At 43.1% G+C, this 288,358-nt stretch overlaps 3 protein-coding genes across 7 annotated transcripts; 2 read left to right on the top strand and 1 right to left on the bottom strand.

Moving 5' to 3' along the window:
- Positions 1 to 40,628: 40,628 nt before the first annotated feature.
- On the top strand, positions 40,629 to 53,583 carry TMEM61 (transmembrane protein 61). Its single transcript, NM_001293133.1, has 3 exons — positions 40,629 to 41,065; positions 47,580 to 47,929; positions 53,145 to 53,583. The coding sequence occupies exons 1-3, from the start codon at positions 41,051 to 41,053 to the stop codon at positions 53,410 to 53,412; spliced, it is 633 nt and encodes a 210-aa protein (NP_001280062.1). The 5' UTR covers positions 40,629 to 41,050; the 3' UTR covers positions 53,413 to 53,583.
- A 7,370-nt stretch (positions 53,584 to 60,953) lies between these two features.
- Positions 60,954 to 72,609, top strand: BSND (barttin CLCNK type accessory subunit beta). 2 transcript variants are annotated; one of them, NM_001193084.1, is made up of 5 exons: positions 60,980 to 60,990; positions 61,200 to 61,408; positions 67,258 to 67,358; positions 69,582 to 69,851; positions 70,681 to 71,092. In NM_001193084.1, exons 2-5 carry the CDS (start codon positions 61,232 to 61,234, stop codon positions 71,090 to 71,092), a joined length of 960 nt encoding a protein of 319 aa, NP_001180013.1. In that variant the 5' UTR covers positions 60,980 to 60,990; positions 61,200 to 61,231. The 2 variants fall into 2 exon arrangements, with proteins under 2 accessions (XP_005204662.1, NP_001180013.1); XM_005204605.5 differs by having other exon boundaries at positions 60,954 to 61,408; positions 70,681 to 72,609.
- Positions 72,610 to 98,238: 25,629 nt separating this feature from the next.
- USP24 (ubiquitin specific peptidase 24) lies at positions 98,239 to 254,180 on the bottom strand. 4 transcript variants are annotated; one of them, XM_024990127.2, is made up of 69 exons: positions 253,610 to 254,180; positions 216,293 to 216,458; positions 213,965 to 214,032; positions 208,341 to 208,484; positions 207,394 to 207,516; positions 202,126 to 202,161; positions 201,732 to 201,797; positions 199,309 to 199,374; positions 196,817 to 196,891; positions 196,096 to 196,254; positions 194,840 to 194,954; positions 194,495 to 194,598; positions 193,850 to 193,957; positions 193,571 to 193,666; positions 193,322 to 193,483; positions 193,071 to 193,118; positions 191,134 to 191,193; positions 187,803 to 187,910; positions 186,982 to 187,131; positions 186,216 to 186,347; positions 185,285 to 185,396; positions 183,760 to 183,836; positions 182,649 to 182,789; positions 182,432 to 182,485; positions 181,273 to 181,388; positions 179,357 to 179,423; positions 179,123 to 179,233; positions 178,320 to 178,418; positions 178,053 to 178,226; positions 172,714 to 172,799; positions 172,450 to 172,543; positions 171,133 to 171,288; positions 166,791 to 166,888; positions 163,555 to 163,650; positions 163,210 to 163,438; positions 162,372 to 162,531; positions 161,353 to 161,508; positions 159,090 to 159,160; positions 158,046 to 158,206; positions 141,694 to 141,755; positions 139,352 to 139,543; positions 138,274 to 138,391; positions 135,966 to 136,110; positions 133,356 to 133,475; positions 132,595 to 132,720; positions 131,868 to 131,966; positions 130,815 to 130,897; positions 130,294 to 130,435; positions 129,953 to 130,072; positions 129,325 to 129,545; positions 128,663 to 128,787; positions 127,471 to 127,612; positions 126,745 to 126,895; positions 125,675 to 125,770; positions 124,697 to 124,800; positions 124,158 to 124,271; positions 119,402 to 119,498; positions 116,967 to 117,083; positions 116,490 to 116,582; positions 114,695 to 114,797; positions 113,424 to 113,545; positions 112,470 to 112,583; positions 110,526 to 110,591; positions 108,488 to 108,554; positions 106,983 to 107,061; positions 102,709 to 102,784; positions 102,210 to 102,296; positions 101,783 to 101,893; positions 98,239 to 100,884 (listed from the first exon to the last, which is right to left on the bottom strand). In XM_024990127.2, the coding sequence occupies exons 1-69, from the start codon at positions 253,922 to 253,924 to the stop codon at positions 100,822 to 100,824; spliced, it is 7,914 nt and encodes a 2,637-aa protein (XP_024845895.1). In that variant the 5' UTR covers positions 253,925 to 254,180; the 3' UTR covers positions 98,239 to 100,821. The 4 variants fall into 4 exon arrangements, with proteins under 4 accessions (XP_024845895.1, XP_024845897.1, XP_024845896.1 ...); XM_024990129.2 differs by having other exon boundaries at positions 116,490 to 116,579; XM_024990128.2 differs by having other exon boundaries at positions 216,293 to 216,455.
- Positions 254,181 to 288,358: the final 34,178 nt, after the last annotated feature.

Raw genomic sequence — 288,358 nt, 5'->3', positions numbered from 1 at the left:
GACTGTATTCCTCTTTCATGAAACTACTGCCATCTATGAACCATTCTGCATCCAGATTGGGCCAAGACCTATTCCGAAGATCTGTTTTCACAGTGTAATTTTGTTCTATTGTTTCTAGGCAAGAGTGTAATAGTGGAGCCCCAGTATTTGGGTTAGGCAGACAAGTAGCAGGGCCTAATGCAGTGGTAGGGTCTCATTGAGATGCAGAGCCTTCCTCAAAGAAAGCCTGGTATTTCTAAATTCTGCTGTCTGAAACCCAGTGGTATGCTTTGGAATTGAGAACATCTAGAACCTAATCACACTAGGACTACAGCCATGTCTAACTCAATGAAACTAAGCCATGCCAATGGGGCCACCCAAGATGGGTAGGTCATGGTGGAGAGGTCTGACAGAATGTGGTCCACTGGAAAAGGGAATGGCAAACCACTTCAATATTCTTGCCTTGAGAACCTCATGAACAGTATGAAAAGGCAAAATGATAGGATACTGAAAGAGAAACTCCCCAGGTCAGTAGGTGCCCAATATGCTTCTGGAGATTAGTGGAGAAATAACTCCAGAAAAAATGAAGGGATGGAGCCAAAGCAAAAACAATACCCAGTTGTGGATGTGACTGGTGATAGAAGCAAGGTCCGATGCTGTAAAGAGCAATATTGCATAGGAACCTGGAATGTCAGGTCCATGAATCAAGGCAAATTGGAAGTGGTCAAACAAGAGATGGCAAGAGTGAATGTCAACATTCTAGGAATCAGAGAACTGAAATGGACTGGAATGGGTGAATTTAACTCAGATGACCATTATATCTACTACAGTGGGCAGGAATCCCTCAGAAGAAATGGAGTGGCCATCATGGTCAACAAAAGAGTTCGAAATGCAGTACTTGGATGCAATCTCAAAAACGACAGAATGATCTCTGTTCGTTTCCAAGGCAAACCATTCAATATCACAGTAATCCAAGCCTATGCCCCAACCAGTAACGCTGAAGAAGCTGAAGTTGAACGGTTCTATGAAGACCTACAAGACCTTTTAGAACTAACACCCCATAAAGATGTCCTTTTCATTATAGGGGACTGGAATGCAAAAGTAGGAAGTCAAGAAACACCTGGAGTAACAGGCAAATTTGGCCTTGGAATACGGAATGAAGCAGGGCAAAGACTAATAGAGTTTTGCCAAGAAAATGCACTGGTCATAACAAACACCTTCTTCCAACAACACAAGAGAAGACTCTATACATGGACATCACCAGATGGTCAACACCGAAATCGATGATTCTATTCTTTGCAGCCAAAGATGGAGAAGCTCTATACAGTCAGCAAAAACAAGACCAGGAGCTGACTGTGGCTCAGACCATGAACTCCTTATTGCCAAATTCAGACTTAAATAGAAGAAAGTAGGGAAAACCACTAGACCATTCAGGTGTGACCTAAATCAAATCCCTTATGATTATACAGTGGAAATGAGAAATAGATTTAAGGGCCTAGATCTGATAGAGTGCCTGATGACCTATGGACTCAGGTTCGTGACATTGTACAGCAGACAGGGATCAAGACCATCCCCATGGAAAAGAAATGCAAAAAAGCAAAATGGCTGTCTGGGGAGGCCTTACAAATGGCTGAGAAAAGAAGAGAAGTGAAAAGCAAAGGAGAAAAGGAAGATATAAGCATCTGAATGCAGAATTCCAAAGAATAGCAAGAAGAGATAAGAGAGCCTTCTTCAGCGATCAATGCAAAGAAATAGAGGAAAACAACAGAATGGGAAAGACTAGAGATCTCTTCAAGAAAATCAGAGATACAAAAGGAACATTTCATGCAAAGATGGGCTCGATAAAGGACAGAAATGGTATGGACCTAAGAGAAGCAGAAGATATTAAGAAGAGATGACAAGAATACACAGAAGAACTGTACAAAAAAGATCTTCACGACCCAGATAATCACGATGGTGTGATCACTGACCTAGAACCAGACATCCTGGAATGAGAAGTCAAGTGGGCCTTAGAAAGCATCACTACGAACAAAGCTAGTGGAGGTGATGGAATTTCAGTTGAGCTATTCCATTTCCTGAAAGATATGCCAGCAAATTTGGAAAACTCAGCAGTGTCCACAGAAATGGAAAAGGTCAGTTTTCATTCCAATCCCAAAGAAAGGCAATGCCAAAGAATGCTCAAACTACTGCACAATTGCACTCATCTCACACGCTAGTAAAGTAATACTTAAAATTCTCCAAGCCAGGCTTCAGCAATATGTGAACCGTGAACTTCCTGATGTTCAAGCTGGTTTTAGAAAAGGCAGAGGAACCAGAGATCAAGTTGCCAACATCCACTGGATCATGGAAAAAGCAAGAGAGTTCGAGAAAAACATCTATTTCTGCTTTATTGACTATGCCAAAGCCTTTGACTGTGTGGATCACAATAAACTGTGCAAAATTCTGAAAGAGATGGGAATACCAGACCACCTGATCTGCCTCTTGAGAAATCTGTATGCAGATCAGGAAGCAACAGTTAGAAATGGACATGGAACAGCAGACTGGTGCCAAATAGGAAAAGGAGTATGTCAAGGCTGTATATTGTCACCCTGTTCATTTAACTTATATGCAGAGTACATCATGAGAAAGGCTGGACTGGAAGAAACACAAGCTGGAATCAAGATTGCCAGGAGAAATATCAAGAACCTCAGATATGCAGATGACACCACCCTTATGGCAGAAAGTGAAGAGGAACTAAAAAGCCTCTTGATGAAAGTGAAAGAGGAGAGTGAAAAAGTTGGCTTAAAGCTCAACATTCAGAAAACGAAGATCACGGCATCTGGTCCCATCACTTCATGGGAAATAGATGGGGAAACAGTGGAAGCAGTGTCAGACTTTATTTTTCTGGGTTCCAAAATCACTGCAGATGGTGACTGCAGCCATGAAATTAAAAGACGCTTACTCCTAGGAAGGAAAGTTATGACCAACCTAGATAGCACATTCAAAAGCAGAGACATTACTTTGCCAACAAAGGTCCGTCTAGTCAAGGCTATGATTTTTCCAGTGGTCATGTATGGATGTGAGAGTTTGACTGTGAAGAAGGCTGAGCACTGAAGAATTGATGCTTTTGAACTGTGGTGTTGGAGAAGACTCTTGAGAGTCCCTTGGACTGCAAGGAGATCCAACCAGTCCATTCTGAAGGAGATCAGCCCTGGGATTTCTTCGGAAGGAATGATGCTAAAGCTGAAACTCCGGTACTTTGGCCACCTGATGTGAAGAGTTGACTCATTGGAAAAGACTCTGATGCTGGGAGGGATTGGGGGCAGGAGGAGAAGGGGACGACAGAAGATGAGATGGCTGGATGGCATCACTGACTCGATGGACGTGAGTCTGAGTGAACTCCAGGAGTTGGTGATGGACAGGGAGGCCTGGCATGCTGTGATTCATGGGGTTGCAAAGAGTCTGACACGACTGAGCGACTGATCTGATCTGAGACAATGGCAACCCACTCCAGTGTTCTTGCCTGGAGAATCCGAGGGATGTGGAAGCCTGGTGGGCTGCCATCTATGGGGTTGCACAGAGTCAGACACGACTGAAGCGACTTAGCAGCAGCAGCAGACAGTTTTTATAGCCTCAGGACAAAGAAAATTCCTCTTGGAAGGTTGGCATTAGGTAATTGGTTAGGGCATTATAGGGTGACTACCTGGGTGGGCAGTTTTGCTTAATTTGGGGTCAGGAAGCCTGCTTGTGATTATCACAGGTGCTTTTGGCAATGGTTTCAAAGGCGCTCAGTCAGCTTTGGAGGTTTGTTCTGGGCTCTGCTTCTGTGGCTTTAGTGCAAGGGCTTACATCTGTGGTCTTAGGGCAGGATTCAGCATTTACCCCTCTTTTAATGTATAGGCCAAATCTTTGGACCCTCAACACCCTTCTCAAGTCTAACTACTTGCCTATCCTTGTCTCAGGTCATGGGAACCCAGGTCATTGGGGAAATGGGTGAAGACCACTTGGACTTCTTCCTGCTGGACAGGAGCATCATGGGGTCCTGGGTCCTGCTCTCTGTCAGGGTGCATTTGTGGAGGGAGATGAGAGGTCATGGAATGACAAAGCAGCTTTTTCCAGCAGAGTCCATGTATCAGTCAGCTGATATCATTGTTGAAACAGCATCTGGAATTGAATCCTGTGAATCTGTTGGGAGATGAACTTAAATAATGTGTTAATGATGCAGGGACCAAGCAATAAAGAATTCTTCTTCTTCTCATAGAAGAGAGAAGGCTGGAGAGCCAGCTGGGGCCCTGACCTACCCTCTGTTTTAAATCCTCTATTAATCTGATATTTGTCTTTAGAATTTGAAGGTCTACTTCTACTTAGTTGGAGATATTAATATATTACTAGAAGCAGCATATCTCGTTTAGTTGGGCACAGACACCCCTGGCCTTGTCTGCTGTCACGTCAAGAGCCCTCCTATTCTGTAAAACCACCTCAGCTAGAGAGCCTAGAGCTGACTGTTGTTTCTCAATGACAGCTAACTGTAGCCTTCCAGGATTTTGGGCCATGTTGGTGAGATTGAGGATGTTCCTCTCTAAGAGGGCTATGCCTGCAAACCAAAAAAAAAAAAAAATCCTCTAAAGACACTATGGATTATTTCAGGTCATTCAAGAATGGAGCTAGGAGGTGGTCCTAAGATGGCCAAGGAATAGGACGGGTAGACCACTTTCTCCCCCACAAATTCATCAAAAGAACATTTAAAGGCTGAGTAAATTCCACAAAACAACTTCTGAACGCCGGCAGAGGACATCAGGCACCCAGAAAAGCAGCCCATTTTCTTCGAAAGGAGGTAGGAAAAAATAAAAAAGACAAAAAGAGAGACAAAAGAAGTAGGGATGGAGCTCCGTCCCAGGAAGGGAGTCTTAAAAGAGAGAAGTTTCCAAACACCAGGAAACACTCTCACTGCCGAGTCTGTGGCGAGCCTTGGAAACACAGAGGGCAACATAACTGGGAGGAAAAATAAATAAATAATTAAAACCCACAGATTACATGCCCAATGGTAACTCCCCTAGCGGAGAAGCAGCACAGACGCCTGTACCCGCCACTAGCAAGCCGGGGCTGGGCAGGGAGGCGCGGACTGCATTGCTTAGAGTAAGGATCTGGCCTGAATGCCCCGCGGGCAATCTGAGCAAACTAACTTGGGCTAGCAAACCAGACTGTGGGATAGCTACCACGCAAAAAGCCCTAAGACACCACCAGGCCTGCACACAGAACAAAGGACTGAACAGAACTAGCCGGCTGCAGACCATCCCCCTCCAGTGGCAGGCAGCCAGAGCCGGAAGGGGGCAACTGCAGCCCCAGAGAGACATTATCTACCAAACTGCAAGCAGGCTTCTTTGCTAACTAGACTTCTTGGGGTTCTGTACGATCAACATTCGCCTGAGAAGGTGCGTCAGTTGTACACCCAGAAAACTGAGCGGCAGGGACAGGGGAGGTGATAAGTCGCAGCGATCGCGCTCGCCAAACACTTCATCACCTGAGCTGCTTGGACCTGGGAAGGGCACAAAACACAGGCCCAACGGAGTCTGCGCCTCTGAGGACTACCTGAGTGCCTGAACCTGAGCGGCTTAGACCTGGGAAGTGCATACAACCCAGGGCCGCCCTCAGACAGTTCCCGGCAGAGCAATCTAGAGCCTAAGCAGTGTAGACAGGGAAAGCACACACGCGGTGAGTGGAGGCAAACCCAGTGTGGCCAAGACACTGCAAGCACACGCCAGTGTTATTTGTTTGCAGCGTCCCTCCCTCCCCACAGTGCGACTGAACAAGTGAGCCTAAAAAAGTGTCCACCACCGCCCCCTTGTGTCAGGGCAGAAATTAGACACTGAAGAGACCAGCGAACAGAAGAAGCTAAAACAAGAGGGAACCGCCTTGAAAGTGACAGGTGTGATAGATCAAAACCCTGTAGTTAGTACCAACTACACGGGAAGGGGCCTATAGATTTTGAGAAATATAAGCCAGACCAAGGAACTATCCGAAAATGAACTGACACCACAGTGCTCACAACACCACCAGAGAAAGTCCTAGATATATTTTTACTATCATTAAAAAAATTTTTTTTAATTTTTAAGTCCTCTATTACTCCTTTAATTTTCATTTTTATAACCTACTAATACTTGGCAACAAAAAAAGAGACCCTATTTTTTAAAGCAAACTTCATATATATATATATATATATATATATTTTTTTATATATATAATTTTTGAGACTTTTTTTTCTTTTCTTTAATATTGTATTTTTGAAAATCCAACCTCTACTCTAGATTTTTAATCTTTGCTTTTGGGTATTTGTTTTCAACTTTGTACCTTTAAGAACCCAATCTTCAGTACCCATTTTTACTTGGGAGCGAGATTACTGGCTTGACTGCTCTCTCCGCTTTTGGACTCTCCTTTTTCTCCACCAGGTCGCCTCTATCTCCTCCCTCCCCCTTCTCTTCTCTACCCAACTCTGTGAATCTCTTTGTGTGTTCCAGATGGTGGAGAACACTTGCTGCTGCTGCTGCTAAGTCACTTCAGTCGTGTCCGACTCTGTGCGACCCCACAGTCAGAAGCCCACCAGACTCCCCTGTTCCTGGGATTCTCCAGGCAAGAACACTGGAGTGGGTTGCCATTTCCTTCTCCAATGCATGAAAGTGAAAAGTGAAAGTGAAGTCGCTCAGTCATGTCTGACTCTTCGCTACCCCATGGACTGCAGCCTACCAGGCTCCTCTGTCCATGGGATTTTCCAGGCAAAAGTAGTGGAATGGGGTGCCAGTGCCTTCTAATTAGTCATTACAATGAATCAAAAGAATGTTTGGAGGTTGTAAAGACCTCAGCAGACCTACTCCCATAACTTACATTTTAAGATAACAGGATTAGCCAGAAGGTTTTTTCCAGAGACTGTCCTCAAGCAGGATACATTATTTTTATATAATCCTAAGGAATGTAGAGGGGAAAAAAAGTTTGTCCTTTCTTTCTTCTTGAGAATTCCAGACCCCTCTCCTTGGGGACCCCTAGACTTCTTATCAACCTGCCTAGGAAATGACTTTCTCATTCCCCCCTTTTCTTTTAGGAGAATTATGTTGCCAAGGGACAGGGGCATTGTTTCCATTCCATAACTAAATTGTTGAGGCAACATATTCTCCTAACCCTCATATTGAGGGTCTCTGATCCAGGGGCCCCAAGTAATAGTTGGAGGAGGCTGTGGCACTCTTAGGAGCTTAGACAACCATTTGTAAATTAAAAGCTTTTAGATGATTAGAAAACCCCATTATACAGTTACAGATGTAAGGCAAAATAGTCATTAAACCAAGTTAAAATCAAAATGAAAAGTCACATTATGTCCATAGTTACATCAGTCCATGTTAAGGTTGTTAGATGTCATCAGATGAAGAAGAGGCATGGCATATGATTGTTGTCGAAGGTATTCACAGACTTGGAGCAAGTCTTTTCTTTGAAGCGGAGATGTCCCCCAAGGGAAGCCTTCCACTGATGAAGAGGGGAGCGCTCCACAGATTCAGCAGTTAGACTGATTGTGAAATGCTGCATAGGAGTGAGCCCAGGACAGGAAGGTATTGTCTTGAGAATCAAATGGCAGACAGGATTTTTGGAGTTAGCAGAAGTAAGCTCACATAGATCATCAGGCCCATCTGAAAAGTACAAAGTCAGAGCATAGAAAGTAAAGACATAAAATGAAGTCACTTAGTTCTGGTCAGGGTGCCACCTCTTAACTCAAGTGTGATGTAAGCACAGATCAATTCCTGGCACTTTGACAGCTGTGGGAAAAGAAAGAATAACCTGGTAAGGGAGTTCCCAGAGGGGCTCGAGGGATTCACCCCCAGATCCCAATGTTTTTATGAGGATCTCGGTTCCTGGCTCAAATCGAGGCTTGCTTGACTCAGAGGCTGGGTCAGGAGTCGTCTCCCAGAGTTCTGTTAATGCCTGCTGAAAAGCTGAGAGCTGAGTTACATAACTAGTTAATTCTAAGGCTTCAGTGTCTATACAATGTCTGTGCAGAAGAAAGGCCTTCCATAAATACATTCAAAGGGGGACAGTCCCTCCTTTTTTGGGGCAGTTCAAGCCCTCATTAAAGCTATGGATAGGGCTTTAATCCAACTGTCCTGGGTCTCTTGAGTTAATTTGCCCAGATGTCTTTTGATAATGTCATTAGATTTTTCAACCTTTCCTGAGGATTGAGGTCTCCAGGAGCAGTGCAAGTGATATTCTATTTCTAGAGTCTTCAGTTCAGTTCAGTCACTCAGTTGTGTCCGACTCTTTGCGACCCCATGAATTGCAGCACGCCAGGCCTCCCTGTCCATCACCAACTCCCGGAGTTCACTCAGACTCACATCCATCAAGTCAGTGATGCCATCCAGCCATCTCATCCTCTGTCGTCCCCTTCTCCTCCTGCCCCCAATCCCTCCCAGCATCAGAGTCTTTTCCAATGAGTCAACTCTTCACATCAGGTGGCCAAAGTACTGGAGTTTCAGCTTTAGCATCATTCCTTCCAAAGAAATCCCAGGGCTGATCTCCTTCAGAATGGACTGGTTGGATCTCCTTGCAGTCCAAGGGACTCTCAAGAGTCTTCTCCAACACCACAGTTCAAAAGCATCAATTCTTCAGCGCTCAGCCTTCTTCACAGTCCAACTCTCACATCCATACATGACCACTGGAAAAACCATAGCCTTGACTAGACGGACCTTTGTTGGCAAAGTAATGTCTCTGCTTTTGAATGTGCTATCTAGGTTGGTCATAACTTTCCTTCCTAGGAGTAAGCGTCTTTTAATTTCATGGCTGCAGTCACCATCTGCAGTGATTTTGGAGCCCCCAAAAATAAAGTCTGACACTGTTTCCACTGTTTCCCCATCTATTTCCCATGAAGTGATGGGACTGGATGCCGTGATCTTCGTTTTCTGAATGTTGAGCTTTAAGCCAACTTTTTCACTCTCCTCTTTCACTTTCATCAAGAGGCTTTTTAGTTCCTCTTCACTTTCTGCCATAAGGGTGGTGTCATCTGCATATCTGAGGTTCTTGATATTTCTCCTGGCAATCTTGATTCCAGCTTGTGCTTCCTCCAGCCCAGCATTTCTCATGATGTACTCTGCATATAAGTTAAATAAACAGGGTGACAATACACAGCCTTGACGTACTCCTTTTCCTATTTGGAACCAGTCTGTTGTTCCATGTCCAGTTCTAACTGTTGCTTCCTGATCTGCATACAGATTTCTCAAGAGGCAGGTCAGGTGGTCTGGTATTCCCATCTCTTTCAGAATTTTCCAGTTTATTGTGATCCACACAGTCAAAGGCTTTGGCATAGTCAATAAAGCAGAAATAGATGTTTTTCTGGAATTCTCTTGCTTTTTCGATGATCCGGCGGATGTTGGCAATTTGATCTCTGGTTCCTCTGCCTTTTCTAAAACCAGCTTGAACATCAGGAAGTTCACGGTTCACATATTGCTGAAGCCTGGTTTGGAGAATTTTGAGCATTACTTTACTAGCGTGTGAGATGAGTGCAATTGTGCAGTAGTTTGAGCATTCTTTGGCATTGCCTTTCTTTGGGATTGGAATGAAAACTGACCTTTTCCAGTCCTGTGGCCGCTGCTGAGTTTTCCAAATGTGCTGGCATATTGAGTGCAGCACTTTCATGGCATTATCTTTCAGGATTTGGAATAGCTCAACTGGAATTCCATCACCTCCACTAGCTTTGTTCGTAGTGATGATTTCTAAGGCCCACTTGACTTCACATTCCAGGATGTCTGGCTCTAGGTCAGTGATCATATCATCGTGATTATCTGGGTCGTGAAGATCTTTTAGACACCCCCTGAGCTTTAAAGGCGGAGCCATTGTCACTCTGAAGGCTCCGTGGCAGCCCAAACCTGGGGATAATTTCATGGGTTAAAATCTTTATAACCTCCTTAGCCTGTTCACTATGACAGGGAAAAGCCTCAATCCATCCAGTAAAAGTATCCACCCAAACTTGTAAGGAAGAATATCCATTAGCTTTTGGCATATGAGTAAAATCAATTTCCCAGTCCTGTCTAGGATACTTTCCACTTCGTTGCAATCCAGATTTTGCTAGCTTTTCAATCTTTGGGTTATTTTTCTGACAAACCTCACACCTTTTGATAATGTTCTTTAAAGTTTTCATTACATTTTTACCTTCAAACAAACGAGAAGCCATCTGGTAAGTACTCTCTACACCCAAATGAAAACTCTGGTGTAAACCCTTAAGAATTTTCCATTGAACATTTTCAGGAATTATTAATCATCCATCTTCGGACTGTAACCATCCTTTATCAGTAATCTTTGCTCCTCTTTTCTCATATCTTTCTAATTCTTCCTCAGTATATTGCGATTTTTCCTGTTCCACAGGACCTGTCCAGATCAAAGGTGTCTGTAATGAAGGGGTTTCATAAAGTGCTGCTTTTCTGGCTTGACAGTCAGCCAGCTGATTACCTTCAGCTATTTTACTCCTGTCAGGCGAGTGTATGCTCCTCGGTTCTGTCTCATCACCACAAAGATTTGGAGCAATGGACATTAAAGCCCTCGGCGCGTCACAGCTCTCGAGTCTTGGACAAACCATGTTATAGCTTTTAGACAAATCAATGTTACAGCTCTATTTTATTTAGAAGTTAGCAGGAGTATCCATCCTCGAAGCATGAGGGCATGCCAACCCAAAGACGCAAAGAGAAGAGAGTGGAGGAGTGCGCCAGTGTGCCAAGGAGGAGAGAGAGAGACAGAAACAGAAAGAGTCGGACACGACTGAGCGACTTCACTTACACTTAAGAGACCCTCCAACTGGCCACCGTTCGCTGTCCTCCAATGGGTACTGCGGCCATGCAGTATCACATAAGAAGACCAGGTGTGTCTTCTTTAAGCCCTGAGGATCAAATCTATCCCAGTTTTTCAGGATACAGTTCCAAGGAGTGAGGCTGGAATTGTTAGCTCCCATCTGTAAGAGAGAAAAAAAGCGACCAGCACCCCATTTCTACCAGAGGTGTCCCTCCTTGCTCTAGATGGGGGTGTAGACAGACTTTACTGCTGCTGCTGTTGCTAAGTCACTTCAGTCGTGTCCAACTCTGTGCAACCCCATAGACGGCAGCCCACCAGGCTCCGCCGTCCCTGGGGTTCTACAGGCAGGAACACTGGAGTGGGTTGCCATTTCCTTCTCCAATGCATGAAAGTGAGAGTGAAGTCACTCAGTCATGTCCGACTCTTCACGACCCCATGGACTGCAGCTATCAGGCTCCTCTGCCCATGGGATTTTCCAGGCAAGAGTACTGGAGTGGGTTGCCATTGCCTTCTCCAAGACAGACTTTACACCAAAGCTTTTCTTTCCTGGTCAGACTTAGTCTGTCCCTTACTGATGCAGGCAATGTACTCATCCCTCCAGGCTCTACCACCGAGACAGGGTGGGGATGCACCAGGGGTAGACCTGATGGCATCCCTGACTGATGTCCAGCTCCTCACCATTAAAACCTTGCTTGCCTCTGATGCCACCTGGGGTGCCATCAGAGTAACCTTCGGAATGCCTCCCAGGCTAAGACCGCTGGGGGACACATTTGTCACCTGAGTGCCTGTGCACGACCCTGAGTATATTCCTGACCACAATAAGACTGAATACGAACAAAAAACTGAGATGTTCCTTCCAAATGTCACCACACCAGTATAAGAGCCTTCTAAGTGTCACCATACCAGTATAAGAGCCTCCTAAGCATCACCAGACCAGTATAAGAGTCTCCTCTAGTCCACTAACAGCCAGTGTTACCAAAGGAAAAAAACAATCCATTTTAGTTCCAATCTGAGTAACCTTTAACCTCAGAGATGCTCTTGGAGCTAGAGCTTCATCTAGCTTCCAAACATTCCATGCCTAGCGAGGCTAGGTGCTTCCTGACTACTAATCCAAGTTTGGGATCTAAGTAACAATACACAGTAACAGCATAGATCACAAGTCCCTTGAAAGTCTATGATCCGACAGATTAGGTTAGTACTTCTAATTCCCAAGGGGTTATGAAATGATCAAAGAGACCGAAAAGTTTGACCAAGGAAGGAGAGTTCGGTCCACACACTTTGCCCATTTCTGGTCAGTCCCAAAAGGAGACATTGGGTGCCTCTTGGCATAGGCAGGTTGGTATAAACCCCCGACAGGTTTCTGCCATAAGCCATATGAGGTCACCACGGAACTGCAGAGCTGGGTCCCTCACTTGCTTTGCGCAGGGTGTTTCATTCATTCACGCAAGCACACGGTGGAGTTAGTAAAGTACAGCAGAAAACGTGTTCACTAGGAGAACAAAGAACTAGAGCTCCAAGCATCCTTACCTTGTCCTGAAGCATCCCGGATGAGCCCCCAGGATGAAAGGTTGTTGCTGAACCATGAAAAGACGTTGGGATTCTTGGCCTCTGGAGGAGAAGAATTCAATCCAGGGCCAGAGACGAGGCTTGATCACACAGAGCTTTTGTGTAATGAGGTTTTATTAAAGTATAAAGGCGGAGAAGGCAATGGCAATTGCCTAGTGGTACTAGAGTATCACTCTAGTACTCTTGCCTGGAAAATCCCATGGATGGAGGAGCCTGGTAGGCTGCAGTCCATGGGGTCGCTAGGAGTCAGACATGACTGAGCGACTTCACTTTCACTTTTCACTTTCATGCATTGGAGAAGGAAATGGCAACCCACTCCAGTGTTCTTGCCTGGAGAACCCCAGGGCAAGGGACAGGGGAGCCTGGTGGGCTGCCATCTATGGGGTTGCACAGAGTTGGACATGACTGAAGCGGCTTAGCAGTAGCAGCAGCAAAGTATAAAGAAGATAGAGAAAGCTTCTGACATAGGCATCAGAAGGGGGCAGAAAAAAATACCCCCTTGTTAGTGTTAGCAATGGAGTTATATACTCTCCAATTAGTCATTAGTTGCTACAATGAGTCAAAAGAATGTCTGGAGGTTGTAAAGACCTCAGCAGACCTACTCCCATAATTTACATTTTAAGATAATAGGATTAGCCAGAAGTTTTTTCCTCAAGTAGGATACATTATTGTTATATAATCCTAAGGAATGTAGAGGGGAAAAAAAGTTTGTCCTTTCTTCCTTCTTGAGAATTCCAGACCCCTCTCTCCTTGGGGACCCCGAGACTTCTTATCAACTTGCCTAGGAAATGATTCTCTCACATCTTGTGACAATATGTAGAATTGAAGGTGGGCAAGCAAAAAAAAAAAAAAAAAGCTCAGGACATGTAGTTCAGTTCAGTTCAGTTCAGTTGCTCAGTCGTGTCCGACTCTTTGCGACCCCATGAATTGCAGCACGCCAGGCCTCCCTGTCCATCACCAACTTCCGGAGTTCACTCAGACTCATATCCGTCAAGTCAGTGATGCCATCCAGCCATCTCATCCTCTGTCGTCCCCTTCTCCTCCTGCCCCCAATCCCTCCCAGCATCAGAGTCTTTTCCAATGAGTCAACTCTTCACATCAGGTGGCCAAAGTACTGGAGTTTCAGCTTTAGCATCATTCCTTCCAAAGAAATCCCAGGGCTGATCTCCTTCAGAATGGACTGGTTGGATCTCTTTGCAGTCCAAGGGACTCTCAAGAGTCTTCTCCAACACCACAGTTCAAAAGCATCAATTCTTCAGCGCTCAGCCTTCTTCACAGTCAAACTCTCACATCCATACATGACCACTGGAAAAACCATAGCCTTGACTAGACGGACCTTTGTTGGCAAAGTAATGTCTCTGCTTTTGAATGTGCTATCTAGGTTGGTCATAACTTTTCTTCCAAGGAGTAAGCGTCTTTTAATTTCATGGCTGCAGTCACCATCTGCAGTGATTTTGGAACCCAGAAAAATAAAGTCTGACACTGCTTCCACTGTTTCCCCATCTATTTCCCATGAAGTGATGGGACCAGATGCCATGATCTTCGTTTTCTGAATGTTGAGTTTTAAGCCAATTTTTTCACTCTCCTCTTTCACCTTCATCAAGAGGCATTTTAGTTCCTCTTCACTTTCTGCCATAAGGGTGGTGTCATCTGCATATCTGAGGTTCTTGATATTTCTCCTGGCAATCTTGATTCCAGCTTGTGTTTCTTCCAGTCCAGCGTTTCTCATGATGTACTCTTCATAGAAGTTAAATAAGCAGGGTGACAATATACAGCCTTGACGTACTCCTTTTCCTATTTGGAACCAGTCTGTTGTTCCATGTCCAGTTCTAACTGTTGCTTCCTGACCTGTATACAGGTTTCTCAGGAGGCAGGTCAGGTGGTCTGGTATTCCCATCTCTTTCAGAATTTTGCACAGTTTATTGTGATCCACACAGTCAAAGGCTTTGGCATAGTCAATAAAGCAGAAATAGATGTTTTTCTCGAACTCTCTTGCTTTTTCCATGATCCAGTGGATGTTGGCAATTTGGTCTCTGGTTCCTCTGCCTTTTCTAAAACCAGCTTGAACATCAGGAAGTTCACGGTTCATATATTGCTGAAGCCTGGCTTGGAGAATTTTGAGCATTACTTTACTAGCGTGTGAGATGAGTGCAATTGTGCAGTAGTTTGAGCATTCTTTGGCATTGCCTTTCTTTGGGATTGGAATGAAACTGACCTTTTCCAGTCCTGTGGCCACTGCTGAGTTTTCCAAATTTGCTGGCATATTGAGTGCAGCACTTTCACAGCATCATCTTTCAGGATTTGAAATAGCTCAACTGGAATGCCATCACCTCCACTAGCTTTGTTCGTAGCGATGCTTTCTAAGGCCCACTTGACTTCTCATTCCAGGATGTCTGGTTCTAGGTCAGTGATCACACCATCGTGATTATCTGGGTCGTGAAGATCTTTTTTGTACAGTTCTTCTGTGTATTCTTGCCACCTCTTCTTAATATCTTCTGCTTCTCTTAGGTCCATACCATTTCTGTCCTTTATCAAGCCCATCTTTGCATAAAATGTTCCCTTGGTACTTTTCTTGAAGAGAGTTCTTGAAGAAATCTCTAGTCTTTCCCATTCTGTTGTTTTCCTCTATTTCTTTGCATTGATTGCTGAGGAAGGCTTTCTTATCTCTTCTTGCTATTCTTTGGAACTCTGCATTCAGATGCTTATATCTTTCCTTTTCTCCTTTGCTTTTCGCTTCTCTTCTTTTCACAGCTATTTGTAAGGCCTCCCCAGACAGCCATTTTGCTTTTTTGCATTTCTTTTCCATGGGAATGGTCTTGATCCCTGTCTCCTGTACAATGTCACGAACCTCAGTCCATAGTTCATCAGGCACTCTATCTATCAGATGTAGTCCCTTAAATCAAACTGAGTATCTATAGAATCCAGGTTTAACAAGCAATGAACATGGTCTGGTCAATAGTATTGGAAGCCCCCTTGGAGGATTTTGTCTCATGTTAGTTGTCATATGTATTGTCTCTGATCGTGTGGGGGCTGTAGGTGTAACTGAGGTTCCTGGGAATTTATGTCTGCCTTCAGTGCCCAATAGAAATCAAATTCAAAAGGGGAAATTGAATACTGGTGTATAGGGGTTAATGGAAAGAACAGATTTAGTAGCCATCTTGAAGTGTACATTAGTATTAGAAGGAAGTGAAGTTATTGTTATTGGAGTCAGACCCATGCCACTTTTGAAATGCCTTAGATGTCTTAAAGAGGCAGTCCCTGGAATATCAGGGAACTGTATCACAAGGAAGGGTGACAAGTACCGACAGAAGTGAAATTGTCCAACAAATGACAAGGAAAATAATAAAGTTGAAAATCAGCTTTTCAAGATCAAGAATGTAAGATAAGTACAAGATAATAAAAAGATCATCACATGATCTTTTAAAAAATTAATTTATTTTATTTTTGGCTCTGCTGGAACTTCATTGCCATGTGGGCTTCTAGTCACAGTGAGCAGGGGCTACTCTTTGTTGTGGTACATGGACCTCTCATTGCAGTGACTTCTCTTGTTTCAGACATAGGCTCTAGGGCACATGGGCTTCAGTAGTTGTGGCACGTGGGCTCAGTAGTTGCAACTCCCAAGCTCTAGAGCATCGACTTAGCAATAGTGGCACATGGGCTATGTTGCCACGAGGTATGTGGGGTCTTCCTGGACCAGGGATGGAACCAGTGTCTTCTGCATTGGCAGGCAGATACTTATATACCAAGACACCAGGGAAGCCCCACCTGATTGTTTTTTGAAAAGGAGGTGGAGGACTTCCAGAGGCTCAAAGCTATATGCTAGGTCCAGCAGCTTTTCTGCTCCCAGGGGTTTGGTTCTTCAGGGGAGGAGCTGTTTTCAGTCTGGATATGTGAATCCCGCAGGATGGAGCCTTGGATCTTTGCCGCCATGGAGGTGCTCAGCAGGACTGGGTGTGGCCCTGTCCAGGTCACACTTAGTGGTTTTTGATCCTGTGGAAGTCTTAACATATACTCAATTACCAGGCAATAAGTTTTCAGATGTGTCTGTGAAATTAGAGTCTGGTTTGGGTCTTAATATTCCCATATGTTTTTGAGAGTTAATCCTAATACTAGGAGATATTGAGCCAGATAGTGAGTTTCTGGATGGACTATGAGATCTGTGTTCAGAAATGGCCTTCCATATAGAATTTCATATGGCTCAGATGAGCTTTCCAGATGGTATTAGTGTAAAGAACCCAAAGTTTGATCTCTGGGTTGGGAAGATCCCCTGGAGAAGGGCATGGCAACCCACTCCAGTATTCTTGCCTGGAGAATCCCATGGACAGAGGAACCTGGGGGACTACAGTCCATAGGGTCACACAGAATCAGATATAACTGAAGTGACTTAGCACACACGCACCCATGGGCTCAGCATGCATGCATGGGCTCAGATGGATCTTAGATGTGGGGGTTATTCAGGTCCTCAAGAGGGTGATGGGAAGGAGAGCAACCCATTGAGTTTGATGAGTTTTCATAGCCAGCTTAGTTAAATACCTTTTGAGAGTCTGATTAGCTCTTTCCATCTTCCCAGATGCCTGAGGGTGCTAGGCTGAATGGAGGGAGTATTTAATTTGTAAAACTTCACTTGTGCCCTGAGTTAAACTGGAAATAAATGCAGGCCCATTGTCGGATTGCAGAGACTGTGGAAGTCCAAATCTAGGTATAACGTGTTCCACTAAGGCTACACTGACTTCTGATGCTCTGTCTTAGCTGGAAATGCCTCGATCCATCCTGTGAATGTTTCTTCCATGACTAAGAGATATTTGTAACCCTTGCAAGTGGGCAGGTGAGTGAAGTTTATTTGCCAGTCTTCCCCTAGTTGATTCCACCACCTCTGGACTGATTGGAGTAATTTGGGAGACCTTACAGCGCCCCCTCCCCAACCCCCGCCCCACCCTAGGTTAACCTGGTGACAACCTGCGCAAGCCTGTGATACAGACTGGAAGGTCGAAAGGATTCCTTTCCCAGAGAAGACAGTATCAGTTAATTTAGAGAGAGATTAAGCCTCTAGATGGGTGGCCTGGTGGATGTTTAAAAATCTTCCATTGAGATGCTTCTGGTAGGAGGAACTTATCATCTGGGCCTTTTAACTATCTTTAAGGGGCTAAGGGGAGTCCCTGTTTTTTTCCTTCCTCCAGTTCTAGATTAGAGCATTGGAGAGGGATGGCACTTAGATTTGGAATCAAGGGAGCTTGTAAGATTCTTTGAGTGGCCTTCTTAGCTTCCCTGTGTGCCTTTGCCTTGTGGTTGCCCTTGGTTACTTCTAAGGAGTCCTGTTTATGTGCCTTGCAGTGAAGGATGGCTACTTCTTTAGGGAGTTTAATTACCTCTAGCAAGTTTAACCAGATAAGGCGATGGCACCCCACTCCAGTACTCTTGCCTGGAAAATCCCATGGGCGGAGGAGCCTGGTAGGCTGCAGTCCATGGGGTTGCTAAGAGTCGGACACAACTGAGTGACTTCATTTTCACTTTTCACTTTCATGCATTGGAGAAGGAAATGGCAACCCACTCCGATGTTCTTGCCTGGAGAATCCCAGGGACGGGGGAGCCTGGTGGGCTGCCATCTATGGGGTCGCACAGAGTTGGACACGACTGAAGTGACTTAGCAGCAGCAAGTTTAACATTTCTGGCCCATGTTTAATTGGGGTATTACGTGTTGTCAGGAGTCCCCTTTACTTCCAGGCGGCAGCATGAGCATGGACTACACAGAAGGTATAGGCCAAGTCTGTGTAAAAATATTGAGTCAGAGCCCGTTTCCCAGCTCTAAGGCTCTGGTTATGGCAAAGAGTTCTGCCTTTGGGGCAGAAGTAGTGGCCACATAAAGTGTGCCAGATTCTATTAGTTTTTCTCTACTGACTGTGGCATAGCCTGAGACTGTATTCCTCTTTCATGAAACTACTGCCATCTATGAACCATTCTGCATCCAGATTGGGCCAAGACCTATTCCGAAGATCTGTTTTCACAGTGTAATTTTGTTCTATTGTTTCTAGGCAAGAGTGTAATAGTGGAGCCCCAGTATTTGGGTTAGGCAGACAAGTAGCAGGGCCTAATGCAGTGGTAGGGTCTCATTGAGATGCAGAGCCTTCCTCAAAGAAAGCCTGGTATTTCTAAATTCTGCTGTCTGAAACCCAGTGGTATGCTTTGGAATTGAGAACATCTAGAACCTAATCACACTAGGACTACAGCCATGTCTAACTCAATGAAACTAAGCCATGCCAATGGGGCCACCCAAGATGGGTAGGTCATGGTGGAGAGGTCTGACAGAATGTGGTCCACTGGAAAAGGGAATGGCAAACCACTTCAATATTCTTGCCTTGAGAACCTCATGAACAGTATGAAAAGGCAAAATGATAGGATACTGAAAGAGAAACTCCCCAGGTCAGTAGGTGCCCAATATGCTTCTGGAGATTAGTGGAGAAATAACTCCAGAAAAAATGAAGGGATGGAGCCAAAGCAAAAACAATACCCAGTTGTGGATGTGACTGGTGATAGAAGCAAGGTCCGATGCTGTAAAGAGCAATATTGCATAGGAACCTGGAATGTCAGGTCCATGAATCAAGGCAAATTGGAAGTGGTCAAACAAGAGATGGCAAGAGTGAATGTCAACATTCTAGGAATCAGAGAACTGAAATGGACTGGAATGGGTGAATTTAACTCAGATGACCATTATATCTACTACAGTGGGCAGGAATCCCTCAGAAGAAATGGAGTGGCCATCATGGTCAACAAAAGAGTTCGAAATGCAGTACTTGGATGCAATCTCAAAAACGACAGAATGATCTCTGTTCGTTTCCAAGGCAAACCATTCAATATCACAGTAATCCAAGCCTATGCCCCAACCAGTAACGCTGAAGAAGCTGAAGTTGAACGGTTCTATGAAGACCTACAAGACCTTTTAGAACTAACACCCCATAAAGATGTCCTTTTCATTATAGGGGACTGGAATGCAAAAGTAGGAAGTCAAGAAACACCTGGAGTAACAGGCAAATTTGGCCTTGGAATACGGAATGAAGCAGGGCAAAGACTAATAGAGTTTTGCCAAGAAAATGCACTGGTCATAACAAACACCTTCTTCCAACAACACAAGAGAAGACTCTATACATGGACATCACCAGATGGTCAACACCGAAATCGATGATTCTATTCTTTGCAGCCAAAGATGGAGAAGCTCTATACAGTCAGCAAAAACAAGACCAGGAGCTGACTGTGGCTCAGACCATGAACTCCTTATTGCCAAATTCAGACTTAAATAGAAGAAAGTAGGGAAAACCACTAGACCATGCAGGTGTGACCTAAATCAAATCCCTTATGATTATACAGTGGAAGTGAGAAGTAGATTTAAGGCCATAGATCTGATAGATAGAGTGCCTGATGAACTACGGACTGAAGTTCGTGACATTGTACAGGAGACAGGGATCAAGACCATCTCCATGGAAAAGAAATGCAAAAAAGCAAAATGGCTGTCTGGGGAGGCCTTACAAATAGTTGGGAAAAGAAGAGAAGTGAAAAGCAAAGGAGAAAAGGAAAGATATAAGCATCTGAATGCAGAGTTCCAAAGAATAGCAAGAAGAGATAAGAAAGCCTTCCTCAGCGATCAATGCAAAGAAATAGAGGAAAACAACAGAATGGGAAAGACTAGAGATCTCTTCAAGAAAATCAGAGATACAAAAGGAACATTTCATGCAAAGATGGGCTCGATAAAGGACAGAAATGGCATGGACCTAACAGAAGCAGAAGATATTAAGAAGAGATGGCAAGAATACACAGAAGAACTGTACAAAAAAGATCTTCATGACCCAGATAATCATGATGGTGTGATCACTCACCTAGAGCCAGACATCCTGGAATGTGAAGTCAAGTGGGCCTTAGAAAGCATCACTACGAACAAAGCTAGTGGAGGTGATGGAATTCCAGTTGAGCTATTTCAAATCCTGAAAGATGATGCTATGAAAGTGCTGCATGCAATATGCCAGCACATTTGGAAAACTCAGCAGTGGCCACAGGACTGGAAAAGGTCAGTTTCATTCCAATCCCAAAGAAAGGCAATGCCAAAGAATGCTCAAACTACCGCACAATTGCACTCATCTCACATGCTAGTAAAGTAATGCTCAAAATTCTCCAAGCCAGGCTTCAGCAATATGTGAACCGTGAACTTCCTGATGTTCAAGCTGGTTTTAGAAAAGGCAGAGGAACCAGAGATCAAATTGCCAACATCCACTGGGTCATGGAAAAAGCAAGAGAGTTCCAGAAAAACATCTATTTCTGCTTTATTGACTATGCCAAAGCCTTTGACTGTGTGGATCACAATAAACTGTGGAAGAATTCTTCAAGAGATGGGATACCAAATCACCTGACCTGCCTCCTGAGAATCTTGTATGCAGATCAGGAAGCAACAGTTAGAAATGGACATGGAACAACAGACTGGTTCCAAATAGGAAAAGGAGTACGTCAGGCTGTATATTGTCACCCTGCTTATTTAACTTATATGCAGAGTACATCATGAGAAATGCTGGGCTGGAGGAAGCACAAGCTGGAATCAAGATTGCCAGGAGAAATATCAAGAACCTCAGATATGCAGATGACACCACCCTTATGGCAGAAAGTGAAGAGGAACTTAAAAGCCTCTTGATGAAGGTGAAAGAGGAGAGTGAAAAAGTTGGCTTAAAACTCAACATTCAGAAAACAAAGATCATGGCATCTGTTCCCATCACTTCATGGGAAATAGATGGGGAAACAGTGGAAGCAGTGTCAGACTTTATTTTTTTGGGCTCCAAAATCACTGCAGATGGTGACTGCAGCCATGAAATTAAAAGACGCTTACTCCTTGGAAGAAAAGTTATGACCAATCTAGATAGCACATTCAAAAGCAGAGACATTACTTTGCCAACAAAGGTCCGTCTAGTCAAGGCTATGGTTTTTCCAGTGGTCATGTATGGATGTGAGAGTTTGACTGTGAAGAAAGCTGAGCACTGAAGAATTGATGCTTTTGAACTGTGGTGTTGGAGAAGACTCTTGAGAGTCCCTTGGACTGCAAGGAGATCCAACCAGTCCATTCTGAAGGAGATCAGCCCTGGGATTTCTTTGGAAGGAATGATGCTAAAGCTGAAACTCCAGTACTTTGGCCACCTGATGTGAAGAGTTGACTCATTGGAAAAGACTCTGATGCTGGGAGGGATTGGGGGCGGGACGAGAAGGGGACAACAGAAGGATGAGATGGCTGGATGGCATCACTGACTCAATGGACGTGAGTCTGAGTGAACTCCGGGAGTTGGTGAAGGACAGGGAGGCCTGGCATGCTGCAATTCATCGGGTCACAAAGAATCGGACACGACTGAACGACTGAACTGAGAACATGATAAGGAGTATAGACTGTAAGGGGCTGTCCAAAGTGAGTTTGGAAGCTTCCTCTGTTAACAGTGCAGGAGCGACTAGGGCTCTGAGACAGGGAGGCCATTCCTGGGATGTTATATCTGAACTTTTAGATAAATGTGCCATGGGATACTGGGATAGTCCCAGATATTGGGCTATTTCTTTCCTTTCACGGCTGAAGAGGGAAAAGGGCTTGCCTAAATCTGGCAGGCCTAAAGCTAGGGCAGTGACAAGGGCTTCTTTCCTTTGTCTAAAAGCTGTTTCCCTTTCATCAGTCCACTCTAGAGGGAGGTCTTCTGGTCCCTTAAGGGCTTCATAGGGTGGGTTTGCTAACGGACCATAAGCTGGGATCCAAATTCTGCAAAAGCTGGTCATTGCCAGAAAAGTTATGAATTGCTGTTTAGTGTAATTGCTGTTTAGTGGCTCGGAAGGCCATGTCTAGGATTAGAGACTTCTGGTGTGGGGCAATACTTATTTTTCCTGGGATTAATATTAACTCCAACAAAGTGACCCATTGGAAGGAAATCTGACCGTTTGCTGGGGGTACTTGGTATCCTCATTCTGTTAAGTGTTTGAGACTAAAATGGTGTTTTTATCTGAGGTTTGTTTATCTGGGCTACAGGTCAGGAGATCATATGGCTATTGGAGCCCACAGCTTTTGCCTTCCAATTGTAAAGAAGAGAGGTCCTTTGCTAGTTCCTGGCCAAATAAGTGAGGACTGTCTCTGAACCCCTGGGGCAGCACTATCCATGTGACTTGTTGAGAGTATTCTTAGTGTCTTGGTCATTCCCTTCAAAGGCAAATAGGAATTGAGATCAGGATGAACTGGGGTACAGGAAAAAAGCATCTTTTTTTTCTAGGACTGTATACCATTGAATTCCCAGTGGAATTTGACTCAGGAGTCCCTAAGGGTTTAAGACTGTAGGGTGAATGGGGACGACAGCCTGGTTGATTGCCCTCAGATCTTGAACTAAATGGTATGTATCATCAGACTTTCTAAATGCCAGGATCGGGGTATTGCATGGGGAATTACAAGGAGATAAAATGCTGTTTTTGAGAAATTCAGAAATTAATAGCTGTAGCCTCTTTAAAGCTTCTTTCTTAAGAGGGTATTGTGGGACCCTGGGAAAGGTACTGGGGAGGCATTGGTAGACCTGCCAGGAGTAGAGGTGTCCCATACTATTGGAGGTACCTGACGGTAACATGGGGTGGAATACTGTCTGGAATGGATTCAATGTTTAGAGCCATAGTTGTTAGAACGAAAGATTGTGTGGCTTTGAGTCTCGTTAGAAGGTCTCTGCCTAACAAAGGAGTGAGACAGGCCGGAAGAACTAAAAAGGAACGTGAGAATAGGATATTTTCAAGGTAACGTGGTAGTGGGCTGTAAAACGGCCAAGGCTAAGTTGTCCGTTTAATCCTGTTGGGAGGATCGGGAAATAGCGAGTGGGACCAGGGAAGAAAGTTACAACAGAATAAGTAGCTTCTGTGTCAATTAGGAAAGTTATAGAGGCCCCTGTCACCTCCAGGGTTACCCAGGGCTCCTCTGGTCTTATGGGGACCTTTTGGGCCTGAACATTGAGCCCCAGGCATCGTCAGTCGTCTACCTCCAAAAGGTCGAGACCTGGGAGACTGTCTGGCTCCTTTCCTGGCATCAGTGATCACTGACGGCAATAGTGGGGTCTGAGCTTTGAGGCATTGGGTCCTGTCTTGCCTTTGACACTGGGAATCTTAGGAGTTGGCCCACCCGCTTGAGGGTGGAAAGGACAGCTCTGTTTCCAGGGGCCACCTGCTAGCGAATAGGGCAAGGAATACTGGGTGGTGGAATGGAGCAGTTTTTTGAGTGTGCCCAGGCAGACCACGGAGAAGGCGATGGCACCCCACTCCAGTACTCTTGCCTGGAAAATCCCATGGACGGAGGAGCCTGGTAGGCTGCAGTCCATGGGGTCGCGAAGAGTCGGACACGACTGAGCGACTTCACTTTCACTTTTCACTTTCATGCATTGGAGAAGGAAATGGCAACCCACTCCAGTGTTCTTGCCTGGAGAATCCCAGGGACGGGGGCGGGTGGGGCGTCTCGTGGGCTGCCGTCTGTGGGGTCGCACAGAGTCGGACACGACTGAAGCGACTTAACAGCAGCAGCAGGCCGACCACATTGGAAACAGGTCATTGACAGCCCCTGGCCAGTAGAGGGCGCTCCCGGATTAGCCTGCCATGAGCGGGATGGGGAAAGAGCAAGAGCTATCTACTGAGCATGACTTTTATTTTTTTCTTCCTCTCTCTGTTCCTTCCTAGTCCTGGATGTTTCCTCCCTATTGTGAAAGACCTTAAAGGCCATGTCAAATAGTATAAGAAATGATGCCTGGAGAACTTGGTCTAGTTTTTGCAGTTTTAGCCTAATGTCTGAGGCTAACTGGCTTATGAAATGAACTACAGTAATAGCCTTTCCATCATTAGTTTTTGGGTCTAGCTATGCCTGGAAAGAGTTGGACACGACTGAGCGACTGAACTGAACCGAACTGATGCCTGGGAAGGGGTAGGGTTTTCAGAGGGGTCCTGAGTAAATAACTTCCCTAAGGTGAAAGTGAAAGTTGCTCAGTAGTGTCCGACTCTTTGCGACCCCATGAACTACACAGTCCATGGAATTCTCCAGGCCAGAATACTGGAGTGGGTAGCCTTTCCCTTCTCCAGGGGATCTTCCCAACCCAGGGATTGAACCCAGGTCAGATTCTTTACCAATTGAGCCACAAGGGAAGCCCAAATATCTTCCCTAAGCTTGCTGTAATTAACAGGTTTGATGACTGCCTTTCTCCTGCCCTCTAGTGGTACGTGATCAAGTTCAGTTCAGTCTCTCAATCGTGTCCAACTCTTTGCGACCCCAAAGACTGCAGTACGCCAGGCCTACCTGTCCATCACCAACTCCCAGAGTTTATTCAAACCCATGTCCATTGAGTCGGTGATGCCATCCAACCATCTCATCCTCTGTCATCCTCTTCTCCTTTCGCCTTCAATCTTTCCCAGCATCAGGGTCTTTTCCAATGATTCAGTTCTTCACATCAGGTGGCCAAAGTATTGGAATTTCAGCTTCAGCATCAGTCCTTCCAATGAATATTCAGGACTGATTTCCTTTAGGACTGACTGGTTGGATCTCCTTGCAGTCCAAGGGACTCTCAAGAGTCTTCTCCAACACCACAGTTCAAAAGCATCAGTTCTTCGGTGCTCAGCTTTCTTCACAGTCCAACTCTCACATCCATACATGACTACTGGAAAAACCATAGCTTTGACTAGACGGACCTTTGTTGGCAAAGTAATGTCTCTGCTTTTTAATAAGCTGTCTAGGTTGGTCATAACTTTTCTTCCAAGGAGCAAGTGTCTTTTAATTTCATGGCTGCAGTCACCATCTGCAGTGATTTTGGAGCCCAAAAAAATAAAGTCTGTCACTGTTTCCATTGTTTCCATCTATTTCCCATGAAGTGATGAGACCGGATGCCATGATCTTAGTTTTCTGAATGTTGAGTTTTAAGCCAACTTTTTCACTCTCCTCTTTCACTTTCATCACTCTTTAGTTCTTCTTCACTTTCTGCCATAAGGGTGGTGTCATCTGCATATCTGAGGTTATTGATATTTCTCCCAGCAATCTTGATTTCAGCTTGTGTTTCATCCAGTCCAGCATTTCTCATGATGTATTCTGCATATAAGTTAAATAAGCAGGGTGACAATATATAGCCTTGATGTACTCCTTTCCTACATGATCATGTAGTCCCTCCCAGTTCACCTCCCTGCTGCCCCCTAATCATTTGCCTGGTATCTATGTCCAGGATCTGCTCTTGGGACTGTGTCTGCCCCTGCTGGATTTTCACTGGGGTTTTGAGCATGCCCCTCATCTGCCCATATTTGGGCCAAGGCCCAGATCCTGGCCTTTTCTTCATGTGTACAGCAAGCAGTTAGAATTATATGAATGTCCTGCCAGGTTAGGTCAAAAGCTGAGGTAAGAGCCTGAAATTCCTTAATGAAAGTGGTGGGGTCCTGACTGAAGGAACCTAGTTTGCTCTGAATACGTGAAATGTTAGACATGGGAAATAGAGCATGGACTCTGATGACGCTCATGTCTCCATTTGCTACTTCTCTTAAGGGAAGCATGTTAGAATCTATTTTCTAGCATTGTGTAGTCTTTGATCTTGAGTGAGGAGGGGAGTGGGGCTTTCGCACTGATAAGGGGGTAGCTGTGGAGGAGCTATGGGGTGCTGTGTGGGTTAGGGTTGTAGTGGAGTTGGACAAGAAAGGTCAAGGAGTGGGTCGTCTAAAAGATTTGATGGAGGGGGAGATAGAGAAAGTTTAGGGGATAGGGCATCAACAGAAAGATACTGGTGATATGAGTCCCTCAGATCTGAATTCTGACTGAGTGCCATAAAGATTTGAACGTAAAGATACCAAGTTGGAGAATTGTGTTATAATGTAGTGTGCCATTCAGAGGTCATTTTTATGGTTCCCCATTTTGTACTGACTCCAAGTTTTGTCGTAAAAGAATGGGAGCCTCTTCTCATCAAAATTTTCCAGTTTCTGAGATTACAGCCTAGAAGTGAGTCTGAGGGAGGTTCTCGAGACACACTTGAGCCCATTTTTAGAATGGGGGGTACTGAGAGTTCACTGGCCACAGAAGGCATCCCAACGAACCCTCTGCATGTGACAAGACACAGTGCAGCTAACAGCACAGATAGCCAACCATCCCAACAACTGCGCCTGACAACGAGAGGTGAGATGTGAGCCTGTGACACAGAATGGAAACAAACCATATGTTTAGGCACGTCCGGTCTTCTCAGGTGGCACAGTTGGTTAAGAATCTGCCTGCCAATAAAGGAGACACAGGTTCAATCCCTGGGTAGGGAAGGTCTCCTGGAGTAGGAAATGGCAACCCACTCCAGTATTCTTGCCTGGAAAATTCCATGGGCAGAGGAGCCTGGAATTGCAAAGAGTCCATGGAGTTGTAAAGAGTTGGACAAAACTGAGCATGCACATCCACGCAGACACAAGCCAGTATACAAACCATACAAAAATGCTCCTGGCAGCTAGAGCAGGAAAGAACAGGAAAGAAGATTCCCAGAACCAAATGGGTGACTCAACTTTAGACAATTCCCTGAAACACAGAAGGCTCTTTTTGGGATGACTTAGGGGTAATCCCTGCTGCTATTGCTGCTAAGTCACTTCAGTCGTGTCCGACTCTGTGTGACCCCATAGACGGCAGCCCACCAGGCTCCCCTGTCCCTGGGATTCTCCAGGCAAGAACACTGGAGTGGGTTGCCATTTCCTCCTCCAATGCATGAAAGTGAAAAGTGAAAGTGAAGTTGCTCAGTCATGTCCGACTTGTAGCAACCCCATGGACTGCAGCCCACCAGGCTCCTCCGTCCATGGGATTTTCCAGGCAAGAGTACTGGAGTGGGGTGCCATTGCCTTCTCCGGAGGGACAATCCCTAGGCTCCTGTAAATTAATCCGGACCAAGGAAGGAAAAGTAAAAGTAGCAGAGAAGACAGGATGAGGAATTTGCCCTGTAGTCCTGCTGGGAAGGCAGCAGCCAGGGGAGTGGGCTCAGTGTTTCGCTTGAACCAATATATACCTGATGTTGCACAGAAGTTGTCTTGATGGGGGCAGGTGCTCAAATAGCCTGCTCAAATAGCCTATTTGGCAGATGCTCAAATAGCTCAAATGAGGAGCCATTGCAGTAGATGCTGTCAGTCAGGACTGCCTTATCCTGTCATGGGAGTCTTCAAACAAGAGGTGACCTAATTAGGTTTTTTAAGTGCCTGACCTGTGCACGAACAATTTTTAACTGTCTTGGTCCTCAACTTAAGGGAGAAGGAGGGAAAAGAGGAAAGGAGAGCCCTCACCCGCTTGGGTGGCAGGTACTGGGGCACAGTGGATAGTGGGGCCTTTGGAACACACCAGAGAGTAACCCTGGCCAGAGTTCCTCAATTGCTACCACAGTCATTTGCCTGTTCACAGAGGGTTCAATGAAGAAGAAAAGAAAGAGGAAAGGAGGGTGGGGGAGAATCCCCTGAGAGTAGTCCCTGTAGGTGCCCCCAAATGTTGAGATAGTCTAAACACGAGTTGGAAAAGAATTTCCAGACATGGAGTATTGCAGAAAGGCGTGAGTCTATTAAGAACAAAGAGCAGAGATAATGTGGGCACTGCGAGTGCAGCAGGATGACAACCCCTGACATACCAGGGAGAGTCCACAGTTTTCATGGGTTGGTAGCCAGTTTTTGTAGCCTCAAGACAAAGAAAATTCCTGTTGGAAGGTTGGCATTAGGAGATTGGTTAGGACATTATAGGGTGACTACCAGGGTGGGCGTGTTTGCCTAATTTCGGGGCAAGAAGCCTGCTAGTGATGATCAGAGGGCTTTTGGCAATGGTTACAAAGGGGATCAGTCAACTTTGGAGGTTTGGTTCTGGGCTCCACTTCTGTGGCCTTGTTGCCTTGGGGCAGAACTCAACAGCTGGCTAAGCCAAATTTGTTACCAAGTTCAAGCTTGCACAGCTCACTGCACAACAGACCAGTAAATCAGAGACTGAATTGCTGAGGCAAGAAATATAACTTTATTTGGAAAGCTGGCTAACTGAAGAGACGGCAGACTAGTGTCTCAAAATAACCGGTTTATCAGGGTCTGGATGCCCGGTTCTTTTATAGATCAGAGATGAGGGGAGGAAACAAAGAAAAAATGTTCATTAATCTTGCAAATATGTCCTAGAATGGCAAGCCTGAGGCAGTGGATGAGTTAATTTCTCCCTTCCTGCCATCTATAGGTGGACAGAGTCCTGAACAAAAGCACTTTAACAGTCAGGCAGAGGGGCAGGCCATTATGACTGAGGCAGGCCAGTATGATTATAATAACAAATGAAGAAGGAAACAGCAACCCACTCCAGTATTTTTGCCTGGAAAATTCCATGGACAGAGGAGCCTGGTGGACTACAGTCCATGGGGTTGCAAAGAGTCAGACACGACTGAGCATGCATGCATAATAACAAAAGTGATGAAAACAAGTCAAAGAAACAGTTCCAGCATATTGTCAGAATTGACTTTTCCCTGCAACAAAAGCATCCTTTCTGGTCTTTTTTTTTTTTTTTTTGGCTCTACTTTGTGGCATGTGGGATCTTAGTTCCCAGACCAGGGATTGAACACATGCCCCCTGACTTGAGAGCTTGAAGTCTAACCAATGGACTGCCAGGTAAGTCCTGGAAGCATCCATTCTAGACGGATGGCATGGATATTCTCTGGAAACCCTCCAGGGACAGGACCCATCACATTATAAAGAAGCCTGGCCCCATGTGACTCAGCTCAGGTGGTTAGAAACTCCTAGACAAAACTTGATGGTCCCAGTTCTGCCCTTCTGAACCACCAGAATATTTTTACCTGTGTCCTGGCACTTGACAACACACTGTCTACACTTCAAGGTGATGTTTATAGCTCTCTCCTCCAGGTGAGCAGTCACTGCTCATCACTGGTCCTCACGTGGCTTGAACTCTAGTCTTTTCATCAGCTTGGTCACCCTCATGTGAAGGCCCTTTTATTCTTAACAACCACCATTTATCAAACACTTGATACTATGTGCCACACAATGCCAAGTCACTGGCTTTTCAATTTCATATAATTTTCATCTATCACAAAATATTATCCCACTTTTGATTTATTTCCCAATCATTTACAAATGTAAAAACTATTCTTAGTTCCCAAGCTGTACAAATACAAGAGGTGGGCTAGATTGGCCCCATGGCACTCAGACCATTAATGGATGGCCAAGAATTGCTTTTCATCAATGTCTGTGCTTCATGCTTTTCTTACTATCTGGAAAATTTCCAAAACTTTTTCAAGCCTTACACAGAATAATTTGTAGTGATATTTGGTGGTATCTAGAGGCAATCTAGGAGGGCTTCCCTGGTAATTTCAGCTGGCAAAGCTTAAGCACAGCACAGAAGCAATTTGAAAACTTAACTTGAGCAGACTGGATTCAGGAATGTTTTCTTGAGGGAGATGACCCATGAGCTGAGTTTTTCAGGATGAGTTGAAAGTGTGGTAGGGGGATGAGGGACTACAAACTAAAATGTGAAGCACCCCTGTATATGTAAGGAGCTAGAGATGGTTAAAAATACGTGCTGGCAATGTGAAGAGGTGAGACTCGGTCATAAGAGGCTTGGAAACTAGGGAAAAGACTTTATTCCAAGGCATGCATGCGTGCATGCTCAGTTGCTTCAGTTGTCGGACTCTTTGCAACCACATGGACTGTAGCCCACCAGACTCCTCTATGCATGGGGATTCTCCAGGCAAGAATACTGGAGTGGGTTGCCATACCTTCCTCCAGGGGATCTTCCCAACCCAGGGATAGAACCCGAGTCTCCTGTGTCTCATGCATTGCAGACAGATTCTTTACCCACTGAGCCACCTGAGAAGACTATTATTCCAAAGCAGAGAGTCTTAATTTGAGGTCCATAAACTGACTGCGAAGAAAGCTGAGCACCGAAGAATTGATACTTTTGAACTGTGGTGTTGGAGAAAACTCTTAAGAGTCCCATGGACTGCAAGGAGATCCAACCAGTCCATTCTGAAGGAGATCAGTCCTGGATGTTCTTTGGAAGGAATGATGCTAAAGCTGAAACTCCAGTACTTTGGCCACCTGATGTGAAGAGTTGACTGATTGGAAAAGACTCTGATGCTGGGAGGGATTGGGGGCAGGAGGAAAAGGGGACGACAGAGGATGAGATGGCTGGATGACATCACCGACTCGATGGACGTGAGTTTGAGTGAGCTCCGGGAGTTGGTGATGGACAGGGAGGCCTGGCGTGCTGGGATTCATGGGGTTGCAAAGAGTTGGACACGACTGAGCGACTGAACTGAACTGAACTGAGTTACAGAATGTCTACAAATCTCTTGAAATTTCATGCAAAATGTTGTGAGGATGTTTATTTTTCTAGGGACATCTATGCCTTTGGTCAAATTCTCTAAGTTGCATGTGACCTCAACTTAAAAATAAGGTGAATGCTAAAATGAATGAGGAGCCATTGCAGTAGACACTGTCAGTTGGGAGGCTACCTGCCTGGCTCAGTTTTCCCACCTGTAGGTATACACAGGGATGGGCCCTTCACTACATGACCCTGCTGCGTGGCCACAGTTGACTGGTCCAGGGGTGGGCACTCACTCAAGTGATGGTCCCAGGGATTTTTTTAACCTAGAACCAAAAGTGGTAGATGGTGTTGATGGTAATAGAGGCTAAGTCTTGGGAGTGGCAGGTGGCCATGTTGCCCATCCTGTGGAGGAAAGTAGTGTAATTAGGAGAGAATGAAATTAAAATACCAGGAAAAGCAGAAACACAAAACCTCAAGTGAGTATTTTACTGGTACTTGAATCAAGGCACCTTGACCTCCACTCGTGTACTTTTCACATTTGCTTGAGACAGTCCAGTGTCCTAACATCAAATTGCTTCTTGCCTCACCTAAATCACATTGAATTTCTGACAAACAAAAGGATCTCAACAGAGGGGGATGACATGAACAGACTTGAATGGAAGCTCTAGCTGCCACGAGGGGGATGAACTGGACAGAGGAGGCAGGGCCAGCAAGGAGGCTGATGCAGTGTCCCAGGGAGTGATGAGAGGCCTGGGGCAGAACTGGCAGTTTCAGTGTGGAGAGGAGCGGGATGGGAGATGATTCATATTTTCCAAGGCAGAATCAGCAGACATGGTTATTGATGAGCCACAGAGGGTGAAGGAGGAGAGGGGATGAGGATGGGTGCTGCGACCCCAAGAGGATGGTTAGGTTATGGCCACAGAGTGGTTAAATCCAGGGCAGGGTGTCTGGGGCTTAGCGGGGAGATTCTGGGCTGCATATGAAGATTTATCTGCTTGGAGTAGTAGCTGAAGCCATGGCAGCAAACCAGGTTGTCTAGGACAATATAGAAAGGGCTGAAACATGCTCTGCTCAATCCAGTGTGGTCAGAGGACATCTGCTCACCCAGGGGGTGAGGGTCACAGACCTTTGCCTGGGGATCTTGGGGGGTGAGGCTGGGCTATATATTCCTTCTCCAGGGTGGTGGTGCCCTCCTCTGCAGGTAGTGGAGAAGAGGAAGCCCAGGCACACTTGATGAAAAAGCATGGGACCACACAGGTAGTGATGATTTGTGCCTTTTGGGAAGAGAAAGGGGGCCACCAGAGACATGGGCTTAGAGGGTGTGGAAGAACAGGGCCAAAGGAGAGATCCAAGGTAACGGAATATCCCTACCCAGCCCAAAGGGGTCAGAGAAGTGGGGGAGCAGGGTCGGTGTGCATGGGGCCATGTGTGGGTGGAACAAACAAGGACAGGTTGTGATGCCATTCTGGTTAATTCATCCCTCTGAGTTTCTCCATCTATGAAGCAGGAATAATGATTGCTTTTTCTGCAGAACAGGTAGGGAAATTACAAATAGCCAATAGTTCAGGTATGCTTTGCCATCTGAATACTCATGATGATGACCTACAAAACTGTTATGGAATATCTGTCTAATAACTTGGCTTGTGCACTGCTGAGAGCATATAAGTCATGGGTGAGCCCTAGTGAGAGTATGTGGTTGCACTCAAGTTCTGCTTCAGTCTTTTCTCCACAGAGCACACCCCCTTAGAGCATTGTTCAAACGTGCTGGGCCTCATTGCTAACATCTTCCTCACATTTAAAGAGAAAATACCTTCTAGGAAAAACCTGGGACGAAAGTGTGTAGGCCTAAGTGGCTGCCTTCATTAGCAGAAAGAGCAGAAGCGACCGTGGTTGAGATGAGGGGCACATAAATGGAATGAACGTGGCCATGGCCATGGGCCTCTCAGCTGTGCCTGTGTCAGGCAGGCAAAGTGATTGTGATTGCAAGTGAGTATGGTCATGACACGAGCAGATGTATCACATTTAAAAATTCAATGAAGAGAGACAGTCCCCAGAGCTGTATAACTATAAGTCAAGGAAAGCAAGCAGATGTCCACTATGATTTATTGAAATGATTCATCTATGGCTTCAGTCACTGGGTCACAGCCACTCACTTTCTGAGCTTTAAATGTCAAGACAAGAAAGGTATTCCTTTGACACAAGAAAGGTATTCCTTTGATGTGAATACACACTGACCTCAGGCAACCTTATCTACCTTATCTACCACTTACTACCCCCCCTCTCACCTTGCAACTCACTCAGGTAACTCAGTAATCAATGTGTGACTTCCCTGGCGGTCCAGTGGTTAAGAATCTGCCTTGTGATGCAGGGGACACGGGTTCATCCTGGTCTTGAAATTAAGATCCCACACGCCTCGGGGCAACTGAGCCTACGCTGCAACCACTGAACCCGCATGATGCAACGGAGATCCTACATGCTACAACTAAGACCTGACAAATAAATCATCAATTAGTGTGGTTATGCACACTGGCTTACTATTTAAATGGTTCTTGTACTGGGATCATTTTAATATGTCATTTCCTTATAATTTACATTACATACGTGTTTATTGAAAGAAAAATATGTTGTGTTGTGTTTAGTCACTAAGCTGTCTCCAGCTCTTTGTGGCTCCGTGAACTGTAGCCTATCAGGCTCTTCTGTTCATGGGATTTTCCAGGCAAGAATACTGGAGTAGGTTTCCATTTCCTTCTCTAGGGGATCTTCCCAAGGGATCAAACTTGAGTCTCCTGCTTGGCAGGCGGATTCTTTATCACTGAGCCCCTGGGGAAGCCCCCAAAATTTTATCCAATACTTTACGGGATCATTGTGTATTAAGAACATCCAATGAGGTCAATACTTCATGTTAAATAGAGGTTATATATTTCATGTTATGTAGCAATCCCTAGCGATTTGTTTAACAGATGTCCAAGAGAGTTTTAGTGACATTCAGAAAATTGGTCTTTTATGGTGGGCTCTGAATACAATATTAATTTTCCTTTTGAAAATAATGGAATATAAGCTCCTGCTTGCCAAGTTTTCTCCAGCCATCAGGGCAGACACAGTGATTAAGGCGCCTTCAATTGTTCTGAGGAACAATCTGGAAGCTTCCAGAGTGATGAGAGGAGACAAACATATCTGGGAGTTGTTAGTTAAGTGGTTTAAGGGACCTGTTCCCAGAGTCCCAGGAATGTCAAGGGCAGGGAGAGAGGGGTCCTGGGAGAGCAGATAAGCCACCCTCGCCATCTGACCTAAGCCTGGGAAGGGACCAGCCCAGGGTGGCAAGATGAACCAGTGACTAAGGGAAGTCAGATCTCCTGCGTCCAATGTCGGTGCTTTTATCCACCTCGCCAGACCAAAACCGACCTGGTCCGATCACCTCAATTACTGATGCGGAAACTGAGGTCAAAGAGAAGAATGACGTGACCAGGGTTACTTCACAGACTAATAACAGTCTTGGAGTAAAATCAGAGCATTCGGCCGGTCAGCAGCCTAAGCTGCTGTCAGCTGCAAGCCCTCATTTAACTGTTGATAAACCAGATCCAGAAAGGGTAGTGATTGTTTTGCTGCCAGTGGTGTCCTCGTTTGGGTGAATTCACTGAGCATTGACCACAGGAGACTGGGCATCTTAGGGGGTAAATGGTGCTTTGGTTGGAATGGGCTAAGGGGGCGGTTCATATGGGACATCAGGGATTTGAGGCAGGAGTGGGATTGGGTTGGTAGAGAAGGAGGGATTTGAGGCAGGAGATGGGGCTCTTCAGAAATGCTGGGCTATATACCCTGAAGAAATCATAATTGCAGCACTGTTCACAATAGTTAGGACATGAAAGCAACCTAGATGTCCATTGATAGATGAATGGATAAGGAAGTTGTGATACATATACACAATGGAACATTACTCAGCTATAAAAAGGAATGCATTTGAGTCAGTTCTAGAGCCTACTATACAGAATGAAATAAGTCAGAAAGAGAAAGACCAATATCAGTTCTAGAGCCTACTATACAGAATGAAATAAGTCAGAAAGAGAAAGACCAATATATTAACCCATATATATGGAATTTAGAGGGCTTCTCTGTTGGCTCAGTAAAAATTCTTCTCTGGAAAACCAATACAATATTGTAGAGTAATTAGCCTCCAATTAAAATAAATAAATTTATATTAAAAAAAAATAAAAATAAAGAGCAATGAAAAAAAAAAAAAAGATTCTTCTCTGGTAAAGAATCTACCAGTAATGCAGGAGACCTGGGTTTGATCCCTGGGTTGGGAAGATCCCCTGGAGGAGGGCATGGCAACCCACTCCAGTACTCTTGCTTGGAGAATCCCACAGACAGCGGAGCCTGGCGGGGGACAGTCCATAGGGTCGCACAGAGTGGGACACAACTGGAGCGACCAAGCAGCAGCAGCATGGAATCTAGAAACAGTTCTGATGATCTCACTTGCAGTTAGCAAAGGAGACGTAAAGAACAGACTTTTGGATAAGGTGGGGGAAGGAGAGGGTGGGATGCTTTGAGAAAACAGCATTGAAACAGATACATTACCGTATTTAAAATAGAAAGCCAGTGGGCATGTGCTGTATGATGCAGGGAACCCAAAGCTGTTGTCTATAACAACTTAGAGGGGTGGGATGGGGAGGGAGATGGAGGGGGGTTCAAGAGGGAAGGGACATATGTATACCTGTGGCTGATTCATGTTGCTGTATGGCATTACATCAATGTTTATACCACAACATTGTAAAGTAAATATTCTCTAATTAGAAAAAAAAAAGAAATGCTAGGCTAGAGGGAGAAGATTCCAAAAGAGCCTCTATAGACCTGCAAAGAAAGCTCTGACTCTATGAACAGAGTCTAGGACTGCTATTAGAATTGGATGGGATTAGTAAATCCAATTCAGAGGAGGAGAGAGGAGAAGAGAGAATTAAGCCTCAGAATAGAGTTGAGAGCTTGAAAGGACTCCCGACTTTTCCTAGGTAAGGGCAATGGAGACTGAGAGGGGACAGAGACTTGGCCAAGTCGGAGTCAGGACCCAAGGCAGCTCCTGCTCTCTGTGAGGGCGGCTCTCTTCCCTCGCGCTCCATCTCAGCACATTGAGAATCATGCTCCCCAGCGACAAGAGAGCTTACCGTATCTTTCCCGGGATCCGTGGGAACAGAGGGAACAGCTGGGTCTTTCCCAGAATCTGCCTCCTTTTATGTGTCTATTCCCAGAGGTCAGCCCTGGAGTCAAGGCTGCCGCCAGCCCTCCATCCACAAGCCTTTGTTTGGGTTCCCAGACCACATTTCCTCCCCTGACCGGCGTGCATCTCCCCCACCCTTCAGGCCTGCTGGCCCAGCCTCAGCCTGCCCAGAACAGAGGCCCCAGAATAGCTTGGGGCTGGCTCACTTGGGCAGAAAATGCCTTCCAAGGAAGCTGAGGCCTTGAGGTTCTAATGCTTTTCTTACCCACAGACAGTAGTTTCCTTTTTTAGAACATGAACTCAGAGGATGTGGCTCCCTGCCTCTTCACGAATAGACTGTCTCCCAGGCACAGCATTCCAGGAACCACGGGGCCACCAGAGACAACGGCCTCTCAAGGTTGACTGCAGGGGGAGAGTGTGTCCCTTGTTGTGTAGCTGGAGCCGGCTCCAAGGGTCTGAAAACTTCATCCTGGCACCAAGTCTGGCCCAACTCTGGACCCAACAGGAATCTTGAGGATTTCCCACGACACCATTCCTCTACCCTCAAATCATCCACACTTATTCATTCTGCCCTTCATGCAACAAGTGTGTATCAAGCATCCACTATGTGCTAGCTTCTTTGAGACAGTAAAACTTTTTGGACATATCAGATAAAACAGACAAAATCCCAGCTCTCAAGAAATCCATATTTTAAGAGGGCAATGGTTAAAAAAGACCTCTGCACATTCTTTTACATATATATATATATATATATATATATATACATTTATTATAATATATACATACAAAGTGGAGAAGACAATGGCACCCCACTCCAGTACTGTTGCCTGGAAAATCCCATGGGCGGAGGAGCCTGGTAGGCTGCAGTCCATGGGGTCGCTAAGTCAGACACGACTGAGCAACTTCACTTTCACTTTTCACTTTCATGCATTGGAGAAGGCAATGGCAACCCACTCCAGTGTTCTTGCCTGGAGAATCCCAGGGACGGGGGAGCCTGGTGGGCTGCAGTCCATGGGGTCGCACAGAGTCGGACACGACTGAAGCGACTTAGCAGCAGCATACATACAAAGTAGGCTTAAATATAAACAGAGCAGGTTTAAACTCAGGTCCATCCAGCACCAAAGTTCTCTATCTCCTGCCTCTGGATATATACATACATATATATACATATATATATATATAAATATATATTATATAATGTGTGTGTGTGTTAATTGCTCAGTTGTGTTCAACTCTTTGCGACCCCATGGACTCCTCTTTCCATGGAATTTTCCAGACAAGAATACTGGAGTGGGTAGCCATTTCTTTCTCCAGGAAATCTTTCCAACCAGTGACCCAACCCGGGTCTCCCGCATTGCAGGCGGATTCTTTACCACCTGAGCCACCAGGGAAGTCCTATATTATATAATACATATCATATTATATAATATATAATAAATTTATATAATATATAATAATTATATAATAAATATATATCCTGCTTCTATATATATTATTTGTTATGTATAATATTATATAAACCTATAATAAATATTATATGATATTATATAGTTATATACATAATATAAATATTATTACATATAATTATATATATATAATATATATCCAGAGGCTTTGGTGTTTTATATATATATATAGAGAGAGAGAGAGAGAGAGAGGGCTTTGATGTTAGGTGAACCTGAGTTTAAACCTGCTCTGTTCTCTGATCTTGAGTGGCCGTTCTAACTTCTCTGAACCTCAGCTTCCTTGATGCTAAAGTGGAGATAAAAAGAAGTCCTGCGGGGGCTTGGGAGAGGCACCATATAATTCTCCTTTGGAACACTGAGGAGACATCACCCAGAGAAGGGAACCTGTGACCTGTCTTAGGGGAAGTGTGTGAGTTCACCAGGTGAAGCTGGTAAAACGGGAGGTCCTTTGTAGCAAAGGTGTGGTATTATGCTTGGGACACGAGGGACAGTTCAGGAGGGGCATGAGCGGAGTGCAGGCAGTGAAGCTGGTGTCATTATTCTGAGGACAGTGGGAGGCACTGAAAGGTTTAGGGAGGTGAGTCACACTGATTGGGACTGGTCTGGAACCTCAAGCTGGTGCATGACAGAAGGCAGACAGCCTGGGCAGAGAGGCCAGTGAGAGGTAGGGAGCAGCAGCCCAGGCCTCCTCTCCACCGAGGAGAGGCCAATGTGGCAAAAAAGGAAAAATACATGTGGTGTGGAAGACTCAGACAGATGTGGACTTCAGCACTTCCTCTGCCACTCCCAACTCCCAGTCCCCCATTTATTAGCTCTGTGACCCTTATTTCAGTTCAGTTCAGTCGCTCAGTCGTGTCCAACTCTTTGCGACCCCATGGACTCCAGGGGGGTCATGGACCCCATGGATCCCAGCACGCCAGGCCTCCCTGTCCATCACCAACTCCTGGAGTTCACTCAAACTCACGTCCATTCAGTCGGTGATGCCATCCAACCATCTCATCCTCTGTCATCCCCTTCTCCTCCCGCCTTCAATCTTTCCCAGCATCAGGGTCTTTTCAAATGACTCAGTTCCCTGAGAAGGTATTAATATTTCTCTCTCAGTCTTGATGAATTAGCTGAAGTGGCAGCTAAATGGGAAAAGCCCTGACTGGTGACGTCTAGTAAGTGTGAGTCCCCTCCCCCATACCTGGAGGCAGAAGTTGGTGACTGATTTTTCTGCTCTGAGTCTGAGTCTGATTGTTTAGAAAGGACCCGCAAGTATTCCCAAGCCTGCATGGTCCCCACAGTGCCTGGGCATCACGACAGACTCGGGGGCTAGGATCAGAGCCTCCAAAAGTGGGGGAGGAAAATGGAGCTAAAAGAACTGGACCAGATCCTTGGGTTTGAGTCACCACCCAGTCCCAGTCCCCTCTGGTCCTGGGCCTGCTGGGTCTGGCTGGGCCCTGCTCCAAGTCACATCTGCTCCCTGTCCTCAAGGAGGTCACCATCAACTAAGGGAGATTCACAGACTGGGCCATTGTGTAATGCAAGAGCATACCCAAGCCAGCTCCTCATGGGTAAGGTCTTACTAAAACACTGAGCCCTCATAGCTACCTTGGGAAGGAGGTACCATGGTCTCCACTTTATCAATAAGGAAACAGCAGCTTAAAGAGAAGGATAGGACCAGAGTTGTCCAGCCTGGAAATGACTGAGTCAGTACAGAAATCACAACCTGGCCACCTCCAGGACCTGAGTGGCCAGTCTGGGCCAGGGGACTCGGGTTTCAGCAAGGTCAGGGGTGTGCCAGGATTCGACCTCAACATTATCAACCTGTGAGTTGTGACTATGGGCCTCCCAGCAGGGAGGAAAAGGAGAATCTCGATCAGCAAAGGGCCCACAACTGCATGGACCCCAGCCTCTGCAGAACTGAGTGGGGCTGACAGCTTCATGGCCTCCAGCTGTTCACTCATACCCTCCATGGGCAGGCCAACAAGGACAGCAAGAGGGGTGCTTGTCCCCACCTCCAGGTTAAGTAAAGCAAAGCTGAAGGAGGTCTTGGTTTGAGGTCTAACTCTTCCCTTGTCTCAGCTCAGCCTCTTGTGAACTCTTTAGACTTGCACAGGCCTTTACCCGTCTCTGAGCCTCAGCGTTCTGTCTGTAAAATGGGAACACTTACACAGACCACACACACCGTGAAAATGAAATAACATGTAAAAGGACCTCACCAGTCAGAGGAGTCAGTGCGCAGAGAACGCTAACGCTCTCAGGTGGCATACTTCCTTGGAGACAAAGAGTTTAAGAATTAGGGGCCTGGACCCTGCCGCTGACCTGCTCTGTGACTCTGAGACAGTGGTTTCCCATCTCCGAGCTTCAGATCTCCACTGGGCAGGCTGCTCTAGCCTCCTGTGTGCCTGGGCTGGAAAGGGAGTTGGTTTCCATCAGCTCCGTGGGCAGTCCTAGGCCACGGCTGAAGGGAATCTGACCAGCCCCCTGGCTCAATGGAACAGCCGGAAAAGACACAAACAAAACCCAGACCCCAGTTAGTCCAGAACTGCCTCCCTCTGACCCAGGTGAACTTGTTGAGGTCTAACCTGCCTATGACTTGGCCCACCCTCTGCACATGCTGCTCCTTCAGCCTGGAGGCTCCGCCCCGTTCCTACCCGCCAAAACTCAGGAGTCCCCAGCAGAAGGTTTTACACACAGGCTTCACCCATGCTGACCCTTCCTCCAGGCTCCTGAATCACTTGTCCACAATACGTGCCTCCAGCCTGCACCTGTGAAAGGGTGACCTGAAGACCCGTGGGGTGGGGTCCTAGCCCTCCTTTGATGCAGGAGTGGATAAGTTCAGAGAAGTTAGGTCCCACAGTAGGTGGGAGGCCTTGTTCTCCAACTGCGCTCTCCTGGCCTCTCACCGGCTGGAGCAGTGACTTGATTCCTGTAGAGGCTGGGGAAGCGCTTAAAGGCAGGCAGTTATTTCTGAGAACGCTTATCTCCTGGGGATGTCAGTGTTCGAAAGACCTGTGGCTTGCTCAGGATGCCACAGCCCTTTCAGACTGAACGCAATAGCTCTTGGAGGAGTTTCGTGTCCCGTTCCCAAGCCCGCTTCATGGGACAGTAGTGGCGGGATGGCCCCCGAGGACCGCGGATTGCCGACAGTTTAGGGAGGTAGCGGTTAAGAGGGGTCTTGCCGCTCCCGTCACCCCCTTCGCCCTGGGAAACCTCATCCCCAGCCAGCCATCTCGCTGTTCCTTTAAGGTCGGGCGCGGCACCTGGAGCCACCCGGAGCCTCTCCACCCGGGAGTCTCCGCCCGTCCGGCTGCCGGCCGCGAGGACGCGGATCCGATGAGAGGTGGGGCGGGCCGCGTCCCGGAGCCCAAGCGCAGGTTCCCCGCAGCCGTCTGCCAAGCCCGGGGCGGGGGCGGGGCTGGTCATCACCGTAGTCGACAGCCAAGCAGGACTCCGTGCGCCCCTCAAAGCCCCCACCCGGTGGCCGAACCCCTGCGCGGTGAAGGGGCCTTGGCACCGCTCCCACCGGGACCGGGACGGGACCCTTGGACTAGACCCGCAGCCGGACGTTAGCGTTTCTGCGGGGACGTGGAGAGCAGGGCTGGAGGACCGTCGCCGGGGCCGCCCCTACCGCTACGCGCCCCCAGCAGGCCGGAGGGACAGTCTTTCCCAGGTTCGCGCTGACCTCGGGCTCGACAGCCACCGGTGGATTCGTCGGGCTCCTCGCGCCAGGACTACGCCTGACCCTAGGGCGCGATGACTGCGCCCAAGGTGGGTATAAACTTCCTTAACCTCCCCCCGCCCCGCCTCCCGTCTTCAGGAGCAGCTCGGCTCCTCCTAAGCCAACCCTGCCTGGTCCCCTTCCCTTCACCTTGACCTCAGTGGTTTAGTGCGCGGAGTTTGGACACCCAAGTCTCCTCCTAATTGTGTTGTAACTCGCTGGGTGGCGCTTGGAGCCTCAGTTTGCCCCAGGGTTATGGTGAAGATAGTTCAGAACCCTTCTTGTTCAGATGGTTTAGTTCTTTACAGAAAACTGGCACCTAAAGTTCTCTTGTTGGTAGTGGGGACAGTGGGATATTATTGTGCCCATTTCACAAAGGAGGAAACTGAGGCATGGAGAATCTAGGCAACTTACCCAGTGCCAGAGCCAGGGTTCCTCCTCTGTCCAGCTGTGTCACTACTTGCCAGCCTCCCATTTCATCTTCACAACTTGCTCCTCCCCAGGAGGCAGTAATTTGAGCTCAGAGATGTTGAGCACCCTGATCAAGATCACAGAGCAAACAGAGTGGCTATAGTCAAAGGGACATTACTTTACCTACAAAGGTCCGTCTAGTCAAAACTATGGTTTTTCCAATAGTCATGTATGGATGTGAGAGTTGCACCATAAAGAAAGCTGAGCGCCGAAGAATTGATGCTTTTAAACTGTGGTGTTGGAGAAGACTCTTGAGAGTCCCTTGGACTGCCAGGAGATCCAACCAGTCCATCCTAAAGGAAATCAGTCCTGAATATTCATTGGAAGGACTGATGCTGAAGCTGAAACTCCAATACTTTGGCCACCTGATTTGAAGAACTGACGCATTGGAAAAGACCCTAAGGTTGGGAAAGATTGAAGGCGGGACGAGAAGGGGATGACAGAGGATGAGATGGTTGGATGGCATCACCAACTCGACGGACATGCGTTTGAGCAAGCTTTGGGAGTTGGTGATGGACAAGGAAGCCTGGTGTGCTGCAGTCCATGAGGTCACAAAGAGTTGGACACAGCTAAGCGACTGAACTGATAGAGGGAGTGATAACTCTAGCTGGTGGGAGGTGTGGGTGGTAGCAGCAGAAAGGCTTCTTCGAGGATGTGGTATTTGGCATGGGTCTCAAAGGGGGTTGTGAAATGAGGGCCCTGAATGGGGACAGAGGGCTCTCCAGGTGGAGGGAGCAGCAGGTGTACAGGACCCCAGGTGGCAGGAACTTGGGTGCATGGATTGGAATAGGAGGGAGCTGGAAGGAGGGGGCCAGCCTGGCAGCCTGAGTGCTGGATTGGGAAAGACACTTCTCTGGGGCTGGACTGGGGTCATGCCCTCCAGGGCAGGGAGCCCTTCCTTCCTCCCCTCGATCAGGGTCCAGGGTACACTCCTGTGAAGGGTGAGTAAACTGCCTGAAGACCACCTCTCTGAAATGGACCAGGGGAATCTTGGGTGAGCACATCCTGCTGATAATCAATCAGAGCCCCGATCTGTAAAAATAAAACTACCGCACAACAGGGCAGTCTGTCCTTCGTCCAGCAGACACTGACAGCTTCCACCGCCCAGGGGTGGCAGGTCATTGTGTGCTCTGCCTGCCCATGGAGCGGGGGAATCCACATGGAGAGAGGGTGACTCACACAGGAGATGACACGGCATCCAGTGAGACCATGCTAGGGGTGATCCAGGGGCTTCTCTGAGGTCTGGAAGCATTCGAGTCAGGATGAAGGGCAGGGTGTTTTAGAAAGTGGGAACTGCCTGAGCTAAAGACTTACAAATGCATCTATTCACAGCATGGTCTCAACTTTATATACTGAAAAATACAGATCTATCTAGCTGTGCACTCACAGGTATTTGAGTTAGACTAGTGTGTGTGTGTGTGTGTGTGTGTGTGTGTGTGTGTGTCTGTGTGGAGAAGGCAATGGCACCCCACTCCAGTACTCTTGCCTGGAAAATCCCATGGACTGAGGAGCCTGGTAGACTGCAGTCCATGAGGTCAGGTCGCTAGGATTCGGACACGACTGAGCGACTTCACTTTCACTTTTCACTTTCATGCATTGGAGAAGGAAATGGCAACCCACTCCAGTGTTCTTGCCTGGAGAATCCCAGGGACGGGGGAGCTTGGTGGGCTGCCGTCTATGGGGTCGTACAGAGTTGGACATAACTGAAGCGACTTAGCAGCAGCAGCAGTGTGTGTGTGTGTTAGTAGCTTAGTTGTGTCTGACTCTTTGCAACCCCATGGATTGTAGCCCACCAGGCTCCTCTGTCCATGGAATTCTCCAGGCAAGAATACTGGAGTGAGCAGCCATTCCCTTCTCCAAGGGATCTTCCCAGCCCAGGGATCAAACCTGGGTATCCTGCATTGCAGTCTTCTTTACCAGATTCTTTACCATCTGAGCCACCAGGGAGTCAGAGTAGACCTGGTTCAGATTTGGCATTGACCTCACAAGCTGTCACCCTTGCAGCTCCAGTGTCTTTGGGACCTAGTGCTGTTGCAAGGATTAAGATGGGGGACACCTGTAAATTGCTGGGTGTGGTTCCCAGCCCCTGTAAATGCCCAGTACACATGTGCTGCCACTATCATCAGGTATGCAGGCCAAGGGAGGAGGACCCAAAAGGAAGCATCCACTGTGGATCATGCTCATCTCTGGTGGGCAGCATTAATGATATTTGCATTTTTATTCTCTTAGGTGGTTTTCTCCTCTCCTCCACAATGAGGAACTATTGCTTTTATAGAAATTTAAAAGCATCATAAGTTACCTTACAATGCAAGGGTTGACACACAAGCTGTATGCTGCTTTGGTAAAGTCTCTCACCTTCCTGGACTCAGTCTCAGTTCAGTTCAGTTGCTCACTTGTGTCTGACTCTTGGCGACCCCATGGACTGCAGCATGCCAGGCCTCCCTGTCCATCACCAACTCCTGGAGGTTGTTCAAACTCATGTCCATTGAGTCGGTGATGCCATCCAACCATCTCATCCTCTGTCATCCCCTTCTCCTCCTGCCTTCAATCTTTCCCAGCCTCGGGGTCTTTTCAAATGAGTCAGTTCTTCACATCAGGTGGCCAAAGTATTAGAGTTTCAGCTTCAGCATCAGTCCTTCCGATGAATATTCAGGACTGATTTTCTTAGGATGGACTGGTTGGATCTCCTTGCTGTCCAAGGGACTCTCAAGAGTCTTTTCCAACACCATGGTTCAAAAGCATCAATTCTTCAGTGCTTAGCTTTCTTTATAGTCCAACTCTCACATCCATACATGACCACTGGAAAAACCATAGCTTTGACTAGATGGACCTTTGTTGGCAAAGTAGTGTCTCTGTTTTTTAATAAGCTGTCCAGGTTGGTCATAACTTTTCTTCCAAGGAGCAAGAGTCTTTTAATTTCATGGCTGCCGTCACCATCTGCAGTGAATTTGAAGCCCCCAAAATAGTCTGTCACTGTTTCCATTGTTTCCCCATCTATTTGCCATGAAGTGATGAGACCAGATGCCATAATCTTAGTTTTCTGAATGTTGAGTTTTAAGCCAACCTTTTCACTCTCCTCTTTCACTTTCATTAAGAGGTTCTTTAGTTCTTCTTCGCTTTCTGCCATAAGGGTGGTGTCATCTGCCATAAGGGTGGACTCAGTCTAGTCATTTGCAAAACAAGAATTTCTTTTCCTGCCCGGCCATCTGCCTCTGTTGTGGTCAGATGAGATGCCAGGTGTGAAGGGGGACTGTCAAGTGTCAATATATAGGTGAGGGGTTACTGTTACCGATTTGCTGGGGTTTTTTTTTCTTCCAGCTTTTCCTTCTGACAGCCTCTCCTTGCTGTCTTTGGAGAGAGTGTAGTGAGGTTCTTTTTCTCCCCCAGAGAAAATGCCTTGAGCTGGAGACAGGAGGCACTTGCCCCACTGACAGATTCACAGGAAGAGAACCAAAGGTAATTTACAAATGGCTTGTTTCTACATGCTTCTGGTGGCCTGGAGGCTCATAAAGATTGGGGTCCACTCCTCGAGCACCTCATTTCATGTATACATTTTATCTTTCTTGCTCACATGTGTACATACAAACACATACACACTATTTAAAAAAATTTATTTTTTAATTGAAAGATAATTGCTTTACAGAATTTTGCTGTTTTCTGTCAAACCTCAACATGAATCAGCCATAGGTATACATATATCCCCTCCCTTTTGAAACTCCCTCCCATCTCCCTCCCCATCCCACCGCTCTGGGTTGATACAGAGCCCCTGTTTGAGTTTCCTGAGCCATACAGCAAATTCCTGTTGGCTATCTATTTTACACATGGTAATGTAAGTTTCCGTGTCACTCTTTCCATACATCTCATCCTCTCCTCCCCTCTCCCCATGTCCATAAGTCTATTGTCTTATGTCTGTTTCTCCATTGTTGCCCTGTAAATAAATTCTTCAGTACCATTTTTCTAGATTCTGTATATATGCATACACACGTTTTTAAACACATCTGGAAATATGCCCTTTTGAAATCTAAAGTCTCACCTACTAGATCTTGAACACTTTGCCATGCTCTTCAGCTCCCTGCGCGCGCTTTCCTGGTGGCTCAGAGGTTAGAGCGTCTGCCTGCAATGTGGGAGACCTGGGTTCGATCTCTGGGTCAGGAAGATCCCCTGGAGAAGGAAATGGCAACCCACTCCAGTACTCTTGCCTGGAGAATCCCATGGATGGAGGAGCCTGGTGGGCGGGGTCGCTAAGAGTCGGACACGACTGAGTGAGTTCACTTTCAGCTCCCTGAGGACTGTGTCTCTGAATGACTGCACAGCAGGGCGTTGTGCAGTTGTACCCTGTTAGGCTGGGCAAGCCCCATTTGGAAGGCTGACCATTAGTCTTCCTGAGGTCTACGAGTCCCTGGCCCTCTCCTTCCCTGGCTCAACCTGTGGAAGAGGAGAGGGGGACTCTGTATAGATGAGGAGACAGGTCAGGCGCAGTTGGGAGGCTTATCCCAGGACATGGCTGGTGAGCTGCAGAGTAGGGACCAAAACCAGACTCCAAGGCTGGGTGCTGCAGCAGCTGGCGTCCTGTATTCCCTCCCCTCTCCCAATCCCTCCCAGCTACGAGAGGGGCATTTCACCCAACAAGGTTTATTCAGCAACACTGTTTCTCATTTAGGAGAATTTCTTTAACACCTGTTTATGGAGCAGCTACTATGTGTTAAGCACTGGGGGATAGAGCTGTAAACAAGGCTGATACAGACCCTGCCCTCAGGGAACTTGCTGTCTGGTGAGGACAAGACACAAAGAGAAGTCAAACAGACAGATAACAGTTTGGTCAATGAAGGCCCAGGGAACTCTGAGTTTAAAGTGTCCCATTTGAAGGCTTCTTGGGTGAGAGTCAAGCTGAGCGTGGAGAGGACATTGATGATAGCAAGTTACCAGGGAGAGGGAACAGTGTGTACAATGACCTGGATGTTGGTTTTGGAGAAATCCCTTCCCGTCTGTATAATCTGGAGCCAGGGTTCCTCCCAAGTGTTTTTTTCCACCCCCTGGGCATTTTGTTTTTCCTCACTGAGATAATACTGTGTGCTTAATTTGGCACCTAAGTTGGAAAAAGTCAGATATCATAAGAATTTCCCCCTGTTGTTAAATATCTGTGCTGAGCTTGATTTTTTTTTTTTTTTAAATCAGTCATGGAATATACCATCTAGATTTTATGCCATGCTTTATTCACCCTTTCCCTATAGTTGGACATTTAGGCTCTTTCCAAATTATGACCATTAAAAATAAGCTCACAAAAACCATCTTTTTGCATGAAATTTTGTTTTGTGTTGTGAATCTCAGCTCCAGGCTTCTCAATGCCCTTTCCCCACTGGCGCCGGTACCTGCCCTGGGTTTCAGTGTCTTCCTCGGTCAGATGGAGATTTGTTGTAGTTGTTGTTTAGTCACTAAGTCACGTCCGATTCTTTTGAAACTCCATGGACTGTAGCCCACCCGGCTCCTCTGTCCATGGAATTTCCCAGGCAAGAATACTGGAATGGGTTGCCATTTCCTTCTCCAGGGAATCTTCCCAACCCAGGGATTGAACCCAGGTCTCCTGCATTGCAGGCAAATTCTTTATCAACTTAGCCACCAGGGAAGCCTATCAAATGGAGATAAGAGCATCACCCTTTCGAGATTGTGACCTGGGTGAAGTGAGACAACGCATAAGCAGCAAGCCCCTCTCCTGGCAGGCCTGGCGGACCCCACAGGGTTCACTCTTCTCCCTCCCAGCCTGCAGGAGACACAGAGAGGAATCTCGTACCACCAAGCAGATGAGGCCTCTGAGTCCTGGGGGAAGGCTGGGCAGGAAACAGCCGTACTTACTGAGTCCTGCCAGGTCCCAGGTGTGGTGCCAGGGCCTTGGGACACATGATCTATGGCCTTCAGAGCAGCCCTGGAGGGCTGGGAGCCTCACCTCCATTCCACAGATGAGGAAGCAGAGGCACAGAGGAGTCAAATGACCCCTCTGAGACTGCTCAGTGATCTCAGGCAGGACTAAACCCACATCTGGTACCCAGCAGGCCTCTCACAGGGCTTGTTTCTTCTTTTCTCTCCTTTTCTGTCCAGACTTGTGACAGGGCCCGCGTGGCCTCCACCCTGCGCTACTGCATGATGGTCAGCGGCACGGTGGTCCTAGTGGCTGGGACTCTCTGCTTCGCCTGGTGGAGTGAAGGAGATGCAGGCCCCCCGCCTGGCCAGTCGGCCCCACCCACTGGATGCCCTGAGCCTGGGGCCCCCGGTGCCCTGCTCAGGTCGGTCAGCTTCTTCTGCTGTGGCGCAGGTGGCCTGCTGCTGCTCTTCGGCCTGCTGTGGTCAGTCAAGGCCAGCACCCAGAAGCTGCCTCGATGGGACCCATACCACCTCTCCAGGGACCTGTACTACCTCACTGTGGAGTCCTCAGAGAAGCAGAGCTGCAGGTCAGGTGCAGCTGCGGGGAGTGGGGGCCACAGGCAGGGCCCGGTCACACCATCAGGCATTTACTCAGCAAACTCCCATGGGGTTTCTCCTCTGGTCTAGGCTTTACCTATGCTTTGGGGTCCTGGAGGCTGATCAGCACTCCTGAAAGTGTTTTAAGTCCCTTGACAGAGGCAGGCTTTGACAAATCAGAGTAGTTAAAGCTGTGAAAGAGGGCAGACATGGTCCTGTGGGACATGGAAAAATCCAGGAAGGCTTCCTGGAGGAAGTGGCAGTAGAGATTAGCATGGTATTGGGCAGAGTAGTGTAGGGGTTAAGAACTTACCCACAGGAGTCAGACCCATAGGGATCCTCTCCTGGTTCTGTCACTAGCTATGGGACTTCAGGAGATTATGCAACTCCACTGAACCTCAACATCTCATCAGAAATGAAACAGGAGTCATAAGAATGACAAATGTAGCAAATGCCTGTATGGCAGTTGCATGTTGTTGAGTCGCTAAGTCCTGTCTGGCTCTTTGCGACCCCATGGACTGCAGCACACCAGGCTTCCCTGTCTCTCACTGTCTCCTGGAGATTTTTCAAACTCGTGTCCATTGAGTCAGTGATGCCATGCCATCCAAACACCTTATCCTCTGGCTCCCCCTTCTCCTCCTGCCCTCTGTCTTTCCCAGCATCAGGGTCTTTTCCAATGAGTCAGCTCATAGTACTTACCTGAGGTGATGTAAATGAAGAACTCAGCCTAGAGCCTGGCACATGATAGATGTACAACAAATGTCAACTTTTCCTCAAGTGGATAAGGTGGAGAGGGGTGTCTTAAGCAGGCAGAGGAGTGTGCAAAAGCCCAGGGATGAGGTAGGCAATGGAGGAAAAAATCTTACATTTACATAATATTTCTCATGTTTTTCTAAATCACTCCCTCCCAGGAGACTGTTTAGGCCTTTTTCCCTTAATCCTCCCTCATGGAACGTTAATACCACAGATATACTGTATATTTGGTCTGCATGTATATCTGTGCTTTATACATAAACACAGTATCAGCAAGATTCCCAGAACCAGTTTTTGCCCTGTTGAGAATGCGTGTATCTTACATGCTCTTATTATGTACTTACTCTTTCAACAAGCGTCTGCTGTGCCTGCATATGTCAGGGGCCTGCATGTACCTTCCCCAGTCCAGCCCACCTGCAAGGTAAGAAGTACTATTTACAGAAAAAGAGGGTGAGGGTTATACAGCTAGAAAGCGGCAGAGCCTGCGGGCTGTGAGGTGTGTGTTCGTTCCCCTACACTACTCTGTAAGCACTGGATTTGCATGCACTAAGGGCTAAACCAGATATCCGTGAGTTGGCCCGGGACCCTGGGCACTCTTATTCCCTGAGTTAGAGAGGTAAATGCGTCCTGAGTTAAAGAAGGTAACAGATTAGTCCCTGCTACTGGCCTGGGACTCCCTGAGGTCACAGACAATAGAGTGTTCAATGGAAGTCCCTTAGTCCAGTGGTCAGGCCTTGGTTTGACTTTAGAGGGAAGGGCAGGACCTTGGGGCCTTTTCACTTCTCAGATGAGAAACCTGGGTCTCAGAGAGACCAGTGACCTATCTGGTCACTCAGTGAGTTATTGGTTGGAACCAGATCATGCCTCAGGATACCTGTCCTTCCCCGCCCAGCCTGACCTGAGCACAGAGAGTGGATGTTGTCAATACACACAGTCGTGTTGACCCAACAGGGTCCGGGCCACAGCTGCATGTCAGGTGGGGGAACTCAGCCTTATTTCCCAGCTGAGCCAGGGAGGAACTCACCCATTGCAGGGTACTCATGGTCCATCAAGTTCAGAGACCATGTCTTAGACTCAGAGCTGGGATGGCTTCATGTTGGTGAGGCTGCTTCTGCTAATGGTTCTTTTTTGTCCCTGGGGCTGAGCCATCCTGGCCCTCCTACTGAAAGCCCAGCATCTGGGCCCCATGGGAAGGTCACTTAGTTGTCCCTGCCTCCAGGCACCTTGTTCTCTGTGGGTAACTCCAGGTTAGAGACAAAGGCCATCTAGGCTGATGACTTGGTGGGCCCATTTCCCTCTTGGGGGCTCAGTGTCCTCATTTATTCATCTGCTTATTCTTTCATGCATTTCACCAACATTTACTGAGTACCTAATTCTGCAGGGCACTTACAATGAAGCAGTGGACAAAATAGACAAAACCCCTACTCTCAGGGGCTCCCATATGAAATGTGAGCCCTAGATGAAGTGCCTGGGTGGGAGGCCTCTGGGATTCCCCACTCCCAACCACAGTGAGAACAGCAGAAAAAAGCACGGGTCTAGTTGGACATAAGGCTGTCAGTGTCCACTCTTTCCTAAGCTGTGTGTTCTTGACTTAGACTCTCTGAGCCATATCTGGTTTTTCCCGTCAATCCTGGAATTTTCTCTGGGATTGCCGTTAGGCTCAAATGAGATGATAGATGGGGAGGTGTATTTACTGCAACACTCAGTCCTCTTCGTTTGCTTTCCGTTGATGATGTCCTTTCATGCCCACTGATTTAAGCTTCGCTGCTTAAAAGGCAGTGTCAGGTCCGTTTTACAGATGAGAAAGCTGAGGTTTGGAGAGATCAGGGGTCGGGTAGGGTAGGTGTGACGGTTGGCGTGGGCCGGGGCTTGGCCGCTTAGTTGATGTGTGGCCCTAGCTTACCTGTGCGATGACTGACCAGGCTCGTCACGAATGTGAAATGAGATTAGAGAGCTTGAGTGGAGGGCAAATAGTGCTTCACCCCTGGCCCCTTTCCCCTTTCCCTACTGTTTGTCTGACTCAGCTGAAGGGTGGAGAGGCTGGTGCTAGGCTCGGATCTCCTGTCGCCACCAGGCTCAGCGAAGCTTCCTGAGCACGGGGACCACAGCCTGCGGCCTGCCCGCCCCACCCAGCTGCAGGGAGCCACGTCCAGAAAACGCCATGAATGGGTCTGCACCTCAAGTGTGCGATGTGGTCCCCCTGCCTCAGGCTTCATGTTTCCCAAGTTTCTGGCTTTCGGGACCATGACTGTGGTGACCTGGGGCTGGGTGGGCCCAGCTGGCTAGGTGAGATGGTGTGAGGGCTACTGCACCTCTGCCCTCTAAGCAAACTTCCTGCTGTGGGCTGGTCTCACCTGGCAGCTGTGCCCTGCCCTGCCAGCTGTTGCCTGCTGAAGCAGTGCCAGGGGTACCCAAAGCCTGCCTCGTGTCGCCCAGGCTTGGAGAAGTAGGGAGTGGCTGGGGCATGGCTAGGAGGTGAGCATGGCAGGAGATGTGGGCTTCTGGAAGCCTAATCACCCATATTTTCCTGAGTTGTCAAAGCATTTTCCCTTTCCCTGAATCTATAAAATAGAAATTGTTATCTTCATGTTACAGATGAGGAAAAAGAGGCTCAGATTGGGTATGAACATAGCCTAGGTCACATAGCAATTGAACCTAGCTTGCCTGCCTCCAGGAGTGATATTCTTTGTCTGCCCTCACTTCAAATGACACTGTGAGTCAGAGGCGGGTGGGACCCCTTATCAGCTTCCTTGGCTGAAGTGCCCCGTGTTACCTCATTTAATCTTCATATGGTCCTGTGAGGTCGGTGCCCCTATCGTCCCTGTTTACAGATGCGGAAACTGGGACTCAGGTTAATAGAGTTACTTACTGGTTGCAAAAGTTTTCACTTTCATCTCAGGTTCACAGGATTTGTTAACAAAATAAGCCACTCGTTATATACAAATAAGTAATACGGATATTTATTAGAGAATTGTCTAACTTATTTTCAACATACTAACATTAAAAGAAAGAGAAATAGACCAGAGAATACATCACCAAATTGGGTTTTGACCAACATCCAGACTTAAACAGCGCTGGGAAGTCCCGTGTTACAGCACATCTAGAGTACCAGTTGGGAAAGGGTCGTAGGTAGCGGTCGGCTCTGTGGGTGAGACTTCAAAGACTGCAGTTTGGGGTTCCCATTTATAATCCCAGGATGGTGGCAAACTCACATCATCATCAGTCTGTGACCAAATTGCAGCTCTGACTTCGTGTTGCTGCTGCTGCTAAGTCGCTTCAGTCGTGTCCGACTCTGTGCGGTCCCAGAGACGGCCTCCCACCAGGCTCCCCCGTCCCTGGGATTCTCCAGGCAAGAACACTGGAGTGGGTTGCCATTTCCTTCTCCATTGCATGAAAGTGAAAGGTGAAAGTGAAGTCGCTCAGTCGTGTCCGACTCATAGTGACCCCATGGACTGCAGCCTACCAGGCTCCTCAGTCCATGGGATTTTCCAGGCAAGAGTACTGGAGTGGGTTGCCATTGCTGGCTTCGTGTTAATGTTGTTTATTTTGTCTTGTAAAACTTGGAATGTTGTCGTTAAGCCTGGGGCTTGGTTGGCCAGGGCCCCCTCTAGCGGCTCAACAATCTCAAGATTTCTCCTGCATCTTATCTATGGTGCTGCAAGTCTTGCACTCACAGCAGACAGTCACTCACAGTCAGGGCAGTGTCCAGGCAGGTTAGAAGCAAGGTCAGAGGCCTGCTCTGCTTTGGCTCTGAAGCCTAAACAAGACTATTCATTTAATTTCCCTAACACTGACCCATGATCTCCTACTGACAATGTGGCTGAGCAGGGAGCTGAACCAGCCAACGCTGCGACTCATAATCAACCTTAGAGACACTTGGGGTGGGAAGGGACCTCCAGAATCACCTGTCAGCCCCTGTATGTGGCAGTATCTTCCCAAAGCAGAAGCAGCCCAGACATAGGATCAGTGACATTCCTACCCCCAAGGTCCTGGGAAGGGAAGGAGCACTGATTCCCCACAGATGATTCTCCAGGGCCCTGAGAGGACGGAGGATCAGCCTCATTTCCATCAGCTTTGGTGTGGCTGGGATGCAAGTGACCTATTCTTGGAATCTAGAGGGCAGAGCCTGGTCAGAAGAGCCTGGATGGAGACTCCAAGGACAAGTCGGAACTGACTTCCCACCTCCCAGGGAGGTGGGAAGGACTTGCCCTGCAGAGAGGATTGAGGACACAGAGGGTGTGACGAGCCCGGGTGGAGAGCTAACTGAATGGAGAACTGACTACAAGGGAGGGAGAGCAGAGTCAAGGAGCTGAGGTGGGCAAGGGCTGGCGGCTGTCAAGCTCCAGCGGTGTTCGCGGGCCCAGGGAAGCCCATAGCCTCCCTCCCCTTCTCCCTGGTGTGCCGTCGGGTTTTACCCCACCCCTGTTGATAGCCTCTCTTCTGTCCCTCTAGGACCCCGAAGGTGATTACCGTCCCCACTTACGAGGAGGCTGTGTGCTGCCCACTGGCTGGGGGACCCTTGATACTACCTGCGTCCCCTGTGGAGGAAGACCTGGAACGCAGTGCCTCGGGGGATGCCCTGCCTGGGGCCCAGCCCCCCTTGCCTCCACCTAGCTATGAGAGCCTCATCTTTGCTGCCGGTGGCATCTCTGGAGAGACAGCACGTGGGGCTGCATGCTCCCTCACGGGCCCTGTTCAGATTACAGAGGGTGGAAGTTAAAGTCTTCTAGCAGGCCTGGAAGCTGGAGACCAATGATGGGCTTCTTCTAAGTGTCTGGTCCAGTGCCTGGTACACACAGGCAGTCAACAAATACTGCTGACTGCTGTTTTGTTTTTTCTCTTGCTGTGTAACAAATGGCTGAAAGTAAATCCATTTTATTATCTCTCGTGATTCTGTGGACTGCCTGGGCCCAGCTGGTGGTTCTGCGGCCCCTTGTGACGTTGGTGGGGCTGCAGTCCCTGGGGCCCAGCATGCCCAAGATGCCGCTTTCACGGGGCCGCTACTGTTGGCTGTCAGCTGGGAAATATTCTTGAGCTAATGAGGAAACTGGGGCCTAGAGGCAGAGCCAGGACTGGCCCAAAGTAATGCATTGAGTTTCGGTTATACCAAAAAAACATGAACTCTGAATTCAGACCATCTGTGCATGCGTTCCACCAGGTACCCGCTGAGGGACTTTGGACAAGTGACTGTACCTCTCTCTGCCTCAGTTTCCTCATCTGTTAAATGGGAATTACAGAGGCACCAGCCCGTACCTTAGAGAGCTGAGTTTTGAGCATTAAATGAGATGATAGCAGGTGACATTATGAGATCACACTGAACCTGCAGCTCAATGCTAATGTAGCCAACAATAAATGCAGCCTTCTGAGCCTGTGGCAGCATCTCTTAAGCATGCAGTGATTGTTGGATTTTGTTAGAGGTGACCCCCCTCCACTAGGCGTCTCTGCTCCTAGACCTCGCGTGACAGGGAGCTCCACACCTCTTCTTGTATTCCAGATATGATAGAAATGTCTACTTCCAGAATGTCATACCCCATTCACAGATGAGAAAACTATCCCAGAGAGGTTAAGTAACCTTCTGAGGGTCACTCCGCAAGCAGGAGTTCAAAGTCCTGGGGCTCAGTCAGAATCAGCTGTGTAGGTACAGCATTCCCCGAGGAGCGTCCCATTTACCAGGCCAGGCTTCCCTGCAGTTCTTTCACATCCTCAAGTTCTTTGCCACAGGTAGTGTCCCCGTTTAACAGGTGTGGAAACTGAGTCTAAGAGAGGTAAAATCACAGAGAATAAAAGTTTTTCATATAAATAAATGTGTTTTCATTCAGGCCTGGTTTGGTTCCAGGCCTTGGATCCTCCCATGTAGGCCTGGACCAGCTCGTTACCTGCCATCCCGTCTCCCTGTTCTGCCGGGGTCCCTTGACGTCTCCTCAAAGTTTAATGGAAAGTGTTAGTCATTCAGCTGTGCTGACTCTTTGCAAACCCATGGACTTATGGCTCACCAGGCCACTCACCCATGAAATTCTCCAGGCAAGAATACTGGAGTGGTTAGCCATTCCCTTCTCCAGGGGATCTTCCTGGCCCAGAGATCAAACCCGGTCTCCACTGCAGGCAGATTCTTTACTGTCTGAGCCACCAGGGAAGCCCACTGGACAGAATGAGCCTGATCAAACTCAGATGCGTGACACCCCTCCTGGGCTCAAAATCCTGAGTGGTTCCCAGGTCACTCTGAGTAATGAAATCTCTATTGAGGATGGTGTGGGTGGGTCTCGGTCCCTGCCCTTGCTCTCTGCTGCAGTCGGCCCTCCTATGGGCCTTTGCCCCTGTCTTCTCTCTCTGGAAGTTTTCCTCTAGGTTTACTCCTCATGCCTCACATCTTTGTCTGAACCTCTCTTCAAGATGCCATCCTGAGCCAATCTGTTAAAACTGTTATCCCACCCAGCACCCTGCACTCCCAGCCTCCTTCCTGCTCTACTTTTTAAATAACACCTGTCATCATTTAATATTTAAAATTAAAAATATTTAAAAATTTCTTTGTTTATTATGTTTCTACCCCAGCAAGCTCTCCAAGAGCAGGGGTATTCTTGCTTCTTTCCTTTACTATTATATGCATACAATATATACAATTTCTTTACCTAAAGCTTAGAAACAGTGCCTGGCCCGTGGAAGATGCTCAGTAGATATTTGTTGACTGAAAATGAAACAAAAAAGGTCCGCTATCCTGGTCATTCCCGGGCCCTCTCTCAGCCACCTGAGCCAGATCTTGTGGCTCTTCTCGTGGATTTGTGGATCCTCTCCCTTCCCCATCACCAGATCCCGGATCCTTATCCTGTACTCCTCTCTCTCTTCCTTGTGTGTGCCTTGTACTTCCTGCTATGATGGAGATGCAGGTTTGAATTCTGGCTTGGCCCTGACCTTTCTGTGGGACCCCGAGATGCACAGGTGCAGGCACATGCGTCCATACACACGCACACACACCAGCTTTCACTGTGTACCTTGGGGATTTGGCTGTGGGAAGTGCAAGGGATTCATCAGGACCTCTGTAATTCCTAAGGGGTTAAAGGGGTTCCAGGCTGGGAAACAAAGCCCAGCTTCACTCCTACCTCCAGACAGGAATTTCCCCCAGGCAGGTGAGTTAATGAGTTGCAGGTGTGATTTGGAGGCACCACCTTTGCCAAGCAGGAGCTGGAAGAGGCAGGAGTTGGGGAGGGCTGGAAGACTGGAAAAACTTTTTCTATAGTCCTAAGTCATCTGCGTCCCAACTGAAAGTCCCCGGGAGGGGCAGTGGTTTGCTCAAGGTCACCAGCTCCTTGGAGGCAAAGCCAGGGCCATGGAGCCAGTCTCCTGATAAGCCAGGGTCCTTTCTGAGCTGCAGTGGCCTCAACTGTGAACTGGGAAGGACTCAGGCTGAGCAACCCCATGAGGCTGGGTCTGTCAACCCAGCCCCCAGGAGGCACTGGTTCTCTTTCTGGCCTCTTTCCTCCCAGGCCGGCTGACCAGTTTATTTATCCATCACCCAGAGCTCACCTCTGATGCCTGTCCCCAGGCCTGGGACATCAGGGACATTCTGGGCTCAGGCCTCTCCCCTGCTTGCACTGGGCTCCTCCTTTGCCCTGTTTTCATCTGCGTTGACCAGTGACCCCACCCCCTGGAGCTCACCACCTCAAATCAGTTGGAAAATTCCCTCATTCTCCATCCCTTCAGCAGCTCTTTTAAAAAGTGTTTATTTTAATCTTTATAGCCCTAGGTTTCTGCTAGAGTCTGGTGACTGCCCCTCACTTCCACCGTCTCCTTTTGCTTCTTTCAACCTGATCTCAGAACCAGAGGATGGGTACAAAATGAAAATCCAACCCGTGTCACTCCCCGCATAACTCCTTTGGAGACTCCCCATTGGCCTCTGAAAGATGCCGGCTCCCCTGGCCTGACCCCAGGTTTCCTGCCTGCGTTTCCTCTCCAGCCTCCCTCTGCTCTGGAGCTGATAGCCATCCCTCCATTTCCAAATATGAATTGAGAGTCGACCAGGTCTAACCCCTGGAGATCCAACAATGAACAAAACAAAGCCCCAAGCCTGTAGGAGCTCGAATTCTAGTGGGGGAATTCAGACAAGCGGTGAGATTCATAACTTATGTGTACAGTGTAATTGATGGTGCTGTGGAGAAAAGTAAATTAGGAAAGGAGGGCAGGGAACACCTGGGGGAGGGGTTCTGCAGTTTTGAATGTCACACCAGAGAAGCTGACATCTGGATACAGACTTGAAGAAGACAAGGGAGGGAGCTGTGCAGATATCTGGAGGAAGAGCCTTCTAGGTGGAAGGATGAACAGGTGCAAAGGCCTATTCCCAGAAAAGCATGCAGCCAGGGAGACTGGGGTGGAGTAAGTGAGGGGAGGTGTGGCAGGAGACTATCTCAGAGCAGTGATAGGCTGGGCAGATTATCTAGGGTTTTATAGGCCATTTTAAGTCTTGAGTTTTACTCTGATAGGGAAGAGAACCATTCCAGGGCTCTGAGGAGAGAAGTGACATGGTCTAACCTGGCATTTGGGTTGAAAAGACACTGCAGCTGGCAAGGGGAGAAGCAGAGACCACTTAGAAGGACAGACATGATGGGCCTCAGGCCAGAATGATGAGCTGTAGTGGGAGCTAGAAGTGATTCGATTCTTCTGTCTCACTGAAGTCAAAGTCTCTCAGTTGTGTCCGACTCTTTGCAACCCCATGGACTATAAAGTCCATGGAATTCTCCAGGCCAGAATATTAGAGTGGGTAGCCTTTCTCTTCTCCAGGGGATCTTCCCAATCCAGGGATCAAACCCAGGTCTCCCGCATTACAGGCAGATTCTTTATCAGCTGAGTCACAAAGGAAGCCCAAGAATACTGGAGTGGGTAGCCTATCCCTTCTCCAGGGAATCTTCCCCAGCCAGAAATCGAACCAGGGTCTCCTGCATTGCAGGCGGATTCTTTACCAACTGAGCTATCAGGGAAGCTCTCTGTCCCAGAGGCAGGGCCAATAGCATGTGGATGAGAGGGAGGAGGTGAGGATGGTGGCCAGGATATCCAGGTGCTGGAAGGGTGGAGCCGACATGGAGGCGCAGGTAGGGGAAGAGGGGGAGGATTCTGCAGTGTAGAGATGGTATGCGCGCAGCACTTGGTTTTACCTCCAGCCATGTGTCAGTGCTTACTTGCCTCTAGGCCTTTGCACATGTTGATCTCTTTGCCTGAACTGCTTTTCCTGCCCTGACAGAAGAATGCCAACTGGCTTCTCCAGAATCCCTCCTGTGACTCTGTCCTTTCATTCCTCCCTTGGGCCACCCCCTCCCCAGTCTCTGCCTCTGGCTGCTTTGTGCACTTGCTGGACCTCAGACGTATCTCTGTGCCCCGCGAAACAGGAAAGAAAGTGAAAGTGAAGTCGCTCAGTCGTGTCCAACCCTTTGGGACCCCGTGGGCTGTAGGCTGCCAAGGCTTCTCTGTCCACAAGATTTTCCAGGTAAGAATAGTGGAGGGGTTTGCCATTTTCTTCTCCAGGGGATCTTCCCGACCCAGGAATCGAACCCGGGTCTCCCACACTGCAGGCAGACTCTTTACTCTTATCTGAGCCGCCACCAGCCATCACGCTGAATAACCATGTTCTCAGACACCCACACCTCGGAGTGAGCTACATATAGCAGGTACTCAACAAGGACTGACCTGGGGCCTCGTTTGAACCCTGGCTCTGCTCTTTACAGGCTCTGCCATCTTGGGCCGCTTATCCTGCCTTTGAGAGCCTCAGTTTCTGTCAAATGGGTGTGATATTCACCTACCTGCAGGCTCAGCTTTTAAGATCTTGCAGGGACGCTGAATGCTGTAAACGGGGAAGAAAACAGTGGTTAGCGCGCCCTCTGCTGCAAGATGGTAGACTCTGCAACTGCTCCTCAGGCTCAGCCCGCTTTGCAGGGGTGAAAGGCAGAAGTCAGAGGCAGGTGAGAGGCGAGTGGGAACCATGGCTCACCCAATACTTCCAACGCGCTGTACACACGTGTCCCCATTTCACCCTCACCATGGCTCTGTGCAAGAGGTTAGATTAGACCCATTTTACAGAGCACCTACTTGTCCCAGAGCTTCTTACTCTTGTCACTCCCAGCCCCCAACCTGTTTTAAGGAGAGAAAAGGCAGAAAGTGGGTGAGTAGTGTAGAGGAAAGAAAAGATGGGGAAACAAGGAGAGTGCTGGGGTGACCAGGAGGCTTCTCAGGAAGCCCTAAGGACCAGATTCATCTACAATGCGACTGGGGCTGCATGGATCCAGGTCCGCGTTCAGCCCCCAGTTCAGTTTGGGGAGATCTTTGGAGAGATGTCCCCGGACTCAGTTTCCTCGCCTGTGAAATAGGCAGGGTAACCGCAAGAGGTAGCCTCACGGGGTTGCGGGACTCTGGCACGACCTAAGAGATGTCGCAGAGTCGGACACGACTGAGCGACTGAACTGAACTTAACTGAACTGAAGAGATGTGAAAGCACCTAGCCAAGCGCGTGCTACTATGGCCACCAGGGGGCGCGAGAGGCTCCTGCTGGATTGCGACCAAGATCTATTCCCGCCGCCGTGGGCCCGGGCTCCAGGACCAGAAAGGGCAGGCTGAAGCCCCTCTGGGCCCCGAATTCATTTTCTGGGAGGGGCGTGTAGCTTCCCTTCTCTGAGCCTGTGTAAAATTATGATAATAGTGTTTCCCTGGAGGGTGTGTGCTCAGTCGTGTCCTACTCTGCGACCCCACCAGGCTCCTCTGTCCATGGGGTTTTATAGGTAAGAATGCTGGAGTGGGTTGCCATTTCCTCCTCCAGGAGATCTTCCCGACCCAGGGATCGAACCTGTGACTGCTGCGTCTCCTGCTTTGGCAGGTGGATTCTTTACCCCTGAGCCACCTGGGGTTATGCCCTGTAAATAATCCTAGTTTGCAAAGCGTTTTTCCCTCTATCATATGACGTCTCTCCACAATCCCTGGGAGGTAACTTGATACCACATTCAACCAAAGATGACAAACTCAAGCCCAGTGCAGAGCCACCAGGCCAAGGTGACCCCGGAAAACACCAAACGTAGATGTCACCCTGTGCCTTTCAGCCCTTTCTGACCTCTCAGTCACCTCTCACTGGAAGGGTCACCTGAGTTCTGCTACAGGACACCTCCTCTGCAAACTGTCAAGTGCTGGATTTGAGGGCTGGTGAAGGAGAAACTGCTTCATAATGAAACTCCAAGGCGCTGTGGGCAGTGACACCAGAGTGTATCATGTGAGGATAGGTGTGGTGTTGGGAACCAGTACAGCTTGTGTTTGGGGGGAGGGAGAGGGTGGCAATGACAAACAGGAAGATTCCCCAAGCCTATGAAGTCAGGATGCCAAGTGAAAGCCTTTTATCCTGCAATGCCAATTCAGAGCCAGTTCAACCCCGTACAAACAAGTTAAATATGAGAATCTGATTTTTCCCATCAGCCTGCTGCAGGACTGAAATTCCACCATTAGAATGTCATTCTTAGAATGAGGGCATATTCCTAGGTTAGGAGGCAAGGAACTCACTATCAACCAATCACACCCCAGAGGGGCATTGCCCACTAGAGCCTTTCATGGCCAGTTCATGGCCAGTAGGCCTGGATGGATTGCAGAGCATGGGAAGGGGGCAGAGGCACCCAGGGAGCCCAGGCCTGCGAGTTGCTATCACTATCCGCATTGTAGGGAGGAGAAAGACTGCGGCACAGGAGGCAACTGGATCAAGACCACACTGCCCCATAGTAGAGGAGCCAGAAGCCAAGCTGGGAGGTCTGTATGGCCACCAGAGCCTGCACGTTGAACCCTTGCACTGCAGTTAGGCAGTTTCACCTCGGGACAGTACTAGGTTCAAACACCAACTGCCCTGTCTTTTCTGGCTGTGTGACCTTGGGCAAGTTATGTATCCATGTCTTCATTTATAAAGTAGGGATAGTAGTGCCCGCCTTACAGGGTTCCCTAAATGAGTTAATACATATCACATGTTTAAAATAGAGCCCTGCATGCAGGCACCATTCGTAACTAGTGGCCAGGTGGGCCCATGACCTTGAAGAGTCTAAAATTCTTCAGGATTCTAAAATGCCAGCCTGTGGGATCCTGGAATCCCCCAGTGGCATTCTGAGGCCTTTGGGCTGCAGTAGTTACCTGCTTCCCCTGGCTGGATGGTGCAGGCTGCCTGTCCATCCAGCTCAGCCCCACACAGGGAAATGAGGTGATGTCAAAGCCTGGGCTGGGGCTCAGCCCTGGAACCTCCCCTTCCCTCCGTCTCCCTCACTCGGATTCCCACACGCTCCAGAGGGCCAGAGCGGAGGTGAGAGGGGTGAAGGTGGGGGCACACGGCCACCTGTGCGTAACTCCTCCAGCCTGGAGCACGGGGTGTGCCTGGTGGCTGGGCTGGGCCTGCAGGGAGCCTGCCTCCCTCTTGGCTTAAGTCCTGATCGGCAGCGATCCCAGAGCGTCACTCCTCAAGTGTGAGTGCGTGTGTAGGTAGCTGGCTGGTTTGCTGGCACCCCTCTGCAGGTGGCTCACAGGCCAGGCCTGGCCAGGCAGCCATGACAGATGAGAAGACCTTCCGCATCGGCTTCATCGTGCTGGGGCTCTTCCTGCTGGCCCTTGGCACGTTCCTCATGAGCCACGACCGGCCCCAGGTCTACGGCACCTTCTACGCCATGGGAGGCGTCATGGTGATCGGGGGCGTCATCTGGAGCATGTGCCAATGCTACCCCAAGGTAGGTGGGAACAGTGGGAACAGGTGGGCTGGGGGCCAGGGCCCAGGAGGGTCTGGGGCTGTGCCTCTATTCCAGGCATCAGTCCCCCGTCCTTCAATCATCTTGTCATCCTCTCCCCTTTACCATTTCTTTTCTTATCTCCACTCTCCTGAGCCTCCATCCATCCATCCATCTATCCATCCCTTAGCATAAAGATTAATAAGAAGTCCCCTGAATCTGGAGCCCTGAACTAGGTACCATGCGGGAGACACAATCCAGGTTCTTGAAACCAGAGTTCCTGAGGGCTTGCTGCCTGCCAGGCACACCTGTGTCCCTGGTGAAGTTCAGCATCCATCCTGAGCTTTTTGGTACCTTTGAAGTTCTATTTTATAGTGGAGAAGCCTGAGGCTCAGAAAGTGAGGTTCCTTCAGCTCCTGGGTATCCGGGTTGGGATCAGAGCTCAGATGTGTGGTGCCTAAAGCATAACCTTCCTCAGGAGGACGGTCCCTGTGTCCCAGAGCTGCTGAGAGATCTGAGTGAGTCAGCTGGAACCTCATGGCTTGGGCAGTGCTCTCTCTTTTGGAGTTTTAATGAGTGACTTAATGATGGGAAGAGCACTGGTTTGAGAGTCTTGAGTTCTAGTTCTAGCTCTGTTCCAAAGTATCCATGTGACCTTTGTCTTTCTGAGCCTCAGTTTCTTTTATCTGCAAGATGAGGCCCTGGGCCCCTATTTCTCCCAGCCTCACGGTTATTATGGAGAACAGAAAAGAGATGAACAGTTTGTGAACTGTAGAGTATAATATTTAGGTGAAAGGCTGTCACCCTTACTGTTATTGATCCTCCCAACAAACGTGTGGAATGGGCATATCAAGTGTTATAATCTTTAGGTGCCCAGAGAGGTTGAGTGGCTTTTCCAAGGTCACACAGCAGCTGGTCAGCTAGATCCAGGGAGACAAGGAAAGAAGCACGGATTCTAACTTGCACTCTGCCTCTAATTACCTGGGAGACTTCGGTTAAGCTCCTTCCCTCTCTGAGTCTCAGTTTCCACATTTGTAGAATGTGTGAGTCAGGAAGAGGGGGGTGGGAAAGAGGGTGTACCTTAAGGACCGCGCTGGTCCTGCCATCTGGGACTCCAGTCCCTGGGCAGCCACCACCTTCCCTTGCCTCCCCGCCCCTTCCCCCGCAGCCCCCTCCTCACCTCTCGCCTGGGTGGCTGTGCTGGGGTTTGGTGGAGGGAGGAGGCTCCCAGGGCCTGGGTTAGGCTCTCCCAGCCCTGTTTCCTCTGCAGGCAGCCCCTGGCTGTCAGAGCGTTTATTCAGCGCTGGAGCGGTCCAGGCTGGTTTGTAGTCATTTTCTGAGCAGTTTACAGTCAACTCGACTCTGTGCAATGCCCTGAGCAGAGGTCACCGGGAGAAGAAGGCCTTGGGGCCGAGCCACCCACGTCACCACCGTCTTGATCGTCATCCTCCCAATGAGGAGCCTGGACCCTGGGGGATGGCAAGGCAATGGCTGTGGGGGAGCGTGGGGGGAGGGTCCTTCTTGCCCTGGCCCCCTTCACAGAGCTGGCTGTGGGCGGGGAAGGGGAGGGGGGCAGAGTGGCTGTGGGGATGAGGGAGAGAGATCGGGACAGGGAATATTCTTGAGTATTAATGAATAACTGTTGACGGATTCACGTGTTCCTGTGCTGCAGAGGCTGCATGGTGGTGTAGAAGGAGCACAGGTTTCAGTGTCCGCCAGGCCTCAGATCTCTCCTCCCTGTGCCCCACTTCTGTGACCCTGGCAGAAGAATCCCCTACCTCCCTGAGACTTACATGGCCCGGTGGGAGGAACCAATAGGGTCTTGTATGTGGGGACCTGGTGTCACGCCTGGCCTGGAGCCAATTCGAAGGCAGCCGTCTCAGGATCAGTGTCGTGGCTTTGAGTGGGTCTGTGTATGTATGTGCAGGTATGTGAGCACAGATGTGGATGTGTGTTTCAGGGACGCAGGCTGTTAGGGCGGCACACTAAGGAGAGAAGGCAAGTGTGTTGTAAGCCAGGGAGGTGTGCTAGACGAGGGTCCCCTCTCCCACATCATCTCACTGGGGCCTGGGCCACCGGAGCTCTCAGCAAATACTAATGCCCATCTTCCCTGCCAGATTCTCTCCTGTCTCAGAGCCTGACAAATGGGAATTTTCTGGATTGAAAGAAATATATAAGGGAATAGAATTAGACAATTATGATATGGGGGTAAAGTAAAAGTAAGTAAGTAAAGTTGCTCAGTCGTGTCCCACTCTTTGCAACGCCACGAACTATGCAGTCCGTGGAATTCTCCAGGCCAGAATGCTGGAGTGAGTAGCCTTTCCCTTCTCCAGGGGATCTTCCCAACCCTGGGATCGAACCCAGGTCTCCTGCATTGCAGGCTGATTCTTTACCAGCAGAGCCACCAGGGAAGCCCAATATGGGGGTAAGGGGTAGCCAATACCAGTGTGAATTAGGCTGTCCCTGTCTTTGGAGGACTGGAGGTCTCGTGGAGGAGTCAATTTTTTGCCTGCTGGGGAGGGAATGGGTTTCACAGAGAAGATGATTTGGGATTTGTAGGTAAAGTAGAAGTTCACCAGGCGGAAAAAATGAGGAAAGACATTTCGGGCAGAAGGAATAGGGTGAAGAAAGACATGAGGTGAAAGAACAAGGCAAGTGGGTCGACCTGGTGACTGGAGGGTGCGGGGAGCAAGGGAAGGTGGAGAGGGAGTGGGGCTTGGGCCCACGGGGCCTGGATGCCATGCTGAGGCATTCGGACCTTACACTGTAGTTGATGGGACAAGAGGGGGACATGAGCAGCTTTGCAGTTCAGGAAAGTTATCAGGCTGACATCTGGGAGGAGGAAGTTTCAAGAGCAACTGGCCAGTGGTGGTGGTGGGGGGGTTCCATCTGTGGTCCAGGTGAGAGATGATCATCTCCTAGATTAAGGCAGAACTTGAACCCAAGGCTGTAGGTGTGGAGAAGACATTTCCAGTTCATCAAACATACAGTACCTGCTGTGGCTAGGTGTGGCCCTGGTACTTCCAGCTTGCTTACCTTATTGAATTTCTGAAGTAGACTTGCTCAGATTTAGTGGTCAGCAGGGTTTCGGGCTTGAGAGGAGGAAGAATTGGGACAAATCTAGCCAGTGGGACAGTCAGGGATGCTGTGCTTGTTAGCTGAGATGGGGCAAGGGGAAGGATTGGCTGGGAAGGCTAGACCTCTTCGCCTGGCTTCTGCTTCTACCCCCAAGTTCCCCACTCCCTACTCCTCACTCCTGCCTGCTCTGCTGGAGCCCAGGACCAGACCCCTGATTGGTGACTGATGGATTGACCTCTCCATGGGCCTCCCTCCATCATCCCTCTGTTCCTCCCTCTGGGGACTGCCCAGAACTCTGCCCAAACACAAATCTGTCTGTGTACTCTCCAGCTGAGAACTCCTCCAGGGCTCCCTCTGCTTCTGGATAAAGGCTGAATTCCTTAGCCTGATGCTTTGCTGTCTTCATGGTCTGATCTCCCCTTCCCAGCTTCAACTCTGCCTGTCCCCCTCTTTTAAAAGATTTTGTGTTGTAAGACGCTCAGGACTTTCCTTCTCCTCCAGGCTTTCACAGTGGCAATGGCAATGATGCTGTAGGGTGATAATGCTGCTGTTGATGAAGGTGCTGGTGCTGATGGTGATGATACGATTATGATGTTGATGGAGATAATGGTGGTGATTATGATGATGAAGAGGAGGATGACTGGAGGAAAGGGAAGCTTCTAGGAAATACAGAACCATCTGGCAAGTGCAGGACATAGTGAATGGCTATGGAAGATACCCAGGGCCCTCCCTCATTTCCAGACATTTGGGGGGAAGCTTACTACTCACAGGTGTTCTAAGAACCCCTCCAGCTATCATTCCCTTCTTCCCATCAGGATTGGGCTTGGATGGTGCAGACAAATGTCTTTCACTCACTGTACTCTATGGGAAGGGAGAAAGGAGGTTGCTGCTTATGAACCTGGTATAACACTGTAAAGTGAAGTGAAAGTGTTAGTTGCTCAGTTGTGTCCAATTCTTTATGACCTGGTGGACTGTAGCAAACCAGGCTCCTCTGGGGCTCCTCTGGACAGGCTCCTCTGTCCATGGGATTCTCCAGGTAAGAATACTAGGGTGAGTAACCATTCCATTCTCACCAGGGGATCTTTCCCACCCAGGATCAAACCTATCTCCCACATTGCAGGTAGATTCTTTACCCTCTAAGCTACCAGGGAAGCCCAAGGGTCTTATCAAATATTTGTTGAGGAAATTTTCAGTTGAGGAGAACAAGACTCAGAGAAGTCAGGTAATTTCATCTTCAATAGCGTCGAACCATGATTTATAGAACAGCTACTATGTGTCAGACACTGTGCTGAAGGACACCTTATGTATTATCTCATGGAATCCTCACAGCCAGGAGACAGGCAATACTAATCCTGCTTTTTTAAATTGTGAAATATACATAACCTAAAATTTACCATCTGAAACATTTTTAAGTGACCTTTTCAGTGTTAATTACATTCACATTGTTATGGAACCAATTTCCAGAATGCTTTTCATCTTGTAAAACTGAAACTCATACCCAATAAACGATAACTCTCCATCCGCCCTGCTCCTATCTGTGGCAACCACCATTCTCCCTTCTGTCTCTACGAATTTGACTATTCTAGATACTTCACTGGAGAAGGCGATGGCACCCCACTCCAGTACTCTTGCCTGGAAAATCCCATGGACGGACGGGCCTGGTAGGCTGCAGTCCATGGGGTCACTAAGAGTTGGACACGACTGAGCGACTTCACTTTCACTTTTCACTTTCATGCCTCGGAGAAGGAAATGGCAACCCACTCCAGTGTTCTTGCCTGGAGAATCCCAGGGACAGAGGAGCCTGGTGGGTTGCTGTCTTTGGGGTCGCACAGAGTTGGACACGACTGAAGCGACTTAGCAGCAGCAGCAGCAGCAGATACTTCATATAAGTGGAATCCTATGGAATTTGTCTTGTGACTGGCTTATTTCCTCAAGGTTCATCTATGTTATAGCACATGTCAGAACTTCATTTTTTTCTTTTAAAGGCTGAATAATCTTCCTTTGTGTGTATACACCACATTTTGTTTATCTAGTCCTCCATCAGTGGGTACTTAGGGTGCTTCCACCTTTTGGCCATTGTGAACAGCGCTGCAAATATCTCTTTGAGGTGAACCCCATTTTACAGAGGATCACAGACAGGCTCTGGGAGAAGTGATGAGCTGCCCAAGGAAGGCTGCTCACCCAGCCTCTCAGAGCCCAAAGGCAGGGCGCCTTCTGCCTCATCCCACTGCCTCCTTTGTGACCTGCCTCCCCTCCACTGCCCCGTGCCCACCTGTGGTGTGGCACCTGCAGAGACCTCGAGATCCCAGAGAGTTCAGGGGTCAGGGTTGGGCACCACCCCGGCCACCCCCTTTTCTGTCCTCTGTCGCAGCCTTTGTCGGTGCCAGGAAACACCTGCCAATACCTGCTTCTCACCCATTCACCAGATACGGATGAAGGGCCTGCTCCATGTCAGGCAGGACAAGATATGACCTCCCCCAGGGAAGGGGTGCCTGTCTCTTTCACTCACTGCTGCCCCCTACTGCCTAGAAGAGTGCCTGGCACACAGCCGATGCTCCAGGAGTGTTTGCTGGGTGAATGAAGGGCCAGTGGGAGCAGGAGCCCAGAGATCCAGATAGCCAGCAGTGCTGGGCCCTCCTGTCAAACAGGGTGCGCTCCCTTGTGAGGTCTCTGTCCCAGGGTATCTGGAGAGGTTAGGCCCCTGCTCTGGGGGAGCAGCAAGTACGAATGTGTGCGGGCAGCTACAGAGAAGCCTTCTCCCCTTTGCCCTGCAGATCACCTTCATACCTGCTGACTCTGACTTCCAAGGTGTGCTGTCCACGAAGGCGAAGGCGCTGGGCCTGCTGGAGAGCGGGTTTGCTGCCGAGATGAAGAGGTGGATGCTGAGCCTTCTGGGTGGAGTGGAGGGAGGGGAGGGTTAGTGACCCTCAGGCCAGTCTCCCCCTGCTGAGGAGAGTGAGGGGGTGGGGCATGAGCAGAGGGGCAGTGTCTCCCTTCTGCTGCAGGCTCTGGCTTTACCTTCTTACTTACTGAGAACAGACTCTCAGAAATCATAGATTGTTTTGGCCTCTCAAGTCTATGAGGTGTTCATTATTGTTCCCATTTTACAGATGAGGAAACTGAGGCTTGGGGATTTTTGTCCTGCCTTACAGCGAATTAGTGGCAGCCAAATAGGTGTGACCCTAAATCCCACACAGTGGTGATGACTACTACGCTAGCAAAAAAGAGGCATAATGATGGCCAAGGCATAGCCCTGGGGCCCTGCCACTTTTTGGCTGAGTGACTTTGGGAAATTGACCTGCCTCTCTTTGCCCCATCTTTGAAATACAGATACGGTGTATTTCAAATACACCTTCAGTGGAGGGGCTAAATGAGATAATAATCATCTTTTGGCATCTGTGGGGAACTGGCTCTAGATCCCCCTCAGACACCAAAATCTGCAGATGCTCAAGTCCCTTATATAAAAAGGCATAATATTTGTTTATAATGTAAGACATCCTCCCATATACTTTATTTTTTTTATAGTCTAGTTGCTTTTATTTTTTTTAGTTTTAATTTTATTTTATTTTTAAACTTTACTCCCATATACTTTAAATCATCTCTAGATTACTTCTAATACATAGCATGTAAATGCTATGTCAATAGTTGTAAATATAATGAAAGTGAAAGTCGCTCAGTCCTGTCTGACTCTTTGTGGCCCCATGAACTGTACAGTCCTTGGAATTCTCTAGGATTGTATAATACAATGTAAATGCTATGTAAATAGTTGCTGGTGTGTGACAAATTCAAGTTTTGCTATTTGGGACTTTCTAAAATTTTTTTCCTGAGTATCTTCAAACCACAGTTAGTTGAATCCACAGATGTGGAACCTGTGATATGGATGCAGACTTTATAAGCCAAGTGCTAAGAACAGAGCCTGGACCATAGCAGGCCCTCTATGAGCCTTTGCCATCATTGGTAGGAAACACTTCCAAAAGCACCAGAGACCAACTCAGGCATTTTGTGCCCGTAACTTCTTTTGGTCTTCATAGGAATCTATGAAAGGCGTGGTAGTGTCGGGCCCTTTATACAGATGTGGAAACTGAGGCTCAAGAAGTGCAATCACAAACTCAAACCTCACAGAGAGTCAATACCAGACCAGACCTGCCTTCATCCTTGGAAGTGCCAAGTGCTGTCTTGCCAAAACATGGCAGCCCTGGAGGGGTGACCTGACTTGGTTGCCCTTCCCCACCCCTGAAGCTGTGATGATTGTGTTCAGAAGTCCAGGCTGCAGATCCAGGATCTGTGGCCAGGGCTCTGGGACATTCTCTGTTTTGCTTGGGGAAGGAGGTGGTGATGGTATTTTCTGTCCCTGGCACCTAGGTGACCAAATGTCCCAGGGGATTGATGCAGATAGACCCTGGGTGGTTATTGGGACCAGCCTCAGGACTGGTCACACAGAGAGAGCTGCTGGAATAGAGCTGGGGCTCAGGTCGCCCTGATCCTGGGCTCCTCCCTGTCACTCCCTAGCCCTGGATCGTAGAGCAGTGGAGAAGGTGGTGCTTGGAACCCCAGCCCCTTCCCTAGGTCTGAGTCACCCAGGCAAGCCAGCCAGTGTCTGTGCCTCAGCCTCCCCCAGCAGCTCCCAGAGTTCCGGCAAGGACTCGATGAGCTAACCCACAGAGCCTGGCCCACAAGGACCACTCAGTCGCTGGGCCCTTCCTGCTGCTGTGTCCTCATCTGAAAAAATGGGAACGATGGCTCTGCTTCAAGGGCTTGTTCAAAATAAACAGCATAAAGCCTTCAGGCCACTGTCTGGAACCCAGCAAACTCCCAGTTAATATAAACTGACCTTCATTTGGTAGTTGCAGCCTTGGGGTTCACTTTGGAGACACGGGGTGAAAGGAACACTGGCCTTAGTGTCTGAGTTCTGCTACTCAGCTTACCTTGCTGGGCCTCAGTCTCCTCATCCATGAACTGAGTACAGTAACTGCTCCCAGAGGCTTCTTGGAGATCAAGGGAGACCCGCTGCTCAGAGCAGGCGGGCCAGAGGACAACACAGCAAATCTTTGCCTATCTGCCTATTCTCTCTCCTGCTGTCTCCTGCACCCCCATTCAGCCCCCAGCCCCCCTACGTCAGGCTGTGGGAGGCAGCCGCCTATGACCAGAGCCTGCCTGACTTCAGCCACATCCAGATGAAGGTCATGAGCTACAGTGAGGACCCCCGCCCCCTCCTGGACCCGGAACCCGGACAGCGGCAGCCAGGAGCCAGCGATGGAGGAGAAAGTGGCCCTCATGACCCTCAGACCTGGTTGGAAGCCACCGTGGTCATCCACAGGGGCTCGGACCAGGATGAGGGAGAAGGAGACCCAAGTCAGGGCAGGCTCAGGTGAGTGTGCAGAGCAGAGGGGTTCTGGGGTGAAGGAGGAGGGGTGTGGGCCACTGAGGGTGACTGGGGACACCCTGAGGAGACGCGTGGGTCTGGGCGTAGTCACCTGGGCCTGGTTCAAGCCCCAGCTCCTCTGCTGTGTAACCTTCAAGTGCTCCTCACCTTGCCAAGCCTCAGTTTCCTCACATGAGAATAATCACTCCTACCTCAGAGTAGTTTGAACTCTCACCATGAGGAGCCAGGCGGGACCTAAGTTCAAATCCAGACTCTGCTGCTGACATGCTCTTGGCCTCAGGCAGGTCTCTCCATCCCCTCCCCCACCCCCACCCTGTCCCCAGCCATTCACGAAGGGGAACATGAATATTCCTCATTCAAGCCTGTAGTCACTCACCCACCAGCATCCCTGGGCACCTACTCCCTGCCAGGCCTTCACAGCCCCACCCTGCGGGAACCCCTCATCCACTGGGGGAGGCAGACGAAGGGACAGAAGGTGACGCCCAGTGTGACAGGGGCGGTAGCCCAGAGGAGTCCCTGAGTGGTTGGAGAGGCAGAGGAGTGACCTGGTTTGGATAACATAATAATGGTCCATTTCTTGAGCACCTACTACGTGCCAGGCCTCATGCAAAGTGCTTTGTACTCATTATTTGCTATAAACCTTGGGGAGAACCATAGGAGCGAATGCTGGTATTTCCCCCATTTTACAGGGGAGGAAACTGAGGCTCAGACAGGTCAACTCACCTACCCCGGCCCTTGCAGCTCATGGCTGGAGTTCAGACCCAGGCAGTCTGACTCACGGCTACCCCCACCCTCTCCGCCTTTACCCCTGCAGTCCCCCGACCTGTCCCCAGGGTTCTGCACCCTTGGCTTCCTTCCAAGATGACTTGGATGTGGGCTCCAGTGAGGGCAGCAGCCCTAACCCGTCTCCACCTGAGGAAGCGGAACCTCAGCCCCCGCCTCCGGAGTCCCGGACCTGCAGGTGCCAGCTAGACCGCTTCCACGACTTTGCCCTGATTGATGCCCCTGCGACGGAGGATGCGCCTCCAGAGAAGCAGCGGTGGGAGGCAGCTGTGCCTAGCTCCCAGCAGAGGTCCCCAAGGACAAAAGAGGAAGAAGAGGCTTCAGACACAGGCACAGAGGGGCCGGCACAGGAAGAGGAAGACCTGTACTATGGGCTTCCCGACAGCCCCGGGGATCCCCTCCCAGACAAGGAACTGGGCTTTGAACCTGAGGCCCAGGGCTGACATGGAACTGCTCCCGGGGTTTCAATCTGGCTCCACCACCAATCTCCGTGTGACCTCACAGGGCTTCCATTTCACTAACTGCAAAATGGGGTTTGATTTTGCAGACTCTCAGTGGGCCGAGAGCATTTTGAGAATCACACAGAGAGGAGATGATTACATTACTGGGCCATTGCTGTTTCGATTAATACTTTTTTTGTGGAGCTTTGAAGGTAATAGGATTTGTTGAGAAGATTTGCAGCAGCCAGGGCCCTCAAGTGCCTTTATAGCCTCACCTCAAAGCTAGCTTCTGACCAGGAACCCTCCTTGGTGCTGCCCCTGGGTCCCTCATCCCCTGTGAAAGCCCATCAGGGTTCTCATTCCTGCTGAGTCTTTTGATCCACTAGACGGATGGTGAAATGGGTCTTCATTCAGAGCTGACATCTGGTCCTACATCCTTCCTGTAGCTTCTGTTGCTCTGGGATCCAAAATCTCCCATGAGTGACCTCTGCTGACCTTCCGACTTTCTCCTGGTCAGCCCACCCCACGCTCACCCTGTGCCTTATGCCCTTGCCAAGCTGTCTTCTCCACCAGGATGCCCTTTGTTCCTGTCTGCCTGGCACATTCAGGCTCATCTTTCAAACCTCTGCACAGACCTCCCTCTTCTGAAGGCTCTTCCTGATATCGCTGCTTTTGGACTGAGTTAGTCCTGGCCCTTCCACATTTATCTTGGAGTGTGGCTGCCTGCTCAAGGCCAGTACCTTTGCTTCACTTGCCTTGGTCTCTCCTATGCTCAACTGGTGGCCCCTGAGGTTGTACATAAGTGACCAGAACCCAGAAGGCTTTTGCAGGGAATGCCCCACCCCTCATTCCACTGACTCTCAGACTCCTGACTTAACTCATTTGGTCCCAGTGGCATTTATGGAGCATCTACCGTGTGCCAGATGGGAAGCTGGGATCTTTAGGCGGAAAGAGACACGAACTGATGACAGTTCTCACCCTCAAGGGGCTCACAATACTCTGAGCCTGGCATCTTGTAGGTTAGACACAGAGTACAGAGCAGAAACTGAGGTGGGAACAGAGGAGTTAAAAACTGTCCCAACAGAGTGACACCCACACAACCATCACGGCCACGGAGCCCAGGAACAAACAGCTCTGGGTGTCTGAGCAGCCCCTGAAGGTATGGCAGCATCACTGAGTGATGCTTTCTTGGGCTGATCTCTGCAAAGCCCCTCTGAGCCCCAGCATGGGTGGTACCGCCTCAGCCCTGGCCCCCACAATCAGAGCTGGCACCCTGGGCCTCTTAGGAGGGCTGACCTTCACCTGGGCCATGCCTCTGGGTCGGGATTGGGGTCATGGCCGAGGGAAGGGCATGCCCCTGGCACTCCCTCCATCTCCTTTCTGGGTCATTGCAGCCTCCAGTAGGAAAGCCTCTGCTGTAACAGCTGTTCCTGTGCTCTGCTCATTCACTCAGGGGAGGGGTGACCTGCATCAGAGAGAACACCAGTGGGAGGTTCAAATAAAAAAGTTTTCAGTGTTTAGCATGGTTACCTTCATTCATATGCAAATTCTTTTATGTGAACCCTCTTCCCACACCCAACGCTGCTTCCACTGTCCCCCTCTGGGCAGGATAACCGAGGGGGATCAGTGAGGGGACTCTCTGGAAAGTGAACAGAAGACACAGCAGTGTGGCCGGTGGGACAGCTGTGCGGGTAGAAACTCGAGAGTGGCCCCTGCCTCCACATCACACTGCAGGGCACCCCCAGACTCAGCAGAGAACCAGGAGGGTCTGGCTGCCAGCCCGGCCCACAGAGAGAAACCTGTCCCAGGGAGGGGGCCGGGGACTGAGGCAGGGACACAGATGCCTGGGCCAGGCTTCCCTTCCAGACCAGATCTCCCTTCATCCTGCTGCATGATTGGGAGACCACATGCCTGGCCTGCCCTGGACTGCCCTCGTTCCGGCCCACTGTCCCTGCCTAGTTAGACCTTTCACCCTCAAATTATCCCCTCGGGATGATAAATTACATATTCACCCTACTCCGTGACCTTGGGCTTGGACCTCACTTTTCTCACCTGCAAGAGGGAGGTGATGGATCCTTGTCTTTGCATTTTGCAGGGTTGGTGGGAGGGGTGGGGCTTTGATGGGATCCTTCTGCCAGCACCCTGCAGGTGAGGGCCACCGGGAGCTCACCTGTGGTTGCTTGTTGTTTAGTCGCTAAGTCGTGTCGACTCTTTGGTGACCCCCATGGAATGTCCCAGGCCAGAACACTGGAGTGGGTCTTCATTTCCTTCTCCAGGGCACTTTCCTGACCCAGGGATCAAACCTGCACCTCCTGCCTCTCCTGCACTGGTAGGAGGATTCTTTATCACTGCTCCACCTGTGGTTACTTGTTGGGTTTGTTACTCATTGCGGGCTTTGCAGGTAGCTCAGTGGTAAAGAATCCACCTGCCAATGCAGGAGACATAGAAGACTTGGGTTTGCTCTCTGGTTCAGGAAGATCCCCTAGAGTAGGAAATGGCAACCCATTCCAGCATTCTTGGTTGGAAAATCCCATGGACAGAGGAGCCTGGTGGGCTACAGTCCATGCAGTTGCAAGAGTTGGATATGGCTGAGCACGAGTACATTTGTTACTCATTGCAGTGAGGGGAGAAACCCCAGGGGATCTGTGAGGTGTCTCTGTAAGAGGCTGTGAGAAGGGACTTAAGGGATATGGGCTTGTTCGAGGTGACTGAGGGGAGGGTCCATGGAAGTGGGTCTCTGCTCTAGACTGGATGCTATTGGGAAGTGGGGCTGATCCCATGATGAGGCATCTTGGTTAAGATCCTGCATGGAAGACCAAGCTAAGGATGTAGCTGACAAAGAAGCACAGGTCATGCTCCAGCCAGGAGAGGCTGTGTAGTCGCTGATGTGATTGGACAGTGTTCCTGTTTGCTGTGCTCGGCCATGGCTACTGAGGGGTCTGGACGTGTCATGACCCATCACAGTCACAGAATGCTTATCTGATGCTGATGTTCTGTGAAATTATTCAAGTTCATCAGACCATTGGGGCCCAACCGTGAGGACCTCTGGAATGGGCCCTCTTGTTGGCTGATTAACTGGGAAGGCAAGGTCTTCATGCAGGTCTCTGGGGGTGGGGGTGGAGCCGAAAGGAATGACCTTGGCAAACTCTGGGCTTCCTGCTCTCAGCCTCAGGCTCCAGATTGGTGTACCATGGCAACATTCCTGCTCTTTCCACCACCCCCCCACCCCCATCAGCTCAGAGGCACTTTTGGAAGTTTCCATTCTCTGGAGACGGGTAGCCCCTGCCCTTTACTGGGGAAAAGTGATCCCAGGGACGGTGAGCTTGGGCTCTGTGATTGCCTGCTGTGACCTTGGGCGTGTGGCGACCCTCCCTGGACCTCTCTCCCTGTGTTCTATGTGATTAGATGGAGGTGGACAAGATTCCCCTTCTACTCTTGGTCCTTAAGCATGATGCCAGACACTCTCACACCGATTTCCCCATTTAGTCCCTGCAACGGCCCTGAGGGACAGGTCCGTCAACCCCACATTGCAAATGTTTGCTCTAAATCCCAGACTCTCGAGTCAGAAAGACCTGGGTCTGCACTCAGCCTCTGCCAGTTTCTTGCTGGATGAACTTGGATAAGTCACTGCCCCTCTCTGATCTTCAGCATCTGCGTTTATGCAGTGGGGAAGACACTACCAGCCTCAGGACGTCGTGAAGAATTACCGGGTATGACGCCTCCTACACACCGCAGGTGCCTGAATGGTGTCCGTGTCCTTCTCTCCCCTCATCTGCACAGTGGGGATTAACTCTGTCCCCCTCATAAACAGGACAGTAGGTGAGTGGATTTGCAGGGAGAACGTGCGTGTGAAAGCTCTTTGCAAAGGGTACAGAACACGTCCAGTGTGCCAGGTGCTCGGGGCAGGGGAGCTGACCGCAGGCAACAGGAGCTAAGGGCTGGGGAGGAGAGCAGCGTGCAGAGAGAGCAGCAGGGTCCCAGGAGCAGGGGCGAGGTGACCAGGACTGCGTGTGCCTGGGCAGACCGGGCAGCCCACAAAGTTACTGCGCATGGGCAATGTATTGGGTGCTGCCTGAATGGGACCCTCCCACCAGCCCTGAGAGATGGGCATCCCAGGGGACTGGAGAATGGACCCCAGAGCCTGCGCTCTTCTTCCAGTGCCCCTGGGTCCACACATGTAACAAGACCCATAATCACCTATGCTGTGCTCGCCTTCATTTCACCCTCACAGCCTGCAAGGTTGGTGTGTGTCCCCAGGTTACAGATGAGGAAACGGACTCCGAGAGGCTGAACAGTATGCCCATCCTCCCAGAGAAGGGTTGAATGGAGGGTGTTGCTGTAGGGCCTTCCATTCCTGGCAGGAATCATCCAGTTTTAGTCCCAAGTGATCTCAGCCCTGGTGAGGACAGGAGATGCACCCCAACAGTCCAGGCAGCAAGGTTGTCCTCAGCGTCTACCTGTGCTGGCCCTCAGGACAGACACCCCAGCTTCCACACCTCTCATGGTCTCTACACCCACAGGATAAGGCCGGACTCCTCAGCCTGGAGCTGAGCCCTTTTCAGCCAATTTGACCATCACTTCCTCCAGTTCTGTAGCTGCTGGAAACCTGTCTGTCCACCCCATCTGCTTAATGCCCTTCCTCCCCTTCTCTGTCGTCCCTGCAGCCTGTTGCTTGGAGCCTGAGCTGGCTTGCACTCCCTCCTGGGGCAGAATCCCACCCTGTCCTCTGCGTCCTTCCCAAAGGGCGTGCACGGGTCTCCGTGCCCCTAGGTGTGCATGTGCCGGTCTTCTCGCCTGGACTGGGTGTCCTTCAAGGACAGGGGCCTCTGCCTACCCGCGTTTCTATCCCCAGGACTTAGCAAAAGCAAGTGGTAATAGTGCCAGTGGAACAGGATGGAACTGACCCAAATTGAACTGAACCACGTGGCCACTCTGAAGGCTTGCGGCCCAGTTGCAGAGACTACATAGCACAGGGATGAGGAACTCTGGCTTAAGCGTAACCAGTCCTGGGGTTGAGACTGGGCTTCCCCTGAAAGCTGTGTGACTTTGGTTACGAGACTGACCCTCTCTGGTCCTCAATTTATCAATAAAATGAGGTTAACAGTATCTACCTAATTGCATATGAAGGTTAGACGAGATCATGCATATCGAGTGCTCAGAGTGTACCTGGCGAGCCCTCAGTAAATGGTAGCTATCATTTGCAGAGAAGAGGGGAATGTGCACAGCGTGTAGCCATCAGGAGCCAGAGTAGACTTGGAGTTGGCATCCAAGCCCCATGCAATCAGCACTTCCCAAATGCAGGTCAATGGACCCAGCTGGGCTGGTGGCATCAGACACTCCTGGGAGTCTTTAAAGGCCCAGGGCCCCAGAACCCCCATAGAGGTTTGGGGTGATCTGAAATGCGAATAAGCAAGCCAGATAATTCCACAGGGGAGAAGGGCTTAGTCTTTTGCTTTTAAACAGATTATCAAGGACTGAAATGGTTGGAAGAAGACCCACAGAAGGTGGGGTCGGCAAGTCAGGAATTAACTAGGTAGGATGAAGGGGCAGGTGTATCTCAGGCAGAAGGCATGGTACCGGCAAAGGTCCATAGGAGAGGAGGAAGGATGGTCCCAGGAACCTGAAGGAGACTGGCCTGGCTACAGCGATGGCGGACGGAGTCAGAGAATGAGGCTGGAGCTTGGTTGTGGGGCGTCTTGAATTCCTACTACAGAGCTCAGATTCCATGTGATGGACAAGTGGAGTCCACTCATGGTTCTTGAGCAGAGGAGAGACATGAAGAAGGGAATCGTTAGGACATATTCTAGTTAGCAGGTGCAAAAGAGGATGGAAGTGGCAAGAAAGCTAGCTTGTGGCCTGTGGCAGGGTTTCAGTTCCCAATCTGACCTGTGAAAGGTTTTTTCCACCATGAAGGGAGAATTGAGTGGATGGTAGCTTGGTGGAGCCAATGCCCCAGATTCCTCGTTGCTGACTACAAGCCCAGCCCAGCAGAACAGGACACCATGTGGCAGAGGCTGGACCTTTAATCCAAGTCTCCAGAGCCCTGTCCAAGACAGTGCTCAGTTCAGAGATAAGGGCGGGTGAGGGTCTGAGTGACGCAGGCAGTGCCCAGGTCAGATAGTGAGCTCCGCAGGTGATTCTGCAGATGGAGAAAACTCCCAAGCCACCTGCATATCCTCACGTTAACCTTGAGGAGAGCAGACCTAGCTAGGGTGGTGGGTAAGTGGACTACTGCATGCTTTAGAGCCTGATCTGCCAACCTGGAGTCAGGGAGGGGTCAATTTCATTCAGTCATCCATTTGTTACTTCATTCACTCATAAGCACACTCTAATCACTTGCTTGGTGCCACCCTCTGTGCCAGGCACTAGGGGCAGAGAGATGTGTGTGACCCAGGCCTATCCCACTAGAGCCCCCACTCCCCTGAGGTAGCTGCAGAATGAACCGTGACAGGTCAAAGTGGTTAGTGCTGGGCAGAGGGAGGCACAGCGGGGTCTGATCCCACCTGGACAATCAGTAAAATCATCTCAGATTTGTCCTGAGCTACACCTTAAGGGTTCACTCAGGGAGAGTAGCCTGGACACAGGCTGGAAGCCCTGAGTCACCCCAAGACAGCTGAGGAGTGACCACGGGTAGATGCGAACGGAGCTTAGGATGGAGAGGATGGCTGGAGAGGACACTGGTGGGTGGGTGGGGATTTGATCAGGAAGGGCTGTGGATGCCACCCTGAAGCAAGTGGGAGAGCCCCAGGGGGCTGGAGGACAAACAACAAATACAGTCTCCATAGGAGGAAGATCTTGTAACACCCAGAGGTGCCCAAAGAGTGGCGGCAACATCTTACAGACAGAGCTCACAATCCTGAGAGAGAGCGCCACAAATCAGACAGGAAAAGAAAAGGAGCTCACTTACAGGAAAGACCTGTGACCCCATAAAAGAGACAAATGAAAACATGTCAACCTCAGAAAGAATCAAGGGAATGCACTTTAAAACATCAAGAAACCATGTTTCACCCCATAACATTGGCAACATTTTACAAGGACAATAACAGATGATGTTGGCAGAAAGTGGAAGAACAGGGCAATTTCTTACTTCCCTGGTAGGAACAGAAACGATATGAGGTTTAGAGAGGAATGTGGCAGCCCGTGCTAAGAGCCTCTGCACATGGGTGCCTGAGATTCTGCACTTCCACATGAGGGAACTTATCCTAAGGAAATAGACGCACCAAGATGTACTTCAGTTCAGTTCAGTTCATTTCAGTCACTCAGTTGTGTCCGACTCTTTGCAACCCCATGAATCGCAGCACGCCAGGCCTCCCTGTCCATCACTAACTCCCGGAGTTCACTCAAACTCACATCCATCGAGTCAGTGATGCCATCCAACCATCTCATCCTCTGTCGTCCCCTTCTCCTCCTGCCCCCAATCCCTCCCAGCATCAGAGTCTTTTCCAATGAGTCAACTCTTCGCATCAGGTGGCCAAAGTACTGGAGTTTCAGCTTTAGCATCAGTCCTTCCAAAGAAATCCCAGGGCTGATCTCCTTCAGAATGGACTGGTTGGATCTCCTTGCAGTCCAAGGGACTCTCAAGAGTCTTCTCCAACACCACAGTTCAAAAGCATCAATTCTTTGGTGCTCAGCCTTCTTCACAGTCCAACTCTCACATCCATACATGACCACTGGAAAAACCGTAGCCTTGAACTTAGGGAGGTGTTTACTGGGTCAGTGTTTATTATAGCTCAAACATGGCAAGACTCTAAACCTCCAGCAATAGGAGAAATGTTGAAATAATGATGCTACAGCTCTGTGAGGGAATGGTGCATGGCCGTTAAAATGGGAACCCTCCTGGTTGACTCACACCCCTTTTCCCAACCTCTCCTTGGTAGCATGTGGGATCATTGTACTTGTGAATTTCGGGGATGGCTTTCTGCATTTCCCATCTGATGCTAAGCCCCATGAAGGCCAGTTCTTTGTTTGTTATGTTTAATATTGTGTCCTTGGTACTGACCTCAGTAGTTATCAGATGATTAAGTCTGTACTTACTTTTAGTGTGGTAAAATACCCATAGCATAAAACTTACCGTCGTAAGCATTTTCAAGTGTACAATTCAGTGCTATTTACTGCATTCATGTGGTTGTGCAACTGTCTCCACCACCTGTCTCCAACCTGAAACTGCACCCATTTAGCAGTAACCTCCCATTCTTCCCTTCTTGCTCTCCAGCAACCACCACTCTACTTTCTTTCAATTTCCCCCTCTATCCCTATCCCCCTGAGTCTGTATTTATTGACGCAGAAAGATGTTCATGATATATAATTAATAAAAAGAGAGATTATAAAGTAGAAAGCAGCAAACATTGCTAATTCCCTCCTTCCTTGATTTTGTTTGGAGGGATCACATATCTGCAGCCAGGTAATAAACTATGATTGACCCAAAGTCGGTCATGGCAATCCTATTCTCTATCGACAGTTCTAGCCAATAGACCTAAAAAGGAATTTGCTGGAGTCAATCCTGAAAAAAACTTACTTTCTTCATTAGCAAGGCAGAAGTGATTAGCTTTGCTGGCCTTGAACACAGATGCAATGGTTGGAGCTGCAGCAGCTGTCTTGCAACCATGAAGGAAATGCTAAGAGAAACACCCTGAGATTGGCCCCCCAGGCCTTCTCTGCTGAACGGCCTGCCAGGCAGGTTCTTAGCCAGCTCCAGGGGTGATGACCGGGTAACTGGGTGAAAGCACCACTCTGGGACCCGCATGGGCCTGAGGCCCCAGGAAGATGGAGTGGCCATGGGGGCTGCAGATGGGATTGATGGTCAGGCAGCACCTGTATTGGCTGGGTAAACACATTTACCCAAGCAGCCCCGTCATCTCTTCCCACAACAAACCCAGATGATCTCTGGGAAAGTGACCCTGGGACGAAGCAGAGGACATCACACTAAAGGAGTACTGTTGACACTCTACTCGGCAAACATCCTCAGGGTCGCCGCTGTGCCACCAGGGACACGGTTGTCTGGACAACCATCAGCATTGTTCTGGGTGCCCGACGGAGCCCTCCTCAGCCACACACACGTGCTGGCTCATCAGATCTTCACCCGGGGGCAGTGCCTTCAGAGATGCATCAGAGGAAACTGTCCTGGAGAAGTGGGTGCAGAGAGAGCACCAGGGACACTTAAGGGCAGCAGGATTTTATCCTGGGATGGGAGGAGGCTGGGCCGTCAGGGTGGTTCATGCCAGCATCCCCTTGGGTAAGGAACCTGGGTACCAGCTCTGCCCCCACCATCTCCTTTAGAATGTAGACCAGTCTGGAGCAGCTTGCCATCCCAGTAACCCCAGTTTTCTTACCTCTCTTTCCTTCCAGCCTCCTCTTTCCTCCTGCCTCTTTTACCCTGAGTTCTGATGTTCAGCTGTCTGCATGAGCCTTGGTTTTTCCCAGTGAAATGATGGGGAGCTGGCCAATGTCGCCCACCTCTTCCCAGGGAAGTTTTTTTTTTTTTGGCTGCACTGTGCATCTTGCAGGATCTCCGTTCCCCCATCAAGGATTAAACCTGGGCCCTGGCAGTTTAAAGTCTGGAATCCTAACTACAAGCCCACCAAAAAATATATATATTTTAAAATTTTGGCCACGCCATGAGGCTTGCAGGATCTCAGTTCCCTGACGAGGGGTTGAACCTGGACCAGAGCAGCGAAAGCACGGAATCCTAACCACGAGACCACCAGGGAACTTCTTTCAGGGAACCTTTTGATCTTCCCTGTCTGGAGAAGGGGAGCCAGACCCCACCCCTTATTCCCTGTAGGATCTGCCCTTGCCTCAGTTTCCTCATCCTGTAATGGATCAGCAGCGCCATGTGGCTGATGTAAGGCCCGGGAGGGGTTAAGGTGGTTACTGCTGGGCTGGGCTTCAGGGCTTCTGGCCCTCCTCCTGCCTCAGATGGCTGCCTTCCCTGCCCCATTAACACCCTGACCAGCAGATGATGGAGATATTTTGGCCTGGGGGTGAGGGTTAATGGCCGGGAAGCTGCCAGCAGCACATTCCTCTTGGGCTCCACTCCTGGCCCTGGGGCCCTGGGGCTGCTCGGATTCTTTCACTCCAGACCTCTGGACACTTGATGCCAATTGAGCGCATGCCCTTGGGGTCTTTAGAATCAAATCGCCAGTCCATGATACAGTTGGGTGTTTGTATGGAGCGGGGGCTTCATCCAACCATTTACACCTCCCATCCACCTTCTCCCTCTATGTGTGTCTAAAATGTGATGAGGCTATAAAGCATTTTCAGATCTGTCATCTCTTTTGGCCTCACATCTCCCTGGTAAGGTTGAAATTATTGTCTCCATTCTACTGATGAATCAACTGGAGTTTGGTGAGGAGCAATGACCCACCCAGGATCACACCATGAGTTTAGTGACAGAGCTGGAATTAATGGTGCCCCAGGTCCTGCCCCACCTGCTGTCCAGGCCTGCCTGTTCTGGAAGTGCTGGCTGGAGGAGGTGACTCTGAGTGGGTCTTAAAGGATGTGTAAGAGTTATCATCCGAGGAACACTGGGAGAGGCATGGGAGAAGGGAACAGCATTGTACGGAGGCACGGAACTGCCTGGTGGCTGCAGAGTGGAGCTGGGCAATCTGGACCACGCTCAGCAGTGCCGCATCTTCAAGGAGTAAATCTGTGGCTGCACGCTTTGGGGCTACCTCAGACTCTCCTGGAGAGCGCATGACATGCAGATTCCTGGGCATGTTCCCAGAGATTTGGGGTCAGTCTGAGGAACCTTCACTTCCCACAGACTGGGGCTCCCACAGCTCCAAAGCAGTGGTCCTTGGGTAAGTGGAGAAGCACAGCAGGGCTGCAGAGACTGAGCAGAGCAGTGGGCAGGGGTCCGGGGGAGGCTGCGGATGTGCGGTGAGTCATAGGAGCAGCACTGGAGCAGATTGAGACATAGGAGCAGCGTTGGAGCAGACCTTCTTGGACCTTCCTGTTTAAAAATGCACCTCCACCCTTCCCTTTCTCCTCTCTCCATGGCTCTTGTCACCACCTCACATACTGCACACTTGACTTGGTAGTTTCTTGTGCTTTACTCTCCAAGATGGAGGGCAACACGAGGGCAGGAGTTGTGTCTATCTGGTTCACTGATGACCCGGCACCTAGAGCAGTAGCTGGCACATGTAAGGTGATAGAGGGGGCTGTGTTCTGTTTTGATTATTTCATTTATCTTCATGGTGGATGAGCATCCTCAGAGGCTCACAAGCCTTGGTGCAAACAAGATGGGGACAGAACATCAGAGCACAGTTCCTGGAGGAAGCTAGGGGAAAGGGCGGGCCCCTCAACCTGCTGGACAACTCCTCGCTTCAAACTTGCAGGGACAGAGCGTAATGGGGAGGTGGTTCAGGAGACCAGTGACAATGGCCTTCATTTCCTCCATGACCAGCATGCAGAAGAGGGGGAAGGGTGGGGAGGTTCATGGATGGAGATGCGCCTAGAGTAGTTCCTGAGGGGGATTTCTTGGGGAGCAAGTGAAAGCCTTACTGGGGCTGACACTCTGGTCACCTCTCTCTTTTGTTCAGAACCTCCCCGGACCCCTCCACCCACCAGAAGGGGCCATACCCTTCCTTGGCCTCAAGGGAAACATTAAAAGCTAGCTTCCTGTCCCAATGTCCCCAACTAGGCCATGCACTGGTCACTAGACATGTCACCCCATTACAAACGGACCTAAAATCCAGAGTTGTCTCCTCCAGGAAGCCTGCCTAGATTCAGTTTCCATCGACCAGTTCCACAGAACCTAGCTTTTCTCTCCCTTATGTAACTTGTCTCCTCCTGTCTCTTATCACAGAGGCCTGAGCTCCTACCTGCCTTCCTGTGGGCTCGCCAAGGGCAGGGCAGGGTCTGCTGCATCTCAGGGGCTGGAGCAGGCTGCCAGCGATGCCTGGACTATGCCTGGCCTGGGTGGTTAGCCATGGGCTCTCACGCTGGGTGCTGGGCGCCCTCTGCTGGCGTATCTGGGCATAGCCACTGCTTGCAAGGAGATGGAAACTTCCGGGAGATGCCTCTTTCTCTGGGCCCACCCCAGTATATTAAAATAAATTTTTGTTTTCTTTAGTAAACAATAGTCTTTATTTTTACACAAAGCAGTACAAAATGAGGCAGTTCCTCAAAGGGTGAATTGAAGCTAGAAAATCCATCCTGAGCATGAAAGCGTTAGTATCAGTCACTCAGTTGTGTCTGACTCTTTGTGACCCCTTGGACTGTAGCCTACCAGGCTCCTCTGTCCATGGGATTTCTCGCCAGACAAGAATACTGGTGTGGGTTTTTCATTTCTTTCTCTGCCCGATATAGCAATAGTCACTTTCATTTTACAGATGAGGAGACTGCAGCATTGGTGGGGGGAGGGGATGCAGATCAGGGCTAAGTGGTCTGCACTAGGGCCCCATGCCCTCAAGCCCCCAGAGACCCTGCCTGGACAACATCACCCCTTCTCCTTCCTCCTCACATCCCCAAGCCTTCTCCCATCGCTCCTCCCAGCTCATTCCGCAGGTGCTTCCTATTTCCATGAGAAAACAGATGCAGTAAATAGAGACCCCGACCCCCCCAGCAGCTCCCGCTCCACACAGACCCCGCTGCTTGTGCCTCTGCCCCCATCTCCACTTCCACACCTGTTAGGATAAAGTGCTTCTGCCGTGTCTCCACTGCACCAGAAAACACCCCTTCTCATCCACCTAAATTCTCCCCCTCCTGGTTGCCAGCTTCCTTCCCTTCTCTGCTGTAACATTCCCGTCAGCTCATAAGCTTGCTTTACAAGTTCCCATCTAAGGAAAAAAGCTTTCTTGGCCTCGTACTCTCTCTGACCACAACCTGGTTTCCTGCGCCCTTTATAGGCAAGTTGCAACCCACTCCAGTATTCTTGCCTGGAGAATTTCATGGACAGGGGAGCCTGGCAGGCTACAGTCCATGGGGTCGCAAAAGAGTTGGACACGACTGAGTGACTATCACCCACTCACTCACTCCTTAAAGGAGCTGTCTGTACTTTCTGGCTTTCTCAGTTCCCTTCTCACATTCTCTCTGTGAGTATATGCTATGTTGCTTCAGTCGTGTCTGACTCTGTGCAACCCTATAGACTGTAGCCCACCAGGCTCCTCTGTCCATGGGATTCTCCAGGCAAGAATACTGGAGTCGGTTGCCATGCCCTTCTTCAGGGCATTTTCCCCAACCCAGGAATCAAACCTGGGTCTCTTACATCTCCTGCATTGAAAGACAGGTTCTTTACCACTACCGCCAGCTGGGAAGCGTGCATTCTCTCTAGAACCCTCTTTATTCAAGCCATTCTGCTAAAAAATCTGATCTTCAGATCTGACCACCTGAACTGTTAAATCAAATTTCTGGTCTCACCTTACTTGACCCGTGGGCTGTTTTTGACCTGAATGGTCCCTTCCTCCTCTTGGAAACACTCCCTTAGATCCCTAAGAGTTGGTGGCCTTGGATATCATCCATAAGCTGACAGCTTCCAGCCAGTGTCTCCCTGAGCTCGGGTCACATGTCCCACCACTGATATGGCGGCTTGGTTGTTTTGTGAAAGCTCCAAACAGGGGCAACCAAAATCCTGCAGTTGCCTTGCCAAGCCTCTCCCCCTGGACTTCCCTGCTGCCTAATACCAACTCTGTCTTTCCAGTAGCTTTGGCCAAAACGCGGAACCTTCACTCTTCTCTCGAGTGCACATCTAAATTGTCCGCAAATGCAACAGCCTTTATCTTCAAAATACATCCAGAATCCAGCCACTCTCAGTGCCCCAGTGCTCCCCGGGTTCTAGCCTCTAGCAGCGGCTCGTGGTCTTCTGGCTGGGTTTCTCTGCTTCTGACCTTGCCCCCTATCATCTGTTTTCTAACTAACAGTGGAAACAATCCTTTACATCATCAAGGCATTTCACTCCTCTGATCAAAGTTTGCCTTTAGCTTCTTGCCTTATAAGACAGAAACCAGAGTTCCCAGAATGGTCTACACGCCCCGGCACCCCAGCCCTGCAGTTGCCGTGCTGTGTCCCGGTCACTCTGGCTGCACCCTCTGTTGCTGGTCTTGTGCGCCTGGCTTCCCTCTGTTTGGAGTGCTTTTCCCCAACCCCTATCAACATGGCTCATTCCCTCAGCTCCTTCCTCCCAGTGTCTCTTTCTTCCTGAAGTCTTCTCTGACCACTCTTTTTATTATAGAAGAAATAGAAAATCTTAACAGACCCATCACAAGCATGGAAATTGAAACTGTAATCAAAAATCTTCCAGCAAACAAAAGCCCCGGTCCAGACGGCTTCACAGCTGAATTCTACCAAAAATTTAGAGAAGAGCTAACACCTATCCTGCTCAAACTCTTCCAGAAAATTGCAGAGGAAGGTAAACTTCCAAACTCATTCTATGAGGCCACCATCACCCTAATACCAAAACCTGACAAAGATCCCACAAAAAAAGAAAACTACAGGCCAATATCACTGATGAACATAGATGCAAAAATCCTTAACAAAATTCTAGCAATCAGAATCCAACAACACATTAAAAAGATCATACACCATGATCAAGTGGGCTTTATCCCAGGGATGCAAGGATTCTTCAATATCCGCAAATCAGTCAATGTAATACACCACATTAACAAATTGAAAAATAAAAACCATATGATTATCTCAATAGATGCAGAGAAAGCCTTTGACAAAATTCAACATCCATTTATGATAAAAACTCTCCAGAAAGCAGGAATAGAAGGAACATACCTCAACATAATAAAAGCTATATATGACAAACCCACAGCAAACATTATCCTCAATGGTGAAAAATTGAAAGCATTTCCTCTAAAGTCAGGAACAAGACAAGGGTGCCCACTTTCACCATTACTATTCAACATAGTTTTGGAAGTTTTGGCCACAGCAATCAGAGCAGAAAAAGAAATCAAAGGAATCCAAATTGGAAAAGAAGAAGTAAAACTCTCACTATTTGCAGATGACATGATCCTCTACATAGAAAACCCTAAAGAGTCCACCAGAAAATTACTAGAAATAATCAATGACTACAGTAAAGTTGCAGGATATAAAATCAACACACAGAAATCCCTTGCATTCCTATACACTAATAATGAGAAAACAGAAAGAGAAATTAAGGAAACAATTCCATTCACCATTGCAACGGAAAGAATAAAATACTTAGGAATATATCTACCTAAAGAAACTAAAGACCTATATATAGAAAACTATAAAACACTGGTGAATAGAAATCAAAGAGGACACTAAATAGATGGAGAAATATACCATGTTCATGATTGGAAGAATCAATATAGTGAAAATGAGTAACTACCAAAGCAATTTATAGATTCAACGCAATCCCTATCAAGCTACAACAGTATTCTTCACAGAGCTAGAACAAATAATTTCACAATTTGTATGGAAATACAAAAAACCTCGAATATTTTTTGACTGAACCGCGCTGTCTGGCACGTGGAATCTTGGTTTCTCGACCAGAGATTGAACCTGAGACCCCTTTGCTGTGGAAGCAGCTGGAATTAGGGTCTGGGTTCGCTTTGACAAGTAATTGTGTGACATTGACAAAGTGCTCCCCCTCTCTGGCTTCAATTCTCCATCTTTTAAATACAGATAATGGTCCCAGCTCAGTATGTTCTATGGGATTGGGGCAAATAGATGGTGAATATGAAAATGCTTTGTAGATGGGAGACTGTGGGCAAAGGTGAAGAGTTCTAAGTGGCATTAGGGGAGACAACACATTGCTTTCACAGTTCCAAACACAGAACACATAGAATTCCCTCGAATTCAGCTCAGGGTCCATAGCATTGATTTTGTTTCCTTTATGCAGAGGCAAGCATCATATATACGCATGTAACCATTTTATGGAAATGTGCATAATCTACTTTTAAAACATGATGAATTTTGGACATCTTTCCATATCAATATACAAGCATCTGTTTCATTCTTTTTAACACCTGCAAAATATTCTACTGTGTGAATAGACTAAAACTTGCCCCTCCATATTCATGGTTATTTGCTGATCCTGTAGAAGAATTCAGTGATAGATAGTGAATGAAAATGTGACATCGTGGCCGATCAAAGTGAAAGTTTTATTCCAGAAAGCAGAAAAGCTGGAAGGAGAGAGCTGAGTGAATCTACATGTGATCGTGGGACCTTCTAGGGGACTAGATGAGAGCATCCCAACATGCCACATGGAGACTCACACGTGAGGCATGGATGAGGCTAGGCACTGCTGCTTTGTAGCAGCAAAAGACAGAAAACGACCCGCACCCACCAGAGACTGGAACACACACAGAATGGGATCATCTGCCACTAGAGAAATGACACAGCAGATGTAGATGCACCAACAAAGTGTAACCCCCAAAATAAGACCGGAGTAAGATAACAGACACCCAATATCTAAAGACTAAGATGCCCCTCTCCACCTTGCCCATGTAAATAAAAAGTTAACAATGAGTCATAAATGTTAGTGTCTTAAAGTATTTTTATAAAAATATAATATCTGAAAAGTTACTCAATAAATGGGTATATTAGTTGCCTAGGGCTGCTGTAACAAATTAGACAATTTTGTACAAAGTACAAATAAAACAATTTGGTGGTTTAAAACAACAGATATGAGTTCTCTCACAGTTCTGGGGCCCAGAAGTCTGAAATCAAGGCCCTGCAGCCTCTCCAGGAGAATCTCTTCCTGTCCTTTCCAGCTTCTAGTGGCTCCTGGTTTTCCTTGGTTTGTGCAATATTTCCATCTGTGCCTTTATCTCCACACAGCCCTCTTCTCTGTGTCTCCCTGTGTATTAACTCCCCATCTGTTTTTTCTTCCTACAGCAGTCATCGCATTTGGGGCCCATCCTAAACCCAGGTGATCAGGACATCCTTATCTTAAGCACATCTGCAGGGACCTTCTTTCCAAATAAGGTCATAGTCACAGACACCAGGAGTGTTAAAGAAACTGCCTGCCAGTGCAAAAGACATGGGTTTGATCCCTGGGTTGGGAAGATTCCCTGGAGAAAGGAATGGCAACCCACTCCAGTATTCTTGCCTGGGGAATCCCACGGACAGAGGAGCCTGGTGGGCTACAAACCACAGAGTCACAACGGGTCAAACATGACCGAGCACACACGCCCAGGTACAGTTCTTTCGACAGGAACACTATTTGACCTACTACAATTGAATTGCCCCTGGGTAACAAGAATTGCCCCTGGGAAGGTGCAGGAATGGGAGAGAGAGAGAAACTTTTCACTGTATACAGTTCTGAGCTACTCACATTAAAAAAAAAAAAAATCCAAGCATTTCTTATAAATTTTTTTTTTTTAATGAACATACACACAAAAAGGATAGGTCCCTTCTGAAAGTGTGCATGTTTAAAATGTTGACACTGCTGAATTGACCTAATGTCCACTCACAGCGGTAGTGGCTGCAGACTCCAAGTTTTCTGAGGCTGGAGAAGTAGAAGGTGCAAAGAGCGGGTTCTGTGTATTGTTCAGGCTGAGTGGGCATCAAGGGGAGAGGGATCCATTTGGAGGGATGGGGTTTTGGGGGTGGAGAAGCCTTGAGAAATCGTACGTGGTGAAGAGGAAGAATAACAGGAGGTAAGGGACTTGGAGCTAGGAGGGGAGAAGAAACTGTGGACACGGAGATCCCCGAGGAAGCCTGACTGGGGCAAGGAGGGGAGGTCCTCTGTGGACAGGAGGATGGTCCCTTATGGCCCAAAAGAGAAAGGACAGAAGGAGGAGGGAAGGGTGGGTATTGGCCAGGAAGCACTCAGATGAAGGGAAAGAGGTGCAAGAGGCTCTGCCTTCCCCTGATCCCTGAATCTCTGGGGTGGGGATGGGGGTTGGAGAGGAGCACTGTGAATGTTGGCTGGTTGTCAGCTGGCCAGATCAAAGGCGGGGTGCGTCTGAGAAGAGGGAGGAGCTGACACAGCTGCTTTGGGCAACTCTTGCGAGTGTGAGTGGGTGTATGTGAGTATGTGTGTGAGTGTGAGTGTGTGTGCATTTGAGTGTGTCTGGGTGAGTGTATGTATGTGTGTGTGTTGGGGGAGAAGTAATTAAAGAGGGACAAAAGCCCTGCCAAGTGGCAAGAGGCCTGGGTGGGGCTGACCCCCGAAGGGTGCCCTGGAGGATGTGGGATGAGAAGGGACTGCCCTCCGGGTCCACCTGTCCCAAAGTCCAGGTGCCTGCAGGGCTTCCTGGCTCCCCACCTCCATCCGAAGCACCCACTGCACACTCGACAGTGCCCCCTTCCTTAGCCTGGCAACATCACGTCCCTCTGTGCCTGTGCCGGACATCTGCTGGTGGGTCAGGTCCCGGGGTCCCCCAGGGAGCATCAGGGAAGCTTGCTCCCACCTCCCAAAGGGGGAGGGAGCCCTTTGATGAGGAAGCTGCCCAAAGCACGTTTCTTTATAGGTGACAGGCAAGGGACCACTGGCTGCCTGCTGACAGCCACGAGCTACCTCTCTCAGTGAACAATCAGTGAGTTGCTCTGCGCCAGGGAGGGTGCAGTATTCCACGGGAGAACACAGTGGATGAGATCCTGACGTTGCAGAGGTTGCCGTCTGCCCACTGGCTGCACAGTTGTTCAGTTGGCCCTGCCCTGGAGTCAGATGTCTACAAGCCACGAGAAAGAGCTTGGGCTTTGGAGTCCAGTGACCCAGGCTCATGGTAAGTCATGTGTCTCAGAGCCCACGGCTCATCTGCAAAGTGGGGTCCGGAAGTCTCCAGGTTACAGGCAGTGGGGCCCTTCTGGGAGGGGTGCCTGGCCCAGTTCGGCACACCGACCCAAGGCCTGGGGACGCTGGCCTCCTGCTTCCTCCCTCACGTAGCAGCTGTTCACCAGACCCTCGGCAGTCATGTTCTCGGACGTGGTGTGTGAAAAAAAAATCTGCAAACTGAATCATTTAACACACACGTGCCGCCCACATGACTGGTGAGTAGCTGCCCTCAGCCATCATGATTCTGACAGCCCGTTTGGCAGGCAGGGTCTGCAACAGGACCCCTTGTGCCAGGCTCTGTGTTGGGTGTGGGGACTAAAGATGAGTCAGATAAATGGTGCCCTCAAGGTCACTCAGTCTGATGAGGGAGGCAGATGCACAGAGTAGCCGGGGCTGTGTGGAAGGGAGCCTGGAGGAGGTGCCTGCCCACACTAAAGGTCGGGGAAAATTTCCCGGAGGAGGGACAATTCATCTTGGGTTTAGTGGATGAATAAAAGTTTACCTGGCAAATAAAACAGCAACTGCCAAGGCTCAGAGGTGTGAGAACAGGATTAAGAGAGTTGTACTCTAGCTGTTTTTTAAGCATGAGATTGCAGGTGGTTTAATTTCTGAAACAGTTTGGTGTGTCCAAGTGTGTACATGCATGTGTGTGTGCTTGGGTGTCTGTGTGTGCCCCAGGAGAGGAGTCCCAGATCGGGAAGGAGGGCTGGGCCACCCCTGTCTCTCACTGCCTGCCCCATGACCAGGCGTTGTGGTCATGATGCTGACCTCCGAGCCGGAGCTCACCCTGGCTGAGCTGAGGCAGAGCTGATCTGTTTCTCTGCCAAAGATGTCATCAACAAGGCCTGGTTCTTCCCTGAGGACCAGCTCGGGAACCCCAACCTGGTGGCCACACCGCAACCCTCCACACCTATGGAGCAGGTCAGCAGGATGGCAGGGTGGGCAGAGTCCAGGCTGGGGCTTGGGAGGTCTCAGGGGTCTGTGTGACTGGGCAATCTGGCCCCTCCCTCACCTATGGAGGGAGGATTCAGCCGCCTGCTTCTGGGGACTGGGAGAGATTGACAAATATGGGCTCTGATGATGTGTTTTAGTGGGAAAATTGATCACCTTCTTTAAGGCCCCCTCTCCCATGTGTGCAGGATAAGTCTCTTTAGTTGTGTCTGACTCTGGACTATAGCCCGCCAGGCTCCTCTGTCTGTGGGATTCTCCAGGCAAGAATACAGGAGTGGGCTGCCATGCCCTCCTCCAGGGGATCTTCCAGACCCAGGGATGGAACCTGTGTCTCCGGTGACTCCCACATTGCCGGCAGATTCTTTACTGCCGAGCCACCAGGGAAGCCCCCCTCTCTTCCACCAGGAGTCAAAAATCTGGAGTCCTCCGTGAGCAGAGCCCTGATGGAGGCTCCCCTCCCCAGCCATCCCTCCTCACCCCAGGACCTCCTTGAAGGTGGGCAGCTGCTTTGTAGGACCGTGAGGTCGGTGTACTCTGGGCCCATGCGGATGGCATGACTGAGGCTCACTGCACCTCTCCGAGGAGCTGCTGGGCTGCTCCAACTTCTGCAGGGGCAGGAGGCCATGGGGCAAGTGCATCGAGGTGACCTGTGCCCTCCCACAGGAGCATGAGGGGGGTTCGTGCTTCAGGCCCAGATCTGCCCGGACCCCTTCCTCCTCTGAACTCCAGTACCCCTTCTGCAAGTTAAAGTTAAATGGGGCATATTTCAGTCCCTTAGTTTGGGTGCTCTAGAAGGAGCCACGCTGAGGGGTCCTGGGAGACTCTGTAGGATGAGGCTGGATGGATCGCAGTGCCTGCCTCAAGGGGGTGGGGCCAGCGTGTGTGCCAGGGACTCACTGCCTTGGGGGAGGGGAGCACCAGATGTGTGCAGGGGATTCGCTGCCTCTGCACGCAGTGGTCTCCAGAGCCCTTTTCTCTCAGACGGTCCATGGTTCTGGCAGATGAGAAATCTCAAATCAGCAAAAGAGGGGGCCTGAGGTTAAGGTCAGAGAGCCTGGCACAGATACTATCTGGTCATGGCCTTTTGGTGGAAGGGCAGCACTTAGGCCAGGAGGACAGGGGTGGGCAACCATTTCTGCCCAGGAGACAGTGTCCAGCAGTGTGCTTGACTGAGCCCTTGAACCTGCAGGTTAGGGGATGTGGGAGAGGCCGAGAGTGGGGCGGGGCTGAGCCGTCTGGGTCCTGGCTCTGGGGTCTATGATTTCCCTGTATCTGCATTCTGAAGTCACTCTCGGTGTCCAGAAGAACTTGATAATATTCACAGCTGCCCATCTGCAGAACAGTCTGTCTTGGACAGCAGTGAGTTCCTTGTCTTCAGGGGCTGGCTGGCCCCTTGCTGGGACATTGGAGAGGGTTCGAGGGGCTGGGACCAGGTGTCCGAGTTGGTCCCCTCCCACCCCCTCATCCTGTGTTTTAAAGCCCTTTCTAAAACAGGGTTTCTGTTTTTGGTTCTCAGGCCCGAGAGGACAGTCACATGTGCCTGGCCCCCAAAGTGTTTGGGGGTGAGGGTGTCTACGCTGTTGCCAGATGCTGCCTGCCTCCCCGGGCCAACTGCAGCATCCATACAGCTTTGCCAGCTGGGCCTGGTGTGCAGACCCATGCCTGATGCCCCCAGCAGGGCTACGTGCTCACAGGTAGGAGGCTGGGCTCACCCTGGGGTGAGGAGGCATCCTTGGCTCCCTGTGCACCAGCTTACAGATGCCTGGTCCCACGCTGGAGTGCAACTGTCTGGTGGGAAGGCCAGTGCTACCCCTTCCATCCCTGGAGCCCTGAGCAGACACCTCATCTGTCTCAGTCTCAGCTTCCTCCTCCCTAAGAGGGGCCGTGGTAGCTCCTGCTTCACTGCGTTGCTGGGAAAATGTGTAACACCTAGAGCACCAGGCCCTGAGCTTCGCAGGCGCTTAACCACAGGCAGCGTGGTGCATGAGGGGCCATTCAGGGAGAGGCTCTGAAAGTGGAACTGACCTCGGTTTAATCCTGGCTCTGCCAGTCATCCGCTGTGTGACCCACGCAAGTTACTTAACTTCTCTGTGCCTCCAGTGCCTCATCAATAGAATGAAGGTGACGGGTGCTAAGTGTTTAGCTTGGCGCGAGGACAGTGTGCTGGCTATCATGGTTATCACCTGTTGCTTTAAAATCCATTCTTGATATAGGTAACTGTGGATGGGTTACCTTGTGTCTAAAACATGCCCTGTGTAGGTAGCAGGAGGGCATAGATGGGGACCTTGCAGGCGATCTGGTGATGGAGCCCCTCAAACCGGTGGAGGGACTGAGCTGTCCTGCTTGGTGGGAACGTGGGATGTCCTGGGGAGAGTTGAGGGAGGGGGCAGGTATTGGGCCTGAAATAACTAGCTCAAGAGTTGATTTTCCACGGAGTTTGTACTGGGAAGCCACTGAAGGTTGAGGAAGAAGATGACAAGGGCGAGTGACAAGTTAGGAGCCGGCTGTAGGAGTGGCTGATGAAGGCTGAAGGATGGCTTTGTAACAGAAAGATGAGCCCAGAGAGGTGGAGAGGCTGGGACAGGCCCAGTGGACCACTGGCCATCTCATCAGGGTCCATGCGTTCTTCGGATCACCCAGCAGGTTATCTCCAGGGCACGTGCCAGTTTGAAGGCCGTAGAATCCACTACCTGCGAAGCACGCCCTGGAGTCCCACTTTACAGCGAAGGGGAGTGTGCCCCGAGTGCCTTCTGCAAGGCCCCCAGCTAGCACCCATGGATTCTAGTGACCACGACCCTAACGCGAGGCGAGCCCTTGCCCAGTGCCAGGCACTGTGCCGGGCTCCGTGTGGCTTTCCTCGTTCCATCCCTACAGCCTCCCTTTCCACTTCACATAGAGGGACACTGAGGCTTGCTCTAGCCCAGGACCACCCTCTGAGGTCTTGTAGCCAGGGTGTGTGTCCAACTCCCAAGCTCTGGAGGGAAGCCTGTCTCCCAGGGAGACATCAAGCTCACCCCTGAACCTCTGTCCTGGTGGCTGGGTTATGGCGGGGTGCCCCATCTCCTGGTCTAGCATCTCAGGCCTTGGAACCCCTTCCCCACTGCTCCCCATCTTGGAGTGAGAGGAGATGATGTTTTCCCTGAGAGGCTCAGAGAGGGTGAATGGCTTTCCTAAGGTGGCACAGCATGCCAGCAGCAAGGCTGAGAGCGCCGGAGTCCTGTCACTCAGATCAGTGCCGCTTTCCTGCCCTTTCTCTGGATTTCCCAGCTTCAGGATCAGACCCTAAAAAGATAGACTGATAAGGACGGAAGAGGAGAGACAGAAAGTCCCTGAGCATCCGAGTGTCTGAGCCGGTCCTCCCCTGCCCCAGGCTGCTGCTCCCACTGGGCGGTGGTCCCTGGCACCAGTGGTCAGCTCCTGTGACTGTCCTGGCCCGGGTGGTGGGGCTTAGCCACGGAGGGAGTGTGCAGGATACTGGGCCCTGAGAGAGGAGCCCACAGCTCTGATGGACTGGCTGTGGCGGGGGCAGTGGAGGGGGGGCTGCCAAGGTTTTTTCGCTTTGCCCCTGATGGGGATGGTGAGAGCTGCGGGAAGCCTGGTGTCTGGGGAAGAAGAGGAGCTCGTGTTGGCCTGCAGACATTCGCTTGTGCCCTGCGGGCCTAGCTTGCAGAGTGCCTCATGTGCCCTTTCTTTGGTCCTGGGGCCCTGGCAGGTCACCGTGGCCTGGGAGAGCGCTGGACACTGACTGGCTGCGGGACTCACCTGGAGGCCTCCCACACCACGGGGACCTATGTGGTGGACAACACGTGTGTGATGTGGGGCTGGGACGTCAGTGCAGGAGGCAGGGCTGCTGAGGTGGCCCCTGTAGCTGTTGCCATCTGCTGCCAGAGCCAGCTGTTGGGGAGAGCAGGCCTCTTGGGAGGCCCAGTGACTGCCCTGCCCAGGACACTTGCACAAGGAAGGGGTCATGTCCTGGATGCCGTGGTCCCAGGCCTTGGCTGAGCTTTGAACTGGTTCCTTCTTCCGCCCTCTTCAGCCCTCTCCAGCCTGGACCCTGGGCAAAGAGGCTACTTCTTCCTCCTGGAGCTCTGGTGCTGGCACTCAGGGTGTGCCGGCTCCCTGCTTGGGAGAACCTCAGCTCTTGGCCTGCATCACCCCACCCCAGACCTGAGCTGAATGGAGGCTGATGGAGTAGGGCTGCAGGCGCCAGGCAGGCCCTCCATCACTGCAGGGTGGGGTCCACATGCCACCATTAGCACAGGCCAGGCTGTGCTCAGCTTCCTGCCAGCCACTCCCCAGATGCCAACATTGTGAGCAGAATGACCTTTTATCGAGCTGTTAGTCAATGCTCAGGCCTCCATGAAGGAGGTGGTCATCCTCCTGTGGGGAGGCAGTGAGGCGCTTGAAGGCTGGAAGAGGCCAAATATCAGTCAGGGGGACGTGAAAGGTAGAGATGGCCCCTCACTTCTGGCCCGCTTTGGGGAGGCCCCATGAGGAGGCTTCCTGATTAGTGGAGGATGTTTTCCCTGCCTCTGAGGGTACTGGGTGGCTCTGATAAGGGTGATACTTCTCAGAAAAGGCCTGTGTTTCAAAATGTCCAAAGGGCTTCTCCATCCAACTTCTCACAGGTTTTCAGAACAGCCCTGGGGCAAAGGCAGGGCCTACGCTACCCGCTGGATAGATGAGGATGTTGGGTCCAAAGCACCAGCCCAGAGTCAGCTGCCAAGTCTCTTTGGCTTAAGTCCTTGCTCTTTTTCTAAAGACCTCCATCAGTTTGATCTCCACGGGGCCCTCTGAGTTCTGCCATTAGGACTCACCTCCTGAAGACAGCTTTTGTTGATAAAATTCCTAACTCTCCAGGGAATTATAGTCAATATATTGTAATAACCTATAATGGAAAAAAACTTCAAAAATAACACATGTGTATATCTGAATCACATGCACAAAAAAGAATTCTACTTTTTGACATTTAATAATGTTTATCTTCTTGCCAGTTTTCCTAAATGTTCTATGGACATCTACTAACATTGTATGAGATACAAAATTTTAAGTGTAATTGTGTAGGATATGATTAATATGGTGGTGTGTGCTCAGCCATGTCTGACTTTTGCAACCCCGTGGACTGTAGCCCTCCAGGCTTCTCTGTTTGTGGGATTTTTCAGACAAGAATACTGGAGTGGGTTGCCACTTTCTTCTCCAGGAGATCCTCCCAACCCAGGGATTGAACCTGCATCTCCTGCAACTTCTAGGCCACCTGGGAAGCCTATGATTAATATACATTAATTAGATAAAAATACATTAATGACATCATTCAAGATGCTCTTTTTTTCTGCACATGATAAACATTCTCAGAAAAAATGTTAGTATGTCTCACTATGGCTTTCTTTTCCCTTCTGTTTCTTCTGATTTTTGCTTTGTCATCTTTGTTGTTAAGGTGTCTTATGGTATATGATGATGTTTATCTTTGTGACTTGTATCTTTTAATCATTAAAAATGTTCATCTGTGTTTCATTAAAAAAACAAAACAAAACCTCTTTTACCCATACCTTGAGCCACTACCAACAGCACAGAGATGCAGCCAGATGTGCCCCAGGTTTTCAGGGGCCATGCCTTTGATTCTCTTGGCTGTCCTCACCTTGCTCTGGTCCAGGTTTAGCCTCCCAGGCATCAGCCTGAGGGGGATAGCACCCAAAGGCTGACTGCACTTGCAGCGGAGGGCCACCAGCTCCATCCGGCTTCCCGCCGGGTCCACGCCTGCCTTGCACAGCACACACTGTCATCCCTGATTCAGGAGGAACCTGGGAACCAGAGACGGGGAGGTGGGTGCTCACCTAGCTCACCAGGAAGTGAAGTAGGACCATGATGCAAACCCAGATTTGGCCTTAAAGTCAAGACTTTTTACTGCACTAGGTTGGGCCACCTATCTTCAGAGCCGAGGCTCCGAAGGGGAACACAGACCCTGTGAGCCAGGAGAGAGCACTAGGGCCTGAGCGGAGAGGCCTTTGGAGGGATGCAGGCAGGAGGCGGGAGGCACAACTCTCCTTCTGCGCTCCCTCAACCCCACCTCTACCCAAGCAAAGAAACATGCATTTATCTTTTTGGTCTGTGTTTGCCATCAATCCTCTATTGCCTTTTTACAACAAGCACCTTTTCTGAATCTGTTTTCCTTTTGTAATTTGAGGATATTTATTCTGCATTTTGTAGCAGTTTTATTATATGGTGACTTTTTAAAACAAAACCAACTTAATCATGACTCTTGCCTGAATTTGACCGTCTAGGATGAGACCTTGCTTATATGAGGTGCTAGATAAGTGTGTGGGATGGTTGAGCAAACTGAGACTTTGAAGAGTATGTGTACTTTGAGTATAAGTATTTGAGTACTTAAGCCTGTCCTGGGATAAAACTGGAGTCTGCCTGTAATTTCCAAGTCCCCCCCAGCAACCAGGGCTCTCCCTCCTTGGCATCCTGTGCCTCATGTTCTAGGTGCTCAGGGTCCCTGTGTCCTTTCCATTCTCCTCTCCCAGGGCCTGGCACAGAGTCAATGTTTATGGCAAAGGTTTAAATGAGTGGCTGAGGCATCTGTAATGACAATTATGTCCAGGGTCATTTTTCATGATTTGAAATTAAGAACAGTCTCAGAACTTTCCACTTTGCAAAAATAATAATCACCCCATGCAATGTGGCCCCCCACCCCCAGCCCCACTTTGAGGCTGGCGAGTGTTGCTGCCTTGAGCAAGGCCTAGCTCGAAACAGCTCATATTATAAGTGATCAGGGAATGGACCTGCAAAGGCAGAAGTCCTCTCAAACTTGGACAACTTAGTGTCATGGAAAGTGTTTAAAACCTGCCAGCTGCTAAGGACCCGACTGCCAGAGGATATCTGTGTAAGTGGGCCCAGTGGCACCCTATCTGTGGTACATGCCAGAGACCCCTCTCCCCATCACCCAAGAGCCAGAGTTTAGCTCCTTAGCTGTTCATACCCAGAAGGCTCTAAGATTTGAGAAAAGGGAACACCTGGTTTTTGCAGACGATGATAGCTGGTCACTGGGAGCCGGGGAGGAATGGGTGTGGACTGCAGAGTAGATGGATCAGCAAAGAGCCCAGGAGAGGGGAACCATGTGGGCAGAGGCAGGGCATCAGGAGTAAGGCTGAGACCCGTGGGGTCCAACAAGAAATCCAGCTTGATCAGGGATGTGATTTATGCTGGGGACCGCAGGGATGCCTGAAAGCTAAGGGGAAGACAGCTGCAGGCCACTGGTCTGAGCTCTGCACATCCTTATCCAGCTTTGCAAGTGAATCCTGAAATGGTCAAGATATCCAGAGGGACTAAAGCTTAGAAAAAGACCCACTGCCCTTTATCATTAAAGAATGGACCCTATTCACATCATTGGTACAAAGTAGGAAAAGGAATCGGCACTATTTCCTTCCAGGTCACCGGCCCCTGGCACCCCTCCCCCAACCACAGCCATTTTCTGGTATACACAGAAAAATGTCAGTGAGCCTCCAACTCTGTTTTTGAAAAATTTATTTTATACCTTTAGAAGCTAAGAACTCTGCCACTCAGTGAACCAAATTTAGAATGAAGTTTCTTCCTTAGTTTATCTACTTCTTTTTGAAATTGTATAAACAAGATTTTGTACACAAGAGGTAGCAGAGGAAAATTCCAGTCTGCCTGTTCCAAGCTCAAAAGGTAACTGCACACACCTTGATGTTTGCAGGGAGGGTGGAGCAAGAGAGGGTGAGTCTGGTGACAATGTGCTCTGGGCCCACGTGTGGGCTCCAGGGAAGTCACAGGCTGGGATGCCTGTCCGAAGGCTCCTTTGCTTTCTTTCCCAGGACGTCTCTAAGGGACTGACTTGGCCATCCTAAGAAGGATCTCATGAAGGGAGCTTCTTAAGGACACACAGCATTGGGTTTAGTTGTGCAATTCCTATTCGACTTGCAGACCATTTTGAAAGATTTATAAAAACATCTTCATCCAAAAAGATTGGCAGTAAAAATGAACCTCTTCCAAGGTAAGCCTGTCGTAACTGTCACTTTGTTGTATGACATTAAAAAAAAAGTCATCAGCAGGTTGGCAGACTGCAGCCATGGGGAAATCAAGGTTACTGGCAAAGGGCAAGTGATGTTCACTGCAGCAACAACGCGAGCAAAACCAACCAGGAGCCTCGTGTCAGCGACGGGTAGTCCTGGTCCCGATGAACGCTACTGTGAGGATAGCAGGTGCTGGGGGCTGTGGAAGGCATTGTTTCCATAGGAAATAAGGGACAGAAGTGGCAATTTCACTCCTGAATCTGGGCTCCTGAGTGCAGCTGCCAGCGCCATATCCTCGTGGCTGGCATTTCAAGGTCACATCCCGCGGGGTCGCTTTGTGAGGAGGAGGGCAGAGAGAGGGTGGGGGGGCAGCAGGGTGTGGGTATTCACGGACTCAAAAATCCACTTTAAAACATCACATTTAAATTTGCAAGAACATCAGAACCACATAAAATCTGCCAAGGACCTCCGGCCCTTTCTCTGGGGCGCAGCTCTGCTCTGAGGTGTTGGCCCTCCACCCAGCTGGTGTCTTTGACAGACATCACCACTGGCCAGTCCTGCAATTACAGACTGCAGCCTGGCCGCAATGTAACTGCACCTTCGGCGGTGAGGCCACAGAGTCTGCAGTGCGCGGCAGGAGCAGCTGTCAGCCCTGGCATGCGTCCTCTGCGCCTCTCTGACTCTGCAGACCCTTGACTGGGGCCGCTCAGTGCTTCCAGAGGCTCCCCTAGTCCTGTGCGTGGGAGCACAGAACAAGGCAGAGCACGCAACTAAAGAGAAACAGGATTGAAAATGTGTGCAGTGACTCAAAACCCCAAAGGTACACAATATATGAACCATGTCGGCATCCCTTCTCCACTCCAGAAAAAGGAGTGGGCTGGCAGCGAACCTGAAACGAGTGAATGGCGCCAAGACCTGGGAAACACAGCTAAATGGGTGGTTGTTCAGTGGCTTGTGAGTTCTTTCTTATCCATATCTTTTCAGTGTCAGTCAATCATGATGAGGAGAAATCAAGTCTCCTATTCCTTCTCTGCGGTAAAACGTCCAGAAACTCACAAAGCAGTGTCTCTCAACTCAAATATTTAACTTCATATACAACCAGTACCAAGGGTTTTAGTAATTAAATTTCCAGCAAAAGCAAATGATTGCAGGTCACATGATTTAAGACTACAGTTTATTCAATATGTCTCCAAGCATTAAAAAGATTTTATGAAGTCAAACTAAATAAAATCATATCTTAAAGTGCTTTTTATTTTGCTCTTTGTAAAATTTGTTTTGGGAACAATTAGTGATTGATGTCAAAGAATGCACTCTATACTTCTAGAGAACACAGCATTTTTTTAATTGCTCTTTCAATCTCAATTTTATCAGAAAAATACCTTAAAGAGCTTAATTTCCCAATTTTTGATCCTGGTAACATTTCATTAAGATCCAAGTTTATGCCCAGGGCTCTCATCCAGACCCACCTGAAATTCTATACAAATAGGGAGACATATTAAATACAAAGGTCTGTGTAAACTGAATTCTTTAACTACTATTTTACAGTGAAAAGGAATTTTTGTCACATATTTTTACATCATTTTAAACTTGATATTTCTATTCAATGTTACTGCAAGATTAAAAATTTGCCCCCATATATCTAAAGGCAGCTTGCTTTTTTTTTTCAATATAAAAACCAAAGGAATTTCTTTTGTAGCATCATAGAGAAAGCAACAGCTTTATCTTCACTCACTCCTGTATGTGTGTGTAACAAAACAGTCTGCCACCAGTTTTACTTCCTAAAATCTGTACAGAAGTGTCAGTCCACACGTGGACCATGCCCCAGGTAAGCTGAACTCCATAAGCTGGAGCATTCCCACTGCCAAACAGCTCCCAGGCCTTCCCCGGGGGCTGAGAGTGCGTTCCTTAAAAACACGGGCTCCTCCCCTCATGGTAGGTTCTCCCAGTCCAGCCTCCGGGCTCTGCTAAAGGGTTCAAGAATGAGATTCTGATTTCAAAAAGGTGCTGAGCATCCAGTAACCATGACAGGACTGCTCGTCACGTGCTGGGCACGGCCCCTAGGGATCCACATCATCCAGGTCACTTCTTAACTCACCGATCATCATGGGTGATTCAGAACCCTTTGGGAAATGAAAGGAATAAATATATACTTAGTAAAGTTAACAGAAAAAAGTTTTCCTATGTCGACTGACTTACTTGTGTTCTGCAGTTTAACATGTCCTTATTTAACTACTTAATGTTTATCAAAGGGCCATAAAACATGTTTGACCTCATATTTGACAATTCTTGATTATGCAGAGCTTCCATTTCTGTGTTCTTACTGAGTTACAGGAACAATCTAGTGACTTGCCTAGAGGCATAATGTGGCCTTGAGTTAAATCAAATCACTATGCTGAGTGTCAGTTTCCTTCTGTGAAATCAGGGGAACAGCGACCTCACTGGTTATTACCAGGATCCCAAAGATTATGGCGAAGGCCTTTCAGAAAGTTATGGACTGGAGGGAAGAAACGATACATGTCATTACATTTAAACCTGCTGCATTATTCTACATAGTAAGTGTTCAATAAATAATTCATTCCTTTTTCTACTATAGTGATTAGTATTGAAAAATACTTAAAAATTTGACGCCCCTGACAAGCACACAGATTCCAGTGACATGAGGCCCTTCTTTTCAAGCATATGTGTTTCTAGGAAGGCTGGTGAGAGCAGAAGGGGAAAGCGGTAATTTTTTGTAACCCAGCAGAATGAAGTACAATCTGGAAGGACCATATCTGCAAACTGGGCTTTATCAGGATGCTCTCCAAGCTGAGTAGAACAGCCAGCAGATTGAGACCAAAGCCTGGATAAATGTCATGGTGCAACGGCCGCTCTGCTTTCTAAGCACAGAGAATGAGTCCTGAGCAGAGGTTCCCGAGGGCGGAGCTGGGGTCTCCTTTCTCTCTTGATGATTGAGGTTGTCCCTGGGAAACCTCAGAGCGGGCACTGCCCTTTCACCCAGGACTTGCCCTACAGATGTACCTGCTGTAAGTGTCTCTCTCCATTCTCGTTCGCAGGACTGCTCTCCGACCCGTTACTGCTTCCTGACTGCTCCTTCTCATTCAGCAGTGCTGTGGCATATGCTAACGTGTCCTGCCAGAGATTGAAGCACAGGAAAAGTCAGGGTGTGCAGTGGCAGGGGCACCGAGGCCGCCCTTCATTTGACCTTTGGGGGCGGTGCCTTCATGTCAACTTCTGTGGCAGGTGGAGCCACACTGAATGACCCTCACTGCTTTCCTTCCAGGCCAACAACTCATTTGCGGCCTTTTCACAGAAAAATCAAGCGTGTCTTCAGTCCTTACTCACTTTTAATGTATACCTCTTTTCTGAGACAGCAGTTTCTGAGAAACACACTAAAAATTCTAACTAAAGGATTTCAATCCACACAAAACCAAAAGACAACTCTCACCTGAGCTGAAATTGTTCGCTGAAAGGTTTTTCCAGTTGATGTTTCATTAGAGACGTTACTCTGTGGTGTCCAATAATGTTCTGACATCTGACATGGAAGGTCAAAAAGGCCATTAGAGATGACAAATAAGCCCACATGAATCTACAGTTTCTATCAATACATATTACAGTATAAAAAGCAAATAGAATAGTGTATAAATTGACTCAGACTTTCTCCCACATCAAGAGATTCTTTTTGATAAGACTGCACTTCTGCTTTTAAGAGTTCACTAAAATACTACCTCTTAAATAATCATCCTTACCTTTTTATAAATTAAATTAAGACAAATGTATTAAGATATAAATCACATGCATAAAGATAGGTATCAACTGTGTGATAACTGTGTGAACTCTGAAAATACTTTGACAGTCTCCAAATCAAGTCTGAGATTTTATTTCCTGATAAGATATGTTGTTATTGATTCCCATGAAATAACCAGAAAAGTTAAAAACTTCATTACCTTCTTCTGCAGCCACTGCACAGCCCAACTCCAGTGGTGGGAATTCTCCTTGAAGTATTCTTTAGCAGCAGGACACCTGGTGATGGCAGGAAATTTTTATTAGCCAAATGCCTTCTTTGCAAATATTCTTGTTTAATACATAGCACTTTAAGATTTGAAACACAAATGTTACTTTCAGTTGTCTTTATATGAAATTTATATTTTCTTTTGCTTTGGATACATTCACATGTTTAAAACTTCAAAAAGCAGTAAAAGGTAAATATGTAGTGAAAAGTTTCTTATCTATCTCTAACTCATCCACTCAGTTCTACTAAAACTCAAGGTTGGAAAATGAAAAATAACAAACAAAATTAGCCACAACAAATTGTACATTTGATAAATAACCTCTTCATTATTTAAAAAATTAGAAGTATAATTGATTTATAAAGTTGAGTTAGTTTCTGGTGTACATATACTTTTTCTGATTCTTTTCCATTACAGGTTATTACAAGAAACTGAAGACAGTTCTCTGTGCTATACAGTAGGCCTTTGTTGTTTATCTATTTTGTACACAGTAGTTTGCATCTGCTAATCTCACACTCCTAATTTATCCTTCCTCAACCTCCTTTCCACTTTGGTAACCATAAGTTTGTTTCCAATGTCTCTTTTTTTTTTTAATAAGTTCTTTTGTATCACACTTTAGATCCCACATATAAGTGATATGACACTCGTCTTTGTTTATTTCACTTAGTGTGATGACTTCTAGGTCCATCCGTGTTGCTGCAGATGACATTGTTTAACAGCTGAGTAATATTCCATTGTTTATATGTACTACATCTTCATCCAGTCATCTGTTGGTGGACATTTAGGTGGCTTCATGTCTTGGCTATTGTAAAACAGTGCTGCAGTGAACACTGGGGTGTATGCATCTTTTCAACAGTTTTTTCTGGATGTATGTCCAGGAGTGGGATTGCTGAATCATATGGTAGCTCTATTTTCAGTTTTTAAGGAACCTCCATCCTGTTTTCCATAGTGGCTATACCAATTTATACTCCCACCAACAGTGTAGGAGGGGTTCCCGTTTCTCTACAACCTCTCTAGCATTTATGATTTGTAGACTTTTAATGACAGCCATTCTGACTGTTGTGAAGCGATACCTCGCTCTAGTTCTGACTCTGATTCACATTCCTCTGACAACTGGCAATGCTGAGCACCTGGTCATGTGCCTCTTGGCCGTCTGTATGTCTTTTTCGTCTTCTGCCCACTTTTTGATTTTCTTGTTGTTGTTGTTATTAAGTTATATGAGCTGTTCATATATTTTGGTAATTAAGTCCTTGTTGGATGCATCAATTGCAAATATTTTCTCCCATTCTGTAGGTCGCCTTTTCATTTTGTTTACAGTTTCCTCTGCTGTGCAAAAATGTGTAAGTTTGACTAGGTCCCGTTTGTTTATTTTTGCTTTTATTTCTATTGCCTTGGGAGACTGGCCTAAGAAAACATTGCTACAATTTATGTCAGAGAATATTTTGCCCATGTTCTCTTCTAGTAATGTTAAGGTATACAATAAATGACCTCTTGATAAAATCAAACTAGTCTTTAATTTTTATAATTTAAATAAGAAAGAATGATATGAGGGAAAAACAATTTAAAACCTGCTTTTGGAGCCCTTTCCATTTGTATTTGCCCACCTAGAAGCTGTCCTAATTTGAAGATAGTACCGATGGGGAGACTGCCATTAACATATGTAATGAAATGGGATATGTGCAGGATATGGCAGTACATATAAAGACACTACTAATATATGGGCTTGGTGTTTGCTGGCATCAGATATGCTATGTGGCCCCAACACTACTTGGAAATACCACTCTTTTAGCCTTTTATGTCATTATGACGACATGCTGTCAGTATGAAGCCTCATTAACGAACCCACAATTGTGGCAGGATGATCTCCATCTGTGTTTACAATATTATGTCATCTGGAAAATGTGTGTTCATGTACTATTTCGATGGAGATCTCATTTAAATCTGTTGAGGATGCTCAAATGCAGCAGATTAATCCCAACAGATTTCTCATTCTGGTATAAGTCCAAGGATAGCTAAGAATCAGGAAAAATCTGCAGCAAAATAAATTAAGCTAAAGAGAGCTCAGTGTAAAACTCAGTGATGGCAGTGCTGTCTGCTCAGTAATCCTGGGATCCTGGGTTAGTTACACTCCTGGGTATGTATCCTGAAAAGATAAAAACTCTAATTTGAAAAGATACGTGCACCCCAATGTTTACTCTGCAATACTATCTGCAACAGCCAAGACATGGGAGTAACCTACGTGTCCATTAACAGAGACTGGTTTAAGAAGATGTGATGTATATATATTTACACAAAGGAATATTACTCAGGCACACATGTGCTAAGTTGCTTCAGTCGTGTATGACTCTTTATGACCCTATGGACTGTAACCCGCCAGGCTCCTCTGTCCATGGGATTTCCCAGGCAAGAATACTGGAGTGGTTGTCATGTTCTCCATACGTGGCCATAAAATGAAATATTGCCATTTGCAGCAACATGAATGGACCTGGAGAATATTATACTTAGTATCATTTATATGTGGAGTCTTAAATAATACAAAAGAATCTATATACAAAGCAAAAACAGACACACAGACACAGAAAACAAACTTATGGTTACCAGGGGAAAGGGGTGAAAGGAGGGGTAAGTTAGAGGAGTATGGGATTACCAAACACAAACTACTATATATGAAATAGACTAGAAACAAGGATTTACTGTGCAGCACACGGAACTATATTCAGTATCTTGTAACAACCTATAATACACAACAACCTGAAAAAATAATATTAACTGAATCACTTTGTTATACACTTGAAACTAACACAATATTGTAAATCAACTATACTTCAATTAAAAAAAATAACCTTGGATTAGCATGCAGTCACTCTGATCTGTTGTGGGCCAACATAATAAATAAATAGGGGAGCTGAAGTTGCAAATAATTCAGGTTCATTGAGAACCTTTCCAAGGATCTACTGACAGATGAATGGATAAGTAAAATGCAGTACATATACATATCTATACAATGGAATGTTATTCAGCCTTAAACAGAAAGGAAATTCTGACACACGCTACAACATGGATACACCTTGGAAGATGTCATGCTAAGGGAAATAAGCCAGTCATGAAAGGAAAAATACTGTATGATTCTATTTATGTGAGGTATCTACAACAGTCAAATTCATGAAGACAAAAAGTAGAAGGATGGTTGCTGGGAGCTGGAGGGAGGAGGAGTGGAGAAGTACTATTTAATGGCTATGGAATTTCAGTTCTGGAAGATGAAAACAGTTCTGGAGATAGATGATGGTGATGGTGATGGCTGCACAACGCTATAATGTACTTAATGCCACTGGACTGTACACCTAAAATGGCTAAAATGGTGAACTTCACGTTATGTATATTTTAGGGACTTCCCAGGTGGTGCCAGTGGTAAACAACCTGCCTGCCAATGCAGGAGATCTAAGAGACCTGGGTTCGATCCCTGGGTTGGGAAGATCCCCTGGAGAAAGGAATGGCAATCCACTCCAGTATTCTTGCCTGGAGAATTCCATGGACAAAGGAGCCTGGTGGGCTACAGTCCATGGGATTGCAAAGAGTTGGACATGACTGAGTGACTTAACACACACATATTTTAGCACAATTAAATAAAAGGAGAAAAGAACCTTTGCCCTGAAGTCAGTCAGCCTGTGCTCGAGTCCTAGCTCTGACGGCAGGCATGTCACTTAAACCACCCATGGTATGGGACTAGTAACAGCACCTAACCTCCTAAGATTGCTGAAAATGTTAAATGAGAATATAGGCGATATTTCACACAGTGCCTGGGTTCATGGGTTAAGTAGCTGTTAAATGATTTGGCCTCTTGAGAGACTGTTTTGAAAGTGGGGACCTAGAAGCTGACACAGCTGATAGGTAACTAAAGGTATCTTGAGTGATAGTTCATGAATTCTTGCTGTTGAGGTCCCTAAACCCGCCCTGGACTCCTCTCCTTCCTGCACAAACTGTCAGCTTAGCACTTTCCCCGCCCTTGGATCCCATAAGATCTGTTACTTTTAATGCTCCCCTTTTACGTCTCTTTGAAATTGTTTGAATAATTGTCTGTACCATCCAAGCAAGTGTGCCCTGGCTGGCTCAGATTCCCTAGGTACCAAAATAAGGGAATTTTTTTCTTGAGTCATATCTGACTTGTAACTAAAAACATCATTTACTCAACTGCATTTTGAGTCAATACTTACTTTTGAGCAAGAGTTACAAGGAATTTGACACACTGGTAGCAGCGACTGCTGTCCACATGATTACTGTGGTGCATCAGAGCTGAAGAATAAAGGAAGAAAGTTTAACAATAAAGCACTAAACTTTAGCAGGCCCAGGTAATAGCAGCGCTGCTGTTCTGAACATTCACAGCAAACTTGATAAGCAGACGAGGAGCTTAACCAAAGCACAGTATGCTGACTTAACAGGGTTCTCCAAGTTCTAATGGACAGAAACACTACTTTAAGTAGGATTCAAGAAAAATACAAGGTGGTGAAGGTTTGACTTTCAGAAGAACTGAAAAGAACTAAAATTTATATTGGCTGATTTTTCACCTAGAGACTTGCAAAGTTTTCCATTCACTGCAATACTGACAAAGAGCAGTTAAAATACTTCAGTGTGATAAATGGAGATTTATGGTACTATTTCACTTCAACAAATACTTACTGGTCTGTGCTTTGGGCATTTAAAGAAAAATATAGGCAACCCTTGAACAACATGGGCTTGAACTGCACAGGTCCACTTGTATGTGAATTTTTTTCAATAAATATATATAGTACACTACACAATCTGTGGCTGGTTGAATCCTCAGGTGCAGAACCATGGATATGAAGGGTAGACTATGGAACTTGAGCATCCATGGGTTTTGGTGTCCAAGTGGGTCCTGAAACCAGTGCCCTATGGTTACCAAGGGATGACTGTAATGCCTGCTCCCTGCCCTTGAGACGTGTATGGTCTGTAAGTTTCAGAGAGCCTGGGTGCTGCTCAGAGCAGAGAGCACCATTTCAAAGCAGTGGTCTAGAATGTTGTAACTGCAGAACATTTTAAGCATGAATTTCTTTTCTGCAATAAAAGGAGATACTAAAACTTCTTTTAAACACACAGCAATGTCTAAAATGACTCAAGTTAACTGGGAATACAGGTGGATGGTGGGAGTTGGATAAGACTATTTTTAACTAAACTTTTTCTAAGAAATAGCTCATTAAACCACTTTAGCCTTCTGAAAAAGAAAAGGCTGTCAAAAAACTTTTATGAGCAGATAATAAAAATTTGGGTGCATTCATATCACAGGTTAAAAGAAAAAAATAAATTGCATTTCATGAGCTTGACAATACTCTGAGTGTAAGGTTTTAGTCTTTTCCCACCTCAATGGCTACAGAGTGGAAGAAAGGTTTCTTGTTAAGTGGCAAACCTTTAGCTTGCTGAAGAAAGTCATAGCACCCCTGAATCTTACCTGACCCAGTAAAAGGACCTCAAGCTGTTGTCTTACGAAAAGCAGGAGTGTTCAGGGTGGTAAGATCCTCTGGCTTTAAATCTCCTGACTAGACTGAGGGAGTCTAACAGGCCTGACCAGGCAACTCCTGGATTCCTCAGCAATCCATGCCAGGCAGAGTGTGCCAGGCAGACCCTGGGGAGGAGAGGCCGGCTGGCACAATGGGCTCTCTGCACCTTTACTGCAGGCACTTCTTCACAGGGCAGCCATACTTGCCTAGTAATCCGTTTTCTGTCTCAAACACAAACTTGACTCGCTCCACTTGTATGGGATCCTCGATGACCTGTGAGGAGCAGGAGACAAAGGCTGGTAAATGAAAGAAGAAACTTGTGTTACAGCCACTGGTGCCTTTAAAGATAACTTGTTCAAGGGACTATAGTTACTAACATAGTAAAACCAAAAACAAATATGTCATTGCCATATTTTCAACAATATATTAAATTTCAAACTAAAGATAAAAAAATATTAAGCAGTATTTGAAGATCCACACATTTCCTAATACATGCCCTTAAGAACTGACTCTAGGGTTCTCTGTGGGTTATAAGGACATGTATTTCATTATCCCAAAGATAAGAGATTTACGGTTCGCAAAAACCTGTGAAAAAGTTTTGATATAATACAGGCTCTACAAGTCCATGTGTGGAGATTTATGCCACACCACACAAGGCTGGATCTATGGCACACTCTTGCTGTACTTCTAACGCCTGACACTGAGCCGTGCACAATTCAATAAACTAAGCGGGTCTGTTGTTGAGCAGATGAACATCACTCAGTCCCAGTCCTGAGAAGCAATGATCTTACAAAAGCGCTAGGACCAAAAGGAGGCAAAGGACCAGAGAGTCAGGCATTTTAGAAATGGCACCCATGATGTATCTCCATATTCAAAAGTGTTTATTAAATGCTTACCCTGTGCCAAGGCCTCAGGGACCTAAAGGGAAGCCAGTCCCCATCCCACCGCCCGCTCTTTATTTTAAATAGTTCTTGGGCTAGTCTCTCTCATTGGTTCACAGTCAGTCACCAAATTCCACTGATTCTCTTTCTAAACACCTGTTGTTCTGGCCCTAGCCCCTTCTGCTCTGGTCTCTCCTTAGCATAAGCCTTGGTATTGTACACGCAGATTACTGCCACAGACTCCTATATGGTTTTCCAGTTCCAACCCTGCTTCCTTCTTTAGCCCATCCTTTAAGACAACTGCTGGGGTAATCTTTCTAAGACATAAATCAGGTTATATCACTTTCCTGCCGCAAACCCTTCCATGGTGTCCATCACTGATGGCAGAAGTTACTGACTTAAATGTCTAGAGTCCGAGATGGTAAGAAATGAGCCACGTGGCAGACAACAGCAGTGCTGAGGCAGTGGGAACTGGAGACCACAAGCTTCACGGAAAGGACATGCTGTCACTGCTCTGGGTGGCTGGAGCACGCAGGAAACAGACCAGGGTGGCCAGATGACCTGATTTCTGAAGACAGGTTGGCATCCAGAAATTAAAGAACAGAACAATTTGGGCCAAATAGACAAGACATGTAGGTGGAACCTGGCTACCAGTGTGTCACCACTGGCCTCCAGGGAAAAAGTCCACAGGCACTGGAACCTGGAACTCTTCCTGGTCTGGTCTGGGCTCCTTCCCCAAGCCCCACCAGTTTCCACTCCTTTTAGTCCTACCTCTTCCAGTCACTGAGCAAACCAGGCATTTGTAGAGAGCACAGGCTCCACGGCCAGTCACCTGGCTCAGATCCTGACTGTCAGTTACTGACGATGTCCTTGGGCAGGTCACTCCACTTCTCTAAGTTCAGCTTCTAATAATACCTTATTTCACTGACTGCAGTTGTATTTTTTCCCCTGCCTTTTGCACCTTATAGTGGATTACATTTCAGTTCCGTGGCTCATAGAGATATTTTCAGTAGCACATGGACAGGCTGCAGAGCCAGCCATTCACCTCTCCTGGTTCTTGCGAGGTTCACACAAGATCACCCTTGAGCTGAGCACCATTTTCTGTGCATGGTAAGTAAAGCCTTTGCTTTCTGCACTAGAATTGCTTGTGTCCTTGTCTAGCTCCTTCACTAAACATAACGAAATTTATTACCACTCACCTCTGAATCAGTTAAAGCAAGGAGAATGGGTGATGTGAAGAGGACTTGGTGAGTGCAGACCAAATGAATGCAAAAGCAACACAAGGACATACAGTTTTTATTTGCAAATGCATGCTGCCTAGTAAATATCTAAATGCAAGTGAATCAAAACATTCATGACTTACCAGTATCTCATGAAGTAGTTGGAATGTATTCTTTAACTCATGGGGTGGAGCTGTTTCTAGTTGGTTCTGAAATATTTTTTAAAAGCACAAAGATTCCAGTAAGTCTTCAGTGAAAAGCAGGTCGGAGTGGCAATCAACAGTGCTGGGACTCCAGCCTAAGTTCTACCACCACCTGGCTGACCTTGGGCAAGTCATTCCCTTCTCTGGGTCTCAGTTCCCCAAATGCTAAGTCTGGGGACTGAAACAATACCACAACCCTCGCTGCTATAACCCTCCATGATATTTCACTATGAAATTAGGAAGGAGAAAGGGAAAGAAGCAGAAAGGAAGGGAGAGGGTTTTTAGTCACTAAACAGGCCTCAATTTGTACTTATATTTCATTTATACTTATTCTGTTTTGTTGACTATTCTTGAGTAGCTATGAGAATGCTAATTAGAGTGTTCTGAGATCAATACGCTGTAAGTGAAATATAAGAAAAGTCTGCTTAGGAAGTAGAAAAATCTGCCAAGACACACTAAATGAAGAAAGCAAGGCTGAGAAAACTCACAGCCCTGTGCATTTTAATAACCTTACACACAGCATGCAGTGGGAGAGGACACTGCATGATGACAGGGCGTGTGCAAGGTGCCGGGTGTGGCACTAAGTAAGTACTGCATGTATCATGCCTCATGGAATCTACACAATCTGTGAGGTCTGGGCAAATTTCCTCTTGTTTTTCGGAAGAGGAAACTCTCCTTCGTTATATAATTAGTAAACAGTAAAGAGAGGTCTCAATCAACCCTGATACAGGCAGATCTGTACAGAAGACACTGAGGGCAAAACATACTTTAATAGAGCTTGGAGGCATGACCCACTGGTCACAGCCACTTGTTAACACTACCTGTATCACTATTACAGATCCTGGGGCAGGCAAGGTGTGGGGCAAACTAAAATATCTCTTGTAATTTCACACAAAGAAGAGTGGAAAGACACGTAACCGACGTGACAATACTGGCTGGTGATGGTCGAGATGGACTTTGCATACTTTTTCACAAAGGGAATGAAGTCATGTATTCTCCATGGAATTAAAAATTAAAAGATTAAAAATGAATAAAAATGGTATGCATAGGCTTAAAGGTTTTTCTAGTAATCCCTAGCAAGGCAGTAGGTAAGAGCACAGCCCTGGAGCCACACTGCTGATATTCAAACTCCCCCTCTGCCACTTACTAGTTGTGTGGCACTGGTGTCTTCAGCACCTTCAATTCCAGTATCTACACCTCACAGGAGTTATGTGCTAGAGAATTACATGAGTTAAATACCAAATACGCTTGGAACTGTGCTTGGCATCCAGAAAATGAAACATAAGTAATTACTACACACTGATCAGAGCTTCATAATGAACTACATATATTACTACTTCAGAAGGTGAGAAAAATCAGTCTACTTTTGATTTTTTAGATGTGGACTGGGGAAATAACCTGAAACTTTAAAACCATTTTATACAATAATGGTCACCATAGCATTAAAGTATTATTCTTAATAGTTAAAAATTGCACCCAATGCAAATGTGCCTCACTGGGAAGGGAATGGCTGAGTAAATTGTGATACATGACAGATACATGAAATACACTCAGGTAGCTTTTAATGATATGGAATATCATTAAATATAATGTCAATTGAAAAAAGAGGGCACAAAAATCATATAGACAATAAAATCCCAATTATGTTAAAATATACACACAGAAAATAAAAAGGAAACGTGAGAGAATATTCATGCTGATCATCATAAATGGTGAGATTCTGCATTTTTTTTATTCATTTAAAAAATGAGTCTATACTATTTTTATGATTAGGAAAACAATTAAGGTTATTAAAAGAAGCAAAGCGCCTGGGAGCAGAAGAAATGCTTTCCTAGGTCTCAACTGCAGGCTCGCAGGCTACCACAGGTGTTCACGAGGTCCTACCTTAATGAAATGCAGCATGGTGAAGGAGAAATGCTCGTTACAGAAACAGCAGTACACCACCATCTCGATGAGCGCCAGCAGTGAGCCCGTCAGCTCTCGCAGAGCGAACATTACCTAGTGAGGGTAGAAGAGGAGTCTTTCTTTTGTCACAGTTCCCTGTTAAAACGCTGTTTCCGACTTTCACTGAAATCTACTCAGATGAAGGACCATCAACACTGCCTCAAAATAGTTTGAGTCTGTCTGAGAGTTAACACAATTTGTGCAAATGTGTACCTTTTTCTCACTTTTATCAGTAACTTTTATCAGACTTTAAAAGGGGATCTCCCCCATTAAAATAACCACTGATAGGTCCAAAAAATACATGACGTTAAGCTTAAAAAAAAAGAGATATAGCACAGCACTGTTGATGTAAATAAAAACTAGTATGATTATGTTCACCAAGTCATGCATATAAAAGTCAAGTTACAGAACAAGGATTGGAAGATTACATTCTTAAGGTGCAGTAGCTCTGGGTGGAAGGGAGAGGGACCTCAACAGGAGGTTGTGAAGAGCTCACTTCTATACTCCTGAGGTTGAAAAACCCGTATGCTTCAGAGCTGTAGTATTTCAGGACCAAGGACACACACAAGATTGGGAATAAACCCTCTGATAATAAATGGAGTGACTGTGACTCGGCGGGGGACCGTGGTGGTGTGTGTGTGCCATATACCTCTTCCTGGGACCTGGAGGCCCAATTCTTAGTTGCAGGGTGGACAAATAATATTCTTTTCAGCTGCCTATTTCTTTCTGACATACATACAGGAAGTAAAACTAATTTGAAATAATTGCTTCTTAACTATACTCCCCTATACGAGAGTAACATACAAAATACAACTAATAACAAAAGGTATTTTTTTCCCTCAAAAAGAAGAAAACAGATAAAAGGAAAATGGCATTAGTGGAACAAGGACATACCTCTAACAGGTAAGGTTTCCCTTCAGACAGGAACAACAGGGCTTCGACTTCCTCGTGGAGGGGCAGCAGGGGGCTCGAGGGGGCAATGCTAATAGGCGGCCGTTGTTTAAACACACCCGGAGCTTTAGGAAATCAAAGGAAAAAGCCACCTCGTGTTACCACGTGGAACCGACGTCTACAAGGTAAGGCGACTGCCTCAAGATTCACACACCCAACTGCTGAACATGTACAGCCGTCTCTCATAGTCATGAGACTTGAGAAAAGGCTTCCTCTCTCTTTCAGTGTATGCCCTGGACTAACTGTTAAATCCCTAGACTCCCAGTGATTTATACCCAAGATAATCCTTTCGAAGAAGTTTAAAATGAGAAAAAAAAAAAACTCCCAAAGTGCCTCTGAAGACACCGAGGACAAGGCACTTCTGCTGCTTACACAACTGCCAATGCTGAGCAGAATCTCTCACATGGAAGGGGTTACCCTACACGCCAGACAAGCAAGGACGCTCCCTCTCAATTTTCTTTCGCAGACCCGTCTGAACTCACAGAGGAGGTAGCTTCATCTTTTAGATTGGTGAATCAGAATTTAGCAAGCACAGTCTAGCTCATGTCTGACTATACGAGAGTTCCCCCACATTGCTTCAGAGAGCCAACAGTGTCTCCAGGTCAGAGGGATGCACTGTGATTTTAATCTAGTTTCCTGGTCAGAAGATGTGAAAAACCCTGCCATAGGCTCTGGGGTCAGAGGATTGTGTTCCGCACTGGCTGCTACACCTCTGACCAGCTGTGAGATGTGGGAGTTACTCGCGCTCTCCCCATCTTAGCTCCCGCACACTCAGAAGGGGAACCGACCTCACAGGTTTGCTGAGGGGATTCAACACAACAAACTGAGAGCCCCAGCAGAGGCACAACATGCGGAACACTGAGGACTGTAGAGCAGCTTTACTGCGCTATCGGTGCTGTTGTTGGTGGTGCTGTCAGGATAAGGCCTGCCATCAGTGTAGAGATGTAGCCTTTAAACCCAGAGTGTTTTTAAATGCTTCAATATCCCACCCCAAATAAATTATTGACTTTCTCTTGTGACAAACTAGTAAAAATAAGGTGAAGCTTAACATGAATTGAAACAAAAAATTTTAAGCATCCCTCAAATATCAAATAGCCAAATGAGAAGCCACTAACATACATTTAATTGCCAACATTATCATTCTCTACGTGTTGCTCACAAACTCACCATCTCTGCATTTCCTTGACATACTAAAGACAGGCGTTGAAGCTTACCAACATTCCTCTGGGAAGAGACATCTGAATGCAAGACGAGCAACGCCACCGTGTTGTGGAGGTTCCCAAATTCTCGAGCTTGTGCAGAACTCCACCGACGTATCTGTTGTCAGAGAAAATAAAGTGGGCGTTAGTGCTCTGGTGAGAAACGAGGGACAAGGAAGGAAGAGGTGCGTGGGTGCATGATATTCTGAGCCACATTCTTTCTCAATGTTTGACAGTACGAGAGATCAAAGGACAGAAAACTCACAGGTTTTAAGCCAACTTAAGAGTGGCTTAACACAGATATATATGGATTTGTATTCTACAACAAATACTATCATGCAGTCCTATTTAGGCACTGAGCTCTCACCATGTGCTAGGTAACTTTCCTGCACCAGTACAGTGGGGAAAGCCCGTGAGGCTGGAGGTCTGCAGGCCTGGCCCCCTCTGCCACTCACTGATCTGTGCGGATGTGGGCGAGTTCTCTACCTGACTTCCTTGTATCAGGACGGGGACAACCTACCCACTACCTGTTCCGCACCCACTTCATGGTTGGGAGGACCAATGAAACATTAAAGGTGAGAACGTTTTCAAACTTATGTGCTCCATAAATGCAAAACAATATTAATCATACAATATAACATCATTAATTAAACTGAATATTATTTAAATTACAATGAATTTAAAATAATCGTCAGTGTTAACGGAGCCCCTGAGAAGGAAAAGCTTGAAGTAAAAAATTGATACTCAACATAATATCAGCACACAGAGCAAGTTACTGTCAGTGCATTTATTTAGGCCACACTGTGTGGCATGCAGGATCTTAGTTCCCTAACAAGGGATTGAACTTGTACCCCCTCCAGTGGAAGTGTGGAGTCTTAGCCACTGGACCACCAGAGAAGTCCCGTTTTCAACATTAAGAAGTCAGAGTGGCTAGGTGGTATGACAGGAAGTGGAGAGGAGGCCTAAATGACAAGTCTGTCTCCCTTAATAAAAAAAGGAAAGCTTCCCTAGGCAGTGAATCACAGACAGTGGAAACTAGAGCTTAAGTCCTGTGATCCTGAACGAGTCACAATTTCTCTCAGCTGTAATTCTTGCCCAAGAAGGGGGATGAAACTACCTGTTTTACTGAACTGTGAACTTCAGAGGTAGAGCATGAAAAGTAACCGGTTGTGTCTGGCACATAATAACTGCTCCATACATAGTATTTATCATTACAGCATGTTGACATTTTATGTATTTTAAATCTATCAAACAGAAGAAATATAATGATTGGAAAAAACACACCAACATAGGAACTTCAAACAGGAGAGTCCTTTGAGGATATATTTGACTCTACTATTCCAAAAATAGTAGGAAAAAAAAAACACATTTCCCTTTCATTTTCTGAATATGAGTATCACAACTGCAGCAACGCTGCTCAGCACTTAATGGTTCAACTTCACATGTGAATAATGGCCTGTGACAGCATCCCAGGTAAGCACCTCCACCAGGCCTTGCTCACAGTCCCGGAGAGTGAGTGAAGGAGGACCCGTGTCACTCTTTCTGAAGGCTTTTGAATTCCCCGAGCAGAACCCATTTTTCCTCCTAGGACACTTTGACTGATGTCTGAGTTAGTCATTCCCACTGGTTATGGCATTTAAAATAAATTCTATGAGGAGGCTGTAAAAATAACTAAACTCCAAAGAATTTTCAAAGCTATACAGCACTTGTTGTACCTGAACTCTGATGAAACTTACAAAGAGAGACACTGTGGCTATGACCAAAACCGTGGCCAGGTCACTGGTCTGTATGAAGGAAAAGCAGGCAGTACCTGGGTGCTCTGCCGGCTGGCCCCGAGGAGGAAGCTGATCATGTGTCGCAGAGCAGAATGCTTCAGAAGGAGATCCCCAGCCTTAATCCCCTGCTGTCATAAGAAACAGAATGACAAATTATGTTCTTATCCAGATAGAAAGCTATTCCAAAAATACAGCCAAGAGAGAAGCTTTAAGTAGTAAGTGTTTAAATGCCACAATTTACATATAGAAAGTACTTGTTGAAAACCTAACAGCCCTGTGGGGCTGCACAATGGCCCCTCATTTCAATGCAGACTCTTGCTCCAACAATAAGAAATCACCCCCACCTACCTATGCTGGATTCTTACAAGTAATATAACACACAATTGAAGATTTTTAAAAAGGAACACTTGTAAAATTATATCATATAGGTCCTATGTTGACCAATATAAAAGTTTTGCATATACAAAATTCCTTTAGACTATAAATCCCTAGTGGAAAAAAAAATCATTTACCTTTTGCACAAAAGTGTTGAACAGGAAAAAGTACTGAGCACAGTTTTTACAATTTTCGGGGACATCTTTATCCAACAGAGCAAGTAGTACCTCCAGTAACTGATGAAGGCTCTTTAACTGGTTAGAGGAGAAATTACATAAAGAAAAAGAATGTAAGATGGACATCTGTAATAGGATTAACCTGAAATAAACCACTATAAGAACAAAAGGAAAAGTCTGATTGATACAATCCAGTCTCAGATTCAGATGGATTTATGCTTTGGAGAGCAGAAACAGAATTATCAATTTGATCTTCCAGGAAGACTGGTAGAACTGTAGAAATAATGAAAGAAAAGCCTAGTTTTGTTTCCTCGCCTTCAGACTCAAGGGCATGGTTCCACTGCCTAATGGTCACATTTTCTAAAAAGCCCAGTTCTTTCTGTCTTTTAAAAAAAAGGCAGGGGTTTTAGAGGAAACACGTCTGAATCCCTCCCTCCACTTTGCTACTTCTTCACATAATCACAGATGCAAAGAATAAAAAACACAGACACAGGCAGAGAGGCTAGGAACCAAGCCAATGGAGCAAATGGAGAGCAACAGCCTGACAGAATGACAACGGTAATATCAACTCAACTGTGAACTTACTTGAAAGCCCGCTGACGCCTCATGGAAAGCTTTGAAAAACATTTTATTTGTTTAGAAACCATTTTGGTTATCACATTGCTTCTTCTTCCCCTCCCACCCCAACTGTTTCTGGACAAGTCCCTGGAAATCCATGTGTGACCTGAGGATTGAGACCCGGCTTACTACTCTTGTCAGTTCCTTTCCTCTGGAGAAGGCTCTCATAGGCTTTTGAAATATTCCCATCCATCCTGTCATACTCATTATAAATACAGTAAAATCTACCATGCATGTAGCATTCCATTTCAAAGTGCTTTCCAATATAAAGTGGGTGGCAAGTGGCACCATTTCCATTAAGGGGGAAACAGACATAATATAACAACAGCTGAGGATCAAGTGGAATTTACTGAGGCCAATGGTTTACATCCTCCACCACTCCCTTCACTTTCCTCCCCCTGCAGTCCTGCTTTTAGAGGCTGGTGGGGTGATGCGCTGTGGCCTGACCCCATCTGTAGGTAGACTGCATTGATTCTGCCTTTATCCTTTGTCTGGGTTGGTACATGGGAGGAAGCAGGAGCGGGAGAACATTCTTACGTTAACTATCTCAGAGAACTTCCACAGGGTACTTCAGAGCAACAGTATCTAAGCTGTCCTAGGCAGCTCCCAATGACTTATTTTTTTAATATTCTGCAACCAAGTAAGGTTTTGTGAAGAATGGTTCTGCTGTTTAAGCTGACTGAAAGCCACTGCCTTAGAGTAAACCTCCCTCCCCTTTCTTAGGATTCTTGGAACTGAGACGGACAGTGTTCTTCTTCTAGGTCCTTCCCGAAGAGTGTATCTGACCTCCTTCTCCATCCTGGACTGAAACTTGTCTGCAAATAGAGCGCCCCGGCTCAGGAATGTTGAAGGAACTAAGTGCTTGGGTGCCATGCACTGGGACTGCACCAACGGCCTCCTGCAAGGACTTGCTCAGGGTTGAACAGTAAAGCCAACAGCTGAATTTGAAGCAGCAATTCCCAGAATTTACATTTAGCTCCCTGAGACACTGCCTCCAGCCAACGTTTATAAGGAGCCAATTCATTCTGAATACAACATTTTTCAAAGTTTTCCATGTAGTGTCAGCTGTTTGAAACAGCAAACTTGGGACGTTACTGCTGTATTTGCTAGGACTTAACAGATTGAATAATCAGACTCATGTCATTTATGTCCCTAAGACTTAAAATTTGGGGGAAACTGAGAATGGTAATAAATACCATGTTGTTTGAGCGCGTGTGGAATTGTGAACTAGAAGAAAATATGTTACAGAAAACAGGGTTAGGAAGAGGAAGAAATTCAGAATAACAGGAACAAGGATTAGGGAATAACAGAGATCAAAGAAGGAGCTACTGTGGCCAGTGCCCCTGGATGGATGGCACCGTCTGGTCCGTTGCCAAATGAAGGTTCAGATCATGAACACAGCTTCTGAAGAAAGAGACAAAGCCAGGGGTGGCTCAAAATGACTGCTGGTCTAGACTACAGACTCCAGACTCAGGCTGGTCTTTATGCAGAGACTGAGCACAAACTCTTGGGAGAAGACTCTGAGAGGGAAGAGTTCTAGACAAAAAGCCCTGATGCAGATCAAAGCAGATGTGAATTCTGAGCCTACCCTGACATCTGGGATCTGAGGAAGAGAGGACAGAACGCCTTCCAGCCTGGCACTGATCAGTTCACGGAACATGCATTTTTATGTGGAAAGTTACCAGACTCTAATCCTAGGCTTCTTTTCTTATTATGTGCAATTTGAAACATTTGGTAAAAACAGAATGTGTAAACAGTATTTAGAAAACAAGACTGACCTTATCCTGATAAAACAAGGCACTGTCTAGGGTCTTCTCCAGGATTGTGGCCACAGCAACGCGTACTTCTCTCACATTGCACTCCAACAAGAAAATCCTAACAGAGAGAGGAAGAGGTGTAAAAAAGCAAGCAGATTTCTATAACCCAACCTTCCCAACACGGGTCCCGTCTACTATCCAAGGAAAAAATTACTCCAAAATGTCAGTTCAAGTCTCCTGAGTGTTGGCACACATAGGCCCTCGTGAGAGAGGAAGAAGATGAAAGAGGAAAAATGAGACCTTTGCACTCGGAAGTTAGATTTTTTTTTGTTTCTTCCTTTTTTCCCCCTAAGATGAGTATCTGTATAAATGTAAATTTGGACTTCAAGAGATATAAAAGCAAAGAACCTAAGGTTTTATAAATTCCGTTTACTCAGGAGTAATTTTCCCTGGCACCCCTTCGATTTCTCAGAATAGGATACTAGTTAAAAGAGTTCCCAGTCAACACAGTACTTCCTAAACCCTCTGTTCACCTACATTGCCATCCGATTTTCACTTCCCTTTCCTTTCCTCTCCCAACTCTGACTTATTACGTGGTCCTCCTGAAAGCATGTGAGGCTGAAAAGGCCCTGCTCCCTTCCTTTCTTCTCCTATGATGACGACAACGAGAGCAGTTAAGGCTTACCAGGCATGTCCATTACATTCGATACGCCCAGTGTTACACTCAGACACTACACTGTTTGCTGAAAAGGCATGACCTAACCCAACCCTCTGCACAGCGAGGTGGCAGATGCAGCAGCCTCAGGTGTGGTGGGGGTGGCGGGGAGGGGTGGCACCATCAGTATCCCTGGGGCTGCGTGAGAGTGATAACTACCTACCTTAGAGCAACGAGCTAACTGCATGCATTCCCACATGCAGTGAGCCTTTCTCTGCTTCATACACGCACTCTGACATGACAACCCTTACTATAATCAGCACAGTGAGAACTTAACTATTTCTAATATTTCTTAACAGAAAATTCTCACTGTTTCATGAGAAAGATTTAAATACAACATAATTTTGATGACCCAAGTCAAAACTGCCCAGATGAGGTGTTCTTTCAAGTCACAGCAGTGAAAGCTGCCCATGTCTCCGTCTTGAGGGCAGGATGAGCTGACAGCCCTGCCCTCCTTCTCCCCATAGGAAGACGAGAGAGGAGCTTTCCAAGGATGCTTCACTTCTGCTCATTCCAGGTAACTGTTAATGCTAAGCATTAGCTACCTAATGTGAACCCGACACAAAGGCGGTCCACCATCCACTAAGGTTCTAAGTGATAACTCTAGGGGAGTTTACTTCTGTAATATTTGGCCCTAGGGGTCTGATTAGGTTCAGGCACAATTCTTTTGGGAAGAACATTAATGGGGGTGCTCCACGTTACCTATCACAGACATTTCTAGGAAGCACTGTGAGAATGCAAAGAAATCCAGAATACGGGCAACTCTATAGGTCGAATGACCCGTCTCACCCCAAATACATGGCATGACAGAAAAGGTGGTGGGGATACGGACGATTACAGATTAAAAGAACAGGAAGAGACATACACACCAAATACAACATGGGAAGCTCATTTGGATCCCGATTTGTACAAATTCAATGGTAAAATGACACTTTTGAGACATCTGGGGAAATCTGAACGTGACTGTGTATAATAGGATGATGTGATATGAAGGAATTATCATTTTTGTTTGGAGTGACGATGGTAAAGTGTTTACAATTTTTTTTTTGTTTTTACCTTAACCTGTTAAGAGATATATGCTGAAAAATTTAGAATGAAATAATGATGTCTGAAGGTTACTTTAAAATACATCAGAGAATAAAGGTATGAGAATGTGTAGAACAGGAATAAGTAAACATGACTGGCCAAATGCTGACAACCTGAGCTGGGGACGGGTACAGGCTCTCTACTTTGCTGTATGTTTAAAAATTTCCAGAGGAAAAAAATTTTTTTTTAAAGATGTAAAGTAATCTTCAGGTTAGTAATTTTTTAGATCAATTTAAAAGCAGTATTTGCTTCTAGTTTCGGAGACGTCAATGGCACCCCACTCCAGTACTCTTGCCTGGAAAATCCCATGGACGGAGGAGCCTGGTAGGCTACAGTCCACAGGGTTGCTAAGAGTCGGGCATGACTGAGTGACTTCACTTTCAGTTTTCACTTTCATGCATTGGAGAAGGAAATGGCAACCCACTCCAGTGTTCTTGCCTGGAGAATCCAAGGGACGGGAGAGCCTGGTGAGCTGCCGTCTATGGAGTTGCACAGAGTCGGACACGACTGAAGCGACTTAGCAGCAGCAGCAGCAACAGCAACAGCTTCTAGTTTAATTTTTTACAGTTATAATTACACTTAAAAATTTACCCTGAAGAGGACTACATGGAGGGGCTGATCTGAGATAACAGCCTCTTCAAGTTCACTAAGGTATTAATATAGTGCATATTTATTCTTTTAGTTGTAACACTGACAACTTAAGTTGTATTAAAAGTGCTAAAGAAATTGTATTTAGAGAAAAGTGAAAGTGAAGTGAAAGTGTTAGTTGCTCAGTTGTGACCAACTCTGTGTGACCCCATGGACTGTAGCCCTCCAGGCTCCTCTGTCCATGGGATTCTCCAGGCAAGAATACTGGAGTAGGTAGCTATTCTTCTCCAGGGAATCTTCCCGACCCAGGGATCAAACCTGGGTCTCCTATGTTGCAGGCAGATTTTTTTTTACTGTCTGAATCACCAGGAAAACCCAATTAGAGAAAAAAGAGAATAGAAAATATTAATTCTTCAAATAATGAAATCCGAGCAACTGATAATGATGAGTAATTGGGTTTTATAAAGAAAGGGACAAAATATAATAAACTCTAAAAAATGTCAGGAAAAATTTAGATTAGGTAATTTACTAAGATTCTTTTTACCATGTAGGAATTCTAAGAAACCAAATCACACTATCAAAGGAAGTTACTGAGTTTTTCTGGAGATATTTAAGAGCAAGCCTGCTTGAACATAAAAGGGAGTTAAATAAATATTTTGCCATATTCCTTTCAAATGGATGGGTCTATGATGTTCTACTGCTTAACACAATACTCAGGAGTCCTGATGGGAGGATATTTTGGAATTGAGCTGGAAAAATGGGTGAAAGATTATCTTTAAAGTAAATTCTAAAAGGACAGGCAAAAATGCTTGAAAGACACATTGGTTTATTCTTTCTTTATGAACTGTATGCATGTATGTACACACACATACTGAGCACTTAAGCTTGCCAGGCTCTATGTGTACAGCAGGGAATCAAACACACATAGCTTCTGCTCGTCAAGAAGCTGGCGTCTTTAGAGGGGACAGGCAAAACAAAGGAGCAAACCCACAGGGTGGACCTACTTTAAACTGGGTGGTCGGGAGTGAACATCCTCTTTGCCATCTGATGGGTGAGAGGGTGTTTGCTATGCAGAGATGAGGGGAAACTGTTCTAGGTAGAGGGAACAACAGGCAAAAAGGTCTTTGCAGAACAAAGAGCTTAGTGTGTTCAAGGAATCAACAAGCCGGTGAATGCTAAGATAGGAGGATAGTGAAACACACAGGCAAAGCCATATTCAAGGGAGGCCTTTTGTGTTCTATTATGGTAAAGATTTTGGTTTTATTATGAGCAATCAGAATCCACTGAAGAAATTTTAAGCAGAGAAGTAACATGATCTACCTTGTTTTAAAAGGAACGCTTTTGTTGCTGTATGAGGCACACTGGACTAGGGGAGGTGGAGATACTAAATGAGCCAATAAATGAATGTTAGCAGCTCAGACCTAGAGCTGAAGGGGAAATGGGACCAAGAGTTTCTGGATCTTAACTTGCCAGTGGATGACGAACTCCCTGTGAGAAAGGAGTGGCATTTCTGAATTCCCTGTGGTCTGCTTTAAGTTGAGAGGTACGAGAGTGTATTTGTATGCTGACAGCAGTGACCTGGTAGAAAATTCTCGAAGATAAAGATGCTGGAATGATAAAGAACCAACTTCCTTGAGAAGCCTTGCTCATGTAGAGAGATTCATTTTGAGAGGCGAGAGGACACTTCTTCCATCCGATCAGGAGGAAAGAAGATGGGAAGAGACTGGCTGGTGTGTAACTTGTGACAGGGGATGGTGGGCGCTGCTGCTCATCTGCTAGACTTGTGCCTCAGTGAAGCCTGAGGCAAGGCCACTGGCTAGGGTGGTGAGCCAGGACAGCTGTGGCAGAGGGAAGGAGGAGGTCCCTGGGGATAAAGGAGCCTGGACACTGAGAAATCAAGGTGCTCGCTGCAATCCCCATAGGAATGTTGAACTCTCTGAGGATAAGAGAATGAGAGGGAGTAAGGTACAAACAGTCACAGTGATTGGACCATCTTGAAAAACAAAATTACTTTTTAACTACAGATACACAAGTAAATATACTATCACAGGTAACATACATCAAAAGATTTTTGAAAAAGAGTATTTTAGCCAGAATCCAAACATATCAGCAATATTGTGGTATTACTGTGCAGTAACCCAGGACTGCTGATCTTTATCTGACACCAGACTGTGAGTCCCTGAGGGGGCAGACTTGTATTTGAGAATCCTCTGAATGACAGCAGGCGTTCAAGACATGCTTGCCTCTGAGCAACTGGCTATCTGCTTAAAATTGATTCCAACAAGAAAAATAATTTCAAGTTGAAACACAAAGCGTTACAAGAAACTTCAGCTTTAAATCACTGGAAGAGAAACAAATTTCTTTCAACTACAAGATACTGACACTTACTTTATCAATTCTCGTCCTTCAGAACTAATAAAGTATTCAACTAGCCACTGACAAGCATCAAAACTTTTTGAAAGTAATGCTTCAATAGTGGCAATCCACTCTTCAGTGTCAACCCTTTAAAAAAGCAAAGACAGTGATGTTAGATAGCCCGGCAAATAAATTCATGGAGTGTCTTTCACTTTTAAAAAAAATTTTTTTTATTTTTCTCAGGAGTAGGGTGGAGGATAAGAATGTATTCAATGATTGCTAGACTAACACAGATAGTTCAATCCCCAGGTCTGGATATAACTTTCCCCAGGTTCTAAAGATAAACAGCATCTAAAACTTCTACCACAGTTATCTCTTTTTCTATTTTTTCCATCTTTCCTCCTGGATTAGAAATTCCTTAAAAATGTCTTCAGCATCAGAATGTATTAGAAATTGCCTTCAACTATTTAAAAGAATGTTTTGAATTTTTGAGTGTCTGAATTTATAAATTCAACTTGTTTAATTAATAATGCCTTTTGCAGAACAGACTGTGAAAACATAACATTTCTTACCTGAGTTTTTTCTTTGTTCGTAGATAAGTTTGAAAAAGGAATTGAATGGCAAGCTGTAAGCTAACCTTTGCCATGCAAGGATAGTATGGATGCTTTAATTTAGTCTGTGAGAGAGGGAGAAAAAAAGAGATTTTTTTCCCCACAGTTTTATAGATTAATATGCATTGTTACAAACTGGGTAACAAGATCTATAACGATAATAATATATATAATAGAGTTAAATACTAGTAAGAAAAATAAAGCCAGTTTGTTATAGAAAATGTTCCAGTTAAATTTTAAAAAGATTAAGAAAGATATCTTGTATTTCTTACATGAAGCCTTCTCAAAATAGAGCCTTTAGACCTATGATGTTAAGTAATCTACTAACAGACTAAGAAAGTCTTCCCCTTATTGGCAAACGGTGATCATGGTACTCTAGGAAAAGAAGCACTTGGAGACTACTAATGTCTGATTACAAATTATAATAATCAATCTCCTCACAGCACAATATCCATTTACATCACTTATGACTATTAAATTCTTTACAAAATATAATAAAAGCACTTTAAAAACCCAAGAAGTGGAAAGCCACACTCATTCACAATCTGTACTGTACATTCTGAATACGGCCTGTATTTGAATATCACTCAGTAACTGACACATTTGTGAGAATTTTTTGGGCATATAATCTAAACGCTAACATGTAAGATAAGGATAAGTCACTGAATGCTTTGAGCGAGTGAAAGTCACTCAGTTGTGTCCGACTCTGCGACCCCCATGGACTGTCCATGGACTTCTCCAGGCCAGAATACTGGAGTGGGTAGCCATTCCCTTCTCCAGGGGATCCTCCCAACCCAGTAATCGAACCCAGGTCTCCTGCATTGAAGGTGGATTCTTTACCAGCTGAGCCACAAAGGAAACCCTCTGATTGCTTTAGTGGAAAGATTTTTAACTATGATTCTTTCTAATTTCTCTAGTAAAACTCCGACTAGTACTTACGGCATTCAATGATGCTAAAGACAAAACAAAACTGAAATAATCACTACTGTACACATCTCTATTCTTCATAAACTTGAGGTTTTCATCTCTCACCATCTACAAAAGAAAAGTGTTAATTATTTTTAAGAAACAGGGTAAAATTATTCAATATGTAGAAGATATTTTTAGTGATAAGTTAGGGTAAAACAGGTTCATAAAATACTTATCTCAAGCTTTGAACTTTTTAAAAAGGAGAGAGGAAAAACTTTCAAAGATAAAGAGTTGTAAAAAGGTGAATTATTATTCATTAAACAACCCAATTCTTCTGGGAAATTCAGGAAAACCACCATGTGAAGGACAAGTGAATTCTAGTCTGTTACTTTGAGCGGAAAGGGACAATTAAGAGTTTTTCCAAATACAACCAACTCCATGCTCTCCATGTATCAGATGGCTTAATTTGCCTTTTTTTTTTTTTTTTACCAAAGACTTCATATTTCTCTTAAATTTTTTGATTCTGGCTACTTAGCTCTTGATTACTTAGTGTATAAAGTCTGGACAGGGTAATGGGACAGTCTGAATTTAAATCCTGGCTCTGTGACACTGGCAGCATTATTTCTCCCTTCTGAGCTTTCCCCCCTTTTCATCTGAAAAATGGGAATAAAACCTGCTACTCCACAAGAGTGTTTTAAGAATTAGGGATTTAAGCATGTAGCACAGGGTAGGTATTCAATAACTGATAATCATCATTGTTATTACTAGTTCAACTCAAAGGTTATGAGCCTTATTTTTCTTTCCAGATTTAATAAGTTAATTTCAGCAATGAGTTTCTGCACTGCCCACTCCCTCCCCCTTGCTTCCAGGGGGCACCCACAGCACACAGCAGGCCGGTGACAGTGCTCGTCAACCCCAAGTCTATAGCCACTTCTGTGACAAGGTGGGTCAGAGGACACTGTGCTAGGCTGTCGCTGTGTCAGAAGTTCTGGACACAGCTATGTCCACAAGAGGCTGGCAACAGTAGTTCTGGACCCATGAGATAAGATTCTGACATTTATCTGGGTTTTCTCCCTTAGAACTTTTTATACAGTTCTTACCTGGTATATTCGAACAGGCATTTTCTCCACAAATAGTCCTTTCTTCTCACCTTTTTTCACCAGCTTGGTTAGAATAGACAGTCGGTCATTGTTAGGCCTATGGGGCCGAGGAGACGACTGAGGTGAAATTTCTGGTGAAGATGGTGCTGACCTAAGAGACATAAATAACGTATTAAACATAAACTGTACAGTTTCCTGATCCAATGTATTAAAATGCAAATTTGTAGAAAATAGGACTTAAAAACCTTTCAGACAGTGCTGGCATGGTACTAGGTTCTGGACATAAACTGCACTCAATAAATGAGATTTTTAAAAATCTCAATTCTAAAATGAAATAATTTCTGTCCATGTTTCTAAATACAAAGAACTTCTTGCCAAGGAAGTAACCACCAAGGTTACTTCCCAACTTGCCAAGGTAGCAGTGAGAAGACAGACAGGGGACAGAGGGATTTCCTTACTTACTTTTTAGAATTTCTCTTTAGTTTAGCTAATTCCTGGAGGAGGAAATGGCAATCCACTCCAGTACTATTGCCTGGAAAATCCCATGGACAGTGGAGCCTGGTAGGCTACAGTCCATGGGGTCGCAAAGAGTCGGACACAACTGAGCGACTTCACTTTCACTTTCTTTCACTTAAGCTAATTACCTTTAAATACCAAAGAGCATGCTCTAAAGATCACAATATCACCTACTGAAATCACAGCAAACTACACAGAGGAGAAACTCACAGAGAGAGGTCCTCGGCTTCCTGACGTACAACGCTGACTCGACTTTTCTTTGGTAACACAGGGGAGTTCTGATCAGACACCCTTTGGTAAAAGAGCATGTATGCGTTCCAGTATCTTCGGCGTACATCAGTATAGGGGTTCGCTTCATAATGAGACAACAGGAAAAACTCTTTGTAAATAAAAAATTTTCTCTTGACAATTTAAAACACAAATCCAGCAAGTAAGTACGTACTAAATTCGTTAGATGCAAAGTGCAAGTAAAGTGCGTGTCTTTTTAGAGTGAGACTTAGTCACTCAGACGGCACTCCAGGGAGGCAGGGAGTAAGGGAGCTGTATGGTAATGGAGTAAGGGAAAGAAGGTAAGCTTTCCCAGGCAAGCTGAAATGCAATCAAAGGGCAAGTCACATTTGAAAGTAAATTCTGAGGCACAGGTTGGGGCTATAATTGGCCTCACTTAACCATTTCTGCACAAAACAGCCAAATCCACGTAAATTTTGGCAGAGACACTATATTCAGCTGAGAAAGGTTGCTACCTTTAGATACATGACTACCATGGTCTGGTATCAAGATCTAATATTGTGGATCTCACACAGGGGAAAGTTTTAAATGCCCCTAGACTATTTTGCAGTCAGGTATAAAAAATGCAAAGGTTTCTTCAAATAGTAAATTCTGATGGGATTCTGTCAAGTACTTTTATGTTTTTTCTTCTGGGGGCAGGGGCTGTGGAAAGATTCGTTTGCCACACTAACAAATACAGCTTTAAAAACACAGGTGCTAGTAATATCTTTTCTATTAATCATATACCTCTATGTAAGTGAAAAGGAAACTTGAACATTTTAGTGGACAACTACTTCTTCTGAAACTACTTTTAAGGTTGAAATTCTTTCAAGTTGTTCTTTAATATTCATTTCTCACACTTAACTTACTCCTTACCCTAGGAATGTTGTAAAGAATCAAAAAAATTAAGAAAAATTTTGTAATCAGCTTGAACCTTCTCACTCTGGCTATCAAGGAGTTTGTGGATCTATATGGCTAGAGCAGCTGTAAGTAAAAAAAAATAAATAAATAAAATTGGTTCTATTTTTATATAAAAAATACTGCTTTCAATTTGATAGTAAAGTACCAATAAAAATCAAGTAACTTCCAAGTAAAAAATAAAACCAATGGAAAATATACATTTGTAAAAACTTACTTTGATCATAAACTTTTGGTCTATATTCTCCTCCAAAGCATTCATACTCCAGGGTCTCATCATTAAGGTCAAATTCTTCTATAACTGTGTCATTAAATTTATACCACTTTCCTTTTCCACATCCCCTAGAGTGCAGATTTGATAAAACAAACATGAGGTTAAAAAAATCAAACTTCCATCCCTAGCATTCATCTCTATGTATTGTCTATAAATATAGACAGTAATTACCATTTGAAAACACCTAAGAAAAACATAGCAAAAGTTACTTCAATTTTTTAAACAACTTTTCAGAATAAAGGGATAAAACAGTTGCAACAAGTTTTAAAAATCCAATTTGGGAAATAAGATCAAAGAGCAATGTGAAAGCTTCTGCTCTACCTAAGGGTAAGTGTGAGTAACAGTAGAGCAGAGGGAGCAGAAGACAGATAGAGGAGGGCAAGGGTGAAGGAGGGATACAGGAGGATGGAGTCTGCACAGAAAAGACACAGGGGGGCGGGAGGGGGAGCAGGGGAGGGACACAGGAGGGGGAGCGGGCAGGGGAGGGGCACAGTGGGGTGGGAGGGGGAGCGGAGGAGGGGCACAGGAGGGCGGGGGAGCAGAGGAGAGGAAAAGCACAGCAGGAGAGCCTGCTGGAGGGGTGGAGCGGTGTGAGAACCGCTTACCGCCTATCCTTGATGAAGGAATAGTAGTGGCCCGCATGCGCCTGCCCACTATGTACAATGACACCCACAAGTTCATAGTTTTCTGTGAGGGCAACTTTTTTTCGTGGAGATCCTCCACCTCCTTGATCTGTACTTCGCCCGTTTTCACCAACTTCGGAAGATGAATCTTGGCGAGCCATTCCTGAAACTGTGTAAGGCTCCATGTTTAGCATCCAGGGAAACTATTTAAAAGCAAAAACAGCACATTAATGATGGTTGTCAACATACAGGGCCACACCCACTGAAATCTGCACAAACAAGAGGGATGTGTTTTCCTAATTTAAGCAAGGAACACCCTCCAGCTCAAGCACACAATCTCAGAGTGGCTCACAGGTCTGGGAAAGTATCAGTAGTCTCCTGTTTGAGCATTAAGGAAAGGCTTCCTCTCTGTCACTAGGATGCCTTCTAGATATGAAGGTTATTGTCCAGAGATCTGCCTGTGCCACTAGCAGCTTAAGACATGGGGCTGTGTACTTCTCAGAATGCTAAGGTTTCACATTTTAAATGAAATTTGAAAATACAGAAAAGGAAACAATAAAGCGAGTGCAGTAATAATGGTTATTTAAAAAATTAGGAAAACAAAAGTTACCCTTATCTGTTCATCGTATTTAATGGAGCGTCCACTCTCCCAGTCAAATCCAAATCTCATCAGATGAATGACCAAGACACTAGGTAACGATTTAATACAGGTCCTTTTCACTGTTGTTCTCTAAAGAGAAGCAAAACCCAATTATTTCCATGGAGATGATAAAACATCAAAGTAATTAATACAGAGGTCATTGATTTGTATAGGACTTTCCCATCTGTGTGAACACAAGTCATGACACAATCTAGTGGAAATAACAACAGGAGGTTAAAGCTGATCTTACGTAAAACATAAAATATGAATAACAAATTAAACCTATTTTTTAAAAAGGGCAAATGTAATACCTTTTCTTTACACTTTTCGCAGTAATATGCATTACTTCCCTCGAGAACTTCTCCTCTAACAAACTGGTCCAAAGAAATTTCCAAACTCTGACAGGAAGTAACTCCTAGATTGAGAGCCATGAAAGTTTCCTCACGCTCGTATCTTGAATAGCAAACAACAGGAAAACCATGATCAACAATGGAATGAAAAAATCTTGAAAGCACCACAATAATTGAGACTAAACGTAGAACTACATTCATAATCAGTGTAATTAACACATACCTTCCCTCATCCTTCTAAAAGTAAACTACCAAATAAAAACGCCAAATTTTGACCACTTAGAACTGCTTAAAATTAAGAATTTCAACAAAGAAACTTTAGAAATGAAGCCAAAGAAATTTAATTCAAAAAACATATATACATCTATTAGGAGATATATTTGCAAGCCTCTCAATGAATAAAAAATCTACACCATATTAGAAGAATTATTCAAAAAAAGGATGATGGTTATTTTTTTGATGTCAGTGTTATTTTTACTAACCTGTGAGGACAGTCTTTACAGATTTTCTGATCAGAATAGATGCCCTGAAAGGTATTCTTAAAGATTTGGTCTCTCCCCATTTTCTGTTGAAATACAGAGTTAAAGTTTCAGTCGACACCTTTAGAACTTTTAGGTTGTTTATACAGAATTTTATTTAGACCTAAGCTAAAGCATAGATTTTAATTTACCCAACAAAATACAATTAGTCGGCTTGGTAGTTTAAGCTGGGAACTAATGAAAGAGTTACAACCCGGAGACCCACTCTCAGAGTAACGTAAATAATCAGAAGAGGAAGAGCAGAGCCGTCGGCCACACTGACACAAGGACGGCACTCTCCGTGACCGTCTGAGTCCTTCTCCCCTTGCCACAGTTACCACGCTAGTAGTGACTCTCCATGATTTCTTCTTTTTTCGTGTGCATAGAATGCTACAAATTTATAAGTTATTTCATTTTGGGCCCCCTGCAGTAGAAGCAGGGTCCTAACCACTGGATCACCAGAGAAATCCCTGAACATTATTTTTTTTTTAAAGAAGCAGGTAACTTGTGCCTTGTGATGAGAGGAGAGGTAATGCTGGCAGTGACGGGAGGCTGTCTGTGTCTTAGAAGGCGACACCACTTAGGAAGTTTGCGACGGGTTTCACTGGGTAGAGGGAGGAAGCTCTGGGTCACGTAACCACAAACGACTTCTGAGACTGGTTCTTTCATTCCCTTTGACAAAGCAAGACAGCTCTGTGCGGAGCCAAGGGTTCACTGTTGAGAGCAGCACTGCTCTGAGGCAAGGTTACTTCGATGCAGACACATAGTGTGTAGCTACAAATAGTTATTATTATGGGATATAGGTTAAGAACTATATGCAAGTGTCAGATGAATTAAGAAAGTAAATCTATAATCTATAGTGTTCTGTATATTTTGATATTCAAACCCAGATGAAATGAATTACAGTTGTGGTGTTAAAAGATAATCACTTTCTGATTTGTAATCCCAAATTCTAAAGCACTGTTCTCATGCTAGACTTTGAGAGAAATGAGAGGGAAAAATGCAAATTTTTTCTACCTTGAGATACTCATCCATCTGATCGATGAGACTGGTGAAGAATTCATATGCATCCTGCTGTTCTCTCACATAAAGTTCTTTGTTCCACATCTTGAAAATCTATGTAACAATTAAATACATTGTTGAAGGAAATAGCAATTTCTGAATATGGTAGAAAAGGAATGCGAGAAGAGTCTTTAAATGCTTCTAAAAATCAAGTTCACTACTAGGATATAAAAGTTTTTACTGATGTGAGATTAGCTTGCATTCAGCCATCTATGTTTTTCCACAGTCTCTTTATAATAATAAGTGTATGAAACCATATAGGGTGAGATTTAAGGTCAAGGAACAGACAGTTTCTTTCTTAGAAACTATCCAACCTATGGGGGAAATATAAGGCAAACCATAATACAGCAATGCTTTAAAAGATATTCTTTATTTAGAGGTATTAGTGAAATTGGCATATGTTCAGAGGAATAATTTGAACAAATATTTCAAACAGATAAGTAAAAATAAGGGGAAACAGCCCAAACAATTAAGACTAGCAAATCTCTAGACATTATATAAATGACTATTCTCAACATTCTAACCACTTGAAGAAGAATGGTAAAGATATTTCTTTTATAGGTCTTGCCAATGGCATTAGTCTAGAGTTAATAAAGAAGAGACAGTTATCACTAGAGAAAGAATGTAGCCACATTTCAAATAGCTAACATCTTTCAACCTAAAGAGTTACTGGGTGAAATACCTTCCAAAAGTTCTCAGGTACATAGTACTGCAGTTTGCTTTCCATCAAATGCCCAAAGAGAGACTGCACTTGGTAGAATACACTATCATCTGGGTTGTCCGTGTCATCATCCACTGAAAGTAATGACTAAAAAAAAATTAAATGTATTACATTAGAAATATTCAACCACTTTCAGAAAACCTTGATTTCTATACTCCAAGTACCCACACTGTTCTTTCAGAATGACATGTGTGTTTAGCTGTGGCTACAACTCTGCGTATGTTTAGCTTCAACACTTCTAGCTAGTATAATAATGAACAAATCATCTCTGAGCTTCCGTTCGGTTATGAAAAACTGAAACCAATAATACCAGGATCTTTACAAGAAATAAGTATGACACAATGACACAGAATATTCTCAAAACTATTTACTTCTATATCATAACCTACTAGTAGATTATTACAAAGTGCAAATGATAGAGTCTAAATATTTCTAAACAGAAGAAACATTAATAGCTTTGTGGGATAGAATTTGAGAATAATTTTAGGAGTTAAAAAATCACATTAGGTCAAATTCCTCTGTCAAACAGGCAGTATGAGACCTCAGCAGATTTATAAAAGTTTATGACTATGAACAACATCATCTATACAGACTTCAGAAGCTACTACAGAATCTCTAATTAGGTCTAGTTTTAGTAAACCCCAAAATGCAATACATGAATATGGAACAGTTCTCAGGCATACACGTTTATGAAACTAAACAGAAAAGAGGAAGGAAATCACCTCTGGGAGACCAGGTTGCATATACAGCTGCTGGAAGACGGCATTCATGTAACACGTAGCACCACCATTCCTCAGCCCCACAAACCCTGAGCTGGACCTGCTATCCACAGGGGGAAGGTACTAGGAAAGAAAGTAGAAACCGCAGAGACAGAGTTAGTATCTTGGTCACTAAGCAGACTTCCTCACAGCTATGTCAGATATCCCAGAGGAAAAGAGAGAAACTTGCAAATGTATCCATCCGGTGTGTCAACAAACTATGGTAGCAAACCCATGTCCACAAAGCATCTCTACAGATACAATGCAGTTCTAAAACGACTATCTTACTGTTTCCATTTAGTTCCTAAAATACCTCCCATATATGAAGCATGTGTTTGCATATTCACTATGTAGTCATGCATTTAGTCACTTCATTATCATTCAACAAATACTTCTTTAGAGTACCCTGAAGCCAGGGATATGAGAGAGCAGAAATATACTTGGTCTTTGATCTCAAGGAGCTTACATTATATAGTAGGGTAGACATTAATTAAAAATATTGATACATATTTTCAAACTGAGGTAGTACTTTGAAAAGTAGGAAGGGTTCTGTGAAGCATTTACTATGAAGAATCCTAACATGTGTGGATGGTCAAGGAAGGCTCATACTCCTTCTCTTACTTTCTGAGAAGGTAACATTCTTCTACTGAATTTCCTCTAATAAGCATGCAATTAAAAAAATATGTAAATACTGTAGCATTTTACTTAAGGATGTTTTGTAACAATGCAGATTCTAGTACAGTGTTTTTCTAGGTAGAAATAATTTAGAAAAGGCATCCTGAATAAAGTTCAACATGGCCCTTCTCCAAGTGAAAAAGGATGCTGTAGTGACACACTCTGCAATGTGATTACAGTAGAATCTGGTGCGAATGCTATGACCAGAACCATATTTTATCTGCATGTATCAAGTACCTGGATCTATGTAATAACTAACAAACTGACAAGACCCTGGAGGTCTTCTGGACTGAAAGGAATTGCTGAACATCATATACTTTTCATTAACATTCAACATATACTTAGAGCAAGGTGATTTTTATGATCTAATTAACACTGTAATTTATTTGTAGTCCAAAGTACAGATTAAAAAAAAAAGTTGCAAAACAAGGAAAAAACTGGTTCATAACAGTGCTAAAACTGTATTTATATGACAAATATTTTCTTGATTATGCTGATATAATGTCTGGCTTACTAAAGTAAGATTGTCATTTTAACCTGATTATTAAATGCATGTAAAACTTAAAGATTGCATAAAATAAGCATCATAAACTAAACAGTTCATACCAAAACAGCTCCCAGTTTACGCACGCATTTCACTTTGCAAGCACTATCGCCTCTATTTAGAACACCTGTTCTCACTTCTCTCCCTGCCTGCTTCACAGTACTCAGCTCAGGCGTTCAAAGGGGTGAGGCTGCCTCTGCATGTTCGTGGAGGGTGCTTAAGTGTCCTCCTGCTCCTGGTCTGGTGCTCCAGGGCATCTGTCTGCAGCTCGTTTTCCTCTTGTAGATGTTGACATGGCTTCTCCTGTCTGAAATGACTTTCCCACCTTGCCTCAATTGGCTCACTACTGTGAAGGGCTCTATTTTAAATGCTATAATTCCTAAGAAGTGTTCTAAAATACCACCGTCTGGTGTCAAAGTGCCTCTGTTAGCAGAGCATTCAGGATATACCTCTATCTAAGGGCTGGACTCACATCTTCATTTTTGAACTCCAGAAGCCTACAGCGCCTCAGTGCGTGGTAAACTCAATAAATCTTAGTTGAATTTAAGTGAATACAGACTAGACTGTGCCAGAGCCAGTGTTTGAGTTTGTAGCCCTAGTGCCTGTCACGGTACCAAGCTTAGTTTCTCAAAAAATAGGCTGAAATGCTAGTTTATACTGTGACTAATTATCACTTAACTTAAAAATGTCAAAAGTCAAATGTCAAAAATGTCAATTTTTGACAAAAAATTGTCAAAAATGTCACAGTCAAATGTCAAAAAATCCCTTTTTTTGGGACTTCCCTTGTAGCCCAGCAATGAAGAATCTGCCTGCCAGAGCCGAGGACATGGGTTCGATCCCTGGTCTGGGGAAGATTCCACGGGACTAGTGGCAACTGGGCCCGTGGGCCACAACTACTGCTCTAGAGAAGTCAGTGCTCTAGAGCCTGTGAGCTGCAACTACTGAGCCCATGTTCCACAACTACTGAAGCCCACGTGCCTGGAGCCCGTGCTCCACACCAAGGGAAGTCACTGCAATGAAAAGTCTGTGCTCCGCAACTAGAGTAGCCCCCACTTGGCCGCAACTAGAGAAAGCCCTTGTGTAGCAACGAAGACCCAGAGGAGCCAAAAATAAGTAAGTAAATAAAAAATAAAAATTAAAAAGTCTTCTTTTTAATTAAAAGGGTGCCATTTAGTAATGTATTAGGATAATACACTATAGATTATAGCTAATTTGAGTATGTGAACACGATAAGCAAAGGAATAACACTGACTTTCTTTGTGACTAGGATAATGCAAGCATAGTTTTAAAATACTATGTTTAAACAAGAGCTCATTCTAAAAAAAATTCAGTGCATCAAGGTCTAGAAAACTTACATCAAACTCCTTAGTAAGAGCAGGATCAGGTTGATGATGCATAGAAAGTAGTTCTTTTGTAATAATTTGAAGATTTGAAGGTGAGCTATCAGCCAGCATGACAAGGACTTCGTAGGCTGCCAATCGGCTATTCACTGTACTACACCTAAAAACAAAAGACACAAGTGAATTTCAACAGTGAAGAGCTTACTTAAGTCGCTTATTAAATTAAACCAACATTTGAAATGAAAATACAAGCGGTGCAATCTCTAAAACAGGGGTAAGTCAGAACCCAGGAATCTAGTGGGAGGTGATCAGGTAACAAAGGGAGAGACCATGAACAGAGGAAGGATGATTATGATTTAGAGCTAAATATCTTCTTGCCTGATGATAAAGTAGCAAATCTTTCCACTACAACTCCAGAATACTCTTATCTAAGGGATGGATTAGCAAGAATATAAAGAGTCTGAAAACTTTACCGAAAAATAACATGGAAACAACTATCTTTCAATCAAAATAGGTAGGAAGAAAAGTTTTTGTAGATATGAAATTCAAATATCTACATGGCAGAAAGCTATACAAATCAGAACAGATGCCCATAAACATCAAGGATACTAGTCAACTTTCTATTTTGCTGAAAATGTGGAGACAGAAATAGCTTGCCAAGTCAGTGTGTTTATAAAGTGACAGTGAAAGATAACTAGCAAGCATTCTGCAGGAAACCAAAGGCTTCTTTACTACTCCCCTTTAGCAGAAATCATTTGGGGGATGGACAGTAATTTCTCACTGTCACCTAAGTCAACCTTGCATTTCTTAGGAGGTCGCAGGTTAGGAAGGATACACAGAAAAGAGGACATCCAACCTCTGAGAGAAACAATTATGGAATGGAGTGTAGGAGATGTGTTCAAGAGGGAGGAGGGGCATGGAGATCAGAACTGCATCAGGCACTGAGGATACAGGCCATGGACCTGGCACTATCCTCTGCTTCTTAACTGCCTTGCATTTCTGGGTTGCAAAGGACAGGTAAAGAATGAATAGAAGGCACCATTATATAAATCTATATATACATTAGGAAGTTCTTTGTTGGTATGATACAAGAATAGTATTACTTGTGAAGAGAGTTTTTGTGTATTTTAAATCTCTTGCTGGCTTTAGAATTTAGGTGGGAAAAGGCTGTGAGTCACGGTGATAAATGAACACCATTCAGTACACCAGGGAGCAATGAAAGAGTGTTTCCTTTTCTATTCAAGGTACTGTATATGATTTAAAATCAACTCCTTGTTGATGGATGTATTACTTTTATAATAATAAATACAAATGGAAGGATTCATGAAAAAAAACATTTCAATGAAAACTGCTGAAGATTTGTTTTCTCTGTTCACTGAAAACTGAGATAATCACGTGTTTCCACTGCTTTAACAAAAGACTCTCGCAGACCTAGCACCAAATCTTCCCGAACAAGACTAGGGCAGGGGTAAGGACTGGGGTCACAGTGTGAAGGACACCCCGAGAGTTTTAATGAAGATTACCTAAAACAGATTTTGCTAACAAGGAATTTCTAGATAGAGATATATCTATACATGATAAGACACCTCTTAAGAGTTCATAAAATATTGCTTATTATGCCTTGCCCATTTCAATAATTATTGAAATTGTACAGGAATTTTTTTCACTGGTTAAACACCAAATCCTCAGTTTCTTCAGGATTACCTCAATTAACTCTGGTTTTCATGAGAAAAGAACAAAGTAAGTTAGGTTGAGAGCAAATAAGATGGCACCTTGTAGCTGGGTCCTCCTCTCTCCAAGAGCAGAAACAGCACCCATGCAGGGTCAAGACTGTGAAAGATCTTCCAAATTTCTACCCATAAAAACTGATACAAAATTGGATTTTAAAATTACCACTGCAGTAAATCACTATCAGTTTTAATTATCAGGACACAGTCAATACTCAGCAAATTGCAGGGTTCATGCACTAAAGCACCAACACTTTTCTCCTCACAGAATCCCTCAAGACTCAGAGCCTAAGTTACTCTGGAAGCAATTCTTAAAACCTCAGTTTCTCTCGGAATTTGTTACTGATCAAGTTAACATTCTTACTCTTCTATCCTGATGATGGTATCAGTACTAGCATACTTGCTCAGCAATACTGTGTGCCAGTAGGCTTTATCCTAAGCCCCTTACATGCATTTCTTTACACAGAGAGTAGTATCTTACAAGCTACACACACTCACAAGATGGAAGACAGACTCCAAGTTAAGAAAATCTTTTTGGACTAAAGTTTCGAATTAGAATTTTTACCAAAACTGAACACAACGTGCATTTTCCATACTTTGGATGAAAGTCCTGTTGACTGATGGCGGCACTGCCAGCTGGAGAATGACTATTTAAAATAATTCTAGAAGCTCGGAAAAGGAAGTCATCTAACAATGGTTTAATGAGTGATGAACCTGGAATAGAGCATAATATTCATGTTGAGGATGAACACACATTTAATTCAAAGATCCTGTCTTGCACTTTCATATCAGAGCAGCAAAGGCTCCTGTGGCCACCCAGTGGCAGGACACTCACTCTACTTGATGCTTATTTTTTGAGCACTTACAGTACCTGGCAAAGCTCTGTGGGGCAGCAGGGTGGGGATGGGTGGGAGAGTCAGGGAACAGGATATAAAGACAGACAAGTGCAGCTACCTTCCTTTAAGAGCTGACAATACAGTGAAAGGAGTTACACTTTCACTTAAGGAACATAAACGCCAAGAACACCACAAGGCAGATAGTTTGGGTGAATAATGTACTTTACTCTGGGCATAGGGGGAGTCCACATAAAAGGTCTGAAACTGTAAAAATCTTCAGGCAAAAATGATGCCCCCCATCTCACCCTGGTTTAGGATCACTCTTTTCTATGTATCCCCAGTAGCCAAGAAAACTTTTATAGAACTTAGTTTGTGTGATAGAAGTGATAATCAACATTTTGATTTGTTTTCTGAATGTAATTTATAATACTGAATATGCTTTTACAAATTATATATGTATCCCACCACCCAGGGGGTGGTGGTTGGGGCCTGCCTCTCCAGACAAGAATAATCTGTAAAAGCGGTAAGATACACAATGGACTATATTTTACAAAGTATGTAACTGTAAAAAAGAGGAACATCTATGATTTATTATTTTTTTGTTACGTGATCCAACTATTTTGAACACTATAAAATTCTCCATATGGTTTAATGACACAGATAGAATACACCTTATATTGGTTATCCACTAAAATTCCAGACAATCTCCTATTGTCTGAAGGGTCGGTTCTCTATGGAACACTTAGCACCTGTCTTATGTTCCCAATTTCACACAACACTATGGCAATACCTGAGCACTGAGGTACTCTGTCACATGATAAGATGAAGTAATAATTACCGAGCATTTCCTTTTCTGCCCCACAGAGTGAAAGAAGGGTCTTGATGAGCCGTAAGTGTCCTGCCAATAAGATGTTGTCTGCTTCACTGGTCTCACACTCAGCTGTGCGATTGGGTTCAAAGTTTTCCAGCCAGGTAATCTCATCTTCAAGCATGGTAGCTGGGCTGATTCTTAACTGCTCCATTTCTGAAGCTAAGATAGAAAAACAAGACAAAACAAAAAACACCCCATCTTGAAGAAAGAAGAATTTCTTTTCATAGAGTCAAAATCCTGAATTAAAATAATCAAGCAGAGACAAGTCTCAATCTTTCATCTCACAGATTAAAGAAATCATCACTGATGAATAGCAACTGCCCAGGGGACTACGAAGGCTCACACATGTCTGTTCCTTCCCTGCCTCCTCCTCTCAGTCACAGATCAAATGGCCCTGAGTGCATCCTCTGTGGGTCATGGTGCTCATGCTGGGGATACAAACTGAAGGGGCCAATCCTTGCTCTGAAGAAGCTCCTGTCTGGTGGGTGTGAGCAGATGTCCCAGGCAAGGAACCCTGCCTGAGTAGGAAGTGGTCAGTCAAGGGATGAGAGGAACGCCAGTGGTCTCGGAGTGTTACCTACGCCTAGGGAGTGGTGAGCTCTGTGGAGGGGAGGGGTCCACAGCGGGCGGCAGGATCCAGGCTTCCAGACAATGAGCCAGCCTTGAGAGAACTACTCTGCTCTTTCGAATTCAGTATTTTGCTTTCTCCTCCAAACAAGGATTGAGAATAAGATTCCATAGTGGAAGCTGGGACTAGCAGGGAGAGCGGGAGTGATCAAACTCTCTTCTCGGTGCACTGGGGCCACAGGCACGCAGGGCCCCGTGGGGTGAGATGGAAAGATACTTCAGGGGACACTGCATCCTGGTTTCCTCATTCACAAAATGGGGCTATCACCTACACTGCAGGCTGCTGTGCGTAAAGGGCCTAGGATGGGCACTGGCATAAGACAATACTCCAAAAATGGCAAAGACTGCTCACTTCAAAACATATTCCCACTCTGCCCTCAGTATCAGTGAACGGATCTTGGATCCCTTACTCGATGGCTCAATGGCACAGAAAAGGCCTCCACTAATAACCCGTTCATGCATTCTGAGGATGTGCGTGTCCAGTCAATTCATGAGTCCAGTTCTCAAGCAGCAAAACGGAATACCCTAAGTCTAAGCCACAAAGCAAACCTTTTTGGGCTGCTGCCTAATTCAACACCGGAAGCTTGGTTGAAATATGCAGTGCCAGGCTATATGGACATGTAGTCCATTCACTTCTCTAGACAGTATAGGTCTTACTCCTGAATTAAGACACAGACTGCATTATCTCAGGTTCCAACAAAACCAATGTCACCACAGTGCTCAGAGTACTCTGTCCTCAGCTTTTGAGGGGCGCTCATGAAATCCAGGATGGTGTCTGCTTTAGAGATGCTGCTGAGGTTTCTTAGTCGCTCTCCCTTTATGTGTCTGTTATCTGAAGACCTTTGTGTTAAGTTTCTTTTAGGCTCTGTGTTTCTTTTGAGAAACCATTCTGTTTCTTCCTCTAGGGTATTGAGAACAACCGAAGAAATGTGATTCCCTTTTTATTTTTGTCCTCCAGGAACTCACAACCTAATTCCGCATATATACAAGGTAGTTTTTTAACCTCCTGAGCTTGACATTCTTTTCCAATCAATGCTTTTGTTGATCCTGAATTTCATTTTATTTATATTTATTTATTATACATCTTCCCTATAAGATTTGTGTAAAGGGTAGGAAATAAAATTAACAAACTCTTGATGGGAACAACTAAAATTCAGAGCATTCCAACACGTACTTGCATTATATAAGAGTAAGTACAGATGATTAAAATCTAAACACTCCAACAACAGTGTTTTTAACAATGATATTGCAAGTCACCTAACACTAAACAATTGCCTGACTTCCATCACTCACTTCTATTACTCTCAACATATCACAACAGAGCTTCTTCCTTCTTTCCTTCAAACCTTCCAAATTGTCAGAATTGACTGTAATGGAGAGAAAGACTCTTCCTAACAATTCTGTATCAGTGTGATTAAAATATGAGCCTGTGACAATTTTTAATATGAACAAATCTCAATAAGTTAATGGTTGGACATATTATAGAGAAGAGCTAATTGGTACATGGGGTTATATATTACTGTAAAATATTTTCAAGAGAATAAAATTCAACTTCAAACAATAATCATAAAATTGTTTATATCTCAGATATATTAAGTCAGATTTAGAAATGTCTGTTTGGCTTTCTTTTCTGGTTCTTCTCAACCCCTTCCCTGACATAAATCAGTTAGACATCTACTTACTTGTCAGATCATCTAATAATTGGCACCTCAGATCAAAATACTCCATGCACTGGGATAACAGTCTAAAAAATAGATAGATTTGAATTATTAAAAAGAGGCTAATTTGAAAACAAAAAAAATTACTTATAATATAAGTTAATGAAACAGATGAATAAGATAATTTTCCTAAGCATAAAATAACTACATTAATTCAACTTAAGTATTTCAGCAAGACACACACTAGTGATTTTACTTAAACAGATATAGGAATAATAGTGTAAAAAGAAGAAACTTACTAAATCTATCACATTTTGTAATGATGCACACACTGCCTGCATACATAATCCACTAGTTACATTCACTGTTCAAATATTAACTGATACACCTAAGCACCTACTACATGCTTGGAACTGTTTTAGGGGACCAATGAACAAGAAACAATGAAGACAGACAACAGATGAAAAATACATACATATGTCAATTGGTGATAAGAGCTAAGAAGCAAAATAAAGTGGATAAAAGAAGAACGAGAAAGGTAAATTCTTTTTTCTAAGATGATCAATGAAGGTTTTTTTTGGCAATTACAGTAATGAAGAGCACAGGTTTACATTTTAAAGTCAGGCGGACCTTACTTTTAATCCTGGCTCCACTACTTATGGCTCAGACAGTAAAGAATCTGCCTGCAGTGAGAGAGACGTGGATTCGATCCCCTGGGTTGGGAAGATACGCTGGAGAAGGGAATGGCTACCAACTCCAGTATTCTTGACTGGAGACTTCCATGGACAGAGGAGTCTGGTGGGCTACAGTCCATAGGGTTGCTGAGTGACTAACACCTTCATTTTCCACTACTTAATAGTTGGGTGTCCAGGGATGATGTATTTCAGTTTTCTTAGTTTCCTGATTTCTAATGCTTACCAGGGTATTTGAAATAGACGTGCACACATATATACAAACAGAAAGGGCTCAAGAATGCACTAATGATGACACTACAAATGAACCAAGAATTATGATTATTAATAAAGTGGGGATAATAAAACTGCCAAACTTATTTGGCTACTGAGAAGATTAAATGATAAATATCTGTAAAGAATTTAGCATACTGTGAGCCACATAATCAGCCCATAACTGCTATTAACATCATTACTATACCTTATACTTAAGCACAACAGCTTATTACTTGGAAATGGCTTACATATTTCAACTAAAGATTCACTGAGCTTACTAGTTAACAAAAGGATCATCTGATTTTAGAAAACTTTTAACTAGGAAAAACTGGAATACTAAAGTAAAAAATGTACAAGGGCAAAAAAAAAAAGAAGTTTCTATAACTTTTAATCCATGACTTTGTCAGGGAAAAATCATTCTCTGAAATTTGGCTTTATACTATTAAGAAGAATTACTTTTCATTACAGTGACTGGACTGAACTGAACCGGAAATATATAACTAATATCTAATTTAGGTTAAATGGGGTCAGCTGTAACATAACTCTAAATTTTAGTTAACTTTTTAACTTTAAAGTCACTCAAAATTATCTTGTCTCAGCAACCAAAATCTTAATTTATTCCTTATTTGTAAATTTATAAAGTTAAAATAGGTTAAATGCTTCAAAACAATATTTGAGACTTAGATATGTGGGCCAGGAATCTCCACATACGAGAGATTATAAGAGATTATAAGATTGTACTATGAGCAACTGTATACCAACAAGTTGGATAACCTAGATGAAATGGAAAATCCTTAGAAGCGTTAACACTTCAGAAGACTGAATGAGGTAGAAACAGTGATTGTACACTAACAAGAACACTGAATCAATCAAAAACCTATCAACAAAGAAAATTCTTAGACCAAATGGGTGCACTGGTAAATTCGATCCAACATTTAAAGAAGAATCAACACCAACCCTTCTCAAACTTTTCCCCCAAAATTGAAGAGGAACACTTCCTAGCAAATCTAATTTGGCAGTAACATTTAAAGAATTAAACACCGTGAACAACTGAGACTAATATCTGGAATGCAAGGATGGTTTGAAATACAAAAACCTACCAATGAATATCCTACATTAATAGAATGAAGAGAAAAAAACCCCACATGATTACCTCGATTAACACAGAAAAAATGACAAAATTTAATGCCTTTTCATGCTACAATCACTAGACAAAGGAGTATAAGAATGAGAGAAAATATATGCAATTCATGTATGTGATAAGGGATTAATATTCAGAATACATAAAGAACAACCACCAAAAATTGAAAACCTAACTTAAAAATAAGAAAAAGACTTGAACAGACATTTCTCCAAAGAAGATATACAAATGGCCAATAAGCACACAATGATATACAAAATCACTGATCACTAGGGACATGCAAATGAAAACCCCAAGGTGCCACTTCACGCTCAGGGTGGTTGTTATCAAAAGCAAACAGAAAACAAGTGTTGGCAAGAGTGTGGAGAATATGGACCCTTATACATGGCTGGTGGGAGAGGAAAATGGTGCAGCTACTGGGGAAACGATGTGGTGGCTCCTCAAAAACATCACACACAGGACTATTACAGGACCCAGCAATTCTACTGGGCATATATACACAAGAACCATAAGCGGGACTCAAAGTGGTATCCATATACTCATGGTTGATAGTAGCGATATTTATACTAGCTAAAAGATGAAACCAAACGTCCACCTGTGGGTGAATAACTCCAGAAAGAACGAAGGGATGGAGCCAAAGCAAAAACAACACCCAGTTGTGGATGTGACTGGTGTTAGAAGCAAGGTCTGATGCTGTAAAGAGCAATATTGCATAGGAACCTGGAATGTTAGGTCCATGAATCAAGGAAAATTGGAAGTGGTCAAACAGGAGATGGTAAGAGTGAACATCGACATTCTAGGAATCAGTGAACTAAAATGGAATGGAATGGGTGACTTTAACTCAGATGACCATTATATCTATTACTGTGGGCAGGAATCCCTTAGAAGAAATGGAGTAGCCATCACAGTCAACAAAAAAGTCCGAAATGCAGTACTTGGATGCAATCTCAAAAGCGACAGAATGATCTCTGTTTCCAAGGCAAACCATTCAATATCATGGTAATCCAAGTCCATGGCCCAACCAGTAATGCTTAAGAAGCTGAAGCTGAATGGTTCTATGAAAACCTACAAGACCTTCTGAGAGAGTCATTTCCTAGGCAGGTTGATAAGAAGTCTAGGGGTCCCCAAGGAGAGAGGGGTCTGGAATTCTCAAGGAGGAAGGAAGGACAAACTTTTTTTCCCCCTCTACATTCCATAGGATTATATAATAATAATGTATCCTGCCTGAGGACAGTCTCTGGATTAAACCTTCTGGCTAATCTTGTTATCATAAAATGTAAATTATGGGAGCAGGTCTGGTGAGGTCTTTACAACCTCCAGACATTCTTTGGATTCACTGGAGAGTATATAACTCCACTGCCAATACTAGCAAGGGGGTACTTTTTCTGCCCCCTTCTGATGCCTGTCATAAGCTTTCTCTATCTCCCTTATACTTTAATAAAACTTAATTACACAAAAGCTCTGAGTGATCAAGCCTCGTCTCTGGCCCCGGATTGAATCCTTCTCCTCCAGAGGCCAAGAATCCCAGCGTCTTTTTGTGGTTCAGCAACAACCTTTCATCTTGGGGGCTTGTCCGGGATTCTTCAGGACAAGGTAAGGATGCTTGGAGCTCTAGTTCTTTGTTCTCCTAGCGAACACGTTTTCTGCTGTACTTTCCTAACGCTATGGTGTGCTGGCGTGAATGAAATAAACGCCCTGTGCGAAGCAAGTGAGGAGCCTGCTATGCGGTTCCGTGGTGACCTCATACGGCTTATGGCAGAAATGTGTCGGGGGTTTATACCGACCTGCCAATGCCAAGCAGTACCCAATGTCTCTTTCAGGGACTGACCAGAAATTGGCAAAGCATGTGGACCGAACTCTCCTTTCTCGGTCAAACTTTTCAGTCTCTGTGACCATTTCATAACTCTTTGGAAATTAGAAAAGTGAAAGAAAGTGAAGTTGCTCAGTCGTGTCCGACTCTTTGCGACCCCATGGACAGTAGCCTAACAGGCTCCTCCATCCATGGGATTTTCCAGGCAGGAATACTGGAGTGGGTTGCCATTTCCTTCTCTAGGGGATCTTCCCAACCCGGGGATAGAACTCAGGTCTCCCGCATTGCAGGCGGATTCTTTAACCAGCTGAGCCACAAGGGAAGCCCAGAATGGAAATTAGAAGCATGAACTTAATCTGTCAGATCACAGATTTTCAAGGGACTTGTGATCTATGCTGTTACTGTGTACTATAACTTGGGTCCCAAATTTGGATTGGTAGTCAGGAAGCGCCTAGCCTCGATAGGAATCGAAAGTTTGGAAGTTAGATGGAGTTTTAGCTACAAGAGCATCTCTGAGGTTAAAGGTTACTCAGATTGGAACTACAATCGGTTTTTTTTCCTTTGGTAACGCTGGCTCTTAGTGGACCAGAGGAGGCTCTTATATTGGTGTGGTGACTCTTGGAAGGAACATCTGTTTTATGCTCGTATCGGCCTTATTGTGGTCAGGAATATACTCAGGGTTGTGCACAGGCACTCAGGTGATGAGAATGTTTCCCCCAGCAGTCTTAGCCTGGGAGGCATTCCAGAAGGTTACTCTCATTGTACCCGAGGTGGCATCAGAGGCAAGCAAAGTTTTACTGGTGAGGAGCTGGACATCAGTCAGGGATGCCGTCAAGTCTACCCCTGATGCATCCCCACCCCGTCTTGGTGGTAGAACTGGTAGGGACGAGTCTGTGGCCTGCGTCAGTAAGGGACAGACTAAGTCCGACCAGGAAAGAAAAGCTTTGGTGTAAAGTCTGTCTACATCCCCATCTAGAGCAGGGAGGAATGCCTCCAGTAGAAAGAGGGCACTGGTCGCTTTTTTTCTCTTTTACAGATGGGAGTTAACAATTCCAGCTGCACTCCTTGGAACTGTATCCTGAAAAACTGGGATACATTTGATCCCCAGGGCTTAAAGAAGACACACCTGGTCTTCCTATGTGATACTGCATGGCCGCAGTACCCACTGGAGGATGGTGAACGGTGGCCGGTTGGAGGGTCTCTTAAGTATAATACTGTTTTACAATTATACTGGTTCTGTAGAAAACAAGGGAAATGGGTAAAAGTAGCATATGTGCTGCCCTTTTTCTCTCTGAAAAATATACCAGACTTATGTCCTAAGGGTATAGATTTGGGTGTGACTCCTTCAGCTCCCTCCTGCCCTCCTACTTTGCTAGATGAGATGGAGGACAGGAGACAAAGAGATAAAGAAAAGCAGGTTTCTCCAATCTATCCCTGGGATCATATGTGCAGAGCAGTCAGAGAGACTGAGAAACAGCCACACAAGCCGCTGCCTCTTCATGAAGCACCCATGGGGATAAATAATCAGTCTATGAGAGTTAATAAGCCTTTTTCTTGTCAAGAAATACAAAGAATCAAGGAGGCTCTTGGAGACTATTTAGAGGACTGAAAAAAATATATTAGAGCTTTTAAAGGTGTTACTCTGCTTTATGACCTTACTTGGAAGGATGTGATGTATATCTTGGGACAAACGCTGACTCCCGACTCAAAGACTCGAGTTTTGGGAAAAGCAGTTGCTTATGGAGATGAATGGCTTGGTAATGAATCAGTAGGGAAGAGGGAAGATGAGATAACGGCCCTCCCCACTGGGAATCAGGTGGTTCCCAACTATAAAACCAGAATGGGACTACAACATGGCTAAAGGAAGATGGGATCAGAGTCATTTTGTCAGATGTATTCTTGAAGGACTCAGGCACGCTCGTGCTAAGCCTTTAAACTATGGCAAATTGGCAAACATAGAACAGGAGGAGAAGGAAGCTCCTGGTAAATTCCTAGATAGACTGAGAGAAGACCTTTGCAGATTCACTGAGATTGATCCTGAAAGTGAAGAGGGAAAAGTGATCTTAAAGGATAGATTTCTCACTTAGTCAGCTTCAGATATCTGCTGTAAGCTATTAAAACGGGAGTATGGACCAAAAAGTTGGCTTAAAGCTCAATATTCAGAAAACTAAGATCATGGCATCTGGTCCCATCACTTTATGGGAAATAGATGGGGAAACAGTAGAAACAGTGTCAGACTTTATTTTTGGGGGCTCCAAAATCACTGCAGATGATGACTACAGCCATGAAATTAAAAGACGTTTGTTCCTTGGAAGAAAAGTTATGACCAACCTAGAGCGCATATTAAAAAGCAGAGATATTACTTTGCCAACAAAGGTCTGTCTAGTGAAGGCTATGGTTTTTTCAGTGGTCATGTATGGATGTGAGAGTTGGACTGTGAAGAAAGCTGAGTGCCGAAGAATTGATGTTTTAGAACTGTGGTGTTGGAGAAGACTTTGTTCAGAGTCCCTTGGACTGCAAAGAGATCCAACCAGTCCATCCTAAAGGAGACCAGTCCTGGGTGTTCATTAGAAGGACTGATGCTGAGGGTGAAACTCCAAAACTTTGGCCACCTCATAAGAAGAGCTGACTCACTGGAAAAGACCCTGATGCTGGGAGGGACTGGGGGCAGGAGGAGAAGGGGATGACAGAGGATGAGATGGCTGGATGGCATCACCAACTCGATGCACAAGGATTTGGGTGGACTCCAGGAGTTGGTGATGAACAGGCAGGGCTGGTGTGCTGCAATTCATGGGGTCGCAAAGAGCTGGACATGACTGAGCGACTGAACTGAAATGAACTGATGGACAAAATCAGCCTTTAGATAATCTGTTACAACTGGCTCAGACAGTCTATTATGGTAGGGAATATGAGGAAAAGAAAGAAAGGCAGAAAAAGACAAAGAACAGGCGGAAGCCCTCGCAATGGCTATGAGAACCATTCTTAAACAGCCTGAGAAAAATGTCCAGAGGGACCCAGGTGAAAAGGGATGGGCTTGCTATTACTGTGGAAAGGAGGGGCACCACAAGCGGAATTGCCCTCAGGCATCTAAGCCAACCCCAGCTCCATATCCAGTCTGCAAAAGACTACACTGGAAGAGAGACTGCCCCCAGAGGCGTAGGTTTCAGGGGTCGGACTCTCAAGACAATCAGGACTGAAGGTGCCCGTGGGTCCCCACACAAGCTCCCATCCTAATTACACCTGAGGAACCCTGGGTATTAATAACTGTGGGGGGCCAATCCGTCGATTTCCTTTTAGACACTGGGGCAACTTACTCCGTGCTTACTGAAGCCCCTGGCCCACTTTCTTCCCGATTCGCTTCCGTAATGGGACTGTCTGGATGAGCCAAAAGGTATTACTTCAGTGTTTCTATACGTTGTGACTGGGATTCTGTACTATTTTCACAGGAGTTTCTGATTGTGTCAGTCTCCCTCACCCCTTTTGGGGAGGGATACACTGAGCAAGGTCCATGCCTCTGTTTTCATGAATATGGAGCCCTCCATTTCTCTCCCTTTAATTGAACAAAATGTAAATCCTAGAGTATGGGCTGATGGAAAATCTGTGGGTCGAGCACAAAATCCTATTCTTGTCATTGTCAAGCTCAAAGACCCACACTTATTTCCACATAAGAAGCAGTAGCCACTGAAACCTGAGGTTAAGGAAGGGTTAAAACCCATCATTGACAATTTAAAAGGAGCAGGGACTACTAATTCCCTGTAACAGTCCATGCAACACTCCTATTTTGGGTATAAAGAAATCAAATGGTAAATGGAGACTAGTTCAAGATTTATGAATAATAAATGAGGCTGTAGTTCCTTTATACCCCGTGGTGCCTAATCCTTATACTCTACTGTCTGAAATTCCTGAAGGAGTCAAATATTTCTCAGTAATTGATTTAAAGGATGCCTTCTATTCAGTGCCTTTGGTGGAGGAAAGTCAATTTCTGTTTGCCTTTGAGGACCCTATACAGCCAGCTTCTCAGTTAACCTGGACAGTTTTGCCCCAGGAATTTCATGACAGTCCTCACTTATTTGGACAAAGTTTGTCACGGGATCTACAAAACTTTAATAGCTCCGAAGCAGTGGTGTTACAATATGTAGATGATATTTTGCTTTGTGCTGAGACAGAGGAAGCTTATTTGAGAGCCTCAGAAGATTTCTTAAACTTTCTGGCAGGCTGCGGTTACAAGGCATCAAGAGAAAAAAGGCTCAGCTTTGTCAACAATCTGCTAGATATCTGGGCCTAATCATATCAGAAGGGACTAGGGCCATAGGCCCTGAGAGAATTAAACCTATACTAAATCATCCCCTACCTATGACTTTAAGACAATTGAGAGGATTTTTGGGAATCACAGGCTACTGTTGAATTTTGATTCTGGGTTATGGGGAACTTGCCTGGCCTTTATATAAACTTATAGTTGAAACTCAGCAGGCCCAAACTGACAAACTGGTTTGGTCTCCAGACACTCAAAAGGCTTTTAAGGTTCTTCAGACTGCTCTCCTGCAAGCTCCCACTCTGAGCTTGCCCACAGGGTCAGAATTTAATTTGTTTTTCACTGAAAGAAAAGGTATGGCCTTGGGAGTTTTGACACAACCCTGAGAGCCTCACCAGCAACCTAATACTTATCTAAGCACAGAATTAGATGTAGTTTCACGTGGGTGGCCCCACTGCCTAAGAGTAATTGGGGCAGCGGCTTTATTAGCACCTGAAGCTTTAAAAATAATTAATGGACAAAACCTTACTGTACTGACTTCTCATGATGTGAGTGGAATCTTAAATTCTAAGATTAATATTTGGATGACAGACAGTAGGCTTCTTAAATATCAGTCATTGTTGTTAGAAGGACCAGTAACTAAGCTTAAAGTCTGTGGAAATTTAAATCCTGCCACTTTCCTTCCTGAGAAGGAAAATAAAACACCTGATCACGACTGTTCCGAATTCCTAACTTTAAACTATGCAGTTCGGAAGAACTAATGGATACCCCATTAGACAATCCTGACATGGAAATATTTAAAGAAGGCAGTTCTTTTGTTCGGGATGGAAAGCCTAAAGCAGGTTACACCTGCTGAACAGGTTTTAGAAGCAAAATCTCTCCCCCAGGGAACCAGTGCTCAGTTAGCGGAGCTTGTGGCTCTGACCCGAGCTCTAGAGTTAAACAGAGGGCAGCGGATAAATATCTACACTGATTCTAAGTATGCTTATTTGACTTTATGTGCTCATGCTGCAATATGGAAAGAGAGAGTTTAAAACAGCAACAGGAGAATCTATTAAACATTTCAGAGAGATCAGATCAGGAGACTTTTAACTGCTATATATTGTCCTAAAGAAGTAGCTGTTATGCATTGCAAAGAACACAACAGAGATGGGAGTAAAGTAGCTGAAGGTAATCAGCTGGATGACTGTCAAGCCAGAAAAGCGGCACTTTACGAAATCCCTTCACAGACGCCTTTGATCTACACTGAGGAAGAATTAGAAAGATACAAGAAAAGAGGAGCAAAGATTACTGATAAAGGGTGGTTATAGTCAGAAGATGGACGATTACTAATTCCTGAAAATGCTCAATGGAAAATTCTTAAGGGTTTACAGCAGAGTTTTCATTTGGGTGCAGAGAGTACTTACCAGATGGCTTCTCGTTTGTTTGAAGGTAAAAATGTAATGAAAGCTTTAAAGATTATCAAAAGGTGTGAGACTTGTCAGAAAAATAACTCAAAGACTGAAAAGCTAGCAAAATTTGGATTGCAACGAAGTGGAAATTATCCTGGAGAGGACTGGGAAATTGATTTTACTCATATGCCAAAAGCTAATGGGTATTCTTGCTTACAAGTTTGGGTGGATACTTTTACAGGATGGACTGAGGCTTTTCCCTGTCATAGTGAACAGGCTAAGGAGGTTATAAAGATTTTAATCTATGAAATTATCCCCAGGTTTGGGCTACCACGGAGCCTTCAGAGTGACAATGGCTCCGCCTTTAAAGCTGCTGTAACTCAGGGGGTGTCTAAGGCTCTAGGAATAGAATATCACTTACCCTGCTCCTCGAGACCCCAATCCTCAGCAAAGGTTGAAAAAGCTAATGACATTATCAAAAGACATCTGCACAAATTAACTCAAGAGATGCAGGACAATTGGATTAAAGTCCCATCCATAGCTTTAAGGAGGGCTCAAACTGCCCCCAAAAAGGAAGGACTGTCCCCCTTTGAATGTATTTATGGAAGGCCTTTCTTACGCACAGACATTGTTATAGACCTTGAAGACTTGGAATTAACTAGTTATGTAACTCAGCTCTCAGCTTTTCAACAGGCACTAACAGAACTCTGGGAGACGACTCCTGACCCAGCCTCTGAGTCAAGCAAGCCTCTATTTGAGCCAGGAACCGAGATCCTCATAAAAACATTGGGATCTGGGGTCCAATCCCTAGAGCCCCTCTGGGAAGGCCCTTAACAGGTTATTCTTTCTTCTCCCACAGCTGTCAAAGTGCCAGGAATTGATCTGTGGGTACATCACACTCGAGTTAAGAGGTGGCACCCTGACCAGAACTAAGTGACTTCATTTTATGTCTTTACTTTCTATGCTCTGACTTTGTACTTTTCAGATGGGCCTAATAATCTATGTGAGCCTACTTATGCTGACTCCAAAAGTCCAGAGTATGCCATTTGATCCTCAAGACAATACCTTCCTGTCCTGGGCTCATTCCTATGCTGAATTCCACAATCAATCTAACTGCTGGGTCTGTGGAGCACTCCTCTCTTCATCAGTGGAAAACTTTCCATGGTGGACACCTCTTCAAAGAAAAGACTTTCTCCAAGTCTGCAAATACCTTCAACAACAACCGCATGTGATGCCTCTTCTTAAACTGATAACATCTAACAATCCTAAGACGGACTGATGTAACTATGGACATAATATGACTTAACTTTAACTTGCTTTGATGACTATTTTGGCTTGCATCTGGAACTGTGTAATTGGATTTGTTTCTAAACACATGAAGGCTTTTAGTTACAAATGGTTGTCCAAGCTCCTACGAGTGCCACAGCCTCCTCCAACTATTACTTGGGGCCCCTGGATCAGAGACCCTCAATACAAGGGTTAGGAGAATACGTTGCCTCAACAATTTAGCGACCATGCCCCTAAACAGCAGGAAGTAGTTATGGAATGAAATGATGCCACTTTCCCTTGGCAACATAATTCTCCTAAAAGTAAAGGGGGAAATGAGAGAGTCATTTCCTAGGCAGATTGATAAGAAGACCCAGGAGAGAGGGGTCTGGAATTCTCAAGGAGGAAGAAAGGACAAACTTTTTTTTTTCCCCTTTACTTTCCTTAGGATTATATAACAATAATGTATCCTACTTGAGGACAGTCTCTGGATTAAATCTTCTGGCTAATCTTGTTATCTTAAGACGTAAATTATGGGAGTAGGTCTGGTGAGGTCTTTACAACCTCCAGACATTGTTTTGATTCATTGGAGAGTATATAACTCCACTGCTAACACTAGCAAGGGGGTACTCTTTCTGCCCCCTTCTGATGCCTATGTTAGAAGCTTTCTATGTCTCCTTTATACTTTAATAAAACTTTATTACACAAATGCCCTGAGCGATCAAGCCTTGTCTCTGGCCCCGGATTGAATTCTTCTCCTCCAGAGGCCAAGAATCCTGGTGTCTTTTCGTGGTTCAGCAACAACCTTTGACTTCTAGAACTAACACCCAAAAAAGATGTTCCTTTCATTATAGGGGACTGGAATGCAAAAGTAGGAAGTCAAGAAACACCTGGAGTAACAGGCAAATTTGGCCTTGGAGTACGGAATGAAGCAGGGCAAAGGCTAATAGAGTTTTGCCAAGAGAACACACTGGTCATAGCAAACACCCTCTTCCAACAACACAAGAGAAGACTCTACATATGGACATCACTAGATGGCCAACACCGAAATCAGATTGATTATATTCTTTGCAGCCAAAGATGGAGAAGCTCTAAACAGTCAGCAAAAACAAGACCAGGAGCTGACTGTGTCTCAGATCATGAACTCCTTATTGCCAAGTTCAGACTAAAATTGAAGAAAGTGGGGAAAACCACTAGACCATTCAGGTATGATCTAAATCAAATCCCTTATGATTATACAGTGGAAGTGAGAAATAGATTTAAGGGACTAGATCTGATAGAGTGCCTGATGAACTATGGATGGAAGTTCATGACATTGTACAGGAGACAGGGATCAAGACCATCCCCAAGAAAAAGAAATGCAAAAAAGCAAAATGGGTGTCTGAGGAGGCCTTACAAATAGTTGTGAAAAGAAAAGAAGTGAAAAGCAAAGGAAAAATGATATACCCATTTGAATGCAGAGTTCCAAAAATTAGGAAGTAGCGATAAGAAAGCCTTCCTCAGTGATCAGTTCAAAGAAATAGAGGGAAACAATAGAATGGGAAAGACTAGAGATCTCTTCAAGAAAATCAGAGATACCAAGGGAACATTTCATGCAAAGATGGGCTCAATAAAGGACAGAAATGGTATGGACCTAACAGAAGCAGAAGATATTAAGAAGAGGTGGCAAGAATACACAGAAGAACTGTACAAAAAAGATCTTCATGACCCATGATAATCACGATGGTGTGATCACTCACCTAGAGCCAGACATCCTGGAATGTGAAGTCAAGTGGGCTTTAAGAAGCATCACTATGAACAAAGCTAGTGGAGGTGACGGAATTCCAATTGAGCTATTTCAAATTCTAAAATATGATGCTGTGAAAGTGCTGCACTCAATATATCAACAAATTTGGAAAACTCAGCAGTGGTCACAGGGCCGGAAAAGGTCAGTTTTCATTCCAATCCCAAATAAAGGCAATGCCAAAGAATGCTCAAACTACCGCACAATTGCACTCATCTCACACGCTAGTAAAGTAATGCTCAAAATTCTCCAAGCCAGGCTTCAGCAATATGTAACCGTGATCTTCCAGATGTTCAAGCTGGTTCTTTAGAAAAGGCAGAGGAACCAGAGATCAAATTGCCAACATCCACTAAATCATCGAAAAAGCAAGAGAATTCTAGAAAAACATCTATTTCTGCTTTATTGACTATGCCAAAGCCTTTGACTGTGTGGATCACAATAAAGTGTGGAAAATTCTGAAAGAGATGGGAATACCAGACTACCTGACCTGCCTCTTGGTAAAGTGGAAACAGTGGCTGACTTTACTTTTTAGGGCTATAAAATCAGTGCAGGTGGTAACGGCAGCCATGAAATTAAAAGATGCTTACTCCTTGGAAGGAAAGTTATGACCAACCTAGACAGCATATTAAAAAGCAGACATTACTCTGCCAACAAAGGTCCATCTAATCAAGGCTATGGTTTTTCCAGTAGTCATGTACGGATGTGAGAGTTGGACTATAAAGCTGGGCACTGAAGAATTGATGCTTTTGAACTGTGGTGTTGTAGAAGAGTCTTGAGAATCCCTTGGACTGCAAGGAGACTGGGTGTTCATTGGAAGGGCTGATGTTGAAGCTGAAACTCCAATACTTTGGCCACCTGATGCGAAGAGCTGACTCATTTGAAAAGACCCTGATGCTGGAAAAGATTGCAGGCACGAGGAGAAGGGGATGACAGAGAATGAGATGGTTGGGTGGCATCACCAACTCAATGGACTTTAGTTTGGGTGAATTCTGGGAGTTGGTGATGGACAGGGAGGCCTGGCGTGCTGTGATTCATGGGGTCGCAAAGAGTCAGACATGACTGAGTGACTGAAGTGAACTGAACTGATGGTGAATGGATAAACAAAGTATGATATATACAAGAAGGAATTATCATTCAGTGTTGAATAGAAATGAAACCCTCACTCACGCTGTAACATGGATGAACCTTGAAAATATTATGGTAATTGAAATAAGCTAGATAGAAAAGGACAAATATTGTATGGTTTCACTTTTACGAGGTACCTAGAATAGTCAAATTTATAGAGATAGAAAGTAAACTGGTAGTTGCCGGTGCCTGGAGGGAGGAGGGAAACGAATGAGGTATTCTTGTTTAATGGGAGAAGAATTTCAGTTTGAGATGATGGAAAAATTCTGGAAACAGACAGTGGTGATGGTTACACAAAAATGTGTATGTACTTAATTTCACTAAGTTACACCCCTAAAACTGATATAATTGCAAATTTTATGTTATGCATATTCTACCACAGTAAAAGAAAAAAAAAAATCTAGCAAATCTAAAAAAAAAAATCATCTACAAGATTGTCTCTGAGGTGTCTCATCATGTCCTTTGTCCATTTTTCTATTTGGCTGTTGGTCTTTTGTGATTTATAGTATCTCTTCATATGTATTATCAAAATTAGCTGCTGTCTGTCACATATGTTGTAAGTCTGTACAGTTACTTTAACTGACTTTTGACTCAGGTATATTTTTTTTCATAGATATTTTCTGGAATCAAATTTACCAGTCTTGCATTTACTGATTTCTTACTGGGTACAGACTTGCAGTTTAGAATGCTAAAGAGCTTGGCTGCACAGCAAGGTGAATACACTCAATGTTACTGACTGTTCAGTTAAAAATCGTTAAAATGTTAAACGTTATGTTATGGATCTTCTTGACCCAGGGACTGAGCATGGGTCTCCCACACTGCAGGCAGATTTTTTACTACCTGTGCCACCAGGGAAGCCCCTGTGTATATTTTACTACACTGAAAAAAAAAGACCAAGTTTGGTATTTGGAGCTCTTGTTGCTATTTAGTCACTCAGTTGGGCCCAACTCTCTGCAACCCGTGGACTGCAACATGCCAGGCATCCTTGTGCTTCACTAGCTCCCAGAGTTTGCTCAAACTCATGTCCATTGAGCCAGTGATGCCTTCCAATCATCTCATCCTCTGTTGCCCCCTTCTCCTCTTGCCCTCAATCTTGCCCAGCATCAGCATCTTTTCCAATGAATAAGCTTTTCAGATCAGGTGGCCAAAGTATTGGAGTTTCAGCATCAGTCCTGCCAACGAATATTCAGGGTTGATTTCCTTTAGGATTGACTGGTTTGATCTCCTTGCTGTCCAAGGGACTCTCAAGAGTCTTCTCTAACAGCACAGTTCAAAAATGTCAGTTCTTCGGTGCTCAGCTTTCTTTATAGTCCAACTCTCCATACATGACTACTGGAAAAACTATAGCTTTGACCAGATGGGCTTTTGTGGGCAAACTGATGTCTCTGCTTTTTAAATACACTGTCTAGGTTTGTCATAGCTTTTCTTCCAAGGAGCAAATGTATTTTAATTTCATGGCTACAATCACCATCCACAGTGATTTTGGTGCCCCAAAATAAAGTCTGTCACTGTTTCCATTGTTTCCCCATCTATTTGCCATGAAGCAATGGGACCAGATGCCATGATCTTAGTTTTTTGAATGCTGTTTTAAGCCAGCTTTTTCACTCTCCTCTTTCACCTTCATCAAGGGACTCTTTAGATCCTCTGCTTTCTGCCATTAGGATGGTGTCATCTGCATATCCAAAGTTATTAATATTTCTCCGGGCAATCTTGATTCCAGCTTAAGCTTCACCCAGCCCAGCATGTGAAAACAAGTTGTACTGTGCCACTTCAGCATTCTTGCCTTGAGAACCCCATGAACAGTATGAAAAGGCAAAGAGATACAACACTGAAAGACGAACCCCACAGGACGGTAGGTGTCCAGTATGATACTGGAGAAGAACAGAGAAACAGATCCAGAAAGAATGAAGAGGCTGAGCTGAAGTGGAAGTGACACCCAATTGTGGATGTGTCTGGTGGTATTTGGAGTAGCTCTAACATTTCTACTAAGGGCTCTAATTTACAAAGCATATACAAAGGAAAATATATACTGATTTCACAAATCTCTGTGGTGTCTTCTAAGCCCCAGAGCAAGGGCTTGCTGATAAAGCTGAGCTGGAAATGTGGCTTAAACTTGAGGTCCATGTGGGATTCCTGACCTCCCAGGCTGAGCCTACACTGGGGCACCCCTGTAGGCAGGCTTGCCTCAGGAGGTAAGATGGGTTAGGCAGAATCGTTTTACTCAAGTCTCTGAACCTGGACCACAAGCCTCCTTCCATGTCCAGGATGTATAAACCCAAGAAAAAGCTAGAAGGATACCCTAGTACCTCTAGAGATGGAGTTATAAAGTATGCTAAAAATGTGATGTACAGGTGTGAACTCTTTACGCAGTGATCTGGCTCAAATAATGCAGTTTCTCAACCACCAGGTGAGTCTTCTTTTTGGGGTAGGTGGAGATAGAAGCTGGGGTGGTGGAGAGAAAGAAAGCCTGGTATTATTTCTTCTAACTCTTTGGTCCTAAATGGGAGGAAAACCTGAGATGCCTTCTTTCAAGGTATACATGCTGGAAGAGAGAAGGAGAGATTCTGTCACCTCAGTCATGCACTGTGGCCTGTAGGGGAGCAGTACACAAATCATTACTCCCTCTCTGTATGACGTGAACGTTTTCATCTTATTACATACCTCTGATTGACTCCTCGCATGATACTGGTTGGGGACCAGAGAGGCAGCTGAGCAGTGAGAATCACACCCAGCAGAAACTGGTTTGGCTTCTGCACATCTGGGTGGGCTGAAGTATCTGTCTGACTCAGAGTATACAGCTGATCGCAGGCAACACGGCGAATCTGAAATCACATTTTTAGTGGCCAAGGATGTACATCAATAAACACATAGACTGCTTAAAAAATGAATTTCCTCCAAAGTCCATACTCTGAACGATGCTATAAGGGTGTGAGCATTTCAGTCAGTAAAGTTTACATTGAATAAACTAGGGCTAATTTAAATCAAGTGTGGTCTGGGTACTGATTTCCCAAATTATTCTAGTAGTGGATTCTACTCAGATGGTAAAGAATCTGCCTACAATGCGGGAGACCTGGGTTTGATCCCTGGTTGGGAAGATCCCCTGGAGGAGGGCATAGCAAGTCACTCCTGTATTCTTGTCTGGAAAATCCCTATGGACAGAGGAGCCTGGCGGGCTACAGCCCATGGAGCTGCCAAGAGTCAGACATGACTGAGTGTCTAAGCACAGCACATTCTACTCTAATCAACAGGCTTATAATTTTAAATGAAAATTAGAAACAAACAAACAAACAAACAAACCTCTTCTTCATGTGTCTCAAAGTTAATTTTCAAGGTTATGTACGAAAATGAGAATTCTAAGACCTAATGAAAGTTCACGGCTTGAAGTTGGTCTTTCTTGATTTGGGCCAACAAGTTAATGTTTAATGTTGGCTGACTTGGCCAGCTATGGATGTTGAACACTGTAAGATTTTGTTTGTTATAAATAAATGCAAGTTAATCATAGCACTAGTATCTTAACTTCCGGTGAAACACAGACAAGGAAGGAAGGTGCGAGTCTAAATGGTCACTGTCATAATGATCTGCAGCGCTCTACGTGACTCCCCAGGAGGACTAACACCACTCCCTCTACAGTCCCCACACTGCCTCAGGCATCCAGGAGCCCAGGCAGAGCAAGACCAAAGGGCTTTTGTATAAAGTGAGCCTTACCTCAGCACTTGGTGATCCAAGCAGAATATCAATGATAAAATCGGCAACACAGGGCAAGTTGTAGAAAGAGGCTGATGGTAAGAATAAGGAGAATGGGGGCAGGGGAGGAAACTAAGTTAGGAAATGCATTTTCAAAATTTCAGAAGTTTTGAATAATTTCTTACCCTTAACTATCGTAGACATCATCTCTTCTTCCACACAAAATCAAATTCAGTACCTCCATAACTGCCCCCATGAGCGCCTAAGGCGCTCAAGAGCAGGACTGTCCAAGTAATCGTTGTACCCTCACTTTTTCCCACAATGTCTTGTGCTTACTAGTGACAGAACAAATATGTCTTGCTTTGATAAACTATCAATACCTCTGAACTATAAAATGTACTCTACAATAAACTTACAAATGATAAAAAAGCTTGAAGTTATAATTTTTCTCATCCTGATTACTTCTGTAATCAAACAATTGTAGGAAACTGAACTAAAAGTATGGCTTATGCTTAATAGTATTTCACAGTGACTTAAGACTTCTCATATATAAGCCTTTAAAAGCAAATCTGACCAAAGTAAATCATTTTTGATACTGTACTGTCAAATTTTTGATACTTCACTGTCCCATAAACATGTAACTTTTTCTGTATGTTTATCTTGATATCTTATATGATAAATTTGGATGTTATACCGAATAATACATAATGATCACCAATTCTACGTAACAGGCAGTCTGAACCAGTAATAATAGTAATGAATTGGGCTCCATGTATTGGTACAATTTTTAAAAGTCAAGTCATTAAGACTGCATCCCTGAATAAGTATTTATTGAGGGCCTACTACACACCGCACAGTGTTTGGGTGTTAAGGATTCATTAGGAAACACATGGGACAAAAGTCTCTGTTCTTACGGAGCTTACCATCTAGGTGGGGAAGGGGATAATGACAATAAACATGATAAGCAGAGAAATTTTACTGTATGCTGTACAGTGATAAGTGATAGAGAAAAAAACAACAACAGAGTTTACAGGTGAATGCTGGGAGAGGTGAGGACTGTGATTTCTCTAAAAAAAGGTGGGGGAAGTGGGAATAGCTAGTGCAAGGGCCCTGAGGCAGGCATGTGCCTGAGTGTCAGCGAACAGCTAGGAAGCCAGGGTGGCTGAAGCATGGTGGGTGAGGCAGGGAGTGCAAGAGGTGAAGGCACACAGGCATCACGGGCGTGGATGGTGCCAGGCCTGGAAGGCCTTAGGGAAGATCTGGCTTTCACTCAGTGTGAACGGAGGCCGCTGCAAGGCTGTAGATAGAGGAGTGATACGATCTGACTTACATTTTAGCGGGTCCACTCTGGTTACTGTGTGGAGAATAAACTGCAAGGGTAGAAGCAGGGAGATTAGTCAGGGCACTGCTGCTATAATCAGGGTAAGAGATGATGGAGGAGCAGAGGGTACCAACAGCAAAGGTGGGCTAAGGGGTGGAATCCCCTTAATCCAGCAAAGGTGGAGTCTGAAGAAGGATGTGTTGGCAGATTAGAAGTAGGATGTAAAGAAAGGAATCCTGGAGTAGGAGGACTCCAAGAACAAAAATGCTACGAATTAACATGGGCAATCTCTTGGGTGGTGTGGGCCAGACCAGTGTTCAGTTCTGGACATGTTAAGTTCAGGAAGTCTACTATATCTAAGTAGAGATGTCAGGGGAGGGGCCCAGGTCACAGAGCCAAATTTAAGTGTTACCGACACATATAGGGAATTTAAGGCTGTGAACGTGGATGTGATTATGTGAATGGGTGATTATGAGAATGAGTGTAGGCAGAGGAAAAAAAGTGTCCAGGGACTGAGCCCTGGGGAATCTAATGCTAAAAATATGTTTAGCAATAGCCCCAGTTTGTCAAAACCAACAATAAAGATAAAAGGACAAATCTTAAGTTTCATAATTTTTAATACTGGAGTCGTTATCAGTTTAGGGATTGATATATAATTCTACTTCTATAGCTTATGACCGACAACTTTGGCTTGTTTTAATTCCTCCAACAGATGGTAAGCTCTCCTGGACAGCAGACATACTGCCTTTGTAACATCAACTGTGGAACCGTGTATACAGAGGTGCTCAATAAATACTTGTTCAGAATTAAGTACTCTAGCACTATTCTTACCTATTCCATATGCCAACTTTCCCCTTTTCCATTTCTATTAATATGACCTTTTCTATGAAGGGATATAAATAATTCCCAACAGAAACCTGGCCGTTTCCTAAAACACGAGTGGCAAGCAGGCCTCCTGCATACCCAGCTGTTGGCTCCGAAGCTGCAGGCAGGTGACAAGTAGAGACAAAGCCTCTCCGGCAATCAGGGAGTCTTTGGTGGACACGGACTGTTGTCGTACACAGATGCCTGCGTGCAAGGCCACTGGGTCCCCTTCACTTCCAGAGCTGCAATTGCTTCCTGGAAACATACACAACGGAAGGTTACTGAAGGGTTACTGGGGATCCCACAGGACCCTTGAGATTAAAACCCTTTAATGTATCCATAATCCTCAAGTGAAGGTAAAGAGTTCAAGAAGACACTTTGGTCTAAGAAACAAGAGAGAATTAATCATTTACTTTGACCCCCACTGCTTTCTTTGTACTTAAAACACATTTGGAAGTGCTGAAAAACACATTTACGATGAAAAACTAGTTTCAGGTGCCAGAAGCAAAAACAGTGCGATTTTGGAGGCATATGGGAGTCTTTCTGGGTTATTAGAAATGCTCCTTATCTTAATCTAATGGGTTATACTTATGTAAAAACCCTAAAACTCCTGTACATTCAACATTTCTGTACTTTACTGTATGTCGTACAGTTTAAAAGCTCTATTATTAGTGAGTTATATACACAGCAGGGAAACCAAATAAAGCTGAGAAATAAAGCTATTTATAAAGGCCTAACAGAAAATAACAGGCCAAACCAAGAAAATGATTTTTCCAGGTAAATATTCTAGATAAATTTTTATTACAGCTGTAATTATTGGCCTCATGACACTTTCATACTCAGCAAGCTAAAACTCTGCTTGGTTTTTTTATTTATTTTGCATTTATAAACTTTTTTCTTAGTATGACATATATAAATGAAGGATGTATATACATACATGCAAACTTGAATATGCATAAATCTTGAGGGTTTATTTAGCTGGATGAATTTCTGTTCATGCTCAAAAGCAAGAGAAAAGGCTTTCTCCTTTCTGTGACCCTGAATAACCTATACAAAGATGATTTTTATAGCTACTTCCTGTTCAATATTCTAATTATTTTATCCTTCTTAATCAGTACCTGAACTGCTGAGTCTGTTTCGAATTCCAGCAGGAAACAGAGAATTACTTTCTTTAATTGGTTGGCTACTCCCAACGAGGTCGAGCCGTCCTGCGGCTGCAGCCCATGACAGTCGCATGAAACAGGCCACAGTAGATGTGAAATCACCGACTTCCATTGTCTAAGGAAGCAAGAAAGTGCTGTGAGTACTTGGACATGTCCCACTGACTTCAATAACCTCCTCTTGGTCTCAGTTTGCAGGCTCATTTCCCTCCAACATCATCTACAAGACAGACAGCCTTTTTCATGCTTCTGTACTGTTCAAAGACTTACAACTGCCTCTCTGCTACTATAACACAGAGACCCTGCTGTCCAGGTTCTGGCTTCAAATCACCCATTTTGCTGTCACCATGTCCCCTCTTCCACACACAGCATCCGCTCTATGTGAACCACCATGTGGCCTCCTACACAGGCTTCTTTTCTAATAGCTCCCACCTTCCCCTTTACCTGAACAACTTTCCTCTCTCTAAATGAATCCATGGATATGGAATCCCTACCTATTCTTAAAGGCTTAGTCCCTCCTACATGGAATCCTTGTGACAGCCGCATGTGAAGATGACTATTCCATTCCACTTAAGCCCTGTAGAATGTCTTGCTTTGGTAGTCTTCTTACAACAATTGATGTTTTCCACCTGAATTACAGTGAATTCTACACTAGTTGATCTCTTTCTTACTTCCTGTACGCTCCTTGAGGATGATACTCACATCAATAATTTTTATATCTGCATAGGCCCTCCCCACCAGTGGTGCCTTCTGGAAAGAAGGCCCTTGGGACTTCTTGAACAAACAAGTCACTTACTTGTATTGCGACTCGTGCAGCAGGAATGATCTCCTCAACTCTGATGGAAGACCGGTCAGACACTGACAGCTGTCGGTAGGATGACTTCTCTGGGGTGCCACATAAGGACATCTGCCTGCTCGTCTGCCGGCTGACATTTCGGAATGGGCGAGAAGAAAGTGCTTCTATGCCGTCTTTGGTGAGGTCTTCATCCAATAAGGTTGGCAATGTTTGTCCCACGAGTAAAAATCTTAAAAGGAAATAAGCTAGGCTAAGCCAAGGTCATTTCATACTATGTTTAAAGGATGGGATCTGGAAGAAAGAGTCAAGAATGGCCATCTGAGAGTAATCAATAGATTTACGTACCTTGCCAGTTGTAGACAGATGGAATAAACGCCTTGCCTTGTTTCATAGTCTACTTCTGATGGGATGGAATCCCTCTGCATGACATTTACAACCAAACTTCAAAAAAAAAGAAAAAAGAAAAGGCAGGATATTTAAGACTTCTGTTTCTTCCACAGGTAATTTTCTATAAGTAGTTTGAAAGTGAAAGTGAAGTCACTCAGTTGTGTCCCACTCTTTGCAACCCCATGGACTATAGCCTATCAGGCTCCTCCGTCCATGGGATTTTCCAGGCAAGAGTGCTGGAGTGGATTGCCATTTCCTTCTCCAGGGGATCTTTCCAACCTATGAATCGAACCCAGGTCTCCCACATTGTAGGCAGATGCTTTACTGTCTGAGCTGCCAGGGAAGCTCTCCATATAAGTAGTTTAATACTTATCAATTACTTAAAATTCTTACATGATCCTTACATATAAATGGATCACACAGATTCCTATCACAACGATTTCTTATAGTACATATAACCTTCCTGGTTCAGAATTAAAATTGGACTCCTTTCTTAGCCAAAAAATAACCAATACAGAGTGTTTAGATAGTTTGCCTTCTCACTAACTTGAATGAGTTCCCCAATCAACTGCTATGTTGGTATTAGAAGAGCTATCAATTCAAAAGTATATCCAGAATTGGTGTATTCTACAAAGCTTGTTTTCACATCTACTATCACCTACATTGCTGTAAAAGCTTCCCAACTCTTCTTCTTGCTTCTACTCTTGAAGCTTCACCTCCAAAATCTATTCTCAAAAGATCAACCAGAATGATCCCTTAAAAATGGAGGTTACCATGGGATTCCTCTGGACAAAATCCTCCCATGGTTTCCTATTTCCTTCACAGTAGCCTGTAAAATCCTGCATACCCTGACCTCTGGTATCTCTGTAACCTCATGCCCCCTACCCTTCTCCCCTCACTCAGCCCCAACCACACTAGCCCCCTGCTGGCTTTACAGACACCAGGTCGACCCTCACAGGGGCTTGCGTTGGATGCTCCTCTGGACAGCTTTCCCCAGCATCTCCAGATCTTGCTCCCTCACCTCCTTCAGGTCATTGTAAAATATCCCCCCATCAGTGCAGTGTTCGCTGATCACTCCACTGAACAAACCCTTCCCCTACCCACCCGCTCTTCTTTGTCTTATTTTTCTCTACAGCTTTTATCACCACCTGACATACACTTTTACTTCTTTGATGTCTTCCCTTCTAGACTACCATTTTCACAAGGACATGGATTATTGTTTTATCGATACACTGCTCTGTTTCTAGCACTTAGAACGATGCCTAGCATGTGCACTGACACTCAGAAATAAGCCAGAATTAAAATGCCTGTGTTAGCATAGCTCTGTAATTGGCTGATGATCTGAAATGAGTTTTCACCCTCTATTTCCACTTCTGTTTCTAGTCCCCTTGATCTCCGCAAGGTCTCACCCAAGCTCTCTTCCCTGAAGGCCTCCAACAGAATTCCTTCAATTACCCTCTGCTCAAAATTCAATCTGGTTTTCACTCTTTTCTTTCCCAAAGGAGACGGCATGCCTACTTTCTTTATGGAACATATCTTCCAAATGCAGTGGAACTTAGCCCCATTGGTTGATCACCCCCTTTTATTCTTTTCTTTTTCACTGGCCCCTTTTAGTCAGCTCACAATGAGAACCAAGGCTTCTCCAAGTTAAATCAAAACAGAAAAGCAAACTTTCTCTTCAGTTATCCTATCCTTCAAACTTCGGTCACCTCCTTTTCTCTCACTCATACAATAGAGATTTCCACTTACTGATTCTGCTTCCCAGCCTTACACTTGCCAGGGTCTCAGGCTGCAAGGCTTTCCTTATACACGACGCCTCCTTGAACATCCAGTGCCATTCTCCACTTCTCTGAAGAGCATCATGTCCAAACCATCCCCTTCATGTGACTCACAGAGATCTTTTGCACAATCAAACTCACTTCTCTTGACTTTCTCAGTTTCTTCCATCTTATCTTCATTCCCCATATGGACTAAAGAGTTATTATCATTCACTCATTCTCCCAAGCTAGAAATCATAGGGCCATTTTTAAAAAGTTTCCTACTCTATATCTGTGCTTCCCAGGTGGTTCAGTGGTAAAGAATCCACCTGCCAATGCAGAAGACACAGGTTTGATCCCTGCATTGGGAAGATCCACTGGAGAAGGAAATGGTAACCCACTCCAGTATATTATTGCCTGGGAAATCCTATGGCCAGAGGAGCCTGATAAGCTATAGTCCAAGGAGTTGCAAAAGTTGGACATGACTTAGAGACTAAACAGCAACAACAATCTTGCATCTAATCATAAAGACTTTTCTATTTCATCTTATAAATGTCCCTCTACCACTGTCCCACATTTAGAACCTGTCATCTCTTCTCTGGAACACTGTAACACTTCTTACAGTTCTCCCTGCCTCTAGTCTCTTCCACCTGCAGTCATCTTTTCTACTGCAGTCAGAGTAACTGTTCTAGCTAACTCCTGGCTTAGACACCTCCTGTTTTTACAACATAATGCTGAAATTCCTCAATATGACCCCCTATTCACAATCTCTCTCCTTTACCCTTTGCTCTGGTCTCACCAGGCAACTGTAGTTCCCAAGACAGTCCTGTGCCGTCCATGCTCTCACTCATCCCCACCCCTCCTCTGGCTGAGAATGTCCTTCCCTCCTTGATTACCTAGAAAGCGGTGACTCATCTCTGCTTCCAGCTCACATGTCACTTTCTGGGAAGCATCTCCTAATCTTATTACCCCAAGCAAACCTTACCATTTTAACCACTGCTTTCTTCCCCACTTCATCCCACAAAGCACCTTTTATAAGCCTGTTTCAATACCTGCAATAACTGTTTGTTATTCTTTAAGATAACATCTTCCCCCAGCGCTAATGCGTTGCACAACACAGATTACTAAGAATCAGATCCACCTTATCTCAAACTGATGTGGGAGTGACCAGAAACAGCACAGTCTCGTCTCCTCTTGAGAATTTCCCCCACTCCCAAAGGGGAAAGACATATGCTTCTGTCAGTTTTCCAAATAATCAAAAGTCATTAAAACATTTAAAAATATTCTAAAGACAGAAACATCATTCCTTCTTATTACAACTCCCATAATACTTTAAATCATGCCTTGTAGGCATAAATAAGGCCCGGCAGGAGAAATTAACTAAAATAACTCTATTCATTTTCTGCAATTCATATAATACAATATTGAAACTCTAACCTCAAACCTCCTGCTTTGAGGAAGTTCTCACAAAATGATTTTGCACAATTTCTTGCCATGTCATCATCAGCTGTTGGCATGAGTTTGGAGCTTAGAACCTTGGAAAAAAGATAAAGCACAATTAATCATCCCAACATTTCCAGTAGAAATTATTCCTTTTTACCAAGTAAAGCAATCAGACAACTTGAGTCAGAATCTCTTTAACTGCTGTCTTTCTACCTCCAATAGTATAAGGAGGCTGATGTTTCACAAATAGTTCCATTTACTTAGCATGAAAAATCTTTCTGTTTTTAGAGAGCTAGTATGCTCCTCTTTCATGAAACCAGCAAATGTGAATGTCTCAGGCTCCAGACTTGCCTAAGAGCAGGTAACATTATGTGTTATGTGGATATGTTCTAGAAAAAGTATATAAACCGAAGTTTTATAACAGTCCATTTATTATAAATGCTGGATGAGTTTCCTGATAATGATTCTAACTCCTATTTACTGAGCAACTGTCTACAAGGTACTAGGCATAAGATGAAGTACTTAATTTGCTCTATCTCTTAATTTCACTCTGTAAGGCATAGGTATTTTATTCTACAGGGAAAGACTGAGACCTGAGAGGTTATGTGACCTCCCACCTGTGGTCACACAGTTAGAATTTGAGTCTAGATGGGTCTCACTCTAACATCCATGCCCTTTTTATGACACTGTAGTATCCATGTAAAGGAAACTATTTTCACATAAATAATCAACCTGCAGTATGAGACTACAAATTTAGCTCACATCCTAGTTTTACTACCGACTAGTTGAGAGATCTCACATACGTAATTTGCCTTTTTGCCTCAGTTTTCTCATTGGGTAAATGACAGTAATTACCTTTCCCAGAGTATTGTTTGTAAGTAAGATAACACAAACTTAAGGTGCTTAGTATAAGCACTGGCACAAGACAAGTGCCCAGGAAACAACTGCTTATTTAGTTATGACTTAAATTTTTTAAAGCTCATAGCCTCAGTTTTCCCAAGGTTTTAATCTCGATGTAATTCAGGATCCTTTCTTTATTAAAAAAAAATCTGCTTCTATGAACTTATTAGTAATTTTAGGAGCTTAGATTCTTAATGTGATATTTTTGTCTAACGATGCTTTCTTCCTAAGTTGCCCTTCAGGAAACTGGTTTGCCAGCTTCAGATCACAAGCATCATTCAGGAGAATGGGAACCTTCTGCTATCCTAACCCTTTCTAAGTGTTGACAGCCACAGGCACACACTCCCCATGCTTAATGGACAACAATTTAGTGAGGGTGAAAGATTTTCCCAAAGGAATGGGTACTTGGAATATCCACTCTGAATTTCCCTAGAAGCCAAACATAAGTTAAAGATTGAAATGCAAGGACACGAACCTTTCAGGTAACAGTAAAAAGAAGTGCTTTGGGGGTGTTATGGTTTCTACATTTTTTACAGAGCAAAAGGCAACCTATCAGAGGAATTCCCAGTTAATCTGAAGTTCTAAAATGAGACTGGGGATGATTTTACAGTCCTTTGGCTCTAAGGTAATGCAATCTAAGTAGCTGATGACAAACCACACCCACTGCTGGGTCATTCTGATTTTCAGGGTGCTCTCAAATGTGGGTGTTAAGATTTATACCTTAACTTTCTGAGACAATCATTTAAAAGCAAATAACAAATCTGGCAGCAATGCAAGATACAAATTTTATAAGACTGAATTAGCCAAAAATTTCTAGGTAATTTTCTGTTTTGGAATATTGTATGTATTTTTAAATGTTCACAAGAAATGAGGTCATACTTTATTTTTAAAATACATGCTAAATATTTTTTCCTTTTGGACCCAACAAACATTTTCACAAGAAAAATTATCTTAAGGCAACTATGAAACATTATCACAGCTCCACCATACAAACATATAAATAATGAGTTAAGCACAAAAATGAGTGAATATGACTTTATACTCCAAATTAGACTGTCAGATGAAATAAAACTTTGAAAACATGCCTGAGTAGGTATCTTCTTGTCAATTATGACCTTTGTTGTGATTCAAAACCTACTGAAGACAAATGGTAATTTGATAATTAAGGTTGCTCGGGCACCGATCTGGATTCCTTAATAAACAATTAACTAAATAGAACAATTTAAGGTAAAACAAAATCATTCAGGGCTTTATATTCCCTAGAACCTTACGTGCCCTGAGGGTCTGGCAGAGCAGGGCAGTTTCCACCTCCACAGTGCTTTGCTACGGTTCTGATTTTAGGACTCAGCCTATCAAGCCTCTCCTACGTCTAACTCATAAGAACCTGGAGCAATTATCACACCTTTCAACTCTGTGGTAGTTAAAACTACCACAATGATTTGTAGACAGTAAATAATTAGTAAAGTTTAGTGAACTGAATCTACTAATTTAAAGCTACTATTAGGAAGGAGGGCAATAAAAATATTCTTTTGGTCAAATACTTTTAATAAAATAGCTTTCTTTCTAAAAACACCCTAAAATAATAATGTTAAATGTGTTTCCTGAGAAACTACTTATAAAGCTTCATTAATGGCAACAAGTTGCAACAGCTTTTTTAAAAAGTAAGGATGCATTTAGTAACAAGGCTGAGGATTAAAAACTGATGTTATAAACACTTGCAAAACTTCCAGAGGAAGTTAATTACACATTTTTATACATTCAGATCAGATCAGATCAGATCAGTCGCTCAGTCGTGTCCGACTCTTTTCGACCCCATGAATCTCAGCACGCCAGGCCTCCCTGTCCATCACCAACTCCCGGAGTTCACTCAGACTCACGTCCATCGAGTCAGTGATGCCAACCAGCCATCTCATCCTCTGTCGTCCCCTTCTCCTCCTGCCCCCAATCCCTCCCAGCATCAGAGTCTTTTCCAATGAGTCAACTCTTTGCATGAGGTGGCCAAAGTACTGGAGTTTCAGCTTTAGCATCATTCCTTCCAAAGAAATCCCAGGGCTGATCTCCTTCAGAATGGATGGGCTGGATCTCCTTGCAGTCCAAGGGACTCTCAAGAGTCTTCTCCAACACCACAGTTCAAAAGCATCAATTCTTCAGCGCTCAGCCTTCTTCACAGTCCAACTCTCACATCCATACATGACCACTGGAAAAACCATAGCCTTGACTAGATGAACCTTTGTTGGCAAAGTAATGTCTCTGCTTTTGAATATGCTATCTAGGTTGGTCATAACTTTCCTTCCAAGGAGTAAGCGTCTTTTAATTTCATGGCTGCAGTCACCATCTGCACTGATTTTGGAGCCCAGAAAAATAAAGTCTGACACTGTTTCCACTGTTTCCCCATTTATTTCCCATGAAGTGAAGGGACCAGATGCCATGAATTTCGTTTTCTGAATGTTGAGCTTTAAGCCAACTTTTTCACTCTCCACTTTCACTTTCATCAAGAGGCTTTTTAGTTCCTCTTCACTTTCTGCCATAAGGGTGGTGTCATCTGCATATCTGAGGTTATTGATATTTCTCCCGGCAATCTTGATTCCAGCTTGTGCTTCTTCCAGCCCAGCGTTTCTCATGATGTACTCTGCATAGAAGTTAAATAAACAGGGTGACAATATACAGCCTTGACAAACTCCTTTTCCTATTTGGAACCAGTCTGTTGTTCCATGTCCAGTTCTAACTGTTGCTTCCTGACCTGCATACAAATTTCTCAAGAGGCAGGTCAGGTGGTCTGGTATTCCCATCTCTTTCAGAATTTTCCACACTTTATTGTGATCCACACAGTCAAAGGCTTTGGCATAGTCGATAAAGCAGAAACAGATGTTTTCTGGAACTCTCTTGCTTTTTCCATGACCCAGTGGATGTTGGCAATTTGATCTCTGGTTCCTCTGCCTTTTCTAAAACCAGCTTGAACATCTGGAAGTTCACGGATCACATATTGCTGAAGCCTGGCTTGGAGAATTTTGAGCATTACTTTACTAGCGTGTGAGATGAGTGCAATTGTATGGTAGTTTGAGCATTCTTTGGCATTGCCTTTCTTTGGGATTGGAATGAAAACTGACCTTTTCCAGTCCTGTGGCCACTGCTGAGTTTTCCAAATTTGCTGGCATATTGAGTGCAGCACTTTCACAGCATCATGTTTCAGGATTTGGAATAGCTCAACTGGAATTCCATCACCTCCACTAGCTAATTATTTATTTACATGCTATTTTACAAGTATAACAATGTACATAGGTATAAGTTGGGGGAAAAAGAGAGCATTTTCAAAGTCCAAAACAATAAAACACTTCGATTTATAGTCTATTTACTTATTTCTGACATCTGTAAGCATGAATCTTCAGACCAAAATGAATCTGTTAAAATTAAATAAAAAAAAAATGAGGTTTCTTACTTCTAAGTTGTAGAGCACTCTGAAGGTGGACATTCCTGGAGCGAAAGATCGAAATAGACTTTCTAAAATTGAACTGGCGCTTGGCTGATGCTGCTGCTTAGAAGACAGGGATGGAGACTTTGAAGACTGAGAACTTGTTTCAGACAGTAATGTTTTCTAAGTTTAAAATAATGAAAAAGGACACAAATGAAGGAGAAACATTATCACTATATATTCTAATATTCTTTTCCACTTTAATATACTCAAATCATCGACATTTTCTAAAAAAATTAACCTCAAGGCCACATCACTCTTCAATTATTAACGAAGCACTGAACTCCATCACACAGACCGTCAGTGGTCAACAGCATTCCATTCTACAGGAATGCCTCTGGGATTGTATTCTAAGCAACACTGTCGAGGCCATCCTAATTTATTTCCAGGTTTTTAAACTTTGTACTACTGAACTCTGATAATTAAATTATAAGATTGCAGAGTAGTAGTTTTGAGAATTTTGGGTGGGGAGAAGGAAATGGCAACCCACTCCAGTGTTCTTGTCTGGAGAATCCCAGGGACAGAGGAGCCTGTTGGGCTGCCGTCTATGGGGTCGCACAGAGTCGGACATGACTGATGCGACTTAGCGGCAGCAGCAGCAGTTCTAGTAATATAGTTTACAATTACATTAGTTCTCTTCTCCCTCAAATTAATAAATAAGGTATATGTGATAAGGTTCTGACCTGATCTAAATAATAATCACTGAAATACAAAATTTATAGCTTAGTTTTAACAACTTTGTTCTAAATGAATTTATTCTGAAAATACAATTAAACAATATTATAAATAAAACATTTTTAGTATAAACTCTTAAGGAACAAGATTATAAAAATTAAACAAAAGGAACTAAATACCAACTGTGAAAAAATTAAGTGATAACCCATTTATGCAAACAACTCAAACATATGCAACAACCACATTCAGAGAGGCATCATGACAGAAGAAAAACATCACAGTTGAATGAGCACTAGAGTCTGACCCTAGATGAGACACTTCATTACTCTGGGTTTAGGTTTCCTCATATAAAACATGAAGGAGGTAGAAGCAGATGACATTAAAGGTTCTTCCAGTTCTAAAATTTGATGTCATTATTGACTACAGATAATTTAAAAGTCATGATGAAGTTCAGATTTCTATTTAGAGCAAAGGTATTTTTCTAAAGAAAAAAATCTGTTATGGGAAAGATGGGATCACATGACCTTTACGTGATGCTATGCTGCATTTTTACTGAATCATGATATAAAATTTCCATGCCTGTTAAATAACTATCCAAGATACTCATACCTTTCTTCCTAAAGAATCAAGTTGATCAAGGGCTTCCTGAATGGCTGGATCAGTAGGTATCAAGAGCAGAAGCTTTCGTACTCGTAGAGTTATCCTGAAATTTTTCAAATGTGAAATTTTTTTCTTAAGAGCCACAGTTTCAAATAAAAAATAGTCAAATTTAGTAGGGGATGTGGAGTGATATACATATTAAGAGAACATTTATTTGGTTCCCTAACTTTAATAGCTTGCTCTCTTGCAAGCTTCACAAACATTTCTATTTACCTTGGCTCCTCTAGATTGGCCAGCTGGTAAAGCATGTCGAATACATTACACACAAGCGCCATCACCACACCAGGGAGGGATTTCTCCTGAGGGAAAAAGCAAAATAGAGATACAAACTTACAAAAGAATTTTCTCCTTTTCTAATCAAAGGTACAAACAATAAAATGACTGGTTCTTAAAGACTGGCTACTGCAAAACTTGGGGCTTCCCTGGTAACACAGTGGTAAAGAATCTGCCTGCAATGCAGGAGATGCAAATTCAACCCCTGGGTCAGAAGATCCTCTGGAGAAGGGAATGGCTAACCACTCCAGTATTCTTGCCTGGAGAATACCACGGACAGAGGAGCCTGGTGGCCTACAGTCCGTAAGATTGCAACGATTGGACATGACTGAGTGACTAATGCTTTCACTTTGACTTCTCTGTCTTAATACTGCTCTGAGTAGGATTTCACTCTTAAATTCTTACTACATGAAGAATATGCCTGGAACGCAGGAGACCGCGGTTTAATTCCTGGGTCAGGAAGATCCGCTGGAGAAGGGTTAGACTACCCATTCCAGAATACCTGGGCTTCCCTTGTGGCTCAGCTGGTAAAGAATCCACCTGTAATGCGTAATACTGTACAGGAGGTGGTGACCAAAACCATCCCCAAGGAAAAGAAATGTAAGAAGGCAAAGTGCTTATCTGAGGAGGCCTTACAAACAGATGAGAAAAGAGAAGTGAAAGGTAAAGGAGATGGGGAAAGATAAACCCCAACTGACTACAGAGTTCCAGAGAAGAGCAGGGAAAGGTAAAAGAGCCTTCGCAAGTAAACAATGCAAAGAAATAGAGGAAAACAATAGAATGGGAAAGACCAGAGATCTCTTTAAGAAAACTGGAGATACCAAGGGGACATTTCATGCAAAGATGAGCTCAATAAAGGACAAAAACAGAAAGAACCTAACAGAAGTAGAAGAGATTAAGAAAAGGTGGCAAGGATAGAAGAACTGTCCAAAAACCTCTTAATGACCCAGATAACCACGATGGTGTGGTCACTCACCTAGAGCCAGACATCCTGGAGCGTGAAGTCAAGTAGGCCTTAGGAAGCATTACAACAAACCAAGCTAGTGGAGGTGATGGAATTCCAGTTGAGCTATTTCAAATCCTGAAAGATGCTGCTGCTAAAGTGCTGCCAGCAAATTTGGAAAACTCAGCAGTGGCCACAGGACTGGAAAAGGTCAGTTTTCATTCCAATCCCAAAGAAAGGCAATGCCAAAGAATGTTCAAATTATTGTACAATTGTACACATTTAAAATGTCAGCAAGATATGCTCAAAATCCTTCAAGCTTAGGCTTCAGCAGTATTGGAATAGGGAATTTCCAGAAGTACAAGCTGGATTTAGAAAAAGCAGGAACCTGAGATCAAATTGCCAACACATGCTGGATCACAGAAAAAGCAAGGAATTCCAAAAAAACATCTACTTCTGCTTCATTGACTATGATAAAGCCTTGACTGTGTGGATCATAACAAACTGTGGAATACTGTTAATGAGATGGGAATACCAGACCACCTGACCTGCCTCCTGAGAACATGTATGCAGGACAAGAGGAAACAGAACTAGACACTGAAAAATGGACTGGTTCAAAATTGGGAAAGGAGTACGTCAAGGCTGTACATTGTCATTCTGCTTATTTAACTTATATGCAGAGTATATCATGTGAAATGCTGGGCTGGAAGAATCACAAGCTGCAATCAAGACTGCTGGAAATACCAACAACCTCAGATATGCAGATGATACCATTTTAATGGCAGAAAATAAAGAGGAACTAAAGAGGAGAAGGGGACGACAGAGGATGAGATGGCTGGATGGCATCACTGACTCGATGGACGTGAGTCTCAGTGAACTCCGGGAGTTGGTGATGGACAGGGAGGCCTGGTGTGCTGCGATTCATGGGGTCACAAAGAGTCGGACACGACTGAGCGACTGATCTGATCTGAAAGAGCCTCCTGATGAAGGTGAGAGAGGAGAGTGAAAAAGCTGGCTTAAAACTCAACATTCAAAAAATGAAGATCATGGCATCTGGTCCTATCACTTCATGGCAAATAAATGGGGAAAGTGTGAAAACAGTGTCAGATTTTATTTTCTTATGCTCCAAAATCACTGCAGAAGGTGACTGCAGCCACAAAATTAAAAGATGCTTGCTCCTTGGAAGAGTAGCTATAACAAACCTAGACAGTGTATTAAAAAGCAGAGACATCACTTTGCCAACAAAGGTCCATCTAGTCAAAGCCATGGTTTTTCCAGTAGTCACATACGGATGTGAGAGTTAGACCATAAAGAAGGCTGAGTACCGAAGAATTGATGCTTTTGAATTGTGGTGCTTGAGAAGACTCTTGAGAGTCCCTTGGACTGCAACAAGATCAAACCAGTCAATACTAAAGGAAATCAACCCTAAATTGGAAGGACTAGCACCAAAGCTGAAGCTCCAATAAATACTCTGGCCACCTGATGTGAAGAGCTGACTCACTGGAAAAGACCCTGATGCTGGGAAAGATTGAAGGCGGGAGAAGGGGGCGACAGATATGAGATAGTTGGATGGCATCACTGACCTAGTGGACATGAGTTTGAGCAAACTCAGGGAGATAGTGAAGGACAGGGAAGCCTGGCGTGCTGCAGTTTACGGGGTTGCAAAGAGCCCGACACAACTTAGCGACTGAACAACAATGATGAAATATAAAAATGTGAAACTTGAAGATGCTATGTCCATCACTTCTGCTATTGATAAACTGTCTTAATAATGCTCTGAGTGGGATTTCATTCTTAAATTCTCACTACATGAAGAATATGCCCGCAATGCAGGAGACCCCGGTTTGATTCCTGGGTCGGGAAGATCCGCTGCAGAAGGGATAGGCTACCCACTCCAGAATTCTTGGGCTTCCCTTGTGGCTCAGCTGGTAAAGAATCCGCCTGCAATGTGGGAGACCTGGGTTCAATCCCTGGGTTGGGAAGATCCCCTGGAGAATGGAAAGGCTACCCACTCCAGTATTCTGGCCTAGAGAATTCCACGGACTGGGTAGTCCATGGGGTCGCAAAGAGTTGGACATGACTGAGTGACTCTCACTTTCACATATAAGTATAGTTAGTTTTTAAGAAACATCACAATATTAACATTAACCCTGCAGGCTTCAGTGGTATCTATAGCAAGACTATGCTCTCTAAGTTTTAAAGAGTCAGCCACACAAGCATCTTACATAAGGTATTAAATGAAAGAGCTGTATGTAATAACCCTCTCCATTACTTAAATACTTTTACTTCACTTGAGTGCTGGTTATTATCTTACTTTCTAGACTGTAAACACATAAAGAGCAGAATGTCTTTTGCCAGTTTTGTACCCCTGGTGCCGAGCTCCTGGCACAGAGAAGGTACAAAAAAACCTTGAATGATTCATAAAATCAACAAACACAGACTACCTATTATGTTTCACTGTTGTTTTAGGTGCTGGAAATACAGTAGTGAGCAAAACATTCAGAGGTCTGCTCTCACAGAGCTTACATTTCACTGGGGAGAGAAACAGGGACATTAAACAAGATGAATATTTTATATAGTACGTTAGATGGAAATAAAGCAGGGAAGGGAAATGAGCCGTGCAGGAGTAGGAACAGGCTGAAAGTTTAACTGGGATTGCCAAGAAGGCTCACCAAGAAGGCTACATTTGAGTGAGAGCAGGAGGAAGTGAGAAAGAACCTGGTACCAGCGAAGAAAATGCCTGGGTAATGGGGAAGAACAGGGCACAGGCCCCACTATGTTTGAGGACCAACATTGAGGCCACTGCAGCTGGAATGGTGAGGGGGAGGGGGGGTCCTGGGGGAAGACCTCAGGGGAGAGCACTAGTGAGGTGGGAGGTGCGGAAGCCTCGGAATTGAGGAGTGGCATAATCTGACTGGTCTGTAAAAAGATCATGGGATGCTGGGTGCTACACACCAGAGAGACTGAACTGGAACAAGGGCAGAAGCCCTGCGACCAGACGCAGCACTACTGTTACCCTCAGGTGGTGGGTGGGGCGTGATGGCTGCCTCGGTCTGTGTGGAAGCTGTGGAGGCAGAGAAGAGTAGCTGGCTTCTGGATATAGATGTATTTTAAAGGTAGAGTCAAGGATTTGGTGATGCATAGAGGTATGAGGGAAAGAAGGGACTTCAAGATTCAGGCATGAATCCCTAGAATAATGAAATAGGCATTATCTGAAACAGGACAAGACTATGGGATGAAGAGGTTTGTGGTAGGAGCAGGTGGTGGGAAAGCGGGTAGCAGCTCAGTTTCAAAAGTTAGAATGGACTCTATCAAACATTTAAGAGGAGATGCTGTGTTGAGTAATTGGTTCCATGTATCAGATGGTAAAGAATCCACCTGCAGTGTAGGAGACTCAAGTTCGATCCCTGGGTTGGGAAGATCCCCTTGAGAAGGGAATGGTAACCCACTCTGGTATTCTTGCCTGAAAAATCCCATGGACAGAGGAGCCTGGTGGGCTACAGTCCATGGGGTCACAAAGAGTTGGACTAGACAGAGTGACTAACACAACAATCTACACTTCAAGCTAAAGATAAAAGTTGGGGTGTTATCAATGTATATGTAATATATAAAGTTTTGAAACTGGATGAGATTCCTAAATAAGATTCCTAAATAAGCGTAGACAGAGGAGAGGTCAAAGGACTGAGCCAGGGAACTTCGCTGCATACAGATCAGGAAGACAAAGCAGCAGCAGCAGAGGAGCCCAAAGAGGAAGACCTAGAGAGGGACGGAGAGCCCGGTGAGTCCTGGAAGACAAGTGGAGAAAGTATTTCAAGGGGAAAAGATCACAAGGAACAAGTCTGCTGAGATGTCAAGAAGATGAGGATTAAGAGGTGGACAAAACATGTGGAGTCTCTTTTCAAGAGGAGTCAAGAGAGGATGGTAAAGAGAGTACAGACTCTTTCAGGGAGCTTTGCTGACTTGAAAAGGAGAGAACTGAGGGAAACTGAAGCTCAAGTTTGGGTGAAAAAGGTACTTTTAAAAGATGGCAGAAATAACAGAGCACATTTGACTGTTAATGGTAATGACCCAGTACAGGACAATCAATGAAGAGAGATGTAACAGAGCAGCAGCAAGCAGGGGCCAGGCAGAATCACTCAGACTCACAAGAGTCTGGTTCAGAAGATTGATAAAGTACATAGTCTTCTCCCAACTAAACCCCAGCATTTCTGTGATACAGTTCTGAAGAGTCAGGACTTATGAGGAAAGGACATAATTATCCAAATCTATATGGGCTGAAGGCAAAACTTCATGATGTGAAGTCCTTGTTTTGCACTTGAAGATTATCACTGGATACCTGCTCCATGGCGTATGATGAGCTGAACACCCCGCTGCTGCTGCTGCTGGAGCTGGTTGAGGAATCTGCGGAGCTCCCAGATGGTGTCCCACTGCCAGAAGTCTTCACTGTGAGGATTTGTTCATCAGAGAAGCCCAGCTGGTGGAGTAGCTTTTGATCTTTATTCACTGTCAGCTGCAGAAAGTGGTTTCTTAATTACTGAGAAGGAAAAGAGAGGAGAATACTGACAACAGACTAAAGTGACACAAAATGTGTATTTACACCTACCAGACTATCATTTGTAAATATCTGTATACTGTCCACTGGAGAGCACAACTGCTTGGCTATCTTCCACCGGACACTCCCTATAGTTTCATTACTGTGAGCCTGTAAAATGAAGTGAAACAATACTGTAATTCACTTATCAATTAATTTAAACAGCTACTAGTGAGCACCTTGTATGTACTGGGCACTGCTGCAGAAAGCTGGGAACATAACACAGAACCCAAAGACAAGAACCCGTGCCCTCATGAGGCCTCCCCTCTGCAGTAATTAAACATTCTATTCCATACGTCACTCCCCATCATGCATGTAATCAAATTTCAAATCCTTCCACTGCAGAGCCTTCCATTCTTCCCCTTCTCACCGTGCTCTAGGCACACCAGCCACTTTCCTTGCCACTGAATAAACCAAACAGACTCCCACCTTAGGACCTTTGTACCTGCTGCTCCCTTGGTATGGAAAGCTCCTCCCCAGAAATAACGTGCTCTGTCAATTCATTCAAGTCTCCATTCAAATGTGACCACCTCAGAGACCATCCCTGTCCATTCTAAAATATGTCATGTATACCCATCTGATTCTGTGGTAATCTTCTTAAATCTTTATAACACCCATTTATCACCTGATATCATGTACTTACTTATGTACCTGCTTATACCCTATCAACTTCCTTTCAGTTCAGATCTTTATTTTAAATTTGTTTACTACACAGCTTTTAAAATAGTCATTCTTGCCGCTATCTTAATCAATGATGTTCATATGAAAATAACAAGACAATATGGAAATGGTTTCAGAACTTAATGTAAACCTACCTCTACAGTGAAGGTATCTTTGGTAGACTCGTAAGTAACGTTAAGAGTTAAAAGATGTCCGTGGAATGAGGCACCATGAGGTAGAATAGTTCGGGGGACAGAGTAAAAATCCTTGAAAAAGACACAGCAAGTCAAACAGCAGAGCACAGTGCCACAGTTAAATGTCACAAAAATACACTCCTAACAGACTAGTTATAGGGTGATAAAGTTGTCTTACAAAGAAGAGAGGCTTACCTCTATAGTGATCACGTAACGTTCTGCCAGAAGCAATAATCGCTCAATTATTACAAGTTTAGTGGATCTATGAATTAAAAAAAATTTTTTGAACATACTTGAATTGCTAACATGAGCTCAATTTCAGTCTCTTTCACCAAAACCACAACCACATTTAGCCCTCACTGAAATCTGCAAAACTAAACTTCCCTTTTACTCAAGGGAGAGATGGTTCAAGCAGGTCACAGCTGTCACACACAGACGGATAACAGGGGAGAAGCTGGCCCTCCCCACGTTTCCTTTCCTGTCCTTTTCTTGTCTTTTTTTTTTTTTTTTTTTAAACAGTTGTTCCACAAATAGAAGGCCTGTGCTTCTGCTGGGTCTGCAGGCTTATTTATCAATTCACCAAGAATGAACAATCAGTGAGTTTGAATCTCATAATCTTACAACTAAAATATGCCATATAATTCTGTAAACACACAGAACCTGACAAAGTTCTGAACTGCCTGAAATTTAGAAGACAAATGCAAACCATTTAGTATACCACAAATGAGAACTGCTGTTTAATTAGCTTAAGAATGAGGCAGAAGAAAAAGATCCCCCCCCCCCCTTGCAAAAAATGTTCATCTGGTTTATGTGACTATCCTGTATAGTTAAAACATATACAGAAAATGGTATCCCAAGGATTTTCAAAATAGTTAAGAAATCAACACACATCAAAGAGATATAATCATCTTTGGAACAGAAAACACATAGCAAGGAAGTGTGGAGCTCTCAGACTCTAAAAATGAGACCTGAGGTCTCTTTAGGTCAGAGTTAAGGAATCTTGCATATCATTTGAAATAAGAGGACTCCAATATCCAGCAGCTTATACAGTGACAGCTCCACACTTTATTAAACACTACATGTGTTAGCACTGACAGATGAAAATCCAAGTGTCCTCAAACACTTGATATTCTGGAAAGTCTAAATAGTTCATACAGGTGTATTTCTAAATCTCAGGCATGCTGATTAGCAGTACTGGAAATTTTACTTTAAAAGAGTTGGTTAGCACAGGGAATTATACTCAATATCTTGCAATAACCTATAATGGAAAACAATATGGAAAAAAATATACATATATAACTGGATCACTTTGCTATAAAGTGCTTTAAAAAGAAAAGGAACACCCCCAACTGTAAATAAAGAGAAAGAAATACACACATTCCAGAAGAGGAGACTCTATCAGCACCAACCACTGGAGGGCAGCAGAATGAGACACAGAGGGAGCTCTTCTCTGAGAACCTGACCACCACTGATTTGGGGCTGCTCACCAGTAATGAAAGACTTATTAAAATCCACAGAAGTAGTTTAACTGCTTCAATTTAATTTTCTAAATATCCATCTATTCTCCTTACTATACCAAAGAAGTACAGAAAATGCTCAACTCAAATTTCACTGACAACATCTGAAAACACTCCACACAGCAATGTGATTTAGAGATGTCAATTCAAACTTTTAACACAATTATTTGAAAAATAATTTTAAGTACATAACATTTTAACTATGATTATATCATAATGTACAATATTAATCATCACATGCCACTTCATTTTGCTTACACTGTGTCATGATTTGTCTATTCAAAAAGTTATGTCTAAGTAAATATTTCAAATCTGAAAAAAATTATTCTTCATACAAAGAATATATCTTGGTTCAATCATAGAGTAGGCTATTCATATTACACGGAGTTAAAGTAAAATGAGTCAAATGATAAAATACATGACAGGGAATACATAATTTTCAAGGATATGACTATTTGAAAAATACATGAAATAAAATGAGGAAATGAACAATTAACAGAGATCTCCAAAGGAAGAAAAAAGATTCCAATTTTACTTTTAAGCTGACCGATCTTTGTGTGTTGTGCATCTGCTGTAACTTCTGTAGTCGCTTACCTGTAAGGAGACTGGACTGACGTGGCTACGGTTGGCATGGCAGTGGCTGTCAGCATTTTTGTTGCTCTGGTCACAGCGTGTGTCAGAGTGGGGCCACCAAGTGCCGAACTGGCTGCCTAAACAAGAAATTATTCTACATCAGGGTTTCTCAACATCAGCTCTGCTGACATTTTGGGCTGGAAGCTGTTTTGTCATGGAAGACTGTCTTGGACTTTGTAGGACGTTTAGTGGCATTTCTGACTTGTACTCACTACCCACTGGCCACCAGGTGCCGGCAGGACCTGTCTAGTGACAACTAGAAGGTCTCTAGACACTGCCAAATGTCCCCTGGGAGGTCAAATAATCTCCGATTGAGAATGACTGTTCTACACGTGTTATTACTTACACGGTATCTTATTTAGGGTGCCTGAGTACTTTAAGTGTTTTTATAATCACGTATTTGGATGAAAGTCACAACCTGGGAACTCCTGTACAGATTCACTGCCAGCATATATTCACTACCAGAAAATTTAACTTTTTAACATTTGAGGGCAGTAGCATTTTATGCTTTTGGAACACTCTTTATTAGGTATTAAACTTCAACAAGCACAAATTAGGAATGAAAAGATGAATGCTTACTACTTTAACCATCATGCTAGAAATAAGGCACTGGCAACACACACGAGACAGTATTAGGTCACAGGCTACTAATGGACAGATAACCAATACGGCCTACTACTGAGTGTGTTGCTGTGGCTTTTAACAGCATTTATGATATAAATGAAATGACACATGAGGAATGATGGGAAAAGAAGCAAGTGTGTATATAAAATTTCTGGACCAAAAAAGGAGAAAAAGAATCTATTGAAATGTGGAATGTAGAGAAGACAGTTTTATACCCCAAAAGGAGGTGGGGAGTGAGGTGTGGCATGGTAGGTGAAACAGGGAAGGGAGATGGTGGAGGGAGAAGGAATGATTTCCCATAAAGTTACGTTTATTTCTATATTGTGGGTATCAAGGCAAATGCCTGTTCCCTATGCCAACAATACGATACTGCTGGCAAATTCTTCCAACGGGATCCAGCCAGAACTATACATGATCTCAAAATACAAAATTATAAATGGAAAAAAACTCAAGAGCATTTATTTCAAAAAAAGGTTAAATAAAATTTGCTACTCACTTCTAATCTTGTGTAGCAATCAGCAATGAATTTCTTATGTAATGATACAGAATCCTAAAAGTTAAGAGGTAAATGGAAATTAATGAGTCTACCATTTAGTTGTAATCATTATTAAGGATAAAATGTCAAAATAAAGAAGCTAAACTTTCAGGCACGCCAACTTATCAATTAAAAATACATTACTTTTTGTGTATGAGCACCTTTTTTCCTTACTTACCTTCTTTAACCTAGGATTTAGATTAATGTAACTGTAGTTTATAATTAATTGAATAGCCTCATTAGCAATTTCTTCATCAGGTGATTCCATGGCTATTTTCCAAATGAAATCCATTCCTATCAATTCCAGTTTTTCTACATACTGTTCACAAGAAAAAAAATTATAGCACATCAAGGCCACAAAAATACAATTATTTTCTGCTACACTGTAAATCCATACCTCTTACAGTTCACTATGAATTAAGGCTACAAAAACCGAGGTACACTCGAGAACCTTATACAAAACAAGTTTTATATAATAATTTTTTAAAACAGAAAACAGCCAACAACAGAAACACTGGGCAACTTCCATGGAATCAGGACAGATAAGGAGATTTTCCTCCAGGTGTTATCCTACACTGAAGCTGCAACTCTACCCAGATGGGGCACTGAGGCACACATACAGGAATAACATGGGCACCCCCTGCAGGAGCTTTTCTTCAAAGGAAAGGGAGTCAAGCTAGAGGTGGTTACTAATCCTCAGGGCTCCATCTGGTCTTTTCAAAGCTCAGTTAGAAATGGCCAGATCGAGGGCTTACAAGATCTTGTAAAAATTCTAGGAAGTCAGGTCATGAATGAAACAGATCTGGAACAAGAGTTATTTTTCGCCTTTTAAAAGCTACTCACGTAAATATAAATGTAAGCTGTATACATTCTCATTTTCCTGCTTCTCTGTCTGTTCTAAAAATTTCCCTCCAAATCCTTGCCTCTGAGACCTCAAAACTGAAGATTTTGGTACATTCTCAGGTACCTGTGAACTGTTGGATCTGAGAGGTTAGAAGCTAGGCTAGAACTATCCCTATTCTGCGTTCACCCAGCCACAGGAGGCCACTGGCTCTCTCAGGTCAGCAAAAACCAAAGAGGAATCTGAGAAGTCACCTGTATGGGAAGGGGAATGCCCTCACACTCTGAGGAGCTCTCTGAATGATGCAGGAGACTGCAGTCAAGGAGGAGCCCATTCTTTTTAAAAAACCTCATGTCTTCTCTCAATTAGAATATTTTTTTTTTTTTGCTGAATATCAAGTTTTACTAGATTATCCAAATTATCTAGATTTGCAAACAATGCTACTTACCAACTGAGCTCCTTGTCTTTTTAATCGATGATCACACAGATTCACATTTTCAAAAAAAGTCTTAAATAAGTTAAAACCTGAAATTATAGAATGTCAGATAAATTCATGTACTCTTGGTACCACAGATAATCAATGAAAAGACAAAGTATATCAAGAGCTAAAACTATAAAACTTTCAGGACAAAACAGGCACAAATCTTCAAGACTGTCAATTAGGCAATAGTTTCTTAGATATGGTATCAAAAACAAGCAACAATAACGACAAAAAAATTTCATCAAAACTAAAAGCTTTTGTGCTTCAAATGACTATCGTGAAAATGAAAAGCCAATCCACAGAACAGGACAAAATGTTGGTAAATCATGTCATTTGATAAGGAGTGAGTATACAGAATATATAAACAACCCTTAAAACTCAAAACTAAAAGGGCAAATAACCCAATTTAAAGATGAGAAAAATTTTAATAGACATCTTTTCAAAGGGGATATGTAAGTGATCAAAGAGCCCATGAATATCCTTAGTCATCAGGGAAACGCATATTAAAGGCCATGAGACTCCATCTCAAAACCACTAGGATGGCTAAAAGAAAAATGACAGTTTATAATTATTAGAGAAGATGGGGAGAAATCAAAACCTCATATACTGCTGGTGGGATTGTAAAATGGTACAGCCACTTTGCAAAAAAGATTGGCAATTCCTCAAATGTTAATTATATCATACAGCAATTTCACTCCTAGGTAGATAAAAACTTGTATACGGACATTTACAGCAGCATTATTGACAATAACCAAAAGTGGTAACAACCCAGATGCCTATCCACTGATGAATGGATAAACACAATGTGTTACACCCATTCAATAAGTGTTATCCAGTCATATGGAATGGAGTTTTGACATGTGCAAAAACCTGGGTGAACTTTGACCACATTATGTCTCAGCTTGATCAAGAAGCCAAATACAAAAGGTGACATAATGCACGATTCTATTGATAGAAAATGCCCACATCAGAATAACCCACAAGGACAACAAGCAGATGCACGACTGCGGAAAGGGGAGAATGGAGAGTGGCTATATAGTTTCCTTCTGGGGTGATGAAAATGTCCTGAGGTTAAAAACGGTGAAGGCTGAACAAGTTTGTGAACATACAAAAAACACTTCGTGTACACTTTAAAAAAATAAATTTTATGGCATGCAAAGTTCATATCAATAAGAAAAATTTCAATCAAAATACACAACTGAAAAGAGGATGTCTATACTTGGAACAATTTTTACCTAAATGAATCCTTTCTGTACTAAGTAATTTCATGAAAACAGTTTGACAGTTATTAGACTGTGCAATTTAAAAATACCATTCATGTAAAAAGAAATTCATCTGTTTATATAAACATGTTTATATAGATGTATCTTTATATGCATAAGGCAAAGTCCAGAAGCATATACCAAACTGTGACGCTGTTTCTCAAAGTGGGCTGAAAAGAAAAGAATAAAATTTAAAGAACTGAAAAAACAATTTTGATGTTTTTCCTTACCATTCATAGTGATTTCATATGACTCCAATTTAAGAATTTTCTCCTTGAAGAGCTGCTGCTGAACATCACTCTCAAGATCATGTTGCCCTTTTGTAAACCATTCAAAACACATCTGCAAATCAAGACAAATATCACCCTGTAACTAAAACCCACTTCAGGCATATACATAATCCAAACGAGGAAAGCAAAGACAAATGATTTTTAATTTTTCAGAAATTTATAATGCCTTAGTACCACTCAAAACTAAAATGAATGGAACTCTGGAACTAAATGAAGCAGTTAGTTACAGCAATCTTTCTTCTAGATAATGAAAATACATACTCATACTTTCCACTGAATCATTACATTTCAGTTTTTCCACTGACATTTATTAAATAAGCTTTACACTGTGCTAGGCACTGTCACATACTTGATCCTTTCAATAACTCTATGATGTAGTTAACGTTATTCTGCAAAATGAGAGGAGGAAATAGTGATTCACTGTTAGGAAACGTTGAAGCAACTGTCGTTCTAAAGATCTGTCTAGACAACAATTCTTTCTTTAGGGTTTCTGGGATACAACATCATTATAGGAACTCAAAGTTTCTGCTGGTTAACTTAAAATTAGTTTCATGGGAGGGAAAAAAAAAAAACAACTAAAGAATACACTAAGTTTGCTGTACTCACTTAGCTGAATTTGGTTTTATGCAGAATGGTTATCAAAATTACCAAAGATCGCATATGCTTATGTATATAACATATATATAAAATATCTTTTCAACACTCTCAGCTCCTAGCTTATTATAAATGTATGCTTAGTAAACTGAAAAATGTTTAGAATTGAAGATATGAGACATGCATAAAAATGTGATATACACACAGTAAAGCAAAATACTATTTATTTATTAAGTCACACTTTTGTCTTACTTCATCCATAACGCCATCTTCTTACCTCTCTATCTAATTCACAAACATCCTGGCCAGTCACAAGACACTCCCAGATTTCCTTGGCACGATTCCAACCCAAATACAGAGTAGCTTCTTGCAAGAAAAATGCCAGGAATTTAAGATGGGCTTCTAAATACTGGAAAAAGAAATAATGCTAATTAGTCAACTCCAGGCATTCATACGTAAAAGCAAACAAACAAACAAACAACTGAAATTAAAAAGTAGTTTTACCTTTAATTAAAAAGTAGTTTACCTAATGCTTTCTCTTGTAATTTAGGGTAAAGTAAATGTGAGAAATCCGTTTATGAGGTGACAATACAGTGTGGCAGAAACTACTTGTCTATTACAAACTCGGGTGACTTTAGATGCCAAGCAATCTCAGAGTAAAACACCAGAACACAACTGATGAGTGAAGATATTTTTCTATTTTTTGGAAAACAATATTACTGACAGCTTTGAGAAACAAAAAGCCATGAGCCACAGAACTGACAATTATATTTTCGATCAAAGACAAAAGATATTTATTTTTAATACCATATCATATGCAGTTATGTTAGGTGATTTACTGAAAGATATACCCACAAATATCAATCTTCTAACCTTTTACTTCGAGGTGGTTTTATTAAAGATTAAAAACTGTTCCATCATGACAAAGACACCTCATGCTTCCTCTTTAGAGTTCTTTCCAATAAATATTACTTTTATAGTTCAAACGCAAAAAGATCAAATGGATGCTGTAAGTCATGCAACAACAGCACAATGCCAGGTACCTCCCGGTAGGTATATCGACCATCCACTAGCGTTGAGCCAGTTAAGCCTCCAGGTCCAGCCACGGCTGCTGCAAGCCGATGACAAGCTATCAAGCTTCCTGTTACCAGTTTTACTATTTCAAAATTTTTCTTCAAGTCTTGAATAATGCTCTTGGTGAAAACAAACGAACAAAAAAAGGTATGAGAATGTGCAGCTACTTTGTCAGTTTAATACAAGCTTCTATTTGAGCATACAGTTGAGGAACAGCAAACATAAAAATTTTTCACTCACATTTCCTACGTAAAAGTAAATGAAAACAATCTCATATGTACATTTACTTGGGAATTACTATAGAATTAATAAACTTCCCTCGAAAATTTCTGGTTCTAAAGGAATTTTTTATTATTTTTTTAAAAAATAAGTCTTTCAAAAGCACTATTTCACTTCTTGCATACTTTTCCAGATCTTTCTTCCCAAGTCTCTTACACTGAAGAGCCTGTAGTTCCTTAAGCGAACTAATGTTTTTTCACAATATAAAACAAGTCTTGCGAATCTTTTCAAATTCCTACAATACTATTCTAACTTTTAAAAATTGGCTTACTTCAGTAAATTAAGGAAATAAAAAATAAATGAGTTAGGGATATATCAAAAGACAAGCTCCACAGAAATGAAAGCAGAATGATACTTAAATTCAAGATTATTAAATAATATAAATGAATTATATTAATAACCATAAAACTGTAAAACCGTCACTATAAAACTTAGCAATCTTATGATGTTTAGTCATTACAAAAGGTTATGCAAGTAACTGCATAATAATCAAATATAGCAATCCTCTTACCTTGTCTTGCTTCTGATAGGTTTGTTTTATGAACGAGCGGGTGATTTCATGTAGCTGACGCAAAGCTGGTACCACCCATACAAACTGGGGATTGTTAATCTGAGACGACTAGAGTTAAAAAGAAGTTACATTAATTTAGAAATAAATGGCAGGTTAAATTTATTAGCTATAAAAAAGTTCCAAGTCAATTAGGTTTTACTGTTATACATTCTATTATTTTTCTCTTCACATTGCTCATTTATAGTTTATCTCCATGCACTCTTAATTCAGTCTCCAACTTCTTATTCTGCATGCAATCCTAAAGCCAAGAACTGCAAACAGGAGTGGATATGAAGTGACAGTAAATGTACAGGGGTACATCAGCAAAAAACAGACAACAAGGAATTAGCAACTTCAGAGGACAGATTATAAGTAGCACAGGCTGCTAGGATATGTTGACATAATAAAATAAATCAATGGCACAAGCTTAACTTGGATAATACAGAAGTGGCTGATAAGTAAAATGGTATAAAAATATGATTTTCTACAATGATATGATCAAGATACCAATGATATGATCAAGATACTAACAGTGGTCTAAGTATTAAAGAAAATATCCATGATCTGCTTGTATTTCCTAGTTAAAACAATTTTAGAAGAGAGAATTCTGTTTTTATTAATTATTACAGCCACTTTATAATTTATATTTTTGAAAACACTTTTAAATATGTTATTTCTGAAGCTGGTGCATGACATTCCAGATCTTCACGTACATATCTGAAAAGTCTGATGTTCATGCACTACTCTTTAAAAAAAGAACTGCTTTTTAATAAATGACATCTTTCAAACTATGAGATTTCATTATAAAATCTGTAAAAATGTCATATTAACACTATTAATCGACTGATCAAGTAACTCTCTAAAAACTGAATTATAGTTAGCATTTACTTTAAAAACTTTATTTTTTTAAAAAAGCCTTCTTGCTTCTTCAAGTCTTTCTGTAAGATAAAGATGCCTATAGGGCAGAAAAATACTTTTGATGTCATTTGCAGAAAACGGTTGTACTACTAAATACGTAAATGTGGGCAGCTATTGCCAAAATAATATTGGCTTTCCTAGAGATTAGCCAATCAATCAGCAAATACCATATTTCCTGGATTCTAAGATACAAATTTTATAAAATTCAACATTTCTGATAGTGATACTTCTTAAGAATTATATAAAAGAAACTTTCCGGCCATTAGGCATAGGAGTAGGTTTAGATATGGCTATCCTTATGTGGGATGTGCAAACTTGGCTGTTACAAAGGTATCTGTTCATCTACCCATCATTTCTGTTCTTACATGGCAGAGTTAGCACCAAACAAGGATGGGTTTTTAATTTAAACGTAGATCACTGATTTGTTTCTTGAATGCTATCAAAGGATTACACTATGACGTGGTATTGATAAGCCCATCATGTCTATCATTTCAATTAAAAGCAAAGAAAACTGCCAGTGGTCTTAAGACTAAAGCATTTTCCAAAGCCAGGAGAATTTGGTGTGACAGACTCATACTCTGTGAAGGGTTACATCATTTGGCATTAAACATCTCTCTGTCCAAAGTTACAGCTTAATTCAAGAGGAACTATTTAACTTGTAGTATAAACAACTTAATGAAGGAAAAAAGCAGCTTGAGTTTTACAAAAAAGACAAGGACACAAAACTCTATATTTCTCAACATGCCTCAAAATTCTATACTCTTAAAGATTTCAAAGAAGTCCAAAGCACTACACTGGATAATGGAAAGCAGCATGCCACCATGTGAGGCTGTACATACTGGATTAACCCTGTGATGCGTGGTGCAATCACTGGCATCTTAGAATCAGAGAAATAAGGTATACATTAAAAGGCAACTACTTGAAAGACTAGCTAGGATATTTCTGCTAAGACATAAAAGTTGCAAAATGACAGAAACTAAAATTCTGAGGCTTAAGTCCAAACTGATACCTTCTGAAAGGATCATAAACATTGGGATATAAATATAAACCTTTTTGTAAATAATCAGGTATATTAGAAAGTATCATTATGAGTCAATTATGGTTAGCTTATTTTTTTGACACTGAAAACTATCCTTTGGAATCTGAAAGGTATTTCTGACATAGCCTTTCTAGAGTTCAGCAAACAAGACAGATGTTATTTATTCCATCCTATCTATGCTATGACATTATGCTGCTAAGCTATAAGAAAATTTTTAAATTACTGTTTTCCACTTACAAAAGGGGCAAGAGAATATGGTGAACAATTAAAACGAAAATATTTGATAATGTCTGATAATGAAGCTGAGGTTTCGTAAGTAGCAGTTAATGGTATATCCAAATTAAGACTGAATGTTAGCTGAAGCTGTAGAGGTCAACTAGTTTAGCCTGCAAACCTGTGCCTAAACTCTCCTTATTCATTTTTGTTAAAAGAGTTGTCTTCCGGTGTTTCCAGTGATGAGGAACTCAGGAGACAGTGCATTCTGTGTCAGATTGTCTTCCTAGAAAGTTCAGGGATCTGTGATACTGAAACATGCCTTTACCATAACTGCTTATGAGACATAAAAACTAAGTTGAATCAAATGTCTCTAACAATCCTAAAAGTATCTAAAAGAAAGCTTTCATATTCTTTCTTGAGTTCTCACTTCTCAAAGCTGAATATCCCAATTCTTCATCTGCCTTGTTTTTCCAGACCTAGCCATTTATCTAGAACCAAAGTAAAAATTTTTACAAGGGTGGACACTTTTTACAAAGTATTTCCTCCTGTGCTAATCAATCACATCATTGTGAGACTGTACTGAGGGCACCTTGCTATTTTTACTTTCAGTTACGTGTTTTGTCATGTGGAGGCCATTCAGGTATGTGTAAATGATTTTAGTGTCTTCACAGGTGAAGCAGAGGAAGTAAGAGGAAGGGAACCAACATTTACTGAAAGGCTGCTGGGCACTGTGCTAGGAGGACTTCATATAATGACTTAAGGATATGCAAACACCACTGATCAAGTAAAAATGATTTTTTTTTTTGTTTAGTAATATTTTTTTGGGTGCGTACATTTAAACTTTTTAATTGAAAAGTAAAAAAGAGTGAAATAAGAGGGAAAGGGTTGGGGGCAGACAGTGGAAGGTATAAAGGAAGCAAAGGAAAAGAGGACCAAGGAAGCCAAGGGTATCCTGGCAGAATCTACAGAAATAAAGTTAAGAAATAAAGGTCAGAATTTCTGAACACAACAATGGAACTTGGGAATTTTAAGTGTCAAAAGCAGAGGGAAAGGGAATCAGTGGGAGGAGTAGAGGTAGCTGGGGGTGGGAGGGGAGTAAGAGGTGGGTGATCTTCTTACCCTTTGCTTAGTTTCTGTGTAGCCTGGCAGGGAGACATAATTCCCAGTCAGCCCACCTTGCTGCCTGGCAGGAAAGGGCATAGCATAGAAAAACACCTTTAGTGGCAGTATATAACTCACCCCCCTGCCTGGAGTCATGTCGGGGGCTTTGATCTTCCCACTGCCCCCCTTCAGCCACGGGCACTTTAAAAGAGTATTTGCAAAAGAACTCAGTCAATGGAGAAGTGCTAGGTAAATGCAAGTTATTATTATTCGAAATGAAGGAATGGTACATCAGAATTTCCTTACTGGGAGCAGTGGGATATAAAAAATGAAGAATATTTCTTTCAAGACTAACAAAATGACTCCAAAATTCTCCCTGTTACTTTTTGAGTTTTGTTTTAAAACATCAGACTGAGTGAAGTGACTGCACAGAGAAGCAATAAAGATGCAGCGATGCTACTGGCTAGAAGGGCTAAAGTAATGCCCAGCTGTAACAAGGAAGGAACAGGGGTCAGGAAGGATTTTCTGCTTTCAAAAGTCATTTCCCTGGAGGGAGGAAAAAGTCCCTTCAGCTTTAACCTTCAGACCTATAAAGAAATGTATCTGTTACAGTGAAGAAAAGACCATTTTCTACAGATACCTTTTCTTTCTTACTATTAGTATCAAAAGATTTAAACTGCTTAAATAGCTCTAGATGAGTTTCAATCATAAAGACAGAGGGTGCTAAATTATCTGAATCGCTGAGCTGAGAAAACTGGAAAAATTCACACTGTATCTGAGTAGAAAGAGAGCAATGTTGTTGAATTAAAGGAATAATTTAATCATAACCTGAGAGGTACCAGCTCCAGTTTATGAATAATTTTAATGTAGAAAATTCACTTGATCAAATTTCAATGTCAGAAATATAACCCACAAAGTTCTTAAATGCCCCCAACTAAACTTTATGACCAAGCATAATTTAGGAGAATAAAAGCCTATGAGTCACCAAGGGTGCTTAACAAGAGTCTCTGAATTTACCAGTGTAAATTAGCAGTATTCAAGATCCTTTAAACAAATACTTATGGGGAATACCAAGAAATATGCTTTACCAACGAAATTGTTAAGCTGTTAGCTATTTACTAAAGTCTTTTCTTAAGTAACAGTGAAATGAAACCCCTCTTGCTGTGAGGTTTCATGTTTCATCTGAGCAACCTGAGGGCCTGCGTGGAGGAGGAGGACGTGCTGTAATCAGGGCTGCTGAAACCATGGAGGCAGGCTCCAGGGACTGACCACTGAGGTCAGCCCTCTCCAAGGAGAGCCTTGATGTTTAAGGACTGCAGCGACAGGAGAGCTACGGCCATTGCTGCCCGTTCTGCAGCCCCCGCTTACCAAGAACAGGCTGAAGCCTCCAGCCACTGGAGGTCAAAGCCCTGGAGGGGAAGGGCTCCTATGCACTCATCCCTACGCAGTCCCAGCAGCAGGTGCTCACGGAACAATCACTCTTTTAAGATCTTTAGGACCACATCTGAACCAAGCATCCAAAAATGACTACATGCCAGCACTGAAGGAACCTCCTTCTCCCCTTCTTTCTCTCTTCTGACTCTTGGGAATTCCTCCATTTCTCTCGTACGGGAGAAAAATGGGCACGATATTTATTAAACTTGTGCATATTTTGGATTTAATTTTAAAAAGAAAAACTAAGTTGAAGGTCTTATAATCTTATGAAAATAATATAGTAAAACTACTCTTTGAATGGAACCCTGGGATTTTTTCCCTTTGTGAGTCAATAATTCCCCAAGCTTTAAATAATAAAGCACAGGTCATAAGAAAATATTCAAACAGCAGTCTGTATCTGAATACTACTTGAAAAAACACTGTAATAATTTACTATTATCTTAAAATTATAACTCAATTTATTAAATAGAATTATTAAATTAGTATACCTTTTACTTTATACCTCATCTGCAAATTCTTACCTTGAATCCATCCTTCTTGTTTTTATCCAGACCTGACCATTCTCCAGGCTGAAAATTAATTTTAAGAAAAATGTAAGTGACTTGATAAAAGCAGTACCTATAATTTCCCAATTTTGGACTCAAAGATTAAAGAGCTTCCATGCAGGACATTTAGCTTAATTTAAACAATAGGGGAGGAAAATTATTTGGTTCTAATTGCTCAGACAATACTATTACTCTGACAACAAAACTAGACCAAAGGTAAAACCAACCCTTTTAATATCTTCTATGCATTTAATTATGTAGCTCCTCTTGATTGCTTCTTTCACTGCATACGCATCACTAAGGATTGTCAGATGCTCCTCCAAAGCTTGCTGAATAAGGCTACTGGGCAGCGTGGGGAGATGAGCCAGTTCCCAGAGCACATCCAACACCTACGGTAAACCACATGTGATGAGCCAGCCCATATGCAAATAAAGCTGCTTTAAGCGCTTATAGCTAGAAAAATTTGATTTTCCTGCCTTTCCAGAAGTGGTCTCAAAGCGAGCTTCCCGGCCTATTCGTCCAATAAGGCTCAATAGCTTCTGTCTCACTCTATCGCTCTCAGTCTCCCAGCTCTGCAGAACGAAAAAGACAAGACATACGAATTGCTCCCCAGTCCGTTTTGATCACACTGGCAAAATATGCAGAAACTTTAAACTTGAGCTAAAAAAGTTTAAGAAGAGTATGGTTAAATATTGCTAATCTAGAGGAAGAAGACCTCATTTTAGAAAAATTCAAAAGCACATTTGAGCACATACCTTCTGAATAAGAACAAACAAATGATTAAGCTGATCTGAATTAAACTTGACAGCTGCTGCAGCAATAATAGTATGAATGTTCTCAATCACAGTAGATGATTGTCCTGACTGGAAAAGAAGACATTGGGGAAAAAGTAAAGTCTTGGAATCTGGAAAAATACAAGTCTTTCCCCAGAGATATACAGAAGCAAAAGTAAAACACTAACAAAGATAAATTGATTCTAGACTATCAGCATACACTTGCATGATAAAACTGGTAAGACTACACGAAGCAACCATTATTAGTGGTTATCAGATGGCCTTATTTTAATTTCTTCAAGCATTAAATCTCTAAAAAGAAAAAAAGATGAGAATCAAATTCTCAATCTGACATATTCATTTCAAGAGGAGAACAAAATATTTTCAACTGGCTTAAAAACAATTTATACTGATTAAGTTTACAAGAAATACATACTAATCTTTCACATTTTATTAAATGATCTTGAGGGCTTCAGTTGAGAGTATTATGTACCTCATTTTAAAATCTGCTCATAGATATTTTGAGTTCAATTAATATTTATTTATCCATGGACAGTAAGTCACCATCCTTCTCTTTCTCTGATAAAAAATGTCAGAAAAGGGCAAAAGCAATTCTGATCAACTTACCTGTATCTTCCAAATTTTAGTGAGCTCATCTAATGACAGTTTACTGCCCAAGAGTTCAATAATTCCCTTTATACGATCACAGTATTGTGCTTGGTCTATGTTGCCTAAAAGAAGAAACACCAGAGAGGCAGACAGATAATGAACGCTGACTTTCTAAACATGATTCTATTAATTCAAAGCAACAGTAACTTGCTATAAGATTATTTAAAGGCTAGTACAAAATAAAGATGACCAATAGAAAAAATAAATAAAGGCTAATATAGTCAAAGCAACAATTTCATACATTTTTAACACAAAAGTATATTATTTATGAGTTAGGTAATTTTTTAAAGCAAGTTAACTTACCTTCCAATGCGATTGACAGAACTGAATTTTCAACTAGCCAATCTAACAATCTGTCTGTATCTATAGCATTCTTCACAGATTTGGATAAAGTGCTATCTTCTATGAGTTTGGTTACCTAAAAAGACAGGATTATTGTGATTTAATCTAATGCAAATATTCATCATCAAAATCTTCACATATATCTTGTGACTTTTACAGTATTACAATGTAGTCTGATAATTAGCCTAAATGTATCAAAGGCCAGTTATTAGAAGTTAATAGACTACCTATTTTTAATGTCTTTAAAAAGAACACAGAGCTCACATTCCCTGGGCCACTGCTGACTGGCTCAGGGAAGCACATCTGACCCAAACTTCAATCAGAGCATGTCTCCAAATTCTACACTTGGGACCAGAGAGAAAGCATCAGTCCTTCCCTGGTCATGGGAGCTATCCATGGCCATGTCTACCTTATGAAGACGCCACTCTGCATGGAGAGAAAGAACAAAGAAAAGCAGAGATAAGAACCTGGACAGAGTCCTGGCAGTGGTTTGGTCTTGGATTCTAGTTGGTCCTGTTGCCCACATGTCTCTCTGACCTTATGAGGTTTAGCTATTTTTATGAGATAGCCCTGCCTTCTTTTATTAAATTCTTCTTCTAATTTAAAATAATTCAAGAATCACTCAAATGATCAAGTGATTCACTCAAGAATCAAGAGTTACTTGTAGCCAAGAATCCTAATTAGTACAAAACTGAAGGAAAATAATTGTCATTATGGCTGAACTCTATTGGCCCCACCTATCACTCACCAAAACCAACTATGCTCCTGGAAAGTTTAGGAAGCTGCAAGATCTTATTTCCATCATTTTGCTTAGACCACTCCAGTTGTAAACAAAACAAAATTTTGCCCGAACCCCAGTTAAAAGATTTGGTTTAAGTAAGTGCATATCTGAAATATAATAAAAGGAATTATACCCTTGGGGTAAAAAGTAAACCTCAAACTTCATATTCCAAGGAATTGTGTTCCAGAAAAATCTCACTAAAACACTGAATACTTCATAGGATGAATTCTGAACGTAATACATATGAAAGTATTACTTTATTAACAGACAAATGTAAACATAGACCATTTTATATATAATCACTGTTATCTCTTTTAGTGGGATTACAAGAAATTATTATTTTTTATTTCCCAACATTTTTACATTAATAACAAGTTGTGGAAGAACTTAAGAGTATCTATACTTTAAGTCTTCCAGAAACAAGTGCAAGACTTACTTCTTTGAGGGAATTCATTTTGGCACTGAAATGTGGTGATTTCAGCATGCGCAGCAGGATGTCTAGTCGAAGGTCGTCCACCACGGTCACCAGATCTGGTTGGAAGCGCATGCAAAGTAACTTGATGGCAGACAAGAGCTCAGGGATGCTAACCAATCTCTTTCATTTAAAAACAAAACACACACACACACACATACAGAGAAAACAAAAAGGAACCAATAAAACATTTTGATGGCAATTCTTACACACACAGGAATAAAGGACATATTCAGTAACCATGGTCTAGTGGTATCTGATATTTCACATGGTTGATGAACTACATTCTGCTTTTAACCAAAAATCAGTGCACGAGTGAGCAAAGAAAAGAGAAGGGGTCTGAGAGAAAGTCAAGGCAGAAAAATGAATCATAGAACAACTCTGGATAGCTTTTAGTACCAAATTATTTTAAAGCTTCTTCAATGCTATACCAATTGTACTACTATCAAAACCAGCATGTTGGTTAAATTCTTAATGGTGTCACTTACTGAGAACCCTCCATTCATTTTATTGACTGTTATTGACCAAAATAACATATTTTTGGTCAGGAAATGTAAAATTAATTTAATGTGAGCTGTATGTGACCAGAATCCAAAGAGCAATGGTATGTGAACCCTGCCCCAAGTCCTGGTTGTGCTTCTGTGGACCAACATGCGCTGCGATCGCGTGACTGGAGGTGCATTACCTTGTCTTTGAGGTCCTTTTCCTCCACACTCCGCACATCCTGGATTGTATTAAGGATGACTGGGTCTAGCATGGGCTGTAGGAAAAAAGTGCTAAAGTTAATAAGGACCCCTGAATCTGTCCTTAAACTAGAGAGGAGATACTTCTTCATTCACATTTCACAAAGGAGAAGGTACAATGCAAAGATCTGAATCTAGTATCAGACTACCACTAACTAACTAACACCATCCCAAGTAAACCCTTTTAACTGATTCTGAGCCTCGGCTTCTTTACTATCATATGGGTGCAGTTCCTCTTTACTTTCTTATAAGGGTCCTTTGAAGAGCAGCCAAAGACAACCAAAGACACACAGACTGACTTAAAGTATTAAACACGAGTATGTATCATTTGGAATAAAGTATTTTGCATTTGATTTTTAAAGAATAAATAGAAGCACAAACCACAAAAATATGATGCTTTTAATGTAAATGAGGCCTACAGATAAGACTCATACAACATACTGTTCCTGAATGGTAGCATAGCCAGATAACTAACTCTAAGTAATATATGAGAAGTAGTGAAAAATTAGCAAGGTCTAAATGATCACTTGTCTTTTAAGTAAAATAAATTTTTTTTTAAGTAAAATAAGTTTTAAACTTATCTGGTGACTAGAAAATATTTGGCTATCAAAGCAAGAACACATTAGCAATGAATTAAAATGCCATCATGCAATCATCCACATACAATTCCCTTATTTACACTTATGCCAACTGTATAGTGAAAACTGAGGGCTGTCGGGGTAAGAGGCAAGTCACACTGCTCTTGTCAAGCATGTGCCAGCCTTACTTAGCTTTCACCGCAACTCTGTGAGACAGGTATGGGTTACTACTACTTTACAGATAAATAAGGAAGCAAGTCCCAGGGGTCACATTAGTCTTCTAAAGGAGCAAGTGTTAGAGACAAGTATTAATGTACATAACTACAGTATGAATTTATTGCTGAGAGAATTTAAGGTTGGATGTGTTGTTTCAGTTGCTACTGCAGGAAGTTAAACATACTTTGGTTGGAAATTCATAAACTTTTTTTTAAAGAACACTGTGCTAAGAGAAGGCAATGGCAACCCACGCCAGTACTCTTGCCTGTAAAATCCCATGGACAGAGGAGCCTGGTAGGCTGCAGTCCATGGGGTCGCTAAGAGTCGGACACAACTGAGTGACTTCACTTTCACTTTTCACTTTCAGAAGGAAATGGCAACCCACTCCAGTGTTCTTGCCTGGAGAATCCCAGGGACGGCGGGGCCTGGTGGGCTGCCGTCTATGGGGTTGCACAGAGTCGGACACGACTGAAGTGACTTAGCAGCAGCAGCAGCAGTGCTTATATATAAAGCCTGGAATTCTAAAGAATTTAGTATTAATTAGCAGTTGGAATATCTGCACTAAATCTCTTTTCGTGGAGCAATGCATGGATAAAGAGTATGCACTTAAAAATTCAATCCTGGCTTTGATTATTAAAAAGCCAATTATTAAATTGCTAATATAGATTATTAAATTATTAAGTCAAATCATTTTGCCTCTTTATGTTTCAGTGTTTCACTACAAAACAAATGATTATATTCATATGCTTATAAGTGAGAGAACACTGCATGTCTCTAAAGACCTTAATATCAGAATCAAGAAATACTTAGTCACTCTGCTTCATTTAAATAATTTTGCAGAATTACTCTGAAATCTAAAGAAGGCACTTAAAACTTAGAAATTTCCAGAACCTACTAAAAAAAAAATCCCATTTCCCTTGTTAAAATGGCCCTATGTACACTAGACATTAGAAATGAGGAACAGTGCATACTATGCTCCCAAAGGACACTAAGCTTTCAAAACCATTTACGGTGATTTTTAAAAAATCTCTGTGACAGCTAAGTTTCACAGACATATTTTTATAAAGAAAATAATAAATGGAGGTATTTCAACATGACATTTTCTTCAGTAAAACTTGTTAAATGAAATGGAAAGGCAACCAGAAAGTGCACTGGGCCCTAAGCATCAGAAAGCTCAACACTCACAGCTTTGACTATCCTATGACCTGCTGACATGCAGACAAGATGCGCTGTCAAACTGCTACTCAGATTCTCAGTGACTTGGCTAGAGGCAGCCCAGCAGGCCACTCAACACTGTTTAACGTAATGCTGAATCTGTAAATAATCCTGTGAAGGGGGTAGGGACATATGCCACCTATTTTACAGTGAAGAAAGTGGGGGGGGGGGGAGCTATAATCTGTAATTGTATTTGATAAAATGATAAATTGAAAAGATAAGTAACTTTAAATGTTTAGACGTTACCTATAACCTATTAATCACTTTTATTTATCTTCTGATAAAAATTTCACTACAAGGATAGCTAATTAAAAAAAAGCAGTTATTCTGATAGGCAAATTCTGAACAACCTGATAAAACGATAATTTTTACTGTTTGTATGCCTTAGATCACTTTTGAAATAAGTGCAAAATGGTTTATCTTACCTGTACCACTGAGGAATTGAGGTACTCTGCACATACCCCTAAGGGCTGCACTAGTGCTGAGACTGCCTGAAAAAAAGACAGCAAATTTGAGAAATAAATGTGAGCAAGTTCTTTCCTTTCAACATTAAACAAATCCTTTTTTATATGTCAGAGAACATTTTATACTCTTGGGCAGGAAAAGCTGATATAAAGATGTCAGTTCATTTAAATTATTGTAGAAATTTAATGTAACTTAAATCATACTATGCCAATAAAACTTCTTTCAAGGCTTGGATGAGATGATTCTAAAGTTCACATTGTAGAATAATAAAAATTTTTATTTGAAAAACGAGAGAATAGTGGGGGAAGGAATGAAATGTGCCTTTAATGTGCCTTTAACAAAGAAAACATTTAAGACTTTCATTAAGAAATCTATAAAACTTTACAGAAATACATAAATGGTCCAAATAAATGAGGAAAGATCATGTTCTTGAAGGGAAAGGACTAGTACTATAGACATGTCAATTCTCCACACATGATCTTGGTGGCACTTTCTGCAGGAGATCCTGACACGTTGCCTATATTCGGAAGAATAAAAACACGAGAATGATCAAGAAAATCTGATAAAAGGAAGATGCTGAGCAAAGCTGGCACCACCAATAATGAAAATAGCGGAGAAACAGTATCAAAAAATGACAGAAGTCCAGGAACAATTCACATATAATGTATACACACACTCAGACATTTGATAAAGTCAACAAACCAAAATAGTTAAAAAAAAAAAAAAAAAAAAAAACCTTGTAGGAAAAAAAAAAAAGGAAATGTTCTTCAGATCTTAAAACAATTAGTTACCCTTTTGGAAGAAAACAAAACTGGATTTCTATCTTATGTGACATATATAAATAAATTCTAAATGAACTCAAGAACTAAGTTTAAAAAATGAAATTGTTTTGAGTATAAAATGAAATGAGTACTGTTATAAACTTTGAGATGGCAATGAGAACACCCCTCAAGCAAATCAGAAACATTTTAAGCCATTAGGGAAAAACTGACACAAAACGACACCATCAGCAGAATGAAAAAAGAAGGGAAAAATCTTAGAGAAATCTTTAGCCTCAAGACATCTGATAACAATGAGGACAAGCCTAGATTTCTATATATCCCCCATTAGCCAATTTTCATCAAGTAGGGGAGAAACTTCGAGCTTCTCTGTTTGTTTAAATACACTTTGCAGGAAATTAGTGAGTGTTTCATTTAACCTTTAAAAAAAAGGAAGTCTATTTCTATTATTGCCCAGTGACCTACATAGCCAGTTCTTGAGAAATAAGCAAGCTGGATAAAACCCTCTATCTGAATAGGTTTTGTTTTGTCTTGCTTTTTCAGTCACTACCTATTATCTTCCAGGTCAATAAAGTCTTCGCTAACATACTTGATCCGTTTAATGGGGATCAAAATGACAGCCCAACAACCTAGTCAAGGTTCAGGGAGGGAGAAGAGGCCTCTGACCAGTGTCACTACAAGTATTCACGATCTGGTTGACCTCTGATCTTCAAGAGTAAGCAGCGGGCAGCTAGCAATAGTCTGTTACCAAGCAGAGCGCCAGTCTCTCCTTGACTGTTGTTACTACCCTCATGCAAAGATGGACCAACGGGGTTAGCTGATAAGCCATGGTCCCACAGAAATAACGGGTATTACTCCAAGCACAATTTGTGTCACTTAGACATATTATTTTACAACATCATTTTCTACTCTGGTCAATTCGCAGTAGCTGCCACAGTGTCTTCTACATGGCAAGTACGTAATAAGTAGTCTCTAACTGAATGATTAGAGAACAGAATGAAGTGCTTTCAGTTACAAACAAGTAGTCTGTGAAAAATTAAAGATGAAGTTATTCCCCTTACCATAAGGTAAAATTTTTTGAGAAAGTGAAGTTGACATGAAAACATACTGGTACTACACCTGAGGGGTGATTCTAAGCTCCAGGTACAGCCCTTTATTACCTACGAATCTCTGTAATACCAAAAAGCTGACTAAACGATGTTAAAATATTTTATTTGCTTCTGGTACTATCAATAAATTGTGACTTAACTGAGGCATAAGATTGCTATGTACACATATACTTGCCACACACAGCAATTATCCCTAAACAGCAAGATAATTTCATATAACCACTACAAGTAAGGAGTTAAGAGAAAAACATCACAAGGAGAAATGAATGTGGTGGAAAAACAAAAAAACACAACCAAATGCTCTACACTACAATTTGGTTATTATGATCAAGAAAGAGTAAACATTTCTGTGGTTATCAGAACCATGGGAGCTACTCCCATAAAGAGTAACTTGAGTTTTAACATTTAATTTAATGTGTCCAATGTCCCAGGGGTTACACAGCAACCTCAATAAAGTGAACTTCCACACTGTGTACATACAGCGGTTTAACTTACCCCAAGTTCTATATCTTCTGAATGAAGCTTGGCTTGGATTGCTGCAAATCCACCTAATTCTCCAAACTGAGAAGAAAAAAGGTATACATTAATTTTAAAATACTATACTTTAATAATTTACCAAGCAACTACGGCTCACATTCTACTTTATCAATGTGCTTATAACCCTGGTCTTCAGAGTCACCACAAAGATAATTGTAATGCTCCTGTGATACACTACAGGAGATGTACTAAGTCCTAAAGCTGATGTTTATCTGTTTAAACAGCACATATAAAAAAGAGGAAGAAATGATAAAACATATTTGATTATTCTTTGTAGCTGTCATCTACCTAAAACTCTAGGAAAGCTCATTAGAAAATGAAAAACATGCCCATATTAATAAAAGCTGTATACCTTATTTACCAAATCCACAACCCATCCATGAGGCTCCTATGAGAAAAGAAAACAGAAATTGAAATGGCAATACAAAAACTTCCCTACTAACTCTCATATTTCTATTATCCTAAATCAGAAAGTTGGAAAAAAATTTAACATTATTTCAAAGGGTTTTCCCAAATGTTTCTTCATGTGAATTTTTGACATTACTGAAAACAATCTTATAAGTAAGTCTGTATTTTGATGGGACTGCTACAATACAAAGCATTTATGCATTTTGGGTAGGTGAGATCAGTTGTTTAAGCTTTCTGAGGTACAGGATAAATAATTATTAACTCAGAGTAGCAAATCAAGAATCAAGACATTAAAGATTTAGTCCCAGCTGTACCATTAATTAGTGTTCTAGAGTAAGCACTTCTTTTCTCCTCCTTTTCTTCCTTTATTTCCTCTCTCAAGCATTCACTGTTCTAGAAGCTGCATAATGTTCCAGTGGCTGGATACAGAACAGCGATGAAGAAGAGATGTGCTACCTGCTTTCAGGGAATTCATATTCCAGCAGGGTCGATAAAGACAAGTAAACCAACACATAATTCATTCAGGTTGTGCATTTCCACAAAAGGTCCTCCAATGAGAAATAAGAGCCCACTCTGTTCAGAGTGGTGGTCATAGAAAATCTCTTTGAAAAGGTGGTATTTAATCTAGAACTTAAAGGATGAGACAGATTGAGCCATTCAAAGAACAGTCCAGGCAGAGAGGCTAAAATGGAAAAGGCCCTGTTTGGGGAAGGCAGAAAAGCCTACCTTCATTTGAAAAACGGAGCGGCAACTCTCCCACCTGGGAGGTGGTGAGCAGGGGAGAATGGCAAAGATTAAATTGTAGAGAGAAGAAAAGCTGGAACATGCAGAAATTTGTAGACTGTGATTAGAAGGAAAGCAACAGAGGTGTTTAAAGAAGAAAATGATACATTTTATGTTTTAAGGGGACTCTTACACTTATGTGGAGAATGGAAAGGAAAGGATGAATGAGAAAGTAAAAAGCAGAGATACCAGAGGGAAGACTAGTGTAGTAATTAGGCAGGACATGATGGTGTTTGGAGTGGGATGGTGGCAGAAGAAACAGAGAGACGTCAACTGAAAATCTATGTGAGATTAAATCAAAGGACCTGTTTATGGTTTGGATATGAATACGAATCATGGCTGATTCCTATGTTTTCAGCTTGGGCGTCTAGGTAGATGGTGATGCCATTTACTGAAAAGGCGGAGAATGAAGTCTGGGGAAAAATAATGAAGTTCTGCATCAGGCACAGTCTGAGATGTCTCTGTGGTAACCAAGTGGAGACAGCTGGCTCTTCAAGTCTGCTGTGCTTAGGAAAGAGGTCTGGGCCACAGAGATATAAAGCAGAGGACCATCAGCACAAAGATGACATTTAGATCTCTAAGAATGGAAGCTATTTCTTACAGGGAGTATGGTGAACGAAGAGAAGAAGGCTCTGGATGAGTCAAGAAAGGAGAGGTAGCTGAGGGGGCAGGCAGAGAGCAAGAGACTGTAGGTAAGGAAGTTTCAAGGAAGAAGAAACTGACCACTGATGCCGACTTGGGCAAGAGACAGTTTCTCCAGATCTAGAAGCACAGTACCTTAATGACAGCAGTTTCAGGGAACTGGTGGCAGAAGGAGGAGGGATGGAACGCCTAGAAGATCTAATGGAGACTACAGTCTAGTTGCCTCAAACATCTCTCCAACTGAAAACAACTAACAGGAAACATTTAAGGGCTTCCCTGGTAGTTAAGAATCTCCCTTGCAATGCAAGGGACTCCGGTTCAATCCCTGGTCTAGGAAGATACCACATGCTGCGGAGCAACTGAGCCCATGCACCACACCTACTGAGCCCACGTGTGCAACTGCTGAAGCCTGCAGGCCTAGAACCCGTGCCCCACAAGAGAAGTCACCACACTGCAACTACAGGGCCCCCACTCACTACAACTGGAGAAAGCCTGCTCACAGCAACAAAGAGCCACTGCAGCTTAAAAAAAATCTTAAATTAAAAAAAAAAATCTTTTAAAACATAGAACTGAGTTGGTAAAACGTCCTCAGAAGTGTAACCAAAAAAAAAAAAGAGAGAAAGCAGAAATCCCGTGAAGTAAACAAGCCGTGAGGCCAGCTATCATGCTGCAGGCATCTATGGAACTGAGGAGATCTCTAGCTTCCATTTTCATAGCCTTACGGTGGCTCAGAAGCAGGACACAATGCCAGCATAGGGCTCAGAGACTAAGAAGAGGCTGGCACATAAAGCAAGAACCCAAAGCACTACAGCCTGAACGTAAGGTGAACTGAAATAAACTTACTGTGGAATGGAAACAATAAGCCTACCTTGACTCTGCTACTGGATGGTGAGGAGAAAAAAATTCTCCAGGAATTTATAAACATCTAATTGCCCTCACATGGCTTTGCTGCTCTAATTCAAATTGACTTTATGGTCTGAAAAACCTTAAGTTGAATATTTATTCTAAAGTGGTCCCAAATCATAGTATTCCCAGGCACCCAGAAGAAGTAAATGCTTTTTGGAGGAAAGAACTTGCAACTCAGGCCTCAGAAAATGTTCCTAAATTCCAAGAAACGTAAGTTCATAGAAAAATAAAGAAACAAGTATAAATACGTTTTTCTACACACACATAAACAAATGAGTGAGTAAAAGTTGGCAGAATCAGACCAGCTTTTAGATATCAGACAGAGCATATAAGTTAAGCATTAAACAAGGAGGAGACTGAAAATATGACTCAAGAATATGAAATAATTAGAAACAAGCAGAGTCGAACTGGACCACAGATCTGAAAAACGTCATCGCAAACGCTGCACAGGAAAACAAACAGATACAATATATGAAAGAGGTCAAGGGACATAAGGACAGGATGAGAAGGCTGAACATGCAGCCATAGTTCTAGAAGAAGAGACTATTGGGCAAAAGGCAGTATTTTAAAAGGTAATGGGTGAGAATTTTCTAGAGTTGATACAAGATATACATCCTTAGTTTGGGAAATTCAATGCATCTGAGGCAAAATAAACAAAAAGAATATCTCAGTTAACTGCAGTGAGAGTCAAACTGCCAAACATCTAAAAGAAATAGATCTCAAAAAACAGCCATGAAAAGAGACTGCTTAAAAACAAACAATAGTCAGACCATCAGGCAACTTTCAAAAGCAATACTCAAAGCCAGAAGACACTGAAATGATATCTGTGATATTCTGCCACAAAACATATGTCAATCTAGAATTTAAAACCCAGAAAAAATGTTCTTCAAGTAACAGAAAATAAAATCAAAGTTAGGCCATCAAAAACAAAGACTCAGTCACCAATGGACCCCTCATGAGAGGACAATTTACAGGATGTACTCCAGGAAGAAGAAAAATTATCCCAACGGAAGGCCTGAAATACAGACGAAATGGTACACAAAGAGGCAGCATGTAAACAGGGCTGAGTCAAAGCACCGCATAAAATAAGGTTGATGGTACCTATTTGAGGGGAATAAAATGAGATAGGAGAGGACTAAGACAATGCGTAATAAAGACAAAAGGATGAGTCAGGTGAGGAAGGAGCACACAGAACATACTAAGGTTTTCATGTACTGCTCAGAGGAGTGTAAAGATAGTGATGAAATGTATGCTTTGTTTTTTATAAGTTAAAATGTCAGCGTAAGCACTAAAAGAATAACTGAGAGGGAAGGACATGGAAACTTTCATCTGGTTGGTTGTGAAGAGGGACAGAGCACAATGCTGAAGCTAGAGATGGATGCAGTATCAAAGGCGGAATTTTTAAAGACGGGAAAATACTAGACCACGTAATACACAATGGGAGTAATCGATGAAGAGAAAAAAACTGAGCATACCAAAGAGAATAGAAATGCTAAGGTGTAAAATGCTTGAGAAGGCAACAGGAGAGGAGAGGGTGTATAGGGCCTTTGTAGGAGAGAGAATTCCTTTCATGGTAATGAGAGGAAATTAAGAGACTGAACGTTTCTGGGTGTCTGTTGCTGCATATATAAACTGGGCAGGGGAGAGAAAGAACATTCGCTGAGTACTTACTAAAGTGACCCACTGTGTTCAGTGTTTTTGTATACATTTGTCATTTAATAGTCACGACAATATTGAAGATGAGATTTTAATATCTTGAGAGGCAAGGCTATATAAAGAATGCAGACTATGGAGCCAGCTCACACAGGTCCCTGCTGTAACAAGGCTTGTGAATTTAGACAAGTAGTTAACCTCTGTGTGCCTCAAATTTCTCATCTACAAAATGGGGGTAAAAATAATACCTAACTCACAGAGTTGCTGTGGAGGTTAAATTCCACAGGATATACTCACTGTCCTTTCCACTCAGCTCTCACCTCCTCCCTGGAGTACTGCCTGACCCTCCAAGGTGGCAACTCCTTTCCCTATATCCCATGAATAGCACATTATTATTACACTTGCACCTGTTGTTTGTTACACTGTGATTTTTTTTTTTAATTTCCTATTTCCTCCACTATGCTGTAAGTTAGAAACCATGTCTTATTACTCTATACTAAGGGCAAGAACTATCTATGCAAGAACTATTTATTTATATCTCCAAAACCTAGAATAATGCCAGACACACAGCAGATGTTCAACAAATGATCACTGAACTGAACCTCTGCTTCTACTAAAGCAATGGACAAGTTTCTTATCTACTATGTTGACTTCTTTCAAATATTTCTCCAAAACCAAAACAGTGTTTGATCAACAAACTGTTTGAATTATGTGCTCTTTATGTGGGTATGTTATTGGCACATTGTAGACCTTTAAATATAAAATGAAGATATTGGCCTGTGCTTGAAAAAAAAAAGCTTTAAAGCTTGTGGAGTTTAGGAGAAAATTATACATGAGATTAATTATTATTTTTTCTAGCAATAACTAGTCATTTCAAGTAATTTCACATGCTCTAGCTTCTCAAATGTCTCTAAGAAACTGGGACACCCATTAAACAGGGGCTCTGGTAATTCAATAAATAGGGCACTTTTCATGTCATGCAGTTATTTCTTATTCACCAAACGTTTCAAATCTATAAAGTTCCTCATGAAGTTAATTAACAGCTATGGAAAAATATGCAATAGCTGAAAAAACTGTTGAAATATTGAGCTATTTTAAGAGCTACATGGAGTATTTGCCATTTTTCATGGGCTATTTTAATCTTTCCATGTAAACTGTCATTTTTGTAGCAGACAAAATCTTTTTCAATACGTTTATTTATAAAACTATGAAACAGAACTATGTTTACCTTTTGGAAAGTAGATACAGGTGAAACAGCAAACATATTTCCCTCTCCAAATACTTCTGCCCAATTCCTTTGAGACACTTTCATTCTGTTTTTAAAATGGTATTCATTATCAGGATTGAAAGCCTAGATTCAAAGAGAACAGAGAAACATTATTATTAGCTATTTCTATAGCAACACATATTAGCATTAGAAAAGAAGATAAAAATATCACCTTGGACTTCCTCATTAATGGAATCTTTCAAGTACCTCAACAAAACATACTCCTTAGCAAGTGCTGAGGAGCAAATGGCCAACGTACTACTCTCCTGCTTCGTTCAATGTTTGCTACAGGGAAAGAGGAGGAGGGCTTAGGACCAGAGGTCTGATCCAAGGCAAGGGGAAGCCAACGCTGCAAACGTCCTAGGGCCGCCACCAGTAGAGATGGGCACTAAGGCAGCGAAGACAGAAGTTAGGAGGCAGGGACTTCCCAGCAGTCCAGTGGTTAAGACTCCATGCTCCCAGTGCAAGGGGCATGGGTTGTATACCTGATTGGGGAACTAAGATCTTGGATGCTGCATGAGACAGCCCCAGCAAAAAAAGTTATGAGGGAACACACGAGCCCCACTTCCTCTTGCAGCTACTGTTACTAATCAGAGGAACGCCTGGAAACCAAACTACATCAGCACCCTATATGATAGTATTTGTGATGTGAATAATAAGGGAGACAAAAGGGAAAGCTATTTAATCATTCTAATTAATCATTAAGCAATTTAATAATTTTAGTCATTCTATTTAATGCATTTCTTTAAAACTGAAAGTACAGAATGGCAGCTCTGCTTTAAAAATAAAATGGAAGAATGTCTTTAATGATAATATCATTATGACTTATTACTAATTATTAGTCAAAAGGTAGTAGGTATGTTAAACAAAACCAAAATGCAAAGTACTTCATTTTAGACATACTGTACCATTGTAAGCACAGCCAGCAGACCAGTGGGAATTGGATCTTGTTTTATTCTTTCTGCAACCAGTTCTATTAATAGCATCAACATGTTGTAGATCCCTTCATGAATTTCAGTACCCCACTTGTGAACAGCACTTGATGTCAGGAGCTATAAAAACAAAAAGGGCAGTTTACAGTCTTATTTGAAAGAAAGAAAAAAAAATGTCTGCAATCATGAGTGCAATCTTTACAATAATCAAGTGATTATTATTACAATACTTACTTTTATGCAGATAACTTGCTTTAACAGACCCACAGCTGCAGTCCATTTACTTGTTCATTTATTTCAGTCAACACTTAGCTTTATTTTTTGAACTTTAATTCCCTTATATTAAAACAGTTTGTTAAAAGAGAATGTTTATTGTTTCTCTATCTTTCATTATTACTAGGGGAGGTGAAATGGTGAAGAGCAAGAAAGAACTTGAGCTCACTTCTGGTACTATTTTCTAGCTGCGTGGCCTTGGACAAATTTACCTGAATTCTCAGAGACTCAGTTCTCCTGTCTCAAAACAGGCATAACTCCTACCCACTTAACAGAGATGTTACAAATATTAATATCAAAAGGTATAATGAATGTAAAAGTATTAGCAAGGTTTTATGATGAGTGTATTTTGGCTGTCACTATTAATTAACATTCCTGGAATCTAAGAAATGGATGCTGTATTTCATGATTTGAACATGCACATTCTCGTCATATTATTTATATCTCAGAAACAGAAATGGATCTTCCCACCTGTTGACCAGATGGCAGCAGGGCTCTGAGTGGGAAAAAATTTTTTAGGAATACCTTGCCAATTTATTTTGATTGTGTTTTCCTTTCTGGTGTGCATAAAAGTTAATACTCAATTTTTTTTTAAGTTTAAGTAAATAAAAAATAGCTCTAAGTGATAAGGCATTATAACACTGTTTACTTAGCGTTATTTTTCTGAAATATAAAACACAGAGTATAACATAATGGTACATCTTATAATCAGTATCTCAGATTAAAAAAAAAAAGGAAGGAAGGAAATGGCACATAAGAATCTAAAATCTTCATCTTTAGAGTTCCCCAAATTTTGATCTAAGTCCTCGGGGAAGTCTAACTCAGGAATAACCACCAGAACAGGGAATGAGAAATCAAAGGATTCCACTTAATAAAATACTAGCAAATGGGTACAGTGGTTTTCGTAAGATTTCCATTGAAAGGGAAAATATTGTGCTATAAAAATTTCACCTTGGCCACACCAAGAACTGCTTAACAAGAGGGGTAAGATCCTGAAATAATCCAAACTTCTTTAGCAGCAAAGGAAAACCTCAGCTTCAGACTTTCTATATAGCAATTAGCTGCACCACTTGCTCAAATGAACAATAACCATAAGACTGATTTTATATAAGCCAATGTGATTTTAAGCCAATGAGTTAATATTTTTTGCCAGAATTCTTTTGCCTGCCTATCTATCCTTCCTGTACTTAAAACTTATATAATAAAGCAAAATAAAGCAGAGATTAAGATTTAAGAAGCTCCATGTAACAACAAAAATCCCCAGAGACAGAGGAGCCTGGCAGGCTACAGTCCATGGGGTTGCAGAGTTGGACAGGTCTGAACGACTAAGCACATGTAACAAAATAAAATTTATGTGGGCTAAGCACCACTGCCTCTGTTGCCATCTCATTTGTTCAGTTTTTGCTTTGAAAATGGGAGTCCTATCTACCTGCCAGATTAAGGCAGGTAAGACAAGCAGCACCGTGCGGGGAAAAGGTACACAAGGTTTAAACATTACTATGCACTATGACCAAATGTACATGCTGTTACCTGCCTGAACACACTAGAATCTAGGCTAGCCTGAAGGTGAAAGGTGATGAAAGTAGAAATTACAACAAAACTCCTTTTCTGTACCTTATTCACACAACTGCTTATTACTTATACTCTTAACTCTTTTTTTTTTCCTTCTGTTTTTAAAAAACAGGCAGCTTGTAAGAAAAGCCCAGGAAAGAGGGCAGGGAGAGATTTATCATATCAGGAAACACAAGTCTAAAGAAACACAGAATTCTGTAGCTCTTCTGGTGTAGGGAAATCTTTTCAATAGCTCTAAATTCTAAGAATCGAATGACAATGAACACAATGCAAGGTACTTTTGTGCTCAGAGTTTTATAGGAAAAAACTCCCAGCAACCACTTGACCATTTGTTATTACAGCTTGCTGTTGGTGGTGCTGTTCAGTCACTAAGTCATGTCCAACTCTTTGGGATTCCATGCAAGGCTTCCCTGTCCTTCACTATCTCCCTGGACTTGTTCAAATTCAAGTCCATTGAGTCGGTGACGCTATCTAACCATCTCATTCCTTGTAGCCTTCTCTTCCTGCCCTCAGTCTTTTCTAGCATCAGGGTCTTTCCCAATGAGTCCACTCCTTGCATCAGGTGGCCAAAGTATTGCAGCTTCAGCATCAGTCCTTCCAATAAATATTCAGGGTTGATTTCCTTTAGAACTGACTGGTTTGATCTCTGTGCTATCCAAGGGACTCTCAAGAGTCTTTTCCAGAACCACAATTTGAAAGCATCAATTTTTTGGTGTTCAGTTTTCTTTATGGTCCAACTATTACGCCCATACATGACTACTGGAAAAACCACAGCGTTGACTACATGGACCTTTGTCAGCAAAGTAATGTCTCTGCTTTTTAGGTTTGTCGTAGCTTTTCTTCCAAGGAGCAAGTGTCTTCTAATTTTGTGGCTGCAGTCACCATCCACAGTGATTTTGGAGCCCAAGAAAATAAAATCTGCCACTGTTTTCATTTTTCCCCATCTATTTGCCATGAAGTGATGGGACTGGATGCCATGATCTTAGCTTTTTGAAACTTAGTTTTTTGAGTTTTAAACCAGCTTTTTCACTTTTCTCTATCACCCTCATTAAGAAGCTCTTTAGTTCCCTTTCATTTTCTACCTTTAGAATGGTATCACCTGCATATCTGAGGTTGTTGATATTTCTCCCAGCAATCTGGACTCCAGCTTGTGATTCATTCAGCCCAGCATTTCACATGATGTACTCTGCATATAAATAAGCAGAGTAAAAATATAAGGACTTGATGCACTATCTTCCCCATTTTGAACCAGCCTGGTTCTAACTGTTGCTTCTTGACCTGCATAGAGGTTTCTCAGGAGTCAGGTAAGATAGTCTGATATTCCCATCTCTTTAAACAGTTTTCCATAGTTTGTTGTGATCCACACAGTCAAAGGCTTTAGCACAGTCAATGAAGCAGCAATGGATGTTTTTCTGTAATTCCCTTGCTTTTTCTACGGTCCAACGGATGTTGGCACTTTGATCTCTGGTTTCTCTCCCTTTTCTAAATTCAGTTTGTAAATCTGGAAGTACTCAGTTTACATATTGCTGAAGCCTAGCTTGAGGGATTTTGAGCATTACCATCCAAGCATATGAAATGAGTGCAATTATATGGTAGTTGGAACATTCTTTGTCATTGTCTTTCTTTGAGATTGGAATGAAAACTGACCTTTTCCAGTTCTATAGCCACTGTTTTGAGTTTTGCAAATTTGCTGGTATATTGAGTGTAGCACTTTAACAGCATAATCTTTTAGGATTTGAAATAGCTCAACTAGACTTCCATCACCTCTGCTAGCTTTGTTTGTTGTAAGGCTTCCTAATACCCACTTGACACTGCATTCCAGGATGTCCTGGCTCTAGGCGAGTGACTGGGTAACAACACTGTGGTCATCTGGGTCATTAAGACTTCTTTTGTAAGGTCTGTGTATCCTTGCCACTTCTTCTTAAGCTCGTCCCCTTCTGTCAGGTCCTTGCCGTTTCTGTCCTTTATTGTGCACATCTTGGCATAAAATGTTCATTTGATATCTCCAATTTTCCTGAAGAGATCTAAAGACTTTACCATTCTATTGTTTTCCTCTATTTCTTTGCATTGTTCATTTAAAAAGGCCTTCTTATCTCTCCTTGCTCTTCTCTGGAATTCTGTTTTCATATGGGTATATCTTTCCCTTTCTCCTTTGCCTTTTGCTTCTCTTCTTTTCTCAGCTATTTGTAAGGCTGTCTCAGACAACCACTTTGCCTTCTTGTGTTTCTTTTTCTTGGGAATGGTTTTGGTCACTGATTCCTGTACAATGTTACAAACCTCCTTTCAAAGTTCTTCAGGCACTCTTGTCTACCAGATCTAACTCCTTGCATCTATTTGTCACCTCTACTGTATAATCATAAGGAATCTGATTTAGGTTATACCTGAAAGGTCTAGTGGTTTTCCCTACTGTCTTCGATTTAAGCCCAAATTTTGAATAAGGAGTTAATGATCTGAGCCGCAGACAGCTCCCAGTCTTGTTTTTGCTGATTGTATAGAGTCTCTCCGTCTTTAGCTGCAAAGACGCTAATCAGTCTGCTTTTGGCACTGACCACGTGGCAGCGTCCACGTGTAGGGCGGCCACCTCTCGTGCTGTTGGGAGAGGGTGTCCCCTATGACCAGTGTGCTGTGCCACAGTGTGCTACATTGTAAAAGTGCTGCTACTTTTAACAGCTACTATAATTCTTAACAAAAGTCTTAAAAAAGTTACAACCACAAAACCACAAAATGGTAGATGAATTCATCCAAAATGGGGAGAAACCTTGATTCCATATAATCCCGGCCCAAATGACAATTTTAAAAGATTTCTCCCTTTTTACAAAGATCAAGCTGTTTTCAATCCTAAAATTAGTTTCATTCTCCCTTAAGCCTTGAATCAATGGAGATTCTGTCAAAATGAAGACGGGAATAATAGTTTGCAAGTGAACAGTTTATTTTACTGGGTTTTATGAATAAATACAAACTTCATCCATCTGTAGTTGTAGTAACTTACTTGCATTTGAGACAAAAATGGATATCAAAACCCAGAACTATTGAGAATGCAGGAGACTCATTTATTCATTCAACAAAGATTTACTGAGCTCTTTCTCTGTTCTTGGCACTGGCTATACGCTGGGAAAAACAACAGTGTCTGTGACATCGTCTCTGCTCTTGCTGAGATTCAGGACTCAGGTCCTGCAAAGGCAGCCATGCCGAGTTAGACTGCTTTCAGAAACACAAGTCCTGTGATCTTCTATTCTCACTATTAAGAAAAACTGCTTTATAAGAGATGTGACCAGAATTGGGGCAAGCATATCAGTCTAGGTCCAAAAGAAATGCTGCCGTCTGCATGACGTTTTGCCAGATACAATATTCAATCCAGTTAAACTTTCTGTAGTTTAAACATCCACTTCTGTCTCAGTAGGATAGTGAGTACAAAACAACCTATATTTTTCATAAATAAATATTATCTAAGTGCCACAATCCATAGTTTAGTAAGATGTCTAATTTCCTAGTATAACACTTAATCTATTCTTTAGCAGTTAAATAGAAGAAAGTAAAAGCGATATTAAATGAAGCAATGAGCAAACAATAAATACAGAAGAAACAAATCATTTCTGAGCCCCCAATTCAGAGCTACTTTTTTCATATTAGAGCATTCCTCAGTTGAGCAGGATTCATAAACTGGGCTCACACATGAAAAACTAAAACTGAAACAAAAAGCCTGTTCAGCTTCACCCCCACCAAAAAAAAAAATCAGCCCAGCACATTTTCCTTACCTTTTTAAACGCTTCAGGCATACACCTATCCATAAATCTTTTACAGTTCTCATCAGACTCGGAAAGACCTTAGTAAAGTAAATGAAACAATATGCTTTATTGAGATTTTAGGTGGTTGCAGAAATCACATATATCATTCCAAATTCATACATATGGAACTACTTATCATAGAAACCTTGATTCTTAAGGGATTATTAAAAGCAGAAGACATACATTCTGATAAAGGAACAGACTGACAAATAGTCACAGCATTAAATTATTTATTAATAGCAGGATATATTTATATTATTAATATATACTGACTAATAGTATAACAAACACTAATTAGAATTGAAATGGTTGGACTTATGTTTCCATGTCAGAGGAACTGCCAATGATCTGACAAAATAGCTAATAAAACAGCAACAGCAGCTACTTATTAGCCATTATTGTTTTTCTAAACATCTCTACTAAAAACAGAACTATTCTCAGTAAATGCCAAGATCACTCTTCTTCCCTAAAACAAACTGAACTCTGTGCAGTAAAACACACAGAACTGAGCCTGGCACAGCGATAAGTGAGGGAGTGAATGAGTCCACTGTAAAATTACCCTTCAGAATACACTTAAAAACCGCAGTAACAGATCTTGCTTATCAGTGGGGAGACTGCCGCATGCATTTTCTTTTTTCAGGGCCACTGCTTAGCATAGTACCTGCATTCTCTCAGGCACTCAATAAATGCTGCTGCTAAGAAGCCAGTCATAAACACACCATGGAAGCTAGCCAAAATATTTCCTTTTGATGCGCCTCTTACTTAATCACGATAGTAAACTATGCACTTTAAATGAGGAAAAAAAATTCACAAAACAGCCCAATTCTATTTATAACTGAATTCAATATGAAAAACAAACCATCTTCTCTTTAGTGAAAGTGTCAGTTGCTCACTTGAGTCCACCTCTTTGCAACTCTATGGACTGTAGCTCACCAGGCTCCTCCGTCCATGGAATTCTCCAGGCAAGAATATTGGAGCCCTTTCCTTCTCCAGGGAGTCTTCCTGACTCAGAGATCAAACCCAGGTCTCCTGTATTGTAGGCAGATTCTTTACCATCTGAGACACCAGGGAAGCCCATTTTCTCTTTAATATATAATATATTCATAGTATAGAAGCCTCCTTATGATGATACATATTCTCCAACCTAGTGATATTTTATTTAATAATATAATTTAAAGGTGGAAGTGTGACAGATTTCCTTTTCTTTGGGCTCTAAAATCACTGTGGATGGTAACTGCAGCCATGAAATCAGAAAACAATTGCTTCTTGGCAGGAAAACCATGACAAATCTAGACAGTGTGTTGAAAAGCAGAGATATTACTCTGCCGGTAAAGGTCCATATAGTCAAGGCTATGGTCTTCCAGTGGTCACAAACGGTTGTGAGAGCTGGACTGTAAAGAAGGCAGAATACCAAAGAGTTGATGCCTTTGAACTGTGGTGCTGGAGAAGACTCCTGAAGGTCCCTTGGACAGTAAGGAGATCAAACAGTTGACCTTAAGGGAAGTCAACCCTGAATACTTGTTGGAAGAACTGATGCTGAAGCTCCAGTATTTTGGTCATCTGATGTGAACAGTTGACTCATTGGAAAAGACTCTGATGCTTGGAATGATTGAGGGCAGAGGGAGAAGAAGGCATCAGAGGATGAGAGGATGGCATCACCAATGCAATGGACATGAAAGTGGGCAAACTTCAGGAGATGGTGAGGGGCAGGGAAGCCTGGCGTGCTGCAGTCCATGTGGTTGCAAAGAGTCGGACATGACTGGGTGACTGAACAACAACCACAAAGCACCTAAGACAGTGCCAAGCACTTACTAAGCATAAAATGTTTGTTAAATAAACAGTACTTTCTCTTTAGAATACGTTAATTTCAATTTCCATAATATGAATTTTTCAAATATATTTAATGAATCTTATACTCTATTGGAGCTAGAAGAAAGCAGCTGATTTCATACAACACTTTTATTTCACAGGAGTTCCCTGGTGGCTAAGATATTAAAGAATCTGCCTGCAATGTGGGAGACCTAGGTTCGATCCCTGGATCGGGAAGACCCCTGGAGAAAGAAATGGCAACCCACTCAGTATTCATGCCTGGAGAATCCCATGGAGAAAGGAATTTGGCGGGCTACAGTCCAATTGTAAAGAGTCAGACTCCACTGAGCGACTAATGCTTTCCGTAAGAAAGACTAAGAGAATACACAATCTAAGATAACAGAGATGGGCAACAACAGGAGCTAAGATTAAAGCCAGGCCTCCTATCAAAAAAGAAGTCTCCCCCTGTGTCCTGAGGTATGAACTTACCAAGTCTTGCTAGGTAGGTAGACGCCAACAGGCATTTGCCTAGTGACTCTTCCCGCTTGTAAGGTATGGACCAGTGATCTGTCAAAACGCGGCTTTCCAGTTCATATAAATTTGTTGTAGGGAATTCAATTCCTTCCCCTGAGCAGTTTCCATTTTCATCATTCTTCTGACAAAAAGGGATTATGGTTTAAAGAAAAAAACAAACTAATTAGTGACTACTTAAAATCTTTTCAGTTTAACACAAAGTAGACCCTTAATGGTAGCCATTAATGCCAAGAGTGTGGATTCCACATTTCTTTCTCATAATCACATCTTATACCAAGACTACCTGAAATATTCTCAGCTTTTATCAATGTGGAATCCTTACTCCCTCAGAAAGTGAACTCATCTCAGTCTTCAAAAATGAACTCTCTTTATCTCACTATAGTACCCAATCTACTTTACCTACAGCCATCCTATTTCACCAAGGGCATATATTTCTCCTTAGAGTTATTATCTATACCTGCTATCTCCATTTCCTCACGCTGACTCACTCCTGGTATTACACCAATATAGATTCTAGAGTTCCTGCTCTCCCAAGGTGGCAGCTGTTAAGGTCACCACACTGAATGCTGTATCATTCGATCCAATGGACATGTTTCAGTCCTTATCTTACTCTCCAGGAATGTCTGACCTGCAGACTTCCTCTTCTTGGTATGCTAGATTCACTCCCCTAACCTCCCAGGATAGCCTGTTTCCCTCCTCTCCTTTGGGGTCTACTGTTCCTTCTGTCTCCTATTCTTGTATATCCTCCCCTTCCTAGCCATTGGAGTTTCTCAAACCTCAGAGCTGTGCTCCCTTCTTTCCACTCAGTGAATGGTAGGTACTGCATTCATTTGGCAGCACAAACAGAAATCAGGATCACATTCTTAAAACCCTAGTCTCCCATCTCCACCACTAAGACTAAGTGATCAGACCCCCTATATTTCTCTCAAACCCATCTCTATCTGTCCTTCTCCATAGGGATGCTTCTATTCCTGAACTCATCTTTCTGCCCTTTTCAATCTACTTTTATAAAACTCTTTCAGAGAAAAGCCTTTAAAGAACTTCTAAACATCACCAAATTCCATTAATTATTTGATAACCTTACCATGCTGAACTTCTCCTTTATAACATAACTCACAGATACAATTTTACATTTATAATATTTGTGATTTATTCTGTTTGTCCCCATTAAAACAAGTGAGCCATAAGGACAAAGACCCTGTTTCCGACAATGTCTATATCTCTAAAACCTAGTGCCTAGCACAAAGCAGGTATTTAAAACATATTTTCAAATGGAAAATAATTCACACAAAGTTCAAGCTATCAATGCAGTAACTGTCAGATTTTCCATCAGTTCTTGCTACGATAATCTGTAATAAATCAAACAGAACGTCTCCTCCCAAATGGCCCAGTACCTAGTTTCTTTGAAAATCTATCCATTTTCACAATCCACTCTATAATTCAATCATTAAAAATAAAATAATTTCATTAAAAAATTCACCTTGAGCCTCAATGAAGCAAAGGAGCATAAATATAAAACAGAAATGATTTAAAAGCACATTAAAAAAGAATTTTCAACCCCATATGAATGCTATCTAAAGGAATGCAACAAATTTTTTTCAGGTTCAAGGCTAAATTAGGCTGAAAACAAGACAAAACCCAGGAAGGTGATAAAAATTAAAAATGGAGTAGAATATGATATAAATTGGAGGTGAAGAGTGAGGGGGTGGTGAATGAAGTAAATTCAGAATTATGATATCTGGGGATAATTCAGTTTTTAAAGCACAACATCTTTAAGAAGTACTTTTAATTAATAAATTCTGTAAATAAACCAATTTTACTTAAAGGAATTGAAAAGGACCAAATGTATAAAGAGGTTAAGATAGTATTAAAATTGTACACTTGTTAAATGCTTCAATTTATGAACCTAAGATCAAAGTAGAATTAAGGTATGTAAAAAACAGAATTCAGTTGAATGATGGGAATATATCATTACTATGAGATATCTACCATCAATTGCCACAGGAAGTTAACAGATCAAATCATATATGAAATATCTGATGTACCTATCAGCTATGAAAACTAAGAGCTTCCAAATGGGATTACCCACCTTGTGAGAGTCACAGAAGAGCCTGTATCTCCTCTCTGCTCTTCACACTGTAAGTCAGTAGCCTGGGACCCAGAGGAGGGCCACAGTAGGACTCAACCATGCTGGGATCCTGATCTCAGACTCCCAGCCTCAAAAACTCTGAGAAGTACATTTCTACTGTTTACAAACCAATAAACCAACAAAACCCACCCAAAGCGAAGCGCTTCCTTGGGTGAGGGAGGGAGACCTTTAACATCAGCAGTAACGACACAGACATCGTGTGCCTCCTGAATGGACGCACTATAAACGGCACAGCATCATTTCTGTGACAGTCTTGCCAAACATGCATCCCTGATTCTAGGCACAGTTCAGTTCAGTTCAGTCGCATCCGACTCTCTGTGACCCCATGAACCGTAGCACACCAGGCCTCCCTGTCCATCACCAACTCCTGGAGTCCACCCAAACCCATGTCCATCGAGTTGGTGATGCCATCCAACCATCTCATCCTCTGTGGTCCCCTTCTCCTCCTGCCCTTAATCTTTCCCAGCATCAGGGTCTTTTCAAATGAGTCAGCCCTTCATCAGGTGGCCAAAGTATTGGAGTTTCAGCTTCAACATCAGTCCTTCCAATGAACACCCAGGACTGATCTCCCTTAGGATGGACTGGTTGGATCTCCTTGCAGTCCAAGGGACTCTCAAGAGTCTTCTCCAACACCACAGGTCAAAAGCATCAATTCTTCTGTGCTCAGCTTTCTTTATAGTTCAACTCTCACATCCATACATGACCACTGGAAAAACCATAGCCTTGACGAGACGGACCTTTGTTGGCAAAGTAACGTCTCTGCTTTTTAATATGTTGTCTAGGTTGGTCATAACTTTCCTTCCAAGGAGTAAGCGTCTTTTAATTTCATGGCTGCAATCACCATCTGCAGTCATTTTGGAGCCCCCCAAAAAAAGTCAGCCACTGTTTCCCCGTCTATTTGCCATGAAGTGATGGGACCGGATGCAATGATCTTAGTTTTCTGAATGTTGAGCTTGAAGCCAACTTTTTCACTCGCCTCTTTCACTTTCAGGGAAACCCAAAATGAGGAACAATCTAAAAAATAACTAGCCTGTATTCTTCAAAAATGTCAACGTCATTAAAGATTGAGTCAGACTAGAGAAATACAACATGGGATCCTGGATTAGGTTGTGAAATAGGAATTTTTATTTGTTTTTACTTCTTGGGTTTAAAGGACGTTAGTACCTGATCAGTGTTAATATCCTAATTTTGATAATATACTGTGGTTATATAAGAGAATATCCATTTGTAGGAAATACACACTGAAGTATTTAAGGGTAAAGGTGTATCATTATTCTCAAATGTCTTTATTCTCAAACATTTCAGAAAAAACAACAAAACACACATATATTAATACTTCGATATACACATGTACATTATACATACATGGATATTTACATATACAGAAAGAAAGAATAATAAAGAGAATGTGATAAAATGTTAACATTTTAAGAACTTGAATAAAGTTTATATAAGAATTTCAAATTTATTATGGCTATTTATATAGATTTATAGAAAAGTTGCAAAAACAGTTTTGTGCTATTCTTGCAACTTTTTTGTGAGCTTGGAATTATTTTAGAAGTAAAATAATTTAGTATGATATACATTAAAATACAGATTTTTGAAGAACGTAATAAATTAGAGAGGTAAGGATTCACCTGTAGTGGTTAAAAAAAAAAAAAAAAGGGTGTATGTTCTACTGAAGAACCCCATTCCACTTGGTAATATAATTTGGTTTGTAAATACCTTTATGCTTTTGTCTTAAATTACTAAATAAGTAATATATATTCATTGCAGAAAATACAGAAAATATGAATAGCAAAAACTAAAACCCATCATTAATTTCACCATTTAAAAATTAACCACACTGATATTTTAATAAATATTTTTCCAGTAAAAGCCTTTTCTTTATGGATTTTTTTGTTAAAAATTCACAAATGTGGAATTAACTCTATTTTCATTACCTCCATGGCCCGTCATCATCCTCTCATTAAAGACAGTATTAATGGAGTCTTTCTTCTCCTGCTGCTAAGTCACTTCAGTCGTGTCCGACTCTGTGAGACCCCATAGACGGCAGCCCACCAGGCTCCCCTGTCCTGGGATTCTCCAGGCAAAAACACTGGAGTGGGGTACCATTTCCTTCTCCAATGCATGAAAGTGAAAAGTGAAAGTGAAGTCGCTCAGTTGTGTCCAACTCTTAGTGACCCCATGGACTGCAGCCTACTAGGCTCCTCCGTCCATGGGATTTTCCAGGCAAGAGTACTGGAGTGGGGTGCCATTGCCTTTGATTCAAAAGATAGGTGCATAAAGCAATAATTGCAAAACTGTGTTAATGGGCTTATAATGACTACAGATGTGACCTCTATGATAATAACAGCACAAAGGAGAGGTGAGAGAACAGAGTTATACTGCAGGAATGTTTTGTATACTACTGAAATTAAGTTGGTTTTAACCCAAATTTCAGTTATAGATTAAGATGTTAAATATAAACTATGGGACAATCACTAATAAAATAACTTTAACAATTACACAGTGAAAGAAAAACCAAGGAAAACAGCACACTTGAAAATATCTACTTAACACCAGAGTGGTAATGGAGGATTAGAGGATCAAAAAGGCATAAAATAGAAGACAAATAGCAAAATGGCAGCTATAAACCTTGTTTTATCAAATAATTATATTGTTATAATTACCAGTAATATATTAAATGAATATGGACTAAAGGCTCGAGCCAAAAGGCAGAGATTTGCAGAATGGATTTTTAAAAATGGACTGAACTCTATGCTGTCTACAACAGATACCCTTTAGATTTAAAGACACAAAGAGGTTGAAATAAAAGGATGGAAGAAGATATATACACACAAAGGAGCTGGAGCGGCTGTATTAGTATCAAACAGAATCTAGGCATCCCTTGTTTTACACTGCTTTGCTTTGCTGTGCTTGGCAGACATTGTGCTTTTTACAAATTGAAGGTTTGTGGCAACCCTGCATGCAGCAAGTCTATCAGCACTGTTTTCCCAAGAGCATTTGCTCAATTATATCTATGTGTTGTGCTCATGCTACTGCTTCAGTCGTGACTGACTCTGTGCGGCCCCATGGACTGTAGCCTGCCAGGCTCCTCTGTCCATGGGATTCTCCAGGCAAAGATACTGGAGTGGGCTGCCATTTCCTCCTCCAGGGATCTTCCCAACTCGGGGATTGAACCAGTGTCTCTTATGTCTCCTGAGTTGGCAGGCAGGTTCTTTACCACTAGCACCACCTGTTACATTTTGGCAATTCTTAACAATATTTCAAACTTTTTCATTATTGTTACATTTGTTATGGTGATCTGTGATCAGTTATCTTTGATATTACTATTGTAATTGCTTTAGGGGCACTATGAACTGTGCCTGTTTAGAATAGCAAACAATAAATGTATGTGTTCTGACTGCTTCACCAACTGCTTATGTCTGGTTTCTCTCCCACTCCTCAGGCTCCCCTTGTCCCTGAGATATAAGAGTATTAAAATTAAGCCAACTAACAGCCCTGCAATGGCCTCCACACGTTCAAGTGAAAGGAAGAGTGAGTAGCACATCTCTCACTTTAAATCAAAAGCTAGAAAAGATTAAGCTGAGTGAGGAAGGCAAGCTGAAAGCCAAGACAGGCTGAAAGATAGGTGTCTTGCACCAAACTGTTAGGTAAGTTGTGAATGCAAAGGAAAAGTTGTTGAAGGAAATTAAAAGTGTTACTCCAGTGAACACACAAATGCTAACAAAGCCAAACAGCCTTACTGCTGACAGGGAGAAAGTTTCAGCGGTCCAGGCAGAAGATCAAAGTGGCCACAACATTGCCGTAAGCCAAAGCCTAAACTAGAGCGAGGCCCTAACTCTATTCAGTTCTATAAAGGCTGAGGGAGATGAGAAAGCTGCAGAAGTCTGAGGCTAGCAGAGGTTGCTTCGTGAGGTTGAAGGGAAGAAGCCATATCGCCATACTACAAAAGTGAAAGACGAAGTAGCAAGTGGTGATGTGGAAGCTACAGCAAACTACCCAGAACATCTAACTAGGGTAAGTAAAGACGGCGGCTACACTAAACAACAGATCTTCAGTGCAGACAAAACAGCCTCATATTGGAAGAGGATGGCATCCAGGACTCGCACTGCTGGAGAGGAGAAGTCAGTGCCTGGCATTAGAGCTTCAGAAGACAAACTGACTCACAGACACAGAGAACAAACTAGTGGTTAGCGGTGCAGGGGACAGAGAACGCAGGGTGAGGAGAGTGAGGGACGAACCACTGAGTGTAAAACTGGCTCGAAGATGTATTCTACAACACAGGGAATATGGCCAATATTTTGTAATAACTGTAAATGAAAAGTAACCTTGAATAGAATTTGTATCCTACTGTTGTGTGAAAACTGTATAAATCTTAATTATGTTGAATTGGTTCACAGAGCTTTTCAGGTCTACTATATCATTCTACTTCTCTGTATAGTCTATTAATTTTTGAGAGCTTTATATTGAAATTTAAACTAAAAATCTATCAAAAATTTATCTATTTAAAAAGATAAAAATTGTAATATATAGTGGAACTATATGTAACCTTGTTCTGTATTTTCCAAGTCTCCTGTAAACATGTTATCATATTTTCATAATTAAAAAAATAAAAGCAAAAAAGAAGAAAAAAAATTAATGGTTAATTAAACAAGCAAATATACCTCTCTTCCACCACCAAAAAAAGAAAAGATGAGCTGACTCTCTTGTGAGGGACTAATGGAGCTGGTGATGTGAAGTAGAAGCCAATGCTCATTTGTGATTCCAAAGATCAGAAGGCCCTTAAGAATTACACTAAATCTACTCTGCCTGTGCTCTACAAATGGAAAAACAAAGCCTAGAGGACAGCACATCTGTTAACAACATGGTTTACTGAATATTTAAAACCCACTGTTGAGACCTACTACTCAGGAAAAAATTCCTTTCAAAATATTACTGCTCACCGACAATGCACTTGGTCACCAAAAAGCTCTGCTGGAGATATACAATGAGATTAATGTTGTTTTCATGCCTGTGAATACAGTATCCATTCTGCAGCCCATGGATCAAGGAGTAATCTTACCTTTCAAGTCTCATTGTTTAAGAAATACCTTCTGTAAGGCTTTAGTGTCATAGATAGTGATTCCTCTGATAGATCTGGGCAAAAGAAATTGAAAATCCTTTGGGAAGGATTCATCATTCTACATGCCATTAAGAACATTCATAATTCATGGGAAGAGACCAAAATATCAACACTAACACGAGTTAGGAAGAAGTTGACTTCAACCCGCATGGATGACTTTGAGGGGTTCAAGACTTCAGTGGAGGAAGTCATTGCGCATGTGGTAGAAATAGCAAGAGAAACTAGAATTAGAAGTTGAGTTGAAGATGTGACTAAATTGTTGCAATCTCATGATAAAAGCTGAACAGATGATCAGTTACTTCTAATGGATGAGCAAAGAGAATAGTTTCTTGATGGAATCTGCTCCTGGTAAAGATCCTGTGAAGACTGTTGAGATGTCAATAAGAGTCAGAATATTTATAAACTTTGATAAAAAAGCAGTGGCAGGGTTTGAGACGATTGATTCCAATTTTGCAAGAAGTTCTTCTAATAAAATGCTATCAATCAGCACTGCACATTACAGAGAATCCATTCATGAAACACAGGGTTAACTGATGGAGCAAACTTCATTGTTTTTATTTTAAGAAAATGCCACCGCTACCCCTACCTTCAATAACCACCACCCTCATCAGTAAACAGTTATTCACAAAAAATATATATATATTATGACTTACTGAAGGCTCAGATGATGGTGAGCATTTTCAAGCAATACAGTATTGTAAAACTGAGGTATGTACATTTTTTTAGACATAATGCTGTTCTTGTTTAGTCACTAAGTTGTGTCTGACTCTTTGCAACCCCATGGGTTATATACAGCATGCCAGGCTCCTCTGTCCTCCACTATCCCTGAGTTTGCTCAAATTCATGTCCATTGAGTTGGTGATACCCTCTAACCATCTCATTCCCTGCTGCCCCCTTCACATTTTGCCTTCAATCTTCCCAGCATCAGGATCTTTTTCAATGAGTTGGTTCTTCACATCAAGTGGCCCAAGTATTGTACATAATGCTACTGTGCATTTACTGATGACAGTATAATATAAACATCTTTTTTAGGTACCGGGAAACCAAAAAGTTCATGTGACTCACTCTATTGTGGTATTTGCTTTACTTCAGTGGTATCGAACTAAAACCACAGTATCTCCAAGGTATGCCTACAGACGTTAAGACAAGAAATATATTCCTAGAGACAAAGAAGGACACTTCATAATGAGAAAAACAAAGGTCAATAAAAAGAATGGAAAAAGATACACTACAAAAACAAAAACCAAAAGAGAGCTGAAGTGATTATACTAGTATCGGAAAAAAATAGAAGTCATGTGAAAATTTATTACTAAAGATAAGGAAGGATGGCCGTAACAGTTCTAAACAAAAATGCATCTCATGACAGAGACTACTTTACAGGAAGTAAAAACTGACCGAACTCAAGAGAAACACACAATTCAACAAAAGAGTTGGAGACTTTCACTTTCAATAATAGCTAGAACTAGGCAGAGGTCAACAAAAAAAAATTACAAACCAAGTATACCTAAAAGACACTTACAGAATCCTCCACTCCATAACAGCTGCAGGATGTACATTCTTTTCAAGCGCACATGAAACATTCTCTAGGATAGAGTACGTGTTAGGCTATAAAACAAGTCTCAGTCTATTTGGAGGGATTAAAATCATACAACATATGTTCTCTGACCACAATGGAATGAACTTAAAAATCAATAGCAAAAGGAAATCCAAGAACATGTGAAAATTAAATAATATATATAAAATGGACAAAGACATCCCAAGAAAAATAAAACTACAGCCCAATGATCCTACAAATATAAACACAAAAATCCTTAATAGTGGGAGAAGGCAATAGCACCCCACTCCAGTACTCTTGCCTGGAAAATCCCATGGACGGAGGAGCCTGGTAGGCTGCAGTCCACGGGGTCGCAAAGAGTTGGACACGACTGAGTGACCTGACTTTCACTTTTCACTTTCATGCACTGGAGAGGGAAATGGCAACCCACTCGAGTATTCTTGCCTTGGAGAATACCACGGACAGGGGAGCCTGGTGGGCTGCCGTCTATGGGGTTGCACAGAGTCGGACATGACTGAAGTGACTTAGCAGCAGCAGCAGCAAACCGAATCATAAAAAGGATTGTACACCAGGACCAAGTATGCACACAAGGTTGGTTCAGCATACAATAGTAAATCAACACAATGTTGTGAATAGTCACAGAATAAAGATAAAAAAATACAGTCATTTCAATAAATGCAGAAAAAATATTCACAAAATCTATCACCTTGTCGTAACAGTAACAGGAAAAAAATCAACAAATAAATAAAATGGAATTTCTTCAACTTGATGAAAGGTATCTACAAAAACCCTACAATTAACATCATACTTAAGTGTGAAAGGCTGAATGTTTTCCTCTAAAATCAGAAACAAGGATGCCTGTTCACCAGCTTTCATTTAACATTGTACCAGAGATTCTAGCTAGGGCAATTAGGCAAGATGAGAAATCAAAGGCATTCATTCAGATTGAAAAGGATGAAGTAAAACTATTTCTATTCACTCATTATATGATCTTGTAGGTAGAAAATTCTAAGGAATTCATGAAAAAAAGAAACCATTAGAACCAATAACTGAGTTCAGCAAGGATGCAGAATGAAACACCAATATCTAAAATTCACTTGTATTTCTATACACTAATGAACAATTTTAAAATTAAGAAAACAATTCCATTTACAATAACATCAAAAGAAATAAAATACTTAATAAGTACAGGATTTATACACTGAAAACTACAGAACATTATGGAGAGAAACTAAAGAATTAAATAAATAGAAAGAGTCCATGTTCATGGACTGAAATTTAATACTGTTAAGAGGGCAATATTCCCCAAATTAGTCTACAGATTCAATTCAATCAGCATCAAAATTTCAGCTTATTTTGCAAAAATTGACAGGCTGACTCTAAAACTCACATAGAAATGCAAAGAACCCTGTATAACCAAAATAATCTTGAAAAAGAATAAAGTTTGAGGAGTCACACTTTCAACTTTCAAAATTTACTATAAAGCTACAGTAATCAAGATAATGTGGTACTGGCATAAAGATACACATACAGGGAATTCCCTGGAGGTCCAGAAGTTAGGACTCCATGCTTTCAGTACTGATGGAGCAAGTTCAACCTCTATGGGGAAGCTAAGATCCTACAAGCCACGTGGCACAGCCAAAAATATAAAAAGGTACACATACAGAAAATGGAATCGAATTGAAATTCCATATATAAGCCCTTATATATGTGGCCAATTCTCCCTCAACAAGAGAGATAATACAATTTAATCTCTGACAAAGGCATAAAAGCAACTCAATGGAGGAAGGTTAGCTTTCTTAACAAATGAAACTGAGACAACCATTAAGACACAGGCAAAAGAATAAAACTGAACCCCTATTTCACACCATATAAAAAAATTAACTTAAAATGTAACACAGGAGTGAATCTACATAATCTTGGTTTAGATAATATTTCTTAAATAGGACACAAAAAAACAGGACGACAAAAAAGAAAAGATAAATTCTGAACTTCATCAAAAGTAAAATCTCTTCGACTTCCCTGGTGGTACAGCTGATAGGAATCTGCCTGCCAATGCAGGGGACACGGGTTCAATCCCTGGTCTGGGAAGACTCTACATGCCACCGAGCAACTAAAGCCCGCTGTGCGCAGCAGCTACTGAGCTAGCGTGCCCCAGAGCCCGTGCTCCACAACAAGAGGGCCACTGCAACGAGAGGCCTGTGCGCAGCAACAAAGAGGAGTTCTCTCTGTGGAATCTCAAATGCTGTTGTAGCCGTCTGTTTCAATCTTACATTAATATAACAGAAAACAAAAATAACCAAAGGGGAAAAATGCATGCAAGGTTTCTTTTTGGGGGTGATGAGAAAACTGTCTAAAATTAAAGAGTGGTGATGGCTGTACAACTCTAAGAATGTACACTTAAAAAGGGTAAACTTTAGCGTGTGTGAATTATATCTTGATAAAGCTGCTATTTGAAAAACTTGATTAACAAATATGAGTTCAAAGATTATAGTTATTAAATATAAGTAAGCTTAAAATCTCATCTAAGAATTTCAAAACCCAGCTGTATCTAATGATCTATAATAAAAATAAATATGCCAATTAGTTTTTTAAAATAATTTAAAAAATAACATATTTAAGACATAACAGGAGAAAAATTTCACATTGCCTTCTAAGCAGTTAACATTCTTGTTCTTTAAAAGGGGGGAACGTACAAGGTACACATCAGAGTTAACAAGCGATACAGAGCAGCATTACGTTCTGAGGAGGGTGCTACCAACACAGACGAGAGAGGGAATCACCAGAGGAGGAAACAGTGACAGGAGCCCGTATTTAGGTTGGTTTAATATTCTGAGTCATCATTTTGAGTAGAGCCCGTCCCTGGCAAAAATTACATTCTAAACAAGAGAACACATGCAAAGCAGCTTGGAATTGTCCTACTGCAAAATAGCTCCCAACAGACATAAGGTATACGGCTTTTAATAAGAACTCTGGAATGTAATATATTATTTTCTCATTAGATGTCTAATGCAAGTGATACCCAAGTAACAGTTAATGAGCACTTAACCTAAATTGATAATAAATACACTTGTCAACGGGCTTCCCTGGCTCAGTTGGTAAAGAATCCACCTGCAATGCAGGAGATCTGGGTTCGATCCCTGGGTGAGGAATTTACCCTGATGAAGGAAATGGCAACCCACTCCAGGATTTTTGCCTGGGAAATTCCATAGACAGAGGAGCCTGGTAGGCTACAGGCCATGGGGTCACAAGAGTCAGACACGACTGAGCCACTAAACACTACCACCACACTTATCAAAAGTTCACTATGTTCCAGACAAGATACTGAGCTTTGGGGACAGAGATAAAGACACAATTCTCATCTTTAGAGACCAGGAAAATGTGAAAGAAGAGAAAGGGTGGATCCAAACCACTCTGCGGGTGGCGGTGCACATGCATGCAAACAGTTGATGTTTAAGGGAAACAGTATTATAAGCAGAGGGCTACAGAGCTTTCATATTTCAAAACTGGTATTACTTTATTTTTCAAGTATATTAAGTAATAAAACTTCAACATTTTCAGCTTTTTTGACCATCTGAGGCAATGTCCTTTTATTATGATAGCCCACCAATTTTATTTAAAATTGAAAGACATTTAAGTTTTGAAAATGCTTTACAATATTTATGTAAATTTAGCATGTTAGGGATGCACAATTCTGTCACTAAGGCAGAAAAGAAATGAGCTCACAAAAAATTCTTGAATATCACTTTTAACCTGAAAAATTTCTAATAACACTGAATCTTGTGTATCTGGTCATCCAAGAAAAATAACAAATGAGTTAATGCCCTACATTACGATTTCTAAACTAGATATTTTAAGATTAGAACCAAAACAATTGCTGGAAACATAATTTAGGCTATTTCCTAAAGAAGTAATTTTACTTATGCCCATAAATATAAATTAATACAAGTATAAACAAGATCTCTGTAACTCCCATGATATTTGATAATGTCATAAACACCCTAGAAATTCATATAGTTGTGATTATAACTTCATTACTGGCAAATGGTTCAGAATAAGGCTTAGTGTTTATCTATAAATGGGCTTAGCACTTTTAATTACTGGAAATAGTTTTTCACAGAATTGATAAATGCTGTCTCTGCATAGTGTAAATCTACCTCCACAGAGGTAGAGATCTTTAGATTTAACATGTAGATTATCTTGACAAAAATATTTCTTTGCATGAAATCTTCTATATTTACAGTTAGACACGAGCATATATGTCACTATCCATATCTAGAAACTTGCCTGTTTGAAAAATGCAGATGAACCAACATAAACATTGTACAGGCGCTAACTTGATTGAGGACTGCATACACAAAACAGTATAATTTACTCAGCCTTTGCAACTGGCCTTTGAAATACTATTGTATAAGCATTAAGGTTAATAACAGAATTTTAATATTTACTTAGAAAACCATCTTCAAGTTCAAAGAAATTAACAAACCTTTTGCTCTTAAACTCAATTTAAACCTTCTTTGTTTAAAGAAGTGGAACCTACTGGAGTAAATACTGCCTGCTGTTCAGAGATAAGCTCTGCTCCAGTCTAGCCACTAACCCAACAAATACAGAAAAAAAAAAAAAAAAAAAAACGTAAGGGACAGAAGATAGCCAATATTGCTTAAAGTTTATGCTAATACTAAATTTGATTACTGAACTATTTTGTTAGCCAACAATGTACTCAAAAGAACTTCCAAATGCTTGATTAATGTACAGAAAAATGAAGATGCCAAATTGATGCCAAATCATTTTCCCATGATTTTTAAAAATGCATTTGTCCATTACCTAAAATAAACAACAATTAGCACCATATATGTCAAGTGCTTAAGGAAAAAAAGATGAAAACATGAACATCTGATTCCAAGTCACCAACTTAAACAACTTTCTAATGAAAGTTGAGACTTCAGGCTCGTCAGTCTTATTTAATATTTTTCAAAGCAATTCAGAGTTAGTTCTATGCAAATCTATTAATAATATGATCTGTTATTCTGGACTAGATGATTCCTAAAATACTGCTTACTGAAGAAAGAGATGAGGGACAAGTGCAGGTGGTTCCCAAGTCACTAATACATTTGTCTGTTGGCAAATTGCTTTCTTGAAATTCATTTTCATTCCTTATTATAAGCAGTAGAGAATTTCCTAACTGTTCTACAAAAGCAGACATTTCTTGGGGTCCCTTTCTTTCATAACCCTTGGTGTTGATTCAATACATAGAAACAAGGTTTTCATGAGAAGTTGTCTTTGATTTCAAAGGTGGCATCTTACATACGGGCTTCCCTGGTGGCTCAGATGGTAAGGAATCCACCTGCAATGCAGGAGACCCGGGTTTGATCCCAGCGTCAAAAAGATCCCCCTGGAGTGGAGAATGGGTAATTACTCCAGTATTCTTGACTGGAGAATCCCATGGACAGAGGAGCTTGGTGAGTTACAGTCTGTGCAGTCACAAAGAGTTGGATACTACTGAGCAACACATAGGATTTATCCTTTATCATTTAGATTTAAGGTCTGAGATTTATATATCGTTGATCTCAGGAACAAAAAAGCTGGTAGCTGTAGTTAGACCTTCAGTTTTAACAGACAGCAGAAGAAGGAGTGAGATGGTAAAGGGGGATTTAGATACATGCAGAGAAAAATGAGAGAGAGGCAAAGGAGAACTAGCATGTCTCCTGACGGCTTAGCTACTCTGTTTCAGGGTTGGTGCCCAACCCCACGAGGCAACGAGGCAAAATCTGTCATTGTGCTCAATATCTGTCATGGGCAAAACTGAGGCTCAAGTAAGACAAGTTACTCAAATCTATTTCTTACGGTCTCTTGCCTAATGCTAACAGTCACTCATGGATTCAGAATGGGATGAGAATTCAGATCGAGGTTTCTCCAAATCTCATGTTCTAGATTAAGCACTCTGGAGGTATTCCAGTTCCTCCTAAAACTCGTAGGAGGGCTCAGTCCCTAAAAGCATCAGTCCAGAATGGAGGTAAATTGTTATTAAAAAACAACCAAACAAAAATTTTATATAATGTACCCTAAGCTAAGAGTTGACAAGGTAAGAATGAATTGATTCTCAACTGCTTTTCTCCCAAAGCACTCGTTATTTCTTAATCCACTGGTATTCCTGAAGTTTTAGGTAAGAGGTTTTCTAGGATAAACAAGTACCTTTTATTAAATTTTGTTGGAATTTCCTTTACTATATATTCCCATGACAGATCTAAATGTTGATTCTGTCACCACCATCTGCTTGCTGTGTGACCTTGAATAAGCTTCTTAACCTCTCTATGCCGTAGTTTTCTCAACAGCAAGCAGAGAACAGCGCCTGCCTTGCAGGATTACTATGCAGATGGGAGAGCATCCCTGTAGAAGACCAATTACCACAAACGGGCACATCCTACCCAGTGGCCCAGACTGCTCTTCAAGCTTCAGATGAATGTTTCTGTATCCCTGTTAGACTGACTCTTCAGCGTCCATGAAGAACTCAGTGTTCTAATTTGAATATGTTTCTTCTCTGAAGAAACTATACCTAGTCTCTGAAACTTAAGCGTCATCTTCCCAACTAGTCGGTCCCCATACCACAGTGATTCTACCTCAGAAACTTCTCAATAGTCTCTCCTGGCCGACCACCACTGTGGCTGAGGCCCTCGCTGCATGCTGCTCAGACTGCAGCCAACACTCACAATCAGGACTGCATCCCTGCCACTGTTCTAGCCCCACTCTTGTGTCCTCTTCAAAATGCCAGTGATCTTTCTTAACAAAACAAAAACTAAACTAAACCAAGAAAAGGGATCTGATCCCATCACTTACTTGCTCATAAACCTGCTTTAGACCCCAGCTGCCTTAAGTACCTAGAAAGTAAAAGCAGGTTTCCAGCACTGACTGGCATGCAAAGCTCTTCACCAGCTGACCACAACCTACACACAGAACCTCATCTACTTATTTCCTAAGCCCTTCTGCTCTAACCACACTGAACTCCTAGGCCCTTGAGCACACAGGACTTGCCGTGATGCCATGCTACCTCAATGCTCTTTCCTCTGCCTAGAGTGCTTTTTCTCCAACACAATAAATTATTACTTTTATTTTGCTATAGGCTCCATGTTTGTGTCCCTTCAAAGTTCATATGCTGAAACCGAATCCCTTATGTGATGGTATTTGGAGATGGGGCCTTTAGTAGGTGAGTCATGAGAGCTCTGTTCTTTTCAAAGAGACCACAGGGCACTCCCTCGGCCCTTTCACCATGTGAGGTTAAAGCCAGGAGACAGTTGTCCGTGAATCTGGAAGCAGGTCCTCACCAGATACCAAAGCTGCGGGCACCTTGATCCTGGACTTCACAACCTCCAGAACTACAAGAAATTAATTTCTGTTCTTTACAAGCCATCCATTCTATAGTATTTTAATATAGTATCCTGAATAGACTAAGACAGTCTTTAAAATCAGTTCAAGTATCATTTCTTTAATACATTTTTCAAGATTCTGCCAGACTAAGGTATTCTGTCTTCTGTTTTTATACTGAATTCTCATTCAGTACTATCTAGAAGCTGTGAATACATCAATGAATAAGACAAACACATTCTGCCTTTGAGGCTTTGAGATACACTACCTATCAGAAAAGACAATTACATAAGGGATTATCATTTCTTATAAGGAGCATGCTATAACAACAAGAGTATTATGAAAGTGTATAAGAAGGAGAACCCATGGGATATTATTTCACCTTAAAAAGGAAGCAAATCCTGTTATATGCTATAAAATCAATGAACCTTGAGTACACTGTGCTATTCCACTTACACGAGGTATCTGAGAGTCAAATTCATAGAAACAAAAAGAAAGGTGGTTAGCAGGAGCTGGGGGCAGGGGAAAAAAGAGGAACTGTAGTTTAACTGGTACAGAGTTTCAGTTTTACAAGATGACAAGTTCTGGAGATCTGCTTCACAAAATGTAACTATAATTAACTGTGCACTCAAAAATAGCTAAGATGGTAAATTTTATGTTTTGTGTTTTTCCTAATTTTTCAATTTCATATTGAATAATTTCAATATCCTTTTCAAAAAGAAAAGAAGAAGAAGAAGGGGACCCAGCCTATCATGATCAAAGATAGCCTAAAAATGAACTGACATTTAGGCTGAGACCTAAGTAAGCATCCAGCATCTTCAGCCTCGCGCACAGGTTAGTGCTCAGTCCTCACCTGATCTCACCCACCAGCGACAGTTCACACTGCTGATTGCTCCATCCTCCCTGAAACACCTCCTCCATGTGGCTTCCAGGACAGATCCACTCCCTGGTTCCTCTTACTTCACTAGCCACTCCTCACTCTCCTCAGCTGGTTCCTCTCTTGTCACCTCAGTCCCTAAACACTGGAGTACCCGGGAACCCAGTCCTCAGAAATCTACATTAGACACATGCATTGCCTGGGTGATCTCACTGACATACTAAAGAGTAAGGTTGTGTTGGGTAGGGCTGAACTTTGGACCAAACCACTGTTAATATCTAAGATATTTGTCAACCCTGAGAAACCAATTTTTGCTCCTTTGGAGGGCTGCTGGCCCTGCTGAGAATGCACAGTGTAATGGTCTTAAATACCATCTCCAAGCTGAAGGCCCTCACAGTTTATCTCCAGCATGGACCTCTTCCTAGACACCGGGCACTTACCCAATGTCTCCTCTGACATCTACACTAGGAATATTTACTAGGCATCTTAAATAAACACATCTGAAAACAAACTCTGGATCTTTCCCATAAGATCACATTACCTCCCTGCTCAGAACCCTCGATGCTCGACTCCATTCTGACAAAAAGGCCGTTTCAGTGGCCTCCAGGGCTCCAGTGAGGAGCTGCCCTCTGCTTCACTTCTGAATCTCATCTAAAAGGCATACCCCCCCCAGGCCAGCATGCTCTCGGCCCCATTCCTTGCTTCATCTTTTTCTATAGCACTCACCATCTAACTTTCTACACTTAATTGTTTGCTGTCTGTCTTCCTTCAGCCAGAATACAAGCTCCGCCAGGGCAGAATTTTTGCTTTATCTGTTGCATCAACAGCCCTTGATAATGAGTAGGTGCTCAATAAATATTTGGTGAATGAATGAATGAATGAATGTTAAGCATCTAATAAATACTTAGGAAATGAAAGAGAAGGGGAAAAGGATTCTAGGCCTAGAGAATCTCTACCACCAGAGAGTGTGGCATATTTAAAGCACATTCTTCTATTTCCGTAACAACAAATACTGAGTTGTATTAAACTTTACCTATTTACAGCTGTGCGGCCCTAACTGGATTGTGTTACTCAACAAGCTGGGGGCTTCCTTGTAGCTCAGCTGGTAAAGAATCTACCTGCAATGCAGGAAGGCCTGGTTCAATTCCTGGGTAGGGAAGTTCCCCTGGAGAAGGGATAGGCTACCCACCAGTATTCTTGGGCTTCCCTGGTGGCTCAGAAGGTAAAGAATCTGCCTTCCACACCCTCAGAAATGTCCTTCTGCCTAAATAGGTCTAGTAACCAAAAGCCTATGACACTTTAAGGCTGCCTGTTCCTTTTTTCACACAGATAAAAGTTCAACTGAAATCTCTCTCCATGTAAATTTAACTAATACCTACCAGACCACAGTCAGATGGGATATAGTATTTTCTGTGATCCTTCATTTCTACACTTGTGAAAAGGAGACTGACATTTGCTTGCTTGTAACTAAAAATGGGCTTTGTGAATACTAAGTAAGATAATGTATGTAAAAATGCTCTGCAAATGCAAACATCAAATAAACAAAGTAAAGATCTGTTATGGTTATCTAAACTACTCTCAAAAGGTTATTCTGCACACACTTTTGCTTACAGGAACAAAACTCCACTGAAAACACTTTTATACTTCTCTTTTAAAAAGGTATTCCATGCTCTTCTGGTAATATGCTCTAATTCACCTTAATCCTTACAGGCATAAAGAAATGCATTAGGCTTAACAAAAAAGGTTCAGAGTGCAGAAACGGAGAATGAAGCCAGGGGAACAACAGGGAGCCAAAGTGAGGCACTGTATGTTTTGTGTGTGGAAAGAACACAGAACTGAGGGCGAAGACACATTGGTTTAAGCTCACCACTAGCTGTAGGATTTTAGACCAGGGTTTCTTAACTCTGGCATTACTGACATTTTAGGGTGGGTAATTCTTTGCTGAGGGGGCTGTTCTATGCACTGTGGGATGTATGGCAACATTCCAGGCCTCTACCTACTATGTGCCAGTAATTCCCTTCTTGTGGCAACCAAAAAGGTCTCCAGACATTACTAAGTATCCCCTAGCTGGGAACCACAGTCTTATGTAAGACTTCATATCTTCACACTTAATTTTAGTATCATCTTTAAAATGAAAACATTTACCCATAGATCTAAGATCCTTCTTTGGCTCTAAAAATGCTAAAATTCTATAAAAGATCAAAATAAAGATGACTGTAAGTACAGTCTCATTAAAGAGAAACAAGTTATGTCATGAAGGAAGTTAATATTTTTGTTCAGTTTTCCTTATTACCTTAATAGACAATGATAAAACTTTCTTGTATATTTAAAATGATTCAATTATAAAATCTTTTAAAAATACGAGATGAGAACTGGGTTATTTTTGAAAATGTCAATATCAAAAGACTAAAAGGATATAAAGACTATTCCAGAATCTACATTAAAGGGATATGATAACCAAATGCAACGCATAATTTTTTATTCAATCCTGTACTTTTCTCCAACACAATGATACATCTGAAGTGCTTAATATGGGGCCTAGTACTTTATCATATGATTTTTTTAAAGGTTATATTTCATTTATAGTTATTATAAAATATCTGCTATACTCCCATGTTGTATAATATATCCTTGCAGCTTATTTTATACCTAATAGTTTATGCCTCTTAATCCCTTACGCCTATGTTGCCCCTCCCGTCTCCTCTCCCCACTGTTTGTTCACTTTATCTGTGAGTCCACTTCTTTGTTGTTATATTCACTAGTTTGTTTTGCTTTTCAGATTCCACATTTAAGTAGTATCATAACAGTATATCTTTCTCTGACTTATTTCACTTAGCATAATGCTCTCCAAGTCTATCCATGTTATGGCAATTGGCAACATTTCATTCTTTTTTATGGCTAAGTAGTATTTCTTTGTATATATGTATATGTGTATATATACACATCTCCTTTATCTATTCATCTGTTGATGGACACTTAAGTTGCTTCCATACTTTGGCAATTGTAAGTAATGTTGCTATGACCATCAGCACGTATGTATCTTTTCAAATCAGTGTTTTTTTTTTTTTCTTTCCAGATATATACTCAAGAGTGGACTTGCCAGGTCCTAAGGTAGTTCTATGTTTAGCTTTTTGAGAAACCTCCATACTGTTTTCCACAGTGGCCACACCAATTTACCTTCCCATCAACAATGGACAAAGGTTCCCTTTTCTCCACACCCTTGCCAATGTTTGTCATTTGTATTCTTTTAGATGACAGTCACTCTGACAGGTATGAGATGATAATTTTTGATTCAATCCTGGACTGTTTTTTAAAACATCTATAAAGGATATTTTTGGTACAAGTAGAGAAATCTAAATATGGACCAAATAGTAGAGAATATTAATGTATTGTTAAATTCATTTGGTTGAGACAATGCTATTGTGGTTCTGTTGGACAATGTTTTTGCAACTTAGGTTCAAAAGGTTCAGGGTAAAAAATGTGTGTGTGTGTGTAGGTGTTTGTCTTTAGAGAAAAGTGAGATAAAGTCAGTGTGACAGAATGTTTGTAAATGTTGAATCCAGGTGAAAGGTATGCAAGTATTCACTGTACTGTTCTTCCAACTTTTCTGTAGGCTGGAAATCGCTCAAGATAAAAGTTTTGGAAAAATACATCTAGTATACAAATCAAATTACATACACATTGGATTTGTCATTGGCTAAAGCACACACACCTTTTCTAAAGCTTCAGTTCAGTTCAGTCGCTCAGTCGTGTCCGACTCTTTGCGACCCCATGAATCGCAGCAGGCCAGGTATCCCTGTCCATCACAAACTCCCGGAGTTCACTCAGACTCACATCCATCGAGTCAGTGATGCCATCCAGCCATCTCATCCTCTGTCATCCCGTTCTCCTCTTGCCCCCAATCCCTCCCAGCATCAGAGTCTTTTCCAATGAGTCAACTCTTCACATCAGGTGGCCAAAGTACTGGAGTTTCAGCTTCAGCATCATTCTCTCCAAAGAAATCCCAGGACTGATCTCCTTCAGAATGGACTGGTTGGATCTCCTTGCACTCCAAAGGACTCTCAAGAGTCTTCTCCAACACCACAGTTCAAAAGCATCAATTCTTTGGCGCTCAGCTTTCTTCACAGTCCAACTCTCACATCCATACATGACCACTGGAAAAACCATAGCCTTGACCAGACGGACCTTTGTTGGCAAAGTAATGTCTCTGCTTTTGAATATGCTATCTAGGTTGGTCATGACTTTCCTTCCATGGAGTAAGCGTCTTTTAATTTCATGGCTGCAGTCACCATCTGCAGTGATTTTGGAGCCCAGAAAAATAAAGTCTGACACTGTTTCCACTGTTTCCCCATCTATTTCCCATGAAGTGATGGGATCAGATGCCATGATCTTCATTTTCTGAATGTTGAGCTTTAAGCCAACTTTTTCACTCTCCTCTTTCACTTTCATCAAGAGGCTTTTTAGTTCCTCTTCACTTTCTGCCATAACGGTGGTGTCATCTGCATATCTGAGGTTATTGATATTTCTAAAGCTTTATTAAGTACTTTTACCCAATCCTCTCCACTCCTGAGATAGCTGGGGGCCCTGCTGAGGACAAGTCATCCTGAAAACACAACCTGATCTGTTGCTGATTACCCCTACCACCCTTCAGGATCACTGCAATAGGCTACGAGCTAGTAAGAAGCAATAAGCAGCCAGACCAGTGACAAAGGCATGCAACAAACATTTGTTCAGTGATGCATAAATGCTTCCCATACTACTGTTTCCTTCTTCTTCCTACTTTTACACACAGCTATTTTTTTTTTCCTTTTACATTAGGGTAAGTAAGGAGGGGTAAAAGCCAATCAGCATCTCAATAGCTTTACTTAAAAATAAACTCACTTGGATTAATAGTAATATCATTAATCATTATTATATTAATAAATGAAACAAATAGGACAATCTGAAACAGAAAAGACACTAAAAATCAGTTTACTATTATAATTATTCTGTATCCTATTTTTTTTTCTTTTCCAGAAGTGACAGTTCTGCAAATAATCTTCTCCTTATTGAGGCTGAGCTCAACTAAGATATGTAATAAGAACAGACTGGTAAATAGTCCTACAAAGGCTAAAAAAAACTTTTGTTTCTTCTAAGTCATGTATGGATGTGAGAGTTGGGCCACAAAGAAAGCTGGGTGCTGAAGAGTTGATGCTTTTGAATTGTGGTGTTGGAGAAGACTCTTGAGAGTCCCTTGCACTGCAAGGAGATCCAACCAGTCAATCCTAAAGGAAATCAACTCTGAATATTCACTGGAAGGACTGATGGTGAAGCTGAAGCTCCAATACTTTGGCCACCTGATGCGAAGAGCTGACTCACTGGAAAAGACCCTGATGCTGGGAAAGACTGAAGGCAGGAGGAGAAAGTGATGACAGGGGATAAGATGGTTAGATGGCATTACCAACTTGATGGACATGAGTTTGAGTAAGCTCCAGGATCTGGTGATGGACAGGGAAACCTAGTGCGCTGCAGTCCATGGGGCTGCAAAGAGTCGGACACAATTGAACTGAACCGATCATACATTATGTTCTTTCCTGTGTACAGTATTTTTCTATGCGCTACAGAAAAAATATACAAAGCAGAGGGAGTGGTGCCAAATACCAGCTTCACATTTAATGCATTATGTCCAAAATGGTGTCCATTAGAAAGATACTGGCAACAGTTCAAAAAAAGTTGCCACAAACTGTGTGTGGTGTGTGTGCTCAGATGCAAAGTCGTGTTTAACTCTTTGCGACCCCCTGGACTATAGTCCACTAGGCTCCCCTCTCCATGGGATTATCTAGGCAAGAATACTGCAGTGGGTTGCCATTTCCTCCTCAGGGGGTCTTCCTGACCCAGGAATCGAACCTGCATTGCAGGTAGATTCTTTACCACTGTCCCATCTGGGAAGCCCTCCACAAACTGTAAAACAATGAAAATACCATGACAGAAATCTGCTATAGGGCTACCAAAATACTTCTTACCTTCAAGCTACGGTATAGGTTATTACAGGCAAGATTCACTTTAAGAAACTGGGGTAAGAAAGGAGGGGTTAAAAAAAAAAAAATGAACGGTGTCTCCACAGCTTTACTTCAAAATAAACTCACTTGGATTAACAGTAATATCATTAATCATTATTATACTGATAAATGCACCATCCCCAGCATTACTTGACGTACGTGAATATAAGAAAATGTGTTCCAAAATGCTGACGCAAACTAAATATTTTCCAGATCAGATTTTTTTATTTAGTACCTCCTATGTCAAGCGTGGCCCCCTCAGACAACCACATACTCCTTTCCGAATTGGGAAAGGAGTACGTCAAGGCTGTGTATTGTCACCCTGCTTATTTAACTTATGTGCAGAGTGCATCATGTGAAATTCTGGACTGGAAGAATCGCAAGCTAGAATCAAGACTGTCAGGAGAAATATCAATAACAACAGATACACATATGACACCACCCTTGTGACAGAAAGCAAAGAGGAACTGACGAGGCTCTTGATGAAGGTGAAAGAGGAGAGTGAAAAAGCTGGCCTAAAAACCAACATTCAAAACAGGAAAATAACAGCATCCGGTCCCATCACTTCATGGCAAATAGACACGGAAACAATGGAAACAGTAACACTGTATTTTGGGGGGCTCCAAAATCACTGCAGATGGTGACTGCAGCCATGAAACTAAAAGATACTTGCTCCTTGGAAGAAAGGCTATGACAAACCTAGACAGTGTACTAAAAAGCAGAGATGTTACTTTGCCGACAAAAGTCTGTATGGTCAAAGCTATGGTTTTTCCAGTAGTAACGTACAGGTGTGAGAGCTGGAATAAAATGGCTGAAGGCCAAAGAATTGATAAGTTCAAACTGTGCTGCTGGCGAAGATTTTTGAGAGTCCCTCGGACATCAAGGAGATCAAACCAGTCAAATCTAAAGGAAACAAGCCTGAATATTCATGGAAGGGTTGATGCTGAAGCTGAAGTGCCAGTACTTTGGCTACCTGATACAAACAGTCAACTCATTGGAAAAGACCTTGATGCTGGGAAAGATTGAAGGTAGGAGGAGAAGGGGACAACAGAGGACGAGATGGTTAGATGGCATCACTGACTCAATGGACGTGCGTTTGAGCAAACTCTGGGAGATGGTGAAGAACAGCGAAGCCTAGCGTGCTGCAGCCCATGGGGTTGCAAAGAGCCGGACATAATGAGTGACTGAGCAATAACAAATGTCAAGTGTTCCCTGGACTTTGTGGTAAATGGAGATGATCAGACCCTGACCTCAAAAGAGTTACAATTCAGTCTGGTTTAACAAATATATAAATAATTCCAATACAAGGGGATAAATGCTATGACTGAGCACTGTATGTAAGGGTTTCTATTCAAACTCAAGAAGGGACTTTTAACTGGGTAGAGGGGAAGACTGAATAGGAGGAAGTGGAATAGAAGGCATAGCTCTAAAAGAAAACCAGTAGCAAATCTAATGGTACATGTGGTTTGATTAACATCTGGAATTTCATGGGACTCACGAGACTGAAATAGGAGGATGTTCAATATCTAATTCTGCCAACTACAAGCTTGTGTTAAATCTACTTTGTGGAGAAAGGATCAACCACAAGGATCAAACTGATGTCACATAGTGCTGTTGGACTAATTTTCCTGGTCTAATATGACAAGAGAATTCCCCTTTCCTTAGGAGTGAAGGTTGAGGGGAACAGGCCAGGTAGAAGGAAAAGTATGCGTATAGGCTGGGAGTCATAAAAGAACCTGGCATATTTTAAGGCTAATTTTTTAAAATGGATCCTCTAAGAGTAAATCAACACACACTATGTTTTATTTCTATATTCATTAAAATATATAATTAATGCAAGTGTCATGTTTTTAAGAGTATTAATAGCCTTTCAAAGTATCATTCCAAATGTTTTTATTTCAAACCTACAGATGTATAATATTTCCGAGTGGATATTTATGATAATCACTGTATTTGATACACAGAGAACAAAAAGGCAGTTTTAAGAAAGTAAAAGATATACAAATTAGGCATATGTTATTTCAAGAAATTTATATACTAACTATCAAGCTTATTTTAAAATATCAGTACCCATGTACCACTGTGGACACTCAGGCAGGGGATCACTAATGCTTGTCAGGTTTACAACGACGCTAAGCAGACAGATGGACACAGCTCCTTCACAAATGACAGCGTTTCTTCAACCTTCCTCTCCTTCGTCCTCACCGCCTCTTATAAACTTATCAACAGCTGCTAACATTAGAAAGTGCTGAGTGAGAAAGCAAGGTAAACAAGATAAATATCTTCAAGGGGGAAAAAATGAATCAAGTGTCAACTTTTTGCCCCCTAACTGAAACTAGTATCTAACAAAGGAAATGGTGGTGATGAAGATACAGCAAGCTTATGAGGAAGGATATACTAAATATACTAAAGATGAGTTACAGTAAAAGACTTCCTCATGTCAGAAAGACAGTTTGGTCAAGTATACAAAATGCTTCTTGAGAAGCGGAAAGCTAGTTCCCTTCTTGACTTTGCTAATGATCCGAGTCAAGGTCCTTACCCCTAAACTGACGAGATGTTACATCACAAGATCCCGATGGTCTCTTCCAGCTTTGAAACACATCTTCAACCTTAATCTTTAAATTTACAACTTTTAACATTTTTACTGGAACAGAGAGAGGAGAGGACAGAAAATATTCTCAGCTCTACAGATAATTGCTCTGTTTTACATCTTGCCAAGTATTCTTGATATTTCTCTCCTATGTTAAAATTACTGTGAATAGGGTGAATCCAAGGTAACTCAGCATGGATTCTGATAGTTGATTCTCCTTAACAAATACTTGGAACTTCTTTATCACAGACATGTTTTATACTCCAACCATAAAAACCCCAAAGTAATGAAAAGCAAACAGGACTTGCTTGTTATTCTCTACAGATGTCAGTATGTCTGCACACATCTCATGAACCAATTGTTTTTTACGGTACACGTTTTATATATTACACATACATTTTTTGCCTGGTATAACTGAGAATACTGATTGCTCAACAGACAATGGATATTCTCTCAAAATCAAATATGATATACAAACTTGTGAAATATAGGATGATCTGTTGCTACTGTTATTTAAATGTTTCATTTAAAAACATTTCAAATGAAGCAGAAGGAAATCTTACAAAATGAAAAGTACTAACATTTTAAAAGTATATAGTATTTTAGTAAACATAAAACATAAAACACTCCAACATAAAACTAAACACCCCCCCACACACAAATGTTGATAATAAACTAAGGATTCCTAATGTTATTAATAACAGACAAGTTTTTCATTTAGCTTTAAAAACAATCTTTTTTTGGGGGTATTATCAACAATTATAAGAGATTTTTAGCCTAAAAAAAGGCCAGTTTCTAGAGCAATTTCTCTTTCCTGGGGGGAAAAATGCACAAATTTGATTTTAGGACAAAACATAATGACATTTAGCTGAAATAATTACCACCATTCTTAAAAGAGGTGCTAGTTGAGAGAATCATTAACCTAATATTAAACATGCAACAAGTAAATAAATACAAATTCTGTACATTCCATGGCACTAAAAGAAATAACACTTGAAAAAACAGTATCACTTGGTTTCCTGGCAATGGATACCACTATAGATCAAATTACATCACAAAAAAATTCTTGAGGCACTACTCAAATGCTTTGGAGAGATCTAATCTCTTCACACTTAACCCACAACTCTTCAAGGCCTTACTTTTCTGAATTATAACATTATAATTTATTGGACACAGAGCAAAGGAAACCCATCAGCCTTGAAACTGTAACAGGGAAGGGACTGTGATTGGTTCACTCCTGTATGCCCAACATCTACTCAGTGCCGAGCACACATTCAATGCTCAATAAAAACCTACTGAATGAAGGTAGATTTAAGTGTTTTATTGAACACAGGTAATGGACTATTACCTGTCTTGCTGCTCTGACACTTTGGGTATTTAATGCCTGTTTTTTATCATTGGAATTTGATTTCTATCTTTATTTAATATAAATCAGAGAACTCTTCTAAGAACTCTTTTTTCCAGTATTTTAATAAAAATTCCAGAAACAGCAGTCTTGCTCTCTTAGAAATAAGTAAGCAGACATGGAAGAGTACATTAAGGTGAACAAATGACCGAAAAGAGTCAAGTGAGTGGACTGTTTCTTGAAAACAGCTGCTGCTGCTAAGTCACGTCAGTCGTGTCTTCTTGAAAACAGCAGATGAGGCTAAGTCTGGAGCCACCAAGAGCCCAACAGTCATGAATAGCAGTGCTCAGTTCAGTTCAGTTACTCCGTTGTGTCTGACTCTTTGCAAGCCCATGGACCGCAGCATACCAGACCTCCCTGTAGCAGGGCTACAAGCCCCAGAAATCACAGGTGACAAGGGAAGGCCTTGTTGTCCAGGTATGCATCTCTATTCCATCCCTTTGGCAATGCAAAGCTAAACAAACAAAATCTATGCTTTAAAAACAGCTGTTTCCAAGACAGAGTCATAGATCTCAGCGAGTCTCTAAATGCTGGCAGGTTAATCGAAAGGTGAGTCCAAACATACCTGAGTCATAGATAACGAAGTTCTAAAATCAGTCAACAAGGCAAAATGCTCGGAGATATTAGGTGAGGAATGGGGGGAACACGGAGAAAAGGAGAAAGGCAGGAAAAGCGATTAAATAGAAGCTCCATTAAAGCTCAAAATGTGACTCAAATTTGAAAAGTCCTGCTGAACCACATCTTCTGAGACAGTTTTCTTATAGCTAGAATTAGGAACTATCTAGTAAGTATATAATCAAATATGAAATTTGGATTAAAAAAGAAGTTCCCAATTTTATGTTAGGAAGTAATATACTTTTTCCAGTTTTTCAGTTACATAAAACACAAACCCTTCCTATATTTAACTTTCCTCAGTTGCAAAGTTTTAAAACAATTTTAGAATCTAGGCAAAATTTCCCTAAGAATCATGAAATACTTTAATCAATTTTTAAAGCTATTTTCATTTTTAATGGACACCAGAGTTTGGTTTGTCTTCATTTAATAGAGTTTATATACTTTTTAAAAACTTAATCTTTTTTTAATTCAGTAAAACTGAAGAGTTTTGGTACATAGGGTACCTATGTACCCTATCACCCAAAAATAACAGCCATTAGTGTTTAGCATCAGTTTATTTAGAAAACCAAGTGTGTATATTTACACATGCTATTTTCTGAAAGGCCTCATAGCTTTTAACTTCTCAGAGAGATTAAAGAATGAAAATTAACCATAGATTTAGTACAAGATGCCTATTTCACGGACGAGAAAACTGAGGCTCAGAGAGGCAAACTGACTTGTCCAATAAACTTATAGTTAGCAATCAACAGAACCCTGAAGAGAAAAGTACTATCTCCCAAATTCCTGGTTTAATATTCTTTCAAACTCCATTTGATTTTTTATTTCCCTTAAGATATTCCTTCTCCATGCATTTATTTACCCAGCCAAACACTGTGAGCCAGGGGTCTCAGGGACACAGAGATAAAAAGAAATATTACTGTTCCTCAAGTCCAGTGGAAATACAGATACATACATGTAAATACACCTTTTTGTTAGCTAAAATGTGATCATGTCTTTACTTGGTGTACCTACAAAATGCCCTTGGGAGAATGTGGCCAGGTGAGACAAGCGTGCCTTGAAGAGAAACACCATTCAAGGTAATCTCGAAGAATAAATCCATGTTAGCCAGAGAGATGCTTATTGAGGTTTGGGGAGGAGAGTGAGGGGACAGATGGCCTCTGAACATGGCACTGGAAGGCAGGAGGCATGGTGGGGTGGAGAAGGATGGAGATCTTGAAAGAAAGGAGTTCAGATTTTACCTACAGGAATTAAGGAGCCACCAAACATTTTTAAGCAAGGTTCAGTTCAGTTCTGTTCAGTCGCTCAGTCGTGTCTGACTCTTTGTGACCCCATGAATCGCAGCATGCCAGGCCTCCTTGTCCATCACCAACTCCCGGAGTTCACTCAAACTCATGTCCATAGAGTTGGTGATGCCATCCAGCCATCTCATCCTCTGTCGTCCCCTTCTCCTCCTGCCCCCAATCCCTCCCAGCATCAGAGTCTTTTCCAATGAGTCAACTCTTCATATGGGGTGGCCAAAGTACTGGAGTTTCAGCTTAAGCAAGGTTATCTCATAACTAAAATTTATATTTTACAAAGATCATTCTGGTACCCATGAGTGGCACAGAAAAACAGTAAGAACGGGACATGAACAAAACCAGAGCAGTAACAGCGGGGGCAGGAGAGATATTTACGGTTAGAATTAACAGGCTACTTGATAAGAAGACAAAGTAAGGAGTCTTAAATAAATTAACTAATTGACAGATGGTGTTGCCATTGGCAGTATGGAATACCTTCATATTTTTTAGGATCTGTATTTTAAATTGCTTTAATTTAAATTGCTACTACAATGCTACACGGTAGGCTTCTAATGGTAAATTGCAGAAAGCAATTCAATTTTCAACCAAAACTGCCAATATGAGTGAGGAATGGAAAGAAGGGGGGAAAAAAGCCTAAAAATTTTGATCTGTTTATGAAAGCTAGATTCTAAAAGAAGACAAAGTAGAAATTGAAAAGCACTGGCAACAGCGACTAACAAATCTTTCTGGAAAAGATTTTAACTTCAGAAACCATTTTGGAAGCCTACTGATAAGGAATATATCATATTTATTTTTTAAATAAAATATTTCTAACATAAACATCTTAAACTTAAGTGAAAGTATATCAAATGCTGTCAACTGAATTTCACAATGCACATAACTGAAACAGATACTACAAGAAAGCAAACTATACTGGAACTTAAGAAGTGAGAAGACTTTGGTGGGCACTGAAGATATTACTTATTTCCAAGAAGAAAAATAAAATCTTCAACTTAGCCCCAGAAAAAGATTCCACCTTCATGGCTAAAGATTCCTGCTTCATGGCTAAAATATTTCAATTTTGGTAAAGATTATCAAAATGAAATGCCAACTTAATTGTGTTAGCTCTTTTCTTCAGAACAAATCAACATACACCAAATCTAATGTCACCTACTACTAATATGAGCTTAAGAAAAAATTTTTACAACTCAATTGTGACTGAAAAATATTTCAATACTGAATAATAACAATTCCTATTATAATATAATGAGAACGAGAAATACAAACTTAAAAAAGAAACTAAAACTCCCTGGAAGGAAGGTGAGAAAAAACATCTACTCTTGAAAGTGAAGCACAACTTTCTTAGCAATGCCTCCACAATGCGAAAGTCTCAGGCTGATACGTCCCTTGTATCTCAATGCTTGCTTCTTTATACGCCCAACTTTCTTCTTATTATTTTCTTATTTTTTAAATCAAAACCGTGGTAAAATGTATTACACATTCCTGGACTTTCTTAAACAGAACAGACTGTAACCTTTTCTGGAGTGCGGCATCAGTAAAAACAGCCTCTCGGGGGCATGCAGCACACAAAGCTGTTGCACATCACTCCATACACACGGCTTTGCTTTCAAAGCTTCCTGTCCCCTCCTTCATCCCTGAGCTACTTGTCACTTCTCACTACTGTGTTTGCCTCCAGCAGCTCATCACCGCATGTCTGGACTACTGCAAAACACTTCTAATTTGACAGGAAACCTAATATTAAAGCTTATTTGAACTATGTTTAAAAAAAAAAAGACAAAACAGCTAGGACTTTCCTGGTGGCTCAGTGGTAGAGAATCCACCTGCCAATGCAGGAGACACAGGTTTGACCTCTGATCTGGGAGGATCCCACACGCTGCGGAGCAACTAAGCCCACGCGCCACAACTTAACTGAGTCTGTGCTCTAGAGCCCGTGAACCACAACTACCGACCTCACACGCTCAGCTCCTGAAGCCCTCATTCTCCAGAGCCCGAGCTACACAGCAAAGGAAGCCACCGCAACGAGAAGCCAGCGCACTGCAACTTTAGAGCAGCCCCCCTACTTGCCGCAACTGGAGAAAAGCGTGAGCAGCAACAAAGACCCAGAACAGTCAAAAACAAAAGCAATTCAATAAATAAAATAAAAAAACTAAAACACAAACGAGTGAAGTGCAGGTTCTTGAGTGCATGTGGAATATGAGGGTGTTTTGAAATGGTTTAATCTTATATATTTTACTTCTCATTTCTCTTTGGTATTTCAAATAAAAAAAACTTCTGCGAAAACTGAACTCCACAGACAGGAAAATTATTACTGAACCAAATCTTCCTGAATATAATAATTCTTATTAAAAGCAACAATTTTTCATCTTTGCACTCAAATTCAAATAAAATCCATGTTATATGCTTTTTGAGCAGTAAGCACGAAGCTGTGGAATACCTTGATGTCTGCTATTTAGGTTATATTACGGTTGAAATTCTTTCCTCAAATTATTAAAACAACATTTACTTTTCTAATACTGTTATTGGTTTCAAATTTTAAGCTAACAGGATTATTATGTTGCATAAAGCTGTCCCTACCTACTATGATTTCACTAGAATATGCCTCACTGATACACAAAAGGTACTTCTTTCATGCCAAATTACATTCATTCTAATAGCAAATGGTCACGTAATTACAAGTCAGATGAACTCATATGCCTAGTTCGCAAAGGAGACACATATATACTAGATTATAAAGAAATTTTTATTTCAAAATTAATCTTTCAGAGTCCCTATTTTTCACGTACTTTCAACTGAATTTTGGAATTCTTTTTTCCCTTTTTTTGGCCTTGCCCTGTGGTATGCAGAATCTTAGTTCCCAGCCCAGGGATGGAACTGCTGCCCCTTGTACTGGGGGCACAGAGTCTTAACCACTGGATTGCCAAGGAAGTCCTGGGAATTATTTTATTTTTTTAACTGTAAAACTTATAAATAGATTCTACATTTTCTAATTGAACAAGTCACAGCAGATCAGAACCTGTAAATCATATATTCAAATCACAAATAACTAAAATTTATTTATAAGATATTTACTCCATTCAAATGAGCTAGAATTGTGTATTTTAGAGGGAAAAAAGGACACGAGTTTTAATATAAACCTTAGTGTATTATGTAATATACAATGTATAATTTTAATTCATGTATAACTACCCACTTAATACCAAAAGAAAAAAAAAAGGGGCAAAAATAAGGAGTTACAAATTAATGTGATTTTTATGTGATTTATATATAGTCTAGCAGGACAACTTTAGGGCTCTTTAACAAAAAAGCAATGAAATCATGCAAATACTTCTGACAAAATATTTCCAGAAGACTATTCACAATTAAACAGAAACAAAACAAGGAGTTCACAATATTAGTGAGATCACAGCATTAAATGTCACTTCTAGGAATAAGAATTAACATGAAACTTGACACTAAGGTATTTCTGTTAAAACTCTCCTTGCAAAAAAAAAATCTATTTTAGTATTTTCTAAAGACAAAACAAGGAAACTTAGTAACAAGTAAGGTATATTGCACAAGTGTTAAATTTTAAAACGTGCCTAAAAGGGTTCCTGGTTCTAAGTTCTAACTCTCTGGATAGGATCACAGTTCTTAAAAGGACCAACTCTGTCCCAGCTCTAGGAGGGCAGAGCCAGGGGGCATGCCCTGAATAGTGGTCAGGGGGGCTGACATTAACCATAAAAGAAACACTGAAGAATTCTAACAGCCGGGGGTGTTAAACATCTGGATAAGTTATTTGGAGCAGCTGTGAGATCTCACTCTCTTTAATAATAGAACAGATTCCTACCTGCTGTGGAAAGGTTGTTAAGTAATGCTATTTAAAATCAAAACTGGTGAACTTTTCAAAATCCCATCCAGCCAAGACACCAAGAATTAATACACATCTACACCCAGCACAACTTTCTGCAAAGCAGTACCTTTAAGTCACTGGAAGATTATCTAAAAAAGTGGCTTTCTGTGCAGTGTTATGCATTCTACTAGATATCTGAGTCTTTTCTATCTGCATTCTCCTTGGTGCTACTGAACCAGAAGTTAACTGCTTTTACTTTCCAAATTTTAATTTTTAAACCAAATCCTAATTATAGTATGAGCCCAAATTACTAAACTGATTGACCTAACTGCATGACCTTGGGAAGTCACTTCTTGTAAAGCTAGAGGCTTGCACTAAGATCCACCAGACTGTAACCTCTACATTCTGTTCCCAGCCCTGGAACCTGGAAGGATTAAATGCTTACCAAATGAGAGGACTGTTCCTGTTATCAAATGACAAATACAAAATAAATGCAATCATTTTTTTCTTTTTTAACAATTGGATTTTGATCTGTATATTCCCAAATATTTTTAAGAGGACACTGAAACTGAAATTTCCTATTGGGCCAATACAAATTTATATAATTTCAGCCAAGGACCTCATTTTAAAGAAATAAAACAAGTAGATTATACAAGAGCTGACAATCTTTACCTTGTTTATTACACTTTCTTTTCTCCAGCCTTTAACTGTGTCCTGTCCCTTTTTCATTTGAAAGGCAGGCAGCTGATAGGGAGAGAGTGCAATGGACTTGGAGTGAGCGGGCCTGGATCCTAGTCCCATCTCTTTCATGAACTGACTCTGTGGGGACATGAATGACAGGCTGACAAGCCCCTTTGGGGCTTGCCTGCTTATGTATGTAAAACCAAGGAGACAAACTAAGCATTAATTTCTGAAGTCTTCTTTAAAAAGGTAGGATTCTCCCTTCATTCTATCCATTATCCTATTCCCAATGCGTTGATTCAGCCCTTGCAAGCCACATCTTTCCTAGCTTGTACAGGAACCTCAAATTTGTCTCTTTCCCTTTTTATTTTTCCTTTTTATCTTAAAATGAATTCAATCTTAAACCATGAGTTGAGTAGAATGAAAAACACACTGTCTTTGCAGTCAGAGAGACCAGTTTCAAATTCAGATTTTGCCACTAGCTAAGCATAACTCTAAAACAGTGATGTTATTAACTACCTCACTGGGGATTAAGTACAATGTATAAAGCACCTAACAGCACCTGACACCGTATAGATGCTCAACAATGATCAGCGCTTCTCCCTATTTCCCAAGATCAAATGCCTCAGGTTCCCGTTGTCCACAAGAATGACCAACAAACTGCACAAGCGGCATGCAAATAGATTTGTAAAACTACAGAGGCAACAACTGGATTAAATATTCTCACCAGGTTCCCATGTGCCTGTATCCTTGGTGGTCTTCTTCTGGGTAAAGCATCCTCAGGCACCAGTAGCAACCCCCACTTCCCACTCTGACCTTGCAAAATTAAATGGTAGAGCCAAATCCACAAGTCAAGAGGAAATGAAAACTTGACAGGGGTCTTCACAAAGTCATAGATTCTCTAGATTTTATGTGAAAGCAGACTCCTCAGCCTGTCATTCATGTGAAAGGAAGCCAAAAATTCTTAGTGTTTAAATGTTCAGGCAGGGCAGCTAACGTGGATGTTAAAGTACCACCAAGCATTATAATTTATTTTGATTTTGCAATTCCAGGAAATTAAAAGGCGTGATAAAAGAAAAAAAAGTAAATTTTTTTCACAAAATGAGGATACGCTGAACTTTGAAGAACTATAAAAGCAGCTTCAGAAAAAGCAGTGGCTTTCTTCTTGATTTCAAAACTGGGTCAAAACTAATTGGAACAAGAAGAGTGATGGGGGCTTGCAAACAGAAGCTCATTTCTTAAAGCGATTTAAATACAGTTATTTAACAGACTGGTTCCAAATAGGAAAAGGAGTTCATCAAGACTGTATATTGTCACCCTGTTTATTTAACTTCTATGCAGAGTACATCATGAGAAACGCTGGACTGGAAGAAACACAAGCTGGAATCAAGATTGCCGGCAGAAATATCAATAACCTCAGATATGCAGATGACACCACCCTTATGGCAGAAAGTGAAGAGGAACTCAAAAGCCTCTTGATGAAAGTGAAAGTGGAGAGTGAAAAAGTTGGCTTAAAGCTCAACATTCAGAAAACGAAAATCATGGCATCCGGTACCACCACTTCATGGGAAATAGATGGGGAAACAGTGGAAACAGTGTCAGACTTTATTTTTCTGGGCTCCAAAATCACTGCAGATGGTGACTGCAGCCATGAAATTAAAAGACGCTTACTCCATGGAAGGAAAGTCATGACCAACCTAGATAGCATATTCAAAAGCAGAGACATTACTTTGCCAACAAAGGTCCGTCTGGTCAAGGCTATGGTTTTTCCAGTGGTCATGTATGGATGTGAGAGTTGGACTGTGAAGAAAGCTGAGCGCCAAAGAATTGATGCTTTTGAACTGTGGTGTTGGAGAAGACTCTTGAGAGTCCTTTGGAGTGCAAGGAGATCCAACCAGTCCATTCTGAAGGAGATCAGTCCTGGGATTTCTTTGGAGAGAATGATGCTGAAGCTGAAACTCCAGTACTTTGGCCACCTGATGTGAAGAGTTGACTCATTGGAAAAGACTCTGATGCTGGGAGGGATTGGGGGCAGGAGGAGAAGGGGATGACAGAGGATGAGATGGCTGGATGGCATCACTGACTCGATGGATGTGAGTTTCAGTGAACTCCGGGAGTTGGTGATGGACAGGGAGGCCTGGAGTGCTGCGATTCGTGGGGTCGCAAAGAGTCGGACACAACTGAGCGACTGATCTGATCTGATTTAATTATATGGGACCTTTCCCCCAAAGTAGGAATAATTACAACCTTTACTTCCATACACTAGTCAATGATACAGCTGAGTTACCGGGTAACAGAGGGCAATCAATCAAGTATGTGGAAGTCTGGAAACCAAAGAGATCTTGTGAAATCTAGTTTTTTGAAGTGCTATTTTCTTTCCCAAGCTACTTCAGCCCATGCTGCCAAAGCATATGACTAAAAAGACAGAATATTATTTATGAAAAAATCCTTTCAGGAGGCTTAGCTTCATTAAGAATTATCCAAATTCACATCTCTACTTAAAAACCCAAACCACTAGGGTAAGCCAACCTACTCTACTGGACCTTTGAAATGTACTATGCAGCAAATCGGACCAAAACCCCTATCATGAGCTGTCATTTTTCTGCAAAAAATTATTCACCAACACTGTTGCTTCTGGTTGATACTTTTTAAAAAAAAAATGAGAGGTAAAGTCTGTTTTCTCCCTCGTGTTCTTTGCTCACATCTCAAACTAAACAGAAGGAATCATCTCCACCCAGACTTGAGATCTCTGATCAAAGCCATTCACCTAGAAGGCCCTTTCTCCTTAACAGACTCCTCCAGCCCCTTTATTTTCCACCCTGTCCCTGTCCCTCTGCAGAGCACTCTCATTGCTACAACCCCTTTCTCTGGTCTAGCTTTCCCTCATTTCTGACTTAATCAATGACCAGTACCCAGACTTGGTCCCAGCTTCATATTCCAACTCCGGTCCCATCACTGCTGAGCCCTTCCTCAGCTCTGACTCCTGTCCTGGTCTCTTATCTCTAACCTTTCTCAGTCTAATCCCCATGGCTTTAATACCTGATTTTATCGATGACGCCCCAATCCACATCTCATATCAATTATTGTCATTCCTGGCCTCTGCCCAGTCCCTCTTCATTTTAGACCCCGACCAATGTCTTTTTTCTGGTCCTTGGCTAAAACCCAAATCCCATCGTAACCTCAAGTCCTCCTCTGACCCAGCAAAGGCCTTTCTTTACCCTGGCTGGCCCATCCCACTTTTTCTCTGACTCTGAACCTGGTGCCTTCCCCGACTCCTTCACTGAAACCCTGGGCCACGAAATCTCGGGTCCTTGCCTAGTCTACTAGTACCCCATTTCTGACTGCCTGATAACACGCGCCACCCCCCATCACACTCTCCAGGCCAATGTGTCATCTTCCCGCATCTCGGGGATGCCAGCTTTGGACCCTCCTCCCCATCCCCTTCCGGGGCCTGCCCCGCTGGTGACCTCAGCTCAAGCCCGAGAGACCCCTCCCCACCCTGCCGCGCAGCCCTGCCCCGCATCCTCAATTCAGTTTCATCAGCCCTTACCCTATGGGCTCCACTCCCTACCTGACCGCAGTCCGTTGACCTCCGTCCTGACGAGCCCGGTGCTCCATTTGCCCTTTCTCCGTGCCTCCCCTGCTCCACACGCTCCCCGCACTTCAATCCCAGTGGGGTGTGTCCCCTCCCCACGGAACTCCAGCCCGCTAGCCTCTCCCACGGGGTTCACGGGTCGCCCCTCCTCACCTCGGCGTCCACCACCTCGTGGTACGCGGGCGGGGGGTCGAACCCGCCGCCGCCTCCGGTGCTCCCGCCGCGGGAGGGGCCGTCGCAGCCGCCGCCGTCGCCCCGCGAGCCCCCGCCGGGCCCGGGGCTGGGGCCGCCACCGCTGTCCATCGGCTCGTAGCCGCCGTAGTCGAGGCCCGGCCGCTCGTTGGTGAGCAGCGCCACGGCTTCGTTGATGTCGTTCTTGGCCAGGCGCAGGGCCTTGCGGATGGTGGCGGGGTCCGAGAAGCCCATGCACAGCAGCGTGGTCATGTGCTGCTCCTCCTCCGATTCCATGGCTCCGGCCTCCGGGCCCCGCCGGCCGGCGAGCAGCGAAGCTGCGGGTCCGGGGCCTGGCGGGCCCAGCGGCGCTGCCTCTGCGCCGTCCCCGCGCCCGGGCGGGCCCTTGCGCTCCTGGGCTGCGCGCTCCGCGGCCGCCGGGCCAGGTTGGGCGCGGGCGTGAGCACCGCGAGCCGAGCTACGGCGCTGGGGCGCTCAGGAGTGGCGGCGGCCCGGCCCAGCCCTGCGCGCCGCCATGTTGGCCTCCTCCTCCGCCTCCGCCTCCTCCGGCCCGCGGGGCCGCGCCTCCGCTCCCGGAAGCCGCACGAGCCGCCGCCGGGCCCGCAGGTCACGGGTGAGGGTTGGGGGCTGATTTTTCTTTCTTTCGTTTTTAAAAAAAAAAACAGAGGCAACAGGGAGGGGCCGTGCCGCGCAGCGTCTAGGTCGAAAGGGCCGCCATGAGGCCCAGGCGGAGGCGATGGAGGGTTCGCCGCCGCCGCCCGCCCATTCCTCCGGCAACAGGTTCCCCCGGGATCGGGAGGGGCGGGAGTGAAGTACAGCTCGCGGCGCGGAACATCCCCGAGCCGGCGATCCTGCCCTGCGCTGACGGCTGTTCCCTTCGAACCTCCCCGGAGTCCCCGCCGGACTCCCGCTCCCGGACTCGCTCGCCCCGGCGCGGCCCGGAATGCACTCCATCCTAAACGCAGTGCGCTTGGCCGCTGCTGTAACCCACCCCGAAGCCGGTCTGACAGGGACTGCGGTCCTGAAGGAAGTCCTTCAGCCACGCTGCCTGAAATACTCTTCAGCGCCCACTTAAATTCATGCCCCAAACCGGGCAAATCGACCCACTCGGGCTGGAATGCACCATACTCTTGACCTAAATCCTCCCAGCTTTCGCTGAAATCACCCTTAACTGGTTTAAATGAATTCCCAGACTTCGTTGAATTTGCCTTCCATCCTTGACTGACCACCACCTACGTACCCCAGGATAACCTGAGTGGACTCTACCAAACACATGCCAGAGCCCCCTGAGAGTCTGAAACATATTTTTACAATCCGAACTCTAAATCCCAGTGCTCTCTGTGAAAACCTCCCAAAACTCCAGACTGCATCACCCTCCTTCAGCCCTTGACTCATCCCAGCACCTTGGACCTCTGTTCCCCTCCTGATACCCACCCACCCACGTTTTACTGCACTGTAGCTCAGGATTCCGGCTATGTTTCTGCCTTGTGAGGGGGGACTGCGCCCCCTCTTTTCTATACCCGTTGCGGGAGGCGACCGCACCCCTGTTGATTTCCACCTTTGAGCATTCCCCTTCCCCTTCAGAGACTGCTTCCTTGCTTTCTCTTTCCACTTTTAGCATTATTACCCAGGGGGCATATCTTTAGGCCACTGACTTTACCATCTAAGCCCTGGTCCTTGCTATTTCCCCGCTTCGATTTCCTTTAATTCACGCTTCTAAGTTATTTCCCTACCCTCTCCCAAGATCCTGATACTTTCCCCTTATCTCACTATATGCTGAATTAGTCCATCTCCTAATACGCTGACCCTGGTTTCTTCCTGAACTGTGAAGTCCATCATCTATCTAACCTTTGTCTTTCTATCAAATCCTTCCTGTTGCCAACCCAGGCACTCACTAAAATCCCCATTTACCCCAAATCTCAAATTAGGGGTGGTACCCAGAAATTTTCTCTGCATTCTATTAGTATCCTTTACCCTGGACCATGAGCCTTACTTGCTGTCTACATTTTTAAACGCCAGCAAATTGATTTACAGGGTGAATTTGTCATTGTTAGTTAACATGTAAATGAAGTAACTGTGTTTCTTGTACTGGTTAGACTAGATTATTGACCAAAGACTAGGACTGATATGCAAAGGAAGTAAAGTTTTCTAAATGTGTTAATGAAAATAACAAAACTCCTCTCTTCCATTTCTGAGCAACAACAAAAAAGAACTTGCTAAGGAAGAATGCCTATAATTGGATCAGATCACAATCTGTATATTGAAATAAAATGTTATTAAGTGTTATCAACTTCCAGGGATTCAATGACATTTTAGATATTTATCTGTGGTATATGAAGAACAAAAGTAATCTGAATCAACCTAATCAATCTGTCATAGAGTACCTCCCAAAGGTATTTAATTTTTGCAACAAATATATACTTAGTATTTGTCAGGTGCTAGGAGAAGGCAATGGCACCCCACTCCAGTACTCTTGCCTGGAAAATCCCATGGATGGAGGAGCCTGGAAGGCTGCAGTCCATGGGGTCACTGAGGGTTGGACACAACTGAGGGACTTCACTTTCACTTTTCACTTTCATGCATTGGAGAAGGAAATGGCAACCCACTCCAGTGTTCTTGCCTGGAGAATCCCAGGGACGGGGGAGGCTGTTGAGCTGCCGTCTATGGGGTCGCACAGAGTTCGACATGACTGAAGCGACTTAGCAGCAGCAGCAGCAGGTACTGTTCTTGGCTTTAAACAGTAGATAAAATGTGATGATGGCAAGGGGATCATATTCAATTTTGCCCTATGTTTAAAGAGTTAAATCAATGACCAAATTAAGAAATTAGTTATAAAGGGAGGGAAAGTCGCAGGTGAAGAAAAAAATTGTTTGCCACTGAAATTCGAAATAGAACTCAAGAGGTAATGAGACAGAGCTGACCAATTCAGATGGCACATAAAAAGACTCGTCAACAGTGGCAGGGTTATAGAACATGACAGAGGAAGCTGTGCTGAACTGAGAAGAGGAAGCAGAGAAAAAGTCTGTGATAAAAACTGGAAAGGAGCCACAGAAGGCTATGAGAAACAAGGAAGGCCATTTTTGAACCTGATTTTGGAGTGAGTGAAAAGCCAGAGTGTCATTTGAGGATGCTAGTAGTATAATCACACTTTTTTTGCATGTAAGAAAGCAAGTAAAAACGTTAAACTCTGTTGAATTAGGATAGGAGGAGAGGGACCTGTGGTATGAATATTCATACCTTCACTTACATTTTTATTTTTATTGCAGTAATATCTTGAAAATGATAAAGGACCCTCCAAGATAAATATTTAATTCACATTTATCCTTATTTAGAAACTTAGAAGAAAAAGAAATAGCTTGGTCTGGAAGAGAAGTATAATGGACTGTCTTGAAGATAATATATGAGGGGTTTCTTGAAATAATTAATAAGTAATTAAAAAGTTATTGAATGTCAGTTTTGAGCCAGGCCAAGGACTTAGGGAGACAAATGTGAGCAAAATACACATAGTTTCTGCCTGTTTAGAACTTTAAAGGCTTTACAGAGAGACAAACAGTAATCATAGAATGTGATAGGTGCTTTGATTGGAGAATTTCAGAAAGTAAGGAGCAAATTTCTTGCCCTCTATGGGCATAAATGACCAAATCTAGGAAATCTAGAAAGTTTTCCAAAGGAAATGTTATTTAAACAATAATACAATAGAAAGTAGGAAAGCCAGGAAAAGGAGTGTAAGATGAGGAGAGAGTTAGAAGGAATAGGAACAGCATATGCAAAGGACCTGGAATGGGTAAGAGGGAAACAATTTGGGGGAACCTATTGGAAGGAATGATGCTAAAGCTGAAACTCCAGTACTTTGGCCACCTCATATGAAGAGTTGACTCATTGGAAAAGACTCTGACGCTGGGAGGGATTGGGGGCAGGAGGAGAAGGGGGTGACAGAGAATAAGATGGCTGGATGGCATCACTGACTCGATGGATGTGAGTCTCAGTGAACTCTGGGAGTTGGTGATGGACAGGGAGGCCTGGCGTGCTGCGATTCGTGGGGTCGCAAAGAGTTGGACATGACTGAGCGACTGAATTGAACTGAACTGATGGCTGGTTCATGTTGAGATTTGACAGTAAACAACAAAATTCTATAAAGCAATTATCCTTCAATAAAAAAATTAAAAAAAAAAAAAGTGGGGACTTTCTAGGTGGCTCAGTGGTAAAGAATCCTGCTGCCAATGCAGGCAACATAGGGACAAGGGTTCAATCCCTGGATCAGGAAGATCCACTGGAGTAGAAAATGGCAATTCCATGGACAGAGGAATTTGGCAGGCTGCAGTCCATGGGGTTGCAGAGAGTTGCACGTGATTGAGCACACACACACATGCATGAGAAAAAGTCAGTGGAAAGTGGCTGGAGTGTAGAGTTCTAGAGAGGTAGCAGTGAGAAAGGAATCTAGAAGCAAATGTAAACGGACACCAGATCTGAGAGGGCCACCTAAACTGTGACAAGGAATTTGAACTTTATTCTGAGGGAGTGAGAAGTCACTGAAACATTTATGTAGAGGAGAGAGGTGATGGGTGCTATTTAAAAATTTAAGATCAACCTAACTGCAGTGTAGAGAATGGTGTAGATGAGAGGAAGAGTGAAGATGGGGATTTTATTTAGGAGACAAGATCATTTAGCCTTCCTAGGTAACCTTTGAAATGAAAAAGTAGAGTTTTCTTATTCAATCTATGATACTTATTTTTTTGTTCTTGGTTGTGTTGAGGAGCGGTTTTCTTTGTACTTGTTTTCAGTGGAGTTTGTAGGGATTCTTGAATATGTGGCTTGAGATCTTTCCTAGCTTGGAAAATTCTTGGCTATTGTTTCTTTATATTACTTCTGTTTCATTCTCTCTCTTCTCCTCCTGGGACTTCAGTTAAATAAACATGAGACTCTTTTCATTGAATCATATCTGTCTCCTCTGCTTGTTTCTGTATTTTTTATTCTTTTAACTCTGTGCTTGAGTCTAGATTTTTTTTCTGTCCTTTCCTCTACTTCACAAATTCTCTCTTCAGCTACACATCTAGACAGTGTATTCAAAAGCAGAGACATCAATTTGCTGACAAAGGTCCATATAGGCAACACTGTGGTTTTTCCAGCAGTCATGTACAGATGTGAGAGTTGGACCATAAAGAAGGCTGAGCGCCAAAGAATCGATGCTTTCAAATTGTGGTGCCGGAGGAAGACTCTTGAGAGTCTCTTGGACAGCAAGGAGATCAAACCAGTCAATTCTAAAGGAAATCAACCCTGAATATTCATTGGAAGGACTGATGCTGACGCTCCAATGCTTTGACCACTTGATGCAAAGAGCCGACTCATTGAAAAAGAATCTGATGCTGGGAAAAATTGAAGGCAAAAGGAGAAGGGGCAGCAGGGGATGAGATGGTTAGATAGCATCAGGGACTCAATGAACATGAATTTGAGCAAACTCTGGGAGATGGTGGAGGACAGAGGAGCCTGGCATGCTACAGTCTATGGGGTGGCAGAGTTGGACATGACTTAGTGACAGACAACAATGATAACAAAGAAACTGCACCCGTTAGCTGTCCTTATATCTCCTTATTCTCCCCAGGACTTCCCTGGTGGCTCAGATGGTAAAGCATCTGCCTATAATACGGGAGACCTGGGTTTGATCGCTGGATCAGGAAGATCCCCTGGAGAAGGCAATGGCACCCGACTCCAGTACTCTTTCCTGGAAAATCCCATGGACAGAGGAGCCTGATAGGCTACAGTCCATGGGGTCGCAAAGAGTCGGACACGACTGAGCGACTTCACTTTCACTTTCATGATGTTAACAACACTGTTTCAATCTATGAACATAGACTGTGTTTTCATTTATTTAGATCATCTTTAATTTCTCTCAGCACTGTTTTCTACTTTTCAGAGTATAAGTCTTATACTCCTTTAGAAAGATTTATACCTAAATATTTACTCTTTTTTGATGCTACTATAGATGGTGTTGCTTTATTAACTTCATTTTGGATTATTTGAATGCAATTATACAATTAAATTTTGTATGTTACTCTTGTAAACTACAACCTTGCTTGCTGAACTTATTAATTATACAGTTTCCTAACGTTTGTCTTAGGATTTTCTATGTACAAGATCATGTTTTCTGTGAATAAAGATAGTTTAATTTCTTTCTTTCCAGTCTGGATGCCTTTTGTTTATTTTCCTTGCCTAATTGCCCTGGCTAGAACCTCTAGACAGTTGGTGTCCAATAGAGATATCAGTAGCAGCCATCCTTGTCCTGTTCTTGATATTAGGAGAAAAGCATGCAGTCTTTCACCTTTAAGTATGATATTCACTGTGGCTTTTTCATATATGGCTTTTATTTATGTTGCGATAGTTTCCTTCTATTCCTAGTTTGTTGAGTGTTTTATCATAAAAGGTATTTGTTTTATCATAAAAGTATGTGTCAAATACTTTTTCTTTGTATCTTGAGATAATTATGTGGTTTGTTTTTTATTCTGTTGATCTAGGGCATTGCCTTAATTGATTTTCAGATGTTACACCAATCTTGCATTCTGGGATAAATCCCACTTAATCATGGTGGTACTACTTTATATATGTAACTGAATTTAGTTTGCTAATATTTTGTTTAAGAACACAGTGATGGTGGTTAAAACAGTAAAGAATCAGCCTGCAATGCAGGAGACCAGGGTTCAGTTCCTGAGTTGGGAAGATCCCCTGGAGGAGAGAATAGCTACCCACTTCAGTATTCTTGCCTGGAGAATCCCATGGATAGAGGAGCCTGACAGTCTATAGTCCATGAAGTCGCAAAGAGTCAGACACAACTGAGCAACTAGCACAATGTTGGAGGAAAAGAGCAATTACTTTTAGAGGAACTCTTTAGAGGAATCTAGATTCTGATTATTTCCTGAAAAAAAAAATTGGTATGAAAAAATGGAGAAAGCTAAAAGAAGAAAGAGGAAGAGGTAATTTTTAAGTTCAAGGTTCCTCCCACCCTTTAGTAAAGAAAGTATATTTCCGAATGAGGTGTCATTGAAAAGTTAATATGATGTCTTTCCATCTAGAAGATGATGCAACTGACCTGATGGCAGTCCAGCTTAGCTTTTGGATAGTTTTCCAGCAGCAGCAATGGGTTTTCCTGAGCCCCCATGACTAATGGGCAGATGTATCCCATGTGTGTGCACATTGATTCCACTGCCCCCACTTTGGGAAGCTTTTCACTTGTAGGGGATGACTAGGAATCCAGCAGTCCACAACATGAGGAAATGCATGCTATCGGATTGTGGTGTGAGTGGGAGATAGGGCCAAGGTTTTGACTGCCAAACTGCCTTCTCCTGAATTTGTTAGGTACTAAACAGCCATTAAATATTGTGAGTCTGGGAATAACGTGATGGAAGATGTACTTTAAGATTAAACTGGCATTAGTGTATTGAACATAAGAGATCAAATAAACAGCTGTGAGGTGAGAATGAAAAGAAGTACGTAGAAGATAGAGTCTTCAGGATTTGGCAATTGGATTTGATGATCAAGGACAAGGAAAGACTCCTCAATTTTAAGAATGGATGATCTGAAGTCAGGATTCAACCGGAAGGGTAGGTGAAAACTTAGGCCTTAGATGAATTGACAATTAATTAGGAAAGTTTGCCTGCAGACTTCACCAATCATATCACATGCATACAATTGGAAATAAAGCAGTTACAGCTGATAAGCATTTATAAGGCAAGGAGACTGCTGCTGCTGCTGCTAAGTCGCTTCAGTTGTGTCTGACTCTGTGCGACCTCATAGACGGCAGCCCACCAGACTCCTCCGTCCCTGGGATTCTCCAGGCAAGAATACTGGAGTGGGTTGCCATTTCCTTCTCCAATGCATGAAAGTGAAAGTGAAGTTGCTCAGTCGTGTCTGACTCCTAGCGACCCCATGGACTGAAGGTTGCCATTGCCTTCTCCAGGCAAGGAGACTGGAGCTATTTAATTTGGAAAGTGAAAAGATTTTACAAAAAGAGAAAGATGAAAGGAGTCATTTATTTCTCTGATGACCTAGTTCCTGGCCTTTAGCTCAGCATACCCACCTGCACATGACTCTACATTGGCAGCTCAAGAAAGCAAAGCTTGTTCAGGCAGAGGTGCCCCAAGCACACACTCCCTTTTTTATTCTCCTGGTCCTCATTTTCATCTCCCCATTACTTTGCCAACAAAGGTTCGTCTAGTCAAGCCATGGTTTTTCCTGTCGTCATGTATGGATGTGAGAGTTGTACTGTGAAGAAGGCTGAGTGCCGAAGAATTGATGCTTTTGAACTGTGGTGTTGGAGAAGACTCTTGAGAGTCCCTTGGACTGCAAGGAGATCCAACCAGTCCATTCTGAAGGAGATCAGCCCTGGGATTTCTTTGGAGGGAATGATGCTAAAGCTGAAACTCCAGTACTTTGGCCACCTCATGTGAAGAGTTGACTCATTGGAAAAGACTCTGATGCTGGGAAGGATTGGGGGCAGGAGGAGAAGGGGACGACAGAGGATGAGATGGCTGGATGGCATCACCAACTCTATGGACATGAGTTTGAGTGAACTCCAGGAGTTGGTGATGGACAGGGAGGCCTGGCGTGCTGTGATTCATGGGGTCTCAAAGAGTCGGACACGACTCAGCGACTGATTTGATCTGATCTGATTCTTGGTTAGCTGGTTCTGTACTCCAGCTTTCCATATTGTGGCTAATCTACCTGTGGCCTCTTGACCATAGTAATGTTTAGTACCCCTTCCTGCACGTTGGAGCCCTCTGTCCATGGGTTCAGATTTCAGTTATCTCACAATTTCCAGTACAAGACTTCCTCTGCTAGCTCATCCCTTCAGAACCTTCCTGCTCAGGCTGACCCTAGAATTTCTATCAGGAGGTAAGAATTGGGCAGTTTATCTCAATTATATTTTCTGAAAAACATACAGTCATAATATAACAGCTTACAACTCTCTGGTTGATTAAAATTTTGAATAAGGAATATGTTTACCTTGATAGTAGTGTTGAAACTCGGTTGTTCAAAAGAGAAACATGGACACCCCTCTCTGTAGGTGAAAACTCAGGATTTGCGGCTTTTAGTTCCTCTGAAACCAGGAGGACCTGGCTGTCAGGCTTTAGCGTAACTTCAACATCATTTAGAAGTCTGTTTCATTTCCCTACTGTTGACTCAGCAGTGTGCATTGATTTTCCAGGGTGTTGTGCTAATTATAGGCTAGTGGAACTAATGGACAAAATCAAAATGGCAACAAGTGAAAAAGTAGCAGAGGCTCTGGGTCTGCTCAGATGCAGATCTGTTTATAACTTCACAATTGTATGGTTACTACTAATTAAGAAGTATTACAGTGATCTTCAATTTTCAAAGGCGGCCACCGTCATTTTCTAGTTAACCTTTCCCATCCATTACCACATCCGTTTTATGTGGAGGGTGGAGCTGATAAATTACTTGCCTGAAGTAATGTCTGTGGTAAAGCCAAAATTATACTTTAAACGCTATGAATAATGATAAAAATAATATATTTGTGGAGCATTTGCAGTTTTCAAAAGGTTTCCTTTCATTCCCTTGTCATTTCATTTAACACTTTCTAAGCACCCCTGAGAAGGTTTCCTGTTGGTTAGTTTGAGGAGAGCACAAGAGAAGAGAGTTAGATTGACAGCTCGTTGACAGCTGTCTTGCTTAAATTTGAATAACGAGTACAAAGTTGTTGCTCAGGATTCCAGAGTTCTAAGTCATGCAATCTTCACTCTCTGTCACCTCTTTCTGTTAGGTTTTCTTGGCATTTGAGGATCCACAGGGCAAACATTCAGCTACATTAACCTTTTGTTTTTTGAGTCTTTAGTTTTGTTCCATCCAAATCTGAAAGGTAGATGAGTCTAGTGCCATGAGAGACCTTAATTTTAAAAAGTTGAGATGATCCAGATATTGTTTTGCTAGAATGCTGGAAGAAAATCTCCAAAAAGTGGAAGTGATTCCAGTGGCTGCCATGAACTTGTGATTGCAGTGCCCCAGCTCCCCTCCCATTCCTCACACAACAGCCTGGGCCTTTCCTGGCCTTCACAGGCCCAGTGTCCAAATACTCTACATTCAGTCTCCCAGAACCTTGTACAATCCCACAAGCAGAGAATTTGACAATTGGATGGGTTCCAAAAGGTCATGGAGTCTAACATCATCACCTTACCGATGAAGAAGCTGAGACTCAAAGAACTGACGTGACTTTTCCAAGTTCCATGGCTAGTAATCGTCAGAAGTGGAGTGAACACCTCGCAGGCTTTTGCTCGGCTAGAAAAGGAACCAATAATGATAGTCACAATCTCGCTGAAGCTGTGTTGGCCACAGGGAACTAGTGAATCAGCCAGACAGAGAGCAGTTCCCAAGATGTCCTCACAGTTGCTCCTTGACACAGGGTCCTATGGTCATGTTACTCTACCCAGTTGGGAATTCATAAGGCAAATTTGAAGACTCTGGCAAGTCTCGTGGGAAAGAATTGTGTTCAATCAAGCACTTCTCAAATTATTTCATTATTTTTTTTTAACTCAAACCTAGAAATAGCCTGTATAATTGGTGCTCCTTTGAATACACTGAAAAATAAATAAATAGTACTTGTTGAGAAGGGCCTGTCCCAAGCAGGGTGAAGGGCTTCCCAGGTGGCTCTGTAGTAGAGAATCTGTCTGCCAATGTAGGAGACATGAGTTCGATCCCTGATCCAGGACGATCCCACATGCCATGGAGCAACTACGCCTGTGTGCCACAACTGCTGAGCCTGTTTGCTCTAGAGCCCACTCCCAACAATAAGAAAAGCCACTGAGAAGGCAGTGCACCACTGCAGTATGCCACTGAGTAGCCCCTGCTCGCCACAATTAGAGGAAGCCCACACGCAGCAACGAAGACCCAGTGCAGCCAAAAATAAATAAATAATTAATTTTTAAAAAGTTACTGCTACTATTTTTTGGTATAAATAATAGAATCATAACCATCTAATTTGACTTCATTTTAAAGAAAAAGAAATATGGAGAGGGTAAAGAGAGTTACCGAAGGACACACAGCTGGAGAAGATCTGGAACTGAACTAATCAGAGCTCACCATGTGCTCTGGTGCAGTGCTCTCTCCTCATTCCGTGTCACCACAATCACACCATGAATAAGGAAGACAGTGAATCTAAATCATAGCATTCACTTATTATAACTCTCCTGCTACTTTATTATAACTTGTTTTAACCATTTGTTTTCTCGACTAGACCGTGAACTCCATGACAGCAGAAGCTACATTTACTTATTAATTTACTGCTCCATCCTCAGTGCCTAGCTCATTGGAGACACTCAGTAAATACCTCTCTCCTCCGAATGACTAATGAATGCCTGAACAGTAGGAATTCCATTCCTTGAGATGGAATACATCCCCTGCTCTTTTTGTAATTTCTGATGTTGTTTCTGTCACTCCACCCTCATTTTTCTCCCTTGGCACCTTCTGCAGTTTCCCAGTGCTCCTCATGCCAAGGTTTCTTCATACATTATGAAGGCACAGGGACTTCTGACTCCTGGTTGATTGATGGAGCAGTGGAAATGCAGTGCTCACCTCCACTTCCCTCCTGACTCTCACTAAGAGAGTTTTAGATCCCTGGAGAAAGCTCCTCTGACCAGCCCACCCCACAGAAAGTACCACTTCCTCCTCCTCATTAATGGATGCCAAAAGGGAGATAGATCTTTTCTAAATTTCCTTGAAACCCAAGCCAGCTTTGATAAAAGGAAAAGTGTTCTCCACTGTTTTTAGTCAAACCAAATGTCCTTAGTCACTTGGCAGAAGGTAGTGTGGATGCTATGTCTCTCAGTTAGGCTGCTGCTGCAGCTGCTAAGTCGCTTCAGTCGTGTCCAACTCTGTGTGACCCCATAGATGGCAGCCCACCAGGCTCCCCAATCCCTGGGATTCTCCAGGCAAGAACACTGGAGTGGGTTGCCATTTCCTTCTCCAATGTGTGAAAGTGAAAGTGAAAGTCACTCAGTCGTGTCCGACTCTTAGCGACCCCATGGGCTGCAGCCTACTAGGCTCCTCGGTCCATGGGATTTTCCAGGCAAGAGTACTGGAGTGGGGTGCCACTGCCTTCTCCGCTCAGTTAGGCAGTTTGTGTCTAATCCAAAGGAAATGTTTGTGTGATGTACTTTTCATTTACTGAAGAAGAATACGTGTTCAAACCTTTGCAAGTTCACACGGAAATTAATTCTTCAAGGTCCACGTAACCACAGCTTTGTCAAATCTTCCTTTAAAACACACTTCCTTTAAAGTATGACTAACCCTGATAAATCACACATATTTATAAATGTCATCTCTCATAGTGTTGTGAAACTTAAAGAGAATGAAGTATGAAAGCTGCCCAGCACCATGCTTGGCCTATCAGTTGCCTTTCCTCTTATTCTGTTTCCAGCTCTTAGAGTGGTGGAAGGCAAAACTGATGAAATTCCTATCGATATGGGCTAGGAATGGTTTTGGCTGTAAACAACAGAAAACTTGTCATCAGAGTTTGCTTTTCCCCTCATGTAACACTAAGTCTGATGGAGTCTACTGGTTTGATTTTTGTCTCGAAGACCAACAAATCCACAGCCAAACCCACTCCAGTGTTCTTGCCTGGGAAATCCCATGGATAGAGGAGCCTGGCGGACCTCAGTCCGTGGGGTTACAAAGGATCAGACACGACTGGGCAACTTTCACTTCAGTTTAATATACACATAACTTCTTTAAAATCATACCAATTGAGCAAAGTAAGTTTCATAAAGGTGTTTCAGAGCTTATTTAAACCAAATTAGACCTTTTCTATCACAAAGAGTTGGACATGACTAGCAGCTGAACAAGAAAAATCTTCAAAAATTCACAGGTCAATTTTGTTATTGCATTAGTCCAATGTTAAACATTTTAAATGCTTGTTCATAAGACTTGTTTTTGACAAGTTTATCTTTAGTATATTGGGTTTTTTTCCCAAATAAATATACTGAATAAAATAAAAAATCCACAGCTAGTAGCTCTTCAATTCTCTTGGCCTTTGCCTCATCCATATTGCCTCATGGTTCCAAAATGGCTACTGCAGCTCCAGACATCATATTCATATCTGAGACAGAAAGGAAGAGTAAAAGATCTATCTAGTCTTTTCATTAGGAAAGTGAAAAGGTTTTTCAGACCGCTCTCAACTGCCCAGCAGATTCATGTTTCATTGGTAACTCAGCCTCACTGGAAGTTGAGAAAATGAGTGCTTAGCTTTTTTAGCCTTTCTAGTGGAGGTAGACAGGGGAGAGGAGGTCAGAAATGGGTCTTTGGCCCACTAACTTGAAATATTGTCTGACTGAAACTTTTAGTTTGACCCTCAATTGTTTTGCAAAGCTGAGAGAGAAAGTTGAGAATTGCTTAGTAAGATCAACTTCACTTTCTCCTCTTGTCTAATGAAAGACCCAATTTAGCATAGTTGGGTTCCATCTGGAACATATACGGGTCAATTAAGCTGCACAGTCGGTGGGGTACTGGAGCTGGCTTTTACCATCTCATGAGAACAAATTATTAAATTTTTAGGAACACTGTGAGACAGCTGAGAAACATAGTCATTATTAACATAGAATTATATTAACTTAAATGCATTATCTTGAAAAAGGTCATAAAAGCTCAAAAAAGCTCACCACTTCCTAACATTTTAATACATTTCACTGCTAACTATGCTCTTGAGGTTATTTATGTCTGCTGTATCTGTATGGAATTCTAAAAATGTGCTCCTGTGCATTTCTTCTCATCTCTGTGTTTAGTGACAACTTGGTAGCTTTAAATTGGCCATGGTGGGAGTATTTACACCACAGAAATCAGCAAATGCTACAAATCTGGTATTTTTCTTTTTTTTGAAGTAGTCAGACATTTACCAGCACTCCATTGTGCATAGTCCTAGAAAATAATAATTTGAAGAGAGGATAGATATGCATAGACATTTGAGGTAAGTAGGTAGGCATTTTAAAACAGTTTTCAAAGCCCTGCCAGAGATAAAACACACAAAGAGATGGTTCCCTGTGTTTTAAACCAACACAATAAGAAGGCATTCTATAGCTTGCTTATTTTTTTTGCAGGGATGCAAAGAGAAGTAGAATTTCTTCAGTTCCCGGTACTTGATTCATCCTCAGATCATCCTGTTCTCCTTCATTGCTACTTCATCATTATAAACACCCACTGCATACCTACCATGGGTTAGATTCTGAGTTTAACCAAGGGACATTAAATATGATCTCTATTCTCAAAGAAATTATTAAAATGGAATATGCACAGAAAAAAATAAAATGAAAGTAGTCTATTCTTTTGTTCTAAATATTCAATATTTTTTCTTCATAGCACTTATCTTGATTTGTATCACTCTCTCTGAGTGTATAATATATCTGTGTATAAATCTTGATCTATTTAATGCTGTGTCCTTCCCTAGACTGTAAGTTCCATTAGGAAAGGCAGCTGCGTTTCTTTTGTTCACAGCTGTGTCCTGGTATCTACACAGTGCCTTCAAGATGTTAGCCACTGAATTAATGTTTGTTGAACGAATAAATGAATGAATGGAATGAAGTGAAATGAGTAGTACAGACAATAAGAACTGGAGGAGGTGACAGGAAGGAACGCTTACCAATGACTGGAATGGGTGGGAAAGCTTTATGGAGGTTCTAGGACTTCAGGAGGATATTGAAGGAAGGATAAGACATAAAAATAAGGTACATGGCACATTCAACAAGGACTTCCATGGCTAGAGTGAAGAGTTTAATTCCCTTTTGCTGGAGTTGGAGCAAACTCCCTGGAACTGGTAGGTTGGGAACACCGGGGTTATATTCAGTTGAACTTGAACAATGGTTTGAAAGTGAAAGAGAAAGTGCAGTTGCTCAGTTGTGTCCGACTCTTTGCGACCCCATGGACTGTAGCCCACCAGGCTCCTCTGTCCATGGGATTCTCCAGGCAAGAATAGTGGAGTGGGTTGCCATTTCCTTCTCCAGGGGATCTTCCCGACCCAGGGATCGAACCCATGTCTCCCGCATTGCAGGCAGATGCTTTAACCTCTGAGCCACCAGGGAAGCCCACACTATGGTGTTAATTGGACCCAAAAGAGGAAAATTTAATTTAAAAAGCAAATGACTATTAGGGCTGAGGAGGGAGCTCAAGGTTGAGCGAAGAGAAAAATATTTAATTAATTTCCCAGCTGCCAGTCTTGCTCTTCTACCTGTTCTCCACAAATAAACCAGAGCAGTCTTTTAAAAATGTTTATCAACCACTATCACTCATGGATTTAGATGAAAAAATATTCATGAATTTAGGTGAAAACATATTCAGCAAAATATTAATCATTGGCTAGGTTACTGCTGCTGCTAAGTTGCTTCAGTCGTGTCCAACTCTGTGCTACCCCATAGACGGCAGCTCAACAGCCTCCCCTGTCCCTGGGATTCTCCAGGCAAGAAACACTGGAGTGGGTTGCCATTTCCTTCTCCAATGCATGAAAGTGAAAAGTGAAAGTGAAGTCGCTCAGTTGTGTCCAAAAGTCGCTCAGTTGTGTCCAACTCTTCACGACCCCATGGACTGAAGCCTACCAGGCTCCTCTGTCCATGGGATTTTCCAGGCAAGAGGACTGGAGTGGGGTGCCATCGCCTTCTCCAAACTATTGGATCTAGCTATGTACAAAAAAATGTATATACTATAACCAAGTGGGGTTTATTCCAGAAATGCAAGGCTGGTTCAGTATTTTAAGATTAATCAGTGTAATACACCATATTAACAGCCTAAAGAAAATTCGCAGAGTCATATCAATTGATGGCAGAAAAATCATTTCACAGAATTCAATATACAATCATGAAAACTCTCCAATAAATAGAAATAGAGGGTGAACTTTTCAACTTGAGAAGGATCATCTACAATTCTACAGGTGGCATTATATTTAATGATGAAAAACTAAATGCATAACCCCCAAGATTAGGGAAAAGGCAACTATGCCCACTATCACCATTCTTCTTCAACATAGTACAAGAAGTTTTAGCTAGCACAATGAAGCAAGAAAAAGAAAAGAAAAAAAAAAGATATATATATTTGAAAGGAAAAAATAAAGCTGTCTTGATCTGCAGACAACAGGATTGTCTATATAGACAGCCACAAGGAATCTACAAAAAAATTTCCCCAAACAAAACAAAACAAAACAAAATCATAGCTCTTTCCATGCTATCATACTGGTTTGACATTGATGCAAACCAGTATGACAGCATGGAAAGAGTATCAACAATGGAAAGAGTATCAACATGGAAAGATTATCAGCATGGAAAAAGTATCAACAAATCAAGAGTATCAACAATGCAGAAAAGAGAAGCAAATGACAAGTTCTTATTAGGCTGTACTCCAAAGTCATCGTCTGGTTTCTGACTGTGATGATGAAGTAAGGTTACAATGGCGAATTTGAAATAATGTATAATCACAGGGCTGAGAAAATTGCTGTGAACCTCACAGGCAGGCTAAATAAGTGTGGAGTGATCAGCCCCAGATTTGATGTGCAACTCGAAAACCTAGAAGAATGGCAGAATAACCTGCTCCTGTCTCATCAGTTTGGTTTCAATATACTGATAACCTCACTTGGTATCAGGGACCATGAAGACGCAAGATGGAAAACACACAAGAGGGAAACTTTGAATTCTTTTGCTAGGGATGTAATACATACATGTAAATAAAATGCCCCAGAGGAAAAAGTAAAAGTCCTAGAATAAATAAATTTAATAAGGTAGCAATTTATAAGACGAGAACACCAGGAAAATCTATATACAGATAAAAGTCTGTGGAAGCTGAAATTCAAAGCACAATGCCAGTCACAAAAGCTCCACAGAAAATGAAATATTTAGGTATAAACCTGACAAAACATGAACAGGATCTGCATGCTATGAACTGTAAAATGCAGATGAAAGGAAGGTCCAAACAAATGAGAGATACACCATTTCATTTATTGTTCATCTAGTGGTCATTTAGTGAAACTCAACGTAGTAAACATTTCAATTCAACTCAAACTGATCCATAAGCGTAATGAAATTTCTATCAAAGTCCTGGCAATCATTTTTTATATTAAAAACGGATATATCAAACCAAAAGGCCTAGAATAGCTAAACTCAAGACAGAAGGATATACAGATCCAAGGCATAAAATCGAGAAACCAGGAATAAACCCATACAAAAACGTCCAAGTAATTTTTGAGAAAGTAGTAAGAACAATTCAATGGAAGGAGGATAGCCTTTTAAACAAATGGTTTTAGGGCCGTTGGACACCCTTAAGCAAAAAGAAGGTAAATTAAAAAATAAAAGAACGTTGACCTAATCCTCACAGAATTAACTCAAAATAGGTCCAAGATTTAAATGTAAGCATAAAACCATGAAACTGTTAGATAAAACATACAAAATCTTCAGAACTTAAGATGAAGTAAACACTTCTTAGACTTCACACCAATAACACAACAACTTCCTCCTATACAAAACAAACCCGAAAGGAGAATATAATAAATTTGATTGCATCAAAATTAAATACTTTTACTCTATGAAGACTGTTAAGAAGATATAAAGATAAGCTACAGATGGGAGAAAATATTAAGCAAACAGTCCAGTTATAAAATGGGCAGAGGACATGTAGAGACATTTCACTGAAATAAAAATGACAAATAAGCACATGAGATGTTCACTATCATTAGCTCTTAGGGAAATGTAAGTTACAACCACAAATAAGATATCACAACATACCTAGCACACTGGCAAAAATAAAAAATAGTGATAATGCCAAATGCTGGTGAGGATACAGAAAAACTGGACCACTAATCATACATTGCTGGTGGGACTGTAAATTGGTACAGTCACTATAGAAAACACCAGTCTGTTTTAACACCAAAAAATCACTTACAGTATTATGCAGCAGTTGAATTCCTGGGCATTTATTTCAGAGAAATGAAAACTTACATTCATGTAAAAACCTGTGCACAAATGTTCGTATTACTCATAATACCTAAACACTGGAAACAACCCAGATGTGCTTCAATTCATGATAAAAGGGCATTTATTCCAGAGAAATGAAAACTTGCTGTTGCTGCTGCTAAGTCACTTCAGTCGTGTCCGACTCTGTGCGATCCCATAGACGGCAGCCCACCAGGGTCCCCCGTCCCTGGGATTCTCCAGGCAAGAACACTGGAGTGGGTTACCATTTCCTCCTCCAATGCATGAAAGTGAAAAGTGAAAACTTACGTTCATGTAAAAACCTGCACCCAAACGTTCATATTATTCATAATACCTCAACACTGGAAACAACCCAGATTTCCTCCACTGGATGATAAACTGTGGTACATACATACCATGGAATATTATTCTGCAATAAAAAGAAACAAAGTATTGAGATAAACAACCAGTTGGATGGATCTCAAGGGAACTGCGCTGAGTGAAAAAAGGCCATTTCACACGGTTATATACTGTATGCTTCCACTGATTTAGTCTTCTTGAAATGTTGTAAATACAGAGTTTGCAAACAAATTAGTGACTGCCAGGGATTAGGCTTCGGGGGAAAGGGTAGGAGTGACTACAAAGGGGTCACATGATTGAATAATTCTGCATCGTCACTGTGGTGATGGTAAGGCAAAGCTACTCATGTTATAAATTGCCTAGAGGAGATCCAACCAGTCCATTTTGAAGGAGATCAGCCCTGGGATTTCTTTGGAGGGAATGATGCTAAAGCTGAAACTCCAGTACTTTGGCCACCTCATGCGAAGAGTTAACTCATTGGAAAAGACTCTGATGCTGGGAGGGATTGGGGGCAGGAGGAGAAGGGGATGACAGAGGATGAGATGGCTGGATGGCATCACCGACTCGATGGATGTGAGTTTGAGTGAACTCCGGGAGTTGGTGATGGACAGGGAGGCCTGGCGTGCTGTGATTCATGGGGTCGCAAAGAGTCGGACACGACTGAGCAACTGAACTGAACTGAGAGACACACATGGCTTCCCTAGTGGCTCAACAGTAAAGAGCCCACCTGCCAATGTAGGAGACACGAGAGATGTGGGTTCAATCCCTGGATCAGAAAGATCCCCTGGAGAAGAAATCACTGGCAACCCACTCCAGTATTCTTGCCTGGGAAATACCATGGACGGAGGAATCTGGCAGGTTACAGTCCATGGGGTCACAAAAGACTTATGACATGACTTAGTGACTAAACAACAATAGACACACACATGAGTATAACTATATAATGGTTGAAATCTGGAAAAGCTCTCTGGATTGCCGCAATGTCAGTTTCATGGTGTTGTTATAAATATACTATATTAATGTATGTACTTTTTGTATTGTATATAAATATATAGTTATAGAAGATACTAACACAGGGTGAGGAGGGGTGAAAATTCAGGAGACCTGTCTGTACAGTTTTATGCAGTTCCTATGAATCTATGAAAGGAGAAAAGGAAAGATATAAACATCTGAATGCAGAGTTCCAAAGAACAGCAAGGAGAGATAAGAAAGCCTTCCTCAGTGATCAATGCAAAGAAATAGAGGAAAACAACAGAATGGGAAAGACTAGAGATCTCTTCAGGAAAATTAGAGATACCAAGGGAACGTTTCATGCAAAGATGGGCTCGATAAAGGACAGAAATGGCATGGACCTAACAGAAGCAGAAAATATTAAGAAGAGGTGGCAGGAATACACAGAAGAACTGTACAAAAAAGATCTTCATGACCCAGATAATCACGATGGTGTGATCACTCACCTAGAGCCAGACATCCTGGAATGTGAAGTCAAGTGGGCCTTAGAAAGCATCACTACAAACAAAGCTAGTGGAGGTGATGCAATTCCAGTTGAGCTATTTCAAATCCTTAAAGATGATGCTGTGAAAGTGCTGCACTCAATATGCCAGCAAATTTGGAAAACTCAGCAGTGGCCACAGGACTGGAAAAGGTCAGTTTTCATCCCAATCCCAAAGAAAGGCAATGACAAAGAATGCTCAAACTACCATACAATTGCACTCATCTCACACGCTAGTAAAGTAATGCTCAAAATTCTCCAAGCCAGGCTTCAACAATACGTGAACCTTGAACTTCCAGATGTTCAAGCTGGTTTTAGAAAAGGCAGAGGAACCAGAGATCAAATTGCCAACATCCACTGGATCATGGAAAAAGAGAGTTCCAGAAAAACATCTATTTCTGTTTTATTGACTATGCGAAAGCCTTTGACTGTGTGGATCACAATAAACTGTGGGAAATTCTGAAAGAGATGGGAATACCAGATCACCTGACCTGCCTCTTGAGAAATCCATATGCAGGTCAGGAAGCAACAGTTAGAACTGGACATGGAACAACAGACTGGTTCCAAATAGGAAAAGGAGTTCATCAAGGCTGTATACTGTCACCCTGTTTATTTAACTTCTATGCAGAGTACATCATGAGAAACGCTGGGCTGGAGGAAGCACAAGCTGGAATCAAGATTGCCGGGAGAAATATCAATAACCTCAGATACGCAGATGACACCACCCTTATGGCAGAAAGTGAAGAGGAACAAAGAAGCCCTTTGATGAAAGTGAAAGTGGAGAGTGAAAAAGTTGGCTTAAAGTTCAACATTCAGAAAACGAAGATCATGGCATCTGGTCCCATCACTTCATAGGAAATAGATGGGGAAACAGTGGATACAGTGTCAGACTTTATTTTTCTGGGCTCCAAAATCACTGCAGATGGTGACTGCAGCTATGAAATTAAAAGACGCTTACTCCTTGGAAGAAAAGTTATGACCAACCTAGATAGCATATTAAAAAGCAGAGACATTACTTTGCCAACAAAGGTCTGTCTAGTCAAGGCTACGGTTTTTCCAGTAGTCATGTATGGATGTGAGATTTGGACTGTGAAGAAAGCTGAGCACCGAAGAATTGATGCTTTTGACCTGTGGTGTTGGAGAAGACCCTTGAGAGTCCCTTGGACTGCAAGGAGATCCAACCAGTCCATTCTGAAGGAGATCAGCCCTGGTATTTCTTTGGAAGGAATGATGGTAAGGCTGAAACTCCAGTACTTTGGCCACCTCATGCGAAGAGTTGACTCATTGGGAAAGACTCTGATGCTGGGAGGGATTGGGGCAGGAGGAAAAGGGGACGACAGAGGATGAGATGGCTGGAGGGCATCACTGACTCGATGGACATGAGTCTGAGTGAACTCTGGGAGTTTGTGATGGACAGGGAGGCATGGCGTGTTTCGATCATGAGGTCGCAAAGAGTTGGACATGACTGAGGGACTGAACTGAACTGAACTATGAATCTATAATTATCTCATAATAAAAAGTTAAAAATATGTAAATTAGATCATATCAGATCTCTTACTTAAAATTAGTAGGAGGCTTACTAATCACAATGAAAAGAAAATTCAAATTCCTTCCCTTATGTCATCTGCTTCTTGCCTATCTTTCTGACCTCATCTCACTCTCCATCTTATTAATAAAGCTGATGCTATGCAAATCTGCCTTTGCATACTCCATGCTCTTTCACACCCCAGAGATGTTTCAACTGCTATTTGCTTCCTGAAAAGCTCCTCACATATCTCATTTGCATGTCTCGTCATCATTCATCCTCACTTCAGTGTTACCTCCTGAGAGAGCCTCCTCTTTACCGAAACTCTAGGACATCCACTCTTTTACTCTGTGACATTACACAGTTCATTTCTTCCTAGCACCTGCCATTATTGGAATTTACCTTTGATCTTTGTTTATGAACTGTCTTCCTCCTTTGGAACATAAACTCTATTAGAACTGGAGCCATACTATCCTGTCTCTAGCTGTTTAGACAGTACCTGGTTGTCAACTCCAAGGTACTTCCCCCTACACACACACACACACACACACACACACACACACACACAATAAGCATCATTCCTCTAGGCCTTCAGGTTCTGAACAGTTGCAAGAAATATAATAAAAGGGTAAAGACAGAAGTTAAAATAATAGCACCTGTATTACCAGTGAGGGCTAATTTGGAAGTTTAGCCTCGGCAAAGCCGACTGGCTATGGAATTAGGCTGCTGCTGCTGCTAAGTCACTTCAGTCGTGTCCGACTCTGTGAGACCCCATAGATGGCACCCCACCAGGCTCCCCCGTCCCTGGGATTCTCAAGGCAAGAATACTGGAGTGGGTTGCCATTTCCTTCTCCAATGCATAAAAGTGAAAAGTGAAAGTGAAGTCGCTCAACTGTGTCCGACTCTTAGCGACCCCATGGACTGCAGCTCACCAGGTTCCTCCATCCATGGGATTTTCCAGGCAAGAGTACTGGAGTGGGGTGCCATTGCCTTCTCCATGGAATTAGGCAGCCTTACCCATTGGGTCCCAGCCAGCTCTGGGCTGGGTTAAGCCCTTCTCCAGTACGTGGAACATAAATGCATGCTAAATATTTTGTGAATGAGAGAGGGAAGAAATAAAGGCTGTGACAAGTTCCCGAGTCCTCCCTTGTACTGAGTTTGGGAATGTTAGGCAGGAAGTTAGCCAAGAACAATGAGAGGCAGCTCCTTCAGTTAAATATCCAATGGCTACCTAATCCCACCTAGCAATTTACCAGCGCTGCCCCCAAATACACCCCCATCAATCAGTTAGGTATTTTATCTGGAGCAGTCTGGCTATAGTTATAAGAGATTTAAAGATGTGATTGTCAGCAGAATCAGAGGAAAGGAAGATATGTTAGTTGGAATACACAATATTCAAAATGATGAGGGATAGGGACCTCCCTGGTGGTCCAGTGGTTAAGACTCTAAGCTTCCATTACAGAGGGTGTGGATTTAGTCCCTGGTTGGGAAACTAAGATCTCACATGCCACGCAGCAAGGCCAAAAAATCAAACAAAAAAGGGAGTAAGAACTAAATTAAAAATTATTTTAAAGAGTCAAAACTAAAACAAACAAGAAAGTAGGAGGGATAAACAACATAGCAACCTTGAAACAGAAAACCTTTAAGAAAGATGAAGAGATGTCTCTGTTCTGAACCAGCACCATCACCAAATGACCACAAGGACCCAGTATTGCTGGGTACACATCCAACTTCCTCCTGACAGTTTCCTCATTATTTCTTCAGATACATATGTGGACAAATAAATTTTAAAATATCTCTATTTTTCCAGTTTGGCATATGCCCACTAGGCAAGGTGAAGCCCATGAGTATGCTCTGCTCTGTCAAATGCTTCTGTGTATGTGTTTACTTATTTTTAAATTTATTATTATGGTTTTTTCGCTCCATTGGTTCTTCAAGGTAGCACACAGCCCATGTGTGGGCTTCTCTAGTTGTGGTGCACAGGCTCAGTTGCCCTGCAGCATGTGTGATCTCAGTGCCCCAGTCAGGGATCAAACCCACGTCCCCTGCATTGGAAGACAGATTCTTAGACACTGGACCATCAGGAAAGTGCGTGTGTGTGTGTGTGTGTGTGTGTGTGTATACACTAGGAAAATAGAGGAGTGAGAGGTGTTCGTAAAAACCAGACATACTGTGTTTTGGCATCATTTTAGGATTTTAAAGAGCTTTAATTGGTTGCTAACAGCGTGGGGCCCTAGTTTTCTCCTTGCTTTCCTGTGGAAGAAGTGATCCAGAGCCCTAGAGCAGCATGAAAGAGGGAAAGAAAAGAAAGTGAAAGTGTTAGTCGCTCAGTCGTGTCCAACTCTTTGCGATCCCATGGACTGTAACCTGCCAGATTCCTCTGTCCTTGGAATTCTCCAGACAAGAATACTGGAGTGGGTAGCCATTCCCTTCTCCAGGGGATCTTCCTGACCCAGGGAACGAAACTAGGTCTCCTGCATTGCAGGTGAAGGTGAGGGAAAACACAGAGTTTTACTTTCTTCAGAATTTTACTTAATACCTATTTATAGAAACCAATCCTTTGAAAATGAACAGACTACTCTATGTTAATGAATGTTGCTCAGTATTGCAGGGAAAAAATCTAAATCAGTTGACATTTGAAAATGTCTTTTAGTCAGAACTTTACCCGCCTTAGTGAAAAACACAAGTGACACCCTGTAAGTCACAAGAAAGAGTTTTTGAGACAGATTTGGGAAATCCATTTCCATGAATTAGGAAGATGGACTACTTGCTTGGCAGGAACTTAGGCTTTTCTCCTGTTTGTTATGACTTGACTCATCTCTCCACTTGACGTTTCAGTTGTTTATCCCTTGATAACTTGTCCCCCAGGTTTATCAGTCAGGGTCCTGGCAGGAACCAGAAGTATACTCAGGTGGAATTCAGGAGAGAATTGGACAAAGGGACTGTTTACAGAGGTAAGGGCAGGTTAAGGCTTCTGGGCTCTAGCAGCAGGGTGTAGGTCTCTGCCACTCCTCAGGTCCCACAGAGCTGGCATTGTGAGGGAGCTCCCCAGAGGGAGCTGAGGCTGTGGAGGAAGGCCACCCTTCCAGAATCATGTGCAGATCACAGAGGGATGGGGAAATATACTGACCCCACATTCCCTTAGCTCTTTACCTCCCTCTAGTACCTCCTATTAGTACCTCCACAAACCCACCTGGAACCAGACGGCAAGGGAGTCTGAGGACTATGTCCATGGCAGCTAGTTCCTTGAAACACAGAGCAGGCACAGGAGGAAGGCAAAAAGACTGAAGCATGCCAATTGCTATCAGTGCTTGAGTTTCAGATGAAAGAAAAAGCTGATGCAGCGGATTCCACCTGGATCAGACCATTCAGCAGAGAAGGTGAGATACACTTTATAGTTGTTTTTGCTCATAAAAAGCAATGAAATTGTCCAGCCCTGGATTATTCAAGGAATGAAAAGAGAGAAGATAGCACTTTCTAGACTGGTCTACAGAGACAGCAGGAAACTACCCTATGTTTTGGGGTGATATCTGCAAGTTTATGCCAAAGTGTTGCTGCATTTTACAGGGAATTCAAGCAAAGTTTGATCTGAGAGACCTGGGTTCTCTGAGAAATTGTCTTGGCTGAAGAAGTGCGGACTTAGCTCAGGTCTTCAATCCCTGAGGACAAGCCTAGTGGCATCCTCCTCCTGGGCTTCTTCTAGCACAGCCTGACACACTCAGATCACTGTCCCTGTGTGTTGGTCAGAAGTCATCCTGTTTAAATACAGGGCTTATCTTGCCACCAGGGCTAGCTACATGGATGAAGTTAGAGTTCTTACAAGTGGCTGAGATTTGATGGGTCATGAAAAGTCCCTTCTGAACTCCAGTGTTCTCCTTTAGAGGTCCTATTACTATCTTGTTTTTGTTGTTGTTTACTTTTTCATTCATTCAGTAAGTATTTATTGAGTGGAATGGGTCAGGCAGAGCTAATTCCTCCAGAATACCAGACCAGCTGACCTGCCTCTTGAGAAATCCGTATGCAGGTCAGGAAGCAGCAGTTAGAACTGGACATGGAACAACAGACTGGTTCCAAATAGGAAAAGGAGTATGTCAAGGCTGTATATTGTCACCCTGCTTATTTAACTTCTATGCAGAGTACATCATGAGAAACGCTGGGCTGGAGGAAGCACATGCTGCAATCAAGATTGCCGGGAGAAATATCAATAACCTCAGATATGCAGATGACACCACCCTTATGGCAGAAAGTGAAGAGGAACTAAAGAGCCTCTTGATGAAAGTGAAAGAGGAGAGTGAAAAAGTTGGTTTAAAGCTCAACATAAGAAAACTAAGATCATGGCATCCGGTCCCATCACTTGATGGCAGATAGATGTGGAAACAGTGGCTGACTTTATTTTTCTGGGCTCCAAAATCACTGCAGTTGGTGATTGCAGCCATGAAATTAAAAGGCGCTTACTCGTTAGAAGGAAAGTTATGACCAACCTAGACAGCATATTAAAAAGCAGAGACATTACTTTGCCAACAAAGGTCCGTCTAGTCAAGGCTATGGTTTTTCCAGTGGTCATGTATGGATGTGAAAGTTGGACTATAAAGAAAGCTGACCACCGAAGAATTGATGCTTGTGAACTATGGTGTTGGAGAAGACTCTTGAGAGTCCCTTGGACTGCAAGGAAATCCAACCAGTCCATCCTAAAGGAGATCAGTCCTGGGTGTTCATTGGAAGGACTGATGTTGAGGCTGAAACTCCAATACTTTGGCCACCTGATGCAAAGAGCTGACTCATTTGAAAAGACCCTGATGCTGGGAAAGATTGAGGGCAGGAGGAGAAGGGGACAACAGAGGATGAGATGGTTGGATGGCATCATTGACTCGATGGACGTGGGTTTGGGTGGATGCTAGGAGTTGGTGATAGACAGGGAGGCTTGGTTGCTGCGGTTCGTGGGGTCGCAGAGAGTCGGACATGACTGAGTGACTGAACTGAACTGATAAAGGTAGGCCAGGGGTAAAGATGAGTAAAATACAAAACATATAATGTACAACATGCAAATCCCGGAACATATAATGAGTGGGAGAAACAAGTGGTAAATCACATTGCAACATTGGGAGTACTGCGAAAGACACTAATCAAGTGTTGGAGACACAGGACAGAACAGTGAACTCTGCCTTGGGCAATGCAATAACCTAGAAAGTCCCACGTCATCTATTACTTGGGTTAAATCAAATATCCATCCAAAAATATCAATATTTCCTGGGAGATGGGTGATGTTAACTTCACCCATCAACAGTGTTTAGGTCCATAATGATCAACCTCTTTCTTCCAATGTATGCTTCTCCTCCACATTTAAGGATGCTCAAGCCTTGTACATCTTAAAGAATTCCCCCTAGAGTTCATTTCCCCCACTGCTCCATGTGTCCCCTTTCTCTGTGTAGTGAAACTTCACACAAGAACAGTCTTTTTTTTTCTTGCCGTCATTATTTTCTTACCTCCCAGTCACTCATCTCTCAACTCACTTCATCCTGGCTTCCACTCATGCCACCATCAAAATGATCCTCCCTAAGATTAACATTGGCCTCCACATCTCTTGAGCCAACTGGCAACTTTTCAATCCTCAGCTTACCTGACCTCTCAGTAGCATTTGATGCCATGGACACCAGCTCCACTTGCTAACTTGGCATTTGTGAAGCATTCTCCTGGTTTTTCTCCTTCTTTTTATTAAAAATAAACTTCATTTTTTAAAGAGCAGTTTTAGGTTACAGAAGTACTGAGCACAAGAGATTTCTCATATATTTGCTGCTGCATATGCATAGCCTCCTCCAGTATCAACATCTTGCACTGAAGTGGTACCTTGGTTATAACTGGTGAACCTACATTGACAACCATTATCACTCAAAGTCCAAGTTTACATGCCGGTTCATTCTTGGTGTTGTATATTCTATGAATTTGGACAAATGTACAATGACATGTATCCACCATTATCATACACAGTGGTTGCACTGCCCTAAAAACTCTCTGTACTCTGCCTTTTCATCTCTCTGGGACCTGATTTCTTGGGAGTTTAGGGCTTCTAAATCAGAAGCAGAATGACAAAATGTCTAACTCCAAAGCTCAAAGCCCCGAGTATCCATGTGCTGTTGTTCTGTCAGCAAATACTATCCTGGTCAGCAGCCAGGCCAAGGAATTTCAGGTATACTTGTTTGAATACGGGCTTTCGAAATCTTAGGGGTTTTTCTCTTTCTTTGGCTACATCATCTTCTTCTCTGTGATTTTTTTTTTTAATTTTATTTTATTTTTAAACTTTACATAATTGTATTAGTTTTGCCAAATATCATAATGAATCTGCCACAGGTATACATGTGTTCCCCATCCTGAACCCTCCTCCCTCCTCCCTCCCCATACCATCCCTCTGGGTCGTCCCAGTGCACTAGCCCTAAGCATCCAGTATCGTGCGTCGAACCTGGACTGGCATCTCGTTTCATACATGATATTTTACATGTTTCAATGCCATTCTCCCAAATCTTCCCTCCCTCTCCTTCTCCCACAGAGTCCATAAGACTGTTCTATACATCAGTGTCTCTTTTGCTGTCTCGTACACCGGGTTATTGTTACCATCTTTCTAAATTCCATATATATGCGTTAGTATACTGTATTGGTGTTTGTCCTTCTGGCTTACTTCACTCTGTATAATAGGCTCCAGTTTCATCCACCTCATTAGGACTGATTCAAATGTATTCTTTTTAATGGCTGAGTAATACTCCATTGTGTATATGTACCACTGCTTTCTTATCCATTCATCTGCTGATGGACATCTAGGTTGCTTCCATGTTCTGGCTGTTGTAAACAGTGCTGCAATGAACATTGGGGTACACATGTCTCTTTCCCTTCTGGTTTCCTCAGTGTGTATGCCCAGCAGTGGGATTGCTGGATCATAAGGCAGTTCTATTTCCAGTTTTTTAAGAAATCTCCACACTGTTCTCCACAGTGGCTGTACTAGTTTGCATTCCCACCAACAGTGTAAGAGGGTTCCCTTTTCTCCACACCCTCTCCAGCATTTATTACTTGTAGACTTTTGGATCGCAGCCATTCTGACTGGTGTGAAATGGTACCTCATAGTGGTTTTGATTTGCATTTCTCTGATAATGAGTGATGCTAAGCATCTTTTCATGTGTTTGTTAGCCATCTATATGTCTTCTTTGGAGAAATGTCTATTTAGTTCTTTGGCCCATTTTTTGATTGGGTCATTTATTTTTCTGGAGTTGAGCTATAGGAGTTGCTTGTATATTTTTGAGATTAGTTGTTTGTGAGTTGCTTCTCTGTGATTTTTAAACGGTGTAATTTTTTTTTCATTGGAGTGTAATTGTTTCACAGTGTTGTGTTGGTTTCTGCTGTACAATGAAATGAATCAGCTGTATGTATACATATATCCCCTCCCTCTTGAGCCTCCTTCTCCCTCTATCCTACCCTCTAGGTCATCATGGAACACTGAGCTGAGCTCCCTGTGCTGTACAGCAGCTTCCCCTAGCTAGCTATTTTACACATGGTACTGTATATATGTCTACTGCATGTAAGTATTTTATATATGCTAGTGTATATATGTCTCTCAATTTGTCTTACCCTCACCTTCTTTGCTGTGTCCACAATTCTGTTCTGTAAGTCTGTGTCTCTACTCCTGCCCTGCAAATAGGCTCTTTGGTACCATTTTTCTAGCTTCCATATGTACGCAATATCTGTTTTTCTTTTTCTGACTTACTTCACTCTGTATGACAGACTCCAGGTCTATCTACATCACTACAAATGACCCAAATTCATACCTTTTGATTGCTGAGTAGTATGTCTTGGTATACATGTACCATATCTTCTTTATCCATTCATCTGTCCATGGACATTTAGGTTGCTTCCATGTCCTGGCTGTTGCAAATAGTGCTGCATAAATGGTGTAACTCTTAAAGTCTTTTCCTAACTCTCTTTGTCTTGTTCCTTTATACTCTCTCCCCAAGTGAACTCATCTGCATACGTGCTTCAGTGATCATCTATGTAATAATAATACTCAGATGCATATTTTAGCTCAATCCTTTTTCCCGAGCCTCAGATCAATACATGTTGACATTTCCGTTGGAATGCCTCAAAGGTATTACAACTTCAGTTTATTTAATACCAAACTCATGGTGTCGTGTGTCAAAACTGACCTTTTTTTTAAAAAAAAAAAACAATATCTGTTCTGGCAAATAACTCTACTATCTATCCAGAAATGTAGCATCATTCTCAATATCTTCTCTGCAGTCTCCCCAAACACCAAGTCCTGTGGATTTTTACTCATAGCTCTCTCCAGTCTGATCACCTCTCTCCTTCTCCAGTGCAATCGTCACTTCCCCCTGGAACCATGGTGATGGACTGCTAATTTGTTTGCATATGTTCACTGTCATCTCGTCTCCAGTTCATTTTCCACAGAGCAGCCACAGCTATCTTTGCAAACTAGAGCATGCCCCATGTCCCTCCTTTGCTTTGGATCTTTCACTGGCTGCTTGTTGCTCTGAGCAAAATCCTTAACAAGGCCCTAAATGCCCCAGCTCCATCCTCCCACATCTTAGCCCAGCCCTTTTCACTCTATCCCTTGCTCTGACACACTGACTTTCTTTAGTGGTTCCTACTTCTGTGCTTCTGTTCAGGACCTGTGGAGTGCTAATCCTTCCTAGAATTCTCCCTCCCCTTTTGTCACCAAATGACCTTAATCGATTTTAGATCTCACTTCAAATGCTGCCTTCTCAGGGAACTCTTCCTGAATTCTACACTAGATACGAACCTTCAGTCACATGCTGTCACAACAGCTTGCTTATGCTTTTCTTTCTTTGTGTACGCTTGCATGATTATTTGATTCCTACCTGTCTTCCCCTCTATACTGTGCTGCTCATGGTATCTGAGTCCACTTCTGTTTTCTCTCTATGGGACTCATAGTGCTTAATGCAGTGTCAGGCACATAGTAGGTACTCAATAAATATGTTCTGGAAGAAAGGAGACTTTGTAATCTGGAAGGGCTCAGGGGGAGAGTGACTGAGGGTAAGTGGTTTATGACATTTGGAATGACTTGGGTAAAATGTGGGGAAAGCTTCCCAAGTAGCCCTAGTGATAACCCACCTGCCAACACAGGAGTCATAAGAGGTGCGGGTTCAATCCCTGGGTTGGGAAGCTCCCCTGGGGTAGGGTATAGTTACCCACTCCAGTATTCTTGCTTGGAGAATCCCATGGACAGAGGAGCCTGGTGGGCTTCAGTCCATATGGTTGCAAAGAGTCAGACATGACTGAGGTGACTTCATGCATGGGAAAGAGGTAGACATGGAAACCTCTGGGCAGGAGAGAACTGAAAGGGCCTGTTGGGGACAGAAGGCATGTCTGCAGATGCACTCTGAGCCTCTGAAAGGCTGTGCCATGTGCCCAAACTGTGTCAGGAGACAGAGTTTTTAAGGCCTGGATTTGATGCTTTTAAGGCCTGGATTTGATGCTTTTAAGGCCTGGATTTGATGCTAACTAGCTGTGTGTTTTTCCCTCTCATTCTTAATTTAATTTGTAAAATAACAGTGCTACATTATTACAGCAGTCAGAGTTCTTAGTTGCAAAGAACAAATATTGCCTCTGGGCAATTTAAACAGAAACTTAACTGATTGAAGGGCTATCAGCCAGCTCACAGGATTCCCAGGAAGCCGGAAGAACCAGATAGAGAGAACTGGTAAGAACAGGGAAGATTGTATGGGCAAAGCCTGGGCCAGCACCTCACTGAGGAGCCAGGCTCCCTTGAAGCCAGCACAGCTACAATACCACTCAGTTGTAGCATCACAGCTTGTGTCCCTGCCAGGAGTGGGCACGGGCTACCCCTGTTGGCACCACTGTCTGTGCTGCCCTTGGGAACTGGATCTTGCTGCCTTTGCTTGCTACCCTCGGAAGGAATGCTCTGCTCTCTTTCCTTTGCGTCATTAGCTTCTGATTCAAAAACCTGAGCAGATGCATCTGCCATGCCTGGTGTGTGGGGGCAGGTGTGGGGATGAGGGTGGGGGACTGGGAAGACAGCTTCCTAGAGATGGAGGCAGGCTCCGTTGACCATCAACCCTCCTAAAAGGGGGACTTTCCCAGGGGAGGAATCAGAAGATTCAGATCCTGAGAGCCAGTCAACATCTAATGTTCAGTCTTAACGATCCTGCCAATGTTAACAATCCATGTGTGCGTCAGCAAAATAAGAATGGATCCAGTCATCACCCCACCCCACCTTTCCATTAACCTCAGCAACTTATAAAAGCTACTATATCATCACTTTGCCTAGAAAACTTTCTCCAGGACTACAAGCCCTTACTTCCAGGTACTTTAGAGACTAATCTGCATGTCCTTGCATTATGTGTTTATTTGAGCTGCTGAAGCCAGCCAGTGTTTCCTGGCTCCACAGCCCTAAAAATAGGGCATTATTGAGTAGCCTAATAACCTGCTCAGAGCTCTCAGAATGCAGCAAGGCCTGCGCTGGTTTGTATTTTTAGCAGATGCTCTTTCTATTGGAGGATCTATTTTTAAACTCACCAAATGTCAATTCTCTCTCACCTGTCCATTGTCATTCTCAAAGACATGCTGGTTTGTTTGTTTGTTTCTTCCTGGTAGAATTTACTCTGCAGTATGAAAGGTACATTTCAGTCATTGATGGTTCTTTTTGGACAGAAGTAACATTTTCTTGCCCACACTCTACAACATCTTTTGTTTTTTACTGAACTGAGATCTAGGAGAATCAATGAAAAGGGAATTCTGGAAGGAAAGGGTCCAGGATCTTGGAACTGATTTATCACACCTTCTTTTAATGTAGTTTCCATCATATCTGCTTCTTTAGGCACGTAGCTTGCATTTAAAGTCGTCAAGCTGTGGGAGCAAAGCAAGCTTTATAAAATCATTCAGCGTGAATAGCTGATTCTGGCTTAATTTGTTACTACTCCAAGGTAACCAAGTGCTGTGAATGTTAAGTGACGTGACTGTTGCTTTAAAAACCACCATATAGCTTACACATCCAAATGAACATGGAACTCCCTGAAGAGCCTCCCACTTTGGAAGTCATTGTGCATGATCTGACAATATTTTTTCACTCAAAGCAGTTTTTGGAATTACTTTTCCAGAATTCCCTGGTGGCTCAGAGGTTAAAGCGTCTGCCTCCAATGCAGGAGACCCAGATTCGATCCCTGGATTGGGAAGATCCCCTGGAGAAGGAAATGGTAACCCACTCCAGTATTATTGCCTGGAGAATCCCATGGACGGAGAAGCCTGGTAGGCTACAGTCCATGGGGTTGCAGAGAGTCGGACACGACTGAGTGACTTCCCTTTCACTTTCTTTCTTTTCCAGAATTACTGTCCCATGTATGGATCGGGTTCTGAAATGTCCTCAATGATCATAGCTCTGTGTCCTTGGGGAGCATGGGGCATTTGCTCAGGAGAAGATGCAGTCCCATTCCGGTGGTGTGTGTTTGTGTGTGTGTGTGGCGGGGAGGGTGGGTTGGAAGTGTGGTCATAGTGGAACAGGTGTGAACTTTGGAGTGAGATGATTCAAGTTCAGATCCTCTCTCTTCTGCTTACAAGCTTAGTCAAACTGCTTAGTGTCTCAGAGCACCAAATTCCTTGCATGTAAAATGGAAGAAATTCCACCTTGTGGGGTTGTTATGAAGATTGAATGTATTAATGTGTGCAGAGTTCTGACACCTGCTAAAAATTTAATGTGTTAATGTTCTTCTAGATTTCACAGTTCTTCTCACACATTGTCTCCGGACAAATGAAGCTGCCTTACTCTTTCATGTTCAAGCCTCTCCCTGATGTTCCTCCCCATCCCATCTCCCATCTATATTCTCTTTCCCCCATCTCTGAATGTCCAAATCCTATTTCTCTTTTAAAGTTTGGCTCAAATGAAAATAATACAAATGAAGAAAGAGGTAGGGACTTTTGTTGTGGTCCAGTGGCTAAGACTCCATGCTCTCAATGCAGGGGGCCCGGGTTCAATTCCTCGTCAGGGAACTAGATCCCATATTCTGCAACTAAGAGTTCTTTTCCCGAAACTTAAAGTTCATAAGTCACACTGAAGATCTAAGACCTCAATGTGCTACAACTAAGACTTGGCAAGGCCAAATAAATATTTTTAAAAAGAAGAAGAAACAAAGAGGTTAAGCAATTTGCTCAAGGTCTTACAACTGTCATGTAAGTGGTAAAGCCAGGTTTTGGGTGCTGGCCATCAGACACTAGCGGCAACACTCTACGATGTCTATATTACATTAGGCTACATTATACCTAAGTCTATAAGTGCCTCTCCCACTTCTACATGAAGCTTTCCAGATCCCTCTCTTAGAAACACCATCTTCTGCCTTTGTGACTAGCCTTATTGCCCTGCAAGACTGAGTGCTCATTAAGTGTTATTTTTTCCACAGTCTCTTCTTAATATCACACATAATTTGTTGTAGGTGCTCAAGAATATTTGTTGAGTGAATCGTTTAGAAAAAATGCAAATCTGAGGACTTCCCTGGTGGTCCAGTGGTTAAGAATCTGCCTGCCGATGTAGAGGACACGAGTTCGCTCCTTGGGCTGGGAAGATCCCACGTGCTGTGGAGCGACTAAGCCCGCACGCTGCCACTATTCAGTCTGTGCTCTAGAACCTGGAGCTGCAGCTACTGACTGTCGTACCCTCGAGGCTGTGCTCCGCAGCAAGACACTGCAGTGAGAAGCGCTGTACATCAAAACTGGAGAAAGCGGGCGTGCAACAACGAAGACCCAGCGCAGCCATAAAGAAATAGATAAAATGCAAATCAGATCATGTCTCTCAGCTTAAAATGTTCCATTAACTTTAGGATGAAAACGAAAATGGTCAACGCAGATAGAAGGTCCTGAGGGCTGTGTCCCCCCCAACCTCGCAGCCTTACCTGGAGCCACTCTCGCCCTGGCTCTCTACTTGTCCAGCTCACAGTGACTTTCTGGTCACTCTTCTACTAACCTCCTCTCTCAGGGCTTTATCACTTGCTTTTCCTTGACCTGCAAGGCTGGACACTTTTTCTCAGCCTTGGTTTTGGCTCAGTCATGACTGTTCTGATAACCTAGTATTGTTACATGGCCCCTGGGTAAGGAGGGAAACACCTCTCTGGCTTGTTTAGGAATGGATTTGTTCCATTCTGGCCCAGCAAGACCAGCCCTAAGAGAAGGGACCTGTCTGGTGTCTTCACTCTCCTGGTGGTAATGCCAGGCTAGGTGATACTTGGGGATGTGGGCCTGACCTCTGCAGGGGCCTCTGAAGCTCCTTGTCCAGTCCAGCTTGCCTTCTCATGGAGGAGGCGAGCTCTGACTCCAGGCCAGAGATTGATCTTGGCAATGGGATTGTCTGACGGCAACTGCACCCTTCATTTCCC

This window comes from Bos taurus, chromosome 3 (assembly GCF_002263795.3).
Source record: "Bos taurus isolate L1 Dominette 01449 registration number 42190680 breed Hereford chromosome 3, ARS-UCD2.0, whole genome shotgun sequence".
In the NCBI taxonomy this organism is placed as follows: domain Eukaryota; kingdom Metazoa; phylum Chordata; class Mammalia; order Artiodactyla; family Bovidae; genus Bos; species Bos taurus.
The sequence above is the reverse complement of the archived record's forward strand: the minus strand, read 5'-3'. Positions and strand labels throughout refer to the sequence as shown.

What these genes read in the sequence shown, in the direction of transcription:
- TMEM61 (NM_001293133.1), top strand. An exon ending in TCAGAGAAGCAGAGCTGCAG is followed by an intron (nt 47,930 to 53,144) that starts GTCAGGTGCAGC and finishes CTGTCCCTCTAG; the next exon opens with GACCCCGAAGGTGATTACCG.
- BSND (XM_005204605.5), top strand. Translation starts at nt 61,232, where the DNA reads ATGACAGATGAGAAGACCTTCCGCATCGGCTTCATCGTGCTGGGGCTC. An exon ending in TGTGCCAATGCTACCCCAAG is followed by an intron (nt 61,409 to 67,257) that starts GTAGGTGGGAAC and finishes TTTGCCCTGCAG; the next exon opens with ATCACCTTCATACCTGCTGA. An exon ending in CCAAGTCAGGGCAGGCTCAG is followed by an intron (nt 69,852 to 70,680) that starts GTGAGTGTGCAG and finishes TTACCCCTGCAG; the next exon opens with TCCCCCGACCTGTCCCCAGG.
- USP24 (XM_024990127.2), bottom strand. Translation starts at nt 253,924, where the DNA reads ATGGAATCGGAGGAGGAGCAGCACATGACCACGCTGCTGTGCATGGGC. An exon ending in TTGATTCTTTAGGAAGAAAG is followed by an intron (nt 171,289 to 172,449) that starts GTATGAGTATCT and finishes TTTTAAACTTAG; the next exon opens with AAAACATTACTGTCTGAAAC. An exon ending in CTCTTCCCAGAGGAATGTTG is followed by an intron (nt 113,546 to 114,694) that starts GTAAGCTTCAAC and finishes GATTTCCTAAAG; the next exon opens with CTCCGGGTGTGTTTAAACAA.